At 34.9% G+C, this 250,336-nt stretch overlaps 23 protein-coding genes, 1 long non-coding RNA gene and 1 pseudogene across 33 annotated transcripts; 15 read left to right on the top strand and 10 right to left on the bottom strand.

Moving 5' to 3' along the window:
- The first annotated feature begins 9,012 nt into the window (after nt 1-9,012).
- Nucleotides 9,013-15,166, top strand: LOC132171119 (SNARE associated Golgi protein family). Its single transcript, XM_059582348.2, has 9 exons — nt 9,013-9,411; nt 9,562-9,623; nt 9,820-9,874; nt 10,358-10,456; nt 10,767-10,853; nt 12,063-12,179; nt 13,243-13,335; nt 14,471-14,501; nt 14,865-15,166. Exons 1-9 carry the CDS (start codon nt 9,304-9,306, stop codon nt 15,059-15,061), a joined length of 849 nt encoding a protein of 282 aa, XP_059438331.2. The 5' UTR covers nt 9,013-9,303; the 3' UTR covers nt 15,062-15,166.
- Nucleotides 15,167-16,042: 876 nt separating this feature from the next.
- On the bottom strand, nt 16,043-19,315 carry LOC132172327 (bHLH transcription factor RHL1). Of its 4 annotated transcripts, none has more exons than XM_088512172.1 (9): nt 19,199-19,315; nt 18,008-18,452; nt 17,694-17,768; nt 17,420-17,575; nt 17,128-17,193; nt 16,696-16,761; nt 16,532-16,591; nt 16,299-16,404; nt 16,043-16,147 (listed from the first exon to the last, which is right to left on the bottom strand). In XM_088512172.1, the coding sequence occupies exons 2-9, from the start codon at nt 18,413-18,415 to the stop codon at nt 16,095-16,097; spliced, it is 990 nt and encodes a 329-aa protein (XP_088368298.1). In that variant the 5' UTR covers nt 18,416-18,452; nt 19,199-19,315; the 3' UTR covers nt 16,043-16,094. The 4 variants fall into 4 exon arrangements, with proteins under 4 accessions (XP_088368298.1, XP_088368297.1, XP_088368300.1 ...); XM_088512171.1 differs by having other exon boundaries at nt 18,008-18,447; XM_088512174.1 differs by having other exon boundaries at nt 16,063-16,196; nt 18,008-18,447.
- Nucleotides 19,316-22,105: 2,790 nt separating this feature from the next.
- LOC132171911 (R3H domain protein) lies at nt 22,106-26,391 on the top strand. Its single transcript, XM_088517048.1, has 7 exons — nt 22,106-22,487; nt 22,767-22,843; nt 23,559-23,667; nt 24,062-24,144; nt 24,399-24,557; nt 25,503-25,604; nt 25,914-26,391. The coding sequence occupies exons 1-7, from the start codon at nt 22,415-22,417 to the stop codon at nt 26,064-26,066; spliced, it is 756 nt and encodes a 251-aa protein (XP_088373174.1). The 5' UTR covers nt 22,106-22,414; the 3' UTR covers nt 26,067-26,391.
- A 661-nt stretch (nt 26,392-27,052) lies between these two features.
- On the top strand, nt 27,053-30,071 carry LOC132171910 (uncharacterized). 2 transcript variants are annotated; one of them, XM_088517046.1, is made up of 6 exons: nt 27,053-27,163; nt 27,268-27,474; nt 27,873-28,184; nt 28,604-28,765; nt 29,590-29,673; nt 29,758-30,071. In XM_088517046.1, exons 1-6 carry the CDS (start codon nt 27,134-27,136, stop codon nt 29,863-29,865), a joined length of 903 nt encoding a protein of 300 aa, XP_088373172.1. In that variant the 5' UTR covers nt 27,053-27,133; the 3' UTR covers nt 29,866-30,071. The 2 variants fall into 2 exon arrangements, with proteins under 2 accessions (XP_088373172.1, XP_088373165.1); XM_088517039.1 differs by having other exon boundaries at nt 29,590-30,071.
- Nucleotides 30,072-32,262: 2,191 nt separating this feature from the next.
- On the top strand, nt 32,263-35,158 carry LOC148587937 (uncharacterized). The gene is made up of 6 exons (XM_088518742.1): nt 32,263-32,388; nt 32,478-32,684; nt 33,173-33,487; nt 33,835-33,996; nt 34,705-34,788; nt 34,874-35,158. The coding sequence occupies exons 1-6, from the start codon at nt 32,359-32,361 to the stop codon at nt 34,979-34,981; spliced, it is 906 nt and encodes a 301-aa protein (XP_088374868.1). The 5' UTR covers nt 32,263-32,358; the 3' UTR covers nt 34,982-35,158.
- Nucleotides 35,159-41,032: 5,874 nt separating this feature from the next.
- On the top strand, nt 41,033-44,657 carry LOC148587936 (uncharacterized; annotated as a pseudogene). Its single transcript, XR_015909161.1, has 5 exons — nt 41,033-41,152; nt 41,257-41,463; nt 41,863-42,174; nt 42,557-42,718; nt 44,382-44,657. The product of XR_015909161.1 is annotated as an uncharacterized LOC148587936 (transcript).
- Nucleotides 44,658-47,603: 2,946 nt separating this feature from the next.
- Nucleotides 47,604-50,368, top strand: LOC132171909 (uncharacterized). The gene is made up of 6 exons (XM_059583322.2): nt 47,604-47,647; nt 47,737-47,943; nt 48,443-48,754; nt 49,104-49,265; nt 49,968-50,051; nt 50,137-50,368. Exons 1-6 carry the CDS (start codon nt 47,618-47,620, stop codon nt 50,242-50,244), a joined length of 903 nt encoding a protein of 300 aa, XP_059439305.2. The 5' UTR covers nt 47,604-47,617; the 3' UTR covers nt 50,245-50,368.
- A 2,234-nt stretch (nt 50,369-52,602) lies between these two features.
- LOC132171561 (uncharacterized) lies at nt 52,603-55,206 on the top strand. Of its 2 annotated transcripts, none has more exons than XM_059582916.2 (7): nt 52,603-52,705; nt 52,782-52,821; nt 52,890-53,096; nt 53,616-53,933; nt 54,249-54,410; nt 54,767-54,850; nt 54,936-55,206. In XM_059582916.2, exons 1-7 carry the CDS (start codon nt 52,614-52,616, stop codon nt 55,044-55,046), a joined length of 1,014 nt encoding a protein of 337 aa, XP_059438899.2. In that variant the 5' UTR covers nt 52,603-52,613; the 3' UTR covers nt 55,047-55,206. The 2 variants fall into 2 exon arrangements, with proteins under 2 accessions (XP_059438899.2, XP_059438898.2); XM_059582915.2 differs by having other exon boundaries at nt 52,782-52,824.
- Nucleotides 55,207-61,364: 6,158 nt separating this feature from the next.
- LOC132169075 (cullin-1-like) lies at nt 61,365-63,967 on the top strand. The gene is made up of 8 exons (XM_088513386.1): nt 61,365-61,411; nt 62,154-62,253; nt 62,510-62,695; nt 62,971-63,018; nt 63,096-63,299; nt 63,393-63,470; nt 63,719-63,811; nt 63,926-63,967. Exons 1-8 carry the CDS (start codon nt 61,365-61,367, stop codon nt 63,965-63,967), a joined length of 798 nt encoding a protein of 265 aa, XP_088369512.1.
- A 953-nt stretch (nt 63,968-64,920) lies between these two features.
- On the bottom strand, nt 64,921-66,348 carry LOC132171403 (putative aspartic proteinase GIP1). Its single transcript, XM_059582710.2, has one exon. It carries the CDS (start codon nt 66,255-66,257, stop codon nt 64,935-64,937), a length of 1,323 nt encoding a protein of 440 aa, XP_059438693.1. The 5' UTR covers nt 66,258-66,348; the 3' UTR covers nt 64,921-64,934.
- A 9,337-nt stretch (nt 66,349-75,685) lies between these two features.
- LOC132171398 (putative aspartic proteinase GIP2) lies at nt 75,686-77,249 on the top strand. The gene has a single exon (XM_059582705.2). It carries the CDS (start codon nt 75,690-75,692, stop codon nt 77,007-77,009), a length of 1,320 nt encoding a protein of 439 aa, XP_059438688.2. The 5' UTR covers nt 75,686-75,689; the 3' UTR covers nt 77,010-77,249.
- A 7,043-nt stretch (nt 77,250-84,292) lies between these two features.
- LOC148587935 (outer envelope membrane protein 7-like) lies at nt 84,293-87,478 on the top strand. The gene is made up of 2 exons (XM_088512142.1): nt 84,293-84,640; nt 87,125-87,478. The coding sequence occupies exon 1, from the start codon at nt 84,426-84,428 to the stop codon at nt 84,633-84,635; it is 210 nt and encodes a 69-aa protein (XP_088368268.1). The 5' UTR covers nt 84,293-84,425; the 3' UTR covers nt 84,636-84,640; nt 87,125-87,478.
- Nucleotides 87,479-89,846: 2,368 nt separating this feature from the next.
- LOC132171564 (F-box protein At2g27310) lies at nt 89,847-94,226 on the top strand. The gene is made up of 2 exons (XM_059582921.2): nt 89,847-90,175; nt 92,963-94,226. The coding sequence occupies exon 2, from the start codon at nt 92,969-92,971 to the stop codon at nt 94,097-94,099; it is 1,131 nt and encodes a 376-aa protein (XP_059438904.1). The 5' UTR covers nt 89,847-90,175; nt 92,963-92,968; the 3' UTR covers nt 94,100-94,226.
- A 17,505-nt stretch (nt 94,227-111,731) lies between these two features.
- On the top strand, nt 111,732-118,038 carry LOC132170292 (protein trichome birefringence-like 10). Its single transcript, XM_059581214.2, has 4 exons — nt 111,732-112,675; nt 113,872-114,261; nt 116,416-116,574; nt 117,098-118,038. The coding sequence occupies exons 1-4, from the start codon at nt 112,239-112,241 to the stop codon at nt 117,468-117,470; spliced, it is 1,359 nt and encodes a 452-aa protein (XP_059437197.2). The 5' UTR covers nt 111,732-112,238; the 3' UTR covers nt 117,471-118,038.
- Nucleotides 118,039-118,325: 287 nt separating this feature from the next.
- Nucleotides 118,326-119,095, bottom strand: LOC132169074 (antifungal protein ginkbilobin-like protein). The gene has a single exon (XM_059580161.2). It carries the CDS (start codon nt 119,038-119,040, stop codon nt 118,606-118,608), a length of 435 nt encoding a protein of 144 aa, XP_059436144.2. The 5' UTR covers nt 119,041-119,095; the 3' UTR covers nt 118,326-118,605.
- Nucleotides 119,096-124,213: 5,118 nt separating this feature from the next.
- On the bottom strand, nt 124,214-128,645 carry LOC132169073 (aluminum-activated malate transporter 13-like). Its single transcript, XM_059580160.2, has 6 exons — nt 128,318-128,645; nt 128,062-128,202; nt 125,427-125,699; nt 125,233-125,348; nt 124,682-124,825; nt 124,214-124,561 (listed from the first exon to the last, which is right to left on the bottom strand). The coding sequence occupies exons 1-6, from the start codon at nt 128,643-128,645 to the stop codon at nt 124,214-124,216; spliced, it is 1,350 nt and encodes a 449-aa protein (XP_059436143.2).
- Nucleotides 128,646-139,622: 10,977 nt separating this feature from the next.
- On the bottom strand, nt 139,623-142,180 carry LOC132169071 (aluminum-activated malate transporter 12-like). Its single transcript, XM_059580159.2, has 6 exons — nt 141,853-142,180; nt 141,621-141,761; nt 140,665-140,937; nt 140,467-140,582; nt 140,207-140,350; nt 139,623-140,049 (listed from the first exon to the last, which is right to left on the bottom strand). The coding sequence occupies exons 1-6, from the start codon at nt 142,178-142,180 to the stop codon at nt 139,702-139,704; spliced, it is 1,350 nt and encodes a 449-aa protein (XP_059436142.2). The 3' UTR covers nt 139,623-139,701.
- Nucleotides 142,181-168,369: 26,189 nt separating this feature from the next.
- On the top strand, nt 168,370-173,247 carry TT8 (basic helix-loop-helix (bHLH) DNA-binding superfamily protein). The gene is made up of 8 exons (XM_059579787.2): nt 168,370-168,669; nt 168,758-169,012; nt 170,227-170,323; nt 170,479-170,493; nt 170,585-170,641; nt 170,718-171,303; nt 171,900-172,864; nt 172,955-173,247. The coding sequence occupies exons 1-8, from the start codon at nt 168,566-168,568 to the stop codon at nt 173,039-173,041; spliced, it is 2,166 nt and encodes a 721-aa protein (XP_059435770.2). The 5' UTR covers nt 168,370-168,565; the 3' UTR covers nt 173,042-173,247.
- A 443-nt stretch (nt 173,248-173,690) lies between these two features.
- On the bottom strand, nt 173,691-180,135 carry UVH6 (RAD3-like DNA-binding helicase protein). Of its 2 annotated transcripts, none has more exons than XM_059579786.2 (12): nt 179,518-180,135; nt 178,672-178,952; nt 178,253-178,335; nt 177,756-178,159; nt 177,357-177,550; nt 177,013-177,193; nt 176,762-176,886; nt 176,045-176,134; nt 175,766-175,844; nt 175,552-175,628; nt 174,716-174,824; nt 173,691-174,176 (listed from the first exon to the last, which is right to left on the bottom strand). In XM_059579786.2, the coding sequence occupies exons 1-12, from the start codon at nt 180,049-180,051 to the stop codon at nt 174,057-174,059; spliced, it is 2,277 nt and encodes a 758-aa protein (XP_059435769.2). In that variant the 5' UTR covers nt 180,052-180,135; the 3' UTR covers nt 173,691-174,056. The 2 variants fall into 2 exon arrangements, with proteins under 2 accessions (XP_059435769.2, XP_088368616.1); XM_088512490.1 differs by having other exon boundaries at nt 177,013-177,136.
- A 6,897-nt stretch (nt 180,136-187,032) lies between these two features.
- On the bottom strand, nt 187,033-190,785 carry LOC132169070 (non-structural protein). Of its 2 annotated transcripts, none has more exons than XM_088512272.1 (7): nt 190,625-190,785; nt 190,238-190,295; nt 189,820-190,137; nt 189,644-189,719; nt 189,428-189,522; nt 187,856-187,980; nt 187,033-187,329 (listed from the first exon to the last, which is right to left on the bottom strand). In XM_088512272.1, the coding sequence occupies exons 1-7, from the start codon at nt 190,759-190,761 to the stop codon at nt 187,272-187,274; spliced, it is 867 nt and encodes a 288-aa protein (XP_088368398.1). In that variant the 5' UTR covers nt 190,762-190,785; the 3' UTR covers nt 187,033-187,271. The 2 variants fall into 2 exon arrangements, with proteins under 2 accessions (XP_088368398.1, XP_059436141.2); XM_059580158.2 differs by having other exon boundaries at nt 189,671-189,719.
- Nucleotides 190,786-191,708: 923 nt separating this feature from the next.
- SCY2 (SecY protein transport family protein) lies at nt 191,709-200,169 on the bottom strand. 2 transcript variants are annotated; one of them, XM_059582414.2, is made up of 13 exons: nt 200,028-200,169; nt 198,523-199,044; nt 198,195-198,283; nt 197,933-198,012; nt 197,720-197,809; nt 197,421-197,512; nt 196,134-196,217; nt 195,478-195,619; nt 194,989-195,105; nt 194,587-194,716; nt 193,182-193,305; nt 192,915-193,021; nt 191,709-192,334 (listed from the first exon to the last, which is right to left on the bottom strand). In XM_059582414.2, exons 1-13 carry the CDS (start codon nt 200,098-200,100, stop codon nt 192,245-192,247), a joined length of 1,740 nt encoding a protein of 579 aa, XP_059438397.2. In that variant the 5' UTR covers nt 200,101-200,169; the 3' UTR covers nt 191,709-192,244. The 2 variants fall into 2 exon arrangements, with proteins under 2 accessions (XP_059438397.2, XP_059438396.2); XM_059582413.2 differs by having other exon boundaries at nt 198,523-200,116.
- Nucleotides 200,170-202,999: 2,830 nt separating this feature from the next.
- LOC132169069 (uncharacterized) lies at nt 203,000-206,294 on the bottom strand. The gene is made up of 5 exons (XM_059580157.2): nt 206,202-206,294; nt 205,781-205,852; nt 205,497-205,677; nt 203,250-203,339; nt 203,000-203,139 (listed from the first exon to the last, which is right to left on the bottom strand). Exons 1-5 carry the CDS (start codon nt 206,292-206,294, stop codon nt 203,000-203,002), a joined length of 576 nt encoding a protein of 191 aa, XP_059436140.1.
- A 1,805-nt stretch (nt 206,295-208,099) lies between these two features.
- On the bottom strand, nt 208,100-212,131 carry LOC132171073 (Pentatricopeptide repeat (PPR) superfamily protein). Its single transcript, XM_059582289.2, has 2 exons — nt 211,803-212,131; nt 208,100-209,426 (listed from the first exon to the last, which is right to left on the bottom strand). The coding sequence occupies exons 1-2, from the start codon at nt 212,085-212,087 to the stop codon at nt 208,170-208,172; spliced, it is 1,542 nt and encodes a 513-aa protein (XP_059438272.2). The 5' UTR covers nt 212,088-212,131; the 3' UTR covers nt 208,100-208,169.
- An 11,187-nt stretch (nt 212,132-223,318) lies between these two features.
- LOC132170345 (mitochondrial Rho GTPase 2) lies at nt 223,319-238,562 on the top strand. The gene is made up of 14 exons (XM_059581296.2): nt 223,319-223,616; nt 223,889-224,021; nt 224,137-224,286; nt 224,886-225,062; nt 225,158-225,409; nt 226,275-226,343; nt 226,442-226,497; nt 228,605-228,686; nt 232,596-232,807; nt 233,006-233,072; nt 233,344-233,453; nt 237,285-237,435; nt 237,540-237,726; nt 237,836-238,562. The coding sequence occupies exons 1-14, from the start codon at nt 223,390-223,392 to the stop codon at nt 237,907-237,909; spliced, it is 1,947 nt and encodes a 648-aa protein (XP_059437279.2). The 5' UTR covers nt 223,319-223,389; the 3' UTR covers nt 237,910-238,562.
- Nucleotides 238,563-244,649: 6,087 nt separating this feature from the next.
- On the top strand, nt 244,650-245,559 carry LOC132168428 (uncharacterized). The gene is made up of 2 exons (XR_009438871.1): nt 244,650-244,977; nt 245,417-245,559. It is a non-coding gene; the product is annotated as an uncharacterized LOC132168428 (long non-coding RNA).
- Nucleotides 245,560-250,336: the final 4,777 nt, after the last annotated feature.

Here is a 250,336-nt window from a genome sequence, read left to right as displayed (position 1 = left end):
TATTAGGTTTAGATGCTAATACGTCTTATGATAATTACAGTGATTGTTGTAAATATTTCTAAGCTTTTGATATTGGGAGTAAGTTGCTAAATTAAATGGCTTAGGAAGAGAGCGATATTATGGCTAGATAGACTTCTTAAGCTAATAATTGTAGTCGGATGATTTTAAAGTAATAAGAATATTATAACCTTGGTGTTTTAGTGTAAAGCAATTTGTTAAATTAAGGCCTTAGTGGATTTGATTATTAGAATTCTATGTGAAGTATATAAATCAAGCATGATAGGGTTGATGTCACTATAATGTTTTTGGCTAAGGATAGATGATGGTGGGATAGAGATTAAAGTTAAGATCCTTAGCAACTAAAGTGATGCATGATTGAGACTTAAAAACGAATTGATGACTAAGGTACTTTTTATCTCCATTGTAGGAATTGTGAGTTGGATGCGGATTCAAAATAAGGGCATGCAATGCCAGGTAAGGGGACACAACTCCAAAAACCCCAACAAATTTTATTATAAATCTTTGAAAAAATGTTGAAGATTTTATATAGAATTCACTTACATGATTTCAATTGCACTTCCTTTCATATTTTAATGTCAAGTTTTATTCAATCATATGTTATTGTTTAAGAATTTTACGTGTTACAGTTACCTTATTTAATGATTTATGCATGACTGCAATTATGAATGAAAAGAGTTCTCAAAGTTCATGGCATAGCATACAGTTACAAATGAGCTTACAGATCATATGAAATGTTATATGTGCATTCGTGGTTATAAATGTTTAACCCGAAACACGATTATAGTGGCGATCTGTACCGCATAAGGTAGCATGGCAAGCACACTAAAGAACAGTTTCCAGAAGGTGTGTGTTACCGAGCAGGTGGCCTTCACCTAGATAAGTTCCCAACCTGGTAGCTCTCCTCTATTGTTATAGGATGAGCATATAGGTCCTTCGGGACAAGCAAAAGTGCGCTGTTCACGGTACATTTATGGTGTCGGGTCAAAGGGTAAAACAATTATTTTGAAAGGAAAGTAAAAGGAAGTGCTTACTCATTTTGTAACTATCATGCTTATTTTCTTAATTATGTTATTCTGCATAAATTGTTATTGTGCATGACAAAGATGCTGACATAAAAATCTGCATAGCATGTTTTATAGCATCTTGGTGTTATGGCTACTTATTGAGTTGTCGAACTCACCCATTCTCCCTATACATTTTTTTGCAGATTACTCTATATATCATAGTACTGAGGACATGGGTACTGGTGGGCTTCTTAGTTGTTAAAGATCATATAACTGCTTTATGGTCTAGCAGGAGCAGTAGCAGTAGAAGTGTCTAGGACTCCATTCTATAGACTAGACGACTTTGGATAAGCATAGATGGTGTAACTTTATTGCTTATGAGATTATTGAATAATAGCACATTATGTGTTTGTGATTTTATAATGAGAAATTATAGTACTCTGGTGACATTATGTTTCTATAGTAATCTTATATTAGGAGAATTATGTTTTATTTTTTTTTAATAATAATACGTTACAATTGTTCACAATCGCTCTACCTCTAGAACTTGGGGCATTACATCTGATGAATATAAAAAACTCATTTTATAAAAGAATCCACTTTATGCTCTTAATCTTTTTTCAAGGAATGAATGTAAAAAATTCCCCTAAAGAAAAAAAAAATTAAATTAAACACGCATCAAATATATATATAATCAAATCACGAGAGCTTTATGTATAGCTTTATGTATAAATATCACTTATTCATTAGTACTATATGCACAAGTTGTTCAATAATTATACCTTAAATATCATAATCTATCAACATTCGATACATTAGTAATAATAATATAATACGTGATGTCTATCAAGTTATAACAAAACTATACAATCAAAAGTCCTCTTGGATGGTATTTTTATTATCTATTTTGGCGCATCCTCTCCTACATTTGTCACCTCTGTAAAATCTCTAAATTAAAAAATTTACAGGTAAGAAGTGAGCTAACGCTCAGTAATTAAACAACAATCCAAATCAATGTGTGAAGTGAGCCCTTTTTGAAATGAGTAATGCTAGCTAGAGACCATCATTTTATCCTCTCAAAACTGATGTAACTTTCAAAATCATCATTTGATCAACATTCAAGTATGATTCATCTAAAATTTAATGGTGATTTTAAAAGCCACATCAATTTTAGGAGGATAAAAATAAGATAAAAAGATGGCCCCGAGCATTACACTTCAAAAAGATACCATAAAATTAATATTTTCCCATCTCCATCGCACCATGAATCAAACTGTAATTCGATCAATCGATAGACCCATCTGATATGGGTTATTTATCACCTACCCACTTATGTGGCATTGCCACGTGGAGATTTCATTTCGATTAGTTGAACTCGTCCAAAGTTGTTTTGATTAATTAAAAATGAAAACCCCCCATTGATTACCCTAGCAATCGAATACCTACGAGCTTTGACCATTACAAAAATTTCACAAAAATTTATTTTTTTCTCATAAAATTTTAAAACTCATTTCACCTTAATATCACATTAATAATTCTTGTTACTGTTAAAAAAAAAAATTCTAGAAGGAATATACAATTATACACCCACCCACAAAGCCAGAACTTAAATGCCACGTAGGATGAAGGTGGCTGGGATTTCCATGATGATGAATGAGATAATGACATGAAATCTGTGCCTTAGAAAGTTGATACCAATCTAATTTAACTTTAATCCAATTACTTACCTGTCAACTCACTATATAACACACGCCTTCAGCCTTCTCTTCTTCTTATGGGGGCGACAGGTCACCACTTTGATAATCCTTAACACTTGAATTGACCCATAGATCCCCCCTTAACAACCATCATGCTCTCATCATCTCTCATTCTCACTTTTTGACTTCTATTGAAGCACTAAAAAGTGCACTTTAAAAATTTTAAAAATAAAAATACAGTTAAGCGTTTTATAAAATTGTTTATCTGTTGTTTCAATAATATACGACTTTATACAATTTTGTTTTAAAAAATGCATTGATTTGATCGGTAAACGCCTTTCGTCGTACATGATCCCCGCTTCAAGTTTATAATGTTCATAGGCCAATTTCAATACATGTCCAGTTCAAATGAACTTAAAAAAAGTGGGTTTTTTTAAATAGAATAAAAAGGGAGTCGGCTCCTCAATCTCCGGTTCATTACCCGAATCCTATTGCTTAGCGGAAAAAAGAGCACCTAATAATGCACACCCAATTTGTCATTTCTCTTGTTTGCAATTGGTGCATAAAACGTGTGACCAAATTTATTTTGAATAAATTGGTTGCAATTGGTCTCTGTGAACACAATGAAGGGATAAGATTGAGAGCAATATTGGGTACGGCAATCCTGTATTACATCAATCATGAAAATATCATTCGTTTTGGTACAACGTCAAAATCTCGATTATACGATGTGGTCATTCAATTGGTCGCATCGAAATTCAATCTTATAAAGTCTCCCTTTTTATTTATGTTTTATATGAGATTGATGGCAAAGGCGTGCCTAAATAGGAAAAATTGGGACCGTGCGATGATTGAATTAAGAACTTTTATGGGTGCATTCATGGGAATTTCAAAAGTCGATATAATAATGTTAGGCATATATCATACGTCGTCGTTGATCATAGTCTGACTGATATGATGTTGTAATGGAAAAAGTGCCCTTGATTTGATCCCACTTATCACTCCTACCCTTTTTACAAGGACACACTACAAATTTTGAACCATTAAACCCATTTCAGCAACGTTACACATTTTCAGCCCTGCATTCCAATTAAATGGAGAAACCTCGGGTCTTTTGGCGTTTGGTTCGTAGAAAAAACGGCTGCCGACTTTTGGCAATTTTCGGTGGAGGTTTAGCAAAATCCGAGAGTTTGAGAAGGACTAACTTAAACACACAAAAAAAAAATTGTGTTCTAAGACCGAAAAATAATTTTAATTGCATCAAACACCTAAAATTTTTAGAAACATATTTTACAATAAAAATTGTTAGGGTTATCCTACATCGGTTGTAGAAGGGGCTGGTGGTCACTTTATAAGTGTGAGGGAAAGCTTCACCTCTTGAACTAACTTTTAGGGTTGAGTTAGGTTCAAGACCACCTAACACTGGTATCAGAGCCCATGTTTACCAACAAGTCTCAGTCCAACAGTCCACTTGAGAAATGGGTTGCCGCTGCTCCGACCTAGGGCCCGATGTGTGAGAGGAAGATTGTTGGGGTTGTTCCACATCGGTTGTGGAAGGGGTTGGCGGTCACTTTATAAGTGTGAGGGAAAGCCTCACTTCTTGAGCTAGCTTTTGAGGTTGAGATATGCCCAAGACCATCCAACAAAGAAAAACATAATTGTGTTCCAATCTCTGGTCATTCTCCCCTATTCCCCTATATCCATTTTCTAAAGAATAAAAAAAACTAATATTCGAATTAATTTTTTTTTCTTTCCTTTCTCAGTGATGGAGTCATATACTTCTCTACTAATAAATTAAAATTGGGATCAAATTAATGAAGCCTATAGGAATTAAAAGGACAACAAAAAAAAAAAGACAACAAAGTGCAACTTTACAAGCTAAACGTCATCCATTAAGAAAATATCTTGTTAACTATGGATATTGAATAAAGATATAGTGCAATACTCCTATTCTATTGGATTGTAATAAGGTAGGCTGATGTGAGCGTAGATGCTCAGGTACATTGGACGTGAGCTGCTCCAACATCTGTCTGTTTCTGAACAAGTGGAATTTATTTATGCTTCTTATTACAGTGCAATAAGGTAAAACTATTTGCACCTGATCTTTGTCAATGGATATTTAACTTTCTCATTAGCTCTACTAATAAATATCAGTAGATTTTTTTTTTTTTTTTTTTTTTTTTTTTCTATTCAAATATCAGTAGAATTTTTAACACTGCATTGAAAAAAAAAAAACTAAAGTTTATATCTTGGTGCTTGGTACTTACTGAGTAATTAAAATTTTAAATTTTGTACATAAACAATTATAGAAAGCCCTAATATATAGTAATTGGTCCTCTTGGTATGTTGCACAAATGTGACCATCAGGTCCTTAGATGATGACAAAAAAATAAAGAGAAAATTACTTATTTGGTCCTTAGTGTTTTTCTTGTACCAACCTGATTTTTGAGGTGTCAAAAGTATTTTAAAGATTATTGGATAAGTTTTTTTTTTTTTTTTTTTTTGACATGTCCATATAAGGGAAGAGGAAGGGGAGATTCGAACTAGTAACCTTCGCTTTATTAGGCCTGGTCCACAACCAATTGGGTAAGTTTATATTCAAAATGGTCTCTACCGTCAGCCATTTGATAAAAACAGTTAGGTGCACATGTGAATCCACTTCATAACTAATCGCCAATTAACAAAATAAAAGAGATATGTTAGAATTTAATAAAAATTATATATTTTGTCCATAAAAATTCATATGGCAAGATGTCATATCATCTTTTTTTTGTTTTGTCTTTTTCCCTTCACAAAAAAAATGATATGACATCTTGCCACGTACACTCTTATTGGCAAAATGTGGAGTTTTTATTAGATTGAAGCATTTCTCAAAATATAATTGATGACTCAACCAATTGCAAAATTACAATTTTATCATTTTATTATTATTATTTTTTTTAAAAAAAATCAATCGCCCCTCCCAAGTCCCAACCACCCTTCAAGGGCAATCTTCGCTTACCATACGGTGGGCAATTGGGGTAAACTTTTTTTTTTTTTTTTTTTTTTTTACTTAGGGGCAAAACTGTAATTTTATAAAAGGTTGTGTCACCTGTTATTTGTGTCAATTGGTAATTAGTTTTGACGTAGATCCACATGTATATTTCATATTTTTTTTTATATATATCATTCTCTTAACTATCTTTCAATTATCTAATTGGTGAATCTATTATGTGCGTTGAAGTGAACCAACCCAACAAGTACATATATTCATAATAGGGTAAAGTCCACATACCCCCTCAAATTATCACCAAATTTACAATATTTCCTCCAAATTTTTAATTGTGACAATATCCCCCTAAACTATCAAAACATTGTCAATGTTCCCCCAATAACCAAACTACCCTTAGTAAAATAAAAACAAAAAATAATAAACTTATAGAAAAACCTAAAACAAACAAACTAACTAACTATATATATTCAGTGGTGGCGAATTTTTTTTTTTAAAAAATCATTTTACAAGAAAAGAATTTAATTTCGATTTTTTTTTTTAATAAAAAATGAAAATTATCTTCTTCTTCTTTTTTGTTTTATAATTTTTTTAAATAAAAGTTTCCTTTTAAAAAAAATGAAAAATTTCGTTTGAAGCAATACAAAATTTTCGTTTTTTAAAACAATTTTTTTTAAAAAAAAATCGGTTTTTAAACAAAAATTTCCGGTTTTTTTATTTATAAAATTCGTTTAAAAAAATTCTTTTTTTTAAAAAAAAAATTAAAATTTTCGTTTTAAAAAAATAATAATAATTGTTTTTTTTTTTTTTTTTTTCAAATTTATAAGGGTATTTTTGTTTTATTGAGAAATCTATAAGGGTATTTTTATCTTTTTGTTAGCCTTGGAGGGGAGATTGAGTCATTGACAATGTTTTGGTAGTTTGGAGAAGACATTGTCACAATTAAAAGTTTCGGGAAGGGGAAACATTGTCAATTAGATGGTAGTTTGAGAAAGTATGTGGACTTTATTCTTTATAATATTAAGCATACATTAAATTGATATAGATTTCGATCGGTTTAGATTTGTAGTTTTAAAATGTATAATATCAAAATGTGATCTTCAAAGAATTGTTAAATTTTTGATAAAATTGCGATTTTTAAAAATACATTCATTTGCTTGCGATTTAAAAACGAAATTTTTTTTTTGTATTTTTAAACAGCAATTTTTTAAAAACACTCTCAAACAATATATTTAAATAAATAAAATCGTTGGCCGAGCCAACGAACCCTTCCTTAACAATCGAGACCGAAAACCAAGACAGATGACCATATGACCATGTTACAACATCTAACGACCAAGTATGAGAAAGATAACATTACTTATTTTGATATTTGCAAGTATTATATGCAAGTATTATATAACATTACTCGTACTCGTACCTTAGATAGGTCTTTTGGACCGGTGGCTACTTTTTCACAGCACACCCCCCGAATGCCTAATGAATAATACTAAATATCTTATATCTTTCTTGTTTCTTTCAAAACTAGCATGGCTTTTAAAATTATTATTAAATCATAATCTAATAATAAATTTAAAATCACATTAGATTTAGAGGGATATAAGAGAAATATAAAAAATGACATTTAGCATTACTCAGGCCTACTAGTACTTTGAATTGGCTGACTAGTCATCGGTCACAAACATAAAACATGTTCTGTTTTGATTCTTAATGACTCCCATGCTTAGTTATGAGCATATGCAGTTGGTAATAGTTGGTCGTCAAATGTTGTAACATGGTATCATGCTTCTATTTATTGTCTTTATTTTGATTCACGTGTTAGTTTTGAAAGGAAACAAGAAGAATATGAGAAATATATTTAGCATTACTCATTAGACATTTGGGAGTGTGGTCTATAAAAGTAGCCACCAGTCAGAAAAGACCGATCTAAGATAAGAATACGAGTAATGTTACATAAGTGCCTATCAACTTTCGAATATTTTTTTTTTTTAACAAGGGCCGACACTATTACACCAGTCTAGTAAGATGTGGGTGGGACTAGGGTTGGGAATTTTTAACATGGACCCAACATAAAATTGGTGGGCGGATTATGGTTGATTGATCTAATCCGTTAAATTAGATGGGTTGGGTTATGATTTACACAAACCAAATCTGATACGCAACATAAAAATTAGCAAGTTTTATACGACTTACGAACTCGACACAAACCCAATATAAAATTAGAGAGTTAGAGTTGAAACACCTAACTCATTTAATTAAATAGATTGAATTAAAATTAATATATATAGTTTTATATCTATATTTTGACACAATCTAAACTTAATAGGCGAACACGAACTGCCACTTCTAGTTGCCCAAATCTTCCTAAAAACGTGCTACAACTTGGCAAATTGAAATGGGCTATGATCAGTACCCAGTACCACTCTCAGCACGGATTCGAGTCCTCATATGTATCTTCTTTTCCATTATGCAATAACTTTTAAACCCAAGCCCAATCATAAAAGTCCAAAAGTGCCTCAACAACCAACACAAAATTACAAAACCAACCTTAGCTGAAACTTTTAAATTCAATCTATTAAATAAATTTATTTTTAAAGTATGGTTAATTACCTTTTTAATATTTAGGCTTGTAATATATATTTTTTTATTTTCACATGAGGTTCAAATCGTATTATATATGATACCTGACTTAACAAAAAAGACCAACTTAATATTTCTGTTAAATTCTGTTAGCCTAAACAAACGGAATGTCTGTCACATACAAATATCACATGTCCTAAAAAAATAAAAACAATTAAAAACTAAACCTCAAAAAAAAAAATTGAAAATTATGGACCACCCCCAAAGCCGGTCTAGGTTTCAGACACCCTTTTTAATTGTTTATTTATTTAGAATTATTTTACTAATTTTTTATTATTTTTATTTTTTATGACATATGACATTTATATGTGACAACACGTGTGACGAAATGTGACAGAGGTACTAAGTTAATCTTTTCTAGTAAATTAAGTATTATTTATGACAGAATTTGAACTCCAAGTGAAAAAAAATAATAATAATAATTACTCGTAGACTTAAGTACTAAAAAGGTAATTAGCCCTCTAAAAGTGAGTGATAATCTTATATATTTTTTAGTTTTTAACAGGATTATCCATGATTTAATTTTTCCTTTTTAATTAAAACACACCCAGCGGGATTCATACTGGGAACTCTGGCTTCGAACGTGGCGCAAACTCATTGGTTGAAAGACCAACAAAGTTCAACCTACTTCGCCCCAGTGAGACTGAGAAAGTCTGAAACTCCCGAAAACAGATCCATTAGACTTGTACGACGACGTTGAAGTCGCCGGAAAACTCAGCGTCATTTTTATTAAAGCAAAAAAAAAAAAAAAAAATGGAAATAAAAATAAAAATCTAAATTTAGAATTTACACATTTGAATTGGCTGAAATTTGGGAGGGGGATAAATTAAATCTGGCAAAGATAGAGGGGTTGAGGGCGAGATCGTCGGGGAGGCCAGGTGGGAGCGGGAGGGGCGGGGAGGAAGACGAGGAACACGGGGAATTCAGGGTCACGTGGCGACGCAGGTTGCTCATGGCGCTCAAGCTCAACGTCACGTGCGCCTCCGCCCTTAGGATCGCCCTCTTTCTCCTCCTCCTCGCCGCCATTGCCACCGCCTGCATTTCTCTCCCCGTTGAAAAGGTTCAACCCTACCTCTCTCTGTGTGCATATCTATGAAAGCATTGACATGTTTTTTGTGTTGCAAATGGCATTTCTTGTTAATCATATTTGTTTGTTTTTCCTAATTCCTTATCTGAATCCTGGTGTTCTAAAAGGCTTTACATTTTGCAGATATTGAAGGATTTCTTGTTATGGGTAAAGCAGGATCTTGGACCTTGGGGCCCTCTTGTTTTGTAAGTCATTCGTTATTGGCCAAAGTTCTGATGATGTTCATGTTGCTTTGTTATGTTTTGTAGTCTAAATGTGAGGATGTCTTCTTAACTGACAAAGGGGTTTTTTATTACGTTGTGTATGATTATAGCATTGCAGTTGGTTGCCTGAATTTTGTTCACCTTCAAAGCGTTGACTCATCTTTCTGGGGATTTGCAGGGCCATTGCATACATTCCTCTTACAGTCCTCGCGGTGCCAGCTTCAGTACTTTCAGTAGGCTTTTACTCCTGATTTATTTTATTTTTGTCATGGGAATGTTGTGCATTTAAGTTATTTGCAAAGCAGTAAACTTGTAGTTATTGGCAGTGCTTCATGGAATTAATGAAGCTACTTATACTGAACTATAACTATAAGGTTATCAATTCTTACTTGTGTGTACTTCACAATCAGGATTATATTTTAAATAATTTACATCTGCTAATTCAAAATCGAGTCCTCGATTTCCATTTACTTAATTCCTTTTGAAGTTTTGGTCCTTGCAAATTTGGATATGGGATAGTTACTGATATTTAATTGCGGAAAAACTTTTCTAGAGCTTATTTGGTTACGATATTGAACAAAGAATTCCCCCACCTGTGACTGGAAATACACTGTAAAAGTTATGGAGTATCCTGGATGAGTTACACTTTTTCTTTGGCAATTTATTTCCTTGGATTGGGCGTGAGGTTTTTAATTTTTTCCCCCTTCCTTTTCCAGCTTGGAGGTGGTTATCTCTTTGGGCTGCCTGTGGGATTTGTAGCTGACTCTATTGGTGCTACAATAGGTGCAACAGCTGCATTCATTCTTGGTAGAACAGTGAGTCTCCTAAGCACTTTAATTCTGTTGTTTCTTTTGCCTATGTGTGCAGACATGCATGTTTTCTTCCTCTTAAGCCTAATACTACTTCTTTTTGTTTCTTTTTTTAATCCGTAAAGAAAAATTCGAACATGGATGGATGAATCTATTTTTTTTTTTTTTTTTGATAAGTAATGGATGGATGAATCTATTTTTGTTTGAACTTGTTAGTTTTTTAGCATATTGGATGGTTTGCTTTGTGCAGTTCCTTGTGGATCTTATATGCATTTTCTTTTTGTATTACATATCTTAGTATTGCTACTTTTTGCAGATTGGAAGATCATATGTTATTTCAAAGCTAAAGAATTATCCGAAGTTTCAGGCCGTTGCTATTGCAATTCAGAGATCTGGCTTTAAGGCATAAGTTTTTCTGCTCTTTCTATGCCTGTGTGTAATTTTCTATTTGGTCAAATAGTTATCTACCATATCGATCTTGGTTCTATTTATTTTTATTTTCTTTTACAAAACATTTATTGATAGAATGCGTGATGAAATAACCAAATGTTTCACTGAGTGAGAACTTGAATATTTGGTACTCTTTAGCAAACTTCTTAACTTTATTAGGTTGAGGTAGATCTTTAAAGACTTGTCTTTCTCTATTGCACTTTTGGTATCATCAAGGATGAAAAATTCTTGAATAATTCATCAAAGAGAAAAATCACTGCACAAGATAACTTTACAGTAGTCATTTTAAGAAGCGATGTTTTCCCATAATGGTTTTGGCTAAAGATAATGTAGTTGGGTGGGGTTGGGTTAGGATTGGATCTTAGGTTGGATTTTAGAGCTGAATCGAAAAGCTCATCAGTCCAAATCAAGCTCTTTAGCTAATAGTCTCAATTTTAGGAAATAAAAAGTGTGAATTAGGATGCTCTTGGGTCTAGGTAGCCCATAAAGCATGTCTGCGTTTTCGAGAGAGAGACAATGAAGAATTTTGAGAAGTGAATATTTTGCAATAATGTTATGTAGTTGACAGCTCTTTCTGGACACCTGTCTGTAACTGGGGAGAAAACACATACACTTTTTTTTTAAATTTTTTTTTTTTTTTTTATCAGAACCCATTTTTCATTTTTGTATTTCTTTCTGAACTTTAGAAACTTATTATTAGCCTTTTTGTGTCTTATAGAGATAGTTAACTTTTATATAGATGAGATTTGGAGTTTCACAATATAGCATTACATTTGCCAATGTTTGAGTAACTAATGGGGTTTTAGTTTGACAGTTTAAATCCTCTTTGGTGAGATCAGGGTTCAGTTATGATAATCACAAATCTGAATGTAGAAAATCGTTAGTTTCATTGGCTTTAATATGGGGATTGGCAGGTCTGCAGTTTCAAGGTTAATGCATGACCTAATGTAAATGATTCTTGTAACTAAGATTATCTTTCTATATATGAAAGCATCCCAAATATTTATCTAATCTTATACTCCAACTGTGGATTTGTATATCATGAATCTGAAATGATTCTTCCAGGACTCACTGCTCTAGTTACTCTTCTTTGCTTTATAGTACTTCATAGGCACCTCTTTACCATCATTCCTAATTTCTTTCTTTTTGGTGTTTTCAACAGATAGTTCTGCTTCTTCGGTTTGTTCCCCTACTTCCGTTCAACATCTTGAATTATCTCCTGTCTGTGACTCCTGTGCATATTGGGGAATATATGCTGGCAACTTGGTTGGGAATGATGGTATTCACTCTTATAGCTATCCTTGTTTTATGGATCGGCTATGAACACCATTTTGATGCATTGATCACAATTTGCAATGTAAAGTACAAATTATACAGACATATCAGAAAATACAAATTATACATGAAAATATTAATTACCATTACTGTTGATCCCAACTTGTTTCAACAACTCGCTCTTGTTACTGGCAAGCCCATGTAATCATATCTCTTTGCATGCTCTTCACATTTTTTATCTATACCGTTCAACTTTTCTATTCTCATTTTGGTCTATATTTTGTTATCATGTCATATTGATTTCTCTTACCTATTCCTTGTCAATTTTTACTGTCAGAATGAGTAGAAATCTTGTATTAAATATCTACTTTAGCAGCCCCAACTCTTGACGATGCAAAGTCTTAATTTCTTTTACCTTAAGGTTAATTTCAAACTTTACAACATAATATAACATGTTTGTTGTGCCTGACTGAATGCATCTGACAACAGCTACCACCTAAGAAGAATATTGTTGTGCAACTATGTTAGCATGTTTGTAAGATCCTCCAATCTACAATAAGGGTGTTAGTTGAGATTGATGATCAGAAAGAGTGGAAAGATGAGAGTGAATGGGAAATGCACGTACATAATATATGCTCCTAAATGTGATTAATCAGATACTAGGGCAGGGCATGCTAAAAACTGATGGACAGCATTTATAGCTATTACAATTTAAAGTCCAATGGGAATAAGTTGACTTGGAAGCTGAGCCTCTACTACTTGATCACAGACTATATTGCCCACCAAATGTCAAACCTTTAAGCCTGCATTGGTATTTTATCTCTTCAATTATTTTTCAATCATCAATATTATTGATCTATATTTACTTGTATTTTAAATAATCTACGTATCTCTCGCCAAAGTTCTATGTCAACAAAATGAATTTTAGTAATTGGTGATCATCAAATTTTTTCCCTTTAAGTAGAATATACTTCCTCTTTTATTAGTCAGGGTTGACTATGTCTCTTTCTACTTTCTTAAATGATGTGGTCTGTTATGATAACAAGCTCCTTTGCTTCTTATTACAGCCAATCACATTTGCTCTAGTATATGTTGGAACAACGCTGAAGGATCTTTCTGATGTTACACATGGATGGAATGAGGTTTCAACAACTCGTTGGGTAAGTGATATGCCGCCTTTTATTTTGTTTAGTTTTTAAGTAGTGAAGGTCCTGGATCGTCAACATAGTCTAAGAGGGTTATTAAAGCTTAATAAAATCAAAATGTCGAGTTATTTCTGTTAACCTGTATATTTACTTAGTGCTAGAGGCATTAGTCAAGTTATTTTTTCCACCACCAAATATTTTAAGAATGTTTTGGAGAAGCCTTGATTATGGTTTTATTATGCTTGTCTTTATTGTGCTTAGTTACAATATGACATATCCCTTGAGTTTGGAACTCTCAAATTCCACATTATGTTGATCAAAACACATGCAGTCTTTCAGGCAGATGGGAGGCCTTACTATATTTATGCATGCAGTCCCCTTGATGTTATCATTTATTCTAGCCGGATGCTGATTGTTTTACCTTCATGCGTTCAAGCTAATTTTGATGGCTAGCAGCCTAGCACAAGTAGCGCATCCTTTTTAACTCATTTGGCCATATTTCCAGTCTTGATGATAAGATTGCTGTATTCACTTCTTTTCTATCACATTTGAGAAGAGAGATATTTTAGGGATGCAGGTAGTGTTATTGATCAGGAACTACATTTGTATCTTGCAGATTCTGACTCCTTGGTGTCATTACTGCATTTATGCCTTTTTTTCCCCCTCTCCTTTCCCTGACCTTAATCCTCAGAGGCTTATTAAGCTTAATAGGAAATAATTTCTTTGCCATTGCTGGTAGGATTACATCCACATTTGAGTGTACAGAACTCTTTCTACTTTTTATGTATTCTTTCATTTGGGCAGTTTCCATATTTTCTCGTAGATGCTTTTTTTTCCTCTCCTAAATCCTTCCTAGGTGGAGAGCACCCCTTTCATCATTTTTTTTTTTTTTTTGAAAGAGAGCCAAAAACATGCCTCTTCTTTACATCATGCTTCTTAATTTGATAGGATCTCATGTTTCGTTCCATGTACTTTATTGCATCTGTTCTATCTGCAATAGATTTTATAGAAGGATGGTATTTGTTATGTTTAGATCCTAAATAGATTTTTATGCTTGCATCACTTTCTAATTCCAGTAGGATGTTGATTGTTGTATATCGTCCTTACCTTCTTCTTGTTCTTTTATACTTATATTAGTTTATGGATGCAGGTACTTATGGTTCTTGGATTTGGTATATCTGGTGAGTTGTTTTCTTTTCCTTCCTTTTTTCCCTAAGCTCAAAGAATATTCTTTCTATCATTTGCCACACATGCCAAAAAAAAAAAAAAAAAAAAAAAAAAGGTTGGAAGAAGAAGCATTAGAAATCTTATAATAAACTCCCAGAAGTTTAGAAGGAAATTTAAGGACATAGTTATATTTTAATAAACTTAATACCTTACTACTTAAGTCACATGAGAATGAGATTGTTTTGAACCCCACACATTGTTTAGCAAGACTGATTGCATTAAACCTAGGCATGAGGTTGAAGATTCAGAAAAATGACTTGAAATTATTCTAGTACTTCAAAAGATATACTGAAAAACGTTTTCTTGTTTGTGCTCAGTGATTCTGTTGATTTGCATCACTAAAGTTGCCAAGGCTTCTCTGGACAAAGCACTGGCCGAAAATGCTGAAATGGAGGGCATCTGGACCCCATCAATGCTACCTATCGTAGCAGAATCACCCCTGGAAATTGAGAAGCCTCTCATAATAAAGATAGACTCATTGAGAGAGGATGATGAGCAACAAATGCTTGTTTAATGTAAATTCTTTCCTTCATTTTTTGGTTAGATGTGACTTGTTAGGAATCAAGAAAATATCAAGGCACAGAAAAGAAGAAAAGAAAGCTTATGCCATTATAGTTCATGTATAGAACTCACTGTTTTTTTTTTTTTTTTTTTCTTTACAATTTGTAGCTCTTCACTGTCACATTTTAATTTTAACAGAGAAATAATCATTTTCAGAGTCATAAAATGTACTTTGGATTTTAGAAAGAAAGCATGTTCTTAATCTATTTTGTTTGGCTGACGTTTCCTTGGGCAACAATATGGTCTACAAAAGTCTAAAAATCAATTTTTGTAACCTCGCCATTTTGAACAGCCTTAACCTTTTGCTTCATTACCTATTTGAGACGGTTTTGTTTTATTTAATCTAATTTGTTGAGACTAATGAGGAGAAACTTCATACGCACGCTTAACCATAACCTTATATCATGTTAATGCACGGTTTTATTTGGAATTGTAGTTTCAATAAGTGCAATTCTAAAAATTGCATTTTTTGAATTGCTACTTTGTAAAATTACAAAAGCATTTGGTAAAACATGTTAAAATATATATATATATATATATATATATATATATATATATATATATCAAATATTTGTCATGCGAAATCGTGATTTTAATTTTAGTTCGCACATTTTCAAATAAACACTCCATAACCTGCTTATAAAAATCATAATTTTTTTTTTCTTCCTATTTTAGATGAGTGCTTTTTAAATTGTAATGCCTAACACCTTACGTTTTGCAATATCTTTTAAAAATGTAAATTATTCTTGTGAAATCGCAATCTCAAACACACTCTCAATATAATTTTTGAGATGGTTTTGTTTACTCATGCATTAATACAGTATAATCTTATGATTAAGTTCGAGGGAGAGCATCCTTTTTCTGTGGACATAAATTCAAATGCTCACTCATTTGTTCAAGTAAAAAAGAGAATAATATGCAACAATGATAACCTTTATCTTTTGAAAACCACAGGGCATCAATTGGGAATTACTCAACTACTACTATTAAATTTCTGTCACTTTTTTGAGTCTTGTTCTGCAGAAGAATGACAAGAACGCTGAGAGCAAAAGAAGAGTTTTTGTTTAAGCGTATTATCTAGAGCAGAACTACAAAAAGGAAGGGAAAGAGAGTGACAAGTGTCAATATTATCTATGGGGCTTGGCGTAATCATTGTGCCACATCCATCGGAATCAAGTAAAGACCCTTACTCTGCAAAAGCTTGGCTGCTGCCACTGGGTTTTCCTCCAGCAATTTTGCCATCATCTCTTCAAGAGGTTCATTTTGCATTTGCTGGCTAATGAAGTGGCCATATCCCTGATAATCATAAAAACGTGTGAAAATTTAAACACAATTTGAGACACAAATATGAAAGGTTTAATTTCCAAGACAATTTTTGATAAATTTTTTTATTGATTAAGCTTAGATGAATAATAAGTAATACCTCGAGGAAAATGAAAGGTGCAGCACTTGATTCACCTCCCAATCTGCTTTGACTCAACTCCTGCACATAAAAGTTCCCAGTGATCAGTAGTCTCATACATCCAAATATATGTACCTACACTTTTGGTTCTCAAAAATGGAAGAAAAAAAAAAAAAAAAAACCACCTTTATCTGAAGCTGCAAGTACTTGATATAGTCAATGATATCATCCAGCACAGAATGTTGATCACCCTAAAAACCAAAATTAACATCATGTGTAGTTCTGGTAACATCATGTGTAGTATAGAAATTCAGTTACCTTCTGTTCTTGACAGCCAGCTAACTGTTACCGTCTATTTATGATGATAGTGAATGGTTTATGCATCACATTTGATGAAGGCTCAAGTATCCATTAATTCACCATATACCCTAGTTCTAAATGTGGCTTATGAAAATTAATTATAGAAGAAAAGCATAAGATGATGTGAAAAATCCTATTTCAAGATAAATTAGAGGTTGTTAGAATACATAATGATCACAAGTCATTTGAAAAAACCTGTTCGGGAGCAACCACATATGCAGAATTGTCTGCATCTCTAGCATACGAAAATAGATTACCTCTCCAGATTGTGGAAGCAGTTCCCTCAATGCATTGACCCTCTCCCCAATTCGAACCCTGCGATCCTGAATTAAGAAACACCGAATCAAAAATGCTACAAAGATCCAAGAAATATATGTAATACTCAAAAACAATTAATCAAGATGAAGAGAGTAAATAATGATTTCAGCTTCACTTTGAACTGAAAGAGCATATAGCTTCTTTTTTTTTTTTTCTTTTTCTGCCAATTAAGGTCTGGGGCAAAGCAATTAGTACATCAAGTGGTTAGTATAGTAAAGATCTTTTGCTTACACGATCAGTTGCCAGAGATCTCTTTCTTGATGCCCTCGGACGTGCTCTGGGCAGGAAGCCAGGTTCAGCAATTGTTACTCCAGGATCAAGTTGAGAAAAATTAGAATTTGCTCCAATCAAATCTTGTGTCCATGAATTATGATTCTTGTGAGAACTCTACAATGTTATGGTGCTAAAATCTTAGAAGGTGAAGAATCCTTAAAATGAAATAATCACTTGAGGCAACATGCTCAGCTGGAAGTGAAACTAAAGAAAGAAAGGTAAATAGGTACACCTCAGGATGGATATGATATTGTGGAATAGTGGATTTGTTCATAGGCTCTCCATCATGTGGCCCAAGAAACCTAAACTGTTGAAAAGAGAATTTTAAATTTTCAGCATCTGGAGTCATTAGAAAAGGAATTCCGCAAAGAATACTATATATTGAAGATGACTATTGACCCAAATCTTTGCACTAAAACTCAATTCTAGGGGCAGAACTTGTTAACCAAGGGGACATTGCATCTCTCACAATCTATTATCTTCTAAATACCACAACAACAAAATCCAGCTGTATATACTGAAAGGTGAAGATAGCTATGGATTTACCTTAGAAGCATCCATGCCATAGAAAGAACCGGCAGGTTTCGAAGCAGGAGCCTTCCCCAAGCTGTTGTTGTATGATATATCACTTTGAATTTCAGAGATCCCACCAACAACAGCATGTATTCCACCAACATTTGAAGGAATGCTCTCTAACATATCTTCAGTAGTAGCCTTTGGGAGAAATGTTGAACTTTCTGCGAGATACTCGACATAATTGTGAGAGAATTTTGGGGTCTGAATCCACTCATGAGGTAAAGGCAGAGCATTAATCTGTTCCCCACTTTTTCCATCTGCAAAAGCCAAGTGCTGGGCTGGAACATCTTCAGGTAGATGAGAGACTTCATTGGCTTTTCCATCAAAGTTCATAGACATAAAATGCAGAAGGTTGTCATTCCCACCTTGTTCTTCCATCTTTCTCTTCTCAGGGCACAACTTTCTCGAACCTTTTCTAGTCACAAGCAAGGAAATGGAATGAACTATGATCCCAATAGTCAAATCATCATAAAATGGCCACACCTAGTGCAAATTAAGAATAATATGCTTCTGAATACCATATCCATCAACTAATAACCAACAACAGTGACATGCTTTTCCTTTGATGTTAAATCTTGCACAACTAAGATAAATTGAGGAGGTTGTGCTTAATGATGACACAACAATTCAAAGCTAAAAGTTCATAGAATTTTTTTATTAAAAAGATCTATTTTGTAAGTTTGTGACTAAAGCCATGAACAAAAGATACCGCCTAGTTGAAAGGAAGAAACAAAATGCCAGAAAAGAGAAGACAGAATACCCATCTCTGTGCTACCCATCAAAAAGAACCCCAACAAAGCTGTAATACAAGCATTTGTGAGAAACTCCATTAGTGTGGTCCATTTCTTTACTGGGTCAAGAATCCACTCGTATTAAAAGAAAGAAAGAAAGAAAGAAACCCTACCAATGGCCATGCTCAACCCAAAAGCTTCAAAGAACAATATCCATGGTATAATAACTAACAAGTGCAAACGATTCATGCTCACACACACAATGCAACCATAGCAGATAAACAGAACCAAACATTTTATAATAATAGCAACAAATCGTTCAAAAAACAAAGACTATGAAGGATGTCCTTCGGTTATTTAAGGAAAAATGAAAACTTTCATTAGGATTTGAAGTACTGAGTACTTTTAGTAGTGTAAAAGGGAAAAATACCTAGTAGCTATGGTCTGTGGGTGAGCTTTGAGGCTGCTTGTGAATGAAACAGAGAAAGAAGAAACCAAAATGTTAAAATGGGAAGAAAAGCAAAAGGTGGTGAAGGGCGCACCTGCCTTTTTGATCACGCATCCTCTGTTGCTGTACTCCTGCTACGTACCATGTAAATGGGCTGGTCGAGGGAGAGACAAAGGATGTCAAAAAATCAATTTTACCCTTACAGCTGTCGGAAAATAAATGGTTTATATTGGTAAATCATGTTAAATCACAAATTATCTAAAATTTGTAATAATAAAAAAATAATTAATTTAATAATTTAATTAATATTCTCAACAATTTTAAAAAAATATAGTATAAAATCCCAAAACTCCAAAATTGAGCAAAATAAATGCAAAAGACATGAATTAACAGCTTTGCTTTTATTGCAAATAGCAAAGGCATGTGATTGAGTGAAAAAAATGGGTAGGAAGCCTTGTAGATTATGAAGGCATATTTTCACCCAACATGAGGAGAAATGTTGTATGCACTTTCAAGTTTATATATATATATATATATAATAGTAAAAATTATTATTGGATTTAAAATTTAATAGTGATTAAGCTATAATTCAATAATGATTTTTATTGCTACGTCAGAGAATGTATATTTAAGAGTGGACTTTAAAGAGGTAACTCAATTGGTTAGGACTACGCCTTATGAAGCAGAGGTCACTAGTTCGAATCCCCCTCCCCTCTTTTGTGCGGACATGTCACGGACAAAATGAGAAGATTTATTTTATAGAAGAGTAATGTTAACACTCGAAGCATGAGCTACTGATAATGTATATGATTAGAGCCACATTAGTCGCTATTTTTTTTTTTTTAATACCCTTAAATCACATGTTGATATGAATCAACAAAATGTAAAAAAAGTTATAGAATTAGAGCATGTTTGGGATAGAGTTTGAGAAATAAAGTTTTTAAGTCAAAAATCGTTTTTTGACAAAAGCTTTATTTTTAAGCTTTTACCAAAAGTGTATTTTGGCCATTTTTAGGTTTTTTATACCCTTAAAAGCGCTTTCAATTTCTTTTACCAAACAGATACTTTTTGAGTGTTAAACGCACTTTTAGATATCTCAAACAGTCCCTTAGCATTTTTCTTTTAGTGGAAACTTCAATTTAGTCCCCTAAACTTACATTCGATTCGACAAACCCTCATTAAACTTTCAAATCTCTCACTTTGGACCCTTAAACTTTCAATTGCTCTTAATGTGGACCCCTTCGTCAGATTATAAACGTTACATGTCGTTTATACCCTTGACTTTTGTATAAAATTTCAACTTTACCCTTAATTGCAAAATGTTTTTTATTTAAAAAAAAAAAAAGAAAATCAGTAGGGATGTCAAGGCGATTAGTAGATTTCACTAACCGCAACCGCTAATCGCCTAGCGGTTAACGGTTAGCAGTTAACCGCCAGTTAGCGGTTAGTGAAATAGACAACCGTCTACTAACCGCTTTTTCAAAATTGGGTTTTTTTTTTTTTTTTTTTTTTAGGCCTTTTTGGGCTTCTTTTTTTACCCCCCCCTTTTTTTTTTTTTAGTATTTTTAGTGTCTTCTTGGCCCCAATTGCTATAAAAGAGCCCATATTGAAAAATCAAAAATATTTGACCAAAAATTTACATTTGCTTGTACTTTAAAAAAATTTCTTTAAATATTAAATCATAACCGGTTAACTTTTTTTTTTTTTTGAAAAAAAAAACAAAAAAATCAACATATAAAAAAAAAAATTTAACACAACATATAAAAAAGGTTCAGAATTCAGACAGCTGTCACAACATATAATAATAATACATTAATACTTAAATTTTGTTTATAAGTAACATATTGGTCATTGTTTAATCCAATGTCAATTACTTAATTTGATATTATACGAATCATATCATCATTGTATATTAATAATATGATTCACTTGAAGTCTTGAATAAAGTATTTGAATTGTTATTGAATCATATGATTAAGTATTAATATTATATATTTATATTACTCATATGCATATGTAGACTTATATAGACTTATAAGTTTATAACATACATTGAAAATAAGTCTCTAGATATTTAATTGTTGTATTAGTATGAATTGGTATACTTATGAGTTATGTCATATTATATATGTATAATTTGTTATTATATAATCAAATGATTTAATGATCAATTGATCATGTGATATAATCATATAAATTATAGTGATAATATATTAATACTCAAATTGTGATTTAATTATTTTTTTTAAAAATTGTGATTTAATGATCAAGTGATTATGTTATATGTATAAATATTTTTATAATTATAATTATAAAAATATATTACATAAAAAGGCGGAAGGCGGTTAGCGGTTAGCGGTTACGGTTAGTAAGTAACCGCTAACAGCTAGGCGGTTATAGCGGTTAGGCGGTTAAGCGGTTAACGATTAGTAGTTATAGTGGTTAGCGGGCGGTTTTTAACCGCCTCATTGACACCCCTAAAAATCAGGAATATTTTGGTATTTTTTGATATTTTTAACGGCTAAAATTGACGTAGGGGTCTTCATTAAGAACAATTAAAAGTTCAAGAGTTCAAATTTAAAGATTTAAAAGTTCAGGAAAAATTTATCAAATCGCGTGAAAATTCATAGGACTAAATTAAAATTTTTCCTTTCTTTTAAGAAAGTGTCAAGATAAGATTGGATTTAAAGCATGTTGAGCAGGTTGATTGATCAAAATCTGACATTGATGACTGGGCTACTGTATGGGATCATTGCTGGGCATTGGGTTGGGCCTATTGCTTCTTTGTAAGCTGAAAAATTATGAAGCATGCCTCTTTCCTTTGGGCTACAAGGGTTTTGGCAACGCTCACCCAGTCACCCCATAAAGAATGCAAGAAAGAAGAGGAAATTGGTAAGGTACACATGTTGAACAACCGCGTTGCGTAGACGTAGAGCCTTCCCCAACACAGTACAGATTATACAATATAAAGCATATTCAATATAGATTCCTCTTTTATACTTGATCTAAGGCTCTGTTTTGGAACTCAAGGCCTACAAGTTTCCACCTTTGTGGCATTTTTTTTTAGCCCTCTGTTTCTCAAACACTCTAACCAACACAAGCGTTCACCTATCAGAAAACCAAGAAACACCCAGAATCGAAAGGAACACCCCAGGAACCCAGAGCTCGCTCCTAGATCTGTTTCATAACCAGTCAATCATGGCGACCCCTCAGGTTCTTCAGCGAGATGATGACCTTCTCCGTTCATCCCCTCTGTTTGACCCTCGTAAAGGTACCTCTCTTTGTTTCTCTATCTGTGTTTATTGTATATGCAATTGAAATGTAGCTGATTATATAGGATAGGATGTGTAAAGTTGTAAAATTTTGCCTTTTGGGTGTGCTATGACTAATGAATTGCTGTCTGGGGAGCTCTGGGTTTCTTGTATTTGTTCGATATACTTGTTTTTTGTAGTTTTTATAGTACCCAGATCTTTATTTCTTACTTTTATTTGTTTTTTCTAAATTAATTGGATTTCCTTTTAGAAATTTTAATATTTGATTGGTTTTTTAGGGGCAGGAGAGAGTGCAAAATCCCATGGTATGTCAATTGAGAAGAAGATCGAGTTTCTCGAGAGCTTGACTGGAACGGTAATTTTCTAAAGTGTTTTGTTTTTTTTTACCAAATTTTTGTTGGAAATGATTTTGGATTGTCCTATAACCTGCTCTTGTTCGTTCAAAAACATTTCTGCCTTTCCTTGTGATAGTAATGATTGTCTAATACCATTGTGTGTCGAAATTTGTAGGCTCTCCTACAACATGGAATCTCAAGATGAGATGAAATTAGTCTACTTGATTGGTTTACTTGTGGGTGGTACAATTGTTATTGTACTTTCATTAACTCATGCACATCCCAATCGAGGCATTTGGTGTATCCCACAGTTTATATTACAGTTATTCAATGTTACAGAGCATAGCATACATTTTCCTTCTACTGCTTACCAAACCCGAGTGATCAAAATGGCTACTTGAGTAATGATGTAGGTTAAAAGTTCTCGAAACATATCTTGTTTCTTTAAATTCATTGATAATAAAGGGTTTGTACTGCTAGCTATAACTTCTCCAACTGTTCCAACTGCATGTTTCCTTAATTCGATCTTATTTGCCTTTACTCATTTTAAATGTGGATTTTCTTGTTTTCGTTCTTTTGAGAATTGCCGAAATGAAATTTAACACCCTTTTCTAACTGCTCAAAACTTCATGAGTATCACTTACCAAAAAATCATGTTGTTGACAATGCTTGGAAAATTGTTCTATGATTCTGTTGGAAGTTAGAAAATCATGTATTTTTTTTTACTTGTTGCAGGTTCGCAACCGACGGTCTCGCAGATGGTTAAATGATCGTCTTCTTATGGAGCTTGTTCCTCGTTTAAATGCAGAAGAAATTAGAGGCTTGTTTGCACCCCCACCTTGGGGTAATTATATATTTGAAAGAAATCACCTCATCTAGTTTTCTTTAATGTTATGTCCTATCTGTGCGATCGTGAGATAAATGATTAAGCCTCAACATGTTCTGACCATGATGCTATTATGCGTTTGTATTTAGCATCGTCTAAAATTACCCCTAAGGTAAGAAGAAGCAAGCTAGAGATATCGTTAATTAGGCATGGGAAGTAATAGATGGAAAACTACTTTATTGACTTACTAATCGAAGTATCGAATCTTGTAATTTTATTGGTAAACCACTTAAGGCTTTGGTACTCTCAAGTGGGATTGAACTCATGAAGACCCACTTTGCAGTGCTGTCTTTATGGCCATTACTTTATTATCAAGTCTCGTACTAGTATTGATCTGGAATTCATTTTACAGGTGATGATGTACCGCTGTCACCATTTTGCATGACTAATGTTGGCGAGTGGGACAAATTTAGGAATATAGACATGGATAAAGAGGTCTTTTTGCTTCTCTTGTTCACCAATGCACATTTCAATGTTTTGAGAATTTTCCGTGAAATGTAGTTGTAAAATTCCCATATTTCATCAAGTTATTGCTAATATTACATATGGATTTTGAGCTGCAACCTGGAAACCATAATGCTTTGCATGTTATAGCTTTGTTTAAATGACTATTTAAAACACTTTTGATAATCAGAGTGTAAAATGTGACAATGTGCTTCAACTCCTGCTTCTTTTTTTTTTTTTGGTAGGCTAATATTATTGATGCCTCAAAAGGATCATCCTCAAAAAGGACAGGTCGTGTTGATCCTGATAAGATGGCCGTCTTGAATGCATGGCACAGAGTTGATTGTCGAACAAGGGAGGCAATTCGCCGTAGCTTTCTTTCGGAACTTATTGAGGGCTATGAGGTATATCTTACTAATGAAATGCAAACCTCCTTTTTATAATAATATGATTTCTTGTATAAATATATTTGCCTCGTGTTTTTATATAAGAAAGACTTATGTCGTCAGTGTCTACTCTCGACTGTTTGCCTCTTATTTGCAAAGAAAGATTTTTTTGCTTGCTTTCTTTTAAACAAAATAATTTCAATTTACATACAGCAATATTTTTCACTTTGGGGATGACCCATTATCAGGACCAAAGAGGCTGCTTTTGGGGCAGTTTGCTAGCCCCCACCCCCTCCTTCCTCCCACCCTCTTTCTGCCCCATCCTGCCCCACTAGGCTCTTGAGATAGGTTTTACAACAGTTCGGTTTTATTTCCATAAGTCCCACAAATCGCATCTCTTGTCCTTTTATTAGATACTAATGGTACCATGCTTATTTTCCTACTTTGTCTGAGCTATTTAATCTTATCACATCTCAAACAAAAACATGTGCCTAATACAAAAACTTCTTTTTTATTAGTCATACTTTCCCTTTGTGTAATTCCACCTTAGAATAGGATCCTCTCTATTTATGGTCAATATTTTATTTTAAAGATCTAATGGTGTATATGATGTCACGTGGTGAATATGCTGTCACATTTTTAAATGATGTGGCATCATATATATCGTCAGATGCAACAAAATAAAATCTTGACCACGAAATGACTCTTTTCCTTTCACTTGAAATTGAGAGGATCCTTGTGCTTCCAGCCTTTGCTTTTTTTGGTCCAAAGATGAAATTCTTAAGATGGTTGTATTCACCCTTTTTTTTTTTTTGCAATAATAGCTTTCTTCACAGTATAGGATCAACTGCATTTTTATATGTTTCGGCAGTGAATTGAAGTATCTGTCACTTAAATCCTCTGCCAATTAGCTAAGATTGTTTGTTGTTATTGATAACTAATTTCTTTTCTTCTCTTTTCTAGGAGTGCATACGAGCCTTCATCACAGACAGTGGAGATGGGGATGTTCTTGCGCTTCGGGTTCAAGACCCTTTTCATAGATTGTTGCTACATGGAGTTTGTGAGGTACTTTTCCAAATTCTATATTATTCTGGATTCTATCATGCTTTGATTAATGTTGGGAGTTTGGAGCTATACTTGCTTTTGACAAAATATGTCAAACAGATCCGAACTGGGTACTGTATTTGTTGTCAACACATCGAGGAATAATTTGTCTGGAAAAAAACCTAAGATCAGGTCAATTAGCATCTAATACGACATTATATTTAAAACGAACATTATCAGCCTCCCTTAAAAGATTTGTTGAAAGTATGAGTTCTGATGGAGGTTCTTACGTCTTAGCATCTAATACATGCGAGTTCTGTCGTTGAACAGTTCTACAACTTAGCCTCGGTGACGGTTTCAGAGTCAAAAAAGTCACAGACGTCGAAGATGACTAGGATAACGAAGAAGAAGAAGGGAGCCGCCGAGCTCCCAAATATCACTATGACACATTTTCTGAGGATGTCCAAGGAAGGAGTTTGGTGATTCCATTGGGCTGGAGCTCAGATTCATGTCAATATAAAGATTTGAAAAAAACTAGTTTGTGAATGTTTCATTTCCATCAATCAACAAGATTAGTTGATTGTAGCTAGGTTTAGAGCTCAATAAGAACAAATTTACTTTTCAATGTTATTTTTTTTAGAAGATATTGTTTTTAATAATGGATAATGTGAAATTTCAACTAGGTGGTTTCTTGTAAATAGATTTATATAATGACTATAATCTTAGGTGTTGCTTGTCCCATAAAGACATATCCTCCACCTTTGATGTGTGTCGTTTATGATATGAACATAATTCGATTTTACATTTAGCATTATTATTGTACTTTTAGTTCATGCCGATCGTACGATTTTAAAGAAAATTGCAAGAATTATCCCATTTGAAGGCCTCCTTCTGGGGGCCAAGCCGTAAGTTAGATATCATTTTGGAAGAGTTAGAATTCTAAAAAAAAAATGATAATTTTTTTAAATAGTAAATAAAAAAAGTGCATTTTTTAAAAATAAATAACTTTAAAAGTCCAACCGTGATTTGACTATAACTTTTTAAAAAAAATATTTTTTTAACAACATTATCAAATTCCTATTTTTTTTTTTTTAAAAAAAAACTATACTTGTTTTTAAGATGCCGGAGATGAAAATTTGAATTAGTGATCCCCATTCTATGATAAAAAATAAAATAATAATAATAAAAAAAACGTATTGAAGCCGTCAAAACCAAATTAAAACTAACGAATTAAAATCCTTTGCAGTTTATTTGAACTGAATAATATCTAATTAGTTATATTAGAGAGTATTTTTATCCCATAAAAATAAAAAATAAAATAAACGTATTGAAGCCGTCAAAACCAAATTAAAACTAATGAATTAAAATCTTTTGCAGTTCATTTGAACTGAATAATATCTAATTAGTTATATTAGAGAGTATTTTTATCCAATCTAAAAGTAACACATAATTAACTAAATATTATCCGATAGAGTTGCCAAGATCGGGCACCGGCGGCTGCTGACTCTCTTTTCAGTGTCTGTGTCTGGAACTCGAACTTGAACTCAATCATGGCGAAGAAACTCGTGAAGTACTCTGTGGTAGCGCTCTCTCTATCTCTTGCTTTTTCTGTATCCCTATCTCTTAATTGTTATTGTGTTTTTATTGTAATTGGAAATGGGATACTGAGTTGAGTGGTGGACAGGTGGACGCGTTCACTGACTCGGCGTTCAAGGGGAACCCAGCAGCGGTGTGTTTGTTGGAAGAAGCGAGAGATGAGCAATGGTTGCAAGCGGTGGCGGCCGAGTTCAACATCTCCGTGACCTGTTACTTGACTCGGCTCACTGGGTCGGGCTCTTTTGACTCCTCCATTCCTAGGTTCCGTCTCAGATGGTTCACTCCTGTCACTGAGGTCAGTTCTTTCTTCATATCAAAAACAAAATCAGAAAAAAGAGTTTGCTTCAAATCAGAATATATAGGAAGAACGGAGAAATCAATCTTTCTAGGACCCAAATGTTAGTAAATTTGCCTTGTGGGTATTCTTATTTTGCTTTAATTTTAGAGTTCTTTAAAATCGTGATAAGAGTATGATTTTATTTGTATGTGATTTATGTTTATTACAACAGCTTGGTTTAGTTATAGGGCTAAATTATATTGTTACCTTGTAGTAAGAGAATTGAAAATATTACCATTACTTCAATTCATGTATATGGTGATATGATACTATCAACAGTATTTTTTTGTTTCTTTAGCTCGCAAATTCTTGATTAGAAGTAATTAATGCTAGATATGTTTGACACCCTTTTGCAGGTTAAGCTTTGTGGTCATGCTACATTGGCAGCTGCACACGCACTATTTACATCTGGTTTGGTGAATTCCAACATTATTGAGTTTGTCACACTATCCGGTATTCTAACTGCTAGAAAGGTTACAGAAATCAAGACATCGGATGGTTTGGATATTCAGAATGGTGAAACACAAGAGGGCTTTTTCATCGAATTGGATTTTCCAACTGTCCCATTAACTGATTTTAATCCTGATGAAGTTTCCTCAATTTCCAATGCTGTGAATGGTGCTGCTGTGCATGATATAAAGATAACAACTTCTTCAGAGGACCTCTTTGTAATGGCTCCAATCCAATTCCTTCATTTTTCTTTTTCTTCTATACATTGTTTGGTATCTTGATTATTATAAGTGATAAATGCATTGAGAAATTTTGAAAAGATGAATGCTTGCTTATGAACAGTGACATGAACTATTTTATGCCTCATTGGTTGACCCAAGTGAGTATCATGCATTGTTTTATGTCTGTTGCTAATATGTGTATATTTGGATGTGGGATTGGTTGGAATTTATCTACGAATCCTTAATTGTTCAAATGATTCTTAATGGGAGAACTACATATTTTTTATTGATTTATTAATACTTTGTAAAACAACATATTTTTTATTGATTTATTAATACTATGTAAAACAACATATTTTTTATTGATTTATTAATACTTTGTAAATACTCAAGAGTGAAGCTTACCAATCTTGCAGCTTGTACTCCCATCAAGAGAAAGTGTTGTTGAACTACAGCCAGAGTTTGATGCTATAAAGAAATGTCCTGGAAGGGGGATAATTATTTCAGCGGCTGCTCCCTCAGGGTCTGGGTTTGATTTTTATAGCCGATTCTTTTGCCCAAAACTTGGGGTCAATGAGGTAAAATATATCATGTGCATGGTGTTATAAATAATCTCTGTTGTGTCTTTATTCCATCAATAATCTAATTTTGTTACCATCAAAGTTAGCATCTCTTTAGATAAATGATTCGACAGATTGTGGAAGGTACTTTTGTAAGGCCAATTGAATGTGCTAATCATAGCCTGCAGAACAGGATTACGATGCTATTGCCCAAAAACAAACAAGAGAAGTTATTTAACACCATATCCTTTGCATACAGCTCTTTTCCCTCTTGATAACTGCACCATTAAGGAATTAGTGCTTTACATGTTGGATAGCTGACTAGTTCTTATGTCTATTGCTTGATAATACGATGAGATTTGACTTTTTCAAACATGAAACATCTGCATAGCGTTGGACCTTTTTTTTTGTGAGGTCCTAAGTTCTTGGATCATTAGTCTTTTGGTGATACTAGATGTGCAGTACCAACATGGGAAAAAAATCCCTCTTCCATTAATTATCTTGAACTGAATAAAGCTAGTGAGATTTATGTTGTAAAGCCACATCACATGTCTTTTTTTAAATCACTACTTGTCTCAAAAGGTTAAGTTAATAGGAAATAGTGAATTTAATCATTTAATTAATATTATAACACTCCCCTTCACATGTAAAGTCAAATTCATTCAATAAATGAGGTCTAACACGTGAAATATTTAATTAAAATGAGAGGTAAATGATGGAGACAAGTTTCAAACTTATGACCTTTGCTATGATAACATTTTAAATTATCACTTGTCCCCAAAGCTTAAGTTTATGGTAAGCAGTGAACTTGATCATTTAATTAATATTCTAACATCTTTCAGGATCATGTTTGTGGGAGTGCACATTGTGCCTTAGCACCGTATTGGAGCAAAAAATTGGGGAAGTGTGATTTTGTTGCAAACGCGGTATTCTCACCATCTCTAGTGCAACCAATCCATCATTTTAATCCTTGTTTTCATCATGTTGATGACATTGTTTACTTTGTTCAGGCCTCACCCAGAGGTGGAGTTGTAAATATTCATTTAGACGAACAAAACCAAAGAGTGCTACTGCGAGGAGAAGCTGTTACTGTCATGCAGGGGTCTCTTCTAGTTTAGAGATTTGGAGTTGAAACTTGAAATCCATATGGAATGTATTATACCTCCATAATAAAATGATATTTCTGGATGGGAGAATCCACTAGAATTGGAATTGAACATCAAATTTCAAATTCTAGAGCTGCTTTCTTGTCTTGTTATAAACTAACTTTGTGTAAGTTTTGGTTTGGAACCATATGTAATTATTAAAATATTGCTACTCTTTACACCCATTTCACATTGGCTAACATTTCGTGTTTTAAGTGGCTTCTCCTCTTAACCACTTAACTAGATAGTGCCATAGTGGAGGATGGATAGTTATGATTTGGATCATCTCATGGACAGTGAGAAAATAAAAGTTGAATTCCCGGTTGCTGATATGGCTGATGTAATGTTTAACACTGGCAGCAGTAGTAGCAATATTAGCATGGATTTTCTATTCCATTCCACCGAAGATAGATGGGAGACAGAGAGAGAGAGACGTGAGGGAGGGGTAAAGGGGAGAGGCTGAGAGGGTTGGTGGGAGGCGGCAAGGTTGGCCATGAGTTGGCAGCAAGAGACGTGAGAAATAATCTTGTTGTAAACATTTTGTTGCTGCCAGTTTTGCCTAGTTTGGTTTCCACTTCCAAATAAAACATGAGTGATTCTTCACTATGAATTTATATTGGCCATTTGCAAATGCTTCATACATCATAATGCTCATAAATAAATCAGATTGGAGCCTTTCCTACACTTGTTGGAAGTGAATGCAATTGTCTGATCCATAATTGTGAAACATTTCAGTTCTGTTTGTATTGGTATTTTGGCATATGAATCACTTCCAAGCTAGGCTATTATATATATATATATATATACACTGAATGTTGTCTCACATAATTTAATGAAACCAAGCATTAAAAACATGATGCTTCATTATATGTAAATCAGCAACAAAATCAATCTTATGGCCATTGAGAAACAGAGTAATGCTAAAAGGAAGATTGATGTTTTCTTAAAATTGATACGTCATTTAAAATCGTCATTGGATTAAAATCTAATAGTGATTTATCATAAATTCTATGTGAAAGGACACAAGAAGGACGTAAATATGTCATTTAGAATTACTATAAGAAATATATTATAATCGAGTTCACCGATGTCCAATCTAATCAAAAAAAAAAAAATAATAACAAAAACAAGGCATATAAGAATAGATATGACAATGAAAGAATAGCCAATTAAGGTGTCATAAAAATAAAAGAGAGTAGGAAAGAGTGAAACATTCAAAGAAAGAGTAATTTCAAATAGAAAGGGTGAAATTTATTCAAACTCTTTTTTTGTAATTAAAAAAAAGCACGTGATTCTTACATGTAGAGAATATATGTCATTTTTATAAATTAGATTAGAGGAAATTCTTCCAAGCTAATTTGGAAAAAAAACTCACTTGATTTCTCTCTGCGTAATGCTAAACGTTTTTTTTTTTTTTAAATTGACGTAATTTTTAAAATTAATGTTATTAAAATTAAATATTAATCTATTACAAATTCAATAATAATTTTAAAAATTACATCAATTTTGAAGAGACACATTTTTATCCCTCTCATGACTCTTTTCGCGATTGCCATTCAAATAAGATGACGTGTTACTTGCAAAAAAAAAAAAAAAAAGATGTCGTGTTACTTGCTAACATGCATGGACATTGGATTGTTATTAGAGTGGCGAAACTAAGATTTCGGTTTAGTCAAGATTGAAAAATGAAGTTGAAAAAGATATAAATAATGAAATAAATAAATAATGCGACAAAATTTAATTATTTTTTAAAACATATAAATATAACTTATAATTTTTGTTCTCACGCCTAGTATTAATTTATTCAATTATCAAAAGTTATTCACTATTCACAATAGAAAATTTTATTATTATTATTTTTAGAAAAGTCCACGTACCTTCTTCAAACTACCTCTCAATTAACAATGTCTCTCAAACTTTTAATTGCGACAATGTTTCCCATAAACTATCAAACAATTGAAAATATCTCCTCCAAGACCAATAAAAAGGCAAAAATGACCATAATTTTTTTTTTTTTTTCAATAAGACAAAAATACTTCAATAAATTAAAAAAAAAAAATTTTTTCTTTAAGAATTTTTTTTTTTTTTTTTTTAAATTTCACACCCTGAATTTTTTATTCATTTTTTTAAAAAATTTTTAGTTTATTAAGGATATTTTCGTCATTGAGGATATTTTTTCTCTCTTTCTTTCTTTCTTTGTTTCACTCTCTCTCTCTCTCCCTCTCTTTCTTTCACAATCTATCTCACACAAAATAATATTTTAAAAAAGTAGAGAATAGAGTAAATAATGTGTATAAAAAATAATTAACTAAAATAAAAATTTATATTTTTTCACCAACTATTTTTGGCTCCTCCTACAATGGATGCTCTAACACGTCTCTTTATTCTTCTAATTAGAAAACTAAATCGTGCACTGGCTGCTGTTGACTCCATTTCTCTGTCTGAGTCTCGAACTTGAACTCAAACATGGCGAAGAAACTCGTGAAGTACTTTGTGGTAGCTCTCTGTCTCTTGCTTTTCTATGTGTCTCTTATTGCGTATTTTATTGTACTTGGAAATGGGATACTGAGTTGGGTGGTGGACAGGTGGACGCGTTCACTGACTCGGCGTTCAAGGGGAACCCGGCGGCGGTGTGTTTGTTGGAAGAAGAGAGAGATGAGCAATGGTTGCAAGCAGTGGCGGCCGAGTTCAACATCTCCCAAACCGGTTACTTGACTCGGCTAACTGAGTCGGGCCATATTGACTCGTCCATTCCTAGGTTCCGTCTCAGATGGTTCACTCCTGTCACTGAGGTCGGTTCTTTCACTTCCACTTCATATCAAAAACAAAATCAGAAAAAAGATTTTGCTTCAAAGTGCTCTCTTTGGTTGTTAGAAAAGAAAATATGGGAAGAACAGAGATATCAATCTTTCTAGGACCCAAATGTTTGTAAATTTTCGTTGTGGGTATTCTTAATTTGCCTTATTTTCTTTAAAATTTGTATTTTTGGTAAGTTATTGCTTTAATTTTAGACTTCTTTAAAATTGTGATACAATATGTATGTGATTTATGCTCATTATGACAGTTAGATTTAGTTATAGTGCTAAATTATATATTTTCCCTTGTAGTAAGAAAATTGAAAATATTACCATTAGTTCAATTCATTTATATAGTGATATGATACTATTAATGGTATTGTTTTGTTTCTAATTGGTGTGTAAGTCTTGATCTGTAAGCTAATTGAGGTTAAATTCTTGATCAGAACTAATAAATACTAGATATTTTTGACACCCTTTTGCAGGTTGAGCTTTGTGGTCATGCTACATTGGCAGCTTCACACGCATTGTTTACTTCTGGTTTGGTGAATTCCAACATTATTGAGTTTGTCACACTATCCGGTATTTTAACGGCTAGAAAGGTTACCGAAATCAAGACATCGGATGGTTTGGATATTCAGAATGGTGAAACACAAGGGTGCTTTTTCGTCGAACTGGATTTCCCAACTGTCCCGTTAACCGATTTTAGTCCGGATGAAGTTTCGTTAATTTCCAATGCCGTGAATGGGGCTGCTGTGCATGATATAAAGATAACAACGACTTCTTCAGAGAACCTCTTTGTAATGGCTCCAATCCAATTCCTTCATTTTCTTTTTCTTCTTTACATTGTTTAGCATCTTAATTAATATAAGTGATATATGCATTGAGAAATTTTGAAAAGATAATTGCTTGCTGATGAAGAATGACATGAACTACTTTATGCCTCATTGCTTCACCCAAGTGAGTATCATGTCTTGTTTTATGTCTGTTGCTAAAATGTGTATATTTGGATGTGTGATTGGTTGGAATATATCTACCAACCCTTAGTTGTTTAAGTGATTCTTAATGAGAAAACAGCAATTTTTTTAATTTATTGATTTATGAATACTTTGTAAATACTCAAGAGTGAAGTTTACCAATTTTGCAGCTTGTACTCCCATCAAGAGAAAGTGTGGTTGAGCTACAGCCAGAGATTGATGCTATAAAGAAATGTCCTGGAAAGGGGTTAATTATTTCAGCGGCTGCTCCCCCGGGGTCTGAGTTTGATTTTTATAGCCGATACTTTTGCCCAAAACTTGGGATCAATGAGGTAAAAAATATGTGTGCATTTGATATCAAGCAATTGTAATAATGTCTTTGAAGTGCATGATGTTATAAATAAATCTCTGTTGAATGGTTGAATTGATGACTTCGATTCGATCTCTTAAACTGAACCTGAAGGAGACTTTAATCATTCAACTTTAGCTTATGAAGGAATCGTGTCACTTGGAATTCCGGAAAGTGAATCTTCTCTTTCAGGTCCTAGCTTTGGTAGAACTTGTCTTCTATTGAAGCCAATTCAAGTTTTTCCTACTCAATAATTTTTTTTTTAATTTTTTTTAGTTTTTTATAGAAATAGCACTTGATCAAAGGGGAGCATAAGCAAGTTCAAGGGTTGAATCTGATTTTGTTACCATCAAACTGAACATCTCTTTAGAAAAATGATTCAACAGATTGTGGAAGGGACTTTTATAAGGCCAATTTAATGTGCTAATCATAGCCTGCAGAACAGGATTTTGATGCCATTGCCAAAAACAAACCAGAGATGTTATTTAACACCATATCCTTGGCATACAGCTCTTTTCCCTCTTGCTAATTACACCATGTTCAGGAATTAGTGCTTTATATGTTGGATAGCTGATGAGTTCTTATATCTATTGCTCGATAATTCGATTCGGTTTGACTTATTCATTAAGTGTCTGGAACTGAATAAAGCTTGTAAGGTTTATGCTATAAAGTCATATCATGTGTCTTTCAGGATCCTGTTTGTGGGAGTGCACATTGTGCCTTAGCACCTTACTGGAGCAAAAAACTGGGGAAGTGTGATTTGGTTGCAAATGCGGTATTTTCACCATCTCTAGGGCAAGCAAACCAATCATTTTATTCCTTCTAATTATCATGTTGATGATATTGTTTACTTTGTTCAGGCCTCACCCAGAGGTGGAGTTGTAAACATTCATCTGGACGAACAAAACCAAAGAGTGCTGCTGCGAGGAAAAGCTGTTACTGTCATGCAGGGGTCTCTTTTAGTTTAGAGATTTGGGGTTGAAACTTGAAATCCATATACATTCAATCAAAATAAATGGATATTGGTTTGGAGAATCCACTGGAATTGGAATTGAACATGAAATTTCAATTCTAGAACTGCTTTATTGTCTTGTTATAAGCTTACTTTGTGTAAATTTTGGTTTGGAACCATACATAATTTACATCCATTTCTCACACTCATTTCATATCAGTTAATGTCACGCTTTTTTTTTTTTTTGAAAAATAATCGGCTTTCATTCAATTGATCAATAACCTAGAGCAGATAGCTCTAATAAAGCTAAATCACAAATGCAGCTAGGAATTTCTTCTAGCCAAATATTATCTATGTCATGTTTAACCGCCGTCTTAGCTAAGCCATGAGTTGCAGAATTTGCCTCCCGGTGGATGTGTACAATCTGCCAACTAGATAAAGCAACAATAGTCGTCCTTACATCTTTCACAAGCTATCCGTAACGGCTAAAGCAACGACTTGTAGAATTAAGAGCATTTACTACTTGAAGCACATTCCCTTCTAAAATGATGTGTTGAAAGCCTAGGTCTTTACTAAAAAGCCACTGCTTGAGATGTTGCCAAGGCTTCAGCTACTATCGGTTCGAGATTTCCCATTTATGTTAGGATTTTAGTAGCAATCACTTGCCTATTAAATCCCTCACAATGAGCCCAATACTAATGTACCCATAAACTACATCAACAGTCGCATCCCAGTTGACTTTGTACTTGCCTTCGAGGGGGATGTCCATCGAAGTTGGAGTGCTCCCGCACCCCTCGCTTGCTTGGCACACTTCTGTCAGATTTGTCTTCTTATATTCTTGCTTCCTTCGTCAGAGAATTTGGATGGAGAAACTCATTGCTATGAACCATTGTATATTAAAAGCCTGTTTGAGATTGTGTTTGAGAGGTTTAAAAGTGTTTTTAACACTTAAAAAGCCTATTTGAAAAAAAAAAAATATTCGTTTGGTAAAAAAATTAAAAGCACTTTTAAGGGTCCAAAAAGCCTAAGGGTCTGTTTGAGATTGCGTTTGAGGGACCTAAAAGTACTTTTAACACTCAAAAAGTCCGTTTGAAGAAAAAAGTACTCGTTTGATAAAAAAATTAAAAACCCTTTTAAGGGTTCAAAAAGTCTAAAAATTGTCAAAATGCACTTTTGACTGAAACTTTTGCCCAAAAACTTTTTTTGACTTGAAAACTCTATTTTTCAAACGCAATCTCAAACAGGCTCTTAGTGTAATTGTTGTAAATTAAGAAATAAGAGCAGGTTATAATAGTGCATCACTTTGTATTTCATTACAATTTTGAAGAAGAATTGTGCAAAATGGCAAAGAAAATGCAAGGCAAAAGGTGGAGTCAACCTCCAAATCTTGGTTGACGTGGATCATTATGAGTCTAAGCTGTAAAATGAGGGTAATAATATAAATTTTTTCGTTCAACTTTGGTTTTGGGATTTGATTTGATTTCTTCTTATGCATTTCTTTTTGTTGTTGGGATTTGATTTGATTGATTTTGGCTTTGGTTTTGGTTTTGGTTTTGGTTTTGGTTTTGGGCGTATGTTTTGGGTGAAGGAATTGAATTGGGTATGTGGGTTTTGCGGATTTTTCTACTGTAAATGTTGGTGTAGACGAGCTAGTTTGGTGGTGGAGATGGAGAAGGTGCAACGACGGAGTCGGTTTGGTAGTTGAGGTGCTAGTGCCTCAGTGGCCGTGGGTGGGCAATGGAGCATAGGCTTCAAGAGATGGCTTGGTTCAGTGAAGGGCGAGAGGGATAAGAGGGGGAGAGGGGGAAGAGAGAGAGAATATAATAAAAAAAATTTAGATGTGCTACAGTAGAATCTACTGTAGCAAAATGGTTGAAAATATTCATTTTGAAAGGCTTGTTGGAGAAGGGAAAATGCTAAATATAACTATATAGTTATTTTGAAAGAGCTGCCGGAGATGCCCTAAAAATGCTATTTTCACATCTGTTTGATAGACTTAAATATAAAAGCTAAAGCTATCGAAGTTTTTATTGAAGAAATCCTAACCATTATGTATCAAAATAATCAATGTCCTTAGAATGTATAAACCCTTTTGGCTACTAATTAAGCCTTAGATTGCGTTTTTAAAAAATTATGATTTGAAAAAGGCGGAAAATTTTCATTTTCAACTCGCAGGTAATGATGTACTTTTTTGAAAATGTACAATTTTTAAAGGCTAAACTGCAATTTTAAAGGTCAAATCACGATTTTGCCAAACGCTTAACTGCATTTTCAAAAATCACTTCTTCAAACTGTACATTTTCAAATCGCACTTTTTAAAATCACAAACCAACCCTTAATTGGCCGTAAATCAAGATCGGGTTGAATAAATATAAGTAGACGTTTACCATTGATTTTGTTCGTATGTTTTATGGCGGCAAGACTTATTTCCAACGGCTATGAAATCATAAGAAATCCATTAAATTGGTAACTTCTAAATTAATAATGAATAAATTGTTAAGGAATTTGCTGCTACTCAAGAGAAGAGAGCTCGATCACATACTTCAGAGCGATCAAGCACAGTACTGGAGAGTTCCGAAGTGCAAAATCATCCTGAGTGGGATCGAGCGCACTCACTAGGGCGCTCGATCGCAGTACCAGAGACATGCCGCCAGAAAACTCTTATCTCTTCCATCTTTCTACTAGGACTCTTACTTATCTCTTGTAAGAGTGATCTGTTTGTATCACTTCTCTTTTGATTGATTGTAATCCTTTGTATTATCTCTTATTCTTTGTTTAAATCTTCTTATCACATCAAAGCTTATCTTGTTAGCTTGATGTGATCAAATACAAGTGTAACTCTTTTCTATTTAAGTTCAATGATAAAGCTGCAGAATGCATCTTGGCCAAAATCTCTTCTCTTCATTTTATTTTACTTGGTATCAGAGCCTTTGTAGGTTAACACCTCCAACCTAATGGCTTCTTCCACAAACACTATCTTCATACCCAATCTTACTAGCTTTACACCTAGCAAATTGGGTGAACGTAATTACCTGGCCTGGAGCCTTCAGATTCATCCCATCCTTCATACACAAGGTCTTATGAACATCGTTGATGGCTTAGAACCATGCCTACCTAAATTCCTTCCCAAAACTACTGGAGAGGATGATGTTATCAATCCTGAAGCTGTTATATGGGAAAGAAAAGACCAGTATGTTCTTAGCTGGCTTATCACTTGTCTCTTTGAGAAAGTGGTTCTAACAGTCTACGGCTTGAATACCTCCCATGAGGTGTGGACTGCATTGGCTACCCGTTTTGCATGCCCTTCTAGGACACGCATGAGTCAACTACGGCACCAATTACAAACCCTTCATCAAGGAACTAAGACTTGCTCTGAGTATCTACAAGAAGCCAAGTCCCTTGTTGATGAACTAGCTCTTGTTGGAAAGAAAATTGACGACGAAGATCTTATCTCTTACCTTGTTGGAGGCCTAAATTCTCAGTTTAATGCCTTCATCACTACCTTCTCTCTTGTTACAAATAACAATGCTATGCCTCTAGATCAGTTTCAGTCTGCCCTGCTCAACCATGAACGTCTTCTACTGCAACAGAATAAACAGTATGAGACCACCTCATTTGCGCTTTATTCTCAAAAGCCAAATACTCACAGGCCCAAATTCAGCAAGAACACTGCACGCAATCAACCACATAAGACTCCTGGTGGTCAGGGCTATTCTCCTTAACAAACAAATCGTGCTTCAATCTCAGGTAAAACAAATTCTACCTTTTCTAATAGCACTAATCGGATTCCTTGTCAAATTTGTGGTAAGACAAGTCATCAAGCACTTGACTACTATCATTGCATGGACTATGCCTACCAAGGAAGACGCCCTCCAAGCGAGCTTGTAGCCATGACTGCTCAATCCAATGCTCTCCGTGAAAATGATGATTGGTTAGTTGACAGTGGGGCTAATAACCATATCATTGCTGACTTGGAAAATCTCACAATCCAACAGCCATACAATGGGGAAGAACAGGTTGCTGTAGGCAATGGTAGCTCTCTTCCCATTACTCCTACGGGTTCTTCTTCTTTCAAACTTCAAAACACTATTGTTCATCTAAAACATATCTTACATTGTCCTGATGTTTCAGCTAATCTCCTTGTTGTGCAAATATCTACATAAATTAATAGGTAAATAATTGTACATTTTACCTGCAAGTGCACAAGGTCAACATAATAGTATATGGTGCAAGTACATGATCATTCCCACGAGGATTGCTGAATTTTCGTTTAAAAATAAATTCCTTAAGTAAAACAAAGATTGATTGGGTTGATAATGATAAAAAGGTAGGGCTTTGATATCCAGTACTAATTATTTTCAGCTAATATAACAATATGCCAATGCTTTGATCATGTTATGCATATCTAATGTTTGTCAACCTAAGGCCATGAGTGTATATTCCTTAAGCTATAGATTTTCCTAAGCAACGAGTTAGGCATGAGTGTATACTCTAACTCTTTTATTTTCTAAAGGATTTAGCATGGTACATACTAAGTTGTTCTTTAGAAAAGCATATGTTCTGTGGAAATCGACAAACACACGAGGCCTAGGGCATGGGTGTATATTCCTGGTTTTCCATGTTGATTAACCCAAGAATCGCGATGTGGATTCTTTTGTTATTTATGTTAAACCCAGGACTCGGTCATCCAAATTGATCTAACTAACTAGTTCATACTACATGCATATGTTGATCAGGCACACACATATGAGGAATTCATGCAAGCAGGTTTTAATCAAGTTAAATAGTACAACAAGATCATCACAAAGGCGCCAATATTGAAATATTAATTAAACATAATTAGGGCTTCAATCTAGCCTACTAAATAAATTAGTTATACATAGAGTTGATGTTAAACATCTTCACAAAATAAAAGAAAAGAAAGGAAAAGAATAAACTCGAGACTTGAACTTGAAGAGCTCCTATTCTTCTCCTTACAAAGCCTGTCTATTCTAGAGGTTTAATGGTCTATTTATAGGCTTTAGAAGTCCTTGACAAAGTAGTAAACCCTAGGGAGTTCTGTCGTTGAATAGTTCTACAACTTGGCCTCGGTGACAGTTTCAGAGTCAAAAAAGTCAGAGACTTCGAAGATGACTAGGATAACGAAGAAGAAGAAGGGAGCCGCCGAGCTCCCAAGTATCACTATGACACATTTTCTGAGGATGTCCAAGGAAGGAGTTTGGTGATTCCATTGGGCTGGAGCTCAGATTCATGTCAATATAAAGATTTGAAAAAAAACTAGTTTGTGAATGTTTCATTTCCATCAATTAACAAGATTAGTTGATTGTAGCTAGGTTTAGGGCTCAATAAGAACAAATTTACTTTTCAATGTTATTTTTTTTAGAAGATATTGTTTTTAATAGTGGATAATGTGAAATTTCAACTAGGTGGTTTCTTGTAAATAGATTTATATAATGTACAATCTTAGGTGTTGGTTGTCCGATAAAGACATATCCTCCATCTTTGATGTGTGTCGTTTATGATATGAACATAATTCCATTTTACATTTAGCATTATTATTTTACTTCTAGTTCATGCCGATCGCACGATTTTAAATAAAATTCCAAGAATTATCCCATTTGAAAGGCCTCCTTTCGAAGGGGGGGGGCCGAGCCGTCAGTGATATGTCACTTTAGAAGAGCTAAAATTCTAAAAAACTGGTAAATTTTTTAAATTGTAAATAAAAAAGTGGGGTTTTTAAAATAAATAACTTAAAAAGTCCAACCGTGATTTGATTATACTTTTTTTTATAAAACATTTTATTAATAACATTATCAAATGACTATTTTTTTTTTTTTTAAAAAAAAATTACATTTGTTTTTGACGTGTCAGGAAAGGAGGATTTGAATTAGAGATTTTCATTTCATGATAAATAAAAAAAGAAAAGGGTATTGAAGCTGTCAAAATCAACTAAAACTAACGAATTAGAATCTTATGCAGTTCATTTGAACTGAATAATAAATCCTTTTGCGTTTTATTTGAACTGAGTAATATCTGGTTAATTATTAGATGGAATTTTTATCTGAAAATTATCCGATAGAGTTGCCTAGATCGGTCACCGGCGGCTGCTGACTCTCTTTTCAGTGTCTATGTCTGGAACTCGAACTTGAACTCAATCATGGCGAAGAAACTCGTGAAGTAGTCAGTGGTAGCGCTCTCTCTATCTGTTGCTTTTTCTGTATCCCTATCTCTTAATTGTTATTGTGTGTTTATTGTAATTGGAAATGGGATACTGAGTTGGGTGGTGGACAGGTGGACGCGTTCACTGACTCGGCGTTCAAGGGGAACCCAGCAGCGGTGTGTTTGTTGGAAGAAGCGAGAGATGAGCTATGGTTGCAAGCGGTGGCGGCCGAGTTCAACATCTCCGAAACCTGTTACTTGACTCGGTTCACTGGGTCGGGCTCTTTTGACTCCTCCATTCCTAGGTTCCGTCTCAGATGGTTCGCTCCTGTCACTGAGGTCAGTTCTTTCTTCATATCAAAAACAAAATCAGAAAAAAGAGTTTGCTTCAAAACAGAATATATAGGAAGAACGGAGAAATCAATCTTTCTAGGACCCAAATGTTAGTAAATTTGCCTTGTGGGTATTCTTATTTTGCTTTAATTTTAGAGTTCTTTAAAATCGTGATAAGAGTATGATTTTATTTGTATGTGATTTATGTTTATTACAACAGCTTGGTTTAGTTATAGGGCTAAATTATATTGTTACCTTGTAGTAAGAGAATTGAAAATATAACCATTACTTCAATTCATGTATATGGTGATATGATACTATCAACAGTATTTTTTTTGTTTCTTTAGCTCGCAAATTCTTGATTAGAAGTAATTAATGCTAGATATGTTTGACACCCTTTTGCAGGTTAAGCTTTGTGGTCATGCTACATTGGCAGCTGCACACGCACTATTTACATCTGGTTTGGTGAATTCCAACATTATTGAGTTTGTCACACTATCCGGTATTCTAACTGCTAGAAAGGTTACAGAAATCAAGACATCGGATGGTTTGGATATTCAGAATGGTGAAACACAAGAGGGCTTTTTCATCGAATTGGATTTTCCAACTGTCCCATTAACTGATTTTAATCCTGATGAAGTTTCCTCAATTTCCAATGCTGTGAGTGGTGCTGCTGTGCATGATATAAAGATAACAACTTCTTCAGAGGACCTCTTTGTAATGGCTCCAATCCAATTCCTTCATTTTTCTTTTTCTTCTATACACTGTTTGGTATCTTGATTATTATAAGTGATAAATGCATTGAGAAATTTTGAAAAGATGAATGCTTGCTTATGAACAGTGACATGAACTATTTTATGCCTCATTGGTTGACCCAACTGAGTATCATGCATTGTTTTATGTCTGTTGCTAACATGTGTATATTTGGGTGTGTGATTGGTTGGAATTTATCTACGAATCCTTAATTGTTCAAATGATTCTTAATGGGAGAACAACATATTTTTTATTGATTTATTAATACTTTGTAAAACAACATATTTTTTTATTGATTTATTAATACTTTGTAAATACTCAAGAGTGAAGCTTACCAATCTTGCAGCTTGTACTCCCATCAAGAGAAAGTGTTGTTGAACTACAGCCAGAGTTTGATGCTATAAAGAAATGTCCTGGAAGGGGGATAATTATTTCAGCGGCTGCTCCCTCAGGGTCTGGGTTTGATTTTTATAGCCTATTCTTTTGCCCAAAACTTGGGGTCAATGAGCTAGGTAAAATATATCATGTGCATGGTGTTATAAATAATCTCTGTTGTGTGTCTTTATTCCGTCAATAATCTAATTTTGTTACCATCAAAGTTAGCATCTCTTTAGATAAATGATTCGACAGATTGTGGAAGGTACTTTTATAAGGCCAATTTAATGTGCTAATCATAGCCTGCAGAACAGGATCACGATGCTATTGCCCAAAAATAAACAAGAGAAGTTATTTAACACCATATCCTTTGCATACAGCTCTTTTCCCTCTTGATAATTGCACCATTAAGGAATTAATGCTTTACATGTTGGATAGCTGACTAGTTCTTTTTTTTTTTGATAAGTAATAATGCATTAAAGAGCGCAGAGGGGCGCAATCCAAGTACACAGGGAGTATGCAAGAAAGCGACTAAGCAGGGGAGAGAGAAGAAGAGAACATAGAGAGAAAATCAGGAAAATTAATCACTATAGGAGCAAGCTAGCCTGCAGTCCAAGAGAAAAGAGTGTACAAAAAGAAATGAACAAGGTCCTCAAGAGTCCTCGACAAATCCTCGAAGCATCTCGCATTTCTCTCCATCCACAGGCACCATAAAAGACAAAGGGGAGCCATCTTCCACACCACGGCACTACTAGATCTCCCACTTGACCACCAACTGGCAAACAAATCCTTGACACTTCTAGGCATAACCCAACACAAATTGAAGCGGGAGAAAATAACCTCCCACAGCTTGCGCGCTACCCCACAATGAAGAAAAAGATGATCCACAGACTCCCCATCCGTTTTACACATACAGCAACGATTAATCACCACAATACCTCTCTTCCGAACATTATCCAAGGTGAGAGATTTCCCAAGGGCGACCGACCAAGCAAAAAAGGCCACTCTCGAAGGAGCCTTTGTGCGCCAAATACTTTTCCAAGGAAAGTGATTGGACTCTTTTGAGACAAGCATCCTATAAAAAGAGCGAATCTCAAACTTCCCTTTTTTAGAAGGGGTCCATCACATCCGATCCTCCCCTTCCCCACGAATCGAGGTCGAATACAAGAGCGAGAAGAGGGATGCTAAGACCGCCTCCTCCCAATCATGAATTCTATGGGTAAATGTGACATTCCAGTTAACCCTACCATTTGAGCACTCCCGAATATCCGCTATGGAAGCATCCTTATTGCTAGCAATATAATTCGATGAGATTTTGACCTTTTCAAACATGAAACATCTGCATAGCGTTGGACCTTTTTTTGTGAGGTCCTAAGTTCTTGGATCATTAGTCTTTTGGTGATACTAGATGTGCATGTACCAACATGGGAAAAAATCCCTCTTCCATTAATTATCTTGAACTGAATAAAGCTAGTGAGATTTATGCTATAAAGCAATATCACGTCTTTTGTTAAATCACTACTTGTCTCGAAATGTTAAGTTAATAGGAAATAAAGAATTTAATCATTTAATTAATATTATAACACCCCCCTTCACATATAAAGTCAAACTCTCATTCAATAAATGAGGTTTAACACACGAAATATTTAATTAAAATGAGAGGTAAATGATAGAGACAAGTTTCAAACTTAGGACCTTTGCTATGATAACATTTTAAATTATTACTTATTGCAAAAGCTTAAGTTTATGGGAAGTAGTGAACTTAATCATTTAATTAATATTCTAACATCTTTCACGATCATGTTTGTGGGAGTGCACATTGTGCCTTAGCACCGTACTGGAGCAAAAAATTGGGAAAGTGTGATTTTGTTGCAAATGCGGTATTCTCACCATCTCTAGTGCAACCAATCCATCATTTTAATCCTTGTTTTCATCATGTTGATGACATTGTTTACTTTGTTCAGGCCTCACCCAGAGGTGGAGTTGTAAATATTCATCTAGACGAACAAAACCAAAGAGTGCTGTTGCGAGGAAAAACTGTTACTATCATGCAGGAGTCTCTTTTAGTTTAGAGATTTGGAGTTGAAACTTGAAATCCATATGGAATGTATTATACCTCCATAATAAAATGATATTTCTGGATGGGAGAATCCACTGGAATTGGAATTGAACATAAAATTTCAAATTCTAGAGCTGCTTTCTTGTCTTGTTATAAACATACTTTGTGTAAGTTTTGGTTTGGAACCATACGTAATTATTAAAGTATTGTTACTCTTTACACCCATTTCACATTAGCCAACATTACGTGTTTTAAGTGGCTTCCCCTGTTAACTACTTAACTAGATAGTCCCATAGTGGAGGCTGGATAGTTATGATATGGATCATCTCATGGATAGTGAGAAAATGAAAGTTGAATTCCCGGTTGCTGATATGGCTGATGTAATGTTTAACACTGGCAGCAGTAGTAGCAATATTAGCATGGATTTTCTCTTCCATTCCACCGAAGATAAATGGGAGAGAGAGAGAGAGAGAGAGAGGCGTGAGGGAGGGGTAAAGGAGAGAGGCTGAGAGGGTTGGTGGGAGGCGGCAAGGCTGGCCATGAGTTGGCAGCAAGAGACGTGAGAAATAATCTCGTTGTAAACATTTTGTTGCTGCCAGTTTTGCCTAGTTTGGTTTCGACTTCCAAATAAAACATGAGTGATTCTTCACTATGAATTTATATTGGCCATTTGTAAATGCTTCATAGATCATAATGCTCATAAATAAATCAGATTGGAGCCTTTCCTACACTTGTTGGAAGTGAATGCAATTGTCTGATCCATAATTGTGAAACATTTCAGTTCTGTTTGTATTGGTATTTTGGCATATGAATCACTTCCAAGCTAGGCTATTACCTCTCTCTCTCTCTCTCTCTCTCTCTCTATATATATATATATATATATACTGAATGTTGTCTCATATATGTCCTCTACATGCAGTGGCGGACCCGGACCCAGGAAATTCGTCCATGAGGGGCATGGTTTTTTATTTTTATTTTTTTATTTTTTATTTTTAAATGAATACAAAAAATAAAGTTTAACAAAAATATAACAAGCCGAATAAGTAAATAATTCAACAAAAATTTTAATTATGTTCTAAAACATGTAAATATAACTTACAATTTGTTTTGTCACGACTAGCACTAAGGCAATTGTCCTCGACGAGTCTTCATACCTTAGAATCGCTTCATGATTTCTTCATTATTGATAGTCTTGAATATATCTTTCTCAATGTAGGTAACTTAGGCATTAAATGGTGGCTTTTGTTTTACCGAGGTTTAAATGATTTTATAGACCATTAGATTTAAAATGAAGGGTCAGGATTAACAATTGGAGAATTTTCAATTTTTTTTCAATTGAAATTTTTTTTAATTTTTTCCTAATTAAAGGAGATCCGGATCCGAATTTGCAGCTTGGCAGGCCTAACGCCTGGCCTGCCCCCTTGGCCCATGGCCTTGGACTTGTCTTACACGTATCCCCAAGAGGCATAATTTTTTTTTGTCTTGTGTGTTGTGTCAATGACAACATATTATAATTTTATTAATTTATAATATTATTTTTTCCACTCCAAAGTCCAAAGCAAGCTGCACCTGTACAAAATTGTCAAATGAAAAACAGTGCATTTGAAAACTGAACTGTTCATCATCTTCAAGCTTTCAACATTTCATTTTTCTGCAAGACTGCAACATTCAAATTCTTAAAAATTTTTAAATTTCAACGGAGCATAAAATGGCCAGAGCTTGAGGAAGGGGGCATAATCAGGACATAAAATTTTTTTTACCATACTAGGGGGGATTTTTGAGAGTTGAGGGTGGGCGGATGCCCCCCCTCGACCCCCCCTGGATCCGCCCCTGTCTACATGTGATTCTCACATGTAGAGGACATATGTCATTTTTATAAATTAGATTAGAGGAAATTCTTTTAATCTAATTTGGAAGAAAACTCTCATGCTCTCTCTCTGCTTAATGCTAAACGTTTTCGTTTTTTTTTTTTTTTTTTTAAATTGACGTAATTTTTTAAATTAAATATTAATCTATTACAAATTTAATGATAATTTTAAAAATTATATCAATTTTGAAGAGACACATTTTTATCCCTCTCATGACTTTTTTCGCGAGTGCCACTCAAATAAGATGATTTGTTACCTACAAAAAAAAAAACCCAAGAAGAAGATGACGTGTTACTTGCTAACATGCATGGGCATTGGATTGTTATTAGAGTGGCGGAGCTAAGATTTCGGTTTAGGTAAGATTGAAAAATGAAGTTGAAAAAAATATAAATAATGCGACAAAATTTAATTATTGTTTAAAACATATAAATATAACTTATAATTTTTGTTGTCACGCATAGTATTAATTTATTCAATTATCAAAAGTTATTCACTATTCATAATATAAAAGTTTTTTATTATTTTTTTTGAGAAAAATTCACATACCTTTTTCAAACTATTTATCAATTGACAATGTCTCTCAAATTTTCAATTGCAACAATGTTCCTCATAAACTACCAAACAATTGATAATATTCCTTCAAAGGCCAGCAAAAAGACAAAAATGACCATAATTTTTTTTTTTCAATAAGACAAAAATACTTCAATAAATCAAAAAATATACATATTTTCTTTAATATTTTTTTTTTTAAAAAAAAAATTTTCACACCCTGAATTTTTTATTTATTTTTTTAAAATTTTTGTTTATTAAGGGTATTTTCGTCATTGAGGATATTTTTTCTCTCTTTCTTTCTTTCTCTCACACACACTCTCTCTCTCTTTCTTTCACAATCTCTCACACAAAATAATATTTAAAAAAAATAGAGAATAGAGTAAATAGTGTGTATAAAAAATAATTAACTAAAATAAAAATTTATATTTTTTCACCAACTCTTTTTGGCTCCTCCTACAATGGATGCTCTAACACGTCTCTTTATTCTTCTAATTAGAAAACTAAATCATGCACCGGCTGCTGTTGACTCCATTTCTCGAACTTGAACTCAAACATGGCGAAGAAACTCGTGAAGTACTCTGTGGTAGCTCTCTGTCTCTTGCTTTTCTATGTGTCTCTTACTGCGTATTTTATTGTACTTGGAAATGGGATACTGAGTTGGGTGGTGGACAGGTGGACGCGTTCACTGACTCGGCGTTCAAGGGGAACCCGGCGGCTGTGTGTTTGTTGGAAGAAGAGAGAGATGAGCAATGGTTGCAAGCAGTGGCGGCCGAGTTCAACATCTCCGAAACCTGTTACTTGACTCGGCTAACTGAGTCGGGCCATATTGACTCGTCCATTCCTAGGTTCCGTCTCAGATGGTTCACTCCTGTCACTGAGGTCAGTTCTTTCACTTCCACTTCATATCAAAAACAAAATCAGAAAAAAGATTTTGCTTCAAAGTGCTCTCTTTGGTTGTTAGCAAAAGAAAATATAGGAAGAACAGAGATCTCAATCTTTCTAGGACCTAAATGTTAGTATTTTCCTTGTGGGTATTCTTATTTTGCCTTACTTTCTTTAAAATTTGTATTTTTGGTAAAGTTATTGCTTTAATTTTAGACTTCTTTAAAATTCTGATACGATTATGATTTTATTTGTATGTGATTTATGTTCATTACGACAGTTAGATTTAGTTATAGGGCTAAATTATATATTTTCCCTTGTAGTAAGAAAATTGAAAATATTACCATTAGTTCAATTCATTTATATAGTGATATGATACTATTAATAGTATTGTTTTGTTTCTAATTGGTGTGTGAGTCTTGATCTGTAAGCTAATTGAGGTTAAATTCTTGATCAGAAGTAATAAATACTAGATATTTTTGGCACCCTTTTGCAGGTTGAGCTTTGTGGTCATGCTACATTGGCAGCTTCACACGCATTGTTTACTTCTGGTTTGGTGAATTCCAACATTATTGAGTTTGTCACACTATCCGGTATTTTAACGGCTAGAAAGGTTACCGAAATCAAGACATCGGATGGTTTGGATATTCAGAATGGTGAAACACAAGGGTGCTTTTTCGTCGAACTGGATTTCCCAACTGTCCCGTTAACCGATTTTAGTCCGGATGAAGTTTCGTTAATTTCCAATGCCGTGAATGGGGCTGCTGTGCATGATATAAAGATAACAACAACTTCAGAGAACCTCTTTGTAATGGCTCCAATCCAATTCCTTCATTTTCTTTTTCTTCTTTACATTGTTTAGCATCGAAATTATTATAAGTGATATATGCATTGAGAAATTTTGAAAAGATAATTGCTTGCTGATGAAGAATGACATGAACTACTCTATGCCTCATTCCTTGACCCAAGTGAGTATCATGTCTTGTTTTATGTCTGTTGCTAAAATGTGTATATTTGGATGTGTGATTGGTTGGAATATATCTACCAACCCTTAGTTGTTTAAGTGATTCTTAATGAGAAAACAGCAATTTTTTTTTTTCTTATTGATTTATGAATACTTTGTAAATACTCAAGAGTGAAGCTTACCAATTTTGCAGCTTGTACTCCCATCAAGAGAAAGTGTGGTTGAGCTACAGCCAGAGATTGATGCTATAAAGAAATGTCCTGGAAAGGGGTTAATTATTTCAGCGGCTGCGCCCCCGGGGTCTGAGTTTGATTTTTATAGCCGATACTTTTGCCCAACATTTGGGATCAATGAGGTAAAAAATATGTGAGCGTTTGATATCAAGCAATTGTAATGTCTTTGAAGTGCATGATGTTATAAATAAATCTCTGTTGAATGGTTGAATTGATGACTTTGATTCGATCTCTTAAACTGAACCTGAAGGAGACTTTAATCATTCAACTTTAGCTTCTGAAGGAATCGTGTCACTTGGAATTCCGGAAAGTGAATCTTCTCTTTCTGATCCTAGCTTTGGTAGAACTTGTCTTCTATTGAAGCCAAGTCAAGTTTTTCCTACTCAATAATTTATTATTATTATTATTATTTTTTATAGAAATAGCACTTGATCAAAGGGGAGCATAAGCAAGTTCAGGGGTTGAATCTGATTTTGTTACCATCAAACTGAACATCTCTTTAGAAAAATGATTCAACAGATTGTGGAAGGGACTTTTATAAGGCCAATTTAATGTGCTAATCATAGCCTGCAGAACAGGATTATGATGCCATTGCCAAAAACAAACCAGAGATGTTATTTAACACCATATCCTTTGCATACAGCTCTTTTCCCTCTTGCTAATTACACCATGTTCAGGAATTAGTGCTTTATATGTTGGATAGCTGATGAGTTCTTATATCTATTGCTCGATAATTCGGTTCGGTTTGACTTATTCATTAAGTGCCTGGAACTGAAGAAAGCTTGTGTGGTTTATGCTATAAAGTCATATCATGTGTCTTTCAGGATCCTGTTTGTGGGAGTGCACATTGTGCCTTAGCACCTTACTGGAGCAAAAAACTGGGAAAGTGTGATTTTGTTGCAAATGCGGTATTTTCACCATCTCTAGAGCAAGCAAACCAATCATTTTATTCCTTATAATTATCATGTTGATGATATTGTTTACTTTGTTCAGGCCTCACCCAGAGGTGGAGTTGTAAACATTCATCTGGACGAACAAAACCAAAGAGTGCTGCTGCGAGGAAAAGCTGTTACTGTCATGCAAGGGTCTCTTTTAGTTTAGAGATTCGGGGTTAAAACTTGAAATCCATATACATTCAATCAAAATAAATGGATATTGGTTTGGAGAATCCACTGGAATTGGAATTGAACATGAAATTTCAAATTCTAGAACTGCTTTATTGTCTTGTTATAAACTTACTTTGTGTAAATTTTTGAAAAATAATCGGCTTTCATTCAATTGATCAATAACCTAGAGTAGATAGCTCTAATAAAACTAAATCACAAATGCAGCTAGGAATTTCTTCTAGCCAAATATCATCTATGTCATGTTTAACCGCAGTCTTAGCTAAGCCATGAGATGCAGAATTTGCCTCCCGGTAGATGCGTACAATCTGCCAACTAGATAAAGCAGCAATAGTCGTCCTTACATCTTTCACAAGCTATTTGTAACGGCTAAAGCAATGACTAGTAGAATTAAGAGCATTTACTACTTAAAGTGCATCCCCTTCTAGAATGATGTGTCGAAGGCCCAGGTCTTTACTAAAAGCCACCGCTTGAGATGTTGTGAAGGCTTCCGCTACTATCGGTTCGAGATTTCCCATCTCTGTTAGGATTTTAGCAGCAATCACTTGCCTGTAAAATCCCTCACAATGAGCCCAATACTAATGTGCCCATAAACTACATCAACAATCACATCCTAGTTAACTTTGTACTTGCCTTCAGGGGGGATGTCCATCGAAGTTGGAGCGGCCCCGCACCCCTCGTTTGCTTGGCACACTTCTGTCAGATTTGTCTTCTTATATTATTGCTTCCTTTGTCAGAGAATTTGGATGGAGAAACTCATTGTCATGAACCATTGTATATTAAGTGGCTTCTATGTTAGTCACTTAAAACCAAAAAAAAAGAAAAAGAAGTCACTTATACTTTGTCACATCTTCCGGTATAAAATAAGTATAATAAATGAGTGTAAATAGTAATATCACTCTAATTATTATTATCTCGTATAATATTGAAGGGAGGCCATCATAGAATATTACACATTAAAAATTCTTACATCAAACATGATTTTCTGATGTTATTCAAATTATAGCTCGTCAGTTGTTTTTTTAAGAGAAAAAATACAAAGAAAACTGAGCTTTTCCAAATTAAATTTAGTTGAAAGTCAATACAAAATAGAAAGTATGGACCAAAAGAAAGTATGTTAGATCGGTGGCTCAATTTGTAACGACCTAGAGAAAAACGCTAGCCACATCTGTGCTATTACTCCAAAAGGACTAATCAATTTGGAGCTTCCCTAGATTTTATTATAAAGCCCAGTTTCACCTAGTAATTAGACAATGTAGGACTTAGCACTCATGACTATCTTTATAAATCACTCACTTTATGTGGGCTTCTTCTCATCTTCCCAATATGAGACTGGGGTGTTATGAACTCCCCCTATTAAATTTCTGACGTCCTCATCGGGGTCATGTCATCCAGTGCTCTAGTACCACATGACCTGGCGTTACTAGGTGGCTCTAATATCACTTGTACCGATACAAGAAAAAGCTCTAGCCACATCTGCGCTATTACTCCAAAAGTATTAGTCAACTTGCAGCTTTCCTATAATTCATTATAAAGCCCAGTTTCATCTTGTAACTAGGCAATGTGAGACTTAACACTCATAACTATCTTTATAAACCACTCACTCTATGTGGGCTTCTTCTCATCTTCCCAATATGAGACTGGAGTGTTACACAATTGGTTGAGGATCACGCCTCATGAAGCGGATGTTATTAGTTCGAATCTCTTCTCCATTTATCTTCTCTTGTGTAGACAAGTCAAAAAAAAAAAAAAAAATGTTTGATTGTCCAAGCAGACGTTGACATTTCTAATAAGAAAACGAATTTTGCTTTATTTTTATTTTTATTTTTTATAAATGCAAAATCAGTCTATGTGATTCAGTGATTGGGCTAAATTATAAATCGCTCCATGTCGTATCAAAGTGAACTCAAAGGTCTTTGAGATATTTAAAATAAATAAATAAAATTTAGTCCCTGGAGTCAAATTCCGTCAAAACATTTGATGAATTCCATTATACGTTACGTCAGTGCCAATAAAATAGTAACACGTGTCACTCTTAATAAAAATAAAAATATATTAAACTAAAAGAAACTAATTTTTTTAAAAGTAACATGTGTTGTCATTTTATCGGCGCTGATGTGACATCTAACGAAATCTGACAAATGTTTTAACGGAATTTGACTCTGAGTGTTAAATTTTTTTTTTGGCATATCTCATATACAACAGAAAGTGATTTGTAATTTATGTCAACCGCATAGACTGATTTTATATTTATTATTATTTTTTAATTTATTTCTATTAAATTTAGAAAAATAATCTGTTTTTATTTCTTGGGTTTTCACATAAGGATGATTTGGCAGAGCTTGAATGGATTTCTCACTTCCAGGAAGGTACTTTGTAGAGTTCTCTCTTTCATACTCCACCGGAAAACAGAAAATGGAAAGTCGTGCAACGAACCGGTCAGAACCAGTAAACTTGATTTCCTTTAGTGTAAAATTGCTGTTCTTAAATCTTGACCGTCCAAGCTTTTTGCAGGAGATTTCCCGATCCGGCAAAGAAACCAGTCGAGTACCATGTGGTAATCTCTGTCTCTCTCATAAAGATGAGAATTGTGAAGTGACTGGTTGGGTTTTGGTTGGACAGGTGGACGCGTTCACTGACACAGCGTTCGGGGGGAACCCAGCGGCAGTGTGTTTGTTGGAAGAAGAGAGAGACGATCAGTGGTTGCAAGCGGTGGCGGCCGAGTTCAACATCCCCACCACGTGTTACTTGAGTCGGCTCACTTTGCCGGACCCTCTTGACCCGCCCATTCCCAGGTTCCGTCTCAGATGGTTCACTCCTGTCGCCGAGGTAAGTACTTTCATTTGTCAACTCTGTAATAAAACATGGTGATTTCAAATTGTTTATCGAAGTGAACTTAAGAGGTTTCAATTTAGTTCTTTGAGTTAAATTCGGTTAAAGTATTTGACAAATTCCGTTAAATGCCACTTGCACTTGCAGGTTAGTAGCCTTTTAAGAAAATTTTTGAACATACCCTGTTAGCATTAAACGTCTTAATCATGATTTAGGGTCCATTTGAGATTGCGGTTTTAATAAGTGCGATTTTAAAAATTACATTTTTGAAATCGCTACTTTTAAAATCACAAAAGCGTTTGGTAAAACATAACAGATTAAAAAGTACTTTTTAATCTGTTATGCGAAATCGGTTTCAATGCCAAACGCCTTACGTTTTGCAATATCTTTTAAAAACACAGATTATTTTTGCGAAATGGCAGTCCAAACGCACCCTTATTTGCATGTTAAAAATAAATCTTTTAGCAGCCCACTGCTGAGTAATTGACACTGCATCTATTTAATACCCTTTTGCAGGTTAAGATTTGTGGTCATGCTACATTGGCTGCTGCACACACGCTCTTTGCAACTAGTTTGATCAATTCCAACATTGTTGAGTTTCTTACAGCCTCTGGAATTTTAACTGCTAGAAAGGTTCCAGAAATCAAGACATCCAGTGGCTCGACTTCAATTATTCAGAATGATGAATCACAAGAGAGCTTTTTTATCGAATTGGATTTTCCTACCATCCCAATAACTGATTTTGATCCTACTGAGTTTTCTTCAATTTCCAAAGCCCTCAATGCCGCTTCTGTGATTGATATAAAGAGGACAACTACAGAAGATGACCTCATTGTAATGCCTCCATACCATTTTCTCAGTGATTTAGTTTTTGTTTGATACATATAGTTCATAGTATCATAACTATAATAGTGAAATAGCATGGAAAATTCTTCAAGAGAGCTTTATATTTGCTTAAAACGAGTGATATGAACAACTTTTGTGTATTATTTGTTGAGCCAAGAGGGAATCATGACTCGTTTTTATCTGTTGCCTTTGGAATATGACTATTCTTGAGTGTCTATGCGATTCTTAAAGGACAAAAAATGCCTGTTTTTGACTGATTTATGAAAATTTTGTATGTAAAATGAAGATTATCATGTTTTGCAGGTCATACTCCCATCAGGAGAAAATGTTGCAGAACTACAGCCACAGTTTGATGCGGTACTTAAATGCCCTGGAAGGGGGATAATTGTTTCAGGGGCTGCTCCGCCAGAGTCTGGATTTGACTATTACAGTCGATTCTTCTGCCCAAAATTTAGGGTCAATGAGGTAAAACATGTTGGCATTTGGTCTCAACATAATGTTATTCAAGCACTTGATGCCATAAATCAACCTCAGATTCATCTATTTATTGCATTAACAATATATTTCTGATTTTGAGAATGAACACCAAACATCTCGGTCAAGACATGATTCAACAAGTCAGATGTAGATCCAAAGCAATGAGATTGTTCATGTGTTGAACATGATTCAACATGCTTCATGTGTTGAATAGTTGACCAACTCTTATATCTATTTGTCATTAAATCAATGAGATTAAAAGAAGCCCCTCTTCCTGTTATTGTCAAAAATTGAGATGGAATCAATGAGATTTCCTATTTTGTTATATATCACTTGTCTTTCAGGATCATGTTTGTGGGAGTGCTAATTGTGCCTTAGCACCATATTGGAGCAAAAAGCTGGGGAAGTGTGATTTTGTTGCATATTGGGTACTCGAATCTTCTCTAGTGTATGCAAATTCATACATCTGATCTTTGTGTTTGTCATATTAATCATATTGTTTGCTTTGTTCAGGCATCAGGTAGGGGTGGCATAGTGAACATTCACTTGGATGAACAAAACCAGAGAGTCCTCCTGCAAGGAAAAGCTGTTTCTGTCATGGAAGGGTCTCTTTTAGCCAAGTGAAATAAGTGGCTGTTCTTGGGTAGAAGATTTACATGTGCGAAAACTAGCGTTGTATCAGAATATGATAAAGAAATTAAAATCTGCAAATGAAAGCAATCAACTGCATAATGTGTTTATTTCTATTAACAATTATTGGTGTAAATCTTATGAAAATCAAATAAGCTTTCACTAGACTAGCAAATGTTTATCAGAGATAAAAGCAGAGCAATATCTGTTATAAATCTTATGAAGATTGATTAACCTTTTCACTGGGTATGAGCAGAGGAGGACCATTAAGATTGTCAACCACCTGGCCCGATGGCTCGGCCCATCCCCGAACTAAGAAGTTTGTAGATGTGGTGGTTGCTCATGTGTTTTCCATAGGGCATATTTGAGATTGTGTTTAAGGGGCCTAAAAGTACTTTTAACACTCAAAAAGTCCGTTTGAAGAAAAAAGTAGTCGTTTGGTAAAAAAATTAAAAACACTTTTAAGAGTTCAAAAAGCTTAAAAATTGTCAAAAAAACACTTTTGGCTGAAACTTTTGTCCAAAAGCTTTTTTTTACTAAAAAATTTTATTTTTCAAACGTAATCTCAAACATGTTCTTAGTGTAATTGTTGTAAATTAAGAAATAAGAGCAGGTTATAATAGTGCATCACTTTGTATTTCATTACAATTTTGAAGAAGAATTGTGCAAAATGGCAAAGAAAATGCAAGGCAAAAGGTCGAGTCAACTTCCACGTCTTGGTTGACATGGATCATTATGAGTTCAATTGTAAAATGAGGGGTAATATTATAAATTTTTTTATTCAACTTTGGTTTTGGGATTTGATTTGGTTTCTTCTTATGCATTTCTTTTTGTTGTTGGGATTTGATTTGATTGATTTTCGCTTTGGTTTTGGTTTTGGTTTTGGTTTTGGGCGTATGTTTTGAGTGAAGGAATTGAATTGGGTATGTGGGTTTTGAGTATTTTTCTACGGTAAATGTTGGTGTAGACGAGCTAGTTTGGTGGTGGAGATGGAGAAGGTGCAACGGCGGAGTCGGTTTGGTAGTTGAGGTGCTAGTGCCTCGGTGGCGGTGGGTGGGCAATGGAACAAAGGCTTCAAGAGATGGCTTGGTTCAGTGAGGGGCGAGAGGGATAACATTATGATTAAGCCTTGGCCACTAATTAAGCCTTGGATTGCGTTTTTAAAACATTATGATTTGAAAATACAGAAAATTTGCGTTTTCAACTTGCAGGTAAGGATGTACTTTTTAAAAAATGTACAATTTTTAAAGGCTAAACTGCAATTTTAAAGGTCAAACCCCAATTTTGCCAAACACTTAACTGCATTTTCAAAAATCACTTCTTCAAACTGCACATTTTCAAATCGCACTTTTTAAAATCACAAACCAACCCTTAATTGGCCGTAAATCAAGATCGGGTTGAATAAAAATAGTTTACCATTGATTTTGTTCGTATGTTTTATAGCGACAAGACTTATTTCCAATGGCTATGAAATAATAAGAAATCCATTAAATTGGTAATTTCTAAATTAATAATGAATAAATATGCATCACGGACAAGGTCTGCTGTAGAACAACTTCGTCGCAGACAAATAACGACAAATGAAGGAGTACGTCGGGATCAAGGAACTGTGGGAAATTTCATGCTTACGCCTTTTAGTAAATTAATATGAACATAATAGAATTTGGCCAGAATACTTTATGCAGCTTTCTCATTGAAATTAAATAGAAAAGAGTTACACTTGTATTTGATCACATTAAGCTAATAAGATAAGCTTTGATGTGATAAGAAGATAATTACATTTAAACAAAGAATAAGAGATAATACAAAGGATTACAATCAATCAAAAGAAAAGTGATACAAACAGATCACTCTTATAAGAGATAAGTAAGAGTCCTAGTAGAAGATGGAAGAGATGGAAGTTTATGGCGGCAAGTCTCTAGTACTGAAAGGATTTTGCACTTCGGAACTCTCTAATACTGCTCTCGATCGCTCTGAAGTATGCGATCGAGTGCTCTTATCTTGAATAGCAGCAGACTCCTTAATAGACCCCCTCAAACTCATAGAAGGAGGAAGAATCATGAGTTTGTCACGCAATTCTAGAAAACCGAGAAGAAGTCAACCCCTTGGTAAAGATGTTAGCACATTGATCAATGATGGAAATAAACTGAATCACAATATCCTTGTACATAACCTTTTCTCTAATGAAGTGATAGTCTATAGCTATATGCTTTGTCCGAGCATGATAGATAGAATTCGATGCCAATGCAATGGCCCCAAGATTGTCACACCAAAGCTTTGGCGGAGAGAAAAGAGAGATTATCAACTCTTTTAGAAGCATGCGTAACCAATATAGCTCAGCAGTGGCAATGGCCATAGATCTATACTCCGCCTCTGTGCTTGAACGAGATACAGTTGGTTGCTTTTTGGATTACCAAGAGATTAAGCAATTGCTGAGAAAGACACCATAACCACTTGTGGATCTTCGGTCAATTGGATCACCAGCCCAATTAGAGTAACAAAATGCTTCTAGATGAAGAGGTCCCTTAGTGAAAGACAAGCCATAATATGGAGTTCCCTTGAGATACCTTAATACTCTCTTAGCTACAGTAAAATGAGCTGTAGTAGGATAGTGTAAAAACTGACAAAGATGATTCACTGAGAAGGATATATCTGGTCTTGTGAGAGTGCAATATTGAAGTGCACAAACACTATGCCTATACAGAGACTGATTTTCCAATGGTTCACCATCAAATTTAGTCAATCTTTTACCCGAAGTGCATGGAGCAGAGTAAGGTTTAGCTCCTATCATGTGAACTCGATGTAGAAGATCAATAATATATTTGGATTGATTAAGATACAAACTTGTAGAAGTACGATGTACATGTATGCTTAAGAAATATGACAAATTACCCAAATCCTTCAACATGAATTCAATTTGCAATTTTGAGATGAGATCATTGATGCTAGATAGATTATTTCCAGCTATGATGATATCATCTACATATATAAGCACAAAAATGGTAAGGGAATCTCTATGAAGCAAAAATAAGGAAGTATCCATCAATGATCCTGTGAAACCGAGTTCAAGTAGAGCTTGAGTAAGTCTATGGAACTAGGCTCTTGGTGCATGTTTTAAGCCGTACAAGGCTTTGTGAAGTTTGCAAACTGAATCAGGATATTGAGAATTAATAAATCCTCTTGGTTGTTCCATAAAAACTTCTTCATCAAGTTGTCCATGGAGAAAAGCATTTGATATATCAATTTCAAAGACCAATTATAATGAACAGCTAATGTTAGAATCAATCTCACAGTTGCAGGTTTTATCACAAGACTAAATGTTTCTGTGTAATCTATACCAGCTCTTTGTTCAAACCCTTTTGCCACTAGTCGTGTTTTATACCTTTCAATGGTTCCATCTAGTTTTTGTTTGAGTTTATACACCCATTTGTTTCTGATGACATTTCTGTTGTGTAGTCTTGGACAAAGAGACAAAGTGTGATTTTCCTGCGAAGCTTGGAACTCACTTTCCATGGCAGCCAGCCAATGGGGATATGAGGCTGCTTGAGTAAAGGTGCTCGGCTCACTAAAGGTAGAGATAGATGTATGCATGGCTTTTAGGGGATGTTTGGTAGAGTAGTATAGCTTGAAATCAGTAAAAGTTTTGGGTTTTAGGCTGCCCATTTGAGATCTAGTAACAATATGAGGTGAGCTTGGTGAATCAATCAAGGTAGGTAGTGAAAAGATGGAAGGAATATGATCTTCTAAGATTGGAAAAGGTATGTCACAGGTAGGTGTTGGTGTTGATTCTGCAATGGAATCAATGGTTGTAGGTGAAGTAGGTGTGGTTGTAGGTGAAGTAAGTGGAGAATTTAACTTTAGAAATCAATCCAGTTGGTGTAACAGAATCTGCTATCACAATTGGAGTGGATTCTACAGGTAAAGAGCTTGATGTTGGTATTACTACAATAGGAACAATTGGAAGGGATAATGGTTCAACAAAAATTGGTTCAATTGTGATCAAATCAGGTGAAATATTGTTAACTTCAATGAACTGAGAGAGTAAAGAAACAATACCTTGGTTCAAAGGAGAGTTACTTGCTGAAGCCATGTGGGAGGGAGTACCTTGTGCAGGAAACAAATTCTCATAAAAAATCACATGCCATAAGATAAAGACTCGTTTGGTGGAGGTATCTAGGCAGTTATATCCCTTTTGATTTAAGCAATATCCGAGAAAGATGCATTGTCTACTTCTGAATTCAAGTTTGTGTCTATTATAAGGATGAAGAAGAGGGTAACAAGCACAACCAAATACCTTTAAGTTACCATAATCTGGTTCCTTATTGTGAAGTTTAAAATAAAGAGTAGACCATTTTATAGTTTGAGTAGGCAATCGATTATTCAAATAGACAGCAGTATGGCAAGCCTCAACCCAGAATTTAGAAGGTAAATGAGATTGAGCAAGAAGTGTAAAGCCAGTTTCTATGATATGTCTGTGTTTTCTCTTTGCTATCCCATTTTGTTGGGAAGTGTGAGGACATGTTATTCTATGAAATATACCATGAGAAGAAAGGAAGTTTTTGAATTGGTGAGATGTATATTCACCCCCACCATCAGTTTGGAGCTGTTTGATCTTTGTTGAGAGAAGATTTTCAAGTAAACTCTTAAACTTGACAAAACAATCAAATACTTCAGATTCTAATTTCAAAGGAAAAATCCATGTATGTCTTGAGAAATCATCTACAAATATAACATAGAGTTTATAACCACTAACAGACACAACTGGAGAGGTCCAGAGATCACTATGAACTAATTCTAATGGAGAATTGGTAACATGAGATGAATCCTGAAAAGGTAGTTTTTTGCTTTTGGCTAATTGACACGGCACACATAAAGAAAGACTAGACTCTAAATGACTGATAGGAAGATGTTGCTACTTGGGAAGACGCTTGAGAACTTGAGAATTGGGATGTCCAAGTCTGTTGTGCCAAGTGACTTCACCAGCTTTGACTCCAAGAAAGGTAGCATGATTGCTGTGTTTATTGACTCCAAGAAAGGCAGCAGGATTGCTGTGTTTATTGATGAGAAATTGTTTCAGCTGAATTGGGTATAGACCATCCTCACTTGGGCCCTGCAATATTATCTCCCCCGAGAGGTTGTCCTTTACAAGAAAATAAGTATCTGTGAGTTTGAAGTGGCAATTATTATCATGACAGAAGCGATTTATTGAAAGGAGATTAGTTGAAACATCAGGACAATGTAAGATATGTTTTAAATGAACAATAGTGTTTTGGAGTTTGAAAGAAGAAGAACTCGTATGAGTAATGGGAAGAGAGCTACCATTGCCTATAGCAACCAGTTCTTCCCCATTGTATGGCTGTTGGATTGTGAGATTTTCCAAATCAGCAGTGATATGGTTATTAGCCCCACTGTCAGCTAACCAATCATCATCTTCACGGATAGCATTGGATTGAGCAATCATGGCTGCAAGCTCGCTTGGAGGGTGTCTTCCTTGGTAGGCATAGTCCATGCGATGATAGTAGTCAAGTGCTTGATGGCTTGTCTTACCACAAATCTAACAAGGAATCCGATTAGTGCTATTAGAAAAAGTAGAATTTGTTTTACCCGAGATTGAAGCACGATTTGTTTGCTGAGGAGAATAACACTGACTAGCACTATTTGTTTACTAAGGAGGATAGCGCTGACCACCAGGGGGCTTATGTGGTTGACTGCGTGCAGTGTCCTTGTTGAATTGGGCCTGTGAGCATTTGACTTTTGAGAATAAAGCACAAATGATGTGGTCTCATACTGTTTATTCTGTTGCAGTAAAAGACGTTCATGGCTGAGCAGGGCAGACTGAAACTGATCTAAAGGCATAGAATTGTTATTTGTAACAAGAGAGAAGGTAGTGATGAAGGCATTAAACTGAGGATTCAGACCCCTAACAAGGTAAGAGATAAGGTCTTCCTCGTCAACTTTCTTTCTAACAAGAGCTAGTTCATCAACAAGGGACTTGGCTTCTTGTAGATACTCAAAGCAAGTCTTAGTTCCTTGATGAAGAGTTTGTAATTGGTGCCGTAGTTGACTGATGCGTGTCCTAGAAAGGCAGGCAAAACGGGTAGCCATTGCAGTCCACACCTCATGGGAGGTATTCAAGCCGTAGACTGTTAGAACCACTTTTTCAGAGAAACAAGTGATAAGCAAGCAAAGAACATACTGGTCTTTTCTTTCCCATATAATAGCTTCAGGATTGATAACATCATCCTCTCCAGCAATTTTGGGAAGGAATTTAGGTGGGCATGGTTCTAAGCCATCAACGATGTTCATAAGACCATGTGTACGAAGGATGGGACGAATCTGAAGGCTCCAGTCCAGTCCAGGTAATTACGTTCACCCAATTTGCTAGGTGTAAAGGTAGTAAGATTGGGTATGGAGATAGTGTTTGTGGAAGAAGCCATTAGGTTGGAGGTGTTAACCTACAAAGGCTCTAATACCAAGTAAATTAATATGAAGAGAAGAGAATTTGGCTAGAATACTTTTTGCAGCTTTCTCATTGACCTTAAATAGAAAAGAGTTACACTTGTATTTGATCGCGTCAAGCTAACATGATAAAGTTTGATGTGACAAGAAGATAATTACATTTAAATAAAGAATAAGAGATAATACAAAGGATTACAATCAATCAAAAGATAAGTGATTCAAACATATCACTCTTACAAGAGATAAGTAAGAGTCCTAGTAGAAGATGGAAGAGATGGAAGTTTATGGCGGCAGGTCTCTGGTATTGCGATCGAACGCCTTTTTATTATTATTCAATTAATTACTACATACAATCTTCTTTATTTGGTGTTTTAATTAGGGTTGGCAATTCGTGTCCGCGTGTCGAGTGGGGCCGTGTCAAGACATGTGTATAAGACTATATAGGTCAACTATAACCAGACCGATTTAATTAAACGGATCAAACTTTTCAACCATTCCTTTCTAATTTTATATTTGGTTCGTATCGGGGTATCAGGTCATGTCAAAAATTGCCTAGTAAAAAATTGTTAGCCCTAATTTTAACCGTGATTTGAGGCATTTGTGTTTGTATAAGGGATTGTATTTCCTTAATTCCTAGTATAGAACAATCTACAAAATGTGTACCCAGAAGACCCCTCATGATTACTCACAACAGCTCTATGACAAGTACCTTGAGGCGTTTGAGGAATATATTACTTCGACGGTGAGAAATATTGGGTTAATTACTTCAATTCTTTCGTTTTTCTATAAGTATCATATTAATTGTAGGCTACTGTATTGCAACTCTGTCATGTACTCTCATCTTTGACTGTGATTGCTATGTTTTGTGGAAGGCTCATATCATGTTGGATTTTTTTTTTTTTATTTTTTTTTTTTTCAGCCTCATTGATTGTCTTTCAATGCTATACTTGGTTTGGTTTTTTAACCCTTTATCCTCCCTGGTTGACTTCATGTATCAGGTGTTGCCCTCTCTAAAAGAGAAGCATGATGAATTTATGCTGAGGGAGCTGGTGAGAAGATGGGCAAACCACAAGGTTATGGTTAGGTGGCTGTCACGCTTCTTTCCCAATCTGGATCGATATTTCATAGCAGCAAGGGCACTTCCCACAGTTAATGAAGTTGGACTAGCCTGCTTCCGCGATCTGGTTTGTTACAAGTCCCTTTAATGCAAATTTTTCTTTGCCCTAAATTTATAAGTCACGGGTACTAAGTCCCACATTGTCTAGTTACTAAGCGAAATTGGGTTTTATAATGAATTATAGGGAAGCTCCAAATTAACTAGTCATTTTGGAGTAATAGCACAGATATGACTAGCGCTTTTCCTGGGGTCATTACAAAATTCCTCTTCCTGTCTTCTGCTTCAAAGTTACTTGGGTCTTGTGAGATTTTTTTTCTTCTTCTTTCTTTCTTTCAAATCCAGGTTTACCCGGAGGTTAAAGCTAATGCCAGAGATTCTGTAATTACTCTTGTAAGTTCATTGCTTCTTGTCCTGAAATTTTGTAAGGTTCTATATCTTGTAATCCAAAATGTTTGTGGACAAAACAGATTAATAAAGAACATGAAGCAGAGCAGATCGACACAGAGCTGTTGAAGAATGTTATAGATATATTTGTTGAAATTGGAATGGGAGATATGAAGCTTTATGAAGAAGATTTTGAAGCACAGATGCACCAAGACTCTGTAGCTTACTATTCTCGAAAAGCATCAAGCTGGTTTTCAAATTATTCCTGTCCAGAATACATGTTGAAGGCAAGTCTATGCACACAAAGATTGTTGATGGTGTAGATTATGTTGATAAAAAATTTGTGATTCTAACATCTATTATGTCATTAAATTGTATAGGTTGAGGAGTGCTTGAAAAGTGAGAGGGACAGAGTTTCTCATTATCTGCTTACTAGCACCGAGCAGAAGTTGGTAGAGGTTAGTAAAGTGTATCACAAAATTCATCTTAGAACCTTTCTGCAAATTCCTCAAATATATATATATATATATATATATATATATATATATATATATGGAAGTCTCTTTTTTGGGCTGTTAAAGTAACATGGAAAGAAAATCCTGCAGCAGAAAACATTTTCATTTCATCCATTTGTAGTTGTACTATTTGGAAAACATTGTCTGCAGTTTCTGTCTACTCAACTTAGTCGTGAATGCTTGGTCTGTAGAAAGTGCAACATGTGTTGGTGGTGGTTTATCAGCCACAGCAGCTCGAGAAGGATCAGTCTGGATGTTGTGATGTGCTGAGAGATGATTATAAGGTACTTTGCTCTAATTGTTGTGCTTTGGCAATGTTCTTCTTCTTTGTTTTCTTTTCTTTGTATTTTACTATTTCATTAATGCCTTTTCTTATCATGCTTATCTTGCTATTAAAGTTGGAGGATGCTGCAGAATCCCACACAACTACCAACCGTTGAACAAGTTAAGCATGATCGAGTTTCTCATTGTTGAAGTTGGAGTTCTTAGGCTATGAGAAGTCTGCTGTTGAAGTTGGACTTCTTTTCCTATTAAGGTTGTAAGGTGATGTATTGCTAATATTAGAATTAACGAAAGTGTTCAAGTTTTATACTGATTATTCTGAGACGAGATTTATTATGACTCTTGATGGTGAGACTATAAAAACCACATTGCCAGTGAGACTTTGTTCAATATGGAATTTATCGTTATTTTTTGTTGTTCTGCTTTGCATCATACATTAGAGAATTTTTCTACCGTGAAATACCGAAGGTCTAGGATCCTATTGTTTCCTGCTTACATTCATTTAGATGACCAAAAGAATGTCTCAGATTTTCATATGTTTGCATATTCAAACCGATTCTTTGAGGGTTTCCCTTTTGTTGTTTGTTATTGCTTAAGTTACATACATTTTATGCATAAAACCATAGCCAATGTGCACCATCATTTGTTAGACTCCAAATGAACATCAGAACATCATGAGTCTACCATAAACTGATCACCCTAAAAAAGTTTATCCCTCTATCCAAGTGGCTTATAGCATAACACAAGAAATAAAGTATGGAATAATATGGGTCCAAAGCTTGTGTGCTTCTTTCAAAAGCCTATTAGAAATTTGGGAAAAGCATCTCAAATATTAACTCTTTTTTTTTTTTTTTAACATATAAAAGGGGTGAGAGATTCGAACTAATGATCTCTGCTTCATTAAGCGTAGTCATTGAGCTACCGCTTGGGACCCCTCATATTAACTTCATAATGACTAAGAATGCTATCTCCCTTGTGAAATCATCGGCCTAAATATTCATCTAAAAACTCATATTCAAAGTTCACTAATAACAAAAAAATAATATTAGACATTTATTACATGAAACATTATAATTTATAAGAAATCGTCAGATAAAACACAGAAAAAAAAAAAAAAGAAGAGGATTAATTGAGATTTTGATTGGAAGTAAAATTGAAGTTGGCACATGTGGTACCTTGGGCCAAAATTGACGAGCTAAATCCTAATCTCTTTGATTCAAGATCAAACTGAAGAAGATTATCCTCCATTTGATGCCCTCCAATCACGACCGACGTCGTAGCATTGGGCCCACCATCCACAAATCCCAAACACCACACGTCCACATCATCCCTCGAGATCCTGACCATCGAATTCGACCCGAAAATCCTCCAGAACACGTCATTGTTTTGCATCACGAGATCGACGGTCGGGACGGCCGGTCCCACGCGCGTACTAAAGACGTCGTTTGCTGGATAGCACACACCGAACGGCTCAACCGCGTTCGTTACGGTGAGGTTCAAAGCAGAGGCTTCGCTGACAAACAGCTGAGTAAATGCTTTGAATATGGACGTCTTCAATACAGTGTACGGATCAACGGTGCTGATCTTGGTCCCACCGAATCCGTTCTCATTGACGGTCAGGAGCGAGCCGTTGATCTGCACGGCCTTCCCGTTTACCTGTACTGAAGTCAAACCTATGAAATACTCATCAGACGGTTGTAGATAGTACGTTATCACGGTGCTCCCGACCGGGTTCAGAATCAGCGGCGTGTAAATAAGCGATTTCGAGAGGTCAATTTTGGAAGTTAAAGATTTAAAGTAGTAGGGCCCACTGGTGCCCAGAAAGACCACGCCCGGATCCGAGGGCGTACCAGACAAGCACAGCGCAAAGTAGCGGGGGGAAGAAAGGGCGGCACTAACCTGCGCAGGGAGCGAATAGTTGGAGCGGCCCATCGCGGCCAGGCCGGTGACCCCATTTGCGAGGCCTTGGAGGAGGAAGGTTCGCGAGCAGGAAAAGACGAAGTCGGGGACGAGACCGAGTCGGCCCTGAGTGGACCCGTCCGTGGTGGGCAACGCGAGCGAGTCGATGATCGCGTTGGCTATGGTGGCCTTGCGGGTAACGGGATTCTCAGGGAAGAGAGCGCAGGTGTCGTTACCGCACGCGGGGGCGGGCGCGTCGTAGCAGTTGGAGCAGGCGAGTGAGTGGAGCGAAGCGCAAAGAGAGGCATTGCAGGGGATGTGGAGGTAAGAGGAGGAAGTGTAGTTTTGGTAACAGTCGAGCCAGGAGAAGGAAGCGCCCAGGTGGAGGAGTAGTTTGGAGGGCTGGAGAGGGGTTTTGAGGTAAATTTGGAGGGTGTATAGGTGGGTAGAATTGTCTTTGTGAATAGGAGCTAGGAGGGCTGTTTGGAGAGAGAGAGGCAGAGAGGAAACAAGTGAGAGAAAGACGACAAGGACTGGGAGAGACAACATTGTTGGGTTTTTGGATTCAAAGAGAGAGTTTGGATTTCGAGTGGAAGTGTCGGTGAGGGTGAGAGTGAGAGTGCGTGTTTCAATGTGTGGATTTTACGGTATACATAATACAAAGTAATGTTTCCTTTTTTATTAGCCCCTATAAAATAAACTCAAATGTGATGTCCTCGACACTTTTAGTCCCTATAAACTCACTTCAACCTAAACTTCAGCTCAAAATTCCTAGATTCGCCACTGATTAGGGTAAAAATCAAACTGATCTCTCGGTTTCAAAAAGTATTGTAATTGATACTATATTTAAAAAACATTCAAAATAATAATAATAATAATAATAATAATAATGTAGAATTGGGGGTGGCTGACCACCCTATTTTGTACATAGGGGGTGGCTCCATTTTAGCTAAGGGAGTGGTTGAATTATCCTCATAGCCTTTCATTTTTTCCAATAGCATTGGCCACTCCTGTTTAACTTGGAGGTGGCTTCGGCCACCCCAGATCAGCCAGTCTGGAGGTAGCCGAACCACCCCATGGTCAACCCGATATATATTTTTCATTTGGCTCTAAGGGTGGTTCGGCCACCCCCAAGGGCCATGAGGGTGGTTTGGCCACCCCTAAACTGACCAGTTTGTGATGGCCAAAGCCAACCCAGGCTAAACTAGGGTGGCCAAATCACCCCCAACGTGGTCGGCCACCCTTAAGTCTCCATAAAATTTATTTTTATTTTTATTTTTTTTAAGTTTTTTAATTGGATTTACCATTTTTTTTATATCATTTTTTGTAGCATATGTAGCACCAAAAGCATAGGTACCAAGCCACGTCATCTGGTCTGTTGATTTGGCTTCAATATGTGACATTAGGGACATGTGTCATCATTTTGCAGGTGCTAACGTGGAGATCCGTTAAATATTTGTAAGGAAGTACCAAGTGATTTTTTTCAATAATTACAGTTACTTGTTGTGACACTTTTGAAACTGAATGGTCTGTTTGATTTTAGCCCTAAAAATTGCATTTAACCAAAAAAAAAAAAAAAACTGATTGACTTCAGTATGCTAACAAATTCTCACACTGAATTCGCTATGTTGTTAGCATACTACATAGTTGCTGGATTTATGGTATTATACAGGTAGATTAAATCCAACAACTACATAGATATATATACTTATATATACAACCACGTAGACGTAGGAGATATATATATATATATATATAATCAACTAAATACTATTAATAAATTCATTTAATATATACAAAAATGCTTTATAACTCTATTAAAGAGGGAGTGTGGTGGGATGTTACAAATGGTATCAGAGCCATTACCCAGCCTGAGATGGGGGAGTGTGCACAAGCCCATGAAAGTCGCTAGCGGGCACTCGCTGGGACGCCAAGAATTGGCTAATCCTATAAGGGTCGCCAGCAGGGACGCTGGGTTCTAAGAGGGGGTGATTGCGGCGTCCCACATCACCTGGGTAGGGAGATGGGGATATACTTAAATGTATATTTATACCCTTAATAACAACAATGCATTTTAAAGTCGTGATGGTCATGATCTCATCAGAACTCTGCAATTAAGTGTGTTTCTGCGAGAGTAATACCAAAATGGTTGACCTTTTGGGAAGTCTGGTTTGGAGGAGCCAAAAGCGGACAATATTGTGTGTCATTGGGGTGGGGTGTTACAGCTACAGTTGACGGAGTCCACCAAAGGGTTAACAGCTTCTCAGTAGAAGCTGTAGTTGTCGTAGCGCAGGAAGCAGTCGTCGAGTGTAGCGAAGGAGGCAGTCGGTGTGGGAAAGGTCTTGGAAGCACTGAGCGAGCTCGTACATGGGCGGCATGGAGTTGACAAAGTGGGTAGACCCACAGTGGGTCTGCTGGCCGAGACCCAGCGTGGGTTTGGCCTGACTTGCGTGGTCTTTGTCTTTTTTTTTTTTGCTTTTTTTTTTTTTATAAAAAAAAAAAAAAAAAAAAAAAAAAAAAAAAAAACGAAAATCAACGGTATTTTAGTCTTTTTAGGGTTTGCCGTTAAAAGTTAACGACTGAATTTGACGGAGGAGTTCAAATTAAGAGCAATTGAAAGTTCAGGGAACTAAATTGAAAGATTTTAAAGTTTAAGAGGTTTGTTAAATCGGGTACAAGTTCAGGAGTTTTTAGTGAAATTACTTCGAATTTTTATTAAGGATATTTGTATTGGAATTTTTAGGAAATTACACATTTACCTTAAAAAAAAATTATGACAAAAACAAAAGGAAAAAGAAAATGAGTGCTTGCCTTGGAGGTGGTGGTAGTATTTGGGATGACCGAACCACCTCCAAGGCCATGAGGTGGTTTGACCACCCATTTTAAGGTGGTTCAACCTCTCTCTCTAATCAGCTTTGTGGTTGTCGAACCACCCTAAGACAAGTACCCATTTTTCTTTTTCTTTTTTTTTAAAAATTTTTTTAAGATAAAGATGTAATTTCATAAAGACCTCGACCAAAAAAAATTATCAAAAATGATTTGTTACTCTTTATAGCCTATGAAGCTATTTGTCAAAGATCTAATCCAATGAAATTTAACAATTTTTTTTAGAACGAGTATCTCCAGGATTTTGTTTCCACTAAGCTTGAACATGAGTAATTCTCATATTGACAGGGGCCAAATAATTATCGAATGACGTTAGATCTTAAGAGTAATTAATTTATAGTACAAGTGAAAATGTGAATTCATTTACGGTATGTATTTGAACATTTACTATGGGCTCTCTACATTATAACTTTTATCTAAAAATTTAACAAAACTCTTAAAAAGACTTATTTAACAAACTCCCAACATTATTTTAAATTTGACTTTTGTAAGATTCATTCCCTACATTCTAAGAGCCAAAAAGTAAAAGTTATATAATTTTTTTTTTTTACTGTCCTCCCTTCTATTGGTTTAAAACTAATAAAATATTATATTTAACTAAAGTAGATAAAGATATAGATAATTTGATATTTGATTCATTTCTCAGCTTTAAAAGCTTCATCCACATATAATAATGTTACAATTGCTTATTGGCTATTACATAATTACATGTTTCTTTGACATGTCATATAATTAAGAGGAATACTACAGTTCTTTCTGGTAATATCCACGTTGGATCAAGAGAATGCCAAGAAGAACCATAGCATTTCTCTATAATTAAATTCATTTGCCTTGATAGTATTTGAATTTTTGCTATAATGATAAACACGAGGGACATTATTGCAAGAATGTTATAAAACATTTTTTTAGGTCGTCGCTATATACAGCCGCTTGGTAATGGCAAGAGACATCTGACCTCATGACTTTTGTTTTCTAAATGATGTGGAATCCTTTTAAGCAATGTAACTTCGTGTACTCATCCTTGTCGAACAAACCTTAAATTCTTGTAAAGCGCCCCTTCCAGACAAATTTGTAAGACTTTAAGATTTTATGTTCAATACAAGTGAAGATCTTGTCATTGAGACTTTCCCTCCATTTTGTCTGTCCACCATTTCGTCTAATAATAAGTATACAATTCTAGCTTTACAAACGATGTTTGGGTCAAAAACCAGCTATTTGATGATTTAAAAGAGATAATAATAAGTATACAAATTCTAGCTTTAGAAACGATGGATTGGGTCAAAAACCAGCTATTTGATTATTTAAAATGATAATAATAAGTATTCAATTATAACTTTAGAAATAGATTAAAATTGAGGGAAACTACACTTTTTTTTTTTTTTTTGGGAGAAGGGAAAACTACACTTATTTCTAATGAGGTAGAACCTCAATTGTAATGTTTTCCTTAATTTAAAAAAGTTGTAACGCACTCCCTAAACTATTTTCCCTTTTCACTTAATCCCACACATAAAATTTTCTATTAACTTGAACGAAAAATACGTAAAATGTCAATTATAACCCCAATGAGACGAGTGAAAATACCAAAATGCCCAGTTAAGATGTTATTACCGTGCACAACAATGATGAACAATATAGAATTGAAAAGAGAGAGATTAAGAGAGAGTTGAGACACAGATTTAACGTGGTTCGGCAGTGTACCTACGTCCACAAAGAATGCGGCTGTATTTTGTTATTAATGATTCAGGGTTACATTATAACATATATATAAGAAAATCCTAAACCTTAATTGTACAGACATATTTTGAAAATCCCCAAAATACTCCCGCTCCGTGAACGTCGCTATCTGCTTCCGTCTACTTGGCCTTCCACTGGTGTTCTAATGTGAACCACTAGTTCTAACATAAGATTAGTAAAATACCAAAATATTCTTTGTTGGGACACTTTTTTTTATGACATGTCCGCATAAAAGGAGGGATATTCAAATTAGTGACCTCCACTTTATGAGGTGTAGTTTCTAGCCGATTAAGCTACCTATTGTTGTGACACTTTTTGATTGTTGTTGAAGTGTAAAAAATCGAGTGAACTACCCCTTTCGAGTCCGGATTCGTTCAGGGCATTTTCCATGAATAAATGAGAAATGTTACTTAGCATTTTCAAGTACCATTCTCTTTATTTCTTTGTTTGTTTTCTTATTATATTTTTTAAGAAATAAGTAAGTGTTAATTTGCAACATAGGCAAAAATATTAAGAAAATGCTACTTAAAATGTTGAGTAAGATTTCTCTTGAATAAATATATAATAAATGAATGTGAGATTGTGGGTGTTGCTTCTAGATAATGTTGGGAGACGTGGTGTGGTTATGAGATTGAGAAGCCACCCAAAGGCTAACGTCAAATACAGCTGCTTTATGCCACCCAACTCAATCCATCAAGAATATATGCTTCTCTTTGACTTTGACCATAATATTATGTATCTTCTTCATTTCTTTTACTTACTGAAAACACATAAAAAGGGTGTATATTGTAATTCGATGTCGTAATGTGTTTGACTTGTCTTTAATAATAATAATTAAAAAAAAAAAAAAAAAAGTTGTTGAATTTTTTAAGAGAAATTTCACTCCGTTTCATGAACTTTCATCAATTTTGTAATTACTCTCTCAAAATTTAAAAACTCTCAATTTAACATATCGAACTTCTAATTTTTGCAATATTACTATTAGTTAAGTTTTTCCATTAATTTCTATCAAAAATTTCAAAATATTAATTTTTTTTTTTTATTTTATAAAAAAATTACAAAGATTCAGGCGCAAGTATTTTTACAGATGCCTGTTTGGGATTGCGTTTGAGGTGCTTAAAAGTACTCTTAACACTCAAAAAGTTCGTTTGAATAAAAAAATATTAAAATACTCGTTTGGTAAAAAATAAAAGCGTTTTTAAGAGTTCAAAAAGCCTAAAAATTGTAAAACGCATTTTTGGCAAAAGCTTAAAAATGAATATTTTTCCCAAAAACTCTTTTTGACTTAAAAGCTCTATTTATCAAACGCAATCTCAAACATGTTCTAAATCTTAATCAACACTTGAATCTTTGCAACTTTTTTCTTTTTTTTTTTTTTCCTAAAAAAAAGAAGAAGAGTATTTTAGTAATTTTGAAGCCCCTCTTCATTGGGATTTAATGAAAAAACTTAACAGGTATGTAACATTATAAAAAATTGAAAATTCGATACACTAAATTGAGAATTTTTGAACACTAATAAAGTAAGCGGAAAAATGATGAAAATTAAAGAGGATTAAGTTAATTTTTTTTTTTTTTTTTTTCATTTTTTGTGCAAAAAGAAAGGATAAATATTACAAGATTGAAGGAAAATTTTAGTTAATTATTTCAATAACGTAAATTTTTTTTTTTCTTATTTTCTTGTCTTTTATCATAAGGCATTTGTAAAAATACTGATAATGTTAACAAAAACCTAGAATATAAGACATTGCATGATTATTATATGGGAAAACCTCTTATGCGGTCGGGCTGCAAAAGTTGTCTTTTGCAGCAACCAATACAATGGGTACACATCAGAAAGTTGCACATAATAGAATAGGATCAAAAACATTGAATTTTTTTTTCTCTCTCCCACTTTCTCTCCTCTCTTTTCTTTTCTGGTTCATTCATCTTCACCGAAAATATTTTTTCCTCTTCTTCTCTTTCTCTCCCACTTTCTCTTCTTCTCTTCTTCTCTCTTCTTCTTCTTTGGTTCATTCATCTTCACCGAAAATATTTTTTCCTCTTTCTCTCCCACCTTTCACCCACCACATCCACTGAATAGCAAAATCTGTTAGATTTCTTTTAGTAGAACCTCCTGGAATTCGAACAGAGAAATCACAGAAATTCCATCACAGAGAAATCACCCAGAAATTTCAACAAAACCCAGAATCAATTCAAACAGACCAGAATCTTAAGCTTCAAATTCAATCAAAGCAAGAACTTTTCTCTACCCATGGAGTTGGGTTCGGCCGGAGACAGAGATTCTGGTTGCCGGAGATGGTTGAATACTGGTGGCAACCATCTCTCTGTCTCCGGCCGAACCCACGACTGCTCTACTGTGACCCGCATGGGTCACTGTCGTTTCCAACTTTCCACAAAAAAAACCAAAATTTTCTCAAACGGTTTGTTGAACGCCCATCTGATATTTGCAGGAACTGGTTTATTGAATTTATTAGATGTTTGGGTGATTGGGTTCAATGAATTTATTAGATGTACCATGGGAAAGTTTTCTCAAACCAAAAATGGAGAGCAACCCAAAGGTGAAAATGGAGAGAGAGTCGTTTGAAAAGGAGAAGCAAAATGCTGATTGTGTCGAGGATGGTGCCAGCCATGGGTACGGCAAAGTGAAGGTCGTAAATGGCAGGTTGGGTGATGAGTTTTCCAGCTGGGTTCCAGTGGGGGTGGGTTTGGCCCATTGGGTGATGGGTTTTCCGGTCGGGTTCCGGCCGTCCGTGAGGGGAGAGGGAAGAGGAAAGAGAGAAAAAGAGAAAGTGGAAGAGGAAACAGAGAGGAAGAAAGATGAAGAAGACTGAAGAAGAACGCAGAGACTCGAGTGGGATGAAGAAGAAATCCCGTGTTTTCGATCCTATTCCATGAGCTGTGCTTTCCTTACGTGTCACATTTATATTGGGTGCTGCAAAAGGTTGGTTTTACAGACCGACCGCATAGTAGGGGCACTCTTATTATATAAACAGATTTGTAAGCCCCGCCAAAAATGTCAAACTCAAGATTCGTAGCCCTGCTGGAAACATTATATCATATTAATTATGTAATTCGCTGTATCTGTCAATTGACCACGCATTCTGTCGGTTCAAACATGTTGTAACGGATAAGATGGAAAAAAAAAAAATTCATAATTAGCGATGTCGGCGAGTTTCTCTTAGATGGAGGAAGATAAACTAGCCAACTATTCAAAAAACTCCAAATTCTTTTATTATTATTATTATTATTATTATTATTATTATTATTTTTGAATCGGATGACAAAATTTTAGATTTTTAATATCAGGTTAAAGTGCACCACTTTTTTGAAGGAAAATCATTCTTATCTTATTAATAGAAAAATTAAGAGCATTAAAACTCTTACAATCACAGAACATAACGTTCTGAAAGATCCTAGCCGAAGCTAAAAGATCAAAGTCGTAACTAAAAGATTATACATCAAAGACGCCAAACATCCGCTAACCTATAACTAATCTTCAGTTGGAATAACAGATCTGTGCTAAGCAGACACAAACTAATGCATATGTAGCTCTTATTCCTCGACCCTGGGATCAAAAGGACCACATACCGACACACATCCTCCTGAACCCGAAAGCCAGGATATCGTTCACATCCACAGCCCCAGGGGTCTGGACCAAAATAACAAGCGAGGAGATCAAGAAAGAGGACATGACCTTATTACAAATAGCAAGAAAAACAAGAAAAATACAAGGAAAATCAAAGCAATACAACTAAAAATTTAAAAATAGGAGCACACTAGGCGGATGACAGCAGCCGGAAGAAAAGTCGATCGCGTGCTTGCCGGAAACTGATGCGTAGATGGCGTTAGAAGCACATCGTAGTGGGGACGCGTGAAAAGACCCAGCGGAAGACAGTAAACGGCAAAGCTGACGAGGAGGAGATCGGCGGCGCACTCAAAGAAATTGGGGGGAAGTTTGAGTGAATCCCCCATGAGCGGCACCCACAAAGTGTGCACAAACAAACACCTAGCAAGAAAAAATAAACAAACAAACAAACAACAACAACAGAGAAAAGAAAGCGAAATCCAAAAACAAACTTAAAAAAGAAAAAAAACACAGATCGGGGAAGAGAGGGGGGGAAGGAAAATGGGGAAGGGAGGGGGGAATAGATCAAAGAAAGAGAGGGGGAAAGAAAGGAGGGGGGAGGGCTTTCTGGGGGAGAAACCCCTTCCCCTCAGCTGTCATGTTAAATCACCACTTATCCTAAAGCTTAAGTGGATACAAATAAATTAATTTAATAATTTAATCAATCTCAAGTGTGAAGTTGGATCTCCTTCCGATCCAAGGCATACTATGACAGTAGATATGGTCAAATTGTTGACGACATTCTTATGGTTTTAAATTCTATTTCCTATGAGCAGATTCGACATGTTAATTGGGAATGAAATACTGCTGCCATGGCCTAGCTAAGGCAACATTGAAGCAAGACATTGATACAACCGGGGTGGGGGAAATTCCACCTTATATTATTAGTGGTATTGTTTTGGCAGAACTTTTTGCCTGTGTCATTGATTTTATGAATACAAGAGATATAAATTTCTTCCTCTTCTTCTTCTTCTTCAAAAAAAAAAAAAAAAAAAAAAAGGGTGAAGTTGGCTTTTTTCTATTTAAAGATATTTGTAAGGGGCCATAAGATTTATAATCTCATTCTTATCCACAATTAGGAAAATAATAATAATAATAATAATAATAAATCAGAGTATTATAATTTTTATTATAAGTTTTATAAATTGATAATATAAAAATTAATAAAATAATTAGATAAAGGGTTAAATACTAAATATCCTGGAGTTTGATAACTTTATTTTTTGTCTCTTGGGATTTGGTTTTTATCACAAAAGGTCCATGTGGTTTTGATAAATAATCAAGTTAGTCCCTCCGTCAGTTGACCGTTAGTTGACCTAACCAAATTTCACGTAGACCAATTAAATATTGACACGTGACACCTACTTAATTTTAACCCTTTGATAAAAAATCATAACTTATCAATTTAATTAGCTTCGCATCAATTATTTAAAAAAATAAATTATAATATCCAAATTCCCAAATATTTTCCAATCAATCACGTTACGTGACTTAACAATATACTTTGTAACTTCAAAATATATATATATATATACTTTGTAAAAGCGACGGTCTGATCTTGTCCTTTTTCTCATTATATTATCTTAGAGTTGAAAGTCAACGTTAGAAAGGCGCTATTCTGGATTGAGCTTCGGCAGCCTCATTTGACGTTAGTATTGCGCGTTGGCTACTCATCCAAGCGCCACAACTATAAATACACTTCGCCTCCACCCCATTTCTAACACCTCACCTCAAACATGGCCGCCTCTAATCAACACATCCTCTTCTCCACCCTCCTCCTCCTCTTCCTCATTGCTCCAGCTTCTTTCGCTCAACAATCTTTCCGCCCAAAAGCGCTGGTTGCTCCAGTCTCAAAAGACGCCGCCACCCTCCAATACGTCACCCGCATTAACCAGAGAACCCCACTTGTTCCACTAAGCCTAGTGCTTGATCTCGGCGGCCAATTTTTGTGGGTGGATTGCGAGAAGAATTATTCCTCCTCAACATACCGCCCTGCCCGGTGCAACTCCGCCCAATGCTCTCTAGCCAGAGCCGGCGGCTGTGGGGATTGCTTTTCAGCCCCTAGGCCAGGCTGCAACAACAACACATGCGGCGTCACACCCGACAACACCGTCACTCGCACCGCCACCGGCGGTGAAGTAGCCGAAGATGTCGTGTCAGTCGATTCGACAAACGGGTCGAACCCAGGCCGGGTAGTTACCGTGACCCGGTTCCTTTTCTCGTGCGCACCAACTTTCCTCTTGAAGGGTCTTGCCAGTGGGGTTTCCGGTATGGCTGGGCTTGGCCGGACGAGAATTGCATTTCCTTCGCAATTAGCTTCCGCCTTTAGCTTCCACCGGAAATTCGCAATTTGCTTATCATCCTCGACCACCTCAAACGGTGTCGTGTTCTTCGGGGATGGTCCTTACGTGCTACTCCCTAACATTGACGCCTCTCAGTCCCTCACCTACACGCCGCTGTTCATCAACCCTGTAAGCACCGCCTCCGCCTACTCGCAAGGTGAGCCGTCGGCGGAGTATTTCATCGGCGTAAAGTCCATCAAAGTAAACGACAACGTTTTAACAATAAATAAGACACTGCTTTCCATCGACGGCGAAGGTTTTGGCGGGACTAAGATCAGCACCGTCAACCCCTACACAGTCTTGGAGACGTCTATCTACACTGCATTGACCGAAGCTTTCGTCACCGAGGCTGCCGCCAGGAACATCACGAGGGCGGCTTCCGTGGCGCCATTCGGCGTCTGCTTCAGCTCCGAGAACGTGCTCAGCACGCGCCTTGGCGCGTCTGTGCCGACCATCTACCTTGTTCTGCAGAATGAGAGCGTTTACTGGAGCATCTTCGGTGCCAACTCGATGGTGCAGGTTAGCGAGGATGTGCTTTGCCTTGGAGTTGTTAATGGAGGCGAAAAGCCAAGGACTTCGATTGTTCTTGGAGGTTACCAGCTGGAGAATAATCTTTTGCAGTTTGATTTGGCAACGTCGAGGCTTGGATTCAGCTCTCTTCTGTTCGGCAGGCGAACTACATGCGCAAACTTCAACTTCACCTCCAACGCCTAGGCCTAGATGGAACTATTTTCTGTAATTCTATGAATAATTATGGGCAATGATTTACTAAAGGTCACCCAAAAGTATTTGTTTCATAATAAAATGTGGTACTGTTTGTAACTCAATAAATGAGATCAACATATTTTTAAGAAAATATATAAGATCAACAAGTTGTTTGTAGAAATTCCTCAATGACCTTTCTATAGAAGGATTGTATGATCCATTATTCTAGTGCCTTTTTTAAAATAGAAGTGTTACACTTTCATCTTTTGTTACATATTTAATGGTGAATTTATCAATCTCTTATATAGAGATAAGTAAAAAATAAAAACCAAACATTTACCGTTTAAAAATTAAGAAATAATAAGGATGCTATGAGCTAGCATTTATTTGAATAAAAGATAACAACCCCAAAGGAACATAACAAGCAAGAATTATAATAACCAAGTCTTAGCATGTGATACCCTTTTAACTAGGGGTGTAAACAAGCCAAGCTTAAGCGAGCTTTCCTTATTCGGACTCGGCTTGTTTAAATTTTACTCAAGCTCGAACTCGAGCCGAGTTTAAGGATGAGCCAAAAAATCGAGCTTGAGCTCGAGCTCATAATAAATCGAGCAGAGTCGAGTGAATTCATGAGCTGGCTCTTATATTTTATTTAATTTATTAATTTATTTTTTTATTATAAATTTAAACTTCAAGTATTCTTAAACAGTTCAAGAAGTCAGCTTGCATATGAGTATTTGCTTAGTCTGGTTAGCGATGTATGGAACTCAAGTCAATACAATAAGGTACTTGGTTTCGAAGAGAAAGGATATGCATCATTTTATAATAAAATTATGCTATTAGAAAAAAAAAAAAAAAAATCAATTTTTAATATTAATATGAGGAATTATGTGAATAACTACCAATTCGAGCCTTATACGAGCTGCTCACGAGCTTAGTTGAGTCGAGCCGAGCTAGCTTCATTTAATATTCGAGCCAGGATTCGTGTTCACGAAACGTTTCATTTAATATTCTAGTCGAGCACGAGCCGAGCCCGAGCTCACTCACGAGCGGCTTGCTCTCTTAACAGCCCTACTTTCAACTGTCAGCCGTCAAGAATTATTTATTTATTTTTTTGATTGTTAAGATTTAATTTTACTTTTTCTCTTTCTTTTTTTTCTTTTTTTTTTTTTAATAAAAAAAATGCAAAATTTTATTTAGATTGTTGAAACTACAATGGACCACAGCCCCTTGTAATTAATAGAGAAATGTTAAGTATTCTTCTAGTGTTCTCCGGATATCCTCCTAACTGTGATGTGATTTTTAAAATCACCGTTAATTAACCTTCTGGCTTCTTTTGAGCCTTTTTGTCTTGTTTTGTTTTTAACTATGAACTTAACTTATATGTCATTTTTATTAGCTTTTTTCAGATGGGCTTTATCCAATTTTTGAACTAAATAAAGGGAACATATACTTATAAGTCAAATTCTTATAATAGGCCCATGTACGTATAAGCTTAAACAATTGGAATGCGAAGTGCCACATAACATAACATAACATGGGATTCGTGGGGACCCCAATCAAAACACAGTCGGGATCCATGGGGACCCGGCTAAGCCACCGTTGGGACTTCACTAGGACCCAATTGAGACCTTGCCGGCACCTAGTCGAAACACGGTTGGGACTCCCTAGGACCTGGCCAACTCACCGTCGAAACTTCACTGGGAGCTAGTCAAGATTCGCTGGGACCCAACCAAACCACCATCAGGACTTCACCAAGACCCGATAAGGACCCCGTTTGGACCTGTTCAGGACTCGCAGGACCTGACCAGGTCACTGCTGGGACCCAATCGGGACATTATCATAATTACCAGATCATCGTCGGGACTTGACCAAGACCTGATAAGGACCCCATTTGGACCTGGTCAGGACTCGCAGGACTCAACCAGGTCACCGCTGGGACCCAATCGGGACATTATCATAATTTAAAGTTTAATCCATCGGGACTTCACCAAGACCCGATAAGGCCGTTTGGACTTGGTTAGGACTCGCAGGACCTAACCAGGTCACCGCTGGGACCCAGTCGAGACATGATCATAATTTAAAGTTTAATATATGTGTGTGTGTGTGTGTGTGTGTGTGTGTGTGTGTGTGTGTGTGTGATTTCCATACATGCCAAACATCAAAAAATGTTTTCAAGGAAATCATTTTTCATAAAAACGTTTTTCGCTTAGGGGGAGGGGTATTTATAGAAGAGTGTAGGTGTTTATGCTAGACAAGGTGGAGAATGAGTTAAAATTTAATTTCAAACTGTCATCAAACGTTTGGTACTAAGGTGCGATCGTTCGATGTACTATTACACAGTGGTTGTAGGGTTGCAGGACGAACATTTGGTTAATAACTAATGGTTTCAATTTGGTCAACAAACGTTCAGGATGGTCCTATGTCAAACGTTTGCACTAAGGTCATGATCGAACATTCGATGGTCCCCTGTCAAACATTCGGTTAGAAAGCTGAAGTTAGGTTTTTATGGCTATTTCTCTAGCAAGAGTTCTTATCAAAAGGATTAGAACTTCTTTAAAAGATTAATGGGATGTTTTATAAATTCAAGTAAACAGATATTTTTAATAAATCTTTTTTGATATTTTGGGGCATCACAAAACTGTATTTTGTGAAAATATGTGATGATTAAGCAAGATAATAAAAATAATGAGATTTATAAAAGCATGCATATAAAAGACAGAAAGAATGAAATTACATCGTATAATATAGTATACCGGTACATAAAAGATAACGGCCATGGGCCTACAAATTATACTTGTTAGCCTTGTGGTCAAAGATGTTTATGGTTTATATGGGCCTTGGATTTAATCGTTGTTTATAACCGTTACAACTATGTTTGAATGGTGGTCAATATAGGACGTACATCCTTAGTAGTATAGGCCACCCAAAGTTGGACTCGGTCAGGCTTTTAATGTATGGATGATAGCGTACATTAGCCAGGGTACTGGTATTTATTATAGGTCTCTCAAGACAGTGTCAACTCTGCTGAAAAATGGTTAATATCTTGAGTAGACTATTATGACTCTATATAAAGTTGAACTATGAGGTAATTCCCATATTACAACATGTATTATATCTATATTGCATTTGTGATCATATGATGAACTATGACCCACATTGTTTACACTTTACTCGCTAAAGTAATTTATGTTTACACTTACCTTGAGCGCATTTTGGACCTTTTGGTGGTTTTATTGTGAAAGATTGACGGGGTCGTGTATTGCAATTATTGTCAAATCTGATTTTTTTTTTTTTTTTTGATATGTCCGCACAAGAGGGGGGAGGGAGATTCGAATTAGTGACCCTTCCATTAGGCGTGATCCTAACTGATTAAGCTATCTCTTGAAGATATATATTGTACATCAAATGCAATACATAATGATGTGTCGACCAATTTGATAGTACAATATATATATATATATATATATATATATATATATATATATATATTGGGATTTCCCAATATGCCCTTAATTTCTTGTTCTTGTACTAATAGACTAGCCAACCTACTCTCAATTGATCACGGTCATTTACTATTAGTGGTTATTAGCAGTATTAGTGGTGGTGATCCACGTGATTGGACAAGTATTACTGTATTAAGTCAAGAGTTCCACTTTGCCAATAAGAATTCAAAAACCATTCAATACAATTATTCTTTTCAACTTGTTATCTTAAAAATTCAAATTAAAAAATGCTTTGTTTTTACATGATTGGCGTGTACTATAAGAACTCACCAAATATGTTGATATATGAGGTAGGCTAATACTCATTAATTGGTAGTTCAATTGGCTGACGACCACGTCGAATTCATGAAGCGGTAATCACTAGTTTAAATTCTATTCTCCCTCTTTTATGAACATAGTTAAAAAAAAAAAAAAAAAAAAAAAAAAAAAAAAAAAAAAAAAAAAATTATCAAGAAATAAAATAGCCTATCTGCTAACAACTATTTTTTTTTTTGGTAAATTAGCCTCAGTTCAAAAATATTAATTAAGGGGACATGAACTATAATTTGGATGTTGTAGATTTGTATCATGAGGCTAATTTACATACCATAATAAGAAATAATTTCTGATTCATTTTTATATTTTTTTCATTTGCAGAGACATCCACCAGACATTCTGGCACGGCAAGATGTAACTGATATGGTTACTCGGGCTTGGATATGACTCTTGTCAAAAGTTTCTAATGCCTGCTCTGGTGTGAGAGAAGTGGGCTTTCTAGTACTTAAAGATATGGTATGGTCAACAGAAAATATGCATAATGACTTAAAGAGTACTGTGAGGTAGTATAGTTTTTATTACAATTTTTTTTTTTAATATATATAATTAACATGAAAATTTATAATTGATGAATTAATTAATAATTAATTTGTCAACAATATACTCCTAATAATTAATTTATAAAAAAAAAAAAATTATTATACCCACAAACATTTTCCAATCAATTAATTATCACTATATATGTTACGTGACTTAATAATATCCTTTTAAAAGCGACGGTCTCATCTTGTTCTTTTCTCAATATAGTAAGTATAGTGGTTGATTTTGGCCGCCAATTTTTGTGGGTAGATTATGAGGAAAGTTGTCTGTCCTCCACATGCCACCCTGACCGGTGCAACTTAGCCCAATGCTTGCTAGCTAGAGCTGATAGCTGTGGGGTGCAACAACTTTATATGTGGTGTCACACCAAAAAAAACCGAGATTTACTAAAGGTCACCAAAAGGCTAAAGTATTTGTTTCATGATAAAATAAGGTTTTTTGTTTTTTTGTTTTTTTTATATGTCCGCACAAGAGGGAGAAGGAGATTTGAACTATTGACCTCTACTTTATTAGGTGTGGTCCCAACCGATTGAGTTACCTCTTGGAGACAAAATGTAGTGTTTGTAACTTAATAAGATCATCATGTTATTAGTAACAGATTTTGGTGTTATGAATAATTAAGAAACCAAACTACCATAAAAATAATAATAATAAAAATAATAAAAATCGAATGCTTATCCTTTCTTATTATCAAATTTGACAGCCTCTTTTGTCCCTTTTTGACAATCGAAGTATTTTACGAGCTTGCTAGATCGTTTTCTATGTGTTCTTGTGCAAATACAAGTTGTTTGTTGAAATTCCTCAATGAGCTTTCCTAGACTTACTTTCTTTTATAGGAGTAATTAGCCCGCCCTTATTTTTAATAGAAAATCTTTATTATTTCATTCAAAATAAGATTTAGAGCATAACAACTCTAACATATGAGAGCATAACACTTTATATAACCTAACTCAAAGCTATGTTAATACAGTAAAATCTCATAATAAAAAACTATCTATGAGAATAACATTTGCTAACTTATGCACAACTTCTCTTATGGAACAGATCTACTCCGACTTTTAAAAGCAAACTAGATCTAAGATATGAGTAGCTCAAATTTACTTTAAACTTTATTTTACCGGTCGTGAGAGATAACCTCTTACATCGAAACAATCCCTCAAAGACCATGAATAAAAATGAAAATACATAAACAGAAATAAAAATTAGTAAAACACCTCACTCCCAGTGGTGACATAGAGATTGGATTGGTGATCGGTGCTGTCAGACTAGCGTATGGGATTGTGGAGGAGCGAATCTGATGGACTAAAGTTGTACTAGTGATGACGTCGTTGACATAGTGGCGTGTGGGATCCACGCACTAAAGCGTGGCCGGCAGATTGATGCAGAAAACTGTCAGTTGGAAGAAGGGTGGCTGGTGAGCACAATGAGCGGTAGCGTGAATGGACAAAACTGATGGAAAAAACTAAATCTAATTTTAAAGAAAATAGATCTAGAAACTCAATCAGATTCGGTAGAATGACTGGACGGGAAAGAGAAAAGAGAGAAAACAAGAAGGAGAATGAGAGAAAAGAAGAGGGTAATCGAGAGGAAGGGAGAGGAGGAGGAAGGGAGCAGCCTGAGTCCCCTCAGCCTAACTAGAAGATTTATTAGGCCTCCTATACCTACTTCCTATCATTTGATCCAGTCCACAATTGACCATAGCCCATTGTAATGCGCTTAAAATATATATATATATATATATATATATATATATATATATATATATATATATTTTTTACATTTTAGCACATATTTTTGTTGAGTTGGCATATTTTATTTATTATTATTATTATTATTATTATTTGAATAAAAGATGAAAGAAACATGTTAACTCAGCAAAAATATACGAGAGATGAACGCCATAAATATACAGAATCATTTCTCAAAAAAGAAAGCCTTGTGAGTGTGAGCAGCAATTTATCCTTGTAATTTGATGATCATACTTCAATTTACGCTTTTATCAATAATTGCACTACTTTGAAGCAACTGAAGAAATGGGAAAACCGCAGTTTTGTGGGACGTTGATACCAAGATATTGAACAATTAGTGGATACAATAATAATTATTGAAAATGACAAAATGTCAAGCAATTATTATTCTTCGACTTATCCTTTTTGTGTTATATATATATATATATATATATATATATATAAATGAAAATGATTGACAACCAATTTGCTTAGATTGTTCATGAGATTTTATATATATAAATGAAAATGATTGACAACCAATTTGCTTAGATTGTTCATGAGATTTCATGCGTGTGAAATTACACATCAATTATATTTTAAACATAAAAAAATCATTTTTAGTCTTTAAGTTTTTATTTTATTTGAATTTAGTTATTGAGTTTTTAATTTTAAGAATATAATCATCCAGTTTTGCCCAAATTTTAAATAGGCTATTCTGTCACTTTTTCATCAAAATTAGTGGTTTATCATATGTTATGTGCGTCTCAATTGACATGTTAGTGGTCTCCAAGAGATAGCTCAATTGGTTAGGACCACACTTAATGAAGCGGAAGTCACTAGTTTGAATCCCTGTCCCCCTCTTATGTGCTGACATGTCAAAAAAAAAAAAAAAGACTGAATTCTAGAAACGAAATCCATCTTCTTTATCATTCTATAGCATTAGAGGGAAAACCACTAATTCCGATGCTGACATGGATGGATGTTTACATTGATATCGGGTTATGATATGGACCTAACATATCAAATGAGACACACCGACATATGAAAAATCATTAACTTTGAGGGTAAAGCATTTTTCAACTTAAAAAAAAATCCAGATACGACGCTCAAAGAAAATAAAATAAAATAAAATCCGAGCACCTTAAAACTTAAAGTCTATAAAAATGAAAATCTTGATCAGCATCAATACATATAGTGATCAACAAGTAACGCTCGGGTCCCACAGCGCCTCCAAAGTCCACTCAAATTCATTTCCCCTAAAATCCTTTTACACGAAAAAAAAAAAAAAAAAAAACTCGTCGGAACGCTGTTGAGAAGAAGAAGACTAGAAGAGGATGGGGAAATCGTCGGCTACGAAGCAAGCGATGGTGGTGTTCGGAGCCCTAGCGTTGGGGTGGGCGGCCATTGAGCTCGCCTTCAAGCCCTTACTCGACAAAGCCCGGGCCGCCATGGACAAGTCCGACCCGGCCCGCGATCCAGACGACGACGTCGCCGACGCTGCTAAGAAGTCGCCTGCTGACGGAAAGTCCGGCGCTGATGATTGAATGAGGTTCGAAAAATTTTCGGATTAACAATGGGTGAAAATTTTCTGCTTTATTCAATTACTGTTTGAGAATTAGTTTATCTGTTCAAGTAAAACTGAATTGGGAAACATATAATTTTGGTACTTTGGGGTGTAAGGTTTTGCATAAGGCTGACAATATTTGACATGAATTGCGAATTCTACACTAACACAACATAAAATTAAATGATTATGATCGAGGAATCGGACTGGTTTAATTAAATGGGTCGGGTTAAGGTTGATTTATATAATCTTATATCAATGCTTTGATACGATCTAGGGTGTCAACTCGTTCCGGTTTTTCGGTTTTTGGCCAAAACCGGAACCGGAATTGGGACCCCGGTTAATGGACCAGGTAAAACCACCGGTTCCCGATTATCGACCGGTTCCGGTTTTACTTGGTCCGGTAACCGGTTTTTTAAGAAAAAAAATTTTTGGGCTTATTTTAGACCCAATAAGCCTTTTTTTTTTTTTTTTTTTTTTTCATAAGTTGGCTCATTTAAAAAAAAAATCTATTAATCTTTTTGTCTAAATTAAATGAGCTTTGTTGTGATTGTTCCAAATAGTTATTACAACAATAAATATAAACTACCAACAATAAATACTTTATATATATTCAAACAATATTTTTCATTGTGAGCCTAAGAAATTGTAAGGACCAAACTTTATGCAAAGAAAGGCATTAAATAAGTGACCCAATTGACCAAATTTTCAGATGCTTAAGACTCCAACATCAGAAAATGAACAATTACTACAATCAACCCAATAAACCCAACATCAGAATTTCATCAAATCTTGTTTGGATGTTAATATTATACACTAAAGTAACAATATATATAAATATTATAACAATAAATATATATGCATATAAATATTACAACAATAAATATAAACTATCAACAATAAATATATATGTATATAAATATTCAAACAATATATTTCTTTATTTTCTATTTTTTCTACTCTCTAAACTGACTTTCTGAAAATTTTAACTTAGCATAATAATATATATATTAATATATAATTATAATAATATATAAATATTATTAAATAAAATAGAAACCCGGTTCCCAGTTTTTCGGTAAAAACTGGGTACCGGAACCGGAACCGGGTCCCCAGTTTCCCGATTTCTCGGTTTCGGTTTCCCGGTAATTTTTTACACCCCTAAATTACGATCCGAACCTGACATGCGACATAGTAGTTGACAATTTTTTACGTAACTCATGAATCTGATATGAACTCAATACAAAATTAGAGGATTATGGTTGATGGGTTTGACTCGTTTACTTAAATGAATCAGATTAGAATTAACCTATATAGTTTTAGGGCCTGCTTGGAATTGCGTTTGAAGGGCCAAAAAATGCTTTTAACACTCAAAAAGTCCGTTTGAAAAAAAAAAAAAAAAAAAAAAGTATTCATTTGGTAAAAAAATTTAAAGCTATTTTAAGGGTTCAAAAAGCCTAAAAATAGACAAAGCTCAAAAGCTCTTTTTGACTTAAAAACTTTATTTTTCAAACGTAATCTCAAATAGGCTATTATACTCATGCCTTAATATGACCTGAACCCTACACACAAACACAACTTGCCATCCCTAATTTTGCACAATATGAGGTTCCTTCATGTAAACAACGGGTGCTCTTTAGCTTTTGCTTAGAATAAAATGTGAGTTAGAGAAAATAGGAAGTGAGATTTTTAAATAGAGAATGTTAGGTGTTCTTCTGGTGTCAAGTGGATATTATTTAAAAAAAAATAAAAAATAAAAAGTAAAAAAAACCTTGTCCCCACCTATCCCTTATTTCTCTCATCCGATTTTTAAAAAATAATATCTAACATAAAAAAACACCTAACATTTATGTTTTCAAATAGATACCTTAGGTTGGGGAGGAGCTCCATAGAGTACTAAATTTTTGCTTCATGGTCTCTTAATTGTTTGCTTCCTTTAATGTTAGATACAACGGTACAGAAATAATGAAGAGAAGTTAAAAAACAAGAGGGCCAAAGCATCTTGAACAATCGGGAATGTCGGTAAAGGGGGATTGAATGCTATAAGCAGCCAGCCTGCAAAAACATTATGATAGACATTGAGGGCCCATAGAAATGGAGTGGAAGGTGAGGCAGGGTAGTGATTTCTTGTAGAAAAGGAAACCTTTTCTTCATTGATTAAAACAAGTTGCAATCCAACCTGATGTCGACAAAATGAATTATATGTCAAACAATTTGCACCAGTGGTTGTGGCAAGGGTTTAGACATGGAGAAAGGTTGGGAAGAAAATATCAAGGCATAGATAGATTAGGATTGTAGGGCATTGATATGTCCTACAGAAATAAAGGCATCCTATATCTTCCACATGGTTCCTGAGTACACCATTAATAACTGTGAAAGGGACTTACTCTGATACCAAACTGTTTCATCTCTTTGCTTTTTCCACAAGGGTCTCTGCAGAACTTTTACAGTGAGTAAATTTTTCTGCAGAAATTGCAGGGGGGAGAGCAATTGAGAGGACTTTGTCCTTATCCACTAGGAAGCACCCACCTGGTTCTCAAGCCAAGTGGTCAACTTGCATTAGGAATGCTAGGAAGGGACTTTATCTCTATTTTCAAGTGCAGAGAAGAGTGTCACATCTCACCAGCCCACTAATTGAATTGATTATTGCTTTGCTCTTGGGTTGTATAGTGAATCAGTGTCTGAATTCAAGTAGAAGTGAATATGTGATTGTAAATTGAGTGATTGAAGCCATTTATTTGGCCTGACTAAAGGCCCATGTATGCATTATTACCAAAGTACTCTTTACACTCAATTTATACTAGTTGGTGTGTCGTATTTTAAGTGATTTTTTATGTCAATTATTTAAAAAACTAAAAGAATAGTCATTAAAACACACAACATCAACTAGTGTGAAATGTGTATGAAAAGTAACATTACTCGTTATCAAATAATTGACACTATTAGACACCATTCCTTGGTTCAATTCAAATTATTTGGGTAAGTGTGGTACAAGTGGTAAAAAATACAGTCGTAAGCACATTTTTCACAAGTTATAAAGAGTATGTTTGAGATTGCATTAAGAAATATAGTTTTTTTAAGCAAGAAATAGCATTTTTTTTAAGTTTTTCCCAAAAGTGTTTTGCTTTTTTTAGACCAAAAAAGTCAAATAAGTACTTTTTGTGTTTTTTTACCAAACATGCCGAGCTTTGTTTAGTAGAGTTGTTTATGTACCAAAAGTACTTTTTAAGTTCCTTAACGCAATCACAAACATGCTCTAAAACTAAGAGTAATATTACTACTCTTTACACTAATTTAGCACACTCATGTCCCATCAGTTGACATTATGTGTTTTAAGTAGGTTTTTTTTTTTTTTTTTTTTTTTTTTTTTCATATCAGTCAATTAAAAAATAAACAAACGTAAAAGTCACTTAAAATATGTCATGTCAGTTAATGAAATATGAATGTGATAAATGAGTGTGAAAAATGGCATTATTCTAAGAGTAATGCTATTTAGTAGTCTATTATGCAATTGTCATGATAGTCGTATATTATTACTCTAATTCTAAGACTAATACGTTGTTTAGATGGTTTTTTTTTTTTTTTTTTTTTTTGAGTAAAGCCATGTCCAAATTCTCTTGATAAATGCTATTTTTATCTTTGTCTATGGTTTGAAAATGTGTATCTTTTCACGTTATCAAATTGCTATTTTTTTTTTTTTTTCAAACATACTTTAAACAAGATATTTTTGGGATTTTTTTTTATATAATTTTTTTTTTTTTTTTTTTTTTTAAAAAAACGACCATTGAGCTAGGCCCAAACGCACACCTTGACTTAAAACTAGGTATTACGAGAAAGCAATGTGCTGAAAGAAACCTCTCATTGAGTACGTTCCTAAATAATTACCAGAATTGCTATTAATAACTCACAGCACCACCACAGCATCTGCCTCCTCCCTCCCTAAACAAAAAAAACCCAACCACCATTATTCAATCTCTCTCTTCTTAATTTGACCAACCAAACTGTTTTTTTTTTTTTTTAATTTTTTAATTTTTTTCTGGTTTTGGACCATAATTGGTGACCCATTTTGGGCAACATCCACATCCATCGGGCCATTTCTCTGGGCATATCAATGAACTTGGTGAAGCAATTTAAATACCAAAACTGCCTAATTAAATCTTTTTTCTTTTTCCTTTTTCTTTTTAATAGAAGAAAATAAAAAAAATCTTATCTTTAAAGTTTGAAGGAGTAGGATGCATGGAACTCTGTAGCCACAACTAGTCCAGTCAACATGACATTAAACACCCTGCCAAACCTATCTAAGCCAAGTAAAAGAGTGGTTGATAGAATCATATGACGGGTCTGGTTGGGTTGCTGCTCAAGTTCAATTCTTGCAGCTTTTTTCTTTTTAATAGAAGAAAATAAAAAAAATCTTATCTTCAAAGTTTGAAGGAGGAACTCTGTACCCACAACTAGTCCAGTCAACATGACATTAAACACCCTGCCAAACCTATCTAAGCCAAGTATAAGAGTGGTTGATAGAATCATATGACGGGTCTGGTTGGGTTGCTGCTCAAGTTCAATTCTTGCAGCTGAATTTATACACACATTCAATATTGAAATTTATAAATTAAAAAAAAAAAAGATTCCAAATGAGTGGTAGATGCAGTATGAGAGATGAAGTGATATGATTTTAACGGTCATATTATTTTGATCAATGTGGATTCAAAACGTTCATTTAAAATGAATTGTCTAAATTTATCCATATAAGAAGACTTCAAACAAATAAAAAGCCAATTGCCCTTAAAAAAATGGTCAACCACTTTAAAGGTGTGATTTAGAATAAGCCGACTACCTTTTCATCCTCTAAAAGCGGCTAGTGGCCGACTACCCTGACCACCTTAGGAGTGATTTGGCGCTAACAATTTTTTGTTATTTACTCTAATACACTATCTAAATAAAAAAAATAAAAAAAAAAAAATTGTTTTGTAAACATAAAATAAAAAAAGAAAATACAAAGTAGTAAAGATAATCATTACCAAACCACGACATGTTTGGTTCACTTGGAGTCTTGGACACTTGTTAGATTACGTGGCAAGCTTTGTGTGGTCATTGGAAATTGGAAAATTCACAGCAGCTTGAATCATCGGAGAGTGAGCAAAGGATGTGTGTAAATCACTACTAAATTGTAATCACGTAGCCATAGTGAAGGTACAGACAAGCCACAGCACAGCCAGAAAACCTTTCAAGACACTGGAAAGCGACCCCCAAGCAATATAGGAAAAAACAAATCCCCTTTGGATTTTTATTTTGTCTACAGAAAATACAAAGGATTCGCTATCAGATCCTCATCCTCCCATCTGGGTCTGCCTTAAAATCCTCGAAAAGCTTTTCTCTATATGGGTCTTCTCCACTGTTCGGTTCCTCAGTTTCTCTACAGCTATCTATAGAGTTGGCCAGTCCATGGGGTACCTGAACTCTCTCTGATTCTCACTGCACTCGATAGTGTGGTTGGTTTTATATCTGAATTGAAAGAATCTGGTAAATTCTCTATTCATTTCCCATTAATACTTGCTTTTGGGTTGAACTAATTTGTTGAAATTTTATGTCTTTGACTTTTTTGTTGGTTAAAACTGAATGCCCATTTTCATTAAAAAAAAATGAAGAAGAAATAGGTCGAGTGCCCATGTAGTAAGTATTTGTTATGTTGCTGGTATTTGCTGTGCTATGGTGAGAAATTAGATTTTCTTCCGACTTGTTAGCTTCCGAATTTGCCCCCTCTTTTGTAGTTTTAGAATATTTTTCTATGTCTTGTATTGTTTCATTGATGAATTATCCTTATGATTATTTATAATTGTAGTTAGAATCTTGTGTCGATCCACTTGAGCCCCACCTTCATGGTGTGAGGTCATACCCTTATGTGTTTGTTCATCTTGTGTTATGAATCTTTAATATAATATATGGTTATGGAGTTCCACACTCTCAAATTGTTTTTGTGTATCATCTTGTGGACTGAGGCTTGATCTCTTAGATGAGTTTCTTGTAATTTGCATCCTTATGGATGTTTGGCAGTGTTTCTTGTTGAATCAGTATATGATGTTGCTTCCATGGCTTCCCCATGCATGTAAAACACTACAGATGAAATTCTAATGTCTACTAATGAAGAACTCCCCAAGTATTGATGCCATTGTTTGTTTCGGAGAGCAAATTTGTGATATTTAGAAAAACTTTACTGTACTTTACCTTGTCATTGCTAAAATTAAAATCACTTAAATTATAACTATTCTATTATATCACACATTTTGATAAATGTATTTGCACAATTAAATAAGGGTCTTCTATGGCTCTCATGGAATTCAAAAATATTGAGTCTTGGCCCAGGGTTGGATGCTAAAAAAAATGTCTGAGAATTTGTGTCTTTGTTCAAGTTAAGATTGTCTAATGAACAAAATGATTTGCATACTTGGATACATATTCTTACAGTTTTGACATGGGGACATGATCTCAGACTTGTGTTTCATTAAACTTTCAAAATGTCGATACAGGAACACAGCCATGGTGGTGCATTGTAAATTTATAATATAGATGCGCATGTATAAGTTCTAGTGTTTGTTTACAAGTAGAGAAAGCATAGGCAGTAAAAAAGAATGAAAGTAACAATCACCTATAAGTTTCTTGACAAAAATTAATGAAATCTTATGATTTTGCACATATGCAGTTTAATAAAGGTAAATAATTTTGTAAGTCTCCCAATGACTCTCAGACACGGTGGAAACACTTGCCCTGTCCTCAATAGAACAACATGCCAAATTTTGGTTAGTAGAAGTTTCCTACAAATCCTTGTGTGAATATCATCAGATATCTGATTGGATCTAGTACTCAACTCTGTTATTGTTGGATCTCGCAGTGTCCAACTTATTTTAGATTCTCTGATTTGTTCTCATTGTAGAAGCAAATTAAGCCCATGTGATCCAAATTCAGGTTAAACCTGGAATTGTCAGCAGCTCAGTTGTTCTGTAGGGGTAGATTTATGAAGCTATCAATTGTCCACTAGGATTTTTTACTTTTTCATGGAGCTGACTTTGAAGCACACCAGGCCTGCTTAATTACTGTGTATTTCTAGTGAATTCATTAACTGGCCTTTTTACATTGTTAGTATAATGACCCAACGAAAACTAGTCACATCTGTGCTATCACTCCAAAATGACTAGTCAAGTTGCAATTGGAACTTCTTATAATTACTTTTAAAGCTCAATTTCACCTAATAAGCAACCAATGTGGGACTTAGCACCCATTCTATGTGGGCAATTTATCTTCCCAATGTGGGACTAACTTTATTGGATGTTACAATATCTCCCACTCTTTTCCTTGACATTCTCGTCAACGTCCACGTCATATAGTGCTTCAACGTCACATCGTACGACTAAGTTGCTCTGATACCATTTGTAAGAATTCAGGGAAAACGCTAGTCATATCTACGCTATCACTTCAAAATGACAAGTTAAGTTGCAATTAAAGCTCCCAAAAATCACTTATAAAGCCAAGTCTCACTTAATTTGGAACCATTGGAATTTTGCACCTACTCCATGTAGACAATTCATTTTTCCAATGTAGGACTCACTTTCTAGGTTGTTGCAGCTAGTTATTGTAAAATCTCTAAGCTTTGAGTATCAGAGGTTCTATCCTTTTGTTTTTAGAAATTAACCAATATTGGTTATGAGCTATAGATTTAGGAATGTATATAAAAATGTGGTACTTTACCGAGTATTTACTAATGCTTGAAGTATTAAAATGCTCTTAAAATTTGAATTAAATCAAAGTTGGTCAATTATATTCTAGATAAAGATCAAATGCCTCTTCATGCAGGGTGTAACTTGCTTTCACTATGAATGTGATCACTGACATGGTAGGTAGGGACTAGGGAGAAAGCATCACTTCTGAACATAAATTACCAGTTTTGAGGCCACTTATGCTTGATTATATAGAATGTTAAGTAGGCTAGAAATATGTCCTTGAACTGAGAATGCCTCAATGAGCCTTCTTTTTTTGGCTGTTGTCATTATTATTATTAGCTTTATTACAAATTTCGAGGTGGAAGAGCTGTTGTGTATTGTGGCAGCAGCTGGTTTAACTTAACTACTAAAAGAGTCAATAAGAGCCCTGTGCTAATGATACATGTTAAGTGTGCTTATATGTTGAATTCTTCACTGAAAAAAGTGCTGTGACCCCATATTAACAAATTATCCTTGCAATTCGATTCCTCTTTTATTTCTTTATTTTCAACTCTGCTTGTAATATCTATCTTTAACTTGTTCCTCTGATGAGCAGAGATCTATGGCTATTTCGGTTGCACTAGTTGACAGTATGGCATCATTGAGCAGTGATCTCTTCTATGACATATTAAGGCGACTAGATGGTCCAACTTTGGCAAGTGCAGCATGTGCTTGTGCAGCATTCTGTTCCATATCAAAAGAAGAGAGATTATGGGAAAATGTGTGTTCTTCTATGTGGCCTTCAACCAATAGGGAAGATGTCAAAAGTTTAATATCATCCATCGGGGGATTCAGAAAGTTCTATGCAGATTGTTTTCCCCTTATTGTAAACAAAGAAGTCAGTGAGAACCAAGGGAACAACTACCCCGAGTACCCCGAAGAATGGAGTGAGGCTGAATACTATGGTGACATGGATGGATTTGACAGTATTTCACCCTCAGATTTTGTTTCTATCGTGGATATTAGGTATAAAGATAAAACAATATGCTCAAAAGTCCTTTGGGGCATTCCAAATGCAAATGGCTTCGATGGTTGGTTTTATAATTGCCCTTTTAGAATTGATCTTCTAACTTATGCAGCTAGAGATGATGAGAGTGATGGTGAGGTTACCCTTTCTGTTTCTGATGGCCTGCCACCGGTTGCCTCAATGGAAAGAGAAAGGAAAGATGGGAAGCTATGGCGGGAGCTCTGTGATGGACTCCGTCTTAGCTGGATTGTTGTAAACAGAAAAATAAAGCAAGCTGCTAATCTTGCTAGCTGGAGCCCTCTTGGTGGGCAAAGGCATTGGCCGACGGACAAGGATTTTGTGTTACGCTTCGGATCTGTCCTCCCTGCCAAGGACATTCTTCCATGTCAAGTAGTGGAATGCATCCTTCGCATGAAATTCAGAGTGATCCATACTGAAGGAGAGGAGGGCACTCACACAACTCTCAAATTAACAGAGCTGAGCATGCAGTTGGAAGACATGGAAGGCGCTCATGTTAATGGAAGAAACAGTTTGCTTATTCTGAAGGAAGCACTAAGCTGCCATAGGAGCAAAAATTATAGTGAAGTTCTCGAGTCTTGTCATTTGTACTCAAAAGTGCAGAGCGAGTTAAAAGAGGAGAAGATAAGAAATGAAAGCAGGTTGGACAGACTTTGTATCCTAAGCGGCATTGCTGCGTTTCTAATGTTCTGGTATTACATGTTATAAAATGGAAGTGCCTCCTTCATTTTAACACGGTTAGCTGAAAATGCTCTAACAGACTTCCAATGTTTGTAATTCTGCTGATAGAAATATTTAATTTTGCTTCAACCAATAAAAGAAGTCCCTGATCTCATTTCCTTGGTTTACTTGAGAATACAACTTTCTATGTACAGCCATTCAACAAACTCCATCTGGAAGCAGCAATAATTAACCACGATGATGATTCACATGACATTTCACCTTCTTGGACAGATAAGATGTATGTTTCCTCAATCAATCTCTCAATGTATGATAGTAATCTTTGCTTTTTTAGTTCAATGTATCATATTTCTTGTCAAAAGTTTGGTCTGCTGCATTTGCAGCATCTGGGTCTGGTTCTGCGTTCTTGTTGTATGGTATATGGGCTCTGTTACTTCCCCATAACTTTTGGTTGACAAACTGCTACCTTGATTGGTTTTTTGTGGAACCTCAGAATTCAGATAATAGCAACTAAATGGAAACTGAACTCTGAACTGAGTTCTTGACTTGGATCAGGGCAACATGTTATGTTGTGATTTGGAGTTGAAACGAATGTCATTTCTCAGAACCCATTCGCCTATTGTCCGTCACCAACTTGGCAGCGGCGGTTAATGCCCTTCGTCAGAAAAAGTTGGTAAATTTACAGACTTTCCGATGTTGGGTGAGGCAGTAAGCGGATTTGGTATTCCCAAACCCTAGTTATCCGACACCCACCCCTAGAACCTCAGACATTAGCAACTGAACTGATATCCTTTATTAATATGAAGGGATATTTCTCAGTGGATGAAGGGAATGAGGCTGGCCAGAGTTAGTTGGTCAGTCTCACTTCAAAATCTTTGCAATGGTGATAGAAGACATCAGGAGATATTAGGGGGTCCTAACAGAGATTTTGGATAGGCAAATTATTGTTGGAAATAATTTTGATAGTACAAAATATTCTTGTTGATACTAAACCATATTAATCATAAAATCATAATAAAATAAATAGAATACAATAGAATAAAACTAGAGTAAGGAAAGATCTCGTAATGTTATACAATCACGTAAGAGTGTAGTTCTTAGAGGTTGATTTGTGCGTCCTAAAGTATATAACTCGTGCGATTTGATCTCTTGACACGCAACATCTTAAGATTAGGTTATAGCTAGGGGTGTAAACGAGCCGAGCTTGAGCGAGCTTTCTTTGTTTGGGCTCAGCTTGTTTAAATTTTACTCAAGCTCAAGTTCGAGCCGAGCCTAAGGACGAGACAAAAAATCGAGCTCGAGCTCGTAATAAATCGAGCGGAGCCGAACCAGTTTACGAGCTGGCTCTTTTATTTAATTCAATTTATTAATTTATTTCTTTATTATAAATTTAAACTTCAAGTATTCTTAAACGGCTCAAGAAGTCAACTTGCATATAAGCATTTGCTTAGTCTGGCTAGCGAAGTATGGAGCTCGACTCAATACAACAAGGCACTGGGTTTCGAAGAGAAATGATATGCATCATTTTATAATAAAATGATGCTATTAGAAAAAGAAAAAAAAAATCATCAATTTTTAATATTAATATGAGGAATTATGTGAATAACTACCAATTCGAGCCTTATACGAGCTGCTCACGAGCTTAGCCGAGTCGAGCCGAGCTAGCTTCATTTAATATTCGAACTAGGATTCGTGTTCACGAAACGCTTCATTTAATATTCGAGTCGAGCACGAGCCGAGCTTATGCGAGCCAAGCCCGAGCTTGCTCGCGAGACGCTTTGCTCACTTAACAGTCCTAGTTATAGCATTTACTTTTGTTAAGGACGTACTTTCAAAAATGAAAATTAATAGAACCCTTTTGATTTTCTTGACAAAGAACCACAAAGAAAAACACAAGGAATAAAAGCCACTCGGTGAAGTCTTTAATTAGTTCTATGCGGCTAGCAAGAAAATAACTTCACAAAATCTGTATAGAATAAGTTATATATGGCTGGTTTTAGAATAGGACAAAAAATAGAATAGAATGTATATCTATTTTTAAAGTGCTCGTAGGTGAACTCTTTCATAGAGATCTTGAGTGAGCTCATGTTTTTCTAAAAGCCATAAAGAAAGATAATGACCAAACGGTCATAACAGTTAAAGATTTTTTTTTTTTTTTTTTTTTTTTTACATGTCCGTACAAGAGGAGGAGGGGGATTCGAACTAGAGACCACCGCTTTATGAGGCGTGGTACCCAGCCGATTGAGCTACTTCTTGAGGATAAAGAATTAAAACCTATAAGGGTGCGATTCACATTTTATAAATAAAAAGTGTGATTTTAAACCAAATCACAAAAAAATAGATCGTTTGAGATTGCGTTTTTAAAAATTTACGATTTAAAAATATAGAAAATCTGTATTTTTAAATCGCAGGTAAGAGGCTGCTTTTTTGAAAACGTACAATTTTAAAGGCTAAACTGTGATTTTAAAAGCCAAATTACAATTTTCGTCAAAACTCATGAAGATGTGTTAACTCTTGAAGATCAAAACTCATAAAGTTTGGTAATATAACCAAAGGCTAGAAAAATAATGTTTGTAACATATATTACAACAGTTTCACGTCTCTTACCCAGATCTCAACTTACATCAAGACCTGGATGATCTAGTATGTGACAGTCTAGGGGTGTAAACGAGCCAAGTTTGAGCGAGCTTTCCTCGTTTGGGCTCGACTTGTTTTAATTTTACTCGAGCTCGAGCTCGTGCCGAGCTTAAGGACGAGCCAAAAAATCGAGCTCGAGCTCATAATAAATCGAGCCGAGCCGAGCCAGTTCACGAGCTGGCTCTTATATTTAATTTAATTTATTTTTTTTATTATAAATTTAAATTTCAAGTACTCTTAAACAGCTTAAGAAGCCAGCTTGCATATGAGCATTTGCTTAGTCTGGCTAGTGAAGTACGGAGCTCGAGTCAATACAACAAGGCAATTGGTTTCGAAGAGAAAAGATATGCATCATTTTATAATAAAATGATGTTATTAGAAAAAAAAAATCATCAATTTTTAATATTAATATGAGGAATTATGTAAATAACTACTAATTCGAGCCTTATACGAGCTACTCACGAGCTTAGCCGAGTCGAGCCGAGCTAACTTCATTTAATATTCGAGCCAGGATTCGTGTTCACGAAACGCTTCATTTAATATTCGAGTCGAGCACGAGCCGAGCTCAAGTTTGCTCGCGAGACGCTTCACTTACTTAACAGCCCTAGGTGACACAGGTTATATTAGGGTTTTTTTTTTTTTCTTCTTCTAATTTGGTTATATTAGGGTTGTCTGCCACTTTATGCATATCTTTGTCTTTGTTCATCGTATTATTAATTAGAAAGAAGAAAGTGACTTAAAAAGTCGCCTTTCTTTTCTTTTCTTTTTTTTTTTTTTTTTTTGCTTTTTTGGGTTTTGTTTTTTGTTATGTATATCCAAAATAAAACATTTTCTATGGCCACAAAAAAAGAAAAAGAAAAAAAAATATTTTAAGATTTTGCGTCTAATTGAATTATAGGATTATGATATCTCATTCATGAATTAGGGCTATTATACTATTTTAGTTGATTTTTTAGTTTCCTGTCCACATCAGTAGTGGAAATAATTATGGTACTTCAGAGGATTTTTCTATCAAATGTGTAGGTTTGCCATCCATGGTGGACGTAGGCATCATTCGCCTAACCACTCTCAAATTCATTATTCATATCGGTTCCATTTAGAATGCGTTTAAAATTGCGATTTTATAAGAATAATTTGTATTTTTAAAAGATATTAATTAAGGAATAAATATTTAATTCTATATATATATATATGGAGGCATAGGGCTTTAGCTCGCTCCTCTGAATCTTCTGAGCTATTAAGTAGTTTTGCCCCTAAGTCACTAATTACGTCCAAAAATAAATAAATAAATAAATAACAACCACTAATATTGGCGTCCTTGTACTTGTACAATCTCAAGATCATCATGGTGAAATGGATTTTGACAACATGGTGCAATATTCTTTCATGTGCAATATTGTAGAACAAAAAGGTGGAAAACATATAATTACGAAACAGACTAAATGCTTAAGGTGCGATGTTAGGTCACTTTTTTTTTTTAGTTTTTTTTTTAAGAGAAGTTACTTGCCTCCACCAATTCTGATGAATTGGTACGCACCGGGTTCTAATAAATAATTTTTAAAGATATAATGAAACTCATAAAACCTTCTGTAGATTGGTTGGATTTTTTATTTTTATATTTTTTACATATCCGTACAAGAAGAATGAAAGAACGATGAAGATTCGAACTAGTGACTTCTGCTTTATGAGTTGGGTAGTATTTTGTACAAATTTAAATCAAACCCAAACGCTTCTAGAATTTCTATTCTAACAAGAGAGAAACTTGAATTTTAAAACTAGAAAAAGTTTTGAAATAGATAAAAGAAGAGAGATTTTTGTATCATAAAATTTGTCCACAATGAACTATTAATAGTATTAAATCAGTAGTTTTAGTCTGTTCACTAAAACATGTGATTTTGCAGCTACTTGCTAATTTAATTGTCATTAACATCTGGCCATCAAATATAAACAAACACTTAATTTAAATTGTTAGAATAAAAGTATAATTAATAGAAACAATAATTTAATCCCAACCGTTAGATCAAACTTAATTTGGTTTTATAGTTAATTTTACTAGCGGTCAAGTAAATTCAAATGCTAAAATCCACCTTAAAAACATTCAACGATCCATATTGAATCACCAAATCATATACTTATAACCATTATAAAATTAACGATCACCATCTGATTTTGCGTCGGCCACTTAAAAGTACAAAATACAAAGTAAAATAAAATAAAATAAAAAAGAATTTTGAAATATTTTTTAGCCTTGTTTGAAAATTAAGAAAAAGAAAACCTAAAGAGAAAACCTAGAGAGAAAAAAATCAGACTTGTGGGGAGGAGGGAGCTCTTTCCCCTCCCCCTACTCCCTTCTTCTTTCCTCCCCCTCCTCTTCTTGTTTTTTCCTTTCCTTTTTTCAGTTTATTTTTTTTGGTTTTTCAGACCAGTCCAGTTACTCCGGCCATCCCTTTACTTATATAGTGATGCCTCCGTCCGCGCTCTACCGTGCTGCGCCGCTCTTCGCCTCCATGAAATCGGTTGGGCTTTAGATCTAGTTTTGTGATTCTAGATCTAGTCTCCTCAACTAGTTTCGCTTAGCCACACACCGGCCCACCGTGCTCCCCAGCTCCTCAGCTGCCCATTAGCGCAAAACAGCTCCATCACGTCCACCACGCGCCGGCCAGTGCGCTTCGCCTCCCTCGCCTCAACCATTGTAGCTGTTTGCCGATTTTTTTTTATTGTGTTTTTGTTGTTTTTTTGAATAAGGGTTTGACTTCTCCTTAGATCTGCTTTCATGAGCGATCCTTGGAGTGAAGGTTTTTGTCCTGGCCTTTGGGTCGAGGAGGATTAGTTTCGGTATAAAGGTTTTGTTCTTATGGTCGAAAAAATAAAAGTTGGGAATATAAGCTACCTATGTATCAGATTGAATCTGCCTGGAGCAAATCTGTTTTACTGAAGTTTGGACATAGGTTAGCGGATGTTAAAGTCATAGATAGGACTTGATTGTAAGATTTTTATGTTTTTCTCTATGACGTTGTAACCCCATAGCTTTGACTATGATTTATCAGAGCTTTATACTCTATGATGTAAGGGCTTTATACTCTTGATATTTTTTCAAATAAATGAATATGAAAGATTATATATATAAAAGTCGAGTTTTCCAATTGGCTTATTGCTCATCTTCCTCCCATCACTATCTTTCAACGAATTCTTCCGCAATTGGAGGCTTATACGATGTAAGAGCTTTATACTCGTTCTCTTTTTTTTAAAATAAATGAATATGAAATATTCCCTTAAAAAATAAAAAATAAAAAGAAATAAAAATCTAAGTTGAGTTTTCCAATTGGCTTATTGCATCTTCCTCCCATCGCAGTCTCCCATTGCTATCTTTCAACGAATTCTTCCGCAATTGGGGGCTTATTTGTCATTTGAAAATGAGAGGAGGGCACTACAAGTCTACAACGACGTTGATAGGGGCAGACAAACGCTCTATGCGGTGTAATGACGATGCAGAATATTTTTACGCCCCGCCCCCCCCCCCCCCCCCCCCGCCCAAAAAAAATAAATGAATATGAAATATTCCCTTAATATATATATATAAGTTGAGTTTTCCAATTGGCTTATTGCTCATCTTCCTCCCATCGTAGTCTCCCATCGCTATCTTTCAACAAATTCTTCCGCAATTCGTTAGGGGCTTATTTGTCATTTGAAAATGAGAGGAGGGCACTACAAGTCTACAACGACGTTGATAGGCGCAGACAGACATTCTATGCGGTGTAATGATGATGCAGAATCTTTTTTTATGCCCCCTTCCCCCCCCCCCCCCCCCAAAATAAATGAGTATGAAATATTCCCTTAAAAAAAAAAAAAAAAAAAAAATCTAAGTTGAGTTTTCCAATTGGCTTATTGCTCATCTTCCTCCCATTGCAGTCTCTCATCGCTATCTTTCAACGAATTCTTCCGCAATTGGGGGCGTATTTGTCATTTGAAAATGAGAGGAGGGCACTACTAGTCTACAACAATGTTGATAGGGGCAAACAGACACTCTATGCGGTGTAATGACGATGCGGAATCTATTTTTACGCCCCCCACCCCCCTCCCCCATAAAATAAATAAATATGAAATATTCCCTTAAAAAAAAAAAAAAAAATCTAAGTTGAGTTTTCCAATTGGCTTATTGCTCATCTTCCTCCCATCGCAGTCTCCCATCGCTATCTTTCAACGAATTCTTCACAATTGGTTGGGGGCTTATTTGTCATTTGAAAATGAGAGGAGGGCACTACAAGTCCACAACGATGTTGATAGGGGCAAACAAACACTCTATGCGGTGTAATGACGATGCGGAATCTTTTTTTACACCCCCCCCCCCCCCCGCCCCCTCTCTCAAATAAATGAATATGAAATATTCCTTAAGAAAAAAAAAAAAATCTAAGTTGAGTTTTCCAATTGGCTTATTGCTCATCTTCCTCCCATCGCAGTCTCCCAACGCTATCTTTCAACGAATTATTCCGCAATTGGTTGGGGGCTTATTTGTCATTTGAAAATGAAAGGAGGGCACTACTAGTCTACAACGACGTTGATAAGGGCAGGCAGACACTCTATGCGGTGTAATGATGATGCGGTATCTTTTTACGCCCCCACCCCCATTATATGCGGAATCTCTTTTTACGCCCCGCCGCCTCCCCCCCCCCCCCTCTAATAAATGAATATGAAATATTCCCTTTAAAAAAAAAAAAAAATCTAAGTTGAGTTTTCCAATTGGCTTATTGCTCCCCCCCCCTCCCCCCCTCTACGCCACGTGGAATCTATTTGAGCACTCATTTGCTCTTTTTTACAGGTGGCATCCGAAATTGTTAAAGCCGCTCCCCCAATTAATTCTGCAAACATCAGAAAAACAAAACAAAAAAGAAAAAGAATGAAAATGAAAGAAAAGAGAGAGAGAGAGACAGATGTGGTATGGTTGCAGGCAGTGGTTCACCGTTTAAAAATTTAAGGGAGATAGTGACTCGGTATGTTTTATTTACCCTCAATTAATAATAATAATAATAATAATAATAATAAAAAGAAGGTACCAACTTTAAATTCTAATTTTTATTGGCATATTTTCAGGAGACCTTCAACTTGCTTTGGCTCCATATCTAATCTCACTATTCATATTCCATTTTGCTTTGAAAACTTTTGAGTCATTGAAATAGTTCTTTTATTTATTTTTTATTTTATTATTGTTTAATTTATCATTGATGAGTCCAAGTATTAGAGGCCCGTCTATTGGGACAAGTTTTAGTATTATTAGAATTGAAGGACTTAAAAGATAATAAGCTATCTTTAAGATTTATTTATTTTTTGACATGACTGCATAAAAGAAGAAAAAGGGGGAGGTGATTCGAAATACTAACCCCCACTTGTGCATGGTTAAGGCTTTGCATATGTAGATAAAACTGTTACAAAAGATAACATAGAGAAGGGTTGGAGGAGGGCTCATAATAGAAGTATAGAACCATCAATATGGCCTTGGCCTTGAAGATCTTGGCTTTTGATGATAGGCAAGATAGCAAGCTTCCAAACTAGATAGTTGGTCTCAATGAGTTTGTGAGGAAAGGAAGAGGGAACAGTGTAGGTCATTGGGTTTGTAGAAGTCGGAAGAGGATGAAGCAGCCATAGAAACATAGAGAGAGAGAGAGAGAGAGTGAGAAAAAAAAAAAAAAAAAAAAAAAAAAAACGTTAGTCTAGGAAAGCTCTGATACCATGTGATAAGTTGACAACTCTAGTGTTTGGGTTATACTGCCTTACCATCAATCGTGGTTAAGGCTTTGTATATATAAATAGAACTGTTACAAGAGATAACATAGATATTATAAATATAAATTCAAATTACGAATGATTTATCACAATTAATGTTATTCTTATATTCACTTGAATGTACGTTTGAATTCTTGATAACATGAAAAGAGTTATCAATTGATAACTCTCTAACAATTATTGATAGATAAATATATATATTTTTTTAATCTTTTACCCATCTCTTGTCAATCTCTTTATAAAAGATGGACAAATCCACCATTGAAATGTTCTACATATTTAATGGTAGATTTGTATAAGAGATAGTAACATCTCTCTTATTAATAACATTAGAAGTGGTCTATTCAAGTTAGTTGTTTCATTTCTACTATGCATCGAAGGTGTCTATTTAAAGACACCAAAAATTTGATGAAATAAAAAAGAAGATATGTTCTTTTATTGGGAGGTTTTGGACTCCTAGAACAACCCTAAAACAAGAAGGCCCATAATTGCTCTGATTATTCTACCAAAATCTATTATTTCTTTGATTTCCATCCCATATAACGCAGGCACATATATAATAGAACACAAAACTAGACTAATGACTTCTAACTCCACAAAGGATGTGCGTCGGCCCATTGGCCACCATGAGACTACCATGGGATGCCCACCAGATGATTATCATCTCACCACGTCACCATTACTGTTCACTAAGGGACAAGGGTGACATCTATTGTGCGTCAGTGAGAAAAAGGTCTTTTTGTTCCCTTCCCACGAATGATTGATAAACGACAATTGGCCAATGGCCATGGTACACGACACGCCTTGTACACCTAGGGCTCACCCAACCCAAAGGTCACACTTAGCCAAACGATTATTTGAAAAAGGGTCACACACATATATATATTAGGTAATTAAATTAATATAAATATATTTTAGGTAATTAAATTAATATAAATAAAAACTGAGTACAAACTGGACTGGCCGGTATCCGTTAACTGGGGTCCTGGTTTCCCAAAATCAAGAGTTGGGTACCTTAGTTCTGATCCCTAGTTTTGGCCAAAAATCGAAAAATTAGACCGAATTGACACCCTTAGCAAGTAATGACACTTTCTGAATATCCATTTTGCTAAAAATCCTTTCTCTCCATTCTAAAAAAAAAATTAAAAAAAAATAAAAAAAAAACAAAACAAAATTTTTTAAAAAAAAACCTATATTGACTTAAGTATGGGAAGGTTAGCGTTTAGCACACGGTCATCTATATCAACAATTGGCGCTGTTTATTGGAAATCAAACACACAATATATGGTTTTGGTTTTATTCCCATAGAAGGCACCAACTATTGAAGCAGATTTTCACATAGTTGAACTAGGCGATGGGTTTTTACAAAACAAAGAAAAATTCTACTAGAAAAACGCTGGCCTCTAAGGGACTGGAGACCCTCCGAAGTTTAGTTTAGTAAAGTTTTATGAGAGAAAAATGTAATGGAGAAAATATTAAGATGATAGAGACATGGATGTTTTTGGGGTTGGCGTACTTTTTTATATAAGACTCTCTCAAGGTGGTCTCTAATAGTGTTGCCTAATTATTTGCCTTGACGGGCTCGCAGTTGCCTAATAACTATATGCGGATAGGAGGCTCTAAGCAAAATGAATCCTCTTCATTTCAAAGGAAATTGAGAGGAGCCGGTCCCTTGATTCATAAGGGTAACAGTTTTACCCTTATGAATCAAGGGACTGGCTGCTCTCAATTTCCTTTGAAATGAAGAGGATCCGTTTGCGCTCTAAGCACTTAAAACTCATTGTTTGAGGTTAAAACATTTAAAAGGACAACGATTTGATAGTAATGCATACTTTAAAGAATGATTTGACGAAATTTTAAATATTAATTTAATAAAAGGTTAAACTGCAAAACCTTTTATAATAATTTTTTCCTAATTTTTATTGGCATATTTTCAGGAGAGCTTTCAATCTACTTTGGTTTAGTATCTAATCTCATTATTCATATTCCATCTTGATTTGAAAAATTTTGAGTAATTGGAATGCTTCTTTATTTTATTATTTTTTCTTGTTTTATTTATGTATCCAATTATGGGAGGCCTGTCTAGTGGGAGAAGTTTTAGTATTAGAATTGAATGACTAAAAGATAACAAGTTATCATTAGGATTTGAATGTTATAGACAAATATGTTATTATTATGGGGAAAATATACCTCAGCCTCTTGAATTATCACTTATTTTGTAATTATGCCTCTAAACTTTAAAAAGTGATATTGAAGCGTCACATACAATCATTGCATGCCAAATTAGACACTTTTGCAATTTTCTTTACAAAATAACCTTTGAATTTATTAATAAATAAAATTTAAAATATATATAAAAATATAAAAATAACCATTTGAAAAGACAAAAAAAAAAAGAAAAAAAAAAAAGGGAGCTAATATAGAAAGGGCTACCCAATTTCATTTTTATTTTTTAAATTTTGTGAGCTGGACTTGAATGCTTACATTGACAGGTGCTCTGGGGGCTAATATGAAAAGTGCCATTCTTTTTTTCTTTTCTTTTTTTTTTTCTTACCAAAAAAAAAAAAAAGTGTATTTTTTCCTATTATTATTGATAACATTAAAAATGGTTTATTTCAATTAGTCTTTTATTTCTACAATACAACACACCAAAAATTTAATGAAGTAAGAAAGAAGTTAATTTATCAAACGTTATGTTTTTTTATTGGGAGGTTTCGAATTCCTCGGATTACCCGATCGAGAACAAAGAGGCCCTGAATTGAGAATTCTTCCGATTATCCTACTAAAATTTATCATTCCTTTGACTTTTCATCCTACGTGTAAATAGAAAAACAAGGCCCATGCCTTCTAACTCCACAAAGAATGCGCGTCAGCCCATTGGCCATCATGAGATTTCCATGGCATGCGCAACAGAGGATCATCATTTCTGTTGCCCTTCCAAGAGAACGAACGATTGGTAAACAACGAGTGGCAAATGGCCATACTACACTTAACACGACACGCTTCGTACAACAAGAAGCCATGTCTAGTATAAGAAAAGACAAGGAAAGAGTTTAGCTTCAATGTGATCATCATTCTTTGACTTTGTTTTGTGCCCACCACTCCGAAGAAGGTGACAACTCAGCTTAAAATAAAAAATTAAAATAAGAATAAACTACCATATTAATATATTTTCTTTCAATTAAAAAAAATAAATAAAAAATTAGAAGGGCGGCAGCCACTCCAAGTAGAAGGAGCACCGGCCCATAAGGGGTGGCTAGGGTGGCCACGCACCACCCCAGGCCATCTGGGTTGACTGCGCGGCCACCCCAGAGACCCCCGGCCAAGTGGGTGGCTCGCACATTTGACAAGTATTCGAGCTTACCTTTCTCCTTTTTGTAGGCATTTGATGTTAGCATTTGACGTGCAATCATTTGTACCAACGATTAGCGCCGTCTAACACACAATACGTCTCCAAGAGGTAGCTCAATCGGCTGGGACCACATTTAATGAAGTGGAGGTCACTAATTCGAATCCCCCTCTCCCTTTTGTGCAGACATGTCAAAAAAAAAAAAAAAAAAAAACGCACAATACATGGTCTTTGTTTGATTTTCATAGAAGGCATCGACTATTGAAGTAGATTTTCACAGAGCCAGATTAGAAGATGGGCTGGCCTATAAAACAAGGAAAATGTTACCGAAAAATCGTTGGCATCTAGGAGACCGGAGAGCCTCCAAAGCTTAAGTCGGTAAATTTTTCTAAGAGAAAAATGTAATGGAGAAAGTATTAAGACTGTAAAAACATACTTATTTTTGGGGTTGGAGACACATTTTTATGTTAGACTTGTCTTTAATAGTGTTGCCTGATTGTTTGCCACGTGACAAGCTTGCATTTGTCCAATAACTGAATGTGGACAAGCACTTGTTTGAAGTGGGCCCTCAATTACTTCTAATTCCCCTAACATTTGGCTGTTAGGCAAGGAGGGTCGTTTGGGATTAATTTGTTTAAATGACATCAAACTCAGATTTTGAGCATGAAGTGGGTGCATTAAAGGAATCACAATCTAGCTAGCACTTAAAAAAATAAAAATAGAATAATATTGGCCACCCCATTTGAGTGCACATTGTTAGAAGTCAACTCTTACAAGGAGATTTAAGGTGACTCACATGTAACATATATAATTATATTATATTATGAGAATTTTTACTAAACTAAATTATTTTAGTAATTAAATATATAGATAACTACTTAAGGTGAAATGTTATTTCACTTCACAAAATGTTGTCTCCCTTGATGGAAGGAAGCAACGTTTGATTATGCATAATGGTCTTGGTTTATCTATAAATTAGTATGTGATTATTCATCAGTTACAACATGAACGTGAGAAACAAATAAGCCAAAATCTCTTATCTATCACTCTCCAACATATTGTGAGGGTTATAGAATTGTAAATTGAGGGTTCTAAGATTGCAAATTCAACAAATGTTCAAATCTGAATTTCTGGATTACTCAATTTAAGTATTTAAGCAACAATAGCCAAATGTTAGTGTTTTTATTTGATGTTGATATGAGAATCTTCTTCCAAATTCTTACACACAAAAAATTAGGGTGTCAGTTATTACGTCAGTCATTAGATAATTAAATTATTTATCATATTTTATTACTAATTTTTTGACTTGTATTATGCCGTGTTCAATACATATGGGTAAATCAATTTTTTTCTTTTTTAATCCGCTAGAGAGAGAAAACAAGAATAATCATTCTAGGAGGAGGGTAGAAATTCGTTTATTCCCTCCTCTTTCCGTCTTCTGAAAAGCAAAGCACAGTAGTGAGTCTAGTGAGTCTTAGGATGCTGTTTGTCATATATCTAAATTTGCTTTCTAGAGCAATCTATGAGGCAATGTTTTTTCTGCTATCTTGGATTTCGATTACCTTTTAATTGGTTTTTACGGTTTTATTTACTCAAAATCTTTAGAGTAGTGGTCATTGGTTTCAGATCTTTGATATGTCTTTCATTTTTCTCTCTAGTTCTTTTTTGGGGTCAAATAATTGACCGATGATGAAGGAATTATCAAATATGTGGAAGAATTTGTCATTGATGATAGAGGAAGCGAAATGGATTGCAATTGATAATGCGCTTTGTAGCGGAGCTGTAAAAGAGAGGAAATCATTATTTAGTCGGAAAAGTTTTAATGGATCGAGTAGTGGGCAGGGACGCGATTTGTTGAAATATGCTGCGGATATGGAAATTGATTGGGGCGGTGACATTCAAATAGTTAAATGTAAACTTGTTTCTCATGTTGTTAGATATGATTGGATCTAATTTCATCATCTTTCCTTGGCTTTTATGACTAGTGATGTGGGATCTAGCAAAAATAACGGTTAAACAAAGCATAAATCAAGTTTAGATGAAATAAATTTCTCATTGTATCTATGATATCTTTATAAAATGAATGAAAAAAAATAAAAATTTCTTATAAAAAAATAAAAAAAGCAAAAATACAAAGGGTTTTAGTGTGAAAGGGGCATGGTTTTAAATGTGTTGATTTGGGAATTTAAGCATTGATAGGCTAACAAGGGGTCCATTTTCATCGACAAGACATGGAAAACTCATTTATGTTTTTTAAAAAATAAGTGAAAGTGTGAGAAAAAAAAAAAAGTGTCATTTAACTAATTTGGAAATCCAGACAATAACTTCTATAAGCATATGACACAAATTAAGTCCTTTGTACCTTCCAATAAAAAAAAATAAAATGGTGTGAAGACTTTGTCTCCTGTGACAAAGTCTTAAGACGGTAGAGACATACTTGTTTTTGAGGTTGGAGACGCGTTTTTATGTAAGACTCTTTTAAGGTGGTTTCTAATAGTGTTTGCCACGTTACAGGCTTGCAGTTGTCCAATACCTGTATGTGGACGAGCACTTAAAAATATTTGTTTGAAGTGGGCCCTCAATTATTTCTAATTGAGATTGACATAATCTTTATTAATTGGTTTGACATTAAACTCAGATTTTGAGCATGAAGTGGGTGCATTAAAAAATGGAAAATGTTAAGGTCACAACATAAATTTAATTTATGGCTAACTTCTCTTTTACGTATCATTTAAAAAAAAAAAAATAATAATAATAGAGAGGATTTGGGATTTTGAAAATTTGAAAAAAAAGACAATTTGTTTAATTTAAAATTCAAATTTTTTTTACACATAGAAAAGAAGTTGGTCATAAGTTGGGTTTGTATTATTTCTGTATCAAACCTCTTAAAAAATATTTAAATCTAAATCTAACTTATGGCTAACTTCTCTCTTACGTGTCATTTAAAAAAAATAATAATAATAATAGAGAGGATTTGGGATTTTGAAAATTTGGAAAAAAAGACAATTTGTTTAATTTAAAATTCAAATTTTTTTTACACATAGAAAAGAAATTAGCCATAAGTTGGGTTTGTGTTATGTCCGTATCAAACCTCTTAAAAAATATTTAAATCTAGCTACCACTTTTATTTAAAAAAAAAAGAATAAGATTGGCCACCATTTTTTTTTTTTTTACATGTCAACACAATAAGGGAAAGGGAATTCGAATTAGTGACCTCCGCTTCATTAGGCGTGGTTCCAGCCGATTGAACTACTTCTTGAGGACATTGGCCACCCCATTTGAGTGCACTTTTTTTTTTTTTTTTTTTAACTGCTAGGAAAATGAAAGAAATTCGTTTATTCCCTTATTCTCCCCAACTCTTTCCTTCTTCTAAAAACACAATATTGACTAATAAGTCTAGTGACTCTTAGTTTACTGTTTGTCTTCTCTTTAAATTTGGTTTCTAGACCAATCTATGAGGTGAGGTTTTTTTCTAATATCTTGGGTTTCAATTATCTTTTAATCGGTTTCTAAGGTTTTATTTACACGAAATCCATAAAGTAGTGGTTTTAGATTTTCGATTCTCTTTTAATTGACCGATGAAAAAGAAATTATCATACATGTGGAAAAATTTGTGATTGATGATAGAGAAAGCGAAAGGGATTGCGATTGATCATGTAGTTTCATTTTCTTCCCTCAACTTGTACGGCCCGTGATGTGGAATCTAGAAAAAATGGCTGTTAAACAAAACGTAAATCAAGTTTTGATGGAAAAAATTTCTCATTGCAGAATGAAAAAAAAAAGAATTGTTATAAAATAATAATAATAATAATAATAAAAAAAATACATAGAAGCAAAAAATACAAAGGGTTTTTAGTGTGAAAGGGGCATGATTCTAAATGTGTTGATTTGGGAATTTAAGCATTGATAGGCTAACAAGGGGTCCATTTTCATCCACATGACATGGAAAACTCATTTATATTTTTGAAACTAGTGAAAGTGATGACAAAAAAGTATCTTTCCAACTGATTTCGAATTTCCAAAAATATCCTTATTATTATTTATTAAGATAAGCATTAAGATTCTTTAGAATATAATCATCGATTATCATCTCAATATTTATCATGTTGATATGACAAAATTTTGTGTCATTTACGTATATAACAATAATGATGTAGACTTAGCAAATCAGTGGACGGAACCAAAACAGAGACAAGTCCTTTTGGCTAATGGCTAAGCACAATACTAGTAAATGACCTCGACTATTGGAGAGTCATATCATTATTATTAGGGCTGTTAATTTTTTAAAAGATTGGCCAATTAGAATTTAAAAAATGAAATTTAAATTAAATTGGATGGACCCTATTAGACACGATTATTATTGAATATGTCAATTTAAGAAAAATATATATCATTAAAAATTTAAAACTCTAAAGTCTAAGACAAAAAAAAAAAGAAAAAAAGAAAAAAAATACCATTAGTCTTATCTCTAGTTATAAAATATAACTTCAGTAGTTTAATTTAGTTTCTTGTTCAATAATTAGAAATTATTGTGCCAATATTTTGTATAAAATAACATTTTCATGCTCAATAATTGAAATTTTTTGTTAATTAAACGGATTATGTAGGTTGATTCAGGTCAAACCCAATATGATATGTTTATTAAATAGGTTATGCTTGTCGTCAAGTCATGTCTACTTGCTTATTTAAAGGAAAATGTTAAGGATATTCCTGAGTGTAGGTGAATATTATTTTCTAAAAACCGGGTGAAAGAAATAAGGGTTAATTTATTTATTTTTTTAAAAAATATCTACCTATAAAAAAATATATACCTAGAATAAAGAGAACACTTAACATTCCTCTTATTTAAATAAGAAGAATGCTACTATTATTCCTGGTGTTCTCCTAGTCTTACATGATATTTTTTTTTTTTTTTTTTGTTGTGGGAGAATGCTGGATATTCTCTTGGTCTAGTGCGGATATTATTTAAAAAAACAAAAAACAAAAAAGAATCCGACCCTTATTTCTCTCATCTGGTTTTTAGAAAATAATATCCACATAAGATAAGAAGAACATTTAGCATTTCCCTTTTCCGATAGGGTAAGTTTTTATTTTTATTTTTTTTAGAAAACAATATCCACGTATAACCAAGAAAATAGGAGGAGGAATCATAATATTTCTCTTTAAATAGACCATATCATGATTGATGAATTTAATTCGTTTAATTAAATGGGTCGAGTTGAGTTAATCTATATACCAATTTATTGATGCCATTCAAATTCTATACCCAAGCACGAATGGACGGATTGAGATCCCCTCATATTTTCTAAAATATCGGATTCTTATATTCTAAAATCTGAGCCTTCCATTTCAACTAATGGTCTCAACAAATACATAAGTTTGTGTGTTATTGAGGTAATTAATTTCAATTTTTAACATGTTAAATCTTCTTGTCTTGGTAATACAAAATTCTGCATTTGTTTAAACCGTTAGATAAAATGGATGGCTCAGATTTTCGAATATGAGAATCTCATATTTTCTGGGATCCAAATCCTGAATGGACACCCTTAATCATTAGAGTAATGCTAAAAGTTACTTTTGTGTCACTCTTATATCCATAAAAAAATGATAGCTCTTAAAATTATCATTAAATTTGTAAACCTCACTTTTAGAAAAGTAGGAGAGTGACGCAAGAAAGACTCCTAAAATTAATCCAATAATTACCCTGAAATTAGTGCCCAACTGCCTACAATGAAAGCCTTAAAGTCAAAAAAAATACAATTTTGGTATTTTGTCACCGTAGTCCATAGTGATGGCGCTGTCTCCGCGGTTTGTTTGCGCAGTTTGTTTGTCGTGGTATATCAGCGGTATATCAGGTTAAGTCCACTTTTATCATTCACGTGGATTCCACCAACAAAGCACAACCCCTAAACTCTCTCTCTAAAGTGGTAGCAAGGTTGGTTAACTTCAAGTTCAACATTTTTACTGGCGAAAGTTGTGATTTTTATGGTAAACAGCATTTGCCATAAATTGCTCTCTTTTAAATTCAAGATTTTGTTTCTGGGTTTTGTTAAAGATCTTGATTTCTTCTACCCAAAATAGACCTACCATTTTTGCTGAAATACCTGTATTTTACCCACAAAGCAGTGGAACGAGTTATCACTTTCTCTCATTCTCACTCTGAAACCAATTTGATAAGGAAAACAGAAACGTTTTTTGAATGCTTAACCTGGTTTTCATTTTCTTGCTTTGAAAACCACAAATACAGTGCAAAGCGGTTTTCGCCATTAATGCTCTTCTGTTCTCAGTCCCCACCTATTCTCTCTTTTTCTCTAAAACCCACTTTTAAAACGCCGTTTGGACCATTCTGTAAGACGCCCGTGAATCTTTAATCTTTCTTTTAATCTTTTACTCAAGCAAGAGATGGCAAAGAGCACAGCTTCACCGTACCGAGAAGACACGATGACCCACTTGGATTTCTTCAAGAAATTCAAGCGCTTGAACCCTCTTGAGCCTTCTCTAAGTATTCTTTCCTTCTTCCTGGTCACCCTCCTGTTCATTACCTTCTTTTTTTACTTGGATTACGACAGTGTTGGTCGTGGAATCACCTGGCTTGGTTTGCACGGTTCATTATCTTCGTCATCATCTGACAACGTAAAGGTACGGCCGGAATTTCTTGATGAAGGTGGTGATGGGTGCGATGTGTTTGATGGAAATTGGAAGTGGGATGAGAGCTATCCACTTTACCAGTCCCAGGATTGCGCTTTCCTGGATAGAGGTTTTAGGTGCACTGAGAATGGCAGGCCTGATAGTTTCTACACTAAATGGCGTTGGCAGCCCAAAGATTGCAACTTGCCCAGGTTTTGTACATGTTCAACACATTTGTATTTTCAGTTTCTGCTTGGTTGCTGAGAAGATTCTGAAAAAGAAATCATAGGAAAGAAAATTATGAATGTCATGTTGTTTGTTGGTTTGCGTTCCAAAGATTGAAGATTTGCCTCAGCTAAATTAATTAGGTAAACGAGACTCAGCGTGGACAGGAGGTTCCTAAAGTTTCTTTGGAACCAAATGGAGAATTCATTATTTTTGTTTTGATGAATAGTTCTTTTCTTTCTATGTTTCCCTGTTTAAAACTTTAATTTGTTGAGCCTATTACTGTGTAATTTGGAAATTGTGAAATTGTTTTTCTGGTATGTGCGTGTAAATTAAGTTTTATGATCAAACTAGCTCTGTCGCGGTTTCTTTTTTTATCAGCTGCAGTTAAGAAAGTGTATTTTTTCAACTGCTAATTGAGCCTTAATTCGAGGTTATTGCTTGTCATTGTTATTTTCTGTTGGAGTAATTTTGGCTTCTGTACAGCTTGTTGGGTGTTTCTCTTCTGTTGATTAGCCGTGCTGGTGAACTTTTGGCTTTGGTTTCAAGTAATGAGGGTCCATTTTTTTAAAAAAAGAAGTGTAGGTTAGCTGCAATTCAGCTGCATTTATCTTTATTTTTATTTTCATTGTCTCCTATCATCAAACTCATGTTCCCAAACAATCCCTTTTTGGTGAAACGGTTCTTCTTTTTCTTCATTTTTTCTGGCCTGATCTTTGTCTTATCGATTGAAATTAAGGTTTCCTCTCTTTAGCCATCTACTTGTTTTGACCACCCATTTTGACGTTTTCTATTTTAAAGAGTGCAAGTATGTTTCTATTTTCCATCAATAATTTCCTTCTTTTATTTATTACCCATTTTGACGTTTTCTATTTCACTGAGTGCAAGTATGTTTCTATTTTCCATCAATAATTTCCTTCTTTTATTTATTAGCCATTTTGACGTTTTCTATTTTAAAGAGTGTAAGTATGTTTATATTTTCCATGTAATCAACAGATTCCTTTTCTTTTTTAGTATTGCAATTCAGCCCTAGTGATCGTTTTAATATGTTTTAAGATTTTCAACCTTAGGGGTAAAGCTTCTCTGATGTCAATTACTTCACTCCTTAGGATTTCGTTCTTGACATTACCGTTTTGATTAAAGAAGAAACTCTTATATGGGATTCTCTTCTTCTTGAGAACAGATTTGATGCAGTGAAGATGTTGGAAAAGCTGCGGAATAGGCGTGTTGTATTTGTTGGTGACTCAATTGGAAGGAACCATTGGGAATCTCTCCTCTGCATGCTCTCCTCTGCTATTCCCAACAAGACTTCTATCTATGAGGTGAATGGGACCCCCATTACAAAGCACTCGGGCTTCTTGGTTTTCAAGTTTGATGATTTCAACTGCACAGTTGAGTACTACAGATCTCCATTTCTAGTAGTCCAGGGCCGGGCTCCAGCTGGTGCTCCAAAAAAGGTGAAGTTAACTCTGAGAGTGGATCGAATTGACTGGATTGCTAACAAGTGGAGAGATGCAGATGTGCTTGTTTTCAATGCTGGCCACTGGTGGAATTATGAGAAGACCATCAAAGTGTAAATATTTTCTATCTGATAACTTTTTCCTAAGACCTGGTTTGTTTACATTCATTCCATATCTATTTTCATCTCCTACCAACAACATAGGTATGTGTATATCAAGGAGTCTTATGAATAGACGAAATTCACCAGAAGACTTGGCATCTTCAAGATAAATGATTAGTTTCAATAGTTTAGCAATTTGATTGACAATCAAGGTCTTACTTCTTGATTTTAGGAAAAGAAAAGCATATGATTGTTTACTTTCTAGGGTGAGAGGTAGGAATCCAGGATGAGAAAAAGAGTCCAATTTGAGTAAATTTGCATCATTAAGGACATGGTTGAGGGAGCTCTATCCCTGGCAAGGATTATTGCTGCCAATATACAGATTGTTCAATCCATGGTGTGTCTGTGTGTGCATATGTAGATAGATAGATACATACATACGTAATATATATATAAACACAATTAGTTGAGAAGAAGTTTTTTTTGGTGGTGTCATTTGCATATAACATATAGTTGGTCTGTGAAGGTTCAAATATGAAATTATAAATTGAAGGAATGCGTTGGAGCCAAGTAAAAGATAGTTCATAAACCATAATGTCGTTAGACCTCATATCCACCTTGAGTGGGAGAATTGATTGCTATGACACACCCTAGAAAACTAAATTCAGTTTTTTAGGTCAATGAACCATAATGAGGAAGTTATCAATGGACATATTGCATAGATGGTTATCTAGTGTCCAATTGGATCTTCACATTCCTAACTTAGCTAAGGCTACATATGATTTCCAAAGAAACAGTGGATAAGAAAAGAAGATGGTAATTTTTTTAATAAATATTTTAACAGAATAATATTGCTTCTTCCTATTCTCTTTGAAATGATGGCTCTGTGAGGCACAATTTATAGGCGATCACCAAGCTGCTAGCACATTTTATTCACTACCACTGTATTGTTGCTATTAAGCTATCACTGCTGCTACCCCTAACATCATTTGCATCTCTTTACCACCCTTAGCACCATCGCTGTTACCATCACTGCCATAAGTATAGCACTGTTGCTATTGCCATTAGCTACTGTTTCCCCACTCAACCCAGATGGGAAAGAAATGGTTATTTTACAAAATTAGACATTTTCCTTCTATCTTCTTAGTCCTCGTTTTCTATTTTGGGATTAACCTACAAAATCTTGGGCAGCCTTGAAACAAGTACTGAAAAAAGTATAATTAGTATGAGATATGGAGGAGATGAGGAGAAAATATTACAAACCTTTTTAGTGATATTTGTTCGAGATCTTTTCAGTAGTATGGGTTGGTGGTCCTGGAAGAGGTAGAGGAAGTATGAAGATACATTGAAACAATGGTTTAAGGAGACAAAATTGAGTTAAAAAGGTGATAAAGAGGAGTGATGGAGTTTTAAAGAAGACATAGACATAATTATTAGGAAGAGGGTGTGTCAATGGCCCGGTTATATCAGCTCAAGTATGATTATGTGCTTGAAGGAGTTGGTTTGGTTCTGTTGCTCAGTTGCAAGAGTTTTAACTCCTCAAAATATTCTCTTGGTGATTCAACCCTCTCTATCTCTCTCACAAACACATGCACACACAACATACTCACTCCAACACCTTGAGTGTTTCAGCAGCTGTTATGGCTCATAAGTTATACACATTAAGCATTGACAGTTGATACAAGGGGCTGTCATCTAAAGAATTGGGATTCCTATGGTAGCATTTGTTTGGCAATTAGCATATTTTTTTTCTCAAGATTATAGTTGATAGTGGACACCTAACTTTTTTATATTTTATTCTTTTTTATTCTCTGGTGGAAGAAAAGGGACTTGAGAATTCTGTCTCTCCTACTTTCTTCTCTACTCATCTCCTTTCAAGTCACTTTGATCTCCTTCAGTCTCTTCTCTCCTTTCTTTTTCTGCTTGTAAAATTTCCATTGTGTTTAGGAAGAATTTTCTGAAAACCAAATTATATAGGGTTGTGGATTATGAAGATTAGAATTTAAGTTTGATTTTATATCCTTCATGAAAGTTAAAAAAAAAATGAGAAGTTACAGCAGGTCATTTGTTTGCAGGGACTAATTCACTCTTGATGTTGTAGAGGCATTACTGCCTCAAGCTATATAATAATGAATATGATGTGTGATCCTTGTATTTATTTGTTAGGGGTTGTTACTTCCAAGAAGGTAAGGAGGTGAAGATGAATATGAGTGTTGAAAGTGCATACCGACGATCGCTTGAGACTCTTATTGATTGGATTGGTAGTCAAGTAAACATGAGCAAGACCTATGTTCTCTTCCGAACCCACTCTGCTGTGCATTTCAGGTTTTCCTTGTCACTTATTTTCTGTTAGTCTCATTGGTATTATTTTATTATCTATCTCCTTGACCTAAAAATCTCTTAGTTTTAAGCTTTCAACTTCTTTTTAGTTTTAGCATATGCATCATTTGCTAAACCAGATACACTAATTCTAGATATCTCCATAGGGGTAGCTTGACCCTAAAATATTTCTAGAGGACAGTTCCATAATGCGAAGTTGTGACCCTGGACTCTTTAAATCACTATCTGAAATAATCTAAACAGTATATGATACTTGTACAGTCCTCTTACCATTTATTAAGGTGTGCACCATGAATCCTTTTTCTCTTTTATATTCTGTCAAATTGCTGACCAAATACGAGGCAATTGCCAATGAAAACTTTCAAAATCATGACTATTTCCAACTTTCTTTGTTTAGTCCACAAGAGATAAAATGCTCTTATTCACTTCATAAAGCAATATGATTGTTATTCTTTGTCATCTATAAAGCAATATGATTTTTAACTAAAATTTTGCCTGAATGTAACAGAGGTGGCGACTGGAATTCCGGTGGTGGTTGTCACTTAGAAAACCTACCTGACTTGGGCTTATTGTCAGCTTCATCAGATATCCATTTCCAAACTCTTTCTGAAATGTTAACAGAGCGTGCAAATGAGTCACAAGTGACGAAATTGGATTTATTGAAAGTAACAAACATGACATCAAGGAGAAAAGATGGCCATGCTTCTATTTACTATAGAGGGCCTGACACTGGGCCAGCCTCTCTCCACCGTCAAGACTGCAGCCATTGGTGCCTGCCTGGTGTCCCGGACTCGTGGAATGAGCTTCTTTACGCACTTCTCCTCAAGCGGGAATTCTTTGGCAGAGGAACTTCAACAAAACCTTCTCAGCCTCCATTATGATTGGTCCCAACAGCTTACTGATACCCATTAACATGATAAAAGGACTTCAGCTTATAAAAAAAAATGGAGCTTATTCCTCAGATTGCTGGCTGCTGCTTTCACAACACCGGCGATATTATTGTATATAGCTGAGGGTTGGTGCTCCTTTCTGGTCGGCAGGGTTTGGTTAGCAGTTGAGAAGTTTTGTTGACAGATGATATGCACTAAATAGAGGTGATAATCATGTCTGTTTTGTTGTGTGGTTTATGGGGGAATGCATGGTGGCGCTTCTTCACTAGACACCGGCAATTGAACTCCAAAGGGTGCTAAATTTAGGGTCAGAATGTGCTTAGGAAGGTTTGTTGTGGGCAAACTTGATAGTTGAGAAAAGATATACAGATATAGGTTTTTGGTTATTTGGCACATGATGTAATTCTTCAGAAAGAACAGAAAAAAGAAAAGGTGTAATTTTTTGTTTGGGGATATTTTCACCCAAATTTTGCGTACATAGAAAAATATTGTAATTCCCTTGACAATTGATTTCCTGTTAGCTTAGTTTTGCATAGTTTACACCAGAAAATTCAGTGCAGATCTGAGGCTTTCAACTCTGTTCTGATGCATTAATCACACAATCTATCAGTAAAAGCAGAATATGAGTTTCTGATACTCTGTCCTCGTGAAGAAGGAAGAATAGGCCTCAAATATGTTCATGCAAACGTAATGAAATTTAGTAGATTCTCGAACGACTGTCATGATGTGACAGTGAAAATTAGCATTTGAATCAACAAATGCTCGTAAAAAGTAAAAAAATCAATGGTTGATTTTCATTACCGCATTACCTTAATTATATAACAGATCCACAAGGGTTTACTTAATTGGCCTGCAAGCGCACATAGGAACAATTTCTCTCCTTATACTCTTCTTTCTATTGCTTCACCTGTGGCTGTGGTCCAGGATTTTTGTTCATGAATGAAAGGGACTAAAACAACTCCCATAAGAGTCTAACATAAGATTACAAGTGAAAAAATTGAAGCAAATTCCCATTCACCAACAGAATTCTTATTACATTTGAAATGGATAATGTTGCAGAAACTTCGTGGCAGATAAAATAATCCATAATAAAGTCCAATCTGTTGGGTAAAGGTTACCCATCTTTCTAATCAGTAAATGGGTACTGCTCATACCTCATTGTACAATCATGGAGCAGCGCTCGAGCCCCTATCCGGCTTTGACATGTGCCAAACACGGCCGTCTTTGCAGCATCAAGACAGGTAGTGCAATCCGAGGTGGTCAGATTTTGGTTACAAGCAGCATGGCCATATGCAAAAGCATTAGGATAAGGAGATATGTTGAAGTAATCATAACTTTTGCTCGTTGGGGTAATCGTCTCCAATCCTGCAACGACGTAGTTTAAACTGACTGCAAAAGGGTCTCCCTGAGAATACACCCCAGAGTTGCAGAGAACTGTTACGACAGCAGTGTTTGCAACACCTCCTGCAACGCTGCAAACCCACAAGATTGCAATTGTAATTACTGTAGCTTTTTGAGGAAACCCCATCTCTCTGTTTCTGCTTCTTTCTTGATTTTTCATTATCTGGGTTCAAATGGATGTTTTGATGGCTTTTAATATGTGGGCTGGGCAGGGCTCATTGATTTGTCCACCATTGTGATTATAATAGTGTAAGATTCCTTGTCTTTGTTGATTTGTATTGTTTCCTCGTCCTTTTGTTTCTTGTTTGTTTCTTTATTTTTATGTCCATTGTCAACACCTAAAGGTCTATAGTGGAAGGATATTGGGCCTCATATAATTCACCGAGCACCGATTGGGAGCACGCGTCGTGCGTGGCCCACGCACGACAGTGCAAATTTTTTTTTTTTTTTTTTTTTTGCACGCGGCGTGCATGTTTATCTTTACCCATAATTCACCTTTTGTCTATAGAGTGATGATGGAGAGAACATGGGCGTGCATCACGCCCGTGTTTCTTAGTATTTTTTAATATTTTAATTCACGCCTGTGTTTCTTAATATTTTTTAATATATATATATATATATATATATATATATATATAAAACTAAAATATTTAATTAAAATATTAAAAAATACGGGCGAGCATCTTTGTCTATATATTACATTCAAAGTGTACATGCACTATTATTATGTGACTATTGTATTCCAACTCTTGTTAAGCCTTTTTTTATGGTTTGTTTGGATTTGAGATTTCAAAAAGTACGATTTAAAAATAACGATTTGAAAACGTGATTTTTCAAAACACAGTTAAGCGTTTGGCTAAATCACGGTTTGACATCTAAAATCCCACTTTAGCCTTTAAAATTGAGCGTTTTCAAAAATTTTTTTCCCTTATCTACAGTTTGAAAATGCAAATTTTTTACTTTTTTAAACCACAATTTTTTAAAAATGTAATTACAAACAATTCATTTTTTTGCAATTTGATTTAAAATTGTATTATTTATCTACGAAATCACAATCTCAAACATACCCTTAGTAAACGGATTAAGATATCTGAAGTAACAACTTGAAATGATTTTGCTACACCAATGCTTTGAAAATTCTTCACTTCTTCGGTGATTGGATTACATGCATAATACCAGCCTTCCATAAACAAATGTGCTCCTCTTTCAAAATCCTAATGGCCACTTGACACCTCACCCGGTAATACAGTTTGTTCTTTCAAAAAAAGCCACGCTTGGGAACTTTTTTTGTTTTTTGTTTTTCCCTCTCAAATTGCTTGTTCGCCCGTGTGATTTAGAGGTGGTGAACATTATAATAAAGTAAGCTTTTCATGGTAACTCGACCAACCCACCTTCAATATGACCCTAAGCCAAATATTTTTGTTTTCTCACAAAGCTCCTCATTTGACTTACCACAGTGAACAACCAACCAATCAGCAAGCCTTTTCTCAATTCAAAAATGATTTTGAGCAGGCTGTGTAAAATAAAAATAAATTAATAAAAAAGAGGGAAAAGAGAAAGAGGAAGGAAAGTACAAGTGATAGATTTGTGCTAGACCGCGACAGGCTTACCCACCAAATAAAGGTACTCGTATCTTTATTTATTTATTTATTTTTGACATGTTCGCACAAAAGGGGAGAGGGAGATTCGAACTAGTGACCACCGCTTTATTAGGCATGGTCCTAGCCGATTGAGCTACCTCTTGAGGACAGGTACTCCTATCTTTTATTAATGTTAGTTGGCTTCTACCTTTCTAACTTGTCCACTTCTTGAGCACCAAATTCCTAACCATTCCTAGAGGCAAAGAAAAATTTGTGCTTCAATTTTTTGTTGTTAGAAGGCAATTCCAATACAAGGTTTTGATTGACTCACGGTATGCTTCTACATCCCAGTTTCGTATTAAACACTTGAGAAGCCAAATTCGCGAACGGGAGGAGATAGCCCAGGAACTGACTGAGCATGATACTGACGATACTACGGATGAGAGGTAACATTTCTTCCCTTTAAGTGTATTTCTTTAATGTTTTATCTTGAAATTTCGAGGACAAAATTTTTATAAGGAGGGGAGAATGTAGTGACTCAAATAATTAATCAAGCTTAGACAGCTTGGTTAGAGGATTAATTGGACTTTTGAGTCACTAGGGTAATTTGAGGGTCATTTTTGGGATTTTCAACCCACTGGCTAGATGCTCGTGTGGTCCACACGAATGTATGCCGGAAAATGGTACATGAGCGCTCGTGTAGGGACCGTCCCGAACATATGTTGACTTTTGGTTGACCATTGGATATTGCCTGAGTGTATGCTGCAACCCTAAAACCGCTAGGTAAACAGTACGCGAATGCTCAGCACTATAGTACCGAACGTTCGTTACTTTTTAGAACTGTCACAGCAGCGCCCACGACTTTTTTCTACCCTATAAATACCCCTTCACACTCAATCCTTAAGCTTCATTTTGCCCTTGTTGCCCTCTGGAACCTCTACTTGAGTGTTTTTATGAGTTGTGAGAGTTATTGAAGCCGAATGAGAAATTTCTTGGAGGCCTTGCTTCAAGAAGGTAATCTTCTAAGTCTTGCTTGTTCCTTACTTAGTTGTTATGCTTTTCTTAGTTAGCTTAGTTGATAGTTTTGAGCTTCTAGTTATGTTATTGCCTTTAATCTTGGTTTAAGCTTGGGTTAGCATTTCATTCTTGATGGATGTTGTGACAATTACCCACCTAAATTAATAGGCAAATAATCGGTACGTTTTACTCGCAAGTGCACAAGATCAAAACGATAGCATAGTAGACAAATACGAGATCATTCCCACGAGGATTGTCGATTTTGTTTAGAGTTGATTTTCCAAAATAAAATAACAAATTGTCATGATTTTGAAATATTGAAATGAAATAAATAACGAAAAGGTTAGGGTTTTGACATTTACCACTAATCAGACTAATTAAGATAACAAAATGACAATGTTTCAATCATACCAATATATTTAATGCTTGCCAACCTAAAGGCATGGTATCTAGACTGGGTTGAAGGAAGTTCTTCCAACTCAGTTCGGAGAAAAAGTCTATCCTAATTGAAATAAGTTGGAGTAGAAAATTTCTTTTAAACCAGTTTAGAGAAAATTTGTGTCACCTTTTTTTTTTGGCAATAAAGTTGCTAGATTTTAGCTATTGGTGTCCTTGTACTAGGTTGGCCGACTAAAAAGGAACATTTCCTTGCAGCTAGTACAAAAAAATTCACATTTAATGACGTTTGGATTTATGACAGTTTGAAAAAACGTCATTAATTAATGTCATTTTACTATCCTGGATAGATCTCTTCCCCTTAAAGGCATATACAATATTTATATCAATTCCACGTGACACTAATTTTTCACAAACTGAGGGGTTGGCTCTTTTATTTTAGGTGGCCGATCCACCATCAAGAGGGCTACGGTGGTTCCACCTCTGGACGGATGGGACATTTTTTTGACACAAAATAATAAATTGATGTCACACTTAACCGTACATAATGCTAAGTTAAAAACGGCTATTAGTTCCTGCATAGTAAATATCCAAATTTTTTTTAGTGGATAGCAAACAAGAGATCACGACCAAATACGCGTCACATGAAGTACTACCAATTTAAATAATAAGAGAAAAAACATGAATAAAAGTAGTTTTGAGCTGATTAGCTGATTAGCTGGAGTATCTTTCATAAGTCACTACAAAAAAAATAGAGGTTTAGTGATGGTTTTTTGGTGATGGTTTGGGGCTAAAAACCGTCACTACAAAAGTAGTAACGATTTTGTAGTGATAGTTCCAAAGGATAGTTAAACAAGGGTAGAGAAATGAAAAAAAAGGTTTCGGTTTAGGCAAAATCGACACTAATTAGTGATTGTTTTTTACACTAATTAGTGATGGTTTTTTAAAAAACCATCACTAATTTATTAAGTTCTGATATATTAAGTTCTAATATATATATATATATATATATATATATATATTATTTTTTCCACTTATTTATTGATTTCTTTTTTAATTTTTTACATTTCATTTTTATTTTTATTTTTATTTTTATTTTCATTTTAATGTCGATCAGATCGAGATCTTCTTCTTCTTCTTCTATTCTCCTTCTTCTCCCTCTCTTTTCTCGATCTCTTTCTGTTGATGCCAACATCGATCTCTCTGTTGGGCTTTTTCTTCATGTGATTTTGGCTCTTGCGGCTTGCAATCCAAAAATGGCATGCACAAAATCAACCATGGATTCCAAGGAGGTAGCTCAAAACTTCACTTCTTGAATGGGCTTAGATTCACAAACATCTAGTTCCTCTTGATTGCTTTGGCTTGGAAAAAATGTTGAGGAACCACCAAATGAACGGCTGCCTATAGAAAAATGCAGGAAAAAAAAAGGGTAATCAGTAGATCCAGTTAGAAAAATAAAAGAAGACGAAAGAAAAAAAAAAAAAAAATTGAAGAAATGTGAAATGGGATATTGATAGTGGGTTAAGCTTTTAAACCCAAAAAAAAGATTCAAATTAGAAAGGAGGGTTGAATTTGTGTTCAAAATTCAAAATTTGAAATTGGTGTCGGTTGAACAGTCAACCGACACCAATTTTAGTGTCCGTTTTTGCTCAACCGACACTAAATTAAAAATTGTGTCGGTTGAACAGTAAACCGACACCTTTATTATTGTCGGTTTATTGTTCAACCAAGACCATTTTTAATTTAGTGTCAGTTGAACAGTAAACCGACAATATTATTAGTGTCGGTTATTGTTCAACCGACATCATTTTTAATTTGGTGTCAGTTGAAAAGAAACCGACACGTTATAGTGTCGGTTTCTTAAACCGACACAATCCCAACCGTCACTAAAACCGGTTTTTTTTGTTGTAGTGAGTCCAACAATCATTTTCAAGAAATAGTTTTTCATGGAGAAAGAAACAATGAAGATAGGGAATCAAAGGAAACAGGTCACATAGACTTGGGATGTTTTATAATTTTAGAGATTAATTTCCACGAATTCTAGAGAACCAAACAAAAAAAGTAGGCACTAATTAAAGGATCTAAAAAAAAAAGGCTCATTATTAAATTGCACAATACAAACTCTTAAAATATAAAACCTAAATAAAACTAAAGACTAATTTATTCTTTTCTCATCCGCATCATATCTCTTTAATATCCATAATCTTCACTTTTCCCCTATTTATCCCCCTCAATTTTTATTTTTTGTTCTTTTATTTTTTTACTTTTTCTTTTTTCAGAAGCATACATGTATAATATCCCAGGCCAAAATGTGGCAAATGGTTATGTACATCACACTGCTCATTGATTAGAGGGACAAATTAAAGCTAATTGAGTATGGAAATCGGCAAGCTCTCCAAGTTCTTCCAACTCCTTTGCCAGTTCCTCCACCTTTTCCACCATCTCCATCAACGTGAACACAAAGGTTGCCACTGCAAATCCACCATTCTGTAGTGGTCCCAGCTTCGAAGGTGACATAACCGAGTTTAGCTCCACTCTCATTGACTTCAGCTTTGGCAATATTGAAGCCTCTGCATGGCATCTTCTCATTTTCAACACACTCTCTCCAAGCTCCCTTAGAGTCTGTGCAAGCAACGATCCAACTGCTTCGCATGGTTCTTTGAATGTCTCCCCCATAGTTGTTGGGGGCTAATGATCACATAGTTCAAAAGAAATAAAGCCAAACAAAAGTTATTGCATGTAATACTCAAATGGATATATATGATAATTAAGAGCAAATTAATTAATAGGGATGGTAATTATATGTACCTGTCTAGGGGATTGAAGAGAACCCTTCATTGAAAGGATGGTTGCTGCTATCTCTCTAAGATGCTCTCCAATCTGTAGATATTTCCCCCAAGGGTAGGAGAGCCCAAATTTTCCATGCCATGGTTCCCATTTTGCAAAATTTGCCTGAAAATTAATACAGTATAACTGTATAAGCATGGACCCTTTCCCCTTTTACTTGTACATATTTATTTGCTCTTATCATTTAGGTCATCAAGTTCCTACATTGGTAGCTTAAAGCTTTTGAGATAATATTGTATTTTCACAATGTTTTATGTTAGAATATAGAAAGTTTAAACTTTTAAGATAAGTGGTAAGTTATTATGGTATTAGACCAAAGATTTTGAGTTCAAACTATATCTTCGATCGTTCTTTACCTCGCATTTCAATTAACTTTTTCACGTGTTAGATCTCAGTACCTTTTAGGGAAGAGTTTGAGTCCACACGTGTGAAAAAATATCATGTGGGAAAGTATTATGATATAAATTAAATAATTAAATGGAGTACCGAAGAGAAAAGAGATAATATTATACCAGTGACTCATCCTTTGCCTTGGAGTTTAAGATGGATTTGCAACTAGTAAAATTTGCAGCAGTGGGCTGCTGGTTTTCCTTTTCGTTAATGAAACCAAAGTATTCCTCCAGGCACCCTATAATAATAAACAAAGAACAACATAAGTTGCTGTTTTATATATTGAGAGAATAAGTGAAGAAAAAAGCTTAATTACCTTCAAGAGCACGTGCGAGGTCTTCGAATTTAGAGGCCATGGAGTCATGAAGTTCATCGCTAGCCCATATGGGAAAAACAAGCAAGCTTATGAAAATGCAGATGGCGAAACCCATTGCGATTGTTGAGAGACGTTCACGGGCTAATACTATCACCTTCTCTGCACGTATACCAGACACCACTACCAGATTGAAGGTCAGGATGAATATCAGGGCCCCGTAGTCATATCTTTTCTTAATCCTCGGAATCAGTCGTGCATACGTGGCAGCTGCAGCTGAAATTTTTCAACATTTCATTAAATTAATTACTGTATGTTTGTGTATGTCTTTCATTGATGAGGCTGCATGTTAAGATTGTTTTTATTTATTTATTTTTGTATTTGGACGTATATGCATGTGGATACGGACAAATTCATGATAAATAAATACACTTTCTCCATGATAAATAAATGCACTTCTCCAGGATGCTGCCACCTTTAGTTTGCTTAGGAAATATGTATACGTGTGTACCACTACCAAAAAATATTGATAATTATAGTGGAGTAATGCTATAAGTTTTTTTTAGAGTCTTTTACAGTCATTTCAAATGTGATGTGACTTTTAAAATCACCAATAGATCAAAAATCAATAAATCACATCTTAAATTCAATGATAATTTTAAAAGACACATCACATTTGTGATGACTATAGAAAGACTCTATAAGAAGGCTTATAACATTACTCATTATAGTGTCCTTTTTCTTAGCATCTTTTAGAAAAATGACACTAACATCTCCTATTGGAGTTGGTTTGGTTAAATGTCGTAAAATTAGTGTCGATATAATTAACGTCAATTTATGTCGTTTTTATGTAAATTAAGGACGCTAATTTAGTAAGAATGTTTGACAATTTTGTCTTTTTTAGCTTGTGCGTCTGTGTAATTTCCATACTCATAAACAGAATCACTTTTCACTTTTGTGGTATGAAACTTCAGCATCCCACCCTCAACTAATAAGCTTATTTGTTTTTAATAGTTAGAATTCATCCAACTACAAAAAAAATCATGTTTTAGGAATTGGGTCATTTTTACAAAACGACCATCAAGGGACGTTGCTGTGTAGCAAAGACCCCAATTATCTAATTGGGGATGTTGCAACAGTGCATGTTCCCAATTAGATAATTGGCAACGTTGCTACAGTAAAAACATCCCCCGTCCCTCCCTTCCTCGATCTGCACAAACCCACTCTCAACTATAGCTCTCTGATCACTCTCACAACTCTCTCTTCATCTATTTACAGACGAAAAAGGCAAAACTTATATGACCCAGTTTGCCACACGATATCTAATGCTGATAAAACTCATTTTTTGAAAGTGATTAAAGATGTTCGAGTGCCCGATAGATATGCATTGAATGTCTCTCAATGTGTTAGACTTAAGGAGCGTATCACAGTGGGTTTGAAGAGTCATGACATCCACATACTCAACTTAAGGAACGTACCATCAAATGTCTCTCGATCATCAACTCATAAGATGATAATTAAGGAAAGAAAAATCAATTAATTTTTTGGGGAAACTTCACTTATCTTCCACGAACTTTCGCGCTTTTTGCAGACACTTCCCATTGTTCAAAAACTCTCACTTTGATGTATCCAACTTTTGTTTCCTTCCACTTTGCCCATTTCGTTAGGATTTTTTGTGAAATCCTAACGGAGGGGTAAGAAATTCCAATCTTGCCCTTATTTTTTTTTTAATATAATAATTATAATATTTGGAAAAACTTCATTTACTCCTCATGAACTTACGCACCTTTTGCAAATAACCCCCAATCTTCAAAATCTCTCACTTTGGTGTATCGAACTTTTGTTTCGTTTCAGTTACCACATTCCGTTAGGATTTTTTGTTAAATCCTAACGGAGGGGTGTGAAATTCCTAAAATGCCCTTATTTTTATTAAAAAAAACTTTTGACCCGTGGGTTCATCGGTGTTCTATCCGCTCCTTACACTTTCATGAATTAAGGCAATGCTGCATTCTTACAGTTTGAAAGACCTCGGTGGGTCACCAAGGTGACCCATTGGAGGGTCACAAGTGTGGGTCACTTTTTTTTTTTTTTTTTAATATAATAATTATTATAATAATTTTTTATTTATAAATAAGGGTAAAATTGAAATTTTAAAAAATTTTAGGGGTATAAAAGTCTATTACTCATTCTACTATTCGATTTAACTCCAATATCTAATGGTAAGGGGTATTTGGAATAAAACTAAAGTTCGATACACCAAAGTGAGAGACTTTGAAGATTAGGGAGTGTTTGCAAAAGACGCGTAAGTTTAGGGAGATAAGTGAAATTTTTCCTAATTTTTTATTTATAAATAAGGGTAAATTTGGAATTTTAAAATTTTGTAGGGGTATATAGGTCTTTTACTCATTTGACCGTTTGATTTAACTGCAAAATCTTAACGGAAGGGGAAAAGTGAAAGGAAATCGAAATTGGATACATGAAAGTGAGTTTTTTAACAATGGGGGGTGTCCGCAAAAAGCTTGAAAGTTTGGAAGGAGTAAGTGAAGTTTCCCCTAATTTTTTAGCTCAAATTTGATGTAATACAGAAATGAAAAGTCACTCCAAGAAGAAGAATATATAAGCTTATTATAACTCTTACCAAAAATGAAAACAGAAGTACCAATAACAATGGCGTTGCCGATTCCACCAACTTGTTCAGCTAAAGCTGCTGCTAAACACCCCAGCCCCCCTCCTAAAATTGTCCCAATCCCACGGTTCAAGCCCTTGCTTAGTGTAGCACCTGCAATATCACCCCACAAATTATAATATTTTTGAAGCACTCAAACATTTTCTTGTTTCTGGACAAAAACCAGAAAAAGAATGAATGTGACAAAAACAAAAAAAAACAAACCAACCTGCGAAGAACTCAAAGATGACAACAACAGTCATAATAGCCCACATGGCATTTTCTCCAACGTGGTTGAAAAGAGGATCCAGGAGGTACAGAAGACAAACCAAAACCAGGGCGGTTCCAACCTTGAAACTGTGAATCAGTTTTCTCAAATCATGCTTACTTTTCTTTTCTCTAAGAAAGGAAACAATGGGGGGAAGAGAAAACTGGATTTTCTTCTTTTCTCTCAGAAATGAAATAATGGGAAGATGGGAAAATTTAAACTTGTTTTCCTTCTTAAGAGAAAGAACCCCCTCTCCATCCGGAATAGATATTACAACTGACGCGGCCATTGTTATCTCTTTAGAGTTGAATGAACTTCACACTCTTTGCTCCCTCCCTATATATACAGTGGGAAGGACGAGATATTGTCAAAAGTGGGAAGACAATTTGAACAGTTGAAGCTCTAAAGAAGAACATGCAAAAGAGGAGACACATGTAGTTTATGCAATTAACTCAATGGAGACACGTTAGTTTGAGGTGAAAGTCTCTAGTGGAACACGCTTGCACGGCACGAAGGTAACCCTTCTCTCATGGGATGAAATAAATTAATATTTGTGGAGCATGGTCTTTTCGCAACACCTCTCTCTGTGCATTTCGACACGGGAGCAAAGGCCAGTGTTGCATGTACTATAATGCCAATCGACTACTTCATCAATGGGGGGTTTCGGATAATCCCACTATACTTTTAAGGGTGTCTGCATTCCCAGTGGAGAACCCATACTCCAACACTACTATATTTTTTACCAATATTTTCCATTATTATTTTTGTGTTTGAATTATTCATCTTAGTGGTTGCAAAAATGGTTGATATGTTATATATGTATGTGTGCATGATGAAAACTTAGCATTGGGTTCATTTGAAAAAACTTTGTAGTGATATAACGTAGAGATGAAAATAATTTTAAGCGTTTTGTGTTTTAAGAGCTAACAAAATTCCACGACGATGAGTAGCCTAGTCCAAGGGGCCAAGCCTCATTTTTCAATCCTTACCGCCAAAGTTCAAATGCGACAAATTGATATGTATGATGGTAATAAAGACCCTATAGATCACATCGAGACTTATATAGCTTATATGGAACTGGAGGGTGTCCCTCACGAAATACTGTACATGGCCTGGCCTTTTCAAATCTTGTTAAAAGGATCAACACAACACTGATTCAACAGTATCCAACCTAGATCTATTGATTCTTTTGAGGAATTGTCCAAAAAATTTGTGAGCCAATTTATAGGTGATGTGGACGACATTTACCTATATTTTCAGTAAAAACAAAAATAAAAAATAATATTGGAGCAGTGCCGTTTGATCATAATTTTACCTGTTCTCAGACAATGGAAGTACAAAAGGAAAAATTTGTGACGATTTGAGGTGATTGTCAAATATGTTTAATTTTCTATTTGATATTAGGATTTTATTTTATTTTATTAGCATCTTATTTATTTTATTAGAACTTTATTTCCTTTCCTTATTAAGATTAGATTTGCTTTAATTATTTTCCTTTTCTTATTAGGATTATGTTTACTATTGCTACTATGATTAGATTTACTTTCTCTACAAGTATTTTTCTTCTATAAATAAGCTACTTTGTAATGTAAAACAGAGACTCTATGGAGTTTGTGTTCGTTTCTCAACCTGCGGGTTTGAGCTTATCTTTGGGTAGAAGACAAAAACACTTCTCCTTCCAGAATTAAAAATGATGCTCATTGGTTAGTTACTTTAGTCTTCCGCTATATCAGCTGGTATTAGAAAAGGCTTTATAACAATGTCGTTTGTGAGAGAGATGTTGTTTTGAGATCCGACTACTAGCGATAGATAAAGCGATCAGAGGCTCCTTGGAGAGTCGAATTGCAAGAGTTCGAGCAAACGATATGAGAGGAGTTGCACCAATTGTGGGAGACATTGGAATGCGTGCAAATCGGTTCCCCTTGGAAGTAGAGGGACAATGATGCCTAGGATGACAATGACGTAAGTCGCATTTAACTTGTCCGTAACCGTATTCATGAATCTCCAAATAGGCACTTTTTCTATGAAGAGAATATTAATTATGATGAAAAGGATATGAAGGCTATTAATTTGGTTGAAAAAGTGGAGTTGCCGTCAAAGAACAAATATAGGCAACCACAACTATTGGTTCCAACAACGACACCAATGGAAGAACATCAACAACCTACTTCATCACAAGTGCAACTCATCATGATCACCATAGAAATAAAGATTAACTTTTGAAGAAAATGGTGAAGTTGAAGATGACATCCAAGAAGAATGGCAAGTCCAGGAAAAGTCGTGTCTTGATGTTATGTACTTAGATTTCTCCAAGTATCTGTCTTTAGAGGGGTTGTTTGATGTAGGACGACATTTACCTATATTTTTTGAGAAAATGAAAAAAAGAAAAAAGTCAAAAATAATATTAGAGCAGCGCTGCTTTATCAGAATTTTACCTGTTCTTAGATAATAGAAATACAAAAGGAAAGATTTGTCACAACTTGAGCTGATTGTCAATTATGTTTAATTTTCTATTTAATATTAGGACTTTATTTCTTTTCCCTATTAGGATTATATTTGCTTTAATTATTTCCATTTCCTTATTAGGATTAGGTTTACTGTTGCTACTAGTATTAATTTTGCTTTCTTTACAAGTATTTCTCTTCTATAAATAGGCTACTTTGTAATGTAAAACAAAGACTCGTTGAATTATTATAAAATCATAGAATTTCTCTCAAAACTCTGTGGAGTTTGTATTCTTTTTTCCACCTGTAGGTTTGAGGTTATTTCTGGGTAGAAGACGAAGACGCTCCACTTTGCAGAATCAAAGACGCTTCTCTTTGCAGAATCAAAGACGCTGCTCTTTGATTAATTACTTTAGTTTTCCATTACGTCAATAGGTGGCCGACAATACAGGTGTGCATATCTTTTGATAGTCAAGCAAAAGGAAGCAAAAACTCTCAGGGAAAACCTATCATGATTCAACAAGCTAAGAGAAAATGATAGTAGAAGAACGAGATGAGAACAAGACCTGTTGAAAGATTTCAAAATTAATATATATATTAATTTTTATTTTAAAGATTAATAAAAAATTTTATGAACAGAGTCAATTTGAAAGTGAACGAGACTCAAAAGACGATAAATCTACAAAATCTTTAACTAAAAGTCTAATCTTCAAAGAAACTACAGATGAAAAATACTTAAACATAATTGATAGAATCCTTTTTAAAAAATGGAATTCAAGAGTAACAATCATTATTAACAACGAGTTCGAGTTTGAAGTTATAGCTTTGATAGACTCAGGTGCAGATTTAAACTGTATCCAAGAAGGAATGATACCTACTAAATGTTATTCAAAAACTATAAAATTCAGATAGATTACAAGTTGTCTAAAGCACATGTCTGTCAAGATAATGTTTGTCTCAAAACTTCATTTGTCTTAATAAAAAACATGCATTCAAATGTCATATTAGGAAATCCCTTTTTATGCCTTTTGTATTCATTTACTATATATATATATATATATTATTTTGTGTCTTGAGAATATTTTAAAATAGAAGGTTTTAAAGAGAATTGAATGAAGAGAGTCTCACATTAGAAAGAAAGAAAATGGAGTTAGCACTTAATAAGGCCTAACAAACTTTGAGCGATTAGAAATGCTTGGGGTGTATGCTCTAGTACGGTACGAAGCACCGGACGCATAACCACAAGCGCACTCGCTCGCGCGTGGCATGGGCTGTAGAGTGCTAGTGGCGCACTTGGACTTGGCAATGGAGCTCGGAGCTATCTGATCAAGACCATCTATTATTGGACAGTCAAGATTGTTCGATCTAGTGGTTTGATCTAAACCATAGGAAGCTTCTTAGGTAGATTCAGTGGTTGGATTTACTAGACTATAGTTAATTGTGAGATCATATTGGCTTTCATTTAATGATTAATATTAAATAATTAAGATCTAGTAGTTATTATTAGATAATTATTTAATCTAACGGTCAAAATTAAGTGTTTGTTGGAGTAGTAGCTTAATAGCAGTTTAGTAGTTTATGATTGTTAAATTAGCAATTTTAATTTCAAAATTATCTATGCAGTTTAGTTGATAACTATCTCTTATTATTCTATTCTCTTTAGAATTCTTCTCTGCACATAAAAATTATGAGAGTCTGTCTTTTGATACAATAGAAAATTTGAGGGTATTTTGGATTTAATTTCATTTGTGCATAACACAATTAAACTACTTAAGTTTTGTAGGCTCCATTATTTTTAGGAGAAATATTTGCCGCTACCCATTTGCATACCATATCTAGTGGAGGAAAATAATTTCTTAAGGAAAGTGACTTTGTAACCCACCTTAGGAGTAATTTCAATTTTTTGTATTTTCAGTATTTCTCTTACATGATCCTTTCGGCTCTTATGAGTGGAATATGGCCAGAGGTTCAATTAATGCATGCTATATATAGCCCAAGAGCCTTCTAGTAATCTACAAGAATTCATGATGAAGGTTGAATAACACATGAATGCAAAAGAAACATTAAAGGCATTTAAGGCTTAGAAGCAGATGGAAACGGGAGAACGAGCTACGAAGAGTAATGATGGCAGGTAGATGATAAGTAAGTTAAGTTTAACCTCAGACTTAAACGAATAGAGAGCTCCAACTTCAATTCACACTGCTCGCGTAGGTTGGAACTCAAGCATTAAGTGGTTTGGGAGCCACAGGGGTTAGTTGTAGTTGCAACACAAACAACCAAAGATATGTGGAATCCTTAGAGTAACGATATAAGGAGGACTAGAGTCTCTCTAGAGTTCTCCCAAAATCTGACTTAATTTTTAAAACTACCAATATATCAAAATTCGATAACGATCATCTCAAATTCAATTGTAATTTTAAAAGTCACATCACATTTATGAGGACTCTAGGAGGACTTTAGTCATTATATCATTACTTGAATTCTTAAGAGAATAGTAGCTAAATTGTGGTTTCATTTGTTATTATTATTATTTTTTTTACCTCAAATTCAACGCTTGTTTTTTTACCTCAAATTGCTTGTTCGCCCATGTGATTTAGAGGTGGTGTGCCATATAATAAACCTTTTATAAAGTAAGCTTTACATGGTTACTGGACCAATCCACCTTCAATATGACCCTAAGCCAGGCCCAATAGCAACAAGAATTGCTAGTCGGCCAAAAGTCAGCTATATCAAGCCAGCCAAGGTCGATGGTACTAAGGCCGGTCAAAACTAAATTGGTTGGAACGACCAAACCAAACCTATCAAGGATAAGCAAGCGAGGGTAGGATCTAGAGGAGCTGCTTCTACAGTATCCTAGCCCCTACCAGCATTTTGTTACAACTAAAAGAGTGGTATTAAGTGTAATACGTAACCCGATAAAAAAAATTGTTTTGACTAAGAGGTTTTCCATAGAGAGCGACTAAAAGATTTTATATAGAACATGATTTTATAGCAAAAAGACCTAAGCTCATGCACATAACCAAGATTCCTAGAAGTTTTGAGGCAAAAATCCAAGCTCACCTTTTTCTGATTGTACGTACCCCCAGTAGTACAGTACGTACGCTCTTGTCTCTAGTACTGGACGTACGCCATGGGACCACTGAACGTACGCTCTTGTCTCTAGTATCGGACGTATGTTAGGGGACCACTGGACGTACACTACTTTTGGGTTGACCACTAGTTAATGATTGTACGTAGGATGCACCCTTTGGACCGTTAAATAAACAGTACCGAACGTATGCTCCAATAGTACTGGACGTTCACTACTTTTCAGAATAGTTGGTAGCGCCCTTAGCTTTTTTAGCCTATAAATACCAACTCCTACCACCCCTTGAACCCATTCTTACGCCCCAAACTCTCTAAGAAACCTCTGTGTGAGTGATTTGTAAGTTTTTCATTTGAGAGAGAGAAGAAAGAAAGCTTGGTGTTATTGCCACCTCCCGAGGTAAACCCTTGCCCGTTTTTATATTCTCAATATTGTTCTTATTGCTTTATTAATGTTGTGAGTTTTCAAAAGACTTTATGTCAAGCTTTTTACTCCTTTCCTTACAAACCAAGAATATTTTCAAAAGAGTTTCAAAAGCTTCCTTGACTCTTTGTATTGCATGATGATTGAGTTTTCTTACGTTTATTCAATAGCCTAAAAGGGATATTGTAGCCTATATATTTTGTAGAAACCTTAAAACACCATTTGGAGCTTTTGATGGATTGCCTAACTCATTGACGGAACTTACGCCATCGAGCCCGGACGTACAGCCAGAAAGCCAGGCACCCGTCCTTAAGCCCCACTCACGTGTATTTTAGAAACTAGCAATTCTTTTGTTAGATAAGGCTTAGTATTCTACTCGTAAGGATCCTCTAGTATTACGTATGACAACGTGTCATATTTCGCTATAGTAGGATTTAGCAATGTCAGAGGATTCAAGCGAGCGTACGAAGTAAGTAAACACTTACGAACTTTTTCCTTAAAAAAACGTGGGATATGTCAGTTGACTGATCACAAGTATGATATGAGCATGTATACTTTTCGTAATAACTTGGTAACTACTTTAATAACTAGTTAATAAGCTGCACCGTATGACATGGGCACCGGTATGTGCGGAATAATGGCCATGGGCTTATTATATAGACTTCATTCTATGGTCGAATGTGTGTGTGTGTGGGGGCTTTGGATCCAATGGTTTCGTGACCAGGCGCAGCCATTTCCTATTGAATGGTCACTATAGGACGAACATCATTAGTGGTGTCAACCACTCGAGGTCAGACTCGGGTGTGCCACTAATAGGATGGACGGTAACATACAATGGTCGGGGTACTAGCATTATATTACAGGTCTATCGGGACAGCGCCAACCCTGCTGAGAAGGGGTAATATTTCAGGTAGACCATACATGAGAGTTATGACCTATAAAGCATTAGTTTTTCCCGCATTAAAATGCTTAGGCAATTGCCACCGGGAGTACACCACTCTTTTATTAACCAAACAATACTTTTATGGTGTATTAACGGAGACAACATCTCTTTTAAATATTTATTAAAACTACACGTTTATTTCTACTTAAATGGATTCATGTCATACATAATTGTGAGGTTTACTTACTAAGTCGTTAGACCTACGCTGTTAGGTTTACTTTGTCACTAGAATCTAGGAGTGACACGGTTGTCACTATGGACCTTGCTTTAGAATCTTCATGCTGCTATCAAGTTTGTTTTACATTATTACTAGTTGCTCCATGTCTTTAATTTCGAGGAATATACTTGTCCATTTGATGATTTAATAGTTTCTCATATTTATTTCATCTTCTTATCCATTAACTTTGATAATGCTTAGAGGGGCGATTTTCCATTTAACCACAAGTTGGTTTAACTAGGGTAATTGCCAATGACCCTGCCAAGTTAGCCAAGGCTAATTTTGGGGGCATTACATTAAGACCGGTCAAACCTAAATTGGTTGGAACGAACAAACCAAACCTATCAAGGATAAGCAAGCGAGGGAAGGATCTAGAGGAGCTGCTTCTATAGTATCCTAGCCCCTGCGAGCATTCGGTTACAACTAAAAGAGTGACATAAGGAGGAGCTAAGGATGTGCGAGTTACATAATCAAATGTTGTTAAGCCCCAAACCTCCCTTTAAAAAACCTATGTGTGGGAAACACTTTATAAAAAGGAAGAGGCTATATGGTTGAGAGGTACGCCTTTTTTTTTTTTTTTTTTGTCAAGCATTCTTGTTTTCTCAGCTTACTTTTTCTTTCAAAGCCCCTCATTACTTAGGCATTGGAGTGACCCCTCTTGGGCTATTGAAGGGTCACTTTGACCTCTCTCGGTGTGCAATCAACTGACATTTTCAAATTTTCAATTGGCACCATTTGTGGGAAACCAATAATTACAATATCAATTATTGAAGATAAATGTCGTATGGTGAGAACAAGATCTATGAGTACTCTGAGATATGACAGGATTCCACCAATTCAACATGTTTAGCCTATTTAGCCTAATTAGAAGACTCGAACGGATCTTGGACCTTCAATTCAAGCAAATCCCCAAGACTAGTGAATTTCGAATTTCGACAATTGAGCTTCAATTGCAAATGATGGCACATAACATGCAACATTTGATGCAGCAGAACTAGATGAATTGTGACATTGTGTGGAATCTCACGATGCATGAGGAATGTAGAACCTTCTTACCACAGTGAATAACCAACCAAACAGCAAGGCAACAAAGAGGAGCATTTTGAAGTAGCAATACCTGAGAAGAGTAGGGGAACTCTTTTGAACACAAATCAAAGAGAAGAAGTGAAGATCATCCTAGATTGAATGATTTGCACGCAAAGCTGGATTACATCATAAAGATTAAAGATTGCTAAAAAGCCTCATTTTTCAATGAAGATCATCCATGACGATGAGTGGCCTAATCCAAGGGACCAAGCCTCATTTTTCAATCAGGTGTCTCACTTTTTCTTACAGCCAACTTCAAAATGCCACAAATTGATATGTATGATGGCATTAAAGACCCTATAGATCACATCGAGACGTATATATATAGCTTATATGGAATTGTAAGGTGTCCCTGACGAAATACAGTACATGGCTTTTCCAATCTCATTAAAAAGATCAGTACAATGGTGATTCAATAGTATCCAACCTAGATCTGTTGATTCTTTTGAGGAATTGTCCAAACAACTTGTAAGCCAATTTATAGGTGGCCGAAGATACAGGAAGACTTGTGCATATCTTTTGACGGTCAAGCAAAAATTCTCAGGAATACCTATCATGATTCAATAAGCTAAGAGAAAATGATAGTAGAAGAACGAGATGAGAACATGACCTATTGAAAGATTTTCAAAATTAATATTTATAAATGTTAATTTGTGTCATGGGAATGTTTTAAAATGAAAAGTTTTAAAGAGTATTGAATGAAGAGAGTCTCACATTGGAAATAGAGAAAGTAGAGTTGGCATTTATAAGGCCCAACAAACTTTAAGCTATTAGAAATGCTTGGGGTGTATACACACAAGTGTATACTCTAGTACGGTGTGAAGCACTGAACTCGCACACACTAACACTTGCGCGCGCATGGCGTGGGCTGTAGGGCACTAGTGGCGCTTTTGTGGCGCACTTGGCATTTGGCACTTGAGTTCGAAGCGATCGAATCATGACTACTCATTTTTGGACGGTTAAGATCATTCTATCTAGTAGTTTGATCTAAACCGTAAGATGCTTCTTAGGTAGATCCAGTTGTCGGATTTACTAGACTGTAATTAAGGTTAATTGTAAGATCGAATTAACTTTGATATAACGGTTGAGATTAAATAATTAAGATCTAATAGTTATTATTAGATAATTATTTAATCTAACGGTCAAAATTAAGTTGGATTAGTAGTTTAATAGCAGTTTAGTAGTTTTAATTTCAAAATTATCTCTGTAGTTTAGTATATAATTATCTCTTATTATTCTAACATCTTTAGAATTCTTCTCTGTACTTAGAAATTATCAGAGTCTTTGTATCATGGAGAAATATTTGCTGCTACACATGTGCATACTAATGGGGGCAAAAAATTTCTTAAGGAAAGTGACCTTAGGAGCAATTTCAATTTTCTGTCTTTTCATTATTTCTCGTACGTGACCCTCTTCACTCTTATGAGTGGAATATGGCGAGAGGTTCAATTAATGAATGCTATATATAGCCTTAGAGCCTCCAAGTAATCTACAAGAGTTCATGATGAAGGTTGAACAACTCATGAATGCAGAAGAAACGTTAAAGGCGTTTAAAGCTCAAAAGCGGATGGAAACGGGAGAATGAGCTACGAAGAGTAATGAAGGCAGGTCAATGATAAGTAAGTGTAACCTTAGACTCAAACGAATAGAGAGCTCCAACTTCGATTGATGCTAATCACTTAGGTTGGAACTTGAGTGTTGAGTGGTTTTGGGAGCCACATGCATGTGCTAGTTGTAGTTTCAGCAGAAACAACCAAAGATATGTTGAATCCTTAGAATAATGATATAAGGAGGATTAGAGTCTCTCTAAAGTCCTTCAAAATGTGACATGACTTTTAAAACTACCAATAGATCAAAATTCAATAATGATCATCTCAAATTCAGTGGTGATTTTAAAAGCCACATGACATTTAGGAGGACTCTAGTTCTCCTTATATCATTATTCGAATCCTTGAGAGGATAGTTGCTAGATTGTGGCATTCATTTGTTATTTATTTATTTATATTTTTTTGGGGTAATAAAGTAGCTAGATTTCAACTGTTGGTGTCTTTGGAATTTTTTTGAAACGAAAATCTTTTGTATTTCTTTCAAAATAAGATCTAGAGCATAACAGCTCTAACATCTCAAAGCATAACGCTCTTACATAACATAGACCAAAGTTATGTTAATATAACGTCATAGATACAATCAGTAAAATCTCACAATAAAAAACCATCTATGATAGAAGCCTCCGCTAACCCATACACAACTTCTCTTATGGAACAGATTTGTTTAGGCTTCAAAAAGCATACTAGATCTAAGACATGCATGGGTATCATAAATTTCCTTAAAAATTTATTTACCAGCTGTGAGAGATAACCCATCACATCGAAATTATCCCTCCTCAGCTTAAAGGTTATAAGCAAAAACAAAAATCTCAATGGCGACATAGAAACTTGATTGGTGATTGGTATTGTCAGACCGGCGCGTGGGATTGTGGAAGAGTAGATATGACGGACTGAAGTTGTACCAGTGATGATGTCACTGACATGCCGACACTTGAGACCCACACACCAGCACGTGGCCAGCAGAATGATGCATGAAGGCTGGCGGTTGGAAGAATGGTGGCCGGTGAGCGGTAGTGTGGATGGAGGAAATTAATGGAGAAAACTAGATCTGATTTTGAACAAAAAAAAAAAAAAGATCTAAAAACCCAATCAGATCCGGTGGGATAGCAGTGGACAGAAAAGAGAAAAGAGAAAAAACAAGAAGAGGGGGAGGAAAGAAGAGGGTAATAGAGGGGTAGTGGAGTTGGTGTCCTTGTACTAGGTTGGCTGCCTAAAAATGAACATTTCTTTTATTTAGTTAGCGAAGAATATTGTATTAACTCTGTAATTAGTAACTTACATGGTTGTAGACGTTACATTAATCATGCATCCCTTAGCATTTTTTTTTTTTTTTTTTTTTTTTTTTATTCTTTCCTTAGCTCTTTAATATCCATAATCTTCACTTTTCCCCTATTTATCCACCTCAATTTTTTTTTTTTTCCAAATAATTAGTAACTTACATGGTTGTAGACCAGCCTCATTTTTCTTTTTCTTTATCAGAAACATACATGTATAATTTCCCAGGCCAAAAAGTGGCAAATGGTTATGTACAGCACACTGCTCATTGATTAGAGGGACAAATTAAAGCTAATTGAGTACGGAAATCAGCAAGCTTTCCAAGTTCTTCCACCTCCTTTGCCAGTTCCTCCACCTTTTCCACCATCTCCATCAACATGAACACAAAGGTTGCGACTGCAAATCCACCATTCTCTATTGGTCCCAGCTTCGAAGGTGACATAACCGAGTTTAGCTCCACTCTCATTGACTTCAGCTTTGGCAATATAGAATCCTCTGCATGGCATCTTCTCATTTTCAGCACACTGTCTCCAAGCTCCCTTAGAGTCGGTGCAAGCAACGATCCAACTGCTTCGCATGGTTCTTTGAATGTCTCCCTCATAGTTGTTGGGGGCTAATGATCACATAGTTCAAAAGAAATAAAGCCAAACAAAAGTTATTGCATGTACTCAAATGGATATATATATATATATATATATATATATATATATATATATATATATATGATAATTAAGAGCAAATTAATTAATAGAGATGATAATTATATGTACCTGTCTAGGGGATTGAAGAGAACCTTTCAGTGAAAGGATGGTTGCTGCTATCTCTCTAAGATACTCTCCAATCTGTAGATATTTCCCCCAAGGGTAGGAAAGCCCAAATTTTCCATGCCATGGTTCCCATTTTGCAAAATTTGCCTGAAAATTAATACAGTATAACTGTATAAGCATGGACCCTTACCCTTTTACTTATTCATATTTATTTGCTCTTATACTTAAATGGAGTACTGAAGAGAAAAGAGATAATATTATACCAGTGACTCATCCTTTGCCTTGGAGTTTAAGATGGATTTGCAACTAGTAAAATTTGCAGTACTGGGCTGCTGGTTTTCCTTTTCGTTAATGAAACCAAAGTATTCCTCCAGGCATCCTATAATAAAAAACAAAGAACAACATAAGTTGCTGTTTTATATATATATTGAGAGAATGTGTGGAGAAAAAACCTTAATTACCTTCAAGAGCACGTGCGAGGTCTTCGAATTTAGAGGCCATGGAGTCATGAAGTTCATCGCTAGCCCATATCGGGAAAACAAGTAAGCTTATGAAAATGCAGATGACGAAACCCATTGCGATTGTCGAGAGACGTTCACGGGCTAATACTATCACCTTCTCTGCACGTATACCAGACACCACTACCAGATTGAACGTCAGGATGAATATCAGAGCCCCGTAGTCATATCTTTTCTTAATCCTCGGAATCAGTCGTGCATACGTGGCAGCTGCAGCTGAAATTTTTCAACATTTCATTAAATTAATTACTGTATGTTTGTGTATGTCTTTCATTGATGAGGCTGCATGTTAATTAAGATTGTTGTTTTTTTTTTTGGATGTATATGCATGTGTATACGGACAAATTCAAGATAAATAAATACGCTTCTCCATGATAAATAAATGCACTTCTCCAGGATGCTGCCACCTTTAGCTAGATTGCTTGTGAAATATGTAATACGTGTGTACCACTAAAAAAAATTACTGGTAATAATGTCCTTTTAGAAAAATGACACTAACATCTCCGGTTGGAGTTGGTTTGGTTAAATGTCGTAAAAGTCGTGTCGTTATAATTAACGTCAATTTATGTCGTTTTTATGTAAATGACGCTAATTTAGTAATATTTTTTGTAAATTGTCTTTTTTAGCATGTGCGTGTGTGTGTAATTTCCATACTGATAAACAGAATCATTTTTCACTTTTGTGGTAAGAAACTGACTAAAGCATCCCACCCTCTCAACTAATAAGCTTATTTATTTTTAATAGTAAGGATTCATCATTAACTCATAAGATGATAATTAAGGAAAGCAAAATCAATTAATTTTTTAGCTCAAATTTGATGAAAAGCATTAATTAACGCATTTTGGTGACTCCAAGAAGATCGAAGATTAATATATAATTAAGTTTATTATAAGTCTTACCAAAAATGAAAACAGAAGTACCAACAACAATGGCGTTGCCGATTCCACCAACTTGTTCAGCTAAAGCTGCTGCTAAACACCCCAGCCCCCCTCCTAAAATGGTTCCAATCCCTCGGTTCAATCCCTTGCTTAGTGTAGCACCTGCAATATCACCCCACAAATTATAACACTTTTGAAGCACTCAAACATTTTCTTGTTTTTGGACAAAAATTAAAAATAAAAACAAACAAACCTGCGAAGAACTCAAAGATGACAACAACAGTCATAATAGCCCACATGGCATTTTCTCCAACGTGGCCAAAAAGAGGATCCAGGAGGTACAGAAGAGAAACCAAAACGAGGGCGGTTCCAACCTTGAAACTGTGAATTAGCTTTCTCAAATCATGCTTACTTTTCTTTTCTCTAAGAAAGGAAACAATGGGAGGAAGAGAAAACTGGATTTTCTTCTTTTCTCTCAGAAATGAAATAATGGGAAGATGGGAAAATTTAAACTTGTTTTCCTTCTTAAGAGAAAGAACCCCCTCTCCATCCGGAATAGATATTACAACTGACGCGGCCATTGTTTTCTCTTTAGAGTTGAATGAACTTCACACTCTTTGCTCCCTCCCTATATATACTGTGGGAAGGATGAGATATTGTCAAAAGTGGGAAGACAATTTGAACAGTTGAAGCTCTAAAGAAGAACATGCAAAAGAATTAGAGGAGACACATGTAGTTTATGGAATTAACTCGATGGGGACACGTTAGTTTGAGGTGAGTGTCTCTAGTGGAACACGCTTGCACGCCACGAAGGTACCCCTTCTCGCATTTTTACATTAATATTTGTGGAGCATGGTCTTTTCGCAACACCTCTCTCTCTGTGCATTTCGACATGGGCTTAGAGGCCAGTGTTGTACTATAATGCCAATCGACTACTTCAATTGGGGGTTTCGGATAATCCCACTACACTTCTAAGGCTGTCTATATTCCCAGTGGAAAACCCATGCTCCAACACTACTACCATATTTTTCACCAATTTTTTTCCATTATTTTTTTATTATTCATCTTAGTGGGCTACTAGCTATATATATCTGTGTGTGTACATGATGGAAAAACTTTGTAGTGATCAATATATGGTAGAAATGAAAATAATTTTTAGGGTTTTGTGCTTTTTAAGTTTTTTATTAATATATGTATATATATAATTTTTGTTAAAAATAAAAAATTTAGGTAAAAAGCATTGCGAAACAAAGCCATTATAATAACCGTACTTGTACTCGTACATATTTCAGAAAGGGGGTGGTTCAAAAATGAGTCAAATGAGGAGATTTTAAGTGGAGGGTGACAAATATGAAATGGGTGAGACTACATATATGTTAAAAGTGATCATGATTAATTATTAGAAAATTGCATCACCCCCGGCTAATAGTGGGATATATGTCGGATTGTGCTACATATATATCTTTCGTCTGCTACATGATCATCTTCGCTCTTTCTACGAAGTTGCATATATATATATATATATATATATATATATATATATATATATATATATATATATATATATATATAAAACATACATATTTTATATATATATATATATATATATATATATATATATATGTATGTTTTAAATTGGTTTAGTTGAATTTCATGTGTAATTTATATTATAGTTGACAAAGTATTGGAGGGTTTTTCAAGTATATATGGGATGACCGAAAGGTTGCACTTCATATTATAATTATCTTAATTGATTCATTTGGTGGGTTGCTCAGCAATTGATCACTTGGAGCGCACTTCAGGATATTCTGTTGAAGATGAATTGATGAAGTATTTTGGGCAAAAACATTCTTTAGATTAATTAAATTGATCGAGATATCCTGAAATAATTAGACTTCCAAGAGTGAATGAACCCGAAATCCTCATCCTTCAATATCAGATTATTCTCCTACAAAATGGAAAAGAAAGCCAATTATATATCAATTAATTAATAGCTTCCACTACAGGAGTCCTACAACTCTTTAATATATAAATTAGTAAACATATATAAAATAAAAGCAAACTTACTATTAGTGGGGTGCACGATTTAGTGGCCTTACGAAAAAATTTATGTGTTTAGGCAAGTATTAGGATGATTAGGTTCCACTCTCGAAATGGGAATGCTTAAACTTCATTAGTATTAGCTTTCTTATGTTCCACTAATGTTCTGATGGGACTGAGTCAGGCTATATAATTAAATCGGACTTGAGAGATCACTTGCAATTTCGGCCATCTAGACCTTTGATCATGTGCGGTTAATATAGTTAAGGCCAGTTAGGATAGCTACTCTGATCGGCCGTCTGCATTTTTTAATAGAAAAAAAAAATTAAAGCAAATTAACTTAATCATAGTTAGATAGGAGGGACAATCAACATATATAACCTAATTGATAGTTTGAGAACCACTAGAACATGCATTTTTATTCCAAGAAGAAATTAAGTTTGCCTTCTGATGTCCACACGTTTTGATGATTAGAAAATGCTTAATTCTGGTAAATGGATCTATCCCTTAACAAACACGGTTTAGTAAGTTACCTCGGACATCTCTTTATTGGCTTTAATACATTTCGCTTCTTCGCTGCAACTTCCTCTCCCACTAATAATACCTTAATTAGGTCCCCTTACCTTATCAGCATTACCAAACAGTCGGAAAAAAGAACAAGAACAAGAAAATGATTCGTCTTGTTTTTTTTTTTTTTAATTTTTAATTTCTGCGGAAGAAAATGATTTGCTTTATGAGATTGATGGGTCTAAAATTCTCTCGATGTAGACAAGAAGAGCTTCAACTGCACAGAAGGCACGTGGAATGCATATTGGTTTGTTTATAGATATAAGAAAAGCATGCACTAATTTTTCTTTCAATGCGTACGAAAATTGTACGTTACGTGCTGGCTTGGGGCACTGATAATCAATAAAGATCCACGCGTTGTTGATGGTCATGTCTAGAATCATTCCCTTTCAAAAAGCATAAGAGCAAGGGCCATAAAAAAAATATATATATATTATTTATATTTTTATATATATATATCAAATAATTATATAATTAACTGTGATCTCGTGGGAGCTTTTTTTAGTGCTATGGAGTGCTTGAAAATGTTCACTATACAACTAGAGGGACAGAGTCAGCTAGAGGGCATTAATTGACAAAAACCTACCCATTGAAAGGTACATATCCTGGCTTTAACTAACATATACACCACAATGCACTAAAAAAGGTCCCCATCTATTTGATGGAGGGGTCATTGGGTTCACATTAATCTTGCCATCTTTCTCATTCAAATGATAAGAACCTAAGATAAGATAATTCGGTCTCATATATAGCTGATCAGGATGCATTTCATTATCATGCATTGCTTCAATCAGAAAACCATTTGTTACTTTAAAGATTGATGACGGTTCATACATTCAAAGTTTCTTGGATTATTATACCACGGATATATATATGTCAATGCTTCATGGCACCCCCAAAGCTTTTAAAATCTTTTTTTTTTTTTTTTTTGGCTGTTTTTCCCCCAAGTTCCACACGGCACTCCTAAAAAAAAGAAAAAAGAAATAAAATTCTTTTCTCTTATTTACGCAAGTTACCACGCGGCACCCTAAAAAAATTTATAGAGCTATACCCCAAATATAAATTGTCTGGTTCCGCCACTATTTATAGGTTATGCTAAAGGCATGATTCTATTATCTTATTGCAGCTATAGATGTTCAATTGTAACGTGGTGTGAAAAATTAATTCTTTAAGATCCCAAACAAGCAGAAAGAATAACCCTATCACAAGAGATCAAGATTAACGTGGTTCTACTAAACAAGCCAATATTTACAGGTGGATTGTTACGTGACTGGGCTTGAGAACGTGTGACGGAGACGATCAAGACAAAATTCACTGTCAAAATTAATATGAAGTATACAAATGATAAAAAAAAATAATAATAAAATAAAAAACTAAAGCTCAAATACAGTCAAATATCACTCTCATTCAAAAGAGAAAATTTTCTGATTTTTTCTTAATCATCGTGCATCCCCTTGAAAAAACAAATGAGAAAATTGAGGCTTTTCTCTCTCGCACTAAAGCCACATCATGTGGTCTCTCTTTTTCACACTGTGCGACTTTGTTTTTGTAAGGCCTTAAGTGGGTCAAAATTCTCCACTCGCAAGTCAAATAGTAGAAATAAGGCGTCTACAAAATTGAAACTAAATTGAAGCAGGAAACAAATTTGATCGGTTAATTAAACTCTTTTTTTAGAACGTATTTGATCGGTATTACACTCTAAAAGCAAATGAAAAACGTGAAGACCACCGTCTAACTTAAGAAAGAAAAGTCAAACGTTAAAAATCTACATCTTGGCGTCAAATTCACCCAATTCATGAAGGGCGATCACAAGCTACAAATGCTAATCAAGTCTAGACAATGCTTGAACTTGAAAACTAGAATTAGTTTAGTCAAGATATTCGCTAGATTTTCTGTCATGGCAATTTTTTTTTATTGTAGTGTTACCCTGTATCACAATCTTCCGAAGAAAATGATATCTAATATTAACGTGTTTAGACCACTCATGATACATTAGATTTTTGGTCAAATGTATTGCACTCTAGCTAAAAAAAAAAAAAAAAACAATAGTGTTCCTTTTAATTATTGGCTAAATGTTCGGTGATCAAAATGGATTCAAAGTGTGGTTTAATTTAAATGTAATTGAGTCCTAATTAGACTAGGGGTCTTGGTATTATATATATAGATCTCTACAGATCTGTAGAATACGAATTTTTGCCCCCAGAGAGTTCGTCAGAGGCTGTGCTAAGAGAGATCATATGTGGTGAGCGTTAAATTGAATATCTTAGAGTTTTAGTTATTCTTTTGATAAAACTATGGTTGAGAAGTCTATCGGAAGGGTCCAGTAAAGGAGAATCACGTTGAAGAAGGTTGTGAGCAAAGAAACGAGTTGTAGGCTTGTCGATCTTACAGAACCAAGGTCTTGCAAAGGGTTGTAAGTGTTCATAGTGTCTGTAATCTCTAGATAATCTTTTGATAGTGATTTCCTGGGTTTGGCTGCCTCGGAGAGGTTTTACTTTTATATCGGTTTCTAAAAAGTTTCCTTTTCGTAACCAAAATATTTGTGTCTGCCTCTTTATTGCTTTATATATTTTGGGTGATTTTATTGTTTATTGCTTCATAATATTAATTCCGCATAAATTGTGATAAACAAGTCTTTGGAGTCGATAAAGCGTTTTTCAAATAGTATAACCCTTCTGCAAATTGAGATCTCCAACCTCACTGCATTTACTGCTATCATATACTTTGCCTCGATCCATTGTGGACAAAGAACTTGTCAACTGTAATGTTTCCTTCCAACTAATGGCACACCTTGAGAGAAAAAACAAAACTTATAATGCCTCGAAAAATTAATTAACTGATAATTAACTTATTTGTATGCCTCCCCGTCTAATTCCTCCAAAGAATAAGACCAATGGGTCTCTACTCCTCAAAAATAGAATACTAAGCTACGGAAACACATGATATATATCTACTAGGAATCATCACTTTAACTGAAATTATACTATACATATCATCGCTATAAAATATAATCGCTTAGGACTTGATGATTTCTAATTGAGTGTTCAAGTGTTTATTTGCTAATTGATTGTTGTTTAATCATTTGCAGCGAGTGCGGAGAAGTCGACCCGTCATGAAGGTGTTCACGAGATTTGTTGTTGGGTGTTTGTACGTAATGTATTCGCAAATCACTTAAGTTGTATTTCTTATGTTTTGTTCATATATATATAGTTGGAATTATTTGTTTATTAACAATGTTGATGTATATAGACAATGATGTATATATGTATGTTTTGTGGACATCAAATGGATATATGTTGTGGGCAATGTTCGGATATGACTTGAGAAATGGATGTATGTTGATAGCAATTGATGTTGAAAAATGGAAGTATGTTGAGAAATACATCCAAATGGATGTATCGTATATCCGTATGTTGAGAAATGTATGTTGATGTTATCAGGTGTACAAATAAATAAATTTCGAAAAAATTTATTAAAAAAAATAAGTTTTTTTTTTCTGCACTAAAAGTAACGTGTCAAAACTGACACGTTACTAAAGTTTAGTAACATACCAAAACTGGCACGTTACTATTTAGTAACGTGTCAGTTTTGACACATTACTAAATATTAGTAACGTACTAAAATTGGCACGTTACTAAATAGTAACGTGTCAATATTGACACGTTACGAAATGATTAGTAACATGTTAATACTGTCATGTTACTAAATAGTAACCTGTCAATATGGACACGTTACTAAACTGGATTTAGCAATACACAAATTCTTAACACGCCAGATACATTACTACACACACGTTACTAACATTTAGTAACGTGTCAACTCTATTGACACGTTACTAAACTATTATAATTAATAATACAATTTTTTATAGTGTATCCAAACTAAACCTTAATACACAAGCATGCATGTCTCAAACACTTAAGTCTATAACATCATCCAAAAGTACTAATTATAAAGAGCGATCTTCAAAATCCTACAATGAGTCCTCAAGTATAAACCAATTCCCTATCATAACACCAAATAGCCACAACTACCTCGAGGTCCTCCTCATGAGGATGTTATTTATGGTTAGGGTAGTGTTAAACTTGTTAAAATAACCTTGCATCATATTAGATTAATATAAAGTTTGGACTTTTGATAGAATGAGGAATTCTACCAAACTGACAAACGTTTGATAAGGTTGCCGAATGATTGGCACGACAACCAAACATTCAATGGTTAGGCAGAATAACCTTTTTACCTCTTATACAAGTTTAAAGGTGTTTTAGTAGAGATCCAAGTTTGACATTAGATCATTTCACAAATTTCAAGTCAGTGAATACTAAAGAAGTTGTTCAGAGGATTGACATCACCAAGGTGAGTAAAACTCACACGGATGCTTATTATTTCGATTCGTTTAGAACATGATTATTTTACGTATCAAGCACACATGCTGCCAACTCACATGAAATACATTTTAAAATGATGTGAACCCTAATTTTGTAAAAATGATTGATGAATAAGGAAGGAATGATATATATGTGTTTTGGAAATATACTCATGTAAAAGATAATGGATAATCACATTATATGACATGGTATACCGTGTAACAAGATAGCGACCATGGGCTACTATGATATATGTTAGCCTATGGTCAAATAAATTTAGTTTTATATTTAGTCTTGGATCCAATGATTGTTTTGTGATTAGTGTTCAAACGAAACAAACAAAGATAGAATTAGATAGATTCCCTAAATGCTTTTTTTGGCAGCCATGTTTGATTGGTTGTCACCAAAATGAACATCACTAGAGGCATGGGCAACCCGAAGTTGGACTCAGTTGGGTTGTTAGTGATGGACACTATATGACAACAGCCGATGCACTGGTGTTGTACTACATGTCCTTCAAGACAACGCCAACCATGCCAAGAATTGATCAATATCACAGGTAGACCATATGGATGTTTAGCATATGACATGCTTGCTTAATATATCATGTATTATATTTATATTGCATTACCATGGCATCCTTTGTATTCAACAAATAACTTCATTTATATTGCTGCTTGTGATTTACAAACTTTTGCTAAAAAATTGAGTTCACTACATGATAACCTATACATCATGTGTATTATCACTAAGTTGTGGACTTATGCTTTTATCTATTTTACATGTAAAACATATGTTGGTCTACCTTTACATGTCAAAAGTGAGTAAACAAGTTAATGCTTGAAAACTTATCATAGGATTTCGAAGGCTATTCATGCTAATAGTAACTTCAGGTGACATAGCAGACTTAGAAGTTACGACCTAAGGCATGTGTACAGTGGCAGAGCCAGAAAATTTTTATTGGGGGTATCGCTAAAATTTTTTTAGCGTCCTAAAAATTTTCTCCGCCCTAAATTTTGTAATTCACACAATATATGCATTACAACAAAATATCTATAAAAATTCGTGTTCAAATTGATATATTAGAAATGTAACATGTAGGCACTATATGAAAAAAAAAACTTCCATTCCAAATACAAAAGTGTTTAGTTTGCTATAGACATCAACAACAAAAAGCTAAACGAGAACTTCAACAAACAAAGTAACCATTCAAAAAATATTATCTAACTATCACAAACACATAATAATACAAACTACTTATTACTTATGAAATAAACTTGAGTACAATTAATAGTGTCTAAGAAAAATGAGTAGCTTTTAGTTAATCAGAGGTATCTTGAGGGATTTCTTGAAAACAAACCAAGCACAATAAAGTCTAGCCAAATGTTGTAAACCAATAAAAACAAATAATGAATTAGAAAAAGAAATGATTGAACACACACACAAAAAAAAAAAAAAAAAAAAGTTATCTTCTAAATTGTCTTCTAAAGTTGCTCCCACACTAATTAATTTTAGTACTTCTATTTTAGTTTAAATTGTATTCTAAACTTTCTCACCAGAATAAAAATAAATAAAAAATTATAAAAAATAAAATAAAAAAATTCACCTCCTCACGCCTACTCCTCTATTTATATATTTTTTTCTTCCTTAAAATTCCACTTCACACCGTCTAGAGTTTAATGCTTACATTTACTCTATTCATTTTTTTTTTTCTTCCTTCAAATTCCACTAACTCACCCTTCTAGAATCTAAATTCTAACGCTTATCTTCATCTTTTTGTCTTAGTTCTCCTCACCTTCTAGAATCTAATGCCTTTCTATTCTCCTTAATATATATTTTTTTCTACCTTAAAACTCACCCTTCTACTGTCTACAACTATTTCTTTTATTATTATTATTATTTTTCTTCCTTCAATGTCAGTCTTCAACTCACGCGCAAGCCTGCTGCTCAGAAAAATAAAATAAAAAAATAAATTCGCGCAAGCCTATAGCCTACTCCTTGCAGTTTTTTTTTTTTTTTTTTTTTTCCTTAAAAAATTTCATTCTTATCTTTAGCCACTCATTTCTTATCTTCTATTTCCAATTTTCCACCTTTCACTAGACAAAACTCCTCACCTGCTCACTCTTCACTCTCTTCCTATCTCAAGACTAAGGCTTCAAAGTTCAAACAAATGAACAATCAAACATTAAAGACCCACTAGGACTACTACTATACAGTGCAGTGTGCTGTTGGAGGTGCTATGGGTTACGTGGATAGGAAAAACAAAATTAAAAAAAAATTAAAATCTTTGGGGGTGCCGTGCGTGGCTCCGCCACTGCATGCATATGTATTAAGGTTTAGTTTGGATATTTTATAATAATGATATTTATAGTAAAATTTTAGTTAATATGGTGCTTTTTAGTAGATACTCTAGTTATAATTATTAATGTTGATAGAGATATCATGTAATTTCGCTGCTTATTATTCTCATTTTAAGAGTATAGAATCTCCTGGTCTTATCTTTGGGAGAATTAAACCTTGAGGCATATTAAACAATTAATTATTAATTAATTAATTTTTCAAAGGTTACACTCACTCTATTTCTTTTTTCTCTCTTTCAAAAATAGATTCGATGCATGTTTAAGCACGTCCTTGACACACAATTACGAGGCGTTTTCTCTTATCTTTGGTTTTTTTTTTTTTTTTAAATGAAGTTTTTGCGCTTCCTTCTTTATTTATCCATGGTATAGAAATTTTGTTGCTATCCGAATATCTATATTATTAGGAATTCAGACAAGAAATACGTAAAAGAGACTCTCATAAAATTTAATGTCTCGAGCATGTTTTAAAACATCCATTCACTTGGTTTTAAATAAATAAATTTCGTATAAACTTTTTCGCGGCTAATTAAATACTTTATAAGTCCGTATCACCGAAATTTTCCGTACATTTAGATGACATTTTATTTATCATCAGTCTTGTCTCTTTCGTCACGTTCGTACGCTAATGGGGCTGCTACTGTTGGCTCCACTGGTGTCATAATCGGTGTAGTTGGTGTACCGTCATCCATCCGATCCCCACAGTTCCGGAGTCCAATCACCCCCTCTCAACTTGACCACAGAGACTCCCAAGTGCCTCCCAAAAGACAAATGCTTCTCAAAGCATGTTGTAGACATGTTATGCCAATATTGTTGGCGGACAACGCATTAAGATTGTCCGTGTACTACACCGGCCATTAGAGTTGTATTATGCAACTTAGGCAAACTTTAAGATAGATTTTTGGGTAGAATTTTGAGAAGTTAACTTAATTCAAACCACTTTACCCTTTACTTGTACTTTTTTTTTATGCATTTATACCAAGATGGTGCTTAAAATTGACAAGTGGGCAACTGTTGAAAGCCATCGACGACTTTTGACAGAGTAATGTTATAAGTTACTCTTATATCATTTTTTTGTTTCTTAAAAAATGATGTGGCTCTTAAAATTACTATTGGGCTTGAATTGATAATTACTAGATTTTGATCAAATTGTAATTTTAAAAGTCACCTCTTTTTTTTAGAGACACAAAAGTGACACAAGAAGAACTTCTAAAATTAATCATTCCAACAGTCTCTAACGGAAGTTCTGCGATTTGAGAAGGATAGACTTGTTAAATCGTCATTTGTCCTAATAGAAAAATATAAATTTAATTATTTAATATTCTCCTTCACGTGTAGGCTCAAATTCTATTTTAATAGATGAGACCCAACACGTGGAATATTTAATTGAAATAAAAGTGAATTGACTGAGTCAATGTTCGAGTTCAGGACTTTTGGGTCTGATACCATGTTAAGTACACCATTTATCCCAAACACTTAAGCAGATAAGAATGAGTAAATTTGATTATTAAATCTCAATCAATACTTTAACAAGACTCAAGCTCAAAACAAAGTTTATGAAATTTAAAAACGGAAACTATTTTTCGAAACTAAAAAAGTTTTATTAGTCAAACCGAAAACATTTTCGGTTTGATTATCATTTTTGCTCGCACAAAAATACGGAAAAAATATAGAGAATATTTTTTTCATAAAATATTTTACGCACAAACAAACGAAGCGTACTACTACTCTTTTACACCAATTGAAGTAACTTATTTACTTTTTTATTTTTTAAGTGACTGCCATAAAAAATTACTTAAAACAATCAAAAGTGTGCGCGTGCACTAAGTTGTACTTTTTCTTTCAAAAGGAAAGTTGCAATTCAACAAACATAATGTATATAGATGAGGAATAATGACTTATTGTCATGGTGTTGCATTTCATTTTCTTGTCCAATGGTCGTTGATTTTTAGGTCACAACTTTCAAAGAGGAGTTGAAATGACTGCGAGCAAACGAGGAGTGGAGGGTATATGACTTGAAAGCCCGATCAGTTGATCATATGACCAAGTAACTTTCTTCACGTGGCTGCTAGACACGTAGAAATGCAGGGTAAAGTGGTCCACATATATTGCAAATATATTATCATATATTTATATCCATATTCCAAGTTAAATCGGAGTTTATATTTTAGAAAGAAAAAAATGAAAAATTAGTCCATAAAATTTACTTAATTTGCAATTAGTTTCATATGTTATTAAAATGAACTTAAGGGTCCATGAGATATGAGCAATACTAAAAGTCATTTTTGTATCATTTTAAAAATGATGTGACTTTTAAAATTATCATTGATCTTGTGATATAGATTAATCATTATTGAATTTTAATCAAATAGTGATGAGTAATGTTACAAATCTCTTTTGTGTCCCTTTAAGAATGATGTGGCTCTTAAAATTACTATTAGCTTTATAATTGATCATTATTGAATTTTGATCAAATGACAATTTTAAAAGTCACCTCATTTTTTATACTACAAAAAAAAAAAGGTTATTAGCTGCAACCCAAAGTCGCCGCTAATGAGGTAAAAGTGGCCGCTATTTACAAATAGCGGTGACAAGTGGGCGCAAGTAATTGGCCACTGATGCTAAATAGCGGCGACTTCTAGGGTCGGCGCTTATGACCCCTCATTAGCGGCGACTTCTTGTCGCCGCTAATGACTTTTTTGTCGCCACAAAAATAATTTAAAATGGGTCATGGATCGCCGCTAATGAGGGGTCATTAGCGGCGACATGCTGTCGCCGCTAATGCTATGTCATTAAGTGATACAAGAGGGACTTCTAGAATTACTCAATGGTAATTTTAAAAGCCATCTCATTCATGCAGTGACACAAGAGTGACTTCTAGAATTACTCATGAGATATGCCAAAAAAATAATTTACTCCTTACAATCAAATTTTGTCTACTAACTTAACAGATTCTGAAAGTGAAGCACTAACTTAAATATAACACGTATCACAATTTTATTGACTATGACGTGTCACTAACGGAACCTGTTAAACCAGAGAACAAAATTTAATTGTAGGGAGTAAATTATTTTTTTGGCATACCTCAAAATTAAAGGAAAATGTTAGGTGTTCTTCTAGTATTCTTCTGGTGTTCTCATAACTGTGATGTAGCTTTTAAAATCACCAATAGATTAAAAGTCAATAATGACAATTTCAAATTCAACGGTTATTTTAAAAGTCATATCACATTTGGAAGAACACCAATAGAACACTAGAAGAACATATAGCATTTCTTCCTCAAAAATTTCTAAATTTATTTTGATATCACAGGTAACTAATTAAAAATCAAGTAAACTACAAACGCTAACACCTTCAATTCTGTCTATTGTGTACGTAACGATAAGGGATAATTTTGAGGCTTTGAGCCAAAAGATCGAATCAGAATTTAAGTTTAAAATCTATTACAATTATCTACGTCTTATTAGAAATTAATTTTAACACAAATAAAAATAAATAAATATTTTGAAGCGAGTGGGTAAGTGTGATAATGGGTATAGGCCGGGTGTGAACATTTACATACCAATGAAAGAATTAATGTATGCAATCGCTAATGAGAAGCCAAGATTTGATTAAAGGAACAAAAGTGTTTGGCTAACAAGAACAAAGTTCTCCCCCCTTTTCCCTTTTCCCATTTTTGAATAAAAAAAGGAAAAAAACAAAAACAAAGTACAACAATTATTAACTGCAAGAAATTAAGAATCCTCCAAAAACACTGAATCCAACTTTAAGATCTAATTAGGCATTCTATCTCATTAGTTGCCTCTATCTCCAATATCTATCTCATTCGTTAAGTGTGATAATGGGTAGTTCCCAAGAGGTAGTTCAATCAGCTGGAATCACGCCTAATGAAGCGAAAGTCACTAGTTCAAATCCCCCTTCCTCATTTTGTACGGATCGCTAATGAGAAGCCAAGATTTGATTAAAGGAACAAAAGTGTTTGGCTAACAAGAACAAATTAAGTTCTCCCCCTTTTCCCTTTTCCCATTTTTGAATAGAACAGGAAAAAAACAAAAACAAAGTACAACAATTATTAACTGCAAGAAATTAAGAATCCTCCAAAAACACTGAATTGAACTTTAAGATCTAATTAGGCATTCTATCTCATTAGTTGCCTCTATCTCCAATATCTATCTCATTAGTTGCGTCTATCTCCAATATTCTTAATGCCAAATTACACAAAGTCTTCCATTAATTACCTTTTAGAATGTATATTAACATATTAATCATGTAGTATCATTTATACTGTTAAATATAACAATATTAAATACTCATGACCATTAAATAATACCTCTCAATTTCCATTGAAATTTGAGAATATCTTATTCCACTAATTACATGTTTATCACATCATGGTTAAAATGACATTAAAATTAGGAGAGAAAGAGAATTATAAGGAAAACTTATTAAATCATCTTCTTCTTTTTTAATGAAATCATTCACATATTTCATTAATAGAATAAAACTAACAACAACGTTCAACCATTACAATATTAATGACACATTGAGGGGCTTCTTCTATATGAACCACTTCATCTCCTATGTACCGAAAGTGCTATCTTAGCAAGCACATGAGCGGCTCCATTAGCCTCCCGTCGTACTAGGGCCGGATGGAACCAAGATATTTTATTTGGAAAAATGCAAAGCATGAATGAAGAACCAAGCCTAATTTTGATAGGAGTCAGCTTACTTTTTAAGTCCAAATATATATAAATATTTTAAAGAACAACTACAAATGGACAAAGTTTTCATTCAGATTAGGTTGGAGAAATTTCCTTTAACCTAATCTATAAAGAGGGCGGCTAGGCATCCCAACACTTTTTTCCAAATTCCCTTTTTCAAATTATCTGGATCCCACATTCATTTAAGCAAAAAAAAAAAGATAAATCTATTTATTTATTGAATGGACCAGATCATTTGGAAAAAGAAATTTGGGAAAAATGTATTGGGATGTCTAGTATTATCCATCTATAAAAGTGACATGTGTCCCTTAACATGTGAAATGCACATGTTTTTTTAATAACAGAAACAAAGTTGGAATAAATTTTATTAAAAACTCATATGTATCTTAGATGTTATTAAAAAAATGGATACACCACTTTTATATACTAGGTTAAAGAAAATTCATCCAACCCAGTTTGGATGAAAACTTTGTCCATTACAAATTTGGGGGAGGTCATCCCCTTACCAGGTTCCCACACTTTAACTAATGAATCTACTTCCTCCACTTTCTAGCTAACTGAATCTTTCCTTTTATGATTGTCCTTAACAATTGATTTCTAATTGTTACTCTTGAAACCAAACAAAGATTAATTTCATTTACTAAGTTTTTATTCAAAAACTATCCCACAATGATAGCATAGTTTTTGTTTTTCCTTCTAATAAGATCGAGGTGATCCAAGGGTTTGTTGAAAAGAACTTAGGTATTTAATGATAAGAGCATGTCTGTGATTACGTTGGGAAGTAGATTTTTTAAAGTCAAAAATAACTTTTTAGAAAAAGTTTCAACTTTAAGCTTTTTTTCAAAACTGTGTTTTAGTTATTTTTAAAGTAAAAAAAGTCAAAGAAATACTTTGTACCCTCCCTAACACAATCCTAAACATACTCTAAACTTGTAACACTTCGGTCCTATATGAAGAAGATTTGCAATATGCTACATAGAGTGAGTAATTTATAAAGATAATCATGAGCGTTAAGTCCAACATTTGCCTAGTTACTAAGTGAAATTGGGCTTTATAAAGAATTATATGTAATTTCTAAATTAACTAGTCATTTTAGAGTAATAGCATGTAGATGTATTTTTCTCTGGGTCGTTACAAAACTTTGTGTTTTAACAAATGGAACCTTGGCCATGGCAGCACTTAAAATGCAAGCAAATAGAGTTTGCCAATGATCTCTCAAGAAAAGACTCTGAGCAAATGATAACTAAGTTTTTAAAAATTGGTAAAGATAGGACAATTGGTAAGTGGAGAGTCCACTAAATCAAGCAATTTCTGCAGCCGCTACTAAAGAAAATGGCATGATCATATCATTGGCATATGACCACTCATACAAAAATGCTATTATCATTTTGGCTTAAGTTAGGTAATTGTCTCTTGGCGCTTACTTTTATTGCTCAATACAGGAGTTTCAACGAACCGTATGCTTTGCCCTTTATTAGAAAAAACCCATGTATTTCAACATGCGCATAATCATACGTACACTCATGAAAATTGTTGCACACCCTTCACTTTGTGCAAATTTTGCAAATATCTATCATTTTCTGACGCAAAAAACTTTGATAGGTGCTCGAAGTTCAAGCGCATAACGGGCCGGGATTTTTTTGGACTAGGTTCTTAAGAGGAATGTGGCCGCACGACTAGAAACTTGTTAATTATAAATTTTCAGCATATTTTAACGAATCAATTGTTTGAAATTGCATTTTAAAAAAATTGTCATGCTTAACTGCATTTTTAAAAATCACGTTTTTAAATCTCACATTTTAAAATCGTTATTTTTAAATCGCACTTTTTGAAATAACAAACTCAAACGAACTCTTAAGTCTATAAATAGACTTATTATTAGGAGGAAGGATATAACATCCATCCTACTAGCAAATCCTATCAAGATAAGATAAGTTATAACCATATTTAAAAGATAAGTGTCCCCAATATGAGATTATATTAATCCTACAAACAAATTCTATCAAGATAAAATAATTAATTATATTTAAAAGATAAAATTGAATTATTTAATAGCATGTTTGAGATTATGTTTGAGAAATTAGGGGTGGGCAGATTAACCGGTTACCGATTACCGGCCGTGTACCGGTTTCGACCGAACCGATATTAACCGTAACCGATATACCGATATCCTTATCGGTTAAATTTTTTATACCGGTGTGCTTATCGGTTCGGTTAGAAATTTCATATCGGTTAACCGTTTAACCGATATAAACCGTTAAGTAGGGATGCCAAAACGATGTAATTTTGGAATTATATATATACCTATGTAACCTTATATTAATTTGGGATTTGGTAGGTTTGACTTTTTTTTTTTAGTGATGGCATTGGACGGGATTTCTTTGCCTTTGGTGAAAGCATTTTTCATTAACTAGTTTTGTTAGTCTAATTAGCATTCATTATGTTAATTAGTTCATTTGCTTTGAAAAAATGTATTTTATAATATATAAAAAAGTTGTGGTAGATCAAATATAAAAAAGCTTTAATTTTTAGCCCAAAAAACAAATATTTGGTCCTAACAAAAGGTATTTGGGCCCTAAAACAACTCATTTTTAATAAGTTATTTTAGCCCAACAAAAAGTATTTGAGCTCTCAAAATTTTTTTTAAAAAAAAACTCATTTTTGGCCCAACAAAATAAATCAATATAAAGTCCACGGTTAAATCGGTTAACCGGTTTAACCGAACCGTTTAACCGTATACCGTTATAATCGATAATTTCGGTTAAAATTTTTATTGGTTCGGTATTGGTTAATAAACCGTTTAACCGAAAATTATCGGTTAATAACCGATAAGAGCTAAAACCGGACCGTTTTGACCGATACCCAGACTTATGAGAAATAGAGTTTTTAAGTCAAAAAGTGTTTTTTTGGCAAAAACTTCATTTTTAAGCTTTTGCCACAAGTGCGTTTTGGCCTTTTTAGACCCCTTAAAAGTGCTTTTGATTTTTTTTCACCAAACAGGTACTTTTTCTTCAAACGAATTTTTTGAATATTAAACGTACTTTTAAACCCCTCAAACGTACACCCAAACAGACCCTAATAGCTCTACCAAAATCATCACTTCAATCGGTTGGCCAAATCGGTAAATTACGATAAAAGTGTGATACCATTACTCATTGACAAATATTTCATTGTTTTGGTAGAAAATTTGTAGATATAAAGTACTTGAACTTAAATAAAAACTTGGTTTTTTTTTTTATTTTCTTAATATTTTTTGTTTTTGAAGTGAAAAAATCTTGGCTTGGGCAGAAGCTGGGGCCTGCCTTCCAAATATTGAGAGCTCTAAATGAGCCGTGGTCGAGGCCAGCATGGAGCCAGTAATCTCAATGGCTGATTAGGGCTGAGCCGGTTCTTTTGGGCCCAGAAATGGACCGCTCCAATAAATCCTGTTGAACAGCCCACCAGAAAATCTAAGTCAAAGTTTAGTACGCGAGAATGGCCGGTGGGAATGTTAGAGAGGAATATATATATATATATATCAATTTTAATGAAATGGGTCACTAAGAGGTAGCTCAATTGACTAGAGATCACGCCTTATGAAGCGAAAGTAACTAGTTCGAATCTACCTCTCCGTCTTTTGTGGACATCTCAAAAAATAATAATAATAATAATAATGAAATGGACCAAATGGTTTTGATTATTTACTTCATATAGCACGTCAAATTACCATGTGTACATGTGGCTATTACCAATTAAATTCATCACATGGTTCAATTTTTTTTTTGTTTTTTTTAGTGAAATAGGGAGAATCTATTTTGTGGTCTAGATTAAATTTTATAAATTTAATAGTGTATATATTTTCATGTGGTGAATATGTTGTAACATCTTTTAAAAAATTTAAAAGACGTGGCACTACAACTCTAAATACACTATGGATTAGGATCTTCTCAATTTCAAATGGAATGAAAATAATTCATTTGATTTTTCAAATTAAATTTCACAGATCTAATGGTCGATATGCTGCCACATAATGAATTTATTGTTACCTCATGTAAAATAAAATGATGTGACGCCATTTGCAAAATTTGAACAAGATTTTCTCCACTTCAAATGAAATAGAAATAAGTCTTTCACTTCAAAAAATAAATAAAATATTTTCAAAGTCAAATTAGATTTTATAGATCTAATGGTGTATATGTTGGCACGTGATGAATATGTCAACATGTCATTTAAAATTTTAATATGGCGTGATACTATATACACCATTAAATACAACAAAATAAAACATCAAATCAAAAATTTTTATTAAAAAGTCAAAATTTTTTATTAAAAAGTCAAATGGAGAGGATCCTAATTCTAGCGGAAAAATGTATTGTTAGAGTTGTTTTATTTGTTGTACTAAATTCCTTGAACATTTATTGGGCATCGAGGTAGATGTCCACCAATTTGGGATTTTACTTTTTAAAAAGCAAAGATTTATAAAGATTTGAACAGCTCAAGCATGTGATCCAATGGCTGCAAAAAAGTATCACAAAACAACAATTATTGACTTGAGTCATTAAAGAAATTGTGAGCTCTTTCTCTTGAAATCCATCCCCCTCTCATGAGTTGCATATATGCTTTGGAGACAATGACCAAATGTCCAAATTGAAAATATTGATTAGAGAAATTCTAGAGCATCTATTTTAGTCCTTCTCTTATCATTTTTTATATATATATTTTTTTTAATTATTGATTTTAAGAAATGATTAAGATTTAAAGTTAGTGCATTTACCGGTGTATATGATTCTACATTTTTTAAAATTTTTTTAAAAATGTATCGATATTAATTTCACATGCACCGTTAAAAATACACTTAACTTTAAATCAAGACATCAAAATAAATCCTACCCATATTTTGGGCTGATGCGTTTAGATATGATTGGGATTCAAATTCTCTCAAATTTTTTAAAATACAAATTCTTATATTTCAAAATATAAACCATCTATTACTTCTAACCGTATAAACAAATGTAAGAGAAGTGAGTTTATACCATTAAAAATAATGAAAGTCATATTTTTAAAAGCTTAGCTAGCTCAAATATCAAGAAATCTTAAAAGGGTGGCTCATGATCCTGAAAGTTATAATTATAGAGTGAGGGCCAATACCATTAAGGGTAGTTAATGATGTGGGTAGAAAGAGAAGAGTAGTTGAAGCATACAACTACCCATTAGAATCAGCAGAAGAAATGTCATGAATATTAGAGCATGTACTAGCAAGGACCAGTTACATCTCATTATTTCACTAACTTTTTTTTTTTGGGTAAGAAGTTTTTCACCGACTTGGCTCTGCTTGTTTCCATGCCAGTCTATGATCTTCAGCATGTACGTACTGCAATATGAACCCCCAAAACGTTAAAAGTGCAGCTGCATGTAGTAGGTTGCATCAATCAATCAATGCTTTTTCAAAAGCTACTTAAGACATGGCCACCATCATGCAATAAGTGAGACATGAAAACTGTATATATTACACATTTGTTGAGAAGATTGATCATATATATATATATATATATATATATATATATATATATATATTCTTGTTTTAACTTAGCCATTTCATCACATTAAGACTTTTCTTAAATAAAAGAAACTTTATAAAGGTTTGCTTAATTTTCACACGTTTTGAAAAAAATTATCTAAAATTTAAGAATTTTTAATTTCAGCCCTTGAATTTTTAATTTGATGCAATCTGATTTAACCCTTTAAATAATGAGCCGAATATAAATAAATTGGGTAAAATATAGATTCCCTTGGCCTGCTAATAGCATGTACGTAGACAAATTATCTTTCCATGGCGAATTGATTGTCTCGCAGTAGTTGGGCTTCACCTAAAGTACAGAATTATCTTTCTCATTCTTTATTACCAATGTGAACCTTTTTGAAACTTGTTGTCGATGCCAGACTGCCATGGCATGCACGATACGGTAACCTTTAATACAATTACAGGCATCTTAAGTGGTTCACAATTTATAAATTTAATATGAAATTAGTAGGTTAGAGTTTTGACATGACTTGAACTCAGCACTCGATATAAGAATTGATAATTTTTTACACAACTTATGAACCCAATACAAAATTAGTTATTTGAAAAGTAGTTTGACTTGTTTAATTAAATAGATTAGGTTAAAATTGACATATATAGTTTTATATTCATGTCTCGACATAATTCGAACCCGACACGTGAACACAATTGTCAACCCTAATGCTAAGGACTATGGCTAAAAGTGGTAGTATTATACCCTCTTGCGGTTTACCTTTTGAAATTCTGGGCAGGAAAAAGAAAGCATATATAATAGACTTGTCAAATGGTGGTAATGGTTATGGCCTGTACGTACTAGGATATGAATTCGAATCTCTGTAATTGAGAATCCTTACATATACCTGATTAGTATTAACCGCCTTAAATTTTCACTGATGTCCTGGTAGAGCTGAGTCAAGCTATGTCTCAATCAGAATTGAGGAATCGCTTGTAGTTTTCTCTGTCTAGGTCTCTCATGTGCAGCTTGTAGCGGGTAGGTGTTACCATGGTCACAATTGGTCTTTCCAGCCTACCCATTTTGCTATAAAAAAAAAAAGGTGGTAATAGTTTCACTACTTCCTTTCGCTAAATGGGTTGGATTTGTCAAATGCCAATTACAAATGGATACAAGTTTAGGACCACCGGACAAAGGAGTCATTGAGGCGTACCTAAATAGCTGAAAGCCTGAAAATGGTGTCTAACTATCTGCCGGTTGTGTGGCTGTAATTAAGTTTGTGATGGCTTTTTGGGGCATGTACTAATATCCGCCATCCTTATTTATATCGCATTTTGTAATGTCTCTTTAAAGTTTAAAAATTTACAATGTGAGTGTTCATAAAAATTTATGATGTGAGCGTTGATTGGATCAGTCTCTTTCAATCATGCACCCCTTTTGTTAGATCATTGCAAAAGATGTGTTAGTTTAATTTGGAGGTAAGTGAAGTTTACCTTATCTCAAATGACCGAGAAAAAAAAATGTGCACAAAGTAATTTCTTAAATCTTAAAACTATATATCATGACATGCTACATGTTACAATATTAATTAATTAAAGTATCAAGTTCATCATTTCTTTTAAGTTTAAAATTTTGGAATAATTAATGGCGATTTAATATGGTATAAAAGCTGAGTTCCTGAATTTGAACTATATCTATGTAATTCATCTCACATTTCAATTAAATATTATACGTGTTAAACCTCACTTATTTAAAAAAAAAAAAAAAAAAAAAAAAAAAAATTGATCTCACGCAAATAAAGAAAACAAATTAAATAATTAAATTTATTATTTTCTATAAACTTTTAAACCTTTAAAGATAAACGGAACGGATTTGATTTTCTCTCCTATTTCTATACCATTTGGATGCATTTGGCTAAACCATTGTCTCCTATATATGAACCACGTACAATTATGAGCCAGGTGATAAACAATATTATGAGCCAGGTGATAAACGTGGAGGTCCTTATAGCTGTATTTGGGAAAGGACTCAAAAAAAATATATATATATATTAATATTCCTCTCAAAATCAACTATAACATTTTTATTTTTTACATTACATCAATTATTTTTACTTACTATTCAAATAAAAAATTACTACAGAACAAATTTTTTTTTTCACTTTTTTATACAAAACTTTTTTTTTTTTTTTAATCACATCAATCAAATCTGTTACAATTTCAGTCCACTTCATTTTTCAAGTTTTTTGGCAAACACAGCTTATATGAGCTGGACTGACTGAACCTTTACGGCAAGCCAGCTAACCCCAGGATATCTCAAACCTTAATTTGTTTAATTACTCTGATTATCTTGGATTGGGCCGGTGGAAAAACATTATTGTCTAACAAATATACAACTGAAATAACATAAAAGTGAAAATCAGCATTTGAATCAACAACACCCGCCTTGACCCTCCTTGTTTCCTTTGCTACCTCAAAATAATAATAATAATAATCAAGAGCAAATAAATAAGAAAAATCAATGAATTATTTTCACGGTCACATTATTCCGATTATATATCAGTCGTATAATAGACTAATAAATAGTGTTTCTCTTAACAAATGCTGATTAATTAACTTTTAAGAAGCCTCTAATGTGAGTAATGTATTATGTATGTGTGTATCATGACAATGTTGTCAAATTTAATCCTTCCAGCACAAAAGAGCGGATCTAATTAAAAGCGACTTTGGCAGCTTGCAGGGTACGTGGTCCTGGCTTGAATTTCAAGCCGACCTAACTTTTCAGCTGGTCTAATTAATTTCAATAAATTTTTTTTGTAAGCTCAAGCCTAAATCTTACAATTTAAGCAGCCAAAAAAACAATAATAATAATAATAATAAGAAACCCCTTGTGATATATAATAAGCGATCATTATGTGACTAATTTATGTATAATACAGTTTAATATGGTTTTAAACTAATTTATTCAAGTTAATTTACAAAAATTATGTTTAATAAGGTTTAATATATAATTAAAATAAATCGTTCCTAAGATTTTCTCTTAAAAATGAAATTTTGTTCGAGTCCGTTTGGGTTTGCAATTTCAAAAAGTGAGATTTAAAAATAACGATTTTAAAATGACAAAATTTAAAAACGTGATTTTTAAAAACACAACTAAACATTTGATAAAATCACAGTTTGATGTCCTCAAGAGACAACTTAATCGGCTGGAACCACACCTAATGAAGCGGAGGTTAATAGTTCAAATCTTCTTCCCCCCCTCTTGTGCGGACATGTCAAAAAAAAAATGTTGACATTTAAAATTGCAATTAGCCTTTAAAATTCTGGGTTTTCAAAAAAAACGTACACATCCTTAATTAAAATCTGTGTTTTCAAATCGCAATTTTAAAAAAATACAATTCCAAACAATCTATTTTTTGTGATTTGGTTTAAAATCATACTTTTTGACTATAAAATCGCAGTACCAAACACACCTTTCATAGCTTACAATTTTTGGTCCTCCTCCATTTTCATTAATTATTTGAGGAAAGTTATCAGTTTCAAGGAAAACGCATTTTACATTAATGGTCGCATTTTCTTTTGCCTATTTTAGAATTGCTCAACTTGAGAAGCTCCATTAGGTGTTTCATCCTTTTTAGTATTAAAGTAAACCCCTTGATTATCGGGTCGACGGTGCCAAATTAACAAGCTAGGGTTTCAGTTTAAAAAATATCGGCTATATATACATCTTGTCAATCGACATTCAAGAACCAAGATATTCGACCGATCGATATTAGTGTTTCATGACAATGATTTTTTTTTTTTTTCCTCTTTCTTCTTTTTTCTTGTTTTTGAGAAACATGACAATGATATTTGACTATGTTGTTAGATGGATATTTTCCAATAAAAGTTAAGATATATTTACCAGTAAACCATTTCGTATTTTTTAATTTTTTGGTGATAATATTTATTGATATTTTAAAATAGCCTTCACATCGATCATTATCTTGTTTTCCATAAGTAATAAAGAGAGATCTTTATATCTGGACATGATTTAAACCATGTCCGATCTGGACTGACCACCCAATTTCGTAAAGATCGAGATCACTAATGTTGGAAAGCACCACTTCTCTTCCCTAAGAAATTAATTGATTTTTTTAATGAATTATCTTTTCATTGGTATAACAATCAAATAGGGAAAAATGCTCTATACTATGCCAAAGATATAATTTGAAATCTTCACGTACAACTCAAACATTATCTATGATATACACAATAGCCTCTCGGGCTATTATAAGACAATTTCTATGAAAGTCACCGTCTCAACCAGTTTCAGATCTACAGCAAATTCTGGATAATCATGTCTCTATCAGCTGTCAGGTCCTTGATTCCCTAGCTTTTTTTTTTTTTTTTTTTTTAATTAATTAATTTATTTTTAATTTCCGCTACTAATACTTTATTAATCGCAATCCCTTTCACTGCATTTACCATAGTAACAATTATTCTTTATGCTTGATAACTCCTCTGTCATCGGTCTATGGTTTACTCCCAGAAAAAGAACCATAAGAAAACCAAAGACTAGCTGGAAACCAGTTCCGTTATTTTTAAGGATTCGTGAAAACAAAACCTAAGAAAATGAATAAAACTTCACTCAATAGATTGCTACTAAAAGCAGATCTAGAGAGAATATTTTTTATTTAAAAATAATGAAAATACAATAACAAAAACCCAATACACCCTCACGCATGGAGCCATCGCTGACCAGCCACGCGTCGCTAAAAAACACCCCAAGGACCATTGACACACGCACCCTAATCGATCTATGGTGGAGGTGGAAAAAGGGAGGGGGAAGGGGAAAGAGAAAGGGGGCGGGGAGGAGGGAGTCATAACTCCCTCCCCCCACTCTGTTTATATGTTCTCTCTGTTTTGCTCTCTTTCTAGGGTTTGACGGCTTCTCAACAATACATTGGGAAAATTAATTGATTAACAATGGGCTTATAACATTGAAAACCAAAATGGAAATCAGGTTACCTTGCAATATAAGAAATAGGAAAATTTTAGGTGTTCTTCTAGTTAGGGCTATTATGAGAAAGTTAGTTCCTTACATAGCTTGGACAGGACATCCAATCCATGTTGTTGTTCCTCGATCCAAAGAATAATATGTTCCGGTAATTCCTTACAAGTATTATTACACCAAGTAATGCTAAAAAGAAGACCCATGTTTATTTTTATATCCTTCTAATCCAATGATAATTTTAGGAACTACGTTAATTTTGGGAGGACATGAGTCTTCTTTTTAGTATTACTCCATCACAATATTACCATAATCAAATCAATTGCTATTCGTGAAAGCTAAATTGATATTTGATAATTGGGTCAAAGTAAGAACTCTTAATTCAATTAGATTGTGTCCCCAAGGAGCAACTCAATCAACTGTGGATCACGCATAATGAAGCGGAAGTCATTACTTCAAATCTCTCATCCTCCTTCCCTTGTGTGGACATGTAAAAAAAAAAAAAAAAAATTCAATTAGTTTGTTTTTATCACGATATATGAAGATTTGTTCCTTAATTCGAAACTTTATTGCAATTTTTTACTTTACTTTTATTGTAGTGTTTGATAATGGTTTTTGGAGAGCCTGGTTACCGACGACCTCCAAGTAGGTCACCCATCGAATGCCCGACCGGCCACAACCGAAGGGCTTAAAAGGCCAACGATCGATAACCAAGGAGCCTAGAACGCTTGATGGCCTGCAGCTCAACAACCAATAAAGATCTGGCTACACTCTTGCAAAGATGTAACGCCCAACAGATGATTCCTCACTCCGGCACCTCAGCCAAGTGTGTTCCCACCCACCACAACAAACATAAGGAATCTTCACATCAGTAGCATACTATTGGCAGGAACACCAATATTCCTAAAACCCTAAAGAGGAAGGGCGGGAGACGACGGTTCATATATAGAAGAATAGAGCATTCACTCATATATTGCTAATTTTGCCGAGTAATGCTATAATTAGAATTTTTATCCCCTATTTTATTCTCTCAAGCTGATACAGTTTTTAAAATCACCATTAGAATAAATTATTATTGAATTTTGATTTAATTATGATTTTAATGCCATATCACCTTTGTGAATAAAAAGTCTTTTTTAAGTATAGATCGAATTACTCAATTTTGCCCTACCAACACTACTAAAATTTTCTCTTGCTCTCAACCAACTTAAGAGTCGGAATGCTCTAGCTAGCTGGATCCACCTAACCTTTTTCCTCCGTTACAGATCCTCTCTTTGGTGACTGATGTGCGGTCACTATATTAACAGTTTTAAAATTATTTTGAAGTTTTTTTGTTTGAAAAAAATGTTTTGATATATATATTTTATGTAGGTCCATATTTGAAAAGTATTTTATATTTTGAAAATTAAGTATTTTATAAAGTACTTTGAATTTTGAATTTTTTTTTTTATTCTAATTTTGAGAAAAGTGTACTAATTTTGTTATTTTTTTTTTAAAAAAAAAATTTAAAAAGTAATTGATAATGTGAAGAAGCATATATAAGTTCGCTTAAATGTAGCCATTTTTCATTTTTAAATACCAAACTCCTCCTCTTCTCTCTTCCTCCTCCATTGTTTTTATATTTGGTAAGTAAAACTAAACTGGTTCTTCACTGTTCACTAGGCTCGTAGCGTTGTAATGTTTGTTGCAACGAGGGAAAAAAAAACAATAAATTGACAAGTGGGTAGCGTAGAACAACTGGTGGCCTCCAATGCAAGCTCGTTAATATTGTTAACTTCTCCAACGCCCAGTCTTCGCCACCTAATCACTCTCCACCTCTCTCTCTCTCTTACCAAGACAAAACTCGCACGTGCACACAACTAACGAAATCTCCCATACACGTACTAGAGCGTGACATGTATCAGAACTGTCTGGTAGACCGACCAGTCAAAACCCACAATCTTTCACTCTCTCTCTCTCTTTCTTCCACACAAACCCTAACCACTCTCTCTCTCTCTCTGTATTGAAATTACTTCTACTACCAAAGCTAACGACCTTTCAATATTTTCATTTTTTTTCCATCGTCAACGTTTACAAAACGTGGGATTTCTTGGGCAATTCACATATCCTCCTCAAAGTCATCTACCTTTTCTCTCCCTCTCTCACCTGCAGGTCTGCCATTTTACCTTCTCTTCTTTCCTAAAGTTCCTCCCCACTCCACCCCACACCCCCCCCCCCCCCCCCCCCCACCTTCTGTTCCCTCTGTTTTTGGTAGGATTAAAGGCGTTTGATTTAAAGATCAGATGATCACCAGTTCTCCTTTTTGTCTATTTACTATCATTGGAACCCAAAAGTGATTTTTTTTTTTTTTTGCCCTTTGTGCGGCTGATCATTGATAGAAAAGAGCTGCGCTCGAGTAGGTCTGGCGGTTAGAACTCATTAGCTGCAACCATGGCTGCACCGCCAAGTAGCCGGCTTCAAAGTATGTTGCAGGCGGCGGTGCAATCGGTTCAATGGACCTACAGTCTATTCTGGCAAATCTGTCCACAACAAGGGTACGTAATTTCTGTACCAAATACAGAAATTAATCGATAATTATTTTATTTTATTTTTATTATAATTTAATTCGCTTCTGTTGCGTAGGATCTTAGTTTGGGCAGATGGTTATTACAATGGAGCAATTAAGACTCGGAAAACAGTGCAACCGATGGAGGTTAGTGCCGAGGAGGCGTCTCTTCAGAGAAGCCAGCAGCTTAGAGAGCTCTACGATTCGTTGTCCGCAGGAGAAACGAACCAGCCGGCAAGGCGGCCTTGTGCCGCCTTGTCACCGGAGGACTTGACTGAGTCGGAGTGGTTCTATTTGATGTGTGTCTCCTTCTCTTTTCCCCCTGGTGTGGGGTAAGTTCTTCAGCTTCTGCTAGATTTGCTATCTTATAACTTTTTACTAGTTAATTTCTTCAAGTGAAAATCTCAGTGTGCATCAATTTGCAATAAGTACAAATAGAAACAAGAAATCATGGGCTGATGATTTCCCTTCTCTCTATTTCAAAAATTTCCTTTCCTAGATAGTAGGACATTTATTACAGTTACTAACCAATCAATTTTTTTCCCATAAGAAGGGAGCAAAGGAAATAATGAGGGGGCGGAAAATAGGTCCACGTTCCAAGAAATGAGTAATTGAAATTGTGGTCTGCCCAACAAGTTCTTGAAAACAAGACCTGTTATTGTTTTTTGAATTATAGTTTGAAATTAAATATGTTCCTGGTTGCCCGCACGACACGTTTAGTGAGAGCCTTTATATATCATTTTTCTTTCCTCTTCGTGTGTTTCAGAGGCTAATTAATCAAGGTGATCAGTTGGTTCACATGGATTGGATGTCTTTTTAGTAATTATACTTTAATGACTTCTGCAAATGTGTTCGTGGAAGTTAAGCAAAAAGTCATAAAGTAAATTCACTAGAAAGTTGAACACTGGCTCGATGAATTTGCTACTTCGATTGGTAAAACAAGCAAACTATTCTCACCTCCTTCCACTTCACTTGAGCTTGAAACGAAGCTTTCATGCTCAGCATACATGCTGCTCGTAGAGAAATTAGAATCTTCCCCAGTTTATTTGAACGGAATAATATCGAGTTAGTTATATTAGAGAAGTAGTTTTGTCTCTTGAAAAAAGTGAAAAAACAAAAATATCCCTTCAATATAACTAACCGAAGAAGATCCTGTTGCCTTATACAGGGTTTTTATGCTGCAGAAATGAATGGAGGCATAGAGCATTGATGATTATTTAAACATGATTGATGGCTCTTTTCACGTGTAAATCCCCATCCACATAGAATCTTATTTTGAATACAAGTTTTCCTTTTTCTTTTCTAGTATGGATCAATCGTGTTCCCAGCTATACGTTAAAGCCGTTTTCATGCATTACTCTAATAACATTTCCTCAACTAAAACAAGAGGGAAAAGAAATGTAGCAGAATCTTAATTACAAGCTGAAATTTGCCAATTTTGAGCAGACAAATACTTGGCATTAGTATTTATGAATTCTTACCATCAATAACATACTTCATTAAGTTAGTGAATGTGATCTAATTCCGAGGTGGGACGTGATTGTAGGTTACCGGGAAAGGCATATACAAGGCGGCAGCATGTATGGCTCACCGGTGCAAATGATGTCGACAGCAAAACCTTCTCTAGAGCCATTCTTGCCAAGGTATTTTTATTTTCCTTTCCTTTCTTTTTTATTTGAGAACTTAATGCAAAGTTAATTACAAGAAAAAAGAAAAATTAAGAGCTTAATCTTCTATTTAATTGATCAGTAACTAACTTTGTCCTCTCTCCTTCCTTGCAATTGGACTCCATGCACAGAGTGCTCGTGTTCAGGTAATCCCGCGTTCCAAGCAAGCTTCGCCTTCTCTATTAATTACACGTTTGTCCTTTTATCAAATTAATTAATTTCTGTTAACATTTTCAGACCGTAGTATGCATTCCACTCCTGGACGGCGTCGTTGAATTTGGCACAACAGACAAGGTAACGTACTTAATTTGCGTGGATTTACATAAACAGCAAACGAATATCGATGACAAATTGTTTTGTAATTTTGTAGGTGCCAGAAGACCTTGGGTTTATCCAACACGTCAAGACCTTCTTCGCCGACCACCCACACAGCCACCACCACCAGCCTCACCCACCAAAACCCGCTCTCTCCGAGCACTCCACCTCCAATCCCGCCACCTCGTCCGACAACCCTTCCCGCTTCCACTCTCCTCCGGTCCCGTCCATGTACGCCGTGGCTGACCCACCGGTCAACACCAACCCAGAGGACGAAGAGGAGGAGGAGGAAGAAGAGGAGGAAGAGGACGACGAGGATGGAGAGTCAGGGTCGGAGGCCGAAACCGGCCGTAACGGCCGGCCCAACATCCCAGCCGCTCAAAACGCTCCCGGGATAGCCGCCGCGGAGCCGAGCGAGCTGATGCAGCTGGAGATGTCAGAGGATATCAGACTCGGGTCGCCCGACGACGGGTCGAATAATTTGGACTCGGACTTCCACATGCTCGCGGTGAGCCAATCGGCCAACCCCACGAGCCACCAGCGCCAAGCCGACTCGTACAGAGCGGAGTCGACTAGGAGATGGCCACTCGTGCAAGACCCACTAGCCAGTGGAAATTACGTTCAACCACCACCGCCTTCAGGTATTTACTAAAACTGGTAGTTAGGGCTTCCGAGATGTTAGCTAAAGTTCAACGTCACTAAGTTCGGTCCCCCCCGAGTGGGGCCCAACTGTCACGTCACTCAAAAGTCGAGACCCCTAATCACCGTCGGATGATGATGTATGTATGCACAAAGGTGATCATCATATATGACATGATTGTTCATACACCCAAAAAAAAAATTCACATGGGGGAAATAACAAATGGGTCCTCCTCGCTCGTGGTGCATGGGAAATGCATTAATGGCTTTTTGGCTTTCCTCTCTTGTTGTCCGTGAAACTGTTGCTTCTTGGGATCCTGACTTTTTGGCTGAAAAAAAAGGAAACAAAAACAACAAATTTCCGTGTAGAAGGTTGTCTCGATACCTGCAAAAAAATGGAGAATTCAACGTTTCAACTAACCCTTTTACAAAAAATACAATGGTTGACAGACTGATAGTCACATTTGGCTACCAGAGCCCATTATTTTTGGTTGGTTATCTACTTATATCAATCAATTTGTACTTCCCAAAAATCTATGCTCTCCCATTGGTTGTCTAATCATTCACATGTCTACGTGTGTGCGTGTTATTGGTGCAGGACCTCCACCTCCGCTAGATGAATTGACACAAGAAGACACCCACTATTCCCAAACAGTCTCCACCATCCTCCACACCCAATCCCAGCCCAGCCGCTGGGCTGAGTCATCGTCCACCGCTTACGTCCCCTACTCCACCCAATCAGCTTTTGCCAAGTGGACCAACCGCGGGGACCCACACATCCATGTTCCTGTCGAGGGCACATGCCAGTGGCTCCTGAAGTACATTCTATTCAGCGTACCGTTCCTCCACTCCAAGTATCGCGACGAGAATTCTCCCAAGCTCCGCGACGGCGACGCCTCCACTCGGTTCAGAAAGGGAACCCCGCAAGATGAGCTCAGCGCCAACCACGTCCTCGCCGAGCGCCGGCGCCGGGAGAAGCTCAACGAAAGGTTCATTATTCTCCGGTCGCTGGTGCCGTTCGTTACCAAAATGGACAAGGCCTCGATTTTAGGGGACACGATTGAATATCTTAAACAATTACGTAAAAAGATTCAGGATCTGGAGGCGCATAACCGACAGATGGCGGTTGAACATCAACGGTCGAGATCAGGGGACCTACAAAGATCTAATAGTTTGGGGGATCTACAAAGATCAAGTAGTTTAAAGGATCAGCGAAGTGGAGTAACAGTAGTAGACCGAATCCATGTGGGCCTGGACCGGCCCAGATCGGGTCAATCCGGGCCGGATAAGAGGAAGTTGAGGATTGTGGAGGGGAGTTGCGGTGTTGCAAAGCCCAAGGCAGTGGAGTCGCCACCGCCGCCGCCATCACCGTCACCGACCTCGACGGAGACCTCGGTACAGGTGTCAATCATAGAGAGTGAGGGGCTATTGGAGCTCCAATGCCCTTATAGGGAAGGGTTGTTGCTTGATATCATGCAAATGCTCAGAGAGCTCCGGATTGAGACCACAACAGTCCAGTCTTCACTGAACAATGGGTTCTTTGTAGCTGAAATGAGAGCCAAGGTATTAAATAATGCTGGGTGTTACTGGGGTTTTTTGCTTCTTTTTTTTTTTTGACGACGAAAATTAAATTATTTGTGTTTCTGTGGTCAGGTGAAGGAGAATGTGAATGGGAAGAAAGCAAGCATTGTGGAGGTGAAGAGGGCAATAAATCAAATAATACCCCATACTGACCCTTAGATAATTGCAGGAGATGAGATGGGGGGAGTGGTGATCGAACCCGTAAATTACTGACCTATCGATGAAGTTAGCAGTGTACAATTTATAGTATTTTTCTGATTTTCGTTGAGATCAAGTAGTCATATCCCCAAATTGTAATCTAACAAACAGTATGTGTATTATTAGCATCAAAGTGCAAGAAATGCATGATTTAATTGCTCTAATAACGCCTGTTGATGCACTCTATTTGAAATTGATATTTGAATATTGTAGCTAATCATCTTTGAAGGTGGCCCAGAGTGGTAACAATCTCTGAAGTTGGGCACCATTTTAGCTGTTTAACAGTTACCAACTCATAAGCACACGGATTTCGCTTCGGCGCCCCGTAAAAAAACTAGATTTTTTTCGACAGTTTATACCACACCAGAATTTGCCGTTCGGATTTTAAGACGAATCATTGCCTTAAAAAAAGCTTTAAGCAGGCGATTTGAGGCCTCAGGCCACATTTTGCAAGACTAATTACAAAGCCAATCAGCATTCATCATAACAAGGTCTATATTTGGAAGCATTCATGAATTTGCCCTAATGTCATAATGCAAAAGATCAATCAGCAAAGTTTTAATGAATCACAAGAAGCTCATATTTTGATTTTGGCACAGCCGAACGGACAAGCGATAAAAAAGCGGCAAAATTGAATAGAATTTGCATCATTATCTAAATGTATAACATTCTGTCTACCTAAAAATATGCACCTGCACCAGGAATTTTAAACCCCAAAAAACAAAAGAGAACAAAACAAAATTCATTCATGTGAATCCATTCAAAACATTCTAACACTCACAAATTCCACTATCAGGGAAAAACCAATGCTTTGAAAACATGGGTAGTTTCTGCTTTTTCATAGGAAGCTTTTCTTCTCACAATTTTTCCACAACTTACCCAACTTTATTCTCTTTGCAAGCATGGACCAAGGAAAGAATGAACCACCAAAAAAGCACCCATCAGACTGAAAATTTGCTAGCAGGCAGATAAATCCTCAATACAACATTTCGTTCAAGTTGGCATCACTCATCTTCTCCACATCTTCTTGGGACAAAAGGGTTTTGCTACTGCTGCTACCAGCTTTATCATATGGTTGAGCCATCTTCCTAAGGAACTGAACCGAGAGACAAACAATTATTAACATTACACAAACCATTTTGTATATGGTAAACATGCTTACTTACATATTGTATTAAACTGACTTGTATACAAGATACAAACTTTGAATTTTATCATCTTGTTTTAATAACAAACCATTTAGAAATTGTTACGATGCAAAAGTTCAGAATTTCATAGTTCTATAATTGGTAATTTTGCTTCCACTGAAAAGTTGCCAAAAAAACTTGACTGATCAACCAGAGAGATATGTAGATCTTCATCTCAGATCCTTCAATCTTTATCTGTTTGCACAGGCATGTGGATGGGGTAAGGTGAGATTAAATAACTTAATCCTCCTTGTCATTCCCCCGAGATAAGCCAAAATTGCTAAGGCAATCATTTTTGGGTCACTATTTGGTAGATCGGACAAAACATGACACAGTGATGTACTTTCAAGTTGTTGGTAAACTATCCTTGAAAGTTTAACAGATCTCTTTCAAACTGTAAAATGTCAAAAGCTTGTAGAAACAACATGTGATAGCAACAAGATCCTACCTCCCGTGCTATATGCAGAGCCATGTCCGTGCTCAAATTCAGATGTGCATCACGTAAATGCGACAGAATCCACCCAGGCAATTTAGAGCGCTTGTCATGACGGCTATACCTGCACAAGATTTATGTCAACAGTCCAGCATATAAAATTTTCTCAAGATTGGGAACTGCAACCATGAAGAAAATGTAGTGATCAAAGATATTTTCCCAATAAGGATTTAACAATTGCAGTGCCAAATCCCCAGGTAAAATCAACTAGCTCCTTCTAGGAACCTATTACTGTCAGTTACCTCATACGGTTTTTAGCAGTCGAAGAAGAGAGGATATATGATAAAGAACAGATGCTTTTAAATATCATAGTTATAAAATGTCCCATCAATAAAGAAGGGGCTTTCTGGACCGTACCTCAAGCAATCAGTCATATAGGTGTCAATTCCCCACTGATCATTTTGTACTAAACTTTTACTTGGTTACCTGTCTATTTACATCTCTACAACTTTTTGTTTGTTATTGCAGCCCTAGGTGGACAAAAACAGTATGTTACAGCTCGATGAACTGACAACTTTGCTTCAGGTTGTTATTTATAAAAGTAAGTTGCTCAACAAACATGAGTATCTATATGAATATTTCTTAAGTAAGCAAAACTTACTACAATTCAAAAAGTAAGCAAAACTTACTACAATTCAAAAAGTAAGCAAAATCAGCACATCAATACTTGAAATATCTGTATGAATATTTCTTAAGCTCCAAACAAGAACACTTCTGGGCTGGCTCCATTAATGAATACAGGAATTTGAAAAAAAAACAAAAACTGACAAACAGGAAATAAGGCAACAGACCTTTTGTCAGCAAAGATCATCATCCCATAATCAGCCTTTGATCGGATTACACGGCCCACACATTGAGCAGCTTGTCTCTGGTCCAGTAAAACTTCATCAATAAATATCTTAATCTTCCAAATTAATATTTTAAAAAAATAATAATAATAATAACTGAAATCATACAGACAAAACAATAGATGTTCCTTTGACAAAAGGGGTGCTGGAACCATACCAAGGCATCAAAAGTCAGAAAATCTCCTTCCTTTATCTGAAAGGTGTCCCGTAGATATTCCAATCGGGCAAGCAAAATCCTGCAAAAACATGCTTTTATCTGTCACATCATAGACAAAGCATTTTCAACAGTAACATAGATCTTCCACTAACTAAAAGTTCATAAAGCTGAACACATACTTGGTTCCCAAAATCTGTTTCACAAAGTAGTACAGAACCATTGTATCATTTTTATTTTTTTTTTGGATAGGTTACAGAACCATTGTATCATAAAACTCACTTGCTCAATGTGTACTGGAAAGGAACACCAAACATGATGACTAGTCTACCATAATGTCGATCAAAGTCTATACCTTCAGCAACTTTTCCCCTGCAAAAGTACAGACATATTCTCAATGTAACTGAACCTGTATCAACCAAAAATCTCCTCTTACACAAGCAATTCCTTTAAAACTCAGCAAATGACACAACACTCATAGAAAGATACATGGTGACTAGACATATAATCTGAGTCACTTCTCAAATTTTAGAACAAGAAAATTTTCCACAACATTGCATGGTGTTCTTCTCATCACTTAAAGTATTAACACAAAGACTAGAACTAAGGCACATGCACTTGATAGCCTGAGGTTTTACAATTGCACCAGAGAATGGCCCCTTATAAAGACTACTACTACATTCCCTCCACTACATTCTAGAATTTCGATGGCATATAGTATTCAGATGATCTTTTTTTCCCCTATCCAAACGTTAGAGGAACAATTAACTCAACAATTCCCAACACTCAATGAGTCAAACTAAATATCTCCACCTTTGCAAGGTGGAGAAGTAGTCAACCAGATGTCTCCACCTGGTAAAGAAGTATTACTAGCTTAAAAGGCTGAAAAACATTCAAAAATTCAAGAATCAATAGATCATGAAAATTTAGAGGCGATTTTTTATCACCAAACAGAATTAATTAAAAAGAAAAGGCAGTTAAACATGACTAATATGATACCTGGCAACAGAGAAAAAGATCGCACCCCTCCCGCAATCGCAAGCCTTGCGGTAGTTGTCAAGAGCCAAAGTAGTTTCCACAACATCCTGTGTCTCAATGAAGACAAGCTTATGCTGCATTATTTCCTATGACAATCAGAGTGTCAAGAACCTTTATAGATAATCAAATACTTAACAGAACGAGGGGGGGCAGCAGGGTGAAATTCAATTGCAACGGAGTAAAAATTCAGAGAACATGAATAATGCAGCTACCTTCAAAATTCCATTGTCATTCCAACTATTCACTATTCCATCCATATATGAGTAACTGACAAAAAAGCATACAATCCCATCTGGAACAATAGATGCCATCTCCACCAAGAGCCTCCCATAATTTCTTACAACACCAAGATCACTTCTCATATCAAATTTGGTACTGACTGGAAGCTGATCACTGAAAGAAGAACCAAATTACCTAGATACTTAGCAAAAAAGTAAGATAAACAAGAGAAAGTGGCCTAGACGTCTTACAGACTAAAAAGTGATAACAAAGATGGAAAGACTAAAAATCATGATCGGCCAGCTGAAATGCTAACATATTTAGTAAAAATTTATACCTTCCACGAGTGAGAACCATTGGGCAAATGCAATCTCTTGTTAAGGACATTTTAAAACTTCGACTAACAACTGGATGGAAGTTAAGAAGACGGGGATAGAGATCAATTGGACTCAGAGTTCCAGATGTAATGACAACTGACTGAAATCGATCGAAGACAGGCTTTATGGCAAGAGAAGCATCATGGCAACTAAGCTGAAATATCAAAATACAAAGAAAAAACAAAATATGTAAATACTAAATTTGAAAAACAAGACAAATTAGGGTGTAAATCTTCATTGCATCCACTGCCAACATATTAACCGAACCCCAAAGGTAAACTAAACTGAAAAAATAAGAAGAAAAGAATAAAACGAAGGAATAAGGGTGGACAAAAATAGGGGAAAGGGGGGGAACCAACCTGAAGCACGGGGTCAGGAATATGCGGCATTCTCTCATCATAAGGTTCAATTATAATTGAAAAACCACGAGTGTACGTCCCCACGAGTGTTGCAAAGTCACATATTGTTTGGATATGTAAAAACTCATCTGTATCGGTGACTTCTAGTGTCAACATCAGTGAATGTAGGCGATCATAACAAAATTTCAATGTTTTTTGATCAATTCCAGCATGGGTATTAAGAGAGGAAACAAACGCAACAGGCCCCTCCTTCTCAACATTATCAGTTTCCAGCCGCCCCTCCAGATATTGGACCAATCTACGTAAGACATGCAGAAAATGCTCTGCTCGGCGAATATTTCCTGGCACAGCCTCCTTCAGAATATCATCAGGTAAGGCAGGATTAGAGAGCCAGGTGTCCGAGACTGCAAGATAAGAAAGTTCAGTTCATGACAACCATGTACATTGTCAGACAAACCGTGAGACTTAAGAATGAAAGATTGATGTAGTCCACATACTAGGCAGGTTTCCTCTTTGTGCCAAACCCTCAACAAGCCGATTGTATTCTGCACGCAGTCTACCAGCATCTGTGGCCTTGAACCTTCCTACCATGTCAAACAATTTAAACAAAAGCTGTATAAAATTTTAGTTTAAGTTTCAAAGAGAAACTAACAAACAAATGTAGTCAAGAACAATCCAGCTATTAGGTCTTAAAATCACATCAGAATACACAGGCAAACACAAAAGAAAGACCTACATATTAAAAAAAAAAACTCCGAGTAACTGTCAAACCGCATTATATAACATGGGCCCCGCATTTTGACAACATTAACAAGAGAATCTTTAGTTTCCATGAAACAAACCAATTATGAACCTAATACATAGCATATATCATTGAATCAAAAAGAATTTAAAAATTTGGGGAAAAAACGCATACTTCTCAATCTCCTGACGCATTTTATTGAGATTCCTTCTGGCCCCTTCAAGTGTCTGCCTTCTCACACTAACACTAAGAGCTTCAATACAAACATTGTCAATATTATGTGCCTCATCAAACACCACAACAGACTCCCTCTGCATTTCCTTGGATATAATCCCGGCCACCTTAGGATCCAGGAGATACTGATAACTATAAACTACCACATTTGCAAACTGCACCATATGTCGTGCCAAGAAGTATGGACACCACCCTTTCTCCTTTCCATACACCCTCAGATCCTGCAAGCACATTAACAAGTTTTGCTTCAGGAATTGTTCTACATCCGACTGATTTTGGATCTAGAATGTAAGAAATAACTTGGCCATTTTAATATCTTAAATTCAGGTTGAAAACCCAAAATTTATTCTTTAATTATCAAAAACAATGGGCATAATCAGATTTCATTCCTTTCGGCCAAATGGGGATAAATTTGCTTATTACTCAACAACATTGTCACTATGCACTATGCAGCCAACAAGGATACCACGGGCAGCAAAACGTGTTGTTTCTTCATAACCATCTAGAATCCATGAATTACAAAGAAAAAAAAAAAAAAAACCTTTACAATCCAAACTGAAAATAAGTTCCAGCTACTTCAATACGATGATTAAAACCTATTTAACATAAACTCAGAATACTCAGAAATAACCACAGATTCTCGTTTAGAGGCTAGCAATGTCGAAACCCCATTTGGCAACAAAAACTTTTCTTTCCTAATCACCCCAAACAACTAATAAACATCAAACAAAAACACAATCCCAATGCTTCAATCAACAAAACAATCAAACCACAATTCATGTCTACCTGCAATGTATAAACTCCCGGCGGCAACACCGCGCTGGACCCCGCCTTCTCATACTCTTCGAAGAACTCGCAAGTGGGCAAGTTCGGGTTGGCCGCGGCGGCGGCCCTGACCCAGGTGGCAGTGAGTCTCCGGCAGCTGGCGTCGACGGAGTCCCGGTTTTCGGCTGCGAGAACTCGTGGGTTGACGCAGAGGTTTTTCCGGGAGGAGAGGCCTACGGCGAGGATCTTGGCGCGGTCGCCGAGATGGGTGGTCTGGTAGGTGTGGAGGAGCTTGAGCTCGGCGAGGGTCTTCTCCATCTCGTGGACGGTGCGGGTGCAGTAGAGGAGCTTGACGGGGTTGTGGGGCTTGGAGAGGACGTAGCTGGTGATGAGGGAGAGGAGGGCGATGGTCTTGCCGGTGCCTGTGGGCATTTCAAGAAGGCAGTGACCCTTGGCGTCCAGGGATCGCTTGAGTTCGAGCATGTAGGCATATTGCTCTGGGTATATATGGTCGTAGGGGAAGTAGACTGTTACGTCCTCCATTTCAAACTTCATGGCTTTTGGGGGTTTTGAGAGAGACGGAGAGAGAGAGAGAGAAGGAAAAGAGGTTTGGGGCCGAGTGTGGCAGAGCTGGATGATTTCCAGAGCTCTACTACTTCTTCCTGTGACTCCTGTTCTGTCTTTTTACTTATACTTCTTCTAGAGCTTGTCGTTTAATGAGCTAAGAGTCCTTTTTTTTCTTTTTTTTTTTCTTTGCTTTTGGGGTAATTATATATATATATATATATATATATATATTTTTCCATGAAGTACCACATTTCGTCAATATTTCCATGAACTACCACACTTATGGCCCGTTCACATCAAATTGCCATTTTCTTTACAAAACTACCTTCCGTCAATCAAACTCGTTAAATCAGACAATCAACATATTGTGTGCGTTCCACATGTCATTTCATCAATTTATATCCCACTTTTGCCTTCAATTTGGATTGTTAAACCATGCTTGAAGCATTTGACTCTACTTACCACGTGTAAGTGCACGGTTAAATGAAAATAAATAAATAAACATCATTAAAAGAAGTGATCTTCTTCGTCCTCCAACATTTAGACATTTCACTAAAAAGTGGTGTTTTTTTTATTATTATTATTATTTCAAGCAAAAATGTCATGTGTACTAAAAAGTGAAGCAACATTTGGGGAGTCCTTGTGCCGTTGTGGAGTACCTTGAAGACTTGCTCTACAAAAAAAAAAATTACAAACAGGGTTTTACAATTGTGTTAATTATGATGTAAGATTTTGTTTCATAATGAGCAACCTTTTTTAGTTCAATAATTGGTAAATTGTAGATAATGGGTAATTTTTTTTTCATGAACCTTTTAATCTTAGATCCAGAGCATAACACCTATAAATTCTAGATAATGGTTTTTATTTTATTTTTTCCATTTATTTTCATATTATGATAATGGCTTACCTCTGTTTTTTTGGCCTCTAACTTGAATAGTTTGGTTAGTCGTGTGGATTCTTTCAATGGAAAGATGTTGACCTGTATGACCATGCTAAACGAGTGTTGGATGGCTTGCATTAAAGGGATGAGAAGTTGAATAATGAGGTGAAAGATTAGTTGGAGATTGAAGCAACTCAGTATGAGATGCAAGTGAAAGTGTTGAAGACACATATTCAACTTTTGGCATTTTCCTGAATTTTTTTTATTGTTTTTGTAGCTGTGTTTTGGCCCTTTTGGGTAACTATTATGGTGCATCTAATGGTGGTGCGTACTATAAACGACTATCATGAAAATGTGTATTATTTTCGTTAATTTCTAATGTGAATGTTGAATTTGTGTTGGAAATGTGTATTATAAACGTTTAATTTCTAATGCGAATGTTTAATTTCTAATGGAACATACAGCTATAAACGAGTACACATGTTATTTAATCATAAGCTTTCATTATATTTATATGAAATTGATGAATGTATAAGAGTAAGTATACTTTTTAATTTTGAAGTTGTGTTATATAAAATGTGGGTATTTTTTCTAATAAAAAAGTCAAAGAGAGAGACATTAATAAAAACTCATTAGATTATGTCAAACAAAAGCTCATTTTTGTTTTGCAGGATGATAAAAGAGACTACGTCAAAAAAAAAAAAAAAAAAAAAAGCTTCTCCTACTTGGATTACTAACCCACTTATATTAAAGTGGAGGGAGGAAAAATATAAAAAGCAAAAATCCAATAAATAAATTAGAAAGAGCTATACATGTGAAATGAATGTACAAGACTTTACACCAAAGAAATCAAAAAGATCTTCGCATCATGTATTTAAAGTTAAAGTTCACTGAATTTAGTGCTCATACAGCCCAAGATTGAAATAAATTTACAAGAAGCTTAGTTTCATTGACAACCTGACCATATCATCCCCAAAACCACCCTTTCTTCTACAATGCCTGAACTACCTCCATTGATCCACATTACCAACTAACATCAACATAAAAAACAATTCTCATAAGTTTATGCCAATTAGTTTAGGGGCCTAACATCCACATCAATTCCCAACAAGTTAAGCAAACCATAAAGTTACAAGCAAAAGTTCAACAAATCCCAAAAATTTACAACCAAAAGTTTCATTCATAACAAAATATTGTCTAAAAGCCCAAAACATGAGTGCCCATCAATGTTGCCAAGGTTTCTTCTTTTTTGCTTCCATTTGCTGGACTCCCTTTTCCATTGTTGGTACAAACACTCTTCTTGCTCTACTATCCAAACCACTAGATGTCCCTTCTGTAAGGACCCAGGAAAAAGCGCTAGCCACATCTGCGCTATTACTCCAAAAAAACTAGTTAATTTGGAGCTTCCCTAGAATTCATTATAAAGCCCAGTTTCACCTAGTACCTAGACAATGTGGGACTTAGCACTCATGACTTATCTCTATAAACCACCTTCTTCTCATCTTCCCAATATGGGATCGAGGTGTTACACCTTCAGTTCTTACATTTCCAGATTTAAGTCTCAAAGCTCTTAATCTTGTATCAACAGCTGTTGATGGCAGTGTGGATTTACTTTTTGTGCAACATCAATTGGTTTCTGACAGCACATGAAGAAGTTAATAAAGTTAGATATGGACAAGATAAAAGATTCTTTTGTTTATCTATGAAAATAAAAAAGCAAAGTAAACCATACTTACAATTGCGCCCATTTTAAGTGAGGGCTACGACTTCAAGAGCAAGACCTTGAAGCGTGGGTTCAGGGTGGTAGCAGATCTGAGAGTTGGGTTGATGGAGGACGCAGCCGTGAAAAGAGAATATACTCAGGTCCAGGGTTTCACTTCTAGAAGATGATGGGTTATACGATTACTTTTACTGAGGGACACGGCCTGAGATATTATCTTTTCATGGGATATTTTAGTCTTTCAACATAAATTATAAGGGGAAATAATGGTATTTAATCACTAAAATATGGATATAGTCATCGTTTAACTGTTGAAAATATTTTTATATGTTAGAACTCGTAACTTAAGGGTATAATCGTCTTGTTATTTTTTTTTTTTTTTTTTTTTTTTTTTTGACATGTCCACACAAGAGGGGAGAGGGAGATTCAAACTAGTGACCTCCATTTCATTAAGTGTGATCTTAGCCGATTGAGCATATGATATATGTTTCTATTGAACCTTGTTATTTTGCATATAAATATGAGTTATTATGTACTTGTTTATTTTTATTCAATTTAATTAGCACTATATGACTAATTTGTTGAAATCGCAATAAAACTATTGTAGTTTTATGAAAGTTATTATATTTTATTGTTCCTCATGTGAGTCTATCTACTGCTAACATGGCAACATGCACCCATCTTCTTCTTCTTTTTTACCTAAATACCCTAATGATATTGCAAATTTATTTGTAAATGATAAAAAAAAGCTAACTACAGTAGTTGACTTTTTCAAAAGGAAAAAAAAAATTACAAAAAGTTCATAAGCTAATGTTGGTAATGCATCATTGCCAACCTTTAATATCCAAATTTCATAAAATCCTCCTACAAAATCTTGAAAAGAAGACGCTAATGAAATTGATATTTGTTTATTGAGATATGATCTTGGATTGTGTCCCCATATATGGGATTGTGATGTTAATCAAAGGGATAAATTTGGAGAGCTTACATAAAAACTAATATGTACCAACCTACTATCTCAAAGTACTGAAATTTGGACAAGCAAGTCATTTTTGTAGCTTTCAACCTTCATAATTCAAGTCATTTCTCTCGTAGTTTGAAAATTCAACTAATAAAGGTGTAGTCTTTTGTTTGCTATGCTTTTTTTTTTTTTTTTTTTTAGTAAGCCAACTGGAAATCATTTGCAACTTGTACAATACAATTGTTGGATTCAAGAATTGGAAGAAAGTGAAGAATGGAAAAAATTGTGCATTCTCCATCATATAGAAAAAGATCATAATTCTCTTCACAAAATTGTCGATAGGTCATGTGAGTTCTTGATGAACCAATCTCAACATATATATAAAGTGTTTAACAATTTCACTTTTGAACAAATTGCAAACAATTGGTTGTGATTGAAGGCTTGAAATGATATTATTTATAGGGTAAAGATATTGAGCACGCCCGGCGTGCTTCAACAGTGAAGCACGCCGGACGTGATTTTTTTTTTTTATTATTATTTTATTATTTTAATTTTTTTGAAAAAAAAAAAAAAAAAAATATTAGCCTGGCGTGCTTCACTGTTGAAGCACGCCGGCGTAAGTTGTATCATGACTCTTATTTACGTGTTTGCAATTCAAGGTGTTACTTCTAGAGATTGGGATGAAAGATGAAAATGTAAGTTCAACCAATTGTAAAACTCTTCTTGAAATATTAGATTTGATGGTTTCATTTAATAAAAATGTTGCTAAAATGATAGCTAAAGCTAAAATTTAAAAAATAAATGCTTTCTTACACATCACCAATGATCTAAAAATAAATTATACATGTGTTTTTCAACCAATGTGAAGAAAGGAATTCACAAAGAAATTGGTGATGTAGAGTTTTGCATAATTGTTTATGAAGCTTGTGATGAGTCAATGAATGAGTAAATGACTATAATTTTAAGATTTTTCGGCAAAGATGTCTTTGTGTGATAACTTTTTTAGGCGTGTTCATGTCCCTGAGATTGCGACGTTAACACTAAAAATTAGATATACTATGTATTGCCTCATTGTAATTAAGAGAAATATTCGAGAGCAGAGATACAACAATGCAAGTAACATGTGAGGTAGGTGGAATGGGTTGCAAGCTTTGATTTCAAATGATTACTCATATGTCCCCAAGAGGTAGCTCAATCGGCTGGGACCAAGCTTAATGAAGTGGAGGTCACTAGTTCGAATCTCCCTCCCCCCTCTTGTGCGGACATGTCAAAAAAAAAAAAAAAAAAGATTACTTATATGCTTACTACATCTATTAATTGTTTTGCACATTGTTTACAATTGGCATTGGTAGCAACATCAAAAGAAGTTATTCATGCTCATTGATTTTGTCAATATTGTTAACGCCTCTTGCAATCATAATGAAGAAGTAAGAGTTGCTCAAGTTGCTAAAATTGCTTATATGATTAAAATTGATGAGTTTGAGAATGAAAAGGGACTTGATCATATTGCCACTTTACAACTTGTTGGAGATATTCGTTGGAGTTCTCACTTGAGATTAGTTTGTAGCTTGATCATAATGTTTAGTCCAACATGTATAGTTCTTCTTAAAATCATTGATGCATGAACTACTTCTTCCCAGCAAGCATAAGCATGCACAATTTATGAGGTCATGACTTCATTTGAATTTGTCTTCATCTTGCATCTAATGAAGTAAACTATATAGATCATTGATTATCTATATCAATAATTGCAATGCAAATCTCAAGACACTTTAAATGTCATAAATCTTGTCTCACTAACTAAATCACTTATACAAAAATATAAAGATGATAAATGCGATATGTTTACTTTTATTTTTCTTTTCTTTTCTTTTTTTTTTCTAGATAAATATTGAAAGAGGTAACAGAGGATATGTTTACTTAATAATGAGAAATCATTATTTTGCGAGGAGCGCAACATAGATGTCCTATATTTGAAAGCTCATTATGTTGAGAGACAAGGTCAAGCTTACCATCAACAGGCTGACTTTACAATTGAGCATTACTATTGATTGATTTTTTTTTTTTTTTTTTTTGTGCCAAAATAGATTCTCAATTGCAAGAATTAAATTGTCGGTTTAGCAAGCATGCATTGGAATTGCTTATTCTCAGCTCGACTCTTAATCTTTGAGTTGTGCATGAATCTTTTAGAATCTATAATTGTTAATTATAAAGTAAGCTTTATCCACGAGACTTTACTGATTATGAAAATAGAACTTCAACACTATAAGCATAATGTAGTTCAAGATTAGACTTCCATAAATTGTCAACAATATATTATGAACTGTGCCGATGGTTAATAAGCACCAAAAGATTAATTGTCTACCAACTTGTTTATCGAGTTGTTATACTTGTGTTTATTTTTCTTTTTTCAACAGCAACTATAGACCGATCATTTTCAGTTATAAATATTGTCAAAACTAAGTTTCACAACAAACACAAAAAGACCTGAATTAGACTAAGTTTCATTTTTTGTGCTTCTTTTAAAGACCTAAATTAGACTATTTTGGGATTGTTTTGAGCCTATTTAGTGTTTTGGTATGAAACCTTATATCAAAACGACGTCTGTTCTCAACTAACTACGGTTTTCAACTAACTATCCTTTTATATATATATATACAAAGTTATTAACCACCTCCGCTTATTCTACCATTGTAAGTGCACCACCCTAACAGCATTCCCAAGGGAAGAGCCATATTTTTATACAAAATGGCTTCTCAAAACTCACTTTTATCTAGTTTAGCTAAGCCATTTTTAAATGTCTCTACATCCGATTAGCTATATTTCTATTTATTCTATTAAAATATTATTAAAAGTAAGAAAAGTTTTGAAAAAAATAGAACATGTGAGAAGAAAAATGGAAAAAAATTTTGGGAAAAAAAGAACATTCAAAAAAAAAAAAAAAAAAAAAAGTAAGAAAAGATTTGGAAAAAAGAGAAAATATGTAAGAGAAACAATGAAAAATAAAATAGCTCCATTAAAAAATGCTGCTACATTTAGCTTTTTTTTTTTAACTCTTCCAATCAACTATCTATTTTACATCTTTTTTTGGCTAATCCAATATAGAGGGTTTTTAAACATTTAAAGAGTCATTTTAAATAAAAGTAACATTTGGCTCTTCCATTAGACATGTTCTAAGCGAATAAGCGAATAGTTGAAAAAAGCCAACCACTCACCCATGCCGTTACACGGTTAGCAATTAATGACAATTTGTAATAATTAACTGTTCGTTTGTACGATCCTAGAGAGTAGTGGAAAGGTTGAAGGTGGAGGCGGAGGCACGAGTACGCCGAGCATAGAGGAAGAAACCAAAAAGAAAGAAGATCAAGAAAAAGGAGAGAGAGAAAGAGAGAGAGAAAAGAGGGGAACTAAAAGGAAATGGAGAAAAATAAGAGGGAAAAAGGAAACTAGAAGGACCTCCTCTCCGGGACTCTCACGGGGCGAGTGGTGGGAGGAACTGGTAACTCATAGTTTATTGTGTTGATTACATCAAAGTGTACAGGAAAATGTAACAAATAAGCCTGCTAATTAATGAGTCAACCAGGCAATCAAAATATCATGAGGGAATAATAGCTCTTATATACAGTGATCAGGCGACCAACTTTTTTTCATTCTTCTGTTGGTGTGTTAGATGCCAGGCCCTTGATTACATGTCGGCATTGAAACCTGTCACCAAACACCAGATGGATGACTTTAGAAGTTATTAATCACTTGATTTCATGGTGTTACAGCACTAAAAGTAACACAAATTGATACAAGCAGCCTGGTGAGTGTGGCGCATAAGTTGGGATATGGATCAAATGCAAAGCTATTTAAATTGAAGTCACTAAATCCTAGAACGAAGTTGGAGAAAATAGTGGAAGGTTTTACAAAGATTTGTCCAACAGCGACCTCATTTTTACATCAGTATGGTAAACCTTTGGGAACAAGTAACAGTGTAAAAGAACAGATCAAAAGATAGGAGGCACCCCAAATCTTCATTGGCTAATTTACAAAATCTTGTCAAGTGAGAAAAAAAAAAAAGGATTAGACAAAATGGCATTACTTGTATTAGACTGATGTCAACAAAGTAAATAGCTCCCAATACAAAAATTGGATAGATAAGAAAGCATCTGCACTCAGCTGGCACTTCAAAGAAACGAGTGTAAATGTGTATAAGATCTTGCTACTCGAAAATTTAAGTTCTAAATACCAGATTAAATCATCTGAAGCAGAATCTGTCAAACCGATGGAGCTCCCAGTTTGAGAAGCATGATCCAGAGCATCCATTTCCTGATATTGGGTTTTGCACTTGAGCCGTAATCTGAAAGGAACAATCTGCAACAAAAGCGCATTTGTAAATGCTATCTTGTTTGTTATCAAGTAATATTGGAAACACAAACATGCATGCATGCTCTTTATGTAAGGAAGTCACAAGATACTTGCAAAACTTCAAGTAGCTATAGACTCATATCTTATGTTCTCTGCTTCTTGCACTAAGACCATAACCAGAGAATGTCTATAAGAACGTAACCAAAAAATTTATCAGGAAAGCGATAGTTATATGACTTACCATTCTCTTATCTTTTCGTCTTTTTTTTTAGAACGGGAATTTTATTATTATTATTATTATTACGAATAAGCTTTTCATTAACTCAAATAATTACACATAAGTCAGCATAGCAGCTGACCTACAAAAATACTACAGCCAGTATCAAGCCCTACTTCTACACAAGACCCAAACAACAAGCAACCAAATTACAAATCAGCAATTAAAACCAGAAAAACAACACCTTCACTTCTCAACTACATTACATCTGCAGAAACATTCTAAACTGCAGAACTCAACTAAAGATAACAGAAAAGACACAACTCCTTCACTTCTTATCAACAGTAATCCGCAGAAAACATACGAAACTACTGGACTCACAAGATCAACTTTACCATTTGAGTAAACAGTAAATCTGCAAAAAGCAACTCCAAAAAAACTCATAGGGTCGGTCAGCTTTACCACTTATACCAACACCTCCTCTTTAATGTTCCAATTACAACACATATCTACATTCTCGAGATTCTTTAGAACACGCATAAATGAATTAAGCACCTTGTTAAGGAAAATCAGTGAACCACAAAAGGAATGCTTTGATGCTGTCAAGGTCAATGGTGCACATGCATGCTAGCGACATTAGATAAGTCTACCCAAAATATTCTTTTCATTCATATTTATACTATTTCTTCTATGTGATGATCTTATGCTATAATCGTGAAAAATCCAAAGAGCCGAATCCTTTAAACGTGTAAAATTAATATAGGTTGCATTCATCCAACTACCATTAGGATAGTGATAATCAACCATATTACCAAAGGGAAGCAAGTGTTAGAGTATACCATAGAGTTCAAGAATAATAAGTCATTAATAGTCTTAAACTGTGACTATTATTCTTGAACTCCATGGTATACTCTAACAGCAAGATCAAATATCTGTCTCAATCTGCAGAATTGTTCTATCCATTCCGCAGCTTAAAACATAATTCCACGAGGGTTAAAAAATGAAGCTCTAATAGCTAGAAGCGGCCTTAGCACATAGCACCCTCTATAATAGTATATGTTCATAATGAGAATAATAGTTTGTCAAGGTTCTCAAGATCATGTCAGGAATATTATTGTCTAATGCAAATAACAGCAAGCAGATTCACCATAGAGGAAAAAATTATTAAAGGCACACCAATTATTTAGTTTGCTGTTACCTTTACTACTTACAAAAAAAGCAGAGAGAGACAGAAACCTTTTTGCTGTATCTGAATTCACGCTTGGGAAGAAAATGCAGAGGAAGATTGAAGGAAGAGGGAGCTTTAACCAATAGAAACAACTTATTGGGGCCTATAAAAAGATAAGAAAAAGAAAACCCTTTTATTTGTTTTTGCAAGTAAAAAGAACAAAAAAAAAAAAAAAAACATTCACTTTAAGTTGCAGCAAATTAAATTTCACCAGATTAACATACACTGGCCAGACATGCTCAAAAAACTACCTGGGTGGGAACCAGATCCGGCGTCCTTCGAAATCAGCGTCCGAATAACCTGCCAGAGAAATATGTGTTACAATATATTCCCCCCCCCCCCCAAAAAAAAAGAAAGGGAAAAGCAACTTATGCTAGAAGCAGAAGTAGAACTAAAGAACCTTTCTTGAAAGCCCATCAGCTGCCCTGCTCTTAGCGAAATCAACTTCTCCTCTGACAACAACCTTTCCATGCGAAAAGCACAACTGGTAAACATGGAGGGGCCGAATCGGACTTGCTCCGAGAACCAGAACAACTTCCCGGATGTAAGCAATCTCACTACTCATCATCAGTTTAAGCGCAGTTTTGAGATTAGAAACCGTACTCATCAATTTATCCAGTCTTCTGATTCCCCGCTTGACCTCCCTCATTCTGCCAATGTGCTTTCTTCGCAACGAAGACACCGCCTTTGCATCAGTTTGTGCACTAAGATCCATCTCCTACAAAGCTTACAACTCTTAGAGGCTTAGAGCACACAACCCAATCCAAAATGGTACTCATGATGCAAATTAGCCTGTGCTTAGCTATCATGTTACATACCAATTCTGTATATTCTGAATGCAGTGTATCAAATTCAAGACTGATATCCTGCAATGTGCTGTGTAAAAATAACTGATTTTAGATACCATACCAGGAAATTAATAATTTGGACTTCTAAATTGAAGCGACTATGGAGGAAAACACGCAAATTTGGTGGGAATTTCAGATCACCTACTCAATTTTGGGAGCCTAATTTCAATAAGAAATGGGAAAATTAGGGAGAGATTCAGATTCCAAAATGTGGTGAAATTTATTGAACAATTGACATGATTTATCACCTCAGAACACAGACTCATTCATATTAGACATGAAAATTTTCTGTCTGAATTTTCCTGCACTTTCCGAGCCACCAGACAGAAATGTTAGTTCAAAATTGGGCGGACTTACGAGGGGATCTGCTGGTGCATGTAAAGCACGAAGCCTACGAGGTCGTTGATGACGTGGAAGATCACGGAACTGTCCAGAGAGTCTGCCGTGGACACGATCTCGGTGTACTCCGTGTCCGAGCTTCCTTGCCCCTCCATCGCGAGAGAGAGAGAGCTCTGAAAATTTGCTCGCGTTTGTTATAGATTTCAAATTGAGTTTCCGGCGGGAGTGTTCCTTTTTTTCTTTTTCTTTTTCGGTGAATTCTTCATATAAGTAGGTAATACACATTATTATTATTATTATTAAAATAAAAAAAAAAAAAAAAAAACTTATTTGTGTCTGGATTTACAGTTCATTATATAAAAACAAAAATTAACATGATTATTGAGTTATCAAATCATGTGTCTTGTGAATTTTAGTTAATAAAGAACACTATTTTTTATTTTACCTATTCATTTTTTAATACAAACTCTAACATATTTTTTATTACATTATCTATTTTATTTAAATATTATTTTCAATGTTTTTTAATTGTTTTCTTAAAACCACATGTCCACCTCTCTCTCTCTCTCCCCCCACTACCTCACCATCCTCAGCCTCCAATTCCCAACGCACCAAAACCTATTGCCCCAAAACGACAACGAATTCACGAAAGCAACCAACGAAAAGGAAGATAGAGATTTGAGAACAAGCCTCGCAAACCCAATTAAGAGCATGTTTTGAGATTGTGTTTGAAAAATATAACTTTTAAGTCAAAAAGCCTTTTTTTTTTTAGTAAAAGCTTCATTTTTAAGATTTTATCAAAAGTGTGTTTTGACTATTTTTAAATTTTTTGGACCGTTAAAAAACGCTTTCATTTTTTTTTACCAAATAGGTATTTTTTTTTCAAACGAACTTTTTGAGTATTAAATGCACTTTTAGGCCTCTCAAATGCACATCCAATTTGGCCCTAAAGCAGTTTGAATCTAAACCCAAGAAGACAAAGAAAAAATCAAATGTAAAAGAGTCGAACAAGGAAGATGAAGAACAAACCCTAGAAGCTTACAAAATTGTGCATTTTTTGCTGCCAAATGCATGGAGGTTGGATTGTATGATACACAAAAAATGACCACCAATTGCTTTGTCAAGCCTTGGAGAAATAGTTACTGTGCCAACCGACAAGACATCCAATAATTTACATATGATTTCTTGATTACATTAAAGCTAATGTCTCCATGAAATCTGAACATGATGTCGAGTGGTTTGGTAAAACTACGGCCGTATATCTCTACAATCCATTAAACTCATCCTGACTCTAAAATTGTCTAAAACATAAATAAAAACATGTCCAAAAATACGAGGCTTCAGAGCCTGCTATCCCATTGAAGTGACAAAGTGAGATACAGTATTATCTCTCTTGTTGCAGCATCAGCTTCTCTCTAAACTTCAAGCCCCATGAAGATTGTGATGTGATGCAAGGAGGATCCCAGCTTCTCTCTAGACATATTTCATCGGCAGTTAATATTGGTCAACTATCATCATTTGGAGAATCTCGGGAACAAAAGGAATTTTTGAATACCATCTGGCACTATCAACTAGGCAGGATTTGCTTTGAAGTTTATAAGTAAACACCCAAGATGAAGTGCATGGCCTCCTTGGAAGCTATACACCAAATCGTCTTAGAGCTTTGCTTAAAGTTGGCATTACATTATATGCTTGGTACGATCTTCTAAGCTCAATAATGGAACCCACCTGACAAACATTTAGTTAGGAGCATTGTTGAAAGAGTGAATATGAAGATCAAAGGCATAATTAAGAAAATTATTGGGATTTTCCCGGCTGGAATAAACTATATGCACAAATCAATCTAAAGATCTCAAAATTCCAACACAAGTATCAAGAAAGGCCAAAGAGCAATTAAACTGTGATAAACAAAGCAACTACTAGATATGCCAACACCAAGCCTTCAAGTCAAAATTTGTAGCTCCAGCATTTTTAAGAAGAAAAAAAAACCAATCACATCTCAAGCAAGAAAAAGAAAACTTGGCTGTGGGTGAGCAACAAAGATATAGAATTGCGTTTCATAGCCAGATCCAATTGATTTCTCTAGGGCCAGCTTGGAGCTTTAATATATATGGTAATCTAATTATTATTGTAGAGAACTTCAGCATTCTCACAAAATGCATTAGGAAGCACATCATTAAATCAGCAGTAGTCAATTTTCAGGGAGAGAAAAAAATATATATCAAGAGGCAGCACCACTGTTCTAGAACTTCTAGATAGTGAGCACATGCAAATCTCATCTATTGGGCCTAAAGTTGGAAGTACTTACAATGATCAAAACAGATGTAAAACCAATTGCAAATCCAGCATTTATTCGGCGCAAGTAATGATCTAGTATGGTTGATGTAGTTGCCAAAGCACTTAACAACAGGCCCCCTGTGCAATGTCCACCAAAGAACAGCCAAAACCAGCAATTGAACAAACAAAAATTGAGTGAATGACTGGTATTTATATTAGAAGAAAAGTTAAATTGCATATTTTACAACTACTAATAAAAAATAATTGCATATTTTACAACTTTCAGAGAAATATATACCCCAAAAACGTGTCGATGCCTGAATCTTTGTGAGGTAGTCTATGGTAGCCTTCCCAGGTTTTATGTTTGGTATCCGGGCACCCATCTTATTTAAGTAATCAGAAATTTCCTTTGGCAAGTTAGCCTGGACAGAATTACCAGTTATGAGATTATTTAGAAATATGAACTAAAGGATCAGAATTGATAACTAAAGAAAAAGAAACAATAACATCATTTTTGGATGATTGTAACACTTTAAAGCATGGGACAGCTTAACAATACATTTTAGATTTTACTATTTTTTTTTTTAAAAGAAAAAATTGTAGAAAAAAATAATTAATTATGTAGTACACGATATCATTTTTTTTAATCTTTTCCCTCTCTCTCCCTCTCCCTCAACGAAGTGTTCTCGGCCTAGGACTTGCATCTTCATCGATTACAGAGACATGGAGGGCAAGCGAATACTAGTAAATGGCATGCTCTTGTCTGTTTTGGCGTAGGCAATTAAACAGTGATTAGAGATTGTGTTTTTTTTTTTTTTCCCTAGAAAATAATCCATATAAACGAAGTGAATAAGAGAAAAAAAAAATGATTACAAGCATGATTTACAATTGGACTTCTCATATACACCTAGAAGCTTACTCAGTAACGCAGTGAGAATTTTCTGAAGGGAAATACCCAAATTGACTAGGGCCGGTTAAACCATGGATTCTGTTTGGACATTTATAGGCATTCAATTCGTATAGGGTTTGTTCTTCGGCTTCTTTACATTCGATTTGTGGTTGTTTTGGGGCAATGGGTTATGTGCGGGTCGGGAATTGGAGGCTGAGGATGGTGAGTTGTGGAGGAAGAGACGAGAGAGAGGAAGAAAATGGTGGACCAGTGGCGTAAGAAAATAATGAAAAAAACACTGAAAATAATATTTAAATAAAATAGAGAATGGAATAAAAAAATATGTTGGAGTTTGTATTGAAAAAAGAAGAGGTAAAATAGAAAATAATGCTTTTTGATTAAGTAATATACCTCTTGCTGCTGAAGATGCTCTTAGGTGGCATTTTGATGTCAATCTTTCCAACCATAACTTAGTTTTTCCAAAACATCAAATAGTCTAAAGGTCCAAAATATTTTGAACCGTAGAGGCAATATATCAAGAGTGAAATCATCACAGAGAATTTAGCACAAAAGAACATTGGATCCTCTGGTTTTATATTTTTGTAGTAAGTACTTATCAAAAATATTTTGTATTTTTTGTATCAAGTACTTATCAAAAATATTTTGTATCATGCAACTAAGTATAATTTGCGGAGAGGATTAATACCCAAGTGGGGAGGAAAATCATGACAACAATATGTCCTAGAAATATTTTGTCCTGGAGCAAATAAAACTCAAGGATATTAAATGATCATAAAGTTAAGCAGATACTTACAATGTCAAATATATTCAATAGGAAGACAAAGAATGCATATATTGAATAGTAAACCCAAGGCTCTGCACCAAGAGAAGTCTCAGGGTTCAATATCTCCTTCACATGCTCCCAGAAACGTGATCCAAGGAGACTGCCAAACAAATCACCCTATGAGAATAATACAGAAGCAAAAACTTTATAAGACAATACGATTGACAAAGAAGAGAACGTTTTATTTCTGCAGTTTGAATATTGAGCAAATAGTGAAGCAGCTAATATTAAGCACACATACCAAAATCAACCAGAAAAATGAGGCTTCAACTATTCTGAAGGCGTAAATTTATAATGGAATCTCATCCTCAAGATGCAAAATACACATATAAGCATAGAATGAATATCTAAATCAATTGTCACTGAAATAACCTTGCAAGAATGCTGGGAAATGCCAAGAGATAAGTTGTCGTAAGAACGGGCTGCATTCCTGATGGATTAATATTAAAAGGGATATAAGGCTCCACTTCAGTGATTGGGGAGTCATCTCTGTCCAAAACATGGAAAGGCAACAAAAAGTGTCAATGATCCAATTTTATTATCGGATTGTTTTGTGCTCGAGTAATAATAGCTATAGTATATGGTGAGAAGAATTCCTGTTATATTTTTGGCTAATGCATATTATTATTCGTGTTCAAGCAACTATACCTACAACTTATGATGTTGGAAACAAACTCAATATGTCCAGTAGCATTATAGACAAGTCTCTTAAAAATAATTGCATCAGGTAATATCATGGAAAAAAATAATAATAATTTCTCAACCTGAATTTTTTTTTTTTTTGGATGAATTTTGCTTAACCTGAATTTGTTTCAGAAGAAAGGAACCTAAAAAAGATTTAGACATAAATAATTATATTACCTTGCAGCAGAAGCAAGCTTGAAACCATAATACTGCAGCTTAATTTTCCTGCAACCTTCGGTTACCACAACTGCCCACATAGTGACCACAGTAAAAATACCCAACACTGCAAGTACATAGGGCCACCAACTCACAGCACTTCCTGCAATACATTGACACGCTTGAAGTCAACATTGTTACCTTCTATTGAAATTTTCCTATTGAAGGTACAATTTCTTGCAATAGAGTCTCCACCTTTTCTACCCTCTATTCATGTGTGGTTAAAAGGGTTTCAGAACAAATTTTTATGCATGTGAATTATTAATCTTAAGAATTTAATTGTATATAATTTGGTTAAGTCTCTATGCATCATCTCATAAATAAATAAATAAAAAAAGATTTTAAGTAATTAAATTTTGTGCTGCTAGTACTTGTTTAGACCAATTATTCTATAACTCTGGGATTTATCATAACAAGAATTGCTGCTATGATCTTCATTTCAGTCAGTTAGGCTCTGAAATTAGGGCTGTTTCACACTTCGATTGTAGATGCATTATAAACATTTAACTAAAGAAAATGCTACAGAAATTAAGTAATGAACAAGAAGGGGGGGTGGGGGTCACATGGTCACAAGTTCAAGATATTGATAGAATCTAGGCTAATCTCTTGCCATGTACCTGAGAGCTGAGACAGCATATTGTATAATGTTTCTGTGTAGCCCGTCAATATTCCCACGCATATAATTAGAGATGAACCTTGACCTGAAATATGCATTACAGGTCAGAATAGAAGAGAAGAATAGCCATACAAGATCAGACAATTTAATGAATATAAAAATTTCTTGATTATATGTAAAACCTGATCATAGGCAGCCATCTCAACCACCTACTTATTTATTTATTTATTATTCTTTTGGAATGAATAGACTCAACCTCTTTTGGAAAGGAAGGAGAAAAAAAAACACAGGACAACAAATTATTTCTTTCATCTTTAGAAGGCATAGACTCAACCAGAGAGGTGTAATGTACAAAATCACCCAGAACTAGCAATACCAGCATCTCTGGTTGACTATACCAACACTTCTGGTGATGAAAGAAGTAACCTTTCCAGCAATAAAGTGATGCTGACAACCTTGGCAAAAAGGGAAATACAAAAATGAAAGATTCTGTGAATTTGAAGGGATCACTAAGCAAGTGATTCTGCAATGAAATCAATATTGGAGAGGATGAAGCACAGAGCAGATTTGACCCCATCAAAGCAAAGAACTATCATGTATTTCTAAAGTAGCATTAACAATTAATCCTTTGGCAATAGATAACTTCTCTGCTAGCTAGATATTTGGAGGTTAGGAAGAGTTCTAATAATATAGAGCCCTTTCTATGGTAGAAAATTCTCATGCTATTCCCTGAAACTAATGCAAATCAAGCTTCTTTGAACCTATACAAAAGACGTTCTAGCCAAGAACACATTCAAAACAGGCATTAGAATAATTAGATAGCAGGCCAAAAGAAATTTTTTGAACAGATGTTTTTAAAATGAAAATTTTTGTTCTGAACTTCACAAAACCTTTCTTCTAAATTAATCCAGAAGCATAGCCCAAGAATTGCCCAACCACGAGGTCTTAAGAAAGTTCATCCATAGTTAAAAAAAGAAACAGCCAAATTTTTTTACCAGACTTGACACAGTGTCTTGTAATCAAGAAGGATTCTAAATTAATCCAGAAGCATAGCCCAAGAATTGCCCAACCACAAGGTCTTAAGAAAGTTCATCCATAGTTAAAAAAAGGAAAAAAAAGAAACAGCCAAATTTTTTTACCAGACTTGACACAGTGTCTTGTAATCAAAGAAGAATTCAAATCTTTCAATAATTGTCTTCTCAACAAGAAAATTAAGACATCCATGAAAATGACAAGAAGAGTAATAAGAAAGACAATAAAATGCACACCAACATGTAAAGAACACTACCAAATCCAGATTCTGTTATGGTATCACAAATCCATGAGATGGTCATCGCACCACAGACTAATAAAAGAGTTGTTACCATCACATGTTTGACCCTGCAAAATCCATAAAATTGTAAACATAATAAAATCTCTTTCAAAGAATAAATAAATCAATAAATAATTAGAAAATATATGGTCAAATCATCTTTAAAGTATTTATCCTTGAACTTGCAAAATGATATTGATTTATTATTTCAATTCCTAGTGAGATAATTGAAATCCTAGACCATTGTTGAAAATGATTTCTTCACAGTAAATTACCTATGACTAGCTGCATAGATCGAATATTGAAGTGAGTAACAAGAAACTATCACAGCCTCCAATATTGCAAAGCCAAATGACATCCACCATCTGAAATGGGTAGAGAAATTCATAGGGTTTGCAATCTTCAAAATACAGTTATGAAAATGGAATTCACTACAAAATTGTGAAGCAAGGACTCGCTCACTGCTTGAGATGAATAACTAGACACACATATAACTCTTAATCTTCTGATGGCCATCCAAGCCTTCTTTCCGCAGCTTTACTAAGGAAGGAACGACATGACAGAGTACCTGCGCATCAAGTTCATGAACTTCAGCATAAATATGTTGTATCGTAAAAATCTAAAAGAGCCTACAAAAAATAGAATTCAGCATGTTTGAGAAAAGATCTTACAAAGGTAAATTACAGGAGATGAGAAAACAAGCATCTAGGTAATATGTATATATCTCATGGCTAAAGAAATGCAGTGAACCTGCATGATAATTGATGCTATTATCTGAGGACTGATCCCAAGCTGGAAAAGGGACAGCTTAAGCTCCGATGTGAAATCGCCAAGTTCATCTGCCAGAAACAAAATTAATGATCACCCATGCATGAATTGAGAAAACATATAGAAGTTATAATGATGATGGCAATAATATTTTTACATGGTTGTAAAAACAAAGTTTTTCTTTAGTTAACATGGCATGGGAAATCACATGTTAGCATTAAAGAGTACGTAGATATGGACAACATAAGCATGCATATATATATATATATATATATATATATATATATATATATAAATTTGTGTAACTTACCAACAGATCCTGAGGCAAAGCTAAGGTAATCTTGAGGTATCAGCCTTCTGTCAAATCCAGGTAAAGGAATGAAATATCCAACACGGCTAATTACAATTAGTATGGCTGTCACAAATAACCTACGCCTTATCTCGCTCTTGAAAAATGACTCAGCAGCATTATTGAGGACAGAACTCAGTCGTACAAAATCCAAAAACCTATTTTTAAACATTTTGGTTCTGGACTGTACAGTCTTAAAGTTATTGGCATTAATCGAACTGAGAGCATCTGCTCCATCATCAGGCTTCCATTGAATAACTTTATCATTTCGAGACTCTCTGGATGTTGGCTCAACATTCATATAGTCACTACGGAGCTGATCTGAGAAATTAGCAGAGAATTTCCGGTTAACTTTGGAGAAGAAAGGCTTGTTTAGCAGCAGGAAACGCCTTCTGCTGGATTCCAAAGAATTTGCCTTAAGGGCAACATGGGTTTTAGCAAACAATGGATGACAAGATTGGAGACCATGTTCTCCATGTCCACCTGTATGCCGGATATAAGAGTTGCACAATAAGCCAAGATACAAAAGTACATAAATACATATATCTGTATTGGTGTACAAAAAGCATCCAGTAAGGCACATTATTAATCACTGTGAAGCCCATGGATCACAGAGCTAACGACAGAGCATTTTAATAAAATGAAGCATCAAAATCAAAGAGGGAAAGAGAGACATCCAGAAAAGATGTTCAACTTAAGAGATTAGGATAGCACATGATTGCTGACACAGTACTTATCAAAAATGATTGCTGACAAAGTGCTACCAAAAGTAACAACTTCAATTGATGACTCAATATAATCTAAATTCACCTGTTCGATTCTCGCAAATTTTGCATTTGAAAATGAATTTGAAGAGGAATGCTAATTGAAAGAGATGGAAAATTCCATCTGGAGCTAGACTTCATGCAACCCCAATAACTAATGTATTAAAACAAATAGCACTAATGTGAATGTCCCATGTTGGTATTTGCCTGATATCCATCTAAACTTCACAAAGATGAAGCGTCATTCAGCACAGAAATCAACTCCAGCACGCGATGACAATCATAAACAAAGCCCAATGTAGCAACCACGATTTCAAATCATAGTAACAACCTGTTAAGTCATTCGCAGCAACCATCCTACAGGTAACTCACCGATGCAATCTAATTAAACCCAATTTCAGAAAGACAATATCACGAGCTCTTACAAACAAAAACACAAACACACACCATTCCATAATGACCAACCTTACTAAACACTGAAATTGACGGCGCAGTTCAACCAAGTCTCCAAAAGCAAGACAATTGCCACATAGAAATCAATAAATTGCATCTAATAATGACAAACTCTTTATTTCTTATTCAAAAAAAAAAATCGAGTAAAATCAACTGAATGAAACATAAAATGTACTGGAAGTTCCGTTCTTCTTTTCTTATCATTTTTACTTGTCCTGAGCTTTCTCGGGAAACGAGGTGGAAACTGACCTCGGAATTTTGTGGGTTTTTTCGGAAAGAGTCGGGGATGGAAGTGATGCGAGCTGAAAAGAGTTGCCTCCATGGCGGGGCTTCAAGCAAACGCAGAGGCAAAAAGAGAGCAGCGAGGGTCTGTTATGTTATTTTCGGGCTTCAAATCTCCAAATTGCCTAGTAATCTCTTTAAGGGCGGGTTTGGAATCCTGTGCTTTTGTTGCCCGTGTTAGACACTGAATGCCGTTACTCTATTGGACGACTTCGAGCGAGAGGTTGTTGATGGGAAACGTGGCATAGCGTGTTTGGGTGTCGTTTGGTAAGGTGCAGTGTATGATCACATGATGCAAGGAGATTCTTTTCTAAATAAATATCTAGAAAAGCTATACGAAAAAGTGCACGACAATTAAACTAAAATGAGATAGTTGTATTTGGTGATTTTTTTTCTTTGAAAAAAGAGATTTGATGTGATACATAGCTGAGATTTTATTTTATTTTATTTTAAGCTGAGAAGTGTTTTAGGAAATGGGGTCTATATTTTGTTAAAAAAAAAAAAAAAAATTATAGAGTTTACATGTTTATTTTAAGAAGACTCAAATTAATATGGACAAACTAATTACTTTAAAATATTGAAAAAAAAAAAAAAAATCATTAATATGTGAATACTTTTTTTTCTTTTTTTTTTTTTTAATGGGTGAGGGTTTTTTGTTTGGACATTTCAAAATTTTCAAGATGAAAGAATTTAAATTGATTGTATCAAACTTCTAATTATTTAAAGTTTTACTCTATTCGATCTCTTTACTTACATTGTCGAGTCTAACGAGGCTTAGGCATTGAGCCTTCCACCGTTGATTGAGAATACGCAAACTTATAAGAGCATTCTTAGCAGCCTCAGCAAATTTTACTCACCAAAATAACCAAAAGTATATTTTTCTCTATTTTAACTACCAACTTTTTTAAAACACACTTAACAACCTCACTATTTTAACTAGAAAATAACTTATATACTGAGGTTGCACAAAATTCCTCTTTTGTGCCAACCATTCATCATCTGCCACCTCAACATGGAACACATAATCAAAATAAAACCAAACTACCTAATTATATCAAGTTTAATCATTTAAAAAAAAAAAAAAATTGCAAATGGAGAGGGGTGGCTACAGGGTAGCCACTTTGGCTTGGGGTGGCCGCGAGCCACCCCTTGTGGCATGGGGGTGGCCGCGAGCCACCCCCCTGTGGCCTAGAGGGTGGCCACGAGCCGCCCCTATGGCCTGAATCTCTCCCCTCTCTCTCTCTCAACCAGATCTCTCTCTCTCTCCGCCGGTGGCTCCCTGTGGCACGTGGCCTAGAGGGTGGCCGCAAGCTGCCCCCTGTGGCTTGGATCTCTCCCCTCTCTCTCTCCGTCGGAACTCTCTCTCTTCGCCGGACCTCTCTCCATGGGCAGGGGTGGCCGCGCAAGCCACCCCCACCGCCCACTTGTGGTGGTTGCCGGTTGGCAGCCACCACTTCTAATTTTTTTTTTTAATTAATTTTTGAAGTTTTTATTTCCTTAAACTTGGTATGGGTTTTTTTTTCTAAAATTAAGTCTGGTAAGATTGGCTTAGGTGTCACCTTTTAATTGGTGGCACAAAAGGCCCAAAACGTTCTCTTTTAACTATCAACTTTCATTATTCTATTAAAATATTATTTTTCAAATACTTCTTTATATATATATATATATATATATATATATATACACACTTTTTCAAAGAATATGGAATGATAGAGAAAATTTATATTATTTCTTATTCATTTGGTGAGTGAATAGTACTCACTAAGATAGTGAGTACTGTTCACTCACCATTTATTTTTGGTTAAAATGATGAGGCTGAAAATGAGAGATTTTAGTTACTTTTGCCAAATTGCCTCACCAAAATAACCAAAAAATGATTTTGGTGAAGCTGCAAGGAATGGTTTTATGCTCTAACATCATAAAACACTACACTTCAAAATAATTGAATCCGTAATTATTTTTTGTGAAGATTTTCTTTCAAAAATTTGGCCAAACCATACCCACATAGAAACTTGAAATCCAAAAACAAAAATCTCAAAACAGAGAAGGCAGTGTTGGACCAGATCTTGCATATGCAACAACTGCATATACAAAGAATGAGATTATAATATAAAGGAAGAGATGAAGTTGAAACATTGTTGATGAAGAGTGAGCCTTGCAACAACTTTGTATACAAAGATAGTCAATAAAATTTTTCCAAGAGACATGTTATTTCTCAATCTCTCATCCATCACTTTTTAAATCCACCATTGGATTCCTACATATCCAGTAGTGAATATGAAAAAATATATGTATAAATGGAGATGGAAAAATAGCATTTCTCAATTTTCAAATAGTTAATTTGCATAGGATGAGTGTAAACCAAATATCTAAAATCCAAAACACATTTAGAAACGATTATTTGCTAAGGGCAGTGTTTAAAAGCGTTACAATCAAAATCACAAAAACAGCTATTTACGAGAGGCCGCGTTTAAAGAGGGTGAAACAAAAAAAAAACTAAAGTCACATTTAACAATAAAGAGAGACACTTGTCAGTAGAATGAAATGCCACATGTTGCGGTTTTAGACTCTCCTCTAAAAGATTCGGCTTATATATATATACATTGTAATTTATACTTCATTCTTGGAACTTAATATCTCTACACATCTAGTGGGAATTATTCATAAGAAATTAAGGGAAATGTTATTTTGATATTATTTCATTGTAATTATACGAGTGTTTTTTAATCTAGCACAAAAGGATCGAGACTTATGCTATTATTATTAATTATATTGTGCATTACACAATCAAATTATACAATTAACAGTACCAAAATCCTAGTCTTAGCTTTAGCTTTATGGATTTTTTACAACAAAAAGTCCTTTTTTTTTTTTTTTCCTTCTAATTGAATAAGAAAAGAAAGGATTACAGGAGGAGAGAAGGAAAAGTCAACTTGGAGCTAGTAAGTCCATTCCTTTGGAAGATATATCATCTGCGAAGAATTTCGATTCTGCGATATAACGCAGCAATATTGTGTGCCATTCTTATTTATGTTTGAATTACAATATTCTCTAGTTTCTGGTTTACCTGCTTGGGTATCTGAAAACAAATATAGTTGGTGTTAGTGATATAAACCAACTAATATATATAGAATATTGAAAAAGTTATATAAAATGGGATACCAATTAAAAGATAATAGAATTTAGAACCTTTCTTGGGTGATAGATGCAAGCCTAATGCATGCACGTTGAGGTTGAGAGCTTGAACGACACGAGAAGGGAGGAGAACCGGAGAGCAGGCTGCACGTACAGTCATATATAGCATATTATTAATCTTTCATAAATGGGGCTTGTAATTTAATGTTCCATATAATATTCTTTTTTTTTTTTGTTTTTTTTTTTTTTTTGACATGTCCACACAAGAAGGGGGAAGGGAGATTCGAATTAGTGACCTCCACTTCATTAAGTGTGGTCCTAGCCGATTGAGCTACCTCTTGAGGACAATGTTCCATATAATATTCATAATATTGACAATATCTTAATCTCATTCATAATTATAATCTTTCATAAATGGTTTCTCATTTATAATTATAATTTCATAAATGCTTGTAATTATGAATACCTTAATTCAATTACGTGTTATAAATCCTGTAATTATATAAGTGTGGCTCACATGTCACGTACGGAGTAATTAGACGCAAACTAAGGTGTTGAGTACTTTATATTAAAAAGGAAAAACAATTGATAAATAATAAATTAGTCATTGTAGTTAACCTAAATTACAAATCGTTCGTGTGGTGTGAAAAATATGGATAAATGAAAAATCAAACCATGTGGTTGGCTTAAATTATAAATTGTTCTATATCGTATGAAAGTAAACTCAGAGGTCATTAGGATATGCCAAAAAAAAAAAAAAAAAATAGTCTCTAAAGTCAAATTTCGTTAAAATATTTGTCAAATTTTGTTAGATGTCATATCAACGTCAATAAAATAGCTATACATTTCACTCTTAATAAAAAATTAGAAATATATTAAACTAAAATATTAATTTTTTTATTTTTTTAAAATTAATTTGTTAGTTTTTATTTTATTAATTTTTTTATTTCAATTTTTAAGAGAATAAGGGTATTATAAGAATATAATAAAAAGTGTCATTTTTTACACACTTTGGTAGTTTAATGTATCATTTTAGCACACTTTAAACGTTATGGAGCTATTTCAAAAACGGTTGTTAGTTCATGAGGATTTTTTACATTTTTCTCTATTAAAAATTATTTGTGAAATCATTCTTAGAATTTAGGAAAAACTTTAGAAAATTTTCTTGAACTTCTACTCGTTTTGACACTATCCCTTAAAGTTTAAAAACTTTCAATTAAGGGTATTAAACTTTCAATTGCCCAATTCCGTTAGGATTTTTGTCAAAATGCCCAAAATACCCCTTTTCTAAAAAAAAAATTGCAAAGATGTTTTTTTTATTAAAAATAAATAAACACTTGAATCTTTTATATATATGAGTATTTTTGGTACTTTGAGAAAAATTAACGGAAAATCATAACGAAATGGGGTAATTGAAAGTTTTTGAACTTTTGGATACTTTCATTACGTGTGGAAGTTCAAATGGTTTTTGTAAAATTTTCCCTAAAATTTATTTTTGTTCCTTAATGAAGAAATAATTAAGGAAATGTTTTAATTGAAGGTCTCTAACCTAGCCTATAAATACAGAACTTGTGTATTTCATGTATAAGGCATCATTTGGAATAAATTAGAAAATACTTCTCTATTAAAATATTATTGAGATTCTTTTATTCACTTAAACAAATATAATTGGAAATAATTCTAAATCTTTTTTTACGCCATATTCAAACATACTATTATTTTGATGGTTCTAAGATTATGGTCAACTAATCAACTATGGTTCCACCGGCCAACTAGTTTGGCAATCAAACTGATAATTTGACAAAAACGCCCACAAACACATTTCAAGAGATTCTATACTACACATGTAAACGTACAACTTGTTATGTACGTGACTGATTTTACCAACACGCAACGAAATAAATTATTAGATTTTGAGAAACCTACACCATTTTAATTTGTTAAAGAAACCTACACATTTTCTAATACAATGTTTTTCAAATTTTCTGCATACATTTTCATTATTTCATCATACTTAAATAGAAAATATTACAATCAGTAAAGAAGAAAATAAAAAATAATCTGTATGATTACAATCAGTATGACTACAATCAATCCTCTGAAAAAAGTAATCCTCCTATAAAGTTATCTTATCATATATTCTAACATTAAAAAAATCAAAAAAAAAAATCAAAAAAAAAATCCTATCATATTATATATTCTAATATTAATATCTGTTCCACTTAAAATTCTATTTTCATAACACAACTCTTTGTTTTTTTTTGGGTAGACAACCCTTTTGACATACACGTAACATTGTACCTGGCTTCTTTCTTGGTTGGGAGTTGGCGTCTGCCCTTCGTGGAAGAAAAACACCAGTACCACACGATTTTCTGTCTTGCTCCAGGAAGAAAGCTTGCATTCCAAATCCTCCTCCACGACATTCCTCTTTGGGTCCAAGTTTTGGTCTATGATGTGGTGATCTTATGCTATATTTCAAATGCTGATGACAAACTTCCGTTAAACATTATAGCTATCTAATTAAGCATATCAATTAATATTTCAAACACCAAAAGGATAAGCACAATCCTAGGAAGACAGAATACCTGTGGAAGTGTCTCTGCAGGAGATTTGAGACGATAATGCTGTTGTTGAGGTTGTCGTTGCCTCATATTTGCCTAAGAAAATAAATTTTTGAATCAACAAATTAAGCACTCAACCTATACAGCAATGAAGCTTTTAATTTATTTATTTTTTCATGAGTATATATATATATATATATATATATATATATATGCAGCTAGCAGTGGAGTTTTGTTTTTGAAAGAATACAGCAGTGAAGTTGATGTAATTAACCATAATTAAATCTACAATAACAAAAGGAACAAACAAACGTATATGTTTTCTTGTGAGATTCTTGGGGAGTGAAGGAAAAGAGTCCAAGCACAGCACATAATAGAAAAGGTCATCAACTTCATTTATCAATACCAACAAAACATACGAACTAACTATTTATAGTAATTATACCTTTGTGTTTATGGCACAATCCTCATCTAGAACATGTGAAGGTAACCGCAACTTTCCTTCTTCAAAACAAACCTCCACATTCTCAGCAGCCATGAGAGACAGAGACACAGAGAAAGTAAGTTAGACAGGTTTTGTTTCAGTTCCTTTCTGGTTTGGAAAGAGAGAGAGAGAGGGGGGGTTTTTAAAGCTCCAACTTCAAACCTGCAACATAACTATAAGATATATTTAATTACTTTGAAGAAATAGTGGGGGGGAGTAGATATGGGCTTTGCATGCGTGGGACATATACCAACGACGTCGTCTCTCTAGCGCGTCTCCTCACTCATGCTAGATCGGTTAGGATTGACAATTTTTTACACTATCTATGAATCTAATATAAACCCAACATGATATTAAAGAATTAGGGTTAAAGAGTTTGCCCCGTTTAATTAAATATGTTGGATTAAGATTGACGTGTATAGTCTTATATATATTCATGCTTGAACATGATTTGAGCTCGATACGCGATATAATGACAGATGATTTTTGATATGATCATTCACGAACTCAATAAAATTAGAAAGTTAAAGTTGAGATGTTTGATCATTTTAATTAAATGAGTCGAGTTATAGTTAACCTATATGTTCTTATACACATGTGTCGACACAATCCGAACCCGACACGCAAACACGAATTGACACCTCTAAGGTGCCTGCATATTCATGTTTTTTGGTAGGCAAATTAACAACTGCAAATTGGCTCATCAGTCATGGCCAGCAACTGAAAATTCAACCCTAAAATGACAAAAAAGAAGGAATATTTTCAATGGAAGTGGTGGGTGGCCCTTTTTTCCGCTTTGTATTTCTTCACATTTCTTCAAATATGCATTATTATTTATTGCACTGTGTTTGGCTCCAAGTATTGACATCCTAGACATTAGAAAAAATTAAAAATCATTATACAAATTAAAAAACTAGTGTGTGGCATGCATATATCAACTTGAAGCATTTCAAATGGAGCCCGGCCATGTCGAAATTTAGCGGTTAAGTTAATTTACTCCATTCTAAACTATTTCTGCTTTTCTGAATATGATACTACAATATAAAGGAGATTTGTGTCATTTGGGAGATCTAAGTCAACAGGACGTGGGTTGGGTTGGGTTGGGTTGGGTAAACCCCTTTCTCTTTGGTTGTTGCAGTTATATTTTCCTCACGTAACGATGATCTGCTAGCTGCTAGCTCCATAACCCCTCTTGTTTATGTCATTTTAATTTGTTTAATTTTCTTTTGGAGTTGGACCATTTAAGTCGAGATTCTGGTCATGATATATATATTTATTTATTTATATATGATTTATTTGTGTATGCAGCGGCTAGTGGCGCTGGCTTCTTACCCACCACACCAACCCTCCCAAAATCTTTGAAATGTTTGGTTTGGGAAAGTGGGTCCTCTAGCAGTTTAACTAGAATGGATCATTTGAGTTGAAGATCTGTCTCTAGCGTATTGGATCATTTTAGCTTCTTTATTTAAATTGAAACTAATCCATGTTTACTTTACTTTATTCGTTCCTCCGGTCCACATCTCTTATCATCAAATTGTTTGATAAAATCTCTAGTTTTTATTTATTTTTTAGCGAAAAAGTAGGTCGAAGAGACCAATTGTGACTATTTTATCTGGGCATGACCATAGTAGCACCTACCCACTAAGAGCTATATTTAGACAGTAAGAACCGCATGCGCTCCCTCAAGTCCGACTGAGCCATAGTCTGACCCAGCCCCACTAGAGCATCAATAAAAATCCAAGATGACTAATACTAATCAGGCATACGTGATTTAATTTTTTTTTACAGCACCTAAACCAAGTCCATTATAGTTTTGAATGGTTGCAAAATTTTTCATTCATTGACAACATAAAAGATCACATTGATACATAAGATTAACCTTTAATAATAAATCTTTAGCAAAATATGAATTCTTCCATTGAATTCCAGCTAAGAACAGGTGCTAGAAACTTCACTGATACACATTTTACTAGTTAATTTTATGAGCTTATGAGTCTCCCCATTCAACTGAACATTGTCCTTTGCCATGCGTTCTGCTACTATAAGTGGCATCTTACCAGCTTTTGCGTAAGCTTGTAGCAGGCAGTTATATACCTCAGTGCTCAAATGGCCAGCATTTCGTAAAATGACCAATAATTGCTCTGCCCCTTCAACGTTGCCTTGCTCCCCAAGCTTCTTAAACATTTCTCTGACCAACCTTTCATGAGGATCCCATTTTTTCACACTACCAACAGCTTTGGTGAAATAATGTAAAACCTTGTCCATCTGCTTCTTTTTCAGATAACCCCATGTAAGAAGCTCCCAAGTAGTGTAACAAGCAGTACTGCCTTTTTCTACCATTCGATTGTAAAAGTTTTCAGCCATTCCCATCTGGTCTCGGTTGATGTAAGCTGCAAGAAGTATGTTTGAAACCCTAGCATCACCAGTCCCAGAAACTGACTCCCACTCACTATAGAGTTTCTCAGCTTCTTCGAACTCCCCAAGTTTCACAAGTGAGGATAACATGCAAGTGTATTCAGCATCGTTCATTTTGCGAAAGCACGATTTCATCTTTTTCCAGATTCGAAAAACTCCATCCTTGTCCCCAATATTTGTATGCAAACTAAGGAGAGAAGAATATGCAACTCGATTTTTCCGAGAAGCCTTCTTCTCCATCTCTTTCAAAGTATGCGACGCTTTTTCGTGGAGTGCCTTTTTAATATACAAGTTGGTTAGTGTACTATACGTAACCCAATCCGGATCTATTTTTGCCTTCTTTAGCTCAAGGAAAATTTGTTCTGCAGTTTCAACATCATTTTGGGAAGCACAGACGGTTAACCATAAATTGTAGGTAACAACATCTGGTGTGGTGTTCTTCTTGAGCTCCTGAATCACTCCAGGAACCTTCTCTAGCTGCCCATTTGAGATATACAGAGAAAGCATGTGGTTGTAAGGAAAGGAACTCTTCAAGAAACCACATTCTGACATTTTCTCCATTAGAGCCTCAGCTTTGGCAGACAATTTGTTTTGGACATAGACATGGAGAAGAGCCGAATAGGTGGGGTGGTCTGTCATCCGATCAGGAAGATCCTCAAAGAACTTTTCTGCACTATTTAGACCACGAACTTTTGCAATCAAGTCCAAGTGGACAGCATAGTCACCTGGTAGCAGTTTGATATCTTGCTGTAATCTCATCCATTCACATACCTGCATAAACAATCAAATCAAGATTGTAACTTCCCAATTGTGAAGGACACAACTATGACGGTAAATGAATTGAACCATTCACAATCAGATTGAGCCGGCATGTAACAAATTGAGCTTAAACAAAAATTTAGGAATATTAAATGAGTCAAACTCGTATAAACTCGACTCAGTTCGTATAAATTTGTATAATTTTATTATTATCATTTTTTATAGTGTGGTTTTTAATTTTTTTTTTTAAAAAAAAAATGCATGGGAATTTTCTTTCAAATGTGATAAATATAGCTTGAATTCTTGTAATTGTGAATCTTGATATAGATATGTGTGTATATGTGTATAATGAAAGTCATATATATATATATATATATATATAAACTCAAAATTGGATACATTGGCTTGCTCTCAATGTATCTACAATGGTTACTTGTAAATCACATAAATACTTGAAACATACACACGTACATATATGTATATATATAAGATTGTAGATATGGTTATAACAAATAGTATAAATATTCCACTTCATGATAAAATAATTTATTACAAAATTGGATTATTCATAATTGGATACATTGGCTTGATCGCAATGTATCTACAATGGTTACTTTTTTTTTTTGTTGATAAATAATGTATATTCAAACAACGCGCAGAAGGACGCAACCCATATACGTAGGAAGTATACAAGAGAACCCATAATCCATAGAGAAAGAAGACCGTAAATCTAGAAACTTAGAAAAAGTAGAAACAAGTACAATATTTGAAAACAAACACACACAAATAAAATGACTAGTCAATTTGGAACTTTCCTATAATCACTTATAAAGCTTAACCTAATAAGTAAGTAATGTGAAACTTAACATCCATGAGTGTCTTCATAAACTATCCACTCTATGTGGGTTAGTACTCATCTTCCCAATATGGGACCGGTGTATTACAAATTCCCCCCTTTAAACCCTTGACATCCTTGTTAGAGCCACATCATGCAATGTTGATAGTACCAAACGTCATTAATTGATAGCTCTAATACCATTTTCAACAACTAAGAGAAAAGCGATAGTCACATATGCGCTATCACCCCAAAATGATTAGTCAATTTAGAGTTTCCATATAATCACTTATGAAACCTAATTTCACCTAATAAGTAAGCAATATAGAATGAAACTTAGCACCCATGAATGTCTTTATAAACCTTCATCTTGTCAATATAGAACCGGTGTGTTACATATGCATATGTGCGCTAAGTACTCATTGCTAAGCTCTAAAAAGTTGTGATCATAATCCACACAACAGTTTCAAGAGTGTGCACAAAGGAGGGTTTTGTCTTCCAACTCTAGAAATCTCTGATACAATTATGGTTTCTTATTTTACATCCTAACTTTCTTTCCCAGGAACTAGACTTTCAAAAACCTACCTACTCTCTCACTTTCAAACCCCATTAGCATCTTTATAAGCTCATTTACCTTCGACGAACAAGTATTACACATCTCACTATCCCAGTGCACATGCTAAGCGGTTTACATATTTTGCATTTCATTTCCGCATAATTTTCTCAATCCTAACCATAAAAGGAACTGGAGCAAGAACTATAAAGGATAATAGAACCTAGAATGTAAATTTCAAACCTTTTGCACAAATGACATAACCACATAAGGCTCACTTCATCTTTCTTTCTCCCTAAACACCCTACCTCTTCTTCTCTACAACTCCCACCAACCATAAAGCTGGACAGTGGAAACCTGCATTCCCATTTCATAATATCATTCTTGTTCAGCAGAAAATTCCAAAAATTGTGACTTAACACTAAATCCAACCCTTCAAACTGTAAACCAAAACCTGCCCGCTATCAAACACGTAACTAAATTATCCCATACAAATGACCAACAAGAAAAACTCAACCCCTCACCAAAAACGAATTGCCACATTGATACTAACCATCAAGCTGGCAAGATACCAAAATAACTCGCAACATACAACTTCAGATTCAAAACTTTAACCATAACCCAATACAGAAATCCCCAAAACCCATCATTTCCAAAACCCCCAACTCTATCTCTAATAAAACAACTTCAAATTCAAACCTTTAACCATAACCTAATATAGAAATCCCCAAAACCCATCATTTCCAAAACCCCCAACTCTATCTCTAACAAAAGAACTCGCAACGTACAACTTCTCAAACTTTTAACCAGAACCCCATTTAGAAATCCTCAAAACCCATAATTCTAAAACCCCAACTCTATTTCTAACAACAACAACCATAATCACTAGCCCACTACAAAGCCAAACGCGAGTATAAGAATATCAAAAAAATTAAAATAAAAAATAAAAAATAAAGAGAATGAAAAGAAAAGCATAAACTTAAAAAAGCAAGAAAAAGACCTCGAGGGCGTGTTTGTAGCGCTTGAGCTTGCGGAGCTCGCGGACGATGCGATTGAGCTCGTACTTGCGGACCGTGCGGCCCTCTTCCATCCATTTACGAATGGCAATGACGGCGCTGCGTTTTGAGTACGCCAGGCTCATAAGCCTCCGGCCCAGCGTGTCTCTTCCGCCGCCGCCTGAGTTATTGGTGGCTCCGCCACCTGTCGTCATTGCCTTCTCCACCTCCGCAGCCGCCGAGAAGCGGCGAGCGCGGCCAATGGAAGCGCTGATGGAGCGGAGCAACATGCTTTATGAAAGTAGCACCACTCTGACGTCTCGGTGGAACCTTTTACTTTAGTTTGAGCTTGCGTTGTGGGTAACTGGGCATGGTGTAGGTAGTAGTGCAAAGTAGGTCGAGTGAGGGTGGGTAGGCCCATTTATCTTTAAGGCTTGCCCTGGCCTTTATTTGGGCTTGGGCTAGGGCTAATGCGTCTACTGATTGAACCACAACAATTAATTAGTAATATATGTACGAGTGTTTGCAATTTTTTTTTTTTTTTCTTTTTCTTTTTCTTTTTCTAGTAACAGTAGGAAGAGAATGAGGGAGACGAGGAGAAATGAAAATGCTGTCAAAAAAGGAACTGGTTACGGCCCAATAAGCCACAGAGTGAGTACAGAAGTTTACACTTCTATTGACTTCTCTTACTTTCCAATAAGAATGAGTAGGAATAGAGTCAAAAGAATCAGAGATTATTGAGGAGATACACCAATTTTAAGAAATATCAAGGTGCTGAAGAGCTAGTATGACAACCTGAGAGTCTCATTCAATAATAAAGCGATCAAGGTTAAATAAAAGAGGAGGCCAGAGATAGCTAGATGAGCAGCAAGAGCTTCACCATAATTGGGTCGGCGTGGGTTGTTGACTTTAGAAAGTAGAAACCATACTAATGATGTGCCCTTCCGAGTTACGGCAAACTGCCACTTGCATAGAGAAATAGTCACGTATAACAGTATCAAAATTAATTTTAGGGTTAACTACTTTAATAGTACTTCAGTTTACACATTTTTATTTTTTTCCCCCTATGTTTTCAATACAGCCAAATGTGATACCTCACTTATGAGAAAATACAAAATCAATACCTCGTTAGTTTTCGTCAGTCCCAATTAACGGAATTCCACTTCATCTGCCATGTGGCACTCTAAAAATATGCCACATGTCATAAAAATTAAAAATAATTAATAATAATAATAATAAACCTAAAAAAAGAAGGAAAAAGTTGAAAATTCTATAGGGTGGCCAGTCACCCCATCTTGGCCAATGGGGGTGGTCGGCCACTCCCATTTTGGCCATTGGGGGTGGCTGAGCCACTCCCAATGCCGGTCTAGGGGAGGCCGAACCACCCCCAAGGCTGGTCTAGGGGAGGCCGAACCACCCCCAAGGCTGGTCTCTTTATCTTGTCCATTTTTGCACCAACAATTTTGTTTGGGAGAAATTTCTCTCTCTATATCTAAATCCCTTTCACACACCTCATAGCGATCGATTTCCTGGAGATTAGATTCTGTGTGAGTGGTCTTATTCAAATTTGAAGATTTTGAAGCTAAGAGTTTCAATTTGTGCGCTTTTTTTTTTTTTTTAAGGGAAATTTTTGGATATTTGTTATGACAAACCCTAGAAACCAAGATTCAATTGGTAACGATGACATCGAGGATCTTGATCACATGAATTGATACTACGGCAAGGACTTTGACGACTCGTCATCGATGGATGCCGAATCCGGTGCGAGTTCTAGTGGTTCGCGAGAGATCGGCGGGCTGAGGAGCGAAGCAGGGCTTGCAGACCGGTTGACAGACATTCTTGTCCCACTCCCAAATCTAGTGAGAGTGGCCGCGTGGCCACCCCTAGGCCATGGGGGGTGGCTGCGCGCCACCCCAATACTGGTGGGAGTGGCCACCCCCACCCCCCCACTTGGCAGCCACCCCTTCTAATTTTTTTTTAATTTTTTTTTTAATTAACTTTTTAATTTTTTATTTGAAATAATCAAGAGTAGGTTTTTTTTTTTTTTTTTTTAAACTTAAGTTTGATATGATGGGCTTAGGTATCATTTCCTGATTGGTGGCACAAACTCATTCCTTTGTGCCATGACCGCATAGAATATGCACTCTACATATTAACATGTTTTTGTATCATTATTCACATATTTTCATCTTTTCACATACTTATTCTTTGCCTTTTCACATTGACAGGTGTATTCATATTATTCTTGATTGAGAGAAGTAAAGACTTCAAGTTGAAGTGTTGGTGCGAAAGCATAGGGACTTAATGCACTAAACAAACCACATGAGTAGTCATTCCTTATAAACATTGTCAAAAGGGAATGATTGTCACCCCTAGACTTCTTATGATATTGAGACAATTGTGAACTTAGATGTTAAGTAAAGGTGCCTTTAATACATTTAGGAAAGAGACCTTTATTGCATTCAAAATTCTCAATGCATTGAGTGATCACATATAGTATTGTGGAAACACATTTCTTAAGAAGAAATCAAAATCCTTTATTTAAAGGATAAGAAAATTCTCATTGAAATATATTTAATAGAGTAATTATTCACAATCCAGGCTAGGGGCATTTTGATAAATAGTTACTAAAATACTTATAAACATAGTGAAACAAGTTCACATGTCAGAAAATAATTATGTGAGTAAATAGATACTCAAGGATAAAGAGGTAGAATACCAAAAAAAAAAAAAAAAAACGGATAAAGAGGTATAAAATTAATTTGACTATAAGAATTGTCTAGGAGATTAATTGTATTAATACAAAATAAAAGCTAAAGTACAATTACAATTGTAATTAAATAGTAACCTTATGAAAATTATGAGATGACAAAGATCATATGCCTATTTAAAGCTAGTTTTATTTTTCTCTGTAGGTTTCTCATTGTGCTAATGTAAATTAACCAAGTTCATGCTTTTATTTATTGGGCTACTTATTTTAAAGATGTTAAAACATGGACTAGAGAGAAATAATGCATAAAGATACATAGATTAGAAATTGGGCTTAAGGATGAAACCCAAGCCCAAGATCACAGGAATAAGTGTATGGTCTAGAAGTGAAATCCAAGCTCTGGTCGTGTTTCTTGTAGCATCTGAAGACTTTTCACAGCCCTAGCCATCCACTATGCAATGGGATTTTAGTCCGACATTGCTAAAATATGTTTCCTCTCTCAGTATATTTAGACTATAAATAGAGAAGCCTATAGCACTCATTATTCACTCAAATTCTTCGGTAAACACTCAAAACTTAATATTCTTGAGTATTCTCAAGACTAAGTAATTTTGTGAGAGCAAGTTGATAGCCCACACTCTCGAGTACTTTTATTTATTAGTGAGAAGACTTGAAGGTCTCATATTCCCCGAGCCTAATTGTGTTTTCCATGGGAGGAGCAAGGGAATTGTTTCTTGCCCAATAGTGTAATGCCCTAGTGAAATTAATTAGCTGATAATTAACTTCATTATTTGCCTCCTAGCCCCATTCTACAAATACCCAAACTCAGGGATCTCATCATCTCCGAAGACGGTTTGCTGCGGAAGACTTTTCACTTATAAATAGAGATAACTATAAATTAAACCATAACCATAGAATAACCAAAGTAAATCTAATACACATAGATAATTCTTCAATGTTACGGTCAAAAGACCAGACATCCAAAATAGATTATAGGATTACAACCAAAATCTAATTGCCATAACATAACATCAAGTCTCAAAGCCTACTCTTAAGAAGATAAAGCATGTAAACAATCTTGATTATATCCCGACAGGTGGCTCCATCAGCATCTCACATATCCTTAAGCCACACAAAAGCCAACTCCTAAAAAATGATCATGACTAAATCCCTCAAGATAACATGGTGCCTCTTGGGATCCATCATCAATTAGATTATCCATAAAACAACACATGTTTCATAGGTAGAAAAGAATAAAAGAGTAAGTCCATGACTTAGTGAGTATAAATGTACAGGATGTACAAGTTATCATATGGTGATTGAGTGTAAAAAATGATTTCATATCAATCTCAAATTCGAATTTATTTGTAACGCCTCCAAAATTTCATATCAATCTCAAAATTTTGAATAAAGTATAAAGAGTATATGATAAGCACCGAATGTTGTACATTCATGCCCCTTAAATCGCATATAATAATTTCTTAATGTTGTTATTTGTTTGATTTTGTGTTGTTTTAGTGTTTTCAGGTTCTTAGGGAGAATACAAGAAAAACCATTGATTTTGGGCTTAAAACGCACTTTAGGAGCATTCTGGTAGCACTGGGATCAAGCCCACAGCAGAAAAGTTTGAGCGCACAAGAGAAAGGCTTAATCGCATACGCGCTCAAGCGCCCCAGCAACTAGGCTCGAGCGCACTGCTCCTTGCGCTCGAGTGCACTCGGGTGTCCAGGATGCGGTAGGAGCTCCAAATCCACCTGGGAAAGGGTTTTTAGTCTCATAGTCCAAGTAGGAGACTGTCCATGATTTTTCTAGGATTCCTAGGTGTAACACCCTAATATTTGATTTAGCAAATATCGAATTCGTGACGCTGCAACTTTAGAAATACAATCTTACAATGAAGTATGTATATTTCTTTTTTCTTTTTCTATGACCTACGAATAACTTGCACAATACAATTGAGTTGACTGAAATACCTCTAAGAGATATATTATTTAATAAAAATAGAAATATGGTTTCCATTACAACATATGTACACACTTGGTGTACCAAATATATGCCACAGACGACACCAAATTAACATAGAAATATTTATCAAATTCACACCCATCGCCATATGTAATAAAAGCAATTAACATAAATGAGACTTGCTCCATAGAGTAAGCATCAATCCTGCATCTGATGGTCTATCAACCATCAAAACCAGTAAAGGGACCATCGTCCTTACTCTCTATTCCCACATCAAGGTCTATATAACGATGATGTTATCATGTTTACATAGACAAACAAGTGAGTAATCTACTTTCCTAGAGATAAAGACTAGAAAGACTAGTTTGAAAAAGTAAGATTTAGGATTATATATATATATATATATATATATATATATATACACTACAAAAAAAACAATTTTTTTCTTATTAGAGTTTTCTGACATGTCATGGTGTCTGACACATCATAAAACTTTTTTGACGTGACATTTTTGACGTGAATTGAATGTCAGATACATAGGAGTCAGGAGTTTTTTTTTTTTTTTTTTTTTTTTTTTTTTTTTCTGACGGGTTATTGTTTATCACATCAGAAAATTGACACGTCAGAAAATTTTTTGACGTGTTAAATTATAATATGTTAGAAATTTACTGACGTGTCAATTTAAATTTTAAAAATTAATTTTTATTTTTTTAAATTTTTTCTGGAATTTTTTTTTTTCAATTAAAAAATTTATTAATTTAAATTAATTTTCAATTAAATTATTATTTTTTTGGAATTTCTCTGCACGGCGGTGAAGGAGCTGCCATGCAGAGAAATTCGTTTCTCAACACCACTCCCTCTCTTCTTTTCTCAATTTTCTCTCTCTCTCTCTCTCTCTCTCTCTCTCTCTTCTTTTCTCCAGCTCTCCATTTTCTCACTCTCTCTCTTCTTTTCTCCATTTTAAAAAACCCAAACCGAAAAAATCTTCAAAAAATAAAAAACCCAAATCAAAAAATAATCTGAAAAATCAAAAACCCAAACGTCAAACCCAAAAAATCTGCTTATCTTCTCTTCTTCTTCTTCTCTCTCTCTCTCTCTCTTTTTTTTTTTGTTGCTTCTTTTCTTCTTCTCTTCTCCTTTTCTTTTTCTTCTTCTTCTTCTTTCTTCGATCTGCTACTTCTCAGTTTTTTCTCTTCACCTTTTCTTTTTCTTCTTCCTCTATAGGGGTGCAGAGAATGGGAGATTGAGAGAGGAGAGAGAGAATGTGGGGAAATAAATGAAGAGGGAAAGAATAAATAATAAGAAAAGGGAAAAAATTGAAAATCTCGCTCATTTTTTTAGTGACATGTCAATATTTAACACGTCATAAATTTCTGACGTGCTATTTTTTGCTATATCAGAAGCATTTTTTGCCACATCAGAAAATTGTAGTTATATATATATATATATATATATATATATATATATATATATATATATATATATATATATATATAATGAATGAGTTGCGAATGCAGAGTAATGATAGATTAGTTTATGTTTTATGATAATATTTTTTCAGACCTCTCGTCATGAGCTCTCAGCCCGTTCACGTTCGTTATGTCCCTCATACTTTAGAGGTTTACCTATTTGGTGATGGCAACTACACCACCCCAGCTTAATTATAGATTACACTTGTTGGATGGTTATATACCCCCATCTACTGAGATACTGACAGTTCCTTACGGCAATCCACCTAGCTTATTCTTAAGGTGGCTATCTTATCAGCCCATTTTATTAGATATATTATGCAGTAGTTGTATTGCAAAATTATATTAATAAGACAAAATAAGAATTTCTATAACAATAAAACAAAGCTACTACTTAGTAAGTATATCCATACTTACACTCCTTAGTCTAGAATTCTGCTCCACTTCTGCATATAAATACATACATACAAACAATATATTAGTTTATTCTCAAATAATATCATTGTTTAAAGACCCTCATCTTTTTATATTTATTTATTATCCGTCACTTCATCTTTACTTATTTTATTATATTACAGGTTAGTTGGTGGGTCGGACTGCACTGACGTCCCGGAACGGCATTGTGTTGCTTCTTGCGAGCCTGCTCCAGGAAGTGTGGAGCGGGTTAGATGACCTGATCTAGAGCCGAAATGGAATCGTCCCGTTTCACTGGGACGATGTCGTTTCCAGAATAGGCGCTGGAAGGCGCCTATGTAGTGACACCTGTAATGGTGTCATCCCACTTAGACGGGACGGCGTCGTTTTGAATGGAGCTGAGCCCTTCGTTTGAATTGCCTTGGCTGGTCAAAACGACTGCGTTTTGACCAGTTCTCTGATCTGGTTTTTCTGCTTCATCTTCTTCCTTTAGATCCTTTTCTTCCTGCAAATATTCCTCTTCCCAAAGTGTAAAATCCGAATCACAATCTTCAGATGAAGTGACTCTTGGATTTTTTTTCTTCCACAGACACTCCTGAATTGAGATTTGGGTTCGGGGATGAAATCTCATGGTTTTCTGTGTGAGTTTTTTTCTGGAAAAAATTTCTCTAAATCCTTTAATGGCACAGATTAAGGAATTTTACCCAATATTTTCGTTCCAAAAGGTATGTTCTCCTTAGTTCTTCAATAGTTCATGTATGTTTCAAACCACCAATAATGATCATGAGGGGTTGTTCATCTGGCTTCTCAAGAGTTTTATGAAGATAGTAGAATGCCACTATAAATAGTTTGACGAATATCAGACATAAAAAGTTGAGAGTCTTCAGTATTCTCTTGATTTTCCATATCATGTGCTCTAATACCATTGAACATTTTTATTGATTGATCTTCTGGAATGATTTCTCCTGTTAGGGTGGAAATCTAATTGAGGACTATGAGAATTTGAGAGACTAACGTAAGAATGAAATTGTAACAGAAATATGTTAAATAGAGTCTCAATCACAATTCTTAACCAAGAGTTGTGTCCTTTTATCAGACAACCTCTATCTGGAAGTTATTACCTTCCTGTAGGAATAATCAGTTGTGGGGATGATCGCACTTGTTATAGTGTTATTACCCTATGCACCATCAAATTGAGTATAGTTCTTGGTTAATTGATAGACATGGATAGAGTGCAGGCTCGGGTCTTTTCATCATGTCCATGGATAGAGCGCCATGTGTCTTGGTCATCAAGCCTCATTCTTAGTCAACCAAGGCATAATGATTCGCAATAAATGTGAGTTAAATTGGTCAAAATCAAGTAGACTCAATTTGAATCAGTCGATCTATGCAGGCTAAGTCGATCGAGCATGTACTCAGTGGATCATGCTTGAATTTTTCTAGTTGTGACACATGTCCAACCTCGGTTAATCGAGTATAGTGCTTGGTCAATTGAGGTAGTTGCATGAACTTCCTATCTTCACATTTTCAACCTCGTTTTTCATCTTAGTGTGCATTTTATGCATTTCATTATTTTCCTAATAATTAATAGGGTTAAATACTCTTTTGTCCCTAGGGATTCAGTACTTTATTTTTTTCTCCTTAGGGTTTCATTTTTATTATAGGAGGTACATGTGGTTTTCATAAAGACCAAGTTAGTATCTCTGTTAAAATTTCGTCCAAAACTTAACGAAACGCTATGTCTGCACCAATCGAATGTCGCCACGGGCCATATAATTAATTTTTTTTTTTAAAAAAAAAATTAAAAAGATTAAAAAATACTTTTTTTTTTCAAAAAAAAAAAAAAGATTTTGGCCACCCCCTTGGTTGGTTTAGGGGGTGGCTGGCCACCCCCTTTGGCCATGGGGGTGGCCCGGCCACCCCCATCTGGCCCGTTTGGGGGTGGCTCAAACGGTGTTTTCCTATCTGGGTGTTTTCTCTTTCATGGTAGACCCATCTGGGTGTTTTCCCATTCTCCATGGAAAAGTCTTTTCATGATTTCTTCATTGTTTGCTCTGTCAAATATATACACTGTGTAGTTTGTGTTTCTTGTTGATTAATTATTTCCTACTTTGTCATATCATCCTCAAGGTACAGTGAGAATTTAAAGGAAAGGTAAATGGTGCTGGGATCAAAGCCTCCTAGCTACGAGAACAGGTGCTTAAATTGCAGGCCTTGCATTGCCACTCTTGTCATTTCTTCTCACGAAAAAAGGAAGGGTTTCAATGCAAGAATATCATCTCATGGAGAAGATGATGGCTATTATCTCCTCTCCTAGAAATGTAGATGTGGAAATAAGCTCTATCAACCACCAGATGGGGGTGAACGAGCCAAACCTGCCAGATCGGGGTGGCCAGGCCACCCCTCAAATGGGACAAGGGGGTGGCTACGGCCAACCCCATTTTTTTTTTCTTGAAACAAAATATTTTTTTAATCTTTTTAAAAATTAATTATATAGCACGTGGCGACATTTGATTAGTACTGACGTGGCATTTTGTTAAGTTTTGGACGAAATTTTAACGGAGGTACCATCTTGGTCTTTATGAGAACCACATGTACCTCCTGTGATAAAAATAAAGCCCTAAGTAGGAAAAAATAAAGTGTTGAAATCCTAGGGGGTAAAAGAGTATTTAACCCTAATTAATATAAGCATTTTATTTTCTTGGCCTTATAATTTGTGCTATGTACATAAGTTATAGTCAAATTACATTCTACTACTAACCAATAGAAATTAATAAGCATCCACAAATTTTAACTTATTAAACTACATAACAAATTGTTGCAAGAGAGAAATTCATAGTATTGCAACTGAGATGAATCCTGAAAAATATAGGAGTTGGTTTCTATTAGTAGAGTATCAAATCAGAGAATATACACAAAAGAGGCATAACAGAGAGATTTGTAGATATGGTTCTCTTTCAACACATCTCCTAGAAGTGACCCACAAAATTGATGCAATATTGACACACAATCGACATTTAGATGAAAATAAGCCATATGATTCTAGCTTCGTTTACTTTATGGTGACATAGTGTTCCCCTAGTGTATTTTAGGTTTTAGGTGGATATTATTTTTTAAAAATCAAATGAGAGAAATAAGGGCCAGTTTCATTTTTGTTTTTATTTAAAGGAAAAATGCTAGGCGCACTTCTACTGTTTTCCTGATGTCTTTCTAATCCTATGTGGATATTATTTTTGAAAAATCAAGTAAGAAAAATAAGTGCTACTTTCTTTTTTGCATTTTTAGAAAATAATATTCACCTAGGACTAAGAGAACACCATAAGAACATTAGGAAAACACTTAGCACTCCCCTTAAAAAAATAGTATACACCTAAGACGAGGAGGACACCAAAAAAACACTAAGAAATCACCTAACATTCCCTTTTCACATATTTAATATTTAATGATGTGACAATGATTATATGAAAATAGTACATATGGTGCAATGTAATTGGGCTAACTAGCTTTTTTTTACACATGGCAAACAACCTATTAATTGTAGGACCTGAAAGGATTGATTTCACACTGTCAAAAAGTTTAAGGACTAATTTTATCACTTTTAAAAATTCTAATACAATGTGATACACACCAAAATTTGGGGTGAAAATGTAGTTACGGTTAGCGGTTATTGCCAATAACCACTAATCATAACCGCCTAGGTGGTTACAAAATTTTGTTAACCTTATCCGCTAGGCAGTTAGTGGGTAGTAAACATATAACCGCCCACTATAACCGCTTTTTTCAAAGTTGGGCATTTGGGCCAAAACGACGTCGTTTCATAAATTTATATATATATATAATAAATGCAAATTTGGTCTCTATGATTGACCTAAATTACAAATTACTTTATGTAGTATAAAAAATAATTTATAGGTCCTGTAGTTAGCTTAAATTACAAATCATTCCATGTGGTATAAAAAATAATTGATAAGTCCTTAGGGTAGGCCAAAATAACAGTTTACTCTATAAAATCAATTTCCGTTAAGTAACTTAACAAAATTCGTTACTTTTTCATGTCATACTACTACAGTAAATTAACATAATTTCTTCTATATCCCTGAAATTTTACTTAGTGCGTAACCCTCACTTATTTTCATCTTTCTCGCCACGATTTGGGAGCATTTTGCGAGAATTTGACGGTCGCATTTTGTGAAGTGAATGAGGAAGATGAAGATGAGGGATGGTTATGCACATGGTAAAATTTTGGGGATATAAGAGATTAGGTTAAATTATTGTAGCAATATTAGGTTAATTTACTTTAGCAGTATGACGTTGAGTGAGGGCTAATGTGTAAACTTAGCTGGTGTCGTAAAATGATGTGAAAAATCGTAACTGTTATTTTCAAAAGTCAGAAATTAATAATAACACATGTCGCGTTTTTATTGGGTTTGACATGGCAAAGTGACAAATTTTTTTAATTATTTAACAGAAATTGATTTCACGAAGTAAACTTATTTTGGCATACCTTGAGGACATATAATTTTTTTTTTTTTTATACCACGAGTGATTTGTAATTTATGCCAACTACAAGGACTTATAAATTATTTTTTATACTACATAAAGTTATTTGTAATTTAAGCCAACCACAAATTACAATGAACAATTTTACATTTATCCCATATAAATATAATATACATAAAGACGATTAGCGGTTAGGAGTTTTTCTTAACCGCTTTCAAAAGTAGTTAGCAGTTAATACGGTTAACGGTTGGTGCGGTTAGCGGGCTGTTAATAACCGTCTGCCTTTTCACCTCTATCAAAAATACATGCTAATTTTGTATTAAAAAAGAAAAAAAAGAAAAGAAGGTACACTTACAGCCGGCGAACAGGGACAGCGAGTTCATTTATTTTCATACGCGCGCAAGTGAAGAGAATTCCTACACGCCCCAAAGCCCTCCCAGCTTCCTCTCCACGCATGCTTGCGCCTCATTCCTAAAACAATTACAAAACCTTACGCACGCGCGCTCTCTTTCTCTCTCTTTGCAATCAAATCCAATGGCGTTGGCGGGTGGCTCAGTCGGACACTCTAGCAACTCCGGCGGCCGGACTAGCGTGCGAGTCGTGGTCGCCGGCGATCGCGGCACTGGAAAGTCGAGCCTGATCGCCGCAGCCGCCGCCGAATCGTTCCCAGAGAATGTTCCTCCAGTCCTCCCTCCCACTCGCCTCCCCGCCGATTTCTTCACCGACCGCGTTCCCGTCATTCTCATCGATACCTCCTCCAGGTACTTGCCTCCTTCATATATATATATGTGTGTGTGTGTGTGTGTGTTGCTGAGGAAGCTGAAGAAATTGAATGCAAACTGATTTGTTGTTGTTGGGTTTTTTTTTTGGTTTTGTTTTTGTTTTTGGTTTTTTAGTACTCTAGTAATTTTTTATTTTCACCTAAACTCGATTCAATTCGAGAATGGTCTGATTGAGTTATTAATTAAGCCAAATTCAATGTATAGCATTTGAAAAATCAGCGTGTAAGTTGATATTTGTGTGTTACTTTTAGCTTGGAGAATAGGGGTAAGCTCAACGAAGAATTGAAGCGAGCTGATGCCGTTGTGTTAACATACGCGTGTGATCAACCACTGACGCTTAGTCGCCTGAGCTCTCACTGGCTCTATGAACTTCGTCGTTTGGAGGTTCGCAGATCACATATTTTACCAACAATTATATCATTATTGTTGTTGTTTGTTTGTTTTCATATTTTCCTTCATGTTAGCCGGTGAACTGATGCTGCTCTTTCTCTATGGATAGGTAAAGGTACCGATTATTGTGGTTGGATGCAAACTAGATTTGCGGGACGAGCACAACCAGATGAGCCTGGAGCAGGTCATGTCACCAATCATGCAAAGGTTCAGGGAGATTGAGACTTGTATAGAATGTTCCGCAGCTACCCTGATTCAGGTACATATTGAGATGCCTTGAGTTTTTGTTGCTTGGATTGTTTTGATTAACATCACTGGAATCCACTGTTGGTTGGGGGTGAGTCTTGCCCCAGCTAAAGCCGTAGAAAGTCTGAGAACTGTGGTGCTTGTTTGTTTGGCTGCTTGCTGGTGTTTTTAAGTTCTAACATTACCTGGTGACATATAAGTATAGGTAGGCTTAAGGGGATGTCAAAACTCCGCACCGTTAGTCATAGCTGTATCTTAGATGTCTACCCATTTTTCCAATAATGCAAAACACATATAATCTAAAGAGGCTGGAAATGACAAACACATTAAAGAAGTTAAGGAGGATAAAATTGGTGGAGTATACACTTGTGAGTATGAAAGGTTAAGTCCCATAAATGCATTATATCAAGGCCTTACTTGAAGACTTTCCAAGTGTTTATCTTCCAACAAAAATGTCCTTTGCACAAGCAAAGATTGTCTAGTGATGCTTTCAACAATAATCTCTATCATCTAGTGAATGTAATATGTTTTTTGCACCTATATTATTTGCTTGTAAATACTTTAAACATCATAATCTGGTTTAGATATTTGAGGTTGCCTCTGTTATTGTAGGTCCCTGAAGCTTTCTATTATGCTCAAAAGGCAGTACTTCATCCGACAAGCCCATTGTTCGATCAAGAAAACCAATGTTTGAAAGACCGATGTGCAAGGGCATTAAGGAGGATATTCGTTCTTTGTGATCACGACATGGATGGTGCCCTGAATGATTCTGAGCTGAATGAATTTCAGGTTCCTTTTCTTTGCCATTTTCTCTTTTTATATCCTTTTTCAGTTTTATGGGAGCCTGTTGTTCTATCTTGACATTTTGTAATTATGTTAAACAGGTTAAATGTTTTAATGCTCCACTTCAGCCTGCTGAAATAGTGGGCGTTAAAAGGGTTGTTCAGGAAAAGATACCAGCTGGAGTCAATGAGCTTGGTCTTACCCTTACAGGGTTCCTTTTTCTCCATGCTCTGTTTATTGAAAAAAGCCGTATTGAGACAACTTGGGCTGTCTTGAGGAAATTCGGATACGACGATGATCTAAAACTCATGGATGATTTTCTTCCAGTTCCATCTAAGCGTGTGCCTGATCAGGTATATCTCACTCTCATTTTGTTTGTTAAGAAGTTTCATTGTAGTCTACCATGCTCTTGTTCAGTCGAAGGTTTTGGATAACTTGCATGACTATTTGGCTACAAGAACTTTATTACTGGTGTTAGTTAGGCCTTCAATCGAGCCGAGCTGAAAAATTGTTAGTTTTTTTATTATTTATTTATTTTTCTATAATTTTTATTTTTAAAATAGTGAGTTACCATCTATCCAATGGCTGCAAAAGCATATTCAAATTTAAGAGAGGGCTATGTTTGCTGTGCTGCATTATTGCTAATGTTCAAGGAAGCGTATGAGCTAGATTTTTGCGCTACATACTTGAAGGCTATTGTTTATCTGGTTTGTAGCATCATATATGTTAAAGTAATGATTAAGTGATAAAATTTATCTCTTCCTATTAGCTTAAGTCTCTAGGATGAATGGTGATTTAACATGGTACCAAGCTTGTGGAATAATTGGTAATTTAACATGGTATCAGAGCTAAAAGTCTTGGAATTGAACCTTGACTCCATCAAATCACTCCCCATTTAAATTAAATATTTTACGTGTTGAGTCTCACCTATTAAAAGGAAGTTTGAGCCCATACATGAGGGAGAATGTTAAAGTAATGATTAAATGATTAAATTTACCTCGTCCTATTAGCTTAAGCTTCTAGGATAAATGGTGATTTTAACAATATCTAATGATTATTATGACTCTCCCTGGCATAATTCCTACCTCAGTTCTAATCTATGGCTGTTGAAGAATTTATATTCTACTCTTCCCTTTCATAAAAATGTTTCTTCTGTTGTATACATGTATTTTTCTGTAAAATACTATTACATATTTAGTCTTATATGTTCTCTTGTAGAGTGTGGAGCTGACAAGTGAAGCTGTGGAGTTTTTGAATGGGGTCTTCAGGCTGTTTGACTCTGATAATGTATGTCTTCCTGCCATTGCAATGTGTTTTATGTTTATGCAGTTTTCTAACTTGCTAACTGATTGACTGTTACTGAATCTCTGATATGTTTTAATTAGGATGGAGCCCTAGAGCCTGCTGAGCTTGATGAACTATTTTGTACTGCGCCAGAAAGGTTAATTTGTTGTTAAAGTTTGTTCCATTTGTTTGGTTAATTTGTTGTTAGAGTTTGTTCCATTTGTTTGGTATCATATTCATGGCTCTGTTGCTTTCATTTTCGATGAGGGCAGCATCTGAATGCTCCTTCCGATTGATGTTCGACATATACTTTTCTTGGCAGCTTCAGGGGGCTGCCTTCCAATAATATTACTCTTGGCTTGCTGAAACATCCATTGGTTTCCAGTGGATCCAATTTAAACTTATTTTGCTTCCAATTATCCTTGACATTGCTGTTGTGTGGATAGTCTGTTTTGCTGTTCCTTCGTAACATTGATGTTATTGCTTTTAAGTGTTGGTGTATGGATTGTCTCCTCACCGTGAGTGTTGTCGACATGTGAGGGTGTGTGCTGATGCTCTCTCTCTCCCTCTCTTCCCGCCTAGGTTTCCATCTGTAGTTCATCAACAACAAAGGTTCTCTTGGACGGTGAAGTCAAGCTAGTTGTTTATCAAAGCCAAGTATTTTGAATTTGCGTTTGAGGAGGGGCACTTTATTTTATGGGTTCATGAGAGATGTAGGGGTGTACTTAAATCTGTGTTTCCGGGTAAAATTTGTGCGGTTTGGTTGTTGGCTACCTTGGAAGCTTTGCTTTAGGCGGAGGATTTTGTGGAGTTTGGGAAGTCCGCTAGAGTGGGTAATATTGTATTCATAGCCCAACGTGGCTCAAATGCTCATGGTAGATTCTTGGTAGTTGCAGAGCACTGAGGAGGTGGCTGGAGAGGCACCTCCTCCGTGCCTTTTCTTGGGTACTTTGACTTGTGAAAGGTGGTAGGGGTTGGAGAGGTTTTGCAGTTGAATTGTGAAAGTTTCTTGGGTACTTTCATTCGTCGCATGGCATTGGTTGCAGAGTGAAGCTGGTCGACCTTTTCACTGTGGTAATCCATTGTCTGGCTGGGCGTCGATCTTTCTAGGTCAAGCTAGGTTCGTTGCTAGAAGGTCATATGTAGAGGTGGTGGCTGGTTCAGGCCAGTCCATGCCAAACATTTTGGGTAGCAGAGTGGTTGTCAGCATTCCTAGGACGTCAGAGGTGAACGTATGGATGGCTCAAGGACAGGAAACATGTGCGAACACATGATTCTGAATATCCTAGATTTTTTGCTAAGGACATGGTGGTAGACTACGTAGGTGGCTTGAGGGTTGACATGGACGTTTGACTTGATTTACATAGTAGGCTTCCACAAGTCTTTTTTTTTTAATAAAATTCATGTGAAGTTTCATTATACTCTTGAAAAAAAATACCAAAAAAAGCAAATATAAAATTACAAGAAAAAAGGCAAAAAAAAAAAAAAAAAAGAGGTTGAAGGCAACGCCTCTAGGGGCGGCCTCCACCCCCTCCCCTTGCTGAGGGGCAGGATGCGCCCCCTCAGGCTGTCCCTCCAGGAGCTTGAGGGCTGCCTCTGGCCCCTCAGGCCAGCCGCCTCCACCCCTTGTTGGGCAGCTTGAGGGGGCAGAGGCCACCATCGCAGCGAGGGGTGGAAAGGCTGCCCTCACTTTATTATTATTATTTTTTTTTTAAAAAAAAAATTTCTTTGTTCTTTTTATTTTTAGGTAATATTTTTTTTAAGGATACAATAGAAGTTTCGAGGGATAGTACCTTGATGATTTGCCCATGTATTTTTTCCATCATTAAATTCATGGCTTGCCTGGGCAAGGCCATGGGTTACATTGTTATAGAGAAAAAGTATTTTTATATTGAATTTCACTACTTAACTAAGATATAACTTGATAATGGTATTTTTGAATAAGATCTGTGTTTCCAAGCTCAGATAGCCAGCATGTGGTACTTGGTATATTTACCCAGTTGCTGTATTTTTCAATGAAAGATTCTGATGATAATCTTTGGTTCTTGGCTACACATTTTATGTCTTGCAGCTACTAATTACATAATGTTATTTGAATCTGTGACACACTTGTCAATCAGAGTGATGACTTGTTTTTGGTTTCCATTTCTTCTTCTTCTTCCTTCTAAAAATTGAACATTGAATTATGAAAATGACCTTATCATGGTGGTCTTATTTTGCTCAGACTATATTTCTTAGATGCGCTGTTCATGTTTTAATTTCAGTCCTTGGGGTGAGGCTCCTTATAAGGATGCTGTGGAGAGAACAGCTCGGGGTGATATATCTCTTAATGCGTTTATATCTCAGGTGTGTATCGTACTGTCTGATTCTTGCACCTGCCATAAGTGGTTATATCAATTCCATGTTTTATAATCCTAAAATAACTGATTATGTTCAATGATGTATATGGTACATGGTAACATTTAGGCCAAAGATGAGATAAGTATGCTACCTTAATACAGAACGGTGAAATATGAGTAGGAACTCATTTTTGGCAGTGCTAGCTTGTAGTAGTAATTAGCTGTAAAGTGGCCTCTCTCAGGTAAGTTTCTAAATTAGATACTTTTCGCTGTAGAAGGTAAAATTTATCTTCTAGTGTGGTTCTTATATTAGGGTATACTTGAATGGAGGATTCTTGGTGATATTTCCAGTTTATCCTAAATTCACATTGTTGTTTTGAAAAAGTTGTTAGATTAAGGGGCTCAATTTTTCCTTCACTTTAAATCCTTTTCTTTAAAAACGAGTTATATATTATAAAAGTAAAAATTTAAGATGATGAACCAACAAATTGACCAACAACCATAAACACAACTACATCCCTTGGAAAACAAATCGAAGTGGATAAAGATAGCCTCTAAAATGTAACCGATTCAGGTTGGTTATTTAACCTCTCCACTCTCTCATATCTAAACCGATAAATTGAACTAGCTGTGAGATGATCATCTTAAAGTAAACATGTGTTAGAGATGCTATCTACAGTTAGAATTCAAGTTTTTGTATGTCTTATTTATTTTGGTCCTTATTTAATTGGGATTCTGGCTTGAGTTGAGTGGAGTTATGTCTTCACTCTATTCGCACATAGCCTTGTAGGCATTACCTGTGATTATAAGCTTGCCAAATAATTTTATTTTATTTTTATAATTTTTTTTTTTTAATACAAAGACATTTTTGTTGTTGTTTGAACAAGTAATGTTCTTGTCCAAGTGGGGATGCCATTTATTTTCTGCATGTTCATAGTTTATTATAGGGCTAACATGCTTACATATCCCAGGACTGACCTTGACCCTGAGATATGGCACCTTGATCTCATCTTTCCTTCGTGGGAATGTACATTCAAGGACCTCAATCCTTCACTAATTTCTCATATTATGATTGTATCTGCAACAACTTCTCTTGTCAATCCAACCAACCAACAATAATAGTTGGGTGCCCCACTACCATCTTAGTTATTTAACTAATCAAAAAAATAGAAAAAGAGAAAAAGAAAGAAGCTTCCTTCCAACCTTCCAAGACATTAAACAACCTTCCTGGATACTCTTTTCTGGCTTTGAACATGAGGGTACTACTCTTGAGTTCATTTTGCCTTGGGAGGTACCATGGCAATTGAATTTGACTGCTCCTTGAAGTGGTGGGTACCCCTGAAAGTGTTGGGATTATATATATAAAAAATTCCAGGAATGGCATCAAGAAAACATGCAAATGATCATGCAAAACAAAAAAAAAAAATCAAGGTAAGAAGCTCTGCAAGCAAGTCGGCTTCCACTAAGAACAAAGGGCTGATTTGATTCTTTTGCTCCTTCTCACCAAAAATGTGTAGGGTTAGGGTTTTGAGATCTCTAAACCTTCTCCTCAATTCTAATTAAGAGACCAAAAGCGTGGGCCATCATGCTTACACAAGCACACTATTTATATGCTTATGTCTTCTAATAGAAGTAGTATTAGGTTTCTAAAGTAGGACTCGGAAAACCCTAGCCACCACTCCCACATACATGGCCACTAGGGGGAGAATGCTTGTGTAATTAGGTCAAGCCTAATTAGGTTAATAATCAGCTTGAGAATGGACCTATTGGGAAAATAAAACTAGCTTCAATAGATTGAGGACACTTGTCATCTCATGACTTGTCCTAGGTTACTATTAATTCCACTAAATAATTGTAATTGCACTCTAGTATTCATTTTTTATTATTCAAATACTCCAATTGACATCTTATATTTTTCATTTGACCCCTCCTCCATAAAATAATCTGCAGTCAAATTAAAGTCTTATAAAGGCTATCACTTTAATTCACTACTTCTTGATCCTTGAGTAACCAATTTAAGCACTTTACTATTCTTGTACTCTTTGAAATCTCATTTCATTTATTACATAAAGTTTTAGTAACTCCTTATTAAAACGCTTAAGCTCGAGATTCAGAATAATATATTCCATTAAATCTATATCAAGTGCATATTTGATGTTGCTTTGATTCAATCAAAGGATTATGGGTTTCATCTTGAGGAGTAGTGCCCCTATAATGCTATAGGTGATAACCCAACACCGAGATTTTGACCTTGAAAGGTCTCACTCCTAAATTTATCAAAGTGACCTCCACTTCACATTTGAGTTCGCATTCTTCTCAGGATTAAGTCAATGATATACGTAGATGTGAGTTCAAGTTATTCATGTCGACACTTGTTATGATAGAATAACAATTCCCGTGGTTCGTTCAGTGGATTGTATCTGCACCAACATATCAATCACAAGTCTCCATTTCACACGCCAACATATCAATTAGAGGTCTCCACTTCACATGATTAAAATAGATCATTATGATTGATATGTTATAGTCTTATCAAATGGAATGTCCAATTCTAGTACTGATTACGAACAATAGTTTATAAGTTACAAGATTTATAGTTTAAGATCTGTAATAATTTCATTAATGTACCTTTAACTATATTCAATATAACTTAAGGACTTACATGTATATGATAAATAAAAATCAATTAATGCATACATGTATACTGTAATATGCCCAATGTTCTTGTAATAATTCAGCAAATAAACAACTTTATTTAATAACCTAAAATGTCATATAAAAGGAATTGGACTTTAGGGAATAAACCCTAAGACAAAGGGGGCTGGAAAATGATGATATGGTTCTCCCATCTAAATGGATAAGAAATCAAGGCATTGTCTCGAACTCTGTTGTCCCTAAAAGCCACAAAGAAGCCGAAGAAGTTTCTATGCAAAGTAGCATTATCAAATTTGTGTGAATACCACTTTAGCATTTTTATAAATAAAACTACTGCAAAAATGGCCAAAGCCACCCAGGCTCATTCCCCTACAATAGCTGAGACCACAAAAGTGTAGGTCTGGCATAGGCATTGCATTTGCCCAAATAACCAATGACAACCTGACCAGTGAATGAAGAAATGAACAATACACCTTGTTCCTGCTCTCTTTGCACATCATACCACAAAGAGTGACAAATTTATATTGGGTTTTCCTTTTTGAAACCTAGGTATTAGTTTTCTGAAAGAGATTAGTCAATAATAGAAAGGAAAAGTGGATATGAAAATTCACCACTAATATGATGAGTTGAACATCCATCTTATCAGCAATAACCAAAGACCTTCAGAATACAATATTATGTAGGAAATCTATCAAGAATAGAGCAGAGCTGATTCTTTCCCCCCTTCCCCCCTCGCCCACACACACACACCACACACCCACTCTATTTCCCCTTTATCTCTTCTCCCTTTCGCTTCCCCATGAGGGTCCTAGCATAATGAGAAAGTAGAGGAAAACCTATAGAGATGAATCTCCAAGGAGAACCATAATGCTCCCTTTCGACATAACAGAATCCCAACAATTCCCTGCAGTATGATACTTTTTACACATGGATCGCCAGATTCTCCATTGCAATTGTGAATATTGCCGCACAAATTAAGGCCACGACCATTTTCTGGTTAAAATGATATACCTGAAAACAAGATTACCTCTCTAGACCTCCTTAATCCTTCCCTTTCTAACCAAATGTTTCAAAATTTTGACATAACATTGGAATTTCCATTCAGAATGCATTTGGACTTTTTGTTTCCTACTTTATTAAGATTGATTTCTTTATTATTTTCAGCTTCCATCCATTTCTTAACTATAATTCTTTGGAGAAATCCTTGTTAATCTTCTGAAGCTATTTGTTAATTATATCACTGCTAAAACTGTTGTTACAGTGGGCTCTTATGACAGCGTTGGATCCACGGCTTAGTTTGGCTAATTTGGTATACATTGGATATGGTGGAGATCCTGCTTCTGCGCTTCATATCACAAGGAGAAGATCAGTAGATCGTAAAAAGCAAAGATCAGAGAGAAATGTTCTCCAATGCTTTGTTTTTGGTCCTAAAAGCGCTGGAAAATCTTCTCTTTTGAATTTGTTATTAGGAAGGTGCTGCATCTGTACCAATTACTGTAATCAATGTAGCTTTATCAGTAAACAACATTCTTGATATGTTCATTTCATCTTTTCGTATTCTTTGTGTTTTCTATATTTTGTCTTTTGTTTTTATTCTCTACTCACTATAATTTTTCATTGTTCTTTCTCCTTTCTTCTAAGAAATTTTGTTATTGCCTATCCAAAGTACAGGCCTTTCTCAAAAATTAATTCAACAAATGGCGACCGCTATGCAGCAAATGTTGTTGATAAGCTTGGGGTGAGTACAATTAGTAGAAACACAAGTGTGCCCCTGTACGTCAGTGGAATTTCCCCTCCCCTCTCCTTTCTCCCTTCCTACTCATGACATTCTAAATTATCATTGACATCACTATGTGAGTTAAAATGATGTCCTGGTAAAAAAAAAATTCACAGGATTCTTTTTCTTTGTTTATCTGCATGCTAATATCTGAAAGATAAATTTGCTCATTCATCTTTATGACTTGTTGATGAGCTATATAGTTATGTTTGTGATATTACTTCCCTTACAGGGAAGTAAGACTCTTATATTGCGGGAGATACCAGAAGATGGACTTAAAAAACTTTTGTCTAATAAGGAATTTTTGGCTGCTTGTGATGTAGCTGTCTTTGTCTATGACGGGTAAGTATGACGCTGTTGCTTTATCATAATTAAATTCTATCATTTGTCCACAATATGAAATGTTTGCTTATGGTTTGGCAATTTCAATTCCATTTTCAGTGTTTTTTTTTTTTTTTTTTTTTAAATTAAAATTGATTTTGTATACACTGATATTGTCAACCCACTTGAGACGGGCTCTAAAAGGGAGTGATCTTGCCGCCCAGCTATATGGGGGGGGGGGGAGGGGGAGAGTTTGTGGCTTCAGTAACCAGCAGCATTGACTTCTCCAGCATATTATGCCGCTGGACTTGTGGTAGAATGAAGATAGCCTGTCTCTAACACATCTTCTTTTAAAAAATTCCAAAGAGAAAGAGTATGGCTTCAGTAACCGGCAGCAAGGACTTCTCCAGCATATTACGCCACTGGACTTGTCGAAGAATAAAGATAGCCTGTCTCACACCTTCTTCTTTTTCTTTTTTTTTTTTAAAAATCCAAAGAGAAAGAGTGTGGCTTCCGTAACCACCAGCAAGGACTTCTCCAGCATATTACACCACTGGACTTGTGGTAGACTGAAGGTAGCCTGTCTCTGACACACCTTTCTTCTTGGCACCCTCATTCATCCCTCTGCACAGGAATCTCCACTCACTGCTTCCACTAATATCCTCAAAGTCCTCCAGCTTTTCATAATCAAGGAGATGAAAAGCTATGTGAAGTAAAAGAAGAAAAGGTAACGGACTGCTACTAAGAACCTAACAGAACTTTTCAAATTGCGGGTTCTAAAAGAACATGTGATGGTCTGGGTTGAGACTTGGGGGCCAATGAGGCTAGGGCCCCATTTTCCAGCAATGACTGGTCAAGGTCAATCAAAGTGGTTAGATGATTTTTAGCATAGAAAAGATACTAATAAGTATGATCACATTTATGGAAGGATTGAAGACAGGATTGATTGAGCGCATATCACCAGCTTCACATTTCAACATGTCTCTTGAAAGGTCAACAAAGGGCACCTCCCCCAGCTGTCTAGTAGTAGAGAAAAGCACCTTCAACTGACGAACACCATGTTTCCTGCTCTTCACCCCCATTTGCTTCTTTGGCCTTTTCTTTCCAACTACTGTGATGAAAGAAAGCACCGAAACCCATCTTCTTTCATGTCCCAATAAGTGGGTAATTTAGGTTTACTCATCAAATAAAGCCTCACTTTTTTGGCGAAGACCAGAACTTGTTCAATCTATCTGACTTAGTCCCACCAGTCGAAAAGGAAGATTATTCTGAGGCGGGCAAGGAAGGAAGAGGCAGGATACTTCGTAGAATATAAGTAGAGATCCTTCTCATTCGGAAATGCTGCTTTAGCCTCTTTTCACATAGCAAACTAGTTGGTGTACTCTCCCTTGATGTTGCCCTGATAGAAATCAACCCATCGGTCTCAAAATGGTATTGATCTTCTTCTTTCCTAGCATTGTGTAAACCATTTGATCCTGGTCATCTTGCGTGGAAGGAGCCGGGCCAATACTGTCTATATATATATGATGGATTGTTGTCGAGGTCACTGTTGAAATCAGATAGCGATGGCCATGGAGTACTCTCCAGAGATGCAATTGAGGATGTATTGTTAGTTTTTCTAGAGAGGCTCATGACTGGGAGGTGGATGTATTGGCTTCTTTCTTTCAGGCGTTACAGTTTGCTCGAGTGAATCAAGGGTGTGAAGATAGATTGCGGTGGAAATCTTCCAAAAAAGGCCGTTTCAAGGTCAAGCTCTTTTACGCTTCCTTGGCGCGTTCTGAAGGGAGGGAATTCCCTTGGAAGAGCGTGTGGCGAACTCAAGCTCCTCCAAGGGCGAGTTTCTTTGTGCGGACGGCGGCTTTGGGCAAAATCCTGACCTTAGATATCCTCAGGAAACGACAAGTGATTGTGACGAATATGTGTTATTTATGTAAGAGGAATGAGGAGACGGTGGATCATCTTCTCTTGCATTGTGAGGTGGCGTATGCTTTGTGGTGTGCTTTCTTTGGTCAGTTTGGTTTGTCTTGGGTGATGCCGAGACGGGTTTTAGATTTATTCGCCTGTTGGTGGTCTTCGGGGAGGAGGGGGAGTGCAGCGGTTTGGAAGATGGTGCCTACTTGTTTCTTTTGGTGTTTATGGAGGGAAAGAAACAATAGATGCTTTGAGGATTTGGAGGGGACATTGGAAGACATCTTAGCTTCTTGCTTTCATACTTTGTATCTTTGGACCATTGCGCATGTCTTTCCGGTGTCAATTAGTTATAATGATTTTCTTGCTCGATTTTCCCTTTCTAGTTAAGTAATCCTGTTGTATACTCCCAGTGTACTCCGGGGCGCCTTTACGCTTTTCAATAAAACTTCTTATTACTTATCAAAAAAAAATAAAAATTGAGGATGATATTTTACTCTCTCCACCTCTTGCCATGAGCCTCCCAGGTAAGCTATCAAGGGATAGGAGTGCCCGCCCCCGCCCCCGCCCTCGCACACCATACTCCTTTCTCCTTGCTCTACCCGTCTTGTTCAGTGCCCAAACATGAGTAGGACTACCTATGCCTTTCTTCTTCACCTTTAGTCCATCTTCGCAGTCTGAAGCCTTCTCTGATCTATCTTTGGTAAGAACATCATCCTGCCTTGCCGACCTAGAATGTCATGAGTCTGCTACTCTCTGTTATGTGACCCCCAGTCCTTAGTTCTCCTGTGCCCTAATGGAGCCTTGTTGCTTAGCAGGGCTTATGTTGGGTAAGGAGCATAGTTTGTCTTGTAACTTGTGGCTGGTTGAATAGCCTGCTACCATTACTTCTCTGAGAAAGAGGGTCCGTTGAATAACACTTGGTATATCCTGCCAGAGGTTGTTTTCAACTTTCCAATCACATATATGCCATTGAATATGCTGGTTGCACTTTTTTTTTTTTTTTTTCTTGGTAATGACGAATTGCCATATTTTGGGGCATAATTTGTTTCAGTTTGTCATTCATAAAATTTTTTAAAAAAATTGTTTCGGTTTTGTTGATTTGGGGTAGCGTTAAATGAAAAGGGAGGTCAAGTTCTTAGGCTCTCAACACGAAACAAATCTCTTGACAATTAACTAAACCAACCCAATCTGTTGTGGTTTTGAAGTACGATTGCTGTTCCCTTTCTTTTTCTTTTTTTCTTTTTCTTTTTTATTTTTTATTTCCCTTTTCCTTGACAAAAGACTGTCAAATATAACAGATATAAGACGAATAGTTAGGCTAGTCCCATTTTGTTTGGATGAATAAAATTTTCATTCCAACACAAACAGAACACCCAAACACACCAGCAAGAAAGCTGGAATTCAGTTCTTTACATCAAACATAGAGAAACCAGACCCAAATCAAACAATTACAAATGGTATCCTACACGATAAACCACAAGCTAAAAATATTCTACCACCCAATCTGTCACCCATTTTGAACCAAGATACTCAAAGGAATGCTCCAATTCTCACAAATCTCGACATTTTCATCACCATGCTTGAATTTTCCTTTGCCCTTCCCCATGATTCTTAGACTAATCTCCTAGCAAATAAGCTGTAATATTTGCTCCGCAAAATTAACCCTATTGCAAAATTTAATACTATTTCGGTGCTTCCATATGACTAGTCCCATTTACCAAATCTGAAATCCAAACACTAGAATAAAAAAAAGAAATAGAAAAAAATAAAGAACAAACAAATTATATCTTCAAGGCTAGACTCACCAAAAACTGAACCTTGAAATAGAAATCAAAACTGAGTGATCAAATATTTTTTTTTTTTTGTTCTTTGCCATAATCAGATAGAGGAATTAAGATTTTGCATCACTATCATAGTGTGATGTTGTACTTCTATTTCCAGTTCAGATGAAAAATCGTGGAAAAGATCAAAAGAACTTCTACTAGATGTTGCTAGGCATGGAGAAGATAGTGGTTTTGGAGTGCCTAGCCTCCTAATTGTTGCTAAGGATGATTTGGATCCGAATCCAGTGGCAATACAAGATTCAGTAAAGGTTTTTGTTTTCTCCTTGGCTACCTTGTCTTCACATGCTCAATTATTTATTTATTTTAGAAGAAAATGTACTGATGATTCCAATTTTTGACTTTCCTGTTTTAGATTAGTCAGAAAATAGGAATAGTGCCACCTATTCCTTTGAGCATGAAATCAAGTGATTCAAGCGATATATTTAGCAGAATTATAAAAGCAGCGGAGCACCCGCATTTCAGCATTCCCGAAACTGAGACTGGAAGAAACCGCAAGCAGTACCGACAGCTTGTTAATCAATCTCTCATTCTTGTTTCGAGTATGTTTCTCTAGCTCACCCATCACCAGCATGTGTATGTACATCTACAATTACCACTTTTATATTGTTTATATGCATTTCTTGACTGGAATATTGTCTCAAATCACAGTTGGGGCTGCTGTTACTATTGTCGGACTGGCAGCTTACCGTGCCTATGCTGCTAATAGAAGCACTTCGAGTTAGGTATCAGGATCGGTCCATCAAAATACTTCTGCCGCACTACCGCCATGAACTTTAATAAATGGTCGACTTTTTCTAGCCTTGCCCCAATTTTTTGGCATACTAACCTTGTTGGTCATTCTGAAACCAAGATGTATATAGAATCTTAGCAATTTATTCTCCAAGGTTTCCTATCCTTTTCAACATCCACATTTTTCCTTCCGGTTCAACTCTCACAAGCCATGTGGGCTTCTTATGATCAGCTTTCAAGATCTCTTCTGTGCTACAATTTACTGTGAGGTTGAATACACAATGAGAGAAAACTCAATCGGCTCAGGACTCTCCTCGCTCACTATTTTAGCCCTATACAAACTTGTGGTTGAGTAGATGCATTTTTTTCCAACTTGTTTCTGCATTAAGGCCCCTATTAGTAGTTCTCATGTACTTTATGTGGTGTAAGGATTAAAAGAAATGAAAATTTCAGTACTATATATGGCCATAATGGACTAGATTCATTTATGCCTTGGAGATGTAGATGACCCTACGAGGTGGTTTTATCAGTTTTATTTGGTAGGTTGGTATATTTCTGCTGAATTCTTTGTAGTTTTCTACAGCATTTTGGACTAGTGTGATACTGCCAATCGGTCTTTGAACTTTTTATTATTATTATTATTATTATTTATTTTTAATTTTAAGTAAGGATTAATCTAAGGGCTAATTGACAATGTCATATAAGCAGTGACATTAGAAGATATGCTTTAAAAAAACAATTTTTTAACGTTGAGTCGAAAACAATTTCCTCATCGTCCTCTTCACATCTCAACATATGGTTAGTGAAAAAGAGGCACCCTAGTTTTTTTTTCTTAAAATAAAAAAAAAAAAAAAAAAAAAAAGTAAAAAAGAAAGTAATTAGTCACTTACTTTGTGTATATGCGACACTATGGTCTAACGTGTGTGTGTATATGCATTAATAATATATAGTCTACTCAGATTCCGTGTCGCGTGGAATGGGTAAGAAAATGATTTTCATTTTCATTTTCTACGTAGAGAGAGAGAGAGAGAGACAGTGGGGAAGGGAGCATGGAGTCGTGAGGACACGAGATATTGTTTAGTGGCATACCTTGAAGTCCCTCCGAAATGTTCCCATTTTGTCCACCACCGAATTGAACTTGTCTGCCAAGATCTTCCACTTCATAATCATCATCATCAAAACTCCCATCAATTTTGTCCAGTGTCACAGTGTCCCATGCTACCCCGCATGGACGGAGCCAGGAAATGACCGACATCCCCGCCCCTTTACATTCCAAAATTGGAAAAAGCAAAAAGGAAAAAAAATGATACCCCCTATAGAAAACAAAACAGTACTTGTAAATGGTTCCAAGGGTTTGGTTCCATTAAAAAAAATAAAAATAAATAATAATAATAATAATAATAATAATAAAATAAAAAATATGGCCGAACCGCTCCAAAAGACAAATACGGTGTTTATATCACTCTCAAATTTGCAAAATTAAAAAGTGTTTTAGCCACCCAAAACATCACAAGAGACTTGTGGTGCATATAAAGTGTATTTTATTATTATTATTATTATTTATTTTGTTAAAAAAGAAAAAGATATACCATTGTTATTATATTTACTCAATTCCACGGAACAACAAAAGTTAAGTGCCCATTGAAAATTGATTTTTTTTTTTTTTTTTTTATAAACAAAAAAAAAAATTGCATATATATATATATATATGTGTGTGTGTGTGTGTGTGTGTTTGGTGTTATCCAAAGTAGTCGATATGGTAATGATGAAGCACGTGAGGCTAATAAGCAATAAGCGATGCATTGAGGAAACAAAAACAAAGCAATCCATCCATCCAGAAGCATGCGTTGATAAAACGAGAGTGACTTTATTACAACCTGGGTGAGGACAAGAAACAAGAGAGAGAGAGAAAAGAAGGGATTCGGGTGGGCGGCTATCGCGGGGCTGCTGTTGGGACTGGGAGTGATGGATATCTGAATGAAACGAAACAAAATCTTTGTTTAACTCTTTCTTCACGGCGTTGGATCTCCCAGAATATAATCCTCACCTTTCACATCCACCTTCTTTTCATGTCATTTACCAAATTCCTTGATTCTTTTTTTTTTATTATTATTAATAAAACACTTATTTATTGATACTCGTAATATATATTTTTTAAATAAAAATTTACATACCTAAATTCTATTGGCTTGTGCCATATGAATGTTCTGGGCTTATTGGCTAAGAAATGGGCTGCCTCAAATGACAGTTTGAAAGAAAGTATAGATTTTAGAGGTAGATCTGTCTAAAACAACACGTAATATAGTAATAAGTAAACTTAAGAACTATAGTAGAGACTGGTAACGACTATACTAGAGCTGCCGAAGAGGAGCACCACCCTCTGGTGAGGGAGTAAACTTTTGAGGATTTTCCTTGCATTAAAAAAAAAAAGAATAAAAAACTATTGAGTTTTCAAATATTGGACACAAGTTGTCCAACAAACAAATCGTCCTTTTCATTCTTAAACCACATGAGAGGAAAATTGACACATAGCTACAAGGCTCTCTAAGATTAAACCCTAGCTTCTTGTGGCCGGCTCATGATAGTCAATGCCCCTTTTTATAGCATAAGATATAGAATCTTCATGAGTAGGTAGAGAATGAGAAAGACAGCGGAAGAGGATATTAATACATGCCTTAGTCACACAAGCAAATCATCACACTCATTGTATCCTCTCATATGGTTTAAGAATGAAAGGCCAATAAAGCTCTGAACATAGCCTTACCCCATGTATAAATCGCGACAAATGTTTAAAGCTCTGAACATAGCCTTACGTACGATGTATTTTTGTTTTTATATATGACGGCAAATTCCTTTTAAAACCAGACTATTTAGTGTACTCACTCTTGTTGGGCAAATTCAGAACCTGAACTATATATGTGAATTGGATAAGGCTCTGGTTTCATCATCAGACACTATGAGATGGTTACACATTATTTGAGAACCAACTTTTTAGAAAACAAATTTGAAATGTATAACACTCCTCAAAATATACAGTTAATCAAAAAGTAAAATATGGTTTTTTTTTTTCTAAAGGGGAAAAATACAAAATTAGTTTCCGTGATTATATATACCAGTTTGCAATAAGTTGCATGTGATATAAAAATATTATGAGATCTTCCTGTGGTATATAAAAATAACAAGGGTTTCAAAAGGATAGCTCAATCGACTGGATATCATACTTCATGAAGTGGAGGTCACTAATTCGAATCTTTCATCTTCTCTCTTATGTGTACATGTAAAATAAATAAATAACAAGGGATAAATGCAAAATCAAACACTGTGGTGATCCTAAATTACAAAAAGTCCCCTGAGATATGCAAATAAAAAAAATAGTCCCTAAAGTTAAATTTCACTAAAACATTTGTCGGATTTCATTAAGTGCCATACCAGCGCTAATAAAATAACGACACGTGTTTTTGCTCTTCCTAAAAAAGAAAAGCGTAGACATAATATTTATCTTATATAGAAGTTTTACGGCATCCGCCGAAGATGCTCTATGGTAATTGGAACACCGGCCGACAAGGAACTAAGTACATGAAAGTCCACACAAATTCACGCACGCACGTGACGCACCAATGGAGTGAGAACTTTATTTGAAGGGGGTTAAAAATGGAATATAAAATAAAAGATAAATTACTTTTGGACCAATTAAGGATCATTATACTATTATAGTGGCAAACCCTAGGCGCCGTCCATGTTTCGTACCAACCAAGCAAATTACCCTAAATGCTATGTGGGAAAAAGCAAATTACCCTAATAGAAAGGTTAGAAATTCTTAATAATTTTATTATTTAGATGGATAATAATTTGAATTTTAAATATGAAATAAGTTCATCTATTCGATCATGTATCGGATAGCTTGTTTCTTGTTCGGACAAGTGAGTTTCACAACGTCTCTATCATATTTATTGTTTGAATTTTTAACAATTTGAACAACAAATTACTGAAAATTTAAATTCATGCATTTCAGATGTGATGATTTGAACAATATTGTTAGAGATCGAGCTCAACATTAACAATTAATTTATTCTGAGCAACTCTAGTAGAGTAGTTATAGTTAAATATCGTTATTATGAACTATTTTTGTTTTTTCTCTCAATCTTCCTTCTTTTTTTTTCTCTCTTTTTTTTTTTTTTTTTTTTTTTTTGCTCTTCCTTTAAAAATAATATTTTTTTAAAAATAGAAAGTGAAATTTGTATTTAAAAAGATAATAGTTAAAATAACTAGTGTTGCCAAAGATACTCAACCTTTTTGAAGAAGAAAAACATGCATACAAATTAATTATATGTTTATCCATGCCACTAATTAGTCACATGATGGATGTGTACACGTAGATAAGATTTGAGTAATATGAAAGAAGTAATAATTGCAAGAAGACAACAATAATTAAAAAAATAAAAAATAAAAATAAAAATTGCAAGAAGACAAACATACTCATTAATATTCGCTACATGAGTGTAATAAAACATTGGTGTATAAATATGGAATCCTAATGGATATAGGAATGTCGTGGGTCCTCCTTTGATAGTTGATACCCTCACATGGATCCTCTGAATCTTGTACAGTATCCATTTGTCAGCCATTATTTAATTATAGGAATCTAGCTACTTGGTCACCCTATTAATGGACTCTATTATCCATTATATATATTTATATACATATAAAAAATAAAAATAAATAAAACAAAAGAAAGTCTCCTGATCCAATAGTAATTTTAAAAGTGTGAAAATGATAGTATACGACATATATGTAGCATTCCTCAAATACTTATGCATGGATCCTCTCTTTTTCTTTGGTCTGGTTTGTAATATTTAACTAAGGTTACTGCACATTCTTATTATAAAATTTCTAACAAACTTAGAGCTTTTATATTGGTTTATGTATATTTTTATGCAAAACGACTAATCAGTACATACTTTACCTAATAAGTTTTAAAATATACCATACATCTGATTATCTTCTTTTTTTTTTTTTTTTTTTTTTTTTTAAGGATTGTATTTTTCCTAAAGATCTTATTTTTCAACTTTTGAAAAAAAAAAAGAGATATGAAAAGAGAGATAGTATATTAATGAGATGAATATGTGAACAATGCCCCTACGCCTACATGTAGCAGTGCACGGTTCACAATGATAGTTTTTTAGTGTTTTGTTTATCTATTTTAGATAAAAATAAGAAATTGCTAAGCCATTGTGAATGCTCTTACATGAAAGTACTCCTAATTGATAAAATGATTAACAAAAAAATTTGACCAATCAAACAAATTTCCTCTAAACCAGTTTGGAGAAAATTTCCTTCAACCTACTTCAATAAGTGACAAGTGTGATCTCTCACATTTTTTAAAAATATTTTTAAAAGTCATTTATTGCCATTTTACTAACCTATGAACCTAAACATTAATTTTTGAGAAACCCAAAGATATTGAATGACACTTGTCACCTATTGAAGTAAGTTGAAGAAAATTTTTTCCGGCTGTGATCCATAACTAACTTTAGATAGTGGGGCACGTAAGTACAATCTCTTGAGTCGGTCTAAGGCACATGTAAAACTGGTTTAGAGGAAATTTATGTCCTCTAATTTATTAGTGGCTGATACACTCTTAATTATTTTATAGATTATCACATTAATTTGCACAAAAATTATAATAAAAATTGTAATACCCGAAATATTTTCTAAATTTAATATGGAGGATATGTGTGTATATATATATATATATATATATATAGCAATAACATGCATGCTTTCGCGATATATGTTTATAAAATTCCACGAGGAAACAAATGTTTTGTCCCACACAAAACCTCCGACAGCAGCAAGGACTTTGGTGGCCTTTGGTTGAAAGCCTGCAGCATTGGAAGCCCTTTCCATGACTAATCAATGATCGTCATATTTTTCCATGATCCAGACCATATGACATCATGTAAATATGACTTTAATTATAGTTTTAACTTCTTGTAAGAAAAGTTGGTTTTCAATTAAAAAAAAAAAAAGGTAGAAATAATATATAGAACTTTATGGTCATGGCCCGTGGGGATTTCATATCTTCGAGAGTTTAAATTCCACCTAGCTAGAGTAAGTCAAGGAAAGAAAACTTGCTACAAAAAGTAACCTTGAAAACTCTGGAACGTGAAAGAAAAGATTATAAAATAAAATTAAAGCATAACAAAGAAATTTGGGACAAAAATTTTTCGCGGTTCATCCATTCAAATATACTCTAACACAATGGATCAATGAAAAAGAATTATTAATTGTTGTTGAGGAGATAAATGGTTATACGAAGTTTTTACTTTATTCTAAAAACATAAAGTTAATAGATTTGGGTCCACTTAAATATATTTACAACCGGAATGAATGAAATAAGAGAAGTGGACGCCGGCGGAGAGAGCTCCTTGGAAGTTGTCTCTAGTGACAGAGTGAGTTTTATCGAATTATTATCCATGCAGTGGCTAGCTGTGCAATAAACTGTCGGTGTGGCGGGCGGCTCTTAAAATTCTCCAGCTCTTGATTCGAGTGGGGCCATGATAACTTAAGTCCACGTCAAACTGGATTAAGTTGATGACATGGAACGTACGTAGGACAAGTTATAGGGAGTCTTAAAAGGCAGAGATCTAATAATGAAAGTGTAATCTGATTTGATACATGTGGAGGGCAATGAAGTGGGACACGTAGCAGAAGGTGGCGATGGGTGTGGAAGACCACATAAATTGGTGGGGGATAACAATCTTTGCGTTGGCAGGACGATAAGGCCAACCCAACGTACATCTTCCGCGTACGTGTGGAGTTTGTAGGTGCGGTCCTCCTTACCCACATCATTTGTGGGTGTTACGTGGTGCCATTTTCATTTTCGCATGGACATTTTGGTACGACACAGATCACAGACAGAGAGAGAGAGAAGAAGAAGATCGAAGTCAATGTGCATCTGTTTGTTCCTTTGTGGGGGTACTTTGTGGTTTCCTTTGTGTCCATGGTTGGGTGGACAGATTGGCCTTGTGGGGTTGCTTTGAGTGGGATGGACGATTGGGGTGAGTTTGTTAAACAATTTTGATTCGATATTATTTATTTTACTTTTTTATTTATTTGTAGTATTTTTTTAATTTTTACATCACATCAATTATTATTATTATGTTATTATCACACTAAACATTCTTATTTTTTTTATTTTTTCAAAATATATATATATATATATATATATATATATATATATATTTAATATCAATCAATTTTTACTATAATATCGAACTTAAACCCTTTAACCAACACACCTTGGTTGCCTGTTGGTAATGATATATATATATATATATATATGTATGTGTGTGTGTGGGGTGGGGGGTTGAGTTTCCATGTCATTTTCTCTTTCTTTTCTTTTTTTCTTTATTTATTTTAGGTATCATGTTTCATACGCACGTGCTTTGCAATTTGCATGCATGATTATGGTTTAATTATTTGGGTCCATTTGATCAGATTTTGATGCATTCGATCAAAGAGCAGCACCACCCATGCATGCAGATATGGACGTTGCGGGTTTTCTTTCTTTTCTTTTTTTGTTGTTATTTAATAAAAAAATTTATGGTAATAATTATGTTTTGTTGTATCTTTTTATTTTATTTGCTTTGGTGGAATATTATGCAAAGGCTCTCATCCCCCGCCGCCGGCCCCCCCTCCCCCCTCCCCCCAAAACAAAGGAGAAAAAACCAAAAAAGAAAAGGCAAAAGAACAATGGAAAGCCAGTTAGAGAGAGGAGGATTGTCCTTAATCATAACGACACAATAATGTTGAACTGATCAACATCAAATCCTCATCAAGAGAATAGGGATTCTCTTAATTTCCATAATAAATTGTTTATTTAATAATTGCAATTTGGTTAAATCCAAATTAGGATCCTTTCCATTAATTAATTTCAAATGAAATTAATAGTATTTATTTTAAGTCAATATTAACACATTTTTTAAAAATTTAATTAATATGAAATTATATATACCGTAAGATGATATATTAACTTTAAATCTTGCCCATATATAAAATAAATACCTTTTATTTCATTTGAAACGATGAGGATCCTTATCCATGTTCAAAGACCCTTCAACAAATTACTTCAACGCACATATCCAATTGGTCCCATGTGATAGCTCAATTAGAAAATCACATTTCATAAAACAGGTGTAATTAGTTCGAATCGTTTTTCTATTTTCCTTCTCTTTCTCTTCTCCTTGGGTGCATGTTTAAAAATTAAATTAAAAAAAAAAAAAAAAAGAAAAAAAAAAAAAGAGGCTAACGTACCAAGTTGCATCAGCCTTTATTATGCTACCAGCCAGGGTAATCATTAATGGGTTTGACAATATGTGGAAGACTTAATAGAAACCTTTCATCTTGTATATACATATATAGTTACATCTTGCAAAATCTTTCAGCCATAAACTCCACGTCAGATTTAATTTCCCACGCTAAACTGCGTGTGATATGCACCGCACGTGTGAGATATTTAAGATAAAAATAAGTCAGAAAACGTTGTCGTATTATAGGTGTTTCTTTTGCCTGAAAGATCTTCAATGATGACGTACATAATAAGCAAAAGCTGAAGGGGCAGACCTTTAACTGAGGCATAGAAAAGCTGCTAGGGCCGGCGAAAGGCTATTGAGAGGGTCGATTCAGGAGATCAGACGAGCGGATCTCTGCGGGTTTCGGCACTGTCTGCAATGGCTAGCGATGGGATGAAAAGACCCTAATATGTACTATATACTGCACATACATAAGTCCATTATTAATATTTACCTACAAAATTTACATATATTTAAATTATAACAAAATAGAGTCTATCGATCTAAATATATATTCTATCGATACTATAAAATATTGGTGAGAAGTTTTGAATGATTTTTGCCTTGCATTACATCGCATATGTACAAGAAAATCAATTTATTATGAAGAGATAACAGTTTTTCTGATCTTATTGATTGAGTATTCAGAAATATCTCACAAGAAAACGAGTTGTTTTATTAGCATTTGGTTTTGGAAGTATATCTTTAACGCAAGTATATACTATACTCTAATTTTAGAAGGTTGTATGTCAACGAATCCGATTGCACCGGATTGAATAGTTTGGGAGACACGAATCAACTTTTAAGGACAACGCTCTTACATGATTTTATAGCATTATGAGATTTTTTCCTATTCTACTTTCATCTCATATATATATGTATCTTATTGTTAATTTTTTAATTAGTATTATTTTGTTTTAACAAGAATTTTTGCACCATTCAAATTATTTCCCAACAAACTTAAAAGTGGATTACGATGGATGCACAAATTCTTGTTGCTGCTAAGGTTCTTCTGGATGCTACAAAAATTAAACATTTTGATGAAAATAATTTTAAACGTTGGCAACAAAAGATTCTTGCTATTTTAGATTTTACAAAAATCTCTAGTACTTTAACCAAGCCTATACCTGATGAAGAATTATGAAGAATTAGCAAATTGAGAGATGACTAACAGGCTATATATGTGTTAGTACTATCTTGAATATTTTATCTAAGGAGTTATTTAATGTTTGTTGCAACTTTACTATCACTAAGAACTTATGGGATGAATTAGTTGGTAGATATGTGATTGAGGATGAGGGCACTAAGAAATTTGTGGTTAGCAATTTCTTACACTTTCAAATGACCAATGAGAAGAGCACTGCTTCTCAAATTCATGAGTTTTATAATGTAATGGTCGAATTGGCCAAAGAGAGCAATAGTCTACCCAAAAGCTTTGTGACTTAATGTCTTATTGAAAAACTACCAAACTCTTAAAAAGGAGCACAAACTCCATTTCAAGCGAAAGAAAACTTTCATGAGTTTTCAACAAGCCGTAATTCACATTAAAATAGAAGAAATGAATAGGTCCTTGGAGGATGTTAATAAAGCTAAGGAAGTTGTTTTGAAAGCTAATATAGTAGAAGAGAGACCTAGTAGGCCTCCACAACATTACAAGAGATTTGACCATAAGCGTAGGAAAATTTTGGAACTATAATAAGAAGAAAGATAATAAACCCCTTTCTTTAATACAAAAGAAAAAGGGAAATTGTTTTCTTTGTGGCAAATCATGGCATTATGCGGGTATGCATTGGCAAAGGACTACTCACAACAATGGATCAACAAAAAGAACAATGCAAATGTGATGGATGTAGAGGACATCATTGGGGTGATGGTATCCGAAACTCACATGGTCACGGATGTGAAAGGATATGTGGTCAATTCTGAAACAACTAGGCTCATTTGTAGAAATAAGGAACACTTATCATTCTACACACGAATGGAGGAAAGCACCAAGTGGGTGATTGTTGGGGCAATAGATCTGTATCAGTGATAGGCAAAGGGAAAGCTCTTATAAAGCTAAACTATGATAAAACCTTTCATTCTTTGATGTCCTACATGTTCCTTACTTTAGGCATAGTCTGATTTTGGTGCATTTGCTTGGTAAGGTTAGACTCAAAGTTTTATTTAATAGTGATATTGCTACCTTAGCTAGGCATGATGTTTTTGTTAGGAAATGATATGAAGATCAATGTCTTTTTGTACTAAATACCATTAATAAAAATCAATCTTCTTGTGTTTACTTGGTTGATTCCATTAATGTTTGGTATGGTAGACTTAGACATGTAAATCTTAGCTATATTAAGAAAATGAAAGAAACCGGAATCATTAATTCACTAGGTGAAGTGAATATGGATAAATTGTGAAAGTGCCGAGACCAAAATCACTTAGCTAGAACTCGCGTAAATCTATTTCAAGTGAAACCAAACTTCTTGGTTTAATATATAGTGATTTGAGTGATTTAAAGCACACAATGACTATAAGTGATAAAAGATTTTATGTAATATTTGTTGATGGCTACTCTAAACTCACTAAGCTTTACTTGTTAAGGACCAAAGATGAAGCCTTAGAAATGTTCATAAAATACAAAATTGAACTTGAGAATAAAAACAAATAAAATGATTAAAAGACTAAGGACTGATAGGGGTGGTGAATATGAGTCTAATCATTTTAAGGAATTTTGTGAACAAAAACTGGCATCATACTTGAAATTACACCTCCTTATTCTGTGAAATTAGGGTTTTGTGACCGTCTAGCTAATTGCTTTCCGGTTAGGCCCTTATGTGTTTATAATATGATCTTTAGTACTACGCGTAATGATAAACTATGTTTCGTTATAGTAGAGACTCGAAATGTCTAAGGATTGGAGCGAGCGTACAAGTGATGCGGTCTTTTTAAAGCAAAAATATATCAATAATAAAATATCACTCGCAATAGAACGAATCCTTGTGGGATAGGGCGTTATTGAAGGTGTCGAACCTCAAGGACTGCGGGTGTTGTTATCAAGTTTTTCAAGATTAAATATAACTTAATTAAAAGAAGTTTAATTGGTTTTTGTTTTATAAAAGTAAATGAAATAAAAAGTAAAGACATAAAGATAGTAGTAATGAGAGACAGAATATGGGGTTGATTTCACCACTAACCGCATAACAATGATCAATCATAAATTAATACGAGAAATTCATATTATGCATGATACATGGCTCGTATCACTCAAGTAATCAAGAAAATACCATCATTTAAAGAATAAATATAACCCATCTTCGGTTGGCATAGACCGTCCACCTAACCACCAAGATGCGGTACGATTTGTCTTCCTTAGGTATGCCATATCTAATTCCTTAATAGGATACATACAATCAATAGAATAGCATAACCCATCTTCGGTTGATACGAACTGTCTACTTAAATTACACTAAACTAGGGTGTAGTACAATCTGTCTTCCCTAGGCATGCCCTATCTAACATTCTTGATCCTATATCAGTTAAAACCATTGTATAACAATCATTCACATAATCACAAAAAATATGAAGGATTGTGTTCAATCAATATAAAAGACTTTCTAAGATAATAGAAGAATTTCATAATGATTGAATATAAACATTAAAAGCAATTCTCACAGTTATACAACCATCACGCATATAGGAAAACTCAAATTAAAATACAATTAAAGCATTGTTACTTGGAAAGGGCTACATCAATGCTCTATTACAGAATTAGTTGCTCATCGTGGTGCTATGATGGCCTCTTGCCATGATCCTCTCTTCTTCAACTTATCAAGCCTCCAAGAAGATTATTTATGTCTAAAACTAAGCACACGTTCTCTTAAAGCTAATGGGTCTATTTATAGGGTCTAAAACAAACCCTAAAAAATCCTAGAAGAATTGTACTTCAATCTCCTAGTCAAATTAGGAAACAATCCAAGTACAAATTGGAATATGATTCGTCCATATTTGTGTTCTTATATTGCGGGACGCTTTTGGCATAGCAAACGTCCGAATTAGGAAACTCATATTTCACAATAAT

The sequence above is a fragment of the Corylus avellana genome, chromosome 1, assembly GCF_965113065.1.
Source record: "Corylus avellana chromosome 1, dhCorAvel1.hap1.2, whole genome shotgun sequence".
NCBI classification, from domain to species: domain Eukaryota; kingdom Viridiplantae; phylum Streptophyta; class Magnoliopsida; order Fagales; family Betulaceae; genus Corylus; species Corylus avellana.
The sequence above is the reverse complement of the archived record's forward strand: the minus strand, read 5'-3'. Positions and strand labels throughout refer to the sequence as shown.

Coding starts and splice junctions, on each gene's coding strand:
- TT8 (XM_059579787.2), top strand. CDS start 168,566: ATGGCTGCACCGCCAAGTAGCCGGCTTCAAAGTATGTTGCAGGCGGCG. Junction 169,013..170,226: donor TCTTTTCCCCCTGGTGTGGG/GTAAGTTCTTCA, acceptor ACGTGATTGTAG/GTTACCGGGAAAGGCATATA. Junction 170,642..170,717: donor AATTTGGCACAACAGACAAG/GTAACGTACTTA, acceptor GTAATTTTGTAG/GTGCCAGAAGACCTTGGGTT.
- LOC132172327 (XM_088512172.1), bottom strand. CDS start 18,415: ATGGAAGAACAAGGTGGGAATGACAACCTTCTGCATTTTATGTCTATG. Junction 17,576..17,693: donor AATATCATATCCATCCTGAG/GTGTACCTATTT, acceptor ATAACATTGTAG/AGTTCTCACAAGAATCATAA. Junction 17,194..17,419: donor GATCTCTGGCAACTGATCGT/GTAAGCAAAAGA, acceptor TTCTTAATTCAG/GATCGCAGGGTTCGAATTGG.
- LOC132171403 (XM_059582710.2), bottom strand. CDS start 66,257: ATGTTGTCTCTCCCAGTCCTTGTCGTCTTTCTCTCACTTGTTTCCTCT.
- LOC148587935 (XM_088512142.1), top strand. CDS start 84,426: ATGGGGAAATCGTCGGCTACGAAGCAAGCGATGGTGGTGTTCGGAGCC.
- LOC132171911 (XM_088517048.1), top strand. CDS start 22,415: ATGGCGACCCCTCAGGTTCTTCAGCGAGATGATGACCTTCTCCGTTCA. Junction 22,488..22,766: donor TCTGTTTGACCCTCGTAAAG/GTACCTCTCTTT, acceptor TTGGTTTTTTAG/GGGCAGGAGAGAGTGCAAAA. Junction 25,605..25,913: donor TGCTACATGGAGTTTGTGAG/GTACTTTTCCAA, acceptor GTCGTTGAACAG/TTCTACAACTTAGCCTCGGT.
- LOC132169075 (XM_088513386.1), top strand. CDS start 61,365: ATGTGTACGAAGGATGGGACGAATCTGAAGGCTCCAGTCCAGTCCAG. Junction 63,019..63,095: donor GAGATTCTGTAATTACTCTT/GTAAGTTCATTG, acceptor TGGACAAAACAG/ATTAATAAAGAACATGAAGC. Junction 63,300..63,392: donor GTCCAGAATACATGTTGAAG/GCAAGTCTATGC, acceptor TAAATTGTATAG/GTTGAGGAGTGCTTGAAAAG.
- LOC132169073 (XM_059580160.2), bottom strand. CDS start 128,645: ATGGCCGCGTCAGTTGTAATATCTATTCCGGATGGAGAGGGGGTTCTT. Junction 125,700..128,061: donor TACTTCTGTTTTCATTTTTG/GTAAGAGTTATA, acceptor GAAAAATTTCAG/CTGCAGCTGCCACGTATGCA. Junction 124,826..125,232: donor AGGCAAAGGATGAGTCACTG/GTATAATATTAT, acceptor ATTAATTTTCAG/GCAAATTTTGCAAAATGGGA.
- LOC132171073 (XM_059582289.2), bottom strand. CDS start 212,087: ATGTTGCTCCGCTCCATCAGCGCTTCCATTGGCCGCGCTCGCCGCTTC. Junction 209,427..211,802: donor GCTACAAACACGCCCTCGAG/GTCTTTTTCTTG, acceptor TTGTTTATGCAG/GTATGTGAATGGATGAGATT.
- LOC132171561 (XM_059582915.2), top strand. CDS start 52,614: ATGGATTTCTCACTTCCAGGAAGGTACTTTGTAGAGTTCTCTCTTTCA. Junction 52,706..52,781: donor GAAAGTCGTGCAACGAACCG/GTCAGAACCAGT, acceptor AGCTTTTTGCAG/GAGATTTCCCGATCCGGCAA. Junction 54,411..54,766: donor CAAAATTTAGGGTCAATGAG/GTAAAACATGTT, acceptor CTTGTCTTTCAG/GATCATGTTTGTGGGAGTGC.
- LOC132171910 (XM_088517039.1), top strand. CDS start 27,134: ATGGCGAAGAAACTCGTGAAGTACTCTGTG. Junction 28,185..28,603: donor CTTCTTCAGAGGACCTCTTT/GTAATGGCTCCA, acceptor CCAATCTTGCAG/CTTGTACTCCCATCAAGAGA. Junction 28,766..29,589: donor CAAAACTTGGGGTCAATGAG/GTAAAATATATC, acceptor AACATCTTTCAG/GATCATGTTTGTGGGAGTGC.
- LOC132171909 (XM_059583322.2), top strand. CDS start 47,618: ATGGCGAAGAAACTCGTGAAGTACTCTGTG. Junction 48,755..49,103: donor CAACTTCAGAGAACCTCTTT/GTAATGGCTCCA, acceptor CCAATTTTGCAG/CTTGTACTCCCATCAAGAGA. Junction 50,052..50,136: donor GTGATTTTGTTGCAAATGCG/GTATTTTCACCA, acceptor TACTTTGTTCAG/GCCTCACCCAGAGGTGGAGT.
- SCY2 (XM_059582413.2), bottom strand. CDS start 199,144: ATGTGCCTTACTGGATGCTTTTTGTACACCAATACAGATATATGTATT. Junction 198,284..198,522: donor CTTTGCCTCAGGATCTGTTG/GTAAGTTACACA, acceptor TGTTTCTGGCAG/ATGAACTTGGCGATTTCACA. Junction 192,335..192,914: donor TTACATCTGTTTTGATCATT/GTAAGTACTTCC, acceptor AATGTTTGTCAG/GTGGGTTCCATTATTGAGCT.
- LOC132169070 (XM_088512272.1), bottom strand. CDS start 190,761: ATGGAGGGGCAAGGAAGCTCGGACACGGAGTACACCGAGATCGTGTCC. Junction 190,296..190,624: donor ATGCACCAGCAGATCCCCTC/GTAAGTCCGCCC, acceptor ATTTTTACACAG/CACATTGCAGGATATCAGTC. Junction 187,981..189,427: donor AATTCAGATACAGCAAAAAG/GTTTCTGTCTCT, acceptor CTTTTGTTGCAG/ATTGTTCCTTTCAGATTACG.
- LOC132171119 (XM_059582348.2), top strand. CDS start 9,304: ATGGCGCTCAAGCTCAACGTCACGTGCGCCTCCGCCCTTAGGATCGCC. Junction 9,875..10,357: donor TGCCAGCTTCAGTACTTTCA/GTAGGCTTTTAC, acceptor TTCCTTTTCCAG/CTTGGAGGTGGTTATCTCTT. Junction 10,854..12,062: donor TTCAGAGATCTGGCTTTAAG/GCATAAGTTTTT, acceptor TGTTTTCAACAG/ATAGTTCTGCTTCTTCGGTT.
- LOC132170345 (XM_059581296.2), top strand. CDS start 223,390: ATGGCGTTGGCGGGTGGCTCAGTCGGACACTCTAGCAACTCCGGCGGC. Junction 226,498..228,604: donor TTTTGTACTGCGCCAGAAAG/GTTAATTTGTTG, acceptor TTTTAATTTCAG/TCCTTGGGGTGAGGCTCCTT. Junction 232,808..233,005: donor TTGAATTTGTTATTAGGAAG/GTGCTGCATCTG, acceptor TCCAAAGTACAG/GCCTTTCTCAAAAATTAATT.
- LOC132171398 (XM_059582705.2), top strand. CDS start 75,690: ATGGCCGCCTCTAATCAACACATCCTCTTCTCCACCCTCCTCCTCCTC.
- LOC132171564 (XM_059582921.2), top strand. CDS start 92,969: ATGGCTATTTCGGTTGCACTAGTTGACAGTATGGCATCATTGAGCAGT.
- LOC132169071 (XM_059580159.2), bottom strand. CDS start 142,180: ATGGCCGCGTCAGTTGTAATATCTATTCCGGATGGAGAGGGGGTTCTT. Junction 141,762..141,852: donor CATCTTTGAGTTCTTCGCAG/GTTTGTTTGTTT, acceptor GTGATATTGCAG/GTGCTACACTAAGCAAGGGA. Junction 140,050..140,206: donor CTCTTCAATCCCCTAGACAG/GTACATATAATT, acceptor TGTGATCATTAG/CCCCCAACAACTATGAGGGA.
- LOC148587937 (XM_088518742.1), top strand. CDS start 32,359: ATGGCGAAGAAACTCGTGAAGTACTTTGTG. Junction 33,488..33,834: donor CTTCTTCAGAGAACCTCTTT/GTAATGGCTCCA, acceptor CCAATTTTGCAG/CTTGTACTCCCATCAAGAGA. Junction 33,997..34,704: donor CAAAACTTGGGATCAATGAG/GTAAAAAATATG, acceptor TGTGTCTTTCAG/GATCCTGTTTGTGGGAGTGC.
- LOC132170292 (XM_059581214.2), top strand. CDS start 112,239: ATGGCAAAGAGCACAGCTTCACCGTACCGAGAAGACACGATGACCCAC. Junction 112,676..113,871: donor AAAGATTGCAACTTGCCCAG/GTTTTGTACATG, acceptor TCTTGAGAACAG/ATTTGATGCAGTGAAGATGT. Junction 114,262..116,415: donor TATGAGAAGACCATCAAAGT/GTAAATATTTTC, acceptor TTTATTTGTTAG/GGGTTGTTACTTCCAAGAAG.
- UVH6 (XM_059579786.2), bottom strand. CDS start 180,051: ATGAAGTTTGAAATGGAGGACGTAACAGTCTACTTCCCCTACGACCAT. Junction 176,135..176,761: donor ATCTTTTTCTCTGTTGCCAG/GTATCATATTAG, acceptor GTACTTTTGCAG/GGGAAAAGTTGCTGAAGGTA. Junction 174,825..175,551: donor ATGATCTTTGCTGACAAAAG/GTCTGTTGCCTT, acceptor AATCTTGTGCAG/GTATAGCCGTCATGACAAGC.
- LOC132169074 (XM_059580161.2), bottom strand. CDS start 119,040: ATGAAAAATCAAGAAAGAAGCAGAAACAGAGAGATGGGGTTTCCTCAA.
- LOC132169069 (XM_059580157.2), bottom strand. CDS start 206,294: ATGGCTGCTGAGAATGTGGAGGTTTGTTTTGAAGAAGGAAAGTTGCGG. Junction 205,678..205,780: donor CTGCAGAGACACTTCCACAG/GTATTCTGTCTT, acceptor GTTTGTCATCAG/CATTTGAAATATAGCATAAG. Junction 203,340..205,496: donor CCAACCAAGAAAGAAGCCAG/GTACAATGTTAC, acceptor CTGTACGTGCAG/CCTGCTCTCCGGTTCTCCTC.